At 44.4% G+C, this 288,358-nt stretch overlaps 6 protein-coding genes across 8 annotated transcripts; 2 read left to right on the plus strand and 4 right to left on the minus strand.

Moving 5' to 3' along the window:
• Positions 1 to 11,033: 11,033 nt before the first annotated feature.
• gramd4a (GRAM domain containing 4a) lies at positions 11,034 to 72,753 on the minus strand. The gene is made up of 19 exons (XM_038978128.1): positions 72,467 to 72,753; positions 66,997 to 67,213; positions 55,087 to 55,207; positions 27,936 to 28,056; positions 27,195 to 27,268; positions 25,587 to 25,731; positions 24,614 to 24,639; positions 24,407 to 24,498; positions 23,768 to 23,859; positions 18,867 to 18,915; positions 18,678 to 18,749; positions 18,512 to 18,555; positions 18,251 to 18,360; positions 17,726 to 17,880; positions 15,459 to 15,603; positions 15,212 to 15,305; positions 14,880 to 14,970; positions 14,645 to 14,713; positions 11,034 to 14,553 (listed from the first exon to the last, which is right to left on the minus strand). The coding sequence occupies exons 1-19, from the start codon at positions 72,493 to 72,495 to the stop codon at positions 14,440 to 14,442; spliced, it is 1,860 nt and encodes a 619-aa protein (XP_038834056.1). The 5' UTR covers positions 72,496 to 72,753; the 3' UTR covers positions 11,034 to 14,439.
• Positions 72,754 to 96,223: 23,470 nt separating this feature from the next.
• LOC120031780 (cadherin EGF LAG seven-pass G-type receptor 1-like) lies at positions 96,224 to 215,712 on the minus strand. The gene is made up of 38 exons (XM_038977600.1): positions 215,682 to 215,712; positions 211,837 to 214,707; positions 163,798 to 163,966; positions 163,395 to 163,575; positions 162,788 to 163,076; positions 160,893 to 161,115; positions 156,964 to 157,079; positions 152,061 to 152,149; positions 128,424 to 128,581; positions 126,939 to 127,102; positions 126,619 to 126,744; positions 121,429 to 121,595; positions 121,109 to 121,294; positions 120,894 to 121,007; positions 120,569 to 120,743; positions 120,045 to 120,186; positions 118,813 to 118,933; positions 118,342 to 118,525; positions 117,417 to 117,518; positions 116,326 to 116,420; positions 114,741 to 114,950; positions 113,755 to 113,938; positions 113,401 to 113,550; positions 112,068 to 112,254; positions 111,308 to 111,475; positions 111,110 to 111,236; positions 110,706 to 110,906; positions 105,519 to 105,693; positions 104,530 to 104,642; positions 104,161 to 104,240; positions 103,737 to 103,863; positions 103,250 to 103,375; positions 103,065 to 103,159; positions 100,535 to 100,641; positions 100,217 to 100,375; positions 99,644 to 99,910; positions 99,149 to 99,428; positions 96,224 to 97,407 (listed from the first exon to the last, which is right to left on the minus strand). The coding sequence occupies exons 1-38, from the start codon at positions 215,710 to 215,712 to the stop codon at positions 97,383 to 97,385; spliced, it is 8,484 nt and encodes a 2,827-aa protein (XP_038833528.1). The 3' UTR covers positions 96,224 to 97,382.
• Positions 215,713 to 218,325: 2,613 nt separating this feature from the next.
• trmu (tRNA 5-methylaminomethyl-2-thiouridylate methyltransferase) lies at positions 218,326 to 226,773 on the minus strand. 3 transcript variants are annotated; one of them, XM_038978215.1, is made up of 11 exons: positions 226,591 to 226,773; positions 226,272 to 226,437; positions 225,433 to 225,539; positions 225,165 to 225,290; positions 224,360 to 224,532; positions 221,199 to 221,252; positions 221,009 to 221,075; positions 220,777 to 220,877; positions 220,489 to 220,633; positions 219,777 to 219,859; positions 218,326 to 219,035 (listed from the first exon to the last, which is right to left on the minus strand). In XM_038978215.1, the coding sequence occupies exons 1-11, from the start codon at positions 226,670 to 226,672 to the stop codon at positions 218,889 to 218,891; spliced, it is 1,251 nt and encodes a 416-aa protein (XP_038834143.1). In that variant the 5' UTR covers positions 226,673 to 226,773; the 3' UTR covers positions 218,326 to 218,888. The 3 variants fall into 3 exon arrangements, with proteins under 3 accessions (XP_038834143.1, XP_038834144.1, XP_038834142.1); XM_038978216.1 differs by lacking the exon at positions 219,777 to 219,859 and having other exon boundaries at positions 218,890 to 219,035; XM_038978214.1 differs by lacking the exon at positions 218,326 to 219,035 and having other exon boundaries at positions 219,777 to 220,633.
• A 100-nt stretch (positions 226,774 to 226,873) lies between these two features.
• Positions 226,874 to 230,162, plus strand: srr (serine racemase). Its single transcript, XM_038978144.1, has 7 exons — positions 226,874 to 226,962; positions 228,201 to 228,385; positions 228,559 to 228,740; positions 228,841 to 228,971; positions 229,102 to 229,250; positions 229,425 to 229,514; positions 229,734 to 230,162. The coding sequence occupies exons 2-7, from the start codon at positions 228,202 to 228,204 to the stop codon at positions 229,973 to 229,975; spliced, it is 978 nt and encodes a 325-aa protein (XP_038834072.1). The 5' UTR covers positions 226,874 to 226,962; position 228,201; the 3' UTR covers positions 229,976 to 230,162.
• A 5,886-nt stretch (positions 230,163 to 236,048) lies between these two features.
• tprkb (Tp53rk binding protein) lies at positions 236,049 to 243,833 on the minus strand. The gene is made up of 4 exons (XM_038977845.1): positions 242,942 to 243,833; positions 242,714 to 242,836; positions 242,428 to 242,604; positions 236,049 to 236,280 (listed from the first exon to the last, which is right to left on the minus strand). The coding sequence occupies exons 1-4, from the start codon at positions 243,080 to 243,082 to the stop codon at positions 236,200 to 236,202; spliced, it is 522 nt and encodes a 173-aa protein (XP_038833773.1). The 5' UTR covers positions 243,083 to 243,833; the 3' UTR covers positions 236,049 to 236,199.
• Positions 243,394 to 246,842, plus strand: alg10 (ALG10 alpha-1,2-mannosyltransferase). The gene is made up of 3 exons (XM_038977844.1): positions 243,394 to 243,769; positions 244,125 to 244,322; positions 244,818 to 246,842. Exons 1-3 carry the CDS (start codon positions 243,605 to 243,607, stop codon positions 245,874 to 245,876), a joined length of 1,422 nt encoding a protein of 473 aa, XP_038833772.1. The 5' UTR covers positions 243,394 to 243,604; the 3' UTR covers positions 245,877 to 246,842.
• The last annotated feature ends 41,516 nt before the right edge of the window (positions 246,843 to 288,358 follow it).

Below are 288,358 nucleotides of genomic sequence, written 5' to 3' on the forward strand. Positions count from 1 at the left end.
GTAGAAGCTGTTCAGGGTCCTGTTGGTTTCAGAATTGCTGTGCGAGTTCCACATGCTGTGCGGTAGCAGAGAGAACAATCTATGACTTGCTCTCAATGATGCACCTGTAGAACTTTTTGAGGACCTGAGGGTCCCATGCCAAATATTTTCAGCCTCCTAGGCGGGAGGAGGCTTTGTCGTGCCGTCTTCACAACTGTACTGGTGTGTGTGGACCATGATAGATCCTTAGTGATGTGGACCGAGGAACTTGAAGCTCTCAACCAGCACTCCACTACAGCCCCGTCGATGTGAATGGGGGGCGTTCTCTGCCCTCCGTTTTCCAGTAGTCCACGATCAGCTCCTTTGTCTTGCTGACATTGATGGAAAGATTGTTATCCTGGCACCACACTGCCTGGTCTCTGACCTCCCTATAAACTGTCTCATCGTCCAACACTGCAACACAACAATACAGTACCAGTCAAAAGTTTGGACACACCTACTCATCGAGGGTTGTTCTTTATTTTTACTATGTTCTACATTGTAGAACCACACTGTCAGGACCCGGTGTGAGAAACAGTCACTAATAGTCGGCAGAACCCAGAAGATGAGGCAGACACAGCAGTACTAGAGATGGTGGTTTAATAAAGGAAAAAATCTTCAGGCAAAAAATATAAATCCACAACGTCAAAAAGTAACGCCAAGAGAAAAAATGAATATCCACCAAGATACAAAGAAAATCCACAAAGTGGTAAGAACAGCAGGGAAAAAACAAACCTCAAAAGAATAATCAAAAACAAACAAGAACAAAACCAGAGTACCTCAGGAAAATCCAACTGGAGAAATACATGTTCACAGCATGGCTGGGGCTGGGTGCTAACATACAAACACAGCGCAAAGAACTGAGGAACACTAAGGGTTTAAATACCTACAAGGAAATAAGGCACAGGTGCAAATAATAATTAGACCAAGGGAAAAACAAAAGGTTCAAAAAAGGCGCAATGGGGGCATCTAGTGACCAAAACAATCCTGGCCAAATCCTGACACACACATGCGGAGATCATTCGTTCAGCTACTATGCGTCTCACAAAGACTGGAACCAAAAATTTCAAATTTGGACTCATCATAGCAAGATCCAAAGGACAGATTTCCATCGGTCTGATGTCCATTGCTCGTGTTTCTTGGCCCAAGCAAGACTCTTCTTCTGATTGGTGTCCTTTAGTAGTGGTTTCTTTGCAGCAATTCGACCATGAAGGCCTGATTCACACAGTCTCCTCTGAACAGTTGATGCTGAAATGTCTGTTACTTCAACTCTGTGAAGCATTTGTTTGGGCTGCAATTTCTGAGGCTGGTAACTCTAATGAACTTATCCTCTGCAGCAGAGGTAACTCTGGGTCTTCCTTTCCTATGGGGGTCCTCATGAGAGCCAGTTTATCATAGCGCTTGATGGTTTTTGCGAATGGATTTGAATTAACTTTCAAAGTTCTTGAAATGTTCCATATTGACTTACTTTCATGTTTTAAAGTAATGATGGACTGTTGATTCTCTTTGCTTATTTGAGCTGTTCTTGACATAATATGGACTTTCTTTTATCAAATAGCGCTATCTTCTGTATACCAACCCTACCTTGTCACAACACAGCTCAAACGCATTAAGAAGGAAAGAAATTCCACAAATGAACTTTTAACAACTGTTAATTGAAGTACAATCCAAGACTACCCCGTTAAGCTGGTTGAGAGAATGCCGAGCGTGTGCAATGCTACTTTGAAGAATCTCAAATATAAAATATATTTTGATTTGTTTAAAATCTTTTTGGTTCCTACATTATTCCATATGTGTTATGCCAAATGTGACTCCAAACTCCAAAGGTAGTGTATGTCCATTGATTCTTGAAGAACATCACTTAGAAATGTCTCATGAGCTTAGTTCAACTGTCACACTCCATGAGAACCCAACATATAAGCTTGTTTTACTCCAATGTTTGTAAACATTGTGAATGTAAACAAACACTGTAAAGCCTCTTAACATGGTTAAAACTATAATTTTGATATCATGGATGATCAGTCCTTGCATCCATATCTCTGTCTATTAATCTGAGAGTGGTTACATTACTCCAGGCCCATCCCTCAGCTTTTTACCAAAACAGTGGCGGGGCACCGTTTTGTATTGTTTCATCTGTGGATTTGCCCTTTAAACAGCTGCATATTATCAAGATATCAAAGTGTCACCAACAAAAAGGTAAACAATAGGCCTATAGCAAATGCAGCATATGGCATTCATTTTTCACATGTACAGTTGAAGTCGGAAGTTTACATACACCTTAGCCAAATACATTTAAACTCAGTTTTTCACATTTCCTGACATTTAATCCTAGTAAAAAATACCTGTTTTAGGTCAGTTAGGATCACCACTTTATTTTAAGAATGTGAAATGTCAGAATAATAGTAGAGAGAATGATTTATTTCAGCTTTTATTTCTTTCATCACATTCCCAGTGGGTCAGAAGTTTACATACACTCAATTAGTATTTGGTAGCATTGCCTCCTGACAGAGCTGGTGTAACTGAACCAGGTTTGTAGGCCTCTTTGCTCGCACACGCTTTTCCAGTTCTGCCCACAAATTTATAGGATGGAGGTCAGGGCTTTGTTATGGCCATTCCAATACCTTGACTTTGTTGTCATTAAGCCATTTTGCCACAACTTTGGAAGTATGCTTGGGGTCATTGTCCATTTGGAAGACCCATTTGCGACCAAGCTTTAACTTCCTGACTGATGTCTTGAGATCTTGCTTCAATATATCCACATAATTTTGCGTCCTCATGATGCCATCTATTTTGTGAAGTGCACCAGTCCCTCCTGCAACAAAGCATCCCCACAACATGATGCTGCCACCACCGTGCTTCACGATTGGGATGGTGTTCTTTGGCTTGCAAGTGTCCCCCTTTTTCCTCCAAACATAACAATGGTCATTATGGCCAAACAGTTGTATTTATGTTTCATCAGACCAGAGGACATTTCTCCAAAAAGTACAATCTTTGTCCCCATGTGCAGTTGCAAACCGTTGTCTGGCTTTTTTTATGGCGGTTTTGGAGCAGTGGCTTCTTCCTTGCTGAGCGGCCTTTCAGGTTATGTCGATAAGAGACTCATTTTACTGTGGATATAGATACTTTTGTACCTGTTTCCTCCAGCATCTTCACAAGGTCCTTTGCTGTTGTTCTGGGATTGATTTGCACTTTTCGCACCAAAGTACGTTCAGAATGCTTCTCCTTCCTGAGCGGTATGACGGCCAGGTGGTCCGATGGTGTTTTTATACTTGCGTACTATTGTTTGTACAGATGAACGTGGTACCTTCAGGCGTTTGTAAATTGCTCCCAAGGATGAACCAGATTTGTGGAGGTCTACCATTTTTTGGGTGTGTATGTAAATGTATGTTAACTTCCGACTTCAACTGTAAATAGAACCTTTCAGTAGTGATCAAAGCATGCCATTCCATGAGCGCAGCATTTATTTTTCAACTCGAATCAATGAGCCAAATCAGTACTCTTTGACAATAAAATCATAAACAGCAGAAGTGGGCTGGCTAATACAGTAAGTCCTGCTCAGGTTAAACAATTTGGCTAATCAATACTTCCATATTTCCAAGTCCTATTCTTGAAGATCAATGAGTATAACATTTACTGGAATGACTGGAACTCTGATGGACTTTGGTTTTTAATGTAAAGATATAATTGAATCGTATTATTAGATATAGTAGAAAGAGATGGGTTAGGAAAAGCCTACATAACCAACCCATAACATAAAGTAAAATGTAACATCCAATAATGGCCAGCTATGTACACTTTAACATAATTTTATCCTGCAATAAATGTTGTTAAATTGGTAACGTACATTTTTGTCTTCTTCTAATGCCTTCTAATGGAATGTAATCAGATTATGTTACTGAGTTTGGGTAATCCAAAAGTGACATTGTTGATTACAATTTTGGACAGGTAACTAGTAACTGTAGCATTTAGAAAGTAACCTACCCAACCCTGGCGGTGATCAGGCCTACCACTGTCGTGTCGTCAGCAAACTTAATGATGGTGTTGGAGTCACGCGCGGCCACGCAGTCGTGGGGGAACAGGAGGGGACTAAGCATGCACCCCTGAGGGCCCCCCATGTTGAGGGTCATCATGGCAGATGTGTTGGTGCCTAGCCTCACCACATGGGGGCGGTCCGCCAGGAAGTCCAGGATCCAGTTGCAGAGGGAGGTGTTCAGTCCCAGGGTTTTTAGCTTAGTGATGAGCTTTGAGGGTACTAGGGTGTTGAATGCTAAGCTGTAGTCAACAAACAGCATTCTCACTCTTGTCCAAGTTGGAGAGGGCAGTGTGGAGTGCAATAGAGATTGTGTAATCTGTGGATCTGTTGGGGTGGTATGAAAATAGGAGTGGATTCCGGGTGTCTGGGATGATGGTCTTGATGTGAGCCATGACCAGCCTTTCAAAGGACTTCATGGCTAAAGAAGACAAGTGTTATGGGGCGATAGTAATTTAGACAGGTTACCTTGGCGTTCTTGAACACAAGGACTATGGGGGTCCGCTTGAAACATGTAGTTATTACAGACTGGGTCAGGGAGAGGATGAAAATGTCAGTGAAGACATTGGTCTTCTGACATTGGCCAGCTGGTCAGCACATGCTCTGAGTATGCATCCTGGTAATCCGTCTGCCCCTGCGGCCTTGTGAATGTTAACCTGTTTATTAAAGGTCTTACTCGCATCGGCTACAGAGAGCATGATCACACAGTCATCCGGAACAGCTGGTGCTATCATGCATGGTTCAGTGTTGCTTGCCTCAAAATGAGCATAAAAGGCATTTAGCTCGTCTGGTAGGCTCGTGTCAGTGGGCATTTAGCGGCTGAGTTTCCCTTTGTAATCTGTGATAGTTTGCAAGCCCTGCCACATCCGACGAATGTCAGAGCCTGTGTAGTAGGATTCGATCTTAGTCCTGTATTGAAGCTTTGCCTTTTTGATGGCTTGTTGGAGGTCATTGCAGATCATTATTGCCCTGATATTGGAAATGGGCCTTTTCAACTGTTGAGCTATTTTCTTATAGCCATTTCCTGATTTGTGCATCTCAACAACCTTTTGTCACACATCATTACTGTATTCTCGGGTCTTTCCCATAGTGATAGAGGGGTGTCCTGTGTGTCAACTCATATTTATACCCAAGTGAAACAGGTCGTGGCTTACCACGTACATGTTACTAATCGCTCAGGTGAACTTAAAAACGTAAAATATGAATGGGAATATACCTCAGTTAGATTTTACTCATAAGAATTTATAGGGGTGCCAATAATTGTGGCACAAATGTTTCTGAGAAAAATATTTATTTTACATTTATAAAAACAAAAAAAATCCTTCAATTAAAGGTTGCATTTTTGTGAATATTTTTGAATGAAAGACCAAGAGGATAACAGCAAAGACATTTTTATCATAGCCCGTTTTGCTCATATTTACCAAGGGGGCCAATATTGACGTCATCAATGCACTTATTAATGAAGCCGGTGACTGATGTGGTAAACTCCTCAATGCCATTGGATGAGTACTGGATCATATTCCAGTCTGTGTTAGCGAAACAGTCCTGTAGCTTAGCATCTGCTTCATTGGACCACTTCCATATTGAGCGCGTCGCTGGTACTTCCTGTTTGAGGTTTTTCTTGTAAGCAAGAATCAGGAGGATAAAGTTATGGACAGATTTGCCAAATTGAGGGTGAGGGAGAGCTTTGTATGCATTTCTGTGTGTGGAGTAAAAGTAATCTAGAGTTTTGTCTCCACTAGTTGCACAGGTGAGATGATGGTAGAAATTAGGTAAGGCGGATTTCAGTTTCCCTGCATTAAAATCACTGGCCACTAGGAGCGCCACATCTAGATGAACATCTTCTTGTTTGCTTATGGCCCTATACAGCTCGTTGAGTGTGTCTTTAGTGCCAGCATCGGTTTCTGGTGGTAAATAGACAACTACGAAAAACATGGACGAAAACTCTCTTGGTAAATAGTATTGTCTACTACTTATCATGAGGTATTTTAACTCAGGCGAGCAGAACCTTGAGACTTCCTTAATATTAGAGATTGCGCTGCAGCTGTTGTTGACAAAGGGACACACACCTCCCCCTTCAGCTTAGCTGATGCTGCCACTCGATCTTGCCGATGCATAGAAAAACCAGCTAGATGTACACTAAGTATACCAAACATTAAGAATACTATTAGGAACACCTCCCACTGCCATTGATGTTGCTAGTGCTGTCTCTGGCCCACACTCCAGCACAGTAGGTGCCGGCAATGCACCAATAACATTGCCAACCACCAAAAACCCCCACCGGTTTTTGAATGATCGGACAGTGAATCTAAAATAGATTGGTAGCTAGCTGGTGAAGCTTTTAGTCATTTCCCAATTCATTTGGTGATCAAGCTAAAGCTGGTTGCTCGGTCAGCGCTCTGCTCATGCAGGCGGTACGTGCTAGCTAAACAGAAGGCTTTGTAGAGCATCTGTGTGACGTCGCGCACTCAAGAAGGGTCAACCAATCACTCGCCGGGATTCATGAATATTCATGACATTGTCCCCGGGTCTTCCTACGCCAGGAAATGTTGCGTCCAGTAGCGGAACGAGACTCTGTGCAGAGGACGTAGGTCATAATAAATGGGCATAACATAGTTCCACCTCTGACACTGCCAAAACAACCGCCATGTGGATGCCGGCTAGCATAGATCTGATAGAATGTAGCCCGAAACTTCCTAATACCTCATCATCAAAGCCTCCTTGCCTCAATCTCAAGCTGTCCAAGTTATCTGACTTCTTATGAATATTTAGTATTTGACTAGGAAGTTTCCTATCAGAGGATTTAGTGGTTCTCCCTCGCATAAAAACCCTTCATTAATTATGGATTTGGATCGCACAAGGGGGATCATCTCCTGTTTCTCTCTCTCGCTCTCTCTTTCTCCCTCTCTCCCTCTCTCCCTCTCCGTTTTGACTGATCAGCAGGTGTTTAAGTTTAAGGGGGCACACCACAGATGTTTGCTCAACATTGCACAGAGAAAAACCGCTAATTCCCACACACATATTTGAAAGGGTCTTGGCCTCTCAGATATGTTCAGCAACTATACCGAAGTGATAAAATGACTTGGGTTGTTTTTGTTGTCTCTTCTCTTCGTCAGTAAAGTTTTCAAATAACATGTTGTGTTTTCTTATTTTTCCCTCTTGAACAACAGTAAACAAAAACTTGCTCAATGGTTGCCCGAGGCAAAGTCTAAAGCCTATCCGTTATGTTACTGCAGACCTTGGGCTCTATTCAACCTGTATCAAGGAAGTTCAGCATTACAGCCTGATTGAAATTTAAAGTCAATGTTCCCGAGTTAGTGGAGACTGCATTCACGTATGTCGGCTCATTACCTTCAAATTGGAACGCTTCAGCGAAACAGATCGAAAAGAACCTCTTGTCTCAAATCACTCTAATGACAGTGGATCAATAGCCCTGCTGTTCATAACAGTAAACCATTCATAACACTACCAGTAATTGCTTTCTCTGAGGCTCTGAGCAAATAATCTGTGTATTGTGGGTAAAAATGGAAAATTTGGGGAAGTAGCGTTCTCCTGGCATCTGCCAAACCCAAATTCGTTCGTCGAACTGCCAGATGGTGAAGCGTGATTCATCACTCCAGAGAATCCGTTTTCACTGCTCCAGAGTCCAAAGGTGGCGAGCTTTACACCACTCCAGCCGACGCTTGGCATTGCGCATTGTGATCTTAGGCTTGCTTGTGTGTGGCTGCCCAGCCATGGAAACCCATTTCATGAAGCTCCCGATGAACAGTTCTTGTGCTGACGTTGCTTCCAGAGGCAGTTTGGAACACGGTATAGAGTGTTACAACCGAGGGCAGACGATTTTTACACAATACGCGATTCAGTCTGTGGGCTTGTGTGGCCTACCACTTCACGGCTGAGCCGTTGTTGTTCATAGACATTTCAACTTCACAATAACAGCACTTACAGTTGACCGGGGCAGCTCTAGCAGGGCAGTAATTTGACAAACTGACTTGTTGGTAAGGTGGCATCCTATGACGGTGAAAGTCACTGAGCTCTTCAGTAAGGCCATTCTACTGCCAATGTTTGTCTATGGAGATTACATGGCTGTGTGCTCAATTTGATGCACCTCTAATTTGAAGGGGTGTCCACATACTTTTGTATTTATATATATAAATCAAGAAAAACCCTTGAATGAGCAGGTGTTCTAAAACTTTGTATTGATCAAAAATGGAAATGCAACATGTAAAGTGTTGGTCCCATGTTTTATGAGCTGAAATAAAATATCCCAGAAATGTTCCATATGCACAAAAAGCTTATTTCTCAAAAATGTTGTGCACACATTTCAGGGGTGCTGAGGAGTATTTCTGTCTCTAATAAAGCCCTTTCTAAAAACGTCCAGATTAGTCTCCCGCTCCTTGAAAGCGGCAGCTCTAGCTTCATCACAGTGCTGATGTTGCTTGTAATCCATGGCTTCTGGTTGGGATATGTCCGTACGGTCAAGCTGGTGACTGATGTGGTATACTCCGCAATGCCATCGGATGAATCCCTGAACATTTTCCAGTCTTTGCTAGTAAAACAGTCCTGTAGCTTAGCATCTTCTTTGTTGGACCACTTCCGTATTGAGCTGGTTTTTGCTTGTACAGTAAGCAGGAATCAAGAGGATAATGTTATGGTCCATTTTGTCAAATGAAGGGCGAGAGGAGAGTTTTGTACGGATCTCTGTGTGAGGATTAAAGGTGATCTAGAGGTTTTTTTTCCTTTAGTTGCACATGTGAAATTAGGTAAAACAGATTTCTGTTTTCCTGCGATAAAATCCCCAGCTACTAGGAGTGCTGCCTCTGTATGAGCATTTTCTTGTTTGCTTATGACCTTATATAGGCCATTGAGTGCGGCCTTAGTGTCAGCATCGGGTTGTGGTGGTAAATAGACAGCTACGAAGAATATAGATAAACTCTCTTGATAAATAGTGTGGTCTACAGCTTATCATGAAGTACTCTTAACTCAGGCGAGCAAAACCTTGAGTCTTCCTTAATATTAGAGATTGCGCACCAGCTGTTGGTGACAGAGACACACACCTCCCCCTCCCCCAATGTTGTCTTGCAGATGCACGGAAAACCTGGGTAACTGTATATTACTTATGTCCTTATTCAGCCACGACTGGGTGAAACATAGAATATTACAGTTTTTAATGTCCCGTTGATAATGTAGTCTTGAACGGAGCTTATCCACTTTATTCTCCAGTGATTGCACGTTCGCCAGTGGAACGGAGGGCGGATTATCCACTCGTCGACGCAGTCTTGCCAGGCATCCGGCTCTTCGACATCTGTAACAGTCTCTCCTCGTATCTGTAATCTGATTACAATATTTTTGCAGGTAACAACTGATTAGTTAATTTATTTTGTAATCATATTACACGTACAGTAACTTATTACATGTAATCAGTTACCCACCAATCCTGATTAACCCTCACTACCCATCTTGTTTCTAACAACATAGATCAGATAGATGCATGGGAAATCAGCAGTTCCCTCACATAACTCCACAGGAATATTATATGGGTGAATTAACAGGAAAGTACAATGACAGGCCAAATAAAACATTTGGGATTCTTAACTTTAAGTTAGTTGCTTTTATAACTGCATATACAGGAATATGGGTGAAGTAGGCAAACAGGACCAAAAGTACCAAAGACAAACGCAGTATGCACTACATTAAGTTGGTCTTATACCTGTGTTATGCTGTGATTACCTTGGTAACATAGTTGCATATTACAAAGTTATTGAGCGTTTGGTAGACTGGCACCGTAGACCTAACGTTGTGTAATCAGTATTCAGCCTAGCAGAGTGTTGACAGCCAGGCAGCACAGTGAGAGGAATAGCTATGGTTGGTATCCTTGTGGGAGAACATCGTTTTAACATGTATACAGGATGCACCCCAAATGGCACCCTGTTCCCTACATAGTGCACTACTTTTGACCAGCATGCTCTGGTCAAAAGTAGTGCACTATATAGGGAATAGGGTGTCATTTGGGACGTGACCACAGTGAATAATGTCCACTTCACAGAGAGCCAAATGTGCACCGTTCCACCTCCCATGGAGCTAGGGAGGTCACCTCAGCCCACTGGTGATGATGGGAGACATCACTCACCAGAATTGTGGTGTGTGTGTAGCTGTCAGACAGATTTGAGCCATTGGCGAGAGTGTCACTGTTTTGTCAAAGTGTACAAACTACCCTGTCAACTAGAGCAGGAGGGGGTGTCTTGGCAATGTCGCTTTCAATCAGAAGGCCTAAAAATACACCGGCTCTATCAAACTATGTGTCTGTGATCAGGCAACTCAGGGGTATCATTTGTTAAATAGTTTCTCTGAACTAACTTCCCTATCCTGCCAAAGGCCTAAAGTAGAGAAAAGTGTGACGGATACTGCGTCTCTTCAACTCTTCGTAGTGTAGCATGCACCCGTCCACTCTGGGACGATGTCAGGGTTTAACAGGAAAACTCACTGTGCAAAATGAGAAATTTGGTGCTCGGTGTCATTCTCTACAGTACCAATATGGGGATAATTTGGAATGATATTACAGTAATCATTGTACTTTTACCCAATTGTTGATTTTGTGTTGGGGTAGAAGCTGTGTGGATCAGTGAAAAGCTTTTGCAGTTATAATTAATAACTTATGAGATTTTTTTCACTGCGAAGAATAAGAATTAGGTAGGACCATCAAGGGAAAATGTAAATTGAAAAACACTATCGTTAGTGTGACCTATACCTTGGGAGTTATTTTTACATGATTTCACAGCCTTTGAAGCACCTGCCCTCTAGTTTCTGTAAGGGTCATTATCAGTCTCCATCCGTCCTGGAGTGACATCAAGTGGCCGAATGTGGGAATTGCAGTCAACACCGGCCCACACAATCTACTACAAGTACCTCCATGCTCATTTGGAATGACTAACAATACTCTTATGAGTATCTATAGGTGTAGTACGAAGGATTACAATACAGAGAATGGGAAATACTTCATTTTATTTAAATAAAAAAAATGTACATCACATATTTTACAATAGACATTGTCTTCTTTAAAAACGCAAAGGATTACGTTATTGTATAGAAATTCCTCTTTCGTCATTTTAGTCCTTGGACACACAGATGACATAATTACCCACAACTGTCAGATGATTGCAGTATATTGAACTTCGCAGTGATATACTGTATGGGAATATCATGAAGTAATTGACTAACATTTACATTTAGTTAGAACTAATACTTGGTTAACACAATGAGAGACACACAGAAGGAGATCAATAGAAACCAGAGTAGAAACCAGTGAACGGCAGCTCTGAGTCACCATGATGACCTCTGCTGTCTGTAAGGAAGGCCTGTGAGTGATCCAAAAACGTCTAAAAAGATTATCGTGATTGTACCATGTACTGCACTGCACTACCTATGAACGATCACTGTGACATTTTTTTTTGTTGCAGCGTGAATATAATCTGACTAGAATGTTCTCGGATGTCACCGTCTACCTACTGTTAGCCTGGTCCCAGGGTCTGTCACTATATGCTTGATCCAACTCCTCGGACTTTCATTACCATGCTACTCAGTACATGTACAGTATATGCTATGACAACTAACTCAACAGAAGAGCTAAACTTTAGCTTGAGCTATTATAGTATTACAAACAGATCAGGGATCAGGGTTACATTTGCTGTTGGGATGAAGGTGAGCAGCAGAGGTTGTCCTGAGACCAGTCTGAGCAGATTTAAAAAGCTGACAGTTGACACAGTAATTCAAAACGCAAAAGGAAGATATCTGTCCAGTCTTCATAACTCCACCTGTGACAAGGAGCTCAAACCGGCATTCCAAACAAAAAGAAAAACAAGAAATTAATTCAGGTTTTTAACCCAACCTTCAGTAAACATGTAGGTGTAGGCAGAGCATGGCAGCAGTAAAAGAAAGAGAAAAAAAATAACATTTTGGCAACAACAAGAAATAAACTAGGAGTTTACAGCAGTAACACAATACATTCTGTGTGCTTCTTTTAGGACAGACCCTGATTGCAGATTTCAAAGTTAGTTACCACTCGACTAAGAAAGGCTGCAGGTAAGCATTAAGACTACACTAACGTAAAGTCAGAGAATCATTCAATCAACACACTAACAGCATGAGTTCCTTAGACAATAGACAACCTATAGAAATGACATTTCGTATCCAGTCATAAGACAACAACTGACACAGTTTATACGGGCTTGTTAACAGTGTGGGAAGATGAATGCTTTTTTAGGGGACTAGCTTGTTGTGCTGAGGCAAAAAGGATCTGAGAGCATAGTATAATCTACCCTCTCATTTGAAGCAAACGATAGACCAGAAATAAGCCCCGATCTCCACAATAACTCTTCCAGACATTTTACAAAAACACAAAGTGTCCACATCCACTTGGTTTGGCATTCATCACAATTCGACATATCAAACCTATCTTGAGAAATAAAAGACCAGCTTTTAAATCCACAACTGTGACAATAATAAAGTGACATTGGAAATATTCTGTTCAAATTTCTTCTTCATCCTGCTGTGAATGAATACTAGAGAACCAGGCCAGTTGACTGCCTCGACTTACATTGAAATACTGAGAACTCCTGGACGAATTAACTAGTTACTAGTCAAGTTAACCAAGTTAAATTACTTCTGAACAGGACAGCACATTGTACACATCTGACCACTCCAGTGTTAATACTACAGGTCGGTATTAGTGGTATTACTGTAAAAACTACCATAGTATTACTATACCATAACATGTCACTAAATACTGAAGTAACAGGTACTGGGCCTTGAGACCATTAGTATGTTTATGTGACCTACAGTACTTAAGAATGTGTTAGCCTACTAGGCTAAAGCCAAGGCATTAACTCATCTTTAGGCCTCAGGGTTACTCGGCACACAAGTGTAGTTCACTGAACCAGCTTTGTTACATTTAAACGACGTACCTTCAGTTTCGACACATTATTCAGGGTTTAGGTCTGTCGTGCTTTAGCTTCATAACACAATCCACAGATAGAAGGACCTACTTTAACTAAGTCCAGTTCCTCATCATTCCATTGGTTATTACAAAAATAAGCGGAATTCAAAAGAAAGGCATTTGAAAACATTTCACAATGAACATCATCGCCAAGGTCCCCACTACTGTACGTGACACACAGTACAGTTCAGCAGTGAGTGTTGACTGTATAACACATACACGTCATATGCAAAAAGACATCTGAAAGCAAACGGCTGGTTGCTGAACTGTGCGTGAGTGTCTCCAAGGAAAACCTATAGCAACGATGGAAACTGATGGAAAAGGCTTCTTGTCATGTTGAACGTTGTGCCGACGTTAGCTCGATGTTCACAGCTTTTTGTTTCCAACACAAACATCTAGCTACCGTACAGCGTACTGTCTTGTACGGTTCCGTGCAAGACCAGCAGTAACAGTTACACTGACTCGGACTTCACGAGAAAGAGAGAAGACAGGTGAGTAGAGACGCACGATGTCTTGGCAGCTCTCACACACACACACACACACACACACACACGCGTCTCTCTGAAGCGAATGAAAGCTGGCAGTCAGGCAGGCAGGCAGGCAGGCAGGCAGGAGAGCCAGCTCCTTCTCCTATGATGAGATGTCTGTGTTAAAAATAATGACCCCCCCCCCCCCATCATCCTTCTTCCGACAGTGTTCACCATCCCTATTGGAATGTGTTCACCATCCCTATTGGAATGTGTTCACCATCCCTATTGGAATGTGTTCACCATCCCTATTGGAATGTGTTCACCATCCCTATTGGAATGTGTTCACCATCCCTATTGGAATGTGTTCACCATCCCTATTGGAATGTGTTCACCATCCCTATTGGAATGTGTTCACCATCCCTATTGGAATGTGTTCACCATCCCTATTGGACTATAAGTCCCACCTCCACACACACACGCGCGCACCAGACAGACAGACGAGCGCGCACGCGCCAGACAGACGGGCGCACCAGACAGACGGACGCACCAGACAGACGGGTGCGCGCGCGCCAGACAGACGGGCGCACCAGACAGACGGGCGCACCAGACAGACGGGCGCGCACGCGCCAGACAGACGGGCGCACCAGACAGACGGACGCACCAGACAGACGGGTGCGCGCGCGCCAGACAGACGGGCGCACCAGACAGACGGGCGCACCAGACAGACGGGCGCGCGCACACCAGACACCTCTCAGTCATAAAAGAAGATTGTCCAGTCACTGTAAATAAGAGAGGGAGGAGAAGAGGTGTGTCCCATCACTTCCCCCAATTGTCTTTTCTCCAGCCAGGGAGGGTTCAGGGGTAGGTGGCCCAGCCCTGACCCCAGCCCAGGCCTCTTTCCATGGGGATAGCAGGGCTACAGCTCAGGGCTACAGCTCAGGGCTGCCCAAGGGTTGTCTGGAGGTGGTTGTGATCTTCATGTACTGGGTGAAGATCGCCTCGAAGGCCTCGTCTCGATGGATCATGGCACCGAACACCAGAGGCTGAGGAGACAGAAATTCACAAATCATATTTCATTGATTCAGAAATATGTGAAGGTTAATAAAAAGGTCAAATGAGTCTTTATTTCCATACCTTCTGTGTGGAGGGAGTGGCTATGGAGATTCCCATTCCTGACCCAGGTAAGACAGACAGCACTTTGTACTGGGAACAGAGACAAGAGAAGGTATCAGATGAACACAATTACGATCCATTCATTTCAAAGGAATCTATCAGTTGCTGGAAGATGCATATCAGGATGTGATATCACAGAAAACATAGAAAGGATATGAGAAAAATATTGAATTAGTCGAGTGTGTAGATAAGACACCTTCTGGATATCTGTGATGTCCACCAGCTTAATAACCTTATTCTTCTTGGAGGAGGCCGATTTGGAACTGGAACTCTCGAAGCACAGATAACTGAGACACAAAGAGACAGATGGTGAGAGAGAGGAGGAGAGATCCAAAGATGGAGAGGCGAGTCAGCGCAAATCATTCACTCTTGGATCTAGCTGCAGCCTAATGGCAACACTTTGTGGCATATTGTACACGGCCACATCAGAGAGTAAAGATGGCACACCTAAGAGGATTAGCAGACCACTAGAGGTGAAAAGCTACTACTTGACGTGACAAGCTAGTGTGATGAGGTTGGTCTACTTACTTCTCTGTAACATAGAGCATGCCGTTTCGTATGTAGTCCGTTGGCATCTTCCGGTCTCTGTTGATGAGGCAGCACCGCCACCCATTCTCACACACTGTAGACACAAACAGGAAAACTGTTTATTTGGATTTACTTCCACAAGCGGCTGGACAGCTCCCAAAATGTATTTTAACAAAACAACAAAAAGTTAAATGACAGGGGGGAAAAAATCCCCTCAAAATATTTTAAGTGCAGTAAGTCCTCTGACCTGGTAGAGGGCGCTCATTCTCTGAGACGTTGAAGATCTCATGAAAGGCTCCCTTCTTGGTGCTATGAATCCTGGCGCTGTCAGCATCCAGGTTTACACCGCACGGGACGGTTGCTAGGCTACCTCTAGCCACCACAGGCTGAATCTAGAGGGGAGGGGGTGTGGGAGGAGGAGGGGGGGGGGGGGGGGGCGGAGAGGGAGGAAAATGAGGAGAAGGAGTTGGGGAGCGGGTGGGGAAGGAGGAGGAGGAAGAGGAATAATTTTACTACAGAGCACTACTGTAGCCATCTTCCACTACGGATTCTCTCGGAGACTAAACTGGTAGACAGCCTCTCACAGATAGAGAGGAAACATAAGATGGAGGCCATTCATCTGTACACAGTAGGAGTATGTGCTCCTCATAACACAGCCTTGCAAACAACTTGTGTCTTATCTAACATCAGCCTCAGGGTGAGGATCTCGTGCAAAGCGCAGAGCAGCCCCCCCCCCCCCCCCCCAGACACACTCATATAGACACAGTACACTTTACAGTGCATGTAGGTAGTCAGTCATCTCTGTTAAGTTTCATTTCTAAGTGAGGACATTGTTATTTAAACGTAATTTATTGAATTGTCTATTCCAAGGGTATCCTCTACCCATCTGCCCTGAAGTGTGCACTGGTTCACTACCCCTCGATAATGTGTAGATTTATGGTGGAACATTGCCCACTTGTTTTTTTTGCCTATGCATGCTTACACCCACCAATCCAATGCTTTTAGTGAAGGGTAAATCCCTGAAGGGGGGTGAGCGAGTGCACACGTCAGGCAGAGGGGGAGGGGGGGGGGGGGGGGTCAGAAGGCAGTGTACAGTACAGACAGTATGGTATAGTAGTGGATTAGTTAGTGTTTGTAATGCTGGGAGTGAGAGTAGGGAGCTCTGCAGATAAATGGCCATGCCGTTTACAGCGACAGTACAATATACGCCCTCATGCTGCAGGCAGGCAGGCAGGCCCCTAGCTATACAGTAGATAGATGGGATTATTTGTAATGTTACATAGCAGTAGAATAAATCTTAGAATAGCAGTAGAATAAGTCTCAGCTACATAGTTGTGGAATTCAGACACACTAGTTAGCTCTTCAAGGGTTACCTGGTAAATTATTTGAATTGAGTGATTGTTCTACTAATTGGAATCACTGGAAAGTTTTACCTTACCTGATTATCTTACCATCGATATGAAGGAATAACAATTCTGTGTCCTAGATGTAAACTATGGGGGAAATAAAGGTGCTACTGTAAACCAGACTATAGTGCATTACTACTCTAGTCACATTGAAGTTGCTTTTAACAGTGCTGCTTTGGGGTTGTGTCAGCACACTGAACACCTGGCTACTACAGAGTATGTCTGGGAAAATGGATTAAAAAATAATGTCACAAATCAATTCAGAATTGGTTCGATTAAGACCGGTTCAATTAAAGAGTTGAACATTATGCCATTATGGCCCACTAAAAGTGGATATTTACATTGACATTTTTGATCCATTTAGTCAAACACTCAGTTAATGTCGGGAGGTTTGTCGTGAACCACACGCACACACACATTTATACACGTTTTAGCTGGTGGCACACACAGGCACTATGTAACGTAAGGGGACAGAGGCACACCAGCGTCCCTACCTTCTCAGACCCAGACAGCTGAGAGAGAGAAACAAAACACAACGTATAGTGACAGTCACTAAAGCAAAGACCATCGAGCACCGCTAACATTACTGCCAAACTGGCTGAGGAAACAAACCAAGATAAGCCATCGCAAACACTCAACACAGTCTCGCGGGCACAGACACACACACACACACACGACAGAGCATGACATTTAGGTGGCAGTGTCGAGGTAAATTAGGTTTGTTTGAAGGGCTCGATATAAAAAGGGCTAAGGCTCATCATGAGATCAAATTGTTACAACGTTGGTTTGACAGTAGTTACACTTGTTATTTTTAAACAGAAATCTACACTTCAGTTGTAGTAGATACTTTTGTAATGTGATTATGGTTGAGTTATTTAGCATTTGTGTTAGGGAAGTTTGGGTTGGGATAAACAATTGGTTCCTTTCTCTATGGGGAGAGTTTTTTTGTGCGTCCCCAGAGTAAGTTGTCAGATGACATTAAGTTTTGTCAGATGACAGTGTGTGTGTGTTATCGTATACTGTATATGTTGCGTGCGTGTGTGTGTGTGTGTGTGTGTGGACGTGTATATGTGCGTCTGTGTACGCATTCACAGGTGCGTGTCCTCACCCGTCGAGACATTGTGGCGTTGGTCCTCTCCTTCAACTGTGGATCAGTTGGTAGGTTGTTCCAGTCGATGTGAGGTGTGTCATATTTGTCCCTCAGCTTGGGACAGCTCTTAAACAAGAAGTCTATGATGAAGAACTTGATCCCTGCATACAGCCCTGAGAGAAAAAGAAGAGACTTTAAAAATCCAACTCTTCAGGTTTAAAAAAAAAAATATGATAAAGTTGACACAGTAATGTTGCTAAGTACAATGGATTGTACCAAAAAATTATGTTGGTATACTTTATTGTTTACACGTTTTATGTATTTCATAAAACGTGTCTGCTGTAAACAATACAGGCACCAACAGGGAACACACAGGAGAAGACTAATTGCTTTAGAGAGGAACAAACATTGAATCTCAGTGTGCCAAGAGACAATGCCCCCGAGCAGCAATGAAGAGAACAAAGGGTTGTTTTTATATTGAATGTTACGCAACCATAGCATTTCACTCAGCGTGTGTGTGTGTGTGTGCGCGCGTGTACTCACCAATCATGAAGCCCACGAGTTTATAGGGCAGTATGCAGGAGGAGAGAAAGGTAACCCACAGGCTGATGTAGAGCTTCTGAGTGATCTCAGGCTGCACCCACATGAACAGGCTGCGCACACACACACACACACACACACAGACAGAGGGCGAAAGAGCGAGGGCGAGAGAGAGAGAAACCATTTTGATGAACTATTCAGACCAACATCAGAGGGAAAGAGCATAGAATGGGAAGAGAGTGAAACAGCCATTTTCTTACTTACTTCTTTATTTTCTCCAAAACATCCGCCATCTTACCAAAAAGGTTCTGTGAAAAAAGCCCAACAAAATGACTTTCCCAAAACACACAATGTCTTAATGTGGTGTGTTTGTGTGCGTACGTGCATATTTATGCGTGCTTGTGTAAGTGTGTGTTCACTACTACTGTACCTGGGCTTTTTGTGCAACATCAAGCACCAACTGGAACTTTTCAGACACAGTCAAATCATCCTTTGACGGCTCCTACACGAAACAAACCCAAACAAAACCAGCTCATTCCATAGGCAGGAAATACGACAGGCCACTTCCTGTGAGATCAGGAAGCTAAGAGGAAGTCATGTGAAATGGGAGGCGTCTTACTATAGGATCCGTAATATCCGGCACAATGCTCCACTGAATCCTCCAACCTCTGAAAAGGAAAAAAGGGAAGATATTAAAATACTGTCAAAAAACTCTAAAGCAGGGACGGGCAACTGGCAGCCCGCACCTGCGGAACAATTTCAAATGATAACATTTTTTTTTTTTTACTTAACTTTTTAACAGGGTCTCAACTTACTGTTGAGAGTTAAAATAAAAGAATACATTTTTATTTTGGTTATGCATAAGCAGTTTCTCTTATGTCACTGACTGTCACGCAATTAGCCCATGTCACCTAATATTTTTTAGATTGGTAAATTAGTCTAGGGTTTTTTTTAGTTTTTTTTTATCTGCTGTCTAGAGGCGGGGCCGTTAAAATGTTTTGTTCGCAAAGTGGCATGGAACAAAGTTTTGCTTAGGGTCTCCAAAAAGACTTGGGACGGTTCTGACTGCATGTGTGGGTATGGATAAGGGCACGCAGACCCACGAGCCACTGTGGTCGCCCATGATGAGTTCAGATTTTTGGAAGCCCCCACCCCTATCAAAGTTGCCCATCCCTGCTCTAAAGGCTTCTGTGAAAATGAGCTGCACCACATTACATAGGTAGGTACAGTGTAATTACATGTAATAGAGAGAGGAGTATGAATTTATTGATCAAAACTTGGTAAATATGAACACAACATGTAAAAGTCTTGGTCCCTTGTTTCATGAGCTGAAATATAAATGTGCACACTTACTTGTTTATGTCTCTGTTAGTGAACATTTCTCCTTTGCCAAGATAATCCATCTACACTACCGGTCAAACGTTTTAGAACACCTACTCATTCAAGGGTTTCTCTATATTTTTATTACTTTCTACATTGTAGAATAATAGTGAAGACATCAAAACTATGAAATAACACATATGGATTCATGTAGTAACCAAAAAGTGTTAAATCAAAAATACATTTTATATTTGAGATTCTTCAAATAGCCACCCTTTGCCTTGACAGCTTTGCACACTCTTGGCATTCTCTCAACCAGCTTCATGAGGTAGTCACCTGGAATGCATTTCAATTAACAGGTGTGCCTTCTTAAAAGTTAATTTGTGGAATTTCTTTCCTTCTTAATGCGTTTGAGTCAATCAGTTTTGTTGTGACAAGGTAGGAGGGGTATACAGAAGACAGCCCTATTTGGCAATATTATGGCAAGAAGAGCTCAAATAAGCAACAAAACGATAGTCCATCATTATTTTAAGACATGAAGGTCAGTCAATACGGAACATTTCAAGAACTTTGAAAGTTTCTTCAAGTGCAGTCGCAAAAACCATCAAATGCTATGATGAAACTGGCTCTCATGAGGACCGCCACAGGAATGGAAGACCCAGAGTTACCGCTGCTGCAGAGGATTAGTTCATTAGAGTTACCAGCCTCAGATTGCAGCCCAAATAAATGCTTCATAGTGTTCAAGTAACAGACACAATTCAACATCAACTGTTCAGAGGAGACTGTGTGAATCAGGACTTCATGGTAGAATTGCTGCAAATAAACCACTACTAAAGGACACCGGTAAGTAGAGACTTGCTTGGGCCAAGAAACACAAGCAACGGACATTATACCGGTGGAAAGTTGTCCTTTGGTCTGGAGTCCAAAATGTAGATTTTTGGTTCCAACCGCCGTGTCTTTGTGAGACGCGGTGTGGGTGAACGGATGATCTCTGCATGTGTATTTCCAACCGTAAAGCATGGAGGAGGAGGTGTGATGGTGTGTGTGATGGTGTGTGTGTGGGGGGGGGGGTACTTTGCTGGTGACTGATTTATTTAGAATTTTAAAAAAGGCACACTTAACCAGCATGGCTAATACAGCATTGTGCAGTGATACGCCATCCCATCTGGTTTGGGCTTAGTGGGACTATCATTTTTTTTCTCAACAGGACAATGACCCAACACACCTCCAGGCTGTGTAAGGGCTGTTTTACCTAGAGGGAGAGTGATGAGTGCTGCATCAGATGACCTGGCCTCCACAATCCCCCGACCTCAACCAAAATTAGATGGTTTGAGAGGAGTTGGACTGCAGAGTGAAGGAAAAGCAAATATGGAAACTCCTTCAAGACTGTTGGAAAAGCTTTCCAGGTGAAACTTGTTGAGAGAATGCCAAGAGTGTGCAAAGCTGTCAAGGCAAATGGTGGCTATTTGAAGAATCTCAAATATAAAATATATTTTGATTTGTTTAACACTTTTTGGTTACTACATGATCCATATGGGTTATTTCATAGTTTTGATGTCTTTACTAAAAAATAAAGAAAAACCTTTGAATGAGTAGATGTTCTAAAACTTTTGACCGATAGTGTACCTGACAGGTCGGCATATCAAGAAGCGGATTAAACAGCATGATCATTACACAGGTGCAACTTGTGCTGGGGACAATAAAAGGCCACTAAAAATGTGCAGTTTTGTCACAACACAATGCCACAGATGTCTCAAGTTTTGAGCGAGCGTGCAATTGGCAAGCTAACTGCAGGAATGTCCAACCTGTTAACAGATAATTTAATCTTCATTTCTCTACCATAAGCCGCCTCAAACGTGGTTTGAGAATTTGGTAGTACGTCTAACTGGCCTCACAACCGCAGACCACGTGTAACCACACCAGCCCAGGAACTCCACATCACCTGCGGGATCGTCTGAGACCAGCCAACCGGACAGCTGATGAAACTGGGTTTGCACCTTAAACTTTCTGCACAAACAGTCAGAAACCTTCTCAGGGAAGCTCATCTGCATGCTCGTCATCGTCACCAGGTTCTTGACCTGGGCGTCGTAACCAACTTCAGTGGGCAAATTCTCACCTTCAATAGACACTGGCACGCTGGAGAAGTGTGCTCTTCACGGATCAATCTCGGTTTCAACTGTACCGGGCAGACAGCGTGTATGGCGGTATGTTGATGAGCGGTTTGCTGATGTCAACATTGAACTGAGTGCGCCACGGTGGCGGTAGGGTTATGGTATGGGCAGGCATAAGCTACGGACAACGAACACAATTGCATTTTATCGATGGCAATTTTAATGCAAAGAGATACCGTGACGAGATACCGAGGCCAATTGTCGCACCATTCCTCAGTCACCATTACCTCATGTTTCAGCATGAAAATGCACAGCCCCATGTCGCGTCTGTACACAATGCCTGGAAGCTGAAAATGTCCCAGTTCTTTCATGGCCTGCATACATACATAGACATGTTACCCATTGAGCATGTTTGGGATGCTCTGAATCGACGTATACGACAGCGTGTCTAAGTTCCCGACAATATCCAGCAACTTCGCACAGCCATTGAAGAGGGGTGGGATAACATAGCACAATCGTCAGTCTGATAAACTCTATGCGAAGGAGCTATGTCACCCACAATGAGGCAAATGGTGGTCACACCAGGTACTGACTGGTTTTCAGATCCACGCCCCTACTTTTCTTTTTAAAAAGGTATCTCTGACCAACAGAGGCATATCTGCATTTCCAGTCATGTGAAATCCATAGATTAGGGCTTAATTTATTTATTTAAATTGACTGATTTCCTTAGAAGAACTGTAACTTCGTAAAATCTTTGAAATTGTTGCATGTTGTGTTTATATTTCTGTTGGAAATAAACACATTGGAAATCCCGCTCACCGTTCCATGTCCTTTCCTACAGCTCCGCTAAAAACCACTCCAAGTAAGCTCCATTCATTAAAATCACAATTTAACCAACACCCATTTATTTTTGTGACTACCTGGACTTACCAATTGGTTTTTAAGTATTGAAACCAAACCATGTGGATTTGAATGAAAAGTATTTGAATAAACATGAAAAAGGTGAATGGAAGAAGCAAACCATTTAAAAAATGGGCTACATGTCATATTAAACAGTATATAAACACTCTAAATAGGGCAGGAACCAGTAAGGAAAGAAAAATAATTATTTAGGCTATATAATTTCAAGGCTATAGACCAAAGAAATACATTGTGAAGCATTTGCACGTGCTACACAATAGGCTGGTAGCGCTCAGCATTTCGTTGCATTAAATCTTTACAGTCTATAAATTGTGATATACTAAGTATTCAATTCAATTTAAACAAAAAAGTGCCTTTGAATTCATTTTTAGAAATACATTTTTAAAAATACGAGTTTGGCCCGTCTGTGGCTTCAGGCTCATGTGATGCTACCTAGAGAGCTGGCCAGCAGCTGAGAATATCCTCTCCTCACTTGCAGAGCCACTGGGGATGATAAACACCCTTTTGGCGAATCTTGTCAGGCTGTGCAGAGATGCAGTTATTTTAATTTTTTTCTATATGTAGGTCTAAAAAGGTTTTTAGGCTAAATAACCCAATCAAAACAGAAAGCTCCTTGAACGTGGTAATATGCCAGGCCTATTGGGCCAAAATCAATTATAGCCTATTGTATAGATAATAAAACAAAAATTAACGAAACGTTTAAGAGATTTAGACTTGTTATAAATACTTTGCTACAATGACACACTTCGTTACATATCCACCGTAGTTGTGGACACTACATCACTGCACTCCCTCTCTTGGTCCTCATCTTTCTAAGTCGCCTTGATTTAGCACCTGTGTGTTTCATCAGTTTATGAAAATATTTAGCGAACTCCATGACAGTAGCTAAAGTAAGGGGCTGTTAGCAGCACACAGGTAGACTACAGATGCATGCTGGGCCAGGCATGCCCTGAGCTCGTGAAGTGAGCGCGACGAACAAAATTGGAGCGGATGAGAAGTCCGACGCTCCGGTCTTTGGGAATTTCGCTCCAGTGAAATTGGGCACGCTCCGCTCTAGCTCCACTCACATACTCCGGTTCAGTGTAGTTGCATCACACAGCGTCATCAATAAATGACAACGTAATATCAATGTGTGTGTGTGTGAGTATGTGCTGTATGCATGTCTTACTTAGCAATGAGGTAATTCAAGGAGAGCCTCAGGATGGCCAAGAAGAGGAACATGGGGATGGCCCAGCCATGCCACGCAGCATTCATGTAGATCTGAGACAGGAGGAAATACAAATGCCATTCATCATTTCATCCAGCACTCAGCCTACATCCTATTTCTCACAATCACTAGATGTAATATACACGTCTCCTAAATGACAAGCACTACTGAATATAGTGGGAGATTTGGGACATCGAATGAGAGGAAGTTGAAGAGAAAAGCAGAAGAGACATTTGGTCGATGTCTATCTCTATAGAATAGCATGTGTCAAAGCCAAGAGATAAAGTTTCCAGTAGTCAAACTCCTACAGTTACATATTCGTTTCCTTACCCTGTAAGCAGTCTATGGACATGGTATGACAGCAATCCGTGCTTTGGTTTTGTTTACCTGGCCCCATTTCCAAATGCTAACTTTTTACATTTGTGGCACAACTCCAACGCAAGTCAACGGTACCAATATGAGCATTTTTTGGGCCTTCATGTCCAAATCATCCTAAAGTTACTCAAATGAATTGTGTTGCGCAACGAAGTCACTTCTAGGTGATTTGGACATGACACACATATCCCTTTAAAAAAGACAGACAGGAGCAGTTGTACTCACTATGAAGGAAATGGCTGAGGTGTATACTGAGTGCCAGTTGGATAAGGCTGAGAGGTTCCTCATGAAGTTAGTGACAGGTCTGGCTCCTCGCTCTGGAAAAATTACAAAATCAGTCATCAACTTGTCACGTCACAATATCTGACCGGCAGTAGCTCAACGGCAGAATGTATGACTTTTCCGAGTGGGAATTCATCTATAAATACTCACTGAGTCGCCTCATGTTTTCTGTTAGCCTGGAGAGAGGGACATACAAAACAGTAATGTTACAACAGGAACTTTAGCATGCTAACGTCTGTGTATGCTACTTTAGCATGCTAACGTCTGTGTATGCTACTTTAGCATACGCAGACACCACACAGTGGGGGAGCACAATCCTCAAACATCTACTGAAAGAGCGACATGTTCCTGCGGAGGAGGCAACACCTCAACCCACTGATCATTCTGTTTATGAGTCACACAGAGGCAAGGAGGAGAGGAAAGAAGAGCTCAATCTATTTCCCTCAGTTCTCGCCACAAGGTCAGCTACAACACAGCACATTCTTTCTAGAGCTTTCTACCTGTGCTGCCAACTTTTACCCAATCTGTGTGCACGCGTGCGTGCGTTTACAGTACTCTCCTGCCTAAGGTCACAGCAGCCCATGACCTGAAGGATGAGTAAACCCTATACAATCTGATCTGTGCTGAGCAGCAAAATGAGCCAAGTCCTAGACTGAACCCAGCTAGCTTACAGTGGAGCATTACATATGAGTTGCATCTAGACACTGATCTAAGGTCAGTGTGGAGTTCACCCCCTAATGGTTAAGGTTAGAATTGGTGGATAGTGAAGCTGATCCTAAATCAGTGCCTGAGGGCAATGTCTATAGCTTCAGTCAATGGCTGCAGGGAGTGGTAGTGTGGTCAAGCCACCACCAGGGGGCACAGACACTGTATTCAGTGATGTGCAACATATAGAGAAGGTCCAGAGGTGTTCACATGTTCAGATATTGACTACTACAACACAGCCTCTCAATGTGACTGCTGTTTTCACCACCTAGTTCAGTACTCACCTTTCAGTACATAGAAATACGTTTACAAGAACAGACATCCCAATGTAAACCAATAATCCATGATGGGGTGGACCCATTCATTCCATTGTATTTCTAGGATTTTCACAACCCATCGTATGAATAGAACAACGCACCTTTTAGCGCTTAGCGGTTCCTCAGCCTCCACAGTGTTCTCCTCCGGGACGAAGCGGAAGTCTTCTATGTAGACCCCCACCCTGTCGTAGAGCCACCTCCACGCCCGCAAGTACAGGGTCTCCCCCTGCGGCGGCTTCTCTTTGTCTGCAGGGGCAGAGTTGAAGGTCATTTCCTCATTAGGCTTCTTTATTTGTTAGTGGGCGTTTCACGTTACTGTACACGTCGAAGAGGACTCATGTTTGTTCTTTTGTCTTTTATCTTGTTACTGAATATAAATAAATGTACATTCAAAAAGACAGAGAACGAGGGAGAGCGAGGACAAGACAGACACAGGAAGAGAGGTTACAGGCAGCGCAGGTTTATAATTAGTACAATGAAGTTGCCTCCCTGTCGGTTTGGAATTTCTGTGCCCAAGGGCAACTTCGAACTACCTGAAGCTGTTTATTAAATGAAGACAGGTAGAGACGGAGATAAAGGTCTGTAGATCTCCCTGTTAAGACGCTGGTTTAATTTAGAGTTAATACCAAAGACCCATTAACCTAAATTACACACTGAGCTCCTTGTGCGTCTCTTACAGAAACACAAATTCACGTACGCGCACATTCTACATTTGGCGAGGCTGCTCTAACTGACGCCGTGGGCCTGTTTGGCCTAGATTAAACCGAGCCCATTTCCTACAATAAAACCTTCGCCAGTGTCACCGGCACCTGAAGCTACGAGACAAACTGGTTCTGGAACCCTAAAAGAATCAAGATTTTTGCTTTTTCAAAAGACACTTCTACGGTTGAAACTGTTCCGTCCCACACACACAAACCGTGTCTTTCTTCCAGCCTGCAGGCAGATCGGCTGCCTGCCAGTAATCTGTGCTCCACACAAACTAAAATATATCTGGTAAAGAGGATGTTCAGCGCCCGGAATGTGTTCTGCACTAAACACTGCTATTAAAGCTGCCCGTCCTTATACGGTTGGGTTAGAGTTTTAAAATGAATGGGGAAACAGATCATTTTTGAAGAAATTATTTTGATACGAGAACACACACACACACCTCTAACTTTGATGAAAAACAGGTATTCTGCATTGTCTCAAGATACTTTGTGAGTGCGTTTGTCAATATGTGAAATCCCACATGGAGAAAATAGATTCTCCATCATCCTGAATTCCCCCCCCCCCCCCCCCCTCCCTCCACACACACACACACACACACATATAGGGTTACAGTCTTCCCACAGTCCCTATAGAGTCAGAGGAAACGTCGGGCTCCTGTTCTTTTCCCGACGGGTCTACAGCCCCACCGGGCTATCACTGGCTTCAACCGGACTCCTGAATGCCTTCCCAGTCTCCGGCTGCCCTGTAGTCCCACAAACCCTTTTATTTCACTGATCTATGAGCGTTACTGCCGTTTCTGACAAAGGTTTCTTCTGACCCAAGGCTCGGTAAATACTGAAACTGGCATCTTATTTAAGATGTTTACAGATCTGGGATCGGGTGTGAGCAGTATCAATCTGGTCTCTTCAATTCCATAAACAGTACTGGTTAGGGGCGGTTTTTGGGGTATACTATCAGCAGTCAGAGGTGTTACACCGTAGTCCACTTTCTGCCTTGCTTACCGGTGTCTTTGCCATTGGCAGCAGGCGTCGGAGACGGGGGTTTACGGGCAGGCTGTGGCGGCGAGTCTTCCAACCTGATGGAAGAATAGAAAAAAAGGAGAGGAGAAAGACAGAAAAAGAGTGAGTCTTTGCAACACTATGTAAACAAACATTCAAGTACACCCTTCGTGGGCTTTATGCCCCCTATAATTTTTGTTATTTGATGTATAATGTATCTTCATGCCCCTCTATGCCCTTGTGGACCTTACTGTAAGGCCAAGGAGACATTCCACATGGTGGACGGTCCTGTTGGCAGGAGCTAAAATGCCACTGAAATCCATTCTGAATGGACTGGGTGAACACCAGGCTTTACTTGAAAGGAAAATTCAACCCAAAAACAATCTTTTGGTATTTGTTATATAGTCCCAATTTTTTGGGGGCATGTCACCAATCAAGTGTTTCAAGCTATTTATACCCGCTGCAACCCACTGGGGTAGGCAGGGTGGCAGCACTGAATGCAGCACACACACACACACACCTTTAGTTTTTTTATTTAACCAGGTAGGCCAGTAGAGAACAAGTTCTCATTTACAACTGCGACCTGGCCAAGATAAAACAAACCAGTGCGACAAAAACAACACAAAAGATAGACAGACCGAGAGACACACACAGACAGAGAGGGACGTGACTATCTCTAAGTGAGCAACACTTAGAGGATGAGATGACACACGTTACGTTCCCCTCGCTCTCTCCATCACCGACCTGGATTTCAGCACCTCGTTCATCCTCAGTTCGAGGTCGAGCCTCTTCCCCCTCTCTCTCTCCAGCTCTTCCTTTATCTTCTCCACATTCGTTTCCTCTCGTAGCTTCCTCAACTCCTCTTCTGAAAAACAACACACATGAATGACTGGTATCATGATGATAATGATGACAATGGTGATTATCACCACATTTGTTTACCCCCGTTGTTAATCCACAAAGATTCCAGAAAAACAATTTCCATTTGTTCAAAATCTGGTCAAATCTGGTTTAAACCTTGGCGATGATCTGGATCATATTGTCACATCTTTACAAGGGGCCGTTGCAGAACAACAACAGTTATTCTGGTAGCTTCTGAGCTGTGATTAAATTTCAACCTCTGCAGAATGCAGTACAGAATGATAATCATGGGATGAGATTGTGATCCTCTTACATTGTCCCACTTGGCTCCTTTCACTGCTCTGCTATGTATCCTGAGCCGAGCCACTGCGATGCTAAGAGGCTGGTCACTAGTCACAATACACAGCTGACAGACGAGAGAACACTCCGGTAATTGTTTCACTAATGTCCCGTTTCTTTCTCGTTTCCTCTTTTCCTTCTCGCTTCCCCTTTCAGTCTCTCCGATCCTCTTCTTTCTTACTGACCTCTTTCCCTCCCTCCCCTCGCCTGGCTGACTCCAGTAGTGTCAGGTGTCATCAGGTGACTGGGCAGACCATGCCTCCTCTCAGCCTCATGACTGAGCTCAGCCCTGTGTTCCTGCTCACCTTTTGTCCCTGCTCACACAACCAGAGTCTCATGAATACTGGAAGAGAGCAGGCAGCTCCTCTCACAAAGACTGGAGTCACATGGTTGATGAACATGGCACATTAACGGATACACAAAGTGACGCCAGATTCAAATCTTTGCAAAGTGACTGCAACACACACACAGCAACAACAAAAAAACGCCCTCTCACTGTCAACTGCGTTTATTTTCAGAAAACTTTAACATATGTAAATATTTGTATGAACATAAGATTCAACAGACAAACTGAACAAGTTCCACAGACATGTGACTAACAGAAATGGAATAATGTGTCCCTGAAAAAAGGGGGGGGGGGGGGTCAAAATCAAAAGTAACAGTCAGTATCTGGTGTGGCCACTAGCTGCATTAAGTACTGCAGTGCATCACCTCTTCATGGACTGCACCAGATTTGCCAGTTCTTGCTGTGAGATGTTACCCCACTCTTCCACCAAGGCACCTGCAAGTTCCCTGACATTTCTTGGGAGGGGGGGGGGGCCCTAGCCCTCACCCTCCGATCCAACAGGTCCCAGACGTGCTCAATGGGATTGAGATCCGGCCATGGCCTCTGACATTCCTGTCATGAAGGAAATCACGCCCAGAATGAGCAGTATGGCTGGTGGCATTGTCATGCTGGAGGGTCATGTCAGGATGAGCCTGCAGGAAGGGTACCACGAGGGAGGTCTTCCGTGTAACGTACAGCATTGAGATTACCTGCAATGACAACAAGCTCAGTCCGATGATGCTGTGACACACCTCCCCAGACAATGACGGACCCTCCACCTCCAAATCAATCCCGCTCCAGAGTACAGGCCTCGGTGTAACGCTCATTCCTTCAACAATAAACACAAAACCGACCATCACCCCTGGTGAGACTAAACCGCGACTCGACAGTGAAGAGCACTTTTTGCCAGTCTTGTCTGTTCCAGCGACGGTGGGTTTGTGCCCATAGGCGACGCTTTGGTGTTTTTCCAGAGTCAGTAGAAAGGCCTCCTTAGTGTCCTAAGTTTTCATAAAATTGTGACCTTAATTGCCTACCATCTGTAAGCTGTTAGTGTCTTAACCGTTCCACAGGTGCATGTTCATTTATTGTTTATGGTTCATTGAACAAGCATGGGAAACAGTGTTTAAACCCTTTACAATGAAGATCTGTGAAGTTATTTGGATTTTTATGAATTATCTTTGAAAGACCGGGTCCTGAAAAAAGGAACGTTTCTTTTTTTGCTGAGTTTACACACACACACAGCCTTGCAAAAGTATTCATTCCCCTTGCCGTTTTTTCCTATTTTGTTGCATTACAACCTGTCATTTAAATGTATTTTTATTTGGATTTCAATTAATGGACATACACTTAACCAATTTGTACTATTTTGTGTAATGATTTTTATTTTTTGCCCCCCCTTTATTAAAAAATAAATAAATGGAAAAGTGGCACGTGCTTATGTATTCACCCCCTTTGCTATGAAGCCCCTAAATAGGACCTGGTGCAACCAATTACCTTCAGAAGTTACATAATTAGTGAAATAAAGTCCACCTGTATGCAATCTAAGTGTCACATGATCTCAGTATATAAATACACACACACACGTTCTGAAAGGCCCCAGAGTCCGCAATACCACTAAGCAAGGGGCACCAACAAGCAAGCAGCACCATGAAGACCAAGGAGCGGCAGGTAGCCTAGTGGTTAGAGCGTTGGACTAATAACCGAAAGTTAGCGAGATAGAATCCCCGAGCTGACAAGTAAAAAAAAAAAAAAAAATGTTTTGCCCCTGAACAAGGCAGTTAACCCACTGTTCATAGGCCGTCAATGAAAATAAGAATTCGTTCTTAACTGACTTGCCTAGTTAAATAAAGGTAAAATAATTAAAAAGGAGCTCTCCAAACAGGCCAGGGACAAAGTTATGGATAAGTACAGATCAGGGTTGGGTTATAAAAATAAAATAAAAAATCGGAACTTTGAACATCCCATTAAAGCACATTTAAATCCATTATAAAAAAAGGAAAGAATATGGCACCACAACAAACCTGCCAAGAGAGGACCACCCACCTAAAAAAAAAAAAAAAAAAAAAAAAAAAGACCAGGCGAGGGCGGCATTAATCAGAGGCAACCACACACGGTGGTGGCAGCATCATGCTGTGGGTATGTTTTTCATTGGCAGGGACTGGGAAACTGGTCAGAATTGAAGGAATGATGGATGGCGCTAAATACAGGGAAATTTTTTGAGGGAAACCTGTTTCAGTCTTCCAGAGATTTGAGACTGGAACAGAGGTTCACCTTCCAGCAGGACAATGACCCTAAGCATACTGCTAAAGCAACACTTGAGTGGTTTAAGGGGAAACATTTAAAATGTCTTGGAATGGCCTAGTCAAGGCCCAGACCTCAATCCAATTGAGAATCTGTAGTATGACAAAGATTGCTGTACACCAGTAGAACCCCATCCAACTTGAAGGAGCTGGAGCAGTTTTGCCTTGAAGAATGGGCAAAAATCCCAGTGGCTAGATGTGCCAAGCTTATAGAGACATACCCCAAGAGACTTGCAGCTGTAATTGCTGCAAAAGGTGGATCTACAAAGTATTGACTTTGGGGGGGGTGAATAGTTATGCACTCTCAAGTTCTGTTCGTCTTATTTGTTTCACAATAAAAAATATTTGCATCTTCAAAGTGGTAGGCATGTTGTTTAAATCAAATGATACAAAAATCTATTTTAGATTCCAGGTTGTAAGGCAACAAAATTGGAAAAATTCCAAGGGGGTGTGAATACTTGCACAAGTCACTGTATAGGATACAACCATAAAGGAACATATTATATATGTAGTAACCAAAAGTGTTAAATCAAAGATATTTTATATTTGAGATTCTTCAAAGTAGCCACCCTTTGCCTTGCTGACAGCTTTGCACACTAGGCATTCTCTCAACCAGCTTCACCTGGAAGGCTTTTCCAACAGTCTTGAAGGAGTTCCCACATACGCTGAGCACTTGTTGGCAGCTTTGAATTCACTCTGCAGTCCAACTCATCCCAAACCATCTCAATTGGGTTGAAGTCAGGTGATTGTGGTGGCCAGGTCATGTGATGCAGCACTCCTTCACTCTCCCGCTTTGTCAAATAGCCCTTTCAAAGCCTGGAGATGTGTTTTGGGTCATTGTCCTGTTGAAAAACAAATGATAGTGGGACTAAGCGCAAACTAGATGGGATGGTGTATTACTGCAGAATGCTGGTTAAGTGTGCCTTGAATTCTAAATAAAATCAGTGTCACCAGCAAAACCCCGCCACACCTCCTCCACCATGCTTCACGGTGTTAACCACACCTCCTTTGCGTCTCCCAAAGTCACAGCGGTTGGAACAAAAAACGTGAACATTGCTCGTGTTTCTTGGACCAAGCAAGTCTTCTTATTGGTGTCCTTTAGTTATGATTTCTTGGCAGAAATTCGACCATGAAGGCCTGATTCACAGTCTCCTCTGAACAGTTGATGTTGAGATCTGTCTGGTATTTGAACTCTGAAACATTTATTTGAGCTACAATTTCCTAGTCTGGTAACTTATCTGCAGCAGAAGTAACTCTGGGTCTTCGTTTCCTTAGGCGGTCCTCATGAAAGCCAGTTTCATCACATCGCCTGGTTTTTGCGACTGCACTTGAAGAATTTATGAAAGTTCTTGAAATGTTCCATATTGACCTTCATGTCTTAACTTCTTTGGGACTGGGGGGGCAGTATTCAGTAGCTTGGATAAAAAGGTGCCCAGAGTAAACTGCCTGCTACTCAGGCCTAAAAGCTAGAATATGCATATAATTAGTAGATTTGGATAGAAAACACTGACCAGGAAGTGGGAAATCTGAGGTTTGTAGTTTTTCAAGTCATTGCCTATCGAATAGTGTCTATGGGGTCATACTGCACTTCCTAAGGCTTCCACTTTATGTCAACAGTCTTCAGAACCTTGTTTGAGGCTTCTACTGTGAAGGAGGGGGGAATGAGAGCTGTTTGAGTCAGGGGTCTGGCAGTGCCATGAGCTCAGTCTCGCGCGCTCCCGTGAGAGTTAGCTGCGTTCCATTGCATTTCTACAGACAAAGGAATTCTCCGGTTGAAACATTATTGAAGATTTATGATAAAAACATCCTAAAGATTGATTCTATACTTCGTTTGACATGTTTCTACGAACTGTAATATGACTTTATCTGGACTTGCCCGCGCCTCCCGAGTTTGGATTTGTGTACTAAACGCACGAACAAAAAGGAGGAATTTCGACATAAATGATGGACTTTATCGAACAAATCAAACATTTATTGTGGAACTGGGATTTCTGGGAGTGCATTCTGATGAAGATCAAAAGGTAAGTGAATATTTATAATGCTATTTCTGACTTCTGTTGACTCCACAACATGGCGTGTATCTGTATCGAACAAAACATACATTTATCGTGTAACATTAAGTCCTATGAGTGTTATCTGATGATGATCATCAACGGTTAGTGATTAATTGTATCTCTATTTCTGCTTTTTGTGACTCCTCTCTTTGGCTGGAAAAATGGCTGTGTTTTTCTGTGACTAGATGCTGACCTAACAATCGTTTGGTGTGCTTTCGTCATACAGCCTTTTTGAAATCGGACACTGTGGCTGGATTTACAACAAGTTTATCTTTAAAATGGTGTAAAATACTTGTATGTTTGAGGAATTTTAATTATGGGATTTTTGTTGTTTTGAATTTGGCGCCCTGCAATTTCACTGGCTGTTGGCGAGGTGGGACGCTACCGTCCCGAATATCCCAGAGAAGTTAAAGTCACAATGGACTGTCGTTTATTTTTGCTTATTTGAGCTGTTCTTGCCATAATATAGGCTTGGTCTTTTACAAAATAAGGCTATCTTCTGTATAACCCCCCCCCCCCCACCTTGTCACAACTAATTGTCTCAAACGCATTAAGGAAAGAAATTTCACAAATTAACTTTTAGCAAGGCACACCTGTTAATTGAAATGCATTCCAGGTGACTACCTCATGAAGCTGGTTGAGATAATGCCAAGTGTGCAAAGCTGTCAAGGCAAAGGGTGGCTACTTTGAAGAATCTCAAAATATTTAGATTCATTTTTTTTTTTTACACTGGTTACTACATAAATGTGTTATTTCATAGTTGATGTCTTCACTATTATTCTACAACGTAGAAGCCACAATCAATTTGAAATATTAAAGCCGATCCACCCCACCCAACAAAAATAAATAGGGGAAAAAAGAATGGAGCAGAGGACGAGATGAGTTCTACTGTTTTCAACTGAGTTGTCAGTTGAAAACAGTAGAAACCAAACTCCGGTCAGGAGCAACAAAGCTAAGTGAGTAGATCCACCGCCCTTATACAATGGTAAGGAATGGTAGGGTAAACGCTGCCATACTGTAGATCAGTGCTGAGGTGACTGTTGTCAAATGTATTATCAGTGATAAAAATAGGTGGGTAAACGCTGATCGTCGTTCAGTGAGTGAAGTAAAGCGCCTATATTTTCTATGCATTTTTTTCAGCAAAAAAAAAAGGTGGGTAAAAGCTTAAAAAAGGTGTAAACGAGGTGTAAACAGCATTTACCCTTCACTACGCCACTGTGTTGTTGTGCGTAGGATCACCCGCTCATGGTACTTATTTTCTATGGGAATGTCAATTACAGTAAATTAACACAGCTCAACAGCCTGTGGAACTAACATCCATTATAAATGACTACCCACACCATATCACAACACTCGTCTCCATACAACTACTAGGGTATACTGTCCTGTCACACACACCAGTCATAACTCAGTGGTTGACCTAACGCTATAAGCTACATACAAATTATTGCACACACACATTACATGCGTCCATATAGATATTGGTGTTACTTTACCCCACAGCCTTCGATCAGTCTTTCTCCTAAACATTAATAGTGCTGTTCCAGAGAAAACGTGCCGCTACTAACGTACCATCGTATGCCGAGTCGACTATGTACTGACGCAACCTTACACAGCAACCCTGCTAGCCTGTACAGTGTGATTAGACAGACTTGTCACCAGGATCACTCGGACTCCATAGCAGCACTGACACTAGGGGTCAAAATCAAACAGAGAAGGACAAAAGAGAGGGTGAGAGAGGAAAAAACAACAGATCAATAGATTTCTGTCCACCCCGTGAGTGCATGTTGAGAGAAGAGAAAGAGGGGGGGGCTGACAAAGAGGTTGAGAGGGCGAAAGAGACGCTACTCCCCCCCTGTAGGGCTACATGTATAATTCACAGTTTCCTCTACCACCATCTCCCTAATTATCTAACATAGGAGATTTATACTACAGCAGTCACACTCTTCTCTCTCTCCATCGCTCTCATTTCTACCTGTTAACCCTCATCAAATATGTATCAGTCCCCCATGCTACCCCCTACCTGCTAGCACAGCCACAAGCAGAGTATTGAAGTTCCCTCTCTGAGCTGGAGGATACAGAACATAGAAATCATTCCATTTCTAGGATATAGAACCCAGACTACAGATGAGCTGTGTCTCTTCCTCCCAATCCCCATACATTCCCCGCCCTCCCTCCCGTTACCTCTCTTCCTCCCTCCTTGTACAGATCTTACTCCCTTTCTCTGTCCCGCAATCCAGTTAATGATGGCCTCCAGGCAGGTAGAACGGAATATTTTATTGTGTTCTGTCAGTGTTGGAATAAAAGTACCCGTCTGGGTGGAGGCTCATATGTGTTGTAGCAAAAACGGCAAGCCTCATCATCTTACAGATACCATCTGGTATGAATGAACACAGAAGAGTTGGCTGAAGCACTGACAGAATGGCCCACCTGTCTATAGCTCTACTGTATACTCCAGTACTACAGGGGAGTATCTGAACGGTGGCTTGCCAGTCAGTGAGTGAATAAGTGGCTCTAAAACAAGCCCACTTACTTAGTAGCTACGACAACTCCGCTTCAATTCGGCTTATCATACAAGTTACTGCACTACTTCAACAATGGAAGTTTGCTTTATTTGACCTCTACCCCACTTTGTATGTGTAATCATGATCGTAAACGTGTATTTATGTAAATGTCTGTATGTGTGCTATAGGGTAAAGGTGCTGTGTCAGCCCTGCTAGTTTAGCGTGGCATGGCTCAAAACTGCCACCAAAACACTCATTAGCGACCCTTTGATTTAGCAGCGCAACATACATTTTCAATTGGTCGCTAGGGTGCCACTGAAAAAAAAAGAATATGTAGCAAGTTGTTGGTTCACAATTTGCTTCGTTTTTAATTGTCAAGATTTATTCAAACCAGCAATGGGTATGCATACCATGTGTGCAAAAAGTTGGGTGCAAAGTCTTGGTTGAATCTTTGCATACGCAATTCGGTCATTATGCTCTGTTTGAATGAACATTTGTAAAGGCTTTCCCAAAAACCCTTCCTAATTAAATGTTGACTGCAAAGTCGGCCTACCTGGCAAAATGATATCATGATGATTTGTATCAGTCGCGCGGCATTTGTTTAGCAAACTCTGCCCTCACATATAGCCTACACTGTACAGGACAAAAACAGCTAGCCAAACAACGGACTCTTGCTAAGACGCACAATTGAATTAAAAGGACAACTATATTGGTGGGAACTGGAACACGCTGTCGTACATGTCGATCCAGAGTAGAGGTCGACCGATTAAATCCGAATGGCCGATTTCAAGTTTTCATAACAATCGGAAATCGGTATTTTTGGGCATCGATTTGCCGATTTTTATTTTATTATTTTTATTTTTTACACCTTTATTTAATCTTTATTTAACTAGGCAAGTCAGTTAAGAACACATTCTTATTTTCAATGACGGCCTAGGAACGTTCTGATTTTTAACCTTGTCAGCTCGGGGGATCCAATCTTGCAACCTTACAGTTAACTAGTCCAATGCTCTAACACTGATTACATTGCACTCCACGAGGAGCCTGCCTGTGCCGCGAATGCAGTAAGCTAAGGTAAATTGCTAGCTAGCATTAAAAACGTATCTTATAAAAAAACAATCAATCAATGACTGTCATTGCTCCGATGTGTACTTAACCATAAACATCAATGCCTTTCTTAAAATCAATACATAAGTATATATTGTTAAACCTGCATATTTAGCTAAAAGAAATCCAGGTTAGCAGGCAATATTAACCAGGTGAAATTGTGTCATTTCTCTTGCGTTCATTGCACGCAGAGTCAGGGTATATGCAACAGTTTGGGCCGCCTGGCTCTTTGCGAACTAATTTGCCAGAATTGTACGGAATTATGACATAACATTGAAGGTTGTGCAATGTAACAGGAATATTTAGACTCATGGATGCCTCGACGTTTTGATACCCGTGTAAATCTCACTAGGATAAGGTAACATTTGTCAACATATTTTCATAAATCCACTCTACAAAAAAAATGATCTTCGCTTATATTTAGCCAATATTGATCAGAGTTACCTTGTCCTATGGATATCTACACAGTCATAAAATTGGCAAGGTGGTGTAAGCCTACACGAAACACAGACCTTATTTTAAGTGAATCTAAAAATATCCTATGGAATAAATGAAGGAACCGCTTTTCAGATTTTGCTAGAAGGTGTCATGGGAATTATGACTCGCACTTTGGTCGTCAATTCTTACCATGCCCATTATTAAAATAGGATTTCCTGCATATAGAAATGACAGTTTTTGTTTTCAACATTCATCACAGGTAACTTAACCTCTATTTTTATTCAAACAGTTGAGAGTATTTGTCTCCTAAGCAGACTCTTCAGTATCATTGTTACTTCAGAGCTGTGTGTGTATTTATGTATTATATTAAGTTAAAATAAGTGTTCTTTGTTCATTCAGTATTGTTGCAATTGTCATTATTATAAAAATGTGTGTGTGTATGATTTATATATATATATATATAAAACATATTTTTTTTTAAATAAAATCGGCCGATTAATCGGTATCGGCTTTTTTTGTCCTCCAATAATCGGTATCGGTTTCATCAGCTGTCTGGGTGGTAGGTCTCAGACGAGGTCCTGGGCTGGCGTGGTTTGCGGTTGTGAGGCAGGTTGGACATACTGCCAAATTCTCTAAAACAGCAGCTTATGGTAGAGAAATTAACATAACATTCTCTGACAACAGCTCTGGTGGACAGTCCTGCAGTCAAGCATGCCAATTGTACACTCCCTCAACTTGAGACATCTGTGGCATCGTGTTGTGTGACAAAACTGCACATTTTAGAGTGGCCTTTTATTGTGTGCGACCAAATCATGTGCTGGGGCCATCAACTGAAAAAAAGTTTGTAGCACAAGCGCCACCTGTGGAAAAAGTTCGTCTCGACTTGAGCACTGTGTGGTATAAGTAGCTTAGTTGTGACCTCGTGCTAAGTGCCAGAGAATGCCGATAACCCTATTAGACAACAGCTGACAGGACAGAGAGGCAGCCTAGGTGATAAGAGTGAAGCATTCTGGGTAATGTAACACACAGGCCTCTCCCCATGCTTGTGTAATGGATATTGAACGTACTGGAGTAATCAGGCAGAGCCAGTTACTCTGTCACTCTTCATCCCGTCAGCAGGTCATCGAGGTGGACCCAACACTGGGCCTGCCTGCCCTAAGCCCGGACCCCCTCTAAACATTTAAGGTTGCTCATCAACAGAGGATGCATTTACCTCCACCCTTCCCATTCCACCCCTTCCCTGTGGGTCTGAAAGCAAAGAAAGTTAAAAAATAAGATTTTGTAAAAATGTTGGGCTTTATCGTTTATTTGTATGGGTATATTTTTCCAGGCCTTAATTGTTTTGACTAGCACCATTCGCTCTCACTGTCAATAATTCTAATGTTGTAACTTCTAACAGTGACGGGGTGATTGCCTTTAAGTGCCAACATATTTTTTGAGGCAGTGCTGTCTGACAGTAGTAATGGTCTCTGATCGATTGAGATTCAAGGAGCTACTGAAGTTTAGTAACATAGTAGATGCAACTCATTGAATATTTACATTCATGCACTTTGAAATGTAACTGTAGGGCACTCCCACACCATATGAACAAATGTGCCTACCTGATTTAGGGGTAACAATAAACAAATGTAATTGTAAAACTTTTCCTTGTATTTAAACACCAGACTGAACAAACTTAAAATGTTTAAATAGATGGTTCGGATTACGGGATGTCAAGGTAATATTTTTCTACATTCTGTTCCAGTTAAAGGGTTGTTCAGATTCATTAACTTCTCTAGGATAGGGGGCAGCATTTTCACATTTGGATGAAAAGCATACCCAAATTCAACTGCCAGCTACTCATCCCCAGAAGATATGCATATTATTAGCAGATTTGGATAGAAAACACTGAAGTTTCTAAAACTGTTTGAATCATGTCTGTGAGTATAACAGAACTTATTTAGCAGGTGAAACCCCGAGGACAAACCATTCAGAATTTCTTTTTCTTTTTTTGAGGTCACTCTATTCAATGGATTTATTGGGAATCCAGATTTCTAATTGACCTTCTTGCAGTTCCTACCACTTCCACTGGATGTCAACAGTCTTTAGAAATTGGTTGAGGTTTTTTCCTTTGTGTAATGAAGAAGTACGGCCATCTTGAACGAGGGTCACTTAAAGTGTCCTGTTTGTTAGAGGCGCGTGACCAGAAAGCTAGCTACAGTTTGTTTTAATCCTGTATTGAACACAGATCATCCCGTCTTATATTTTATCGTTTTTTTTAACGTTAAAAAATACCTAAAGTTGTATTACAAAAGTAGTTTGAAATGTTTTGGCAAAGTTTACAGGTCACTTTTGAGATATTTTGTAGTAACGTTGCACAAGTTGGAACCGGTGTTTTTCTGGATCAAACGCGCCAAATAAATTGACATTTTGGATATATATATATATCGACGGAATTAATCGAACAAAAGGACAATTTGTGATGTTTATGGGACATATTGGAGTGCCAAAAACAGTAGCTCGTCAAAGGCATGAATTATATTTTTATTTCTGCGTTTTGTGTCGCGCCTGCAGGGTTGAAATATGCTTCTTTCTCTTTGTTTACTCTGTTGCTATCCTCATAATAGCATCGCTTGCTTTCGCCGAAAAGCCTATTTTAATTCTGACATGTTGGCTGGATTCTCAAGTGTAGCTTTAATTTGGTATCTTTCATGTGTGATTTAAATGAAAGTTTGATTTTTATAGTAATTTATTTGAATTTGGCGCTCTGAATTTTTACTGGCTTTTGGCCAAGTGGGACTTTAGCGTCCCACATATAGCAGAGAAGTTAATGGCAAGCTCAGAATGAGCTTTCTAAAAGTTGTTTATATAGAGCTCAATCCTTTCGGGAGCACAGATAATTTATTTATAAATCCCATCATTGGATGGTCTGGTAGTTGGGTTTCCCAGGGGATTCTAAAGGCCAGAATAGCTGACCTAAGTTGTAAAAATAGGAGCTGCCTGTTAAAATACACTGAGTATACAAAACATTAAGAACAGGGACCTGAAGAACTGTAATACCCTATGTTTCTCTGAGTTGTGGCTGGACCTGGACACATAATATACACGGAGTATACAAAACATTAAGAACACCTGCTCTTTCCATGACAGTGACCAGGTGAATCCAGGTGAAAGCTATGATCCCTTATTGATGTCACTTGTTAAATCCACTTAAACTCTGTGTAGATGAAGGGGAGGAGACAGATTAAAGACAATTGAGACATGGATTGTGCATGTGCGTCATTCAGAAAGTGAATAGGCAAGACAAAAATATTTAAGTGCCTTTGAATGGAGTACGGTAGGTGCCAGGAACTGCAACACTGCTGGCTTTTTCACGCTCAACAGTTTCCCGTGTGCATCAATAATGGCCCATCACCCAAAGGACATCCAGCCAACTTGACAACTGTGGCAAGCATTGGAGTCAACATGGACTAGCATCCCTGTGGAACACACCGACGAATTGAGGCTGTTCTGAGGGCAAAAGGGGAGGGGGTGCAACTCAATATTAGAAAGGTGTTCCTAATGTCTGGTATTCTCAGTGTATATGAGTCTTTAAAATCTTGGAACGTTCTAAAATCCATACTGTCCATGATTTCGGCAATAGTGCAGATACCACATTTGAACTACGGGGGGGGGGGTGCAAAAGGCCACCCTCCAGATCGCAAGGCATTATTGTGAAATGCCATTTTGATTCACAGTTGTTTTTCAATTTTGCGGCAAACAGAAATTGTGTGAGCAATAATAGGACCAAGGCATAGTTTACATTGATTAAGGGATATATTAGTGAAGACGACCTCTTCCAGGGCAATAGGAGACACCATATTTATCTCTATACTCAGCCAGGGGGCGGAAGAATCAAGTCTAAACCAATTTAGGATGGGACAAAATGCTAGTGCCTGAAAATACATTTAATTATCACTTCTGTATCAATTGTAACTGTGAATACAATGGAGAGCACACCTGTGCTCCAAGCAGATATAACAGAGGTACTTGTATACTTCTAACACTTAAGCGTCAGAATCATGAGTGCAGTTTACCCTGGGTCACAGTGGCACAGTAACAGAGCGTGCCCGTTTCCCTTCCTTCTCTGGCCACAATGAACCCCAGTAACCTACAACATCCTACAACCCAGGGACAGAGTCATGCACAAATGTCATGTTTGTGGTTCAATTGTCCTTAAAATAGCTAAGACACATGCCCGAGTGTCGCTCTCCTGTTCTCTCCACTGACCAGCTGAGAAGAAACTGATTTGCGGTTTGAGTGTCATCTCCTCATAATCCATATCCCACACACAGTGGGGAGACTGAGCCCTTCACAGTTAGAGTGATGTCACACCCTCGAGCTGCTGGTCTAACCAATAAACTTGAATCTACAGGAGGTACACACAAACAGTACAGATAGCTAGGAGATAGTTACCCAGAAAAGACAGGTCAATTATTCTGCGGCTATCGAGACAGACAAAAAGAGGCAGACAGACAAACGGGTCACATGAACCTACTGAGGTTGCGGGAGACCGAGGTCTTAAAAACAAAATGGGTTGTGTTAACTTACTGAGGTTGAGGTTGCTCTTGTGCGATTTAATCTTGTCTGTCCAACCGCCTTCGACGAGCCAGGCAAAGTCTGGGTCTGGGCCGCTGCAGTCCTCCATCTCCTCTGATACACCACGCCCGCTCACCTCACATACACAGCCAGCACCCTGCGGAGCTAGGGTATTGACTGACACCACAGGATCCCACACTCCAACTGGGCTATGGTATTGACCAAAACCAGAAGCGACCCAACTCTCTACACCTCAGAAAAGCGACCCGCCCCAGCACTCTGAAACAGGCCCAAACAACCTAGTCCCACTACGCTGAAGTTGGGATTCAGTGGAAGGTTACTGCCTAACGGACCTGACCCAAATAAAGACTCCCAGTCAGCAGCCAGACAGCCGGTCTAGGTGTCAAGTTTATAGCCTAGCGTCACACTGCGACATGTGTACCAAACAAACAACCTCATAGCCGATCAAAACTCCAGAGGAGAGAATCAGGGTATGTGGGTCTAGTCTGCTTTGAGCGAGTCACAGCTGGATCCTATAGCATAAATACAATAGAGGCCCTGCAGAGTTAGAGATGGAGCCTTGTAGAGTCCCTAAAACGGCCTGGAATCTACCAACCAAGTACGTTGGACTACTCCCCTCCCATGCAGTCTGTCCCGACAGAACCTCAGGACCCCTATACTAGTCAAAGGCAGCGTCCAGTGTGAATGCAATGTGTGTATGCAAGCAGACAAATAAATTCCCTCTCATCTCGGCTAAGAGGAGGAAAAGTACTGCATGAGATTACACCAGCAGAACAACGGGTCCATTCACACACACAGACCTGCTGTGTTCACATTCTGTACAGTACTTAACACACCAACAACGAGGGTAAGTAGTTAGTGTAAGACAGCGCTATGCATGCATGTACACATCAATAAAAAATTAAAAACCATGGCAGTGTTACGTACTGTATACGTAGACGTCGTTTTAACACACACGATGCGGATTGGTCAAATCGGTAGGTGGGGACAGTCAGAGACTGATTGGCTGATCTATTAACCCCGGCACACAAACAAAGCCCATGCACACAGGGTCGATCTATTAAACAACAGACCCTACAGGTCCCAGAGACACTGTACTATTGGCACCAACTCCAGCCTACTGTGACCCCGATGTCACCATACCTCATGCTACTGTTGATGTCACTGCTGTCCTGACACAATCCAACTGCATTCCATACAGGACAGTTAGTTCCGTCCTGTTCTGTTGGTGACTGATCAATATTCTCCTATTGCTGCCCTGCCCTACATCCCACTGGGTTAGAGAGACACACACACACAGAGAACCCTGTGTCAAATCAGAGGGCCTGTTGTCCAGACCTCTGGCAGTCTCTATGGGGGTGCCACAGGGTTCAATTCTCGGCCCGACTCTTTTCTCTGTGTATATATGGCATCACGCTTGCGGCTGGTGATTCTCTGATCCACCTCTACGCAGACGACACATTCTGTATACATCTGGCCCCTCTTTGGACACTTAAGAAACCTTCAAACGAGCTTCAATGCCATACAACTCTCCTTCCGTGGCCTCCAACTGCTTTTAAATGCTAGTAAAACTAAATGCATGCTCTTCAACGGATTGTTGCCCGCACCTGACCGCCCGACTAGCATCACTACTCTGGAAAGTTTGGACTTAGAATATGTGGACAACTACCTAGGTGTCTGGTTAGACTGTAAACTCTCCTTCCAGACTCACATTAAGCACCTCCAATCCAAAATTAAATCTGGAATTGGCTTCCTATTTCACAACAAAGCCTCCACTCATGCTGCCAAACATAACCTCGTAAAACTGACTATCCTACCGACCCTTGATTTTGGCGATGTCATTTACAAAGTAGCCTCCAACACTATAAAAAAGGAAATTGGATGCAGTCTATCACAGTGCCATCCGTTTTGTCACCAAAGCCCCATATACTACCCACCACTGCGACCTGTTTGCTCTCGTTGGCTGGCCCTCACTACATATTCATTGCCAAACCCACTGGCTCCAGGTGATCTATAAGTCTTTGCTAGGTAAAGCCCCGCCTTATCTCAGCTTACTGGTCACCATAGCAACACCCACCCGTAGCATGCGCTCCAGCAGGTATATTTCACTGGTCATCCCCAAAGCCAACACTTCCTTTGGCCGCCTTTCCTTCCAGTTCTCTGCTGCCAATGACTGGAACGAACTGCAATTAAAAATAAAAATCACTGAAGCCTTATATCTCCCTCACTAACTTTAAGCACCAGCTGTCAGAGCAGTTTATCGATCACTGTACACAGCCAATCTGTAAATAGCACACCCAAATACCTCATCCCCATATTTATCCTCTTGCACCCCATTATCTCTACTTGCACATCATAATCTGCACATCTATCACTCCAGTGATAATGCTAAATTGTAATTATTTCACCTCTATGGCCTATTTATTGCCTTACCTCCCTACTCATCTACATTTGCACACAGATTTTTCTATTGCGTTATTGACGTACATTTGTTTGTGTAACTGTTGTTTTTGTTGCACTGCTTTGCTTTATCTTGGTCAGGTCGCAGTTGTAAGTGAGAACTCGTTCTCAACTGGCTTACCTGGTTAAATAAAGGTGAGGGAAAAAAAGAAAAAAACACATCTAGCGTCCTCAGGAGCTAAACAAGGTTATGACAGGAACATTATGGCAGGAAATGGTGATAATAAAGGAAACATTGTTCAGAAGTAAACATTCTCCAAGCGTTGTGGACTAATGGAAGTGTGCATGTGCTGTACTCTACATTTAATGACACCAGGGCCCAGCGAAAACACGGTCTACGCATAGGCAAGTAGCACAGAGCCGATGGAAATCATACCCACAATTGACAGGCAAGCTTTGCTAGGCTTGGGTGCTTTTTCTCCCCCTTCCCTGACAACTTGACTGTAAGCCTGTCAACATCTCGTTTCGACCGGACGGACGAAAGCAAATGGAATTACCGTGGGGATAGATAGCTAGCTAATCACACTGCTACTACAACGCGAAGTTGAGAGACACTGGGTGAGCTTGAGTCAGGTAAGCAGGACGACAGCTTTATTTACCAGGGTGGGGGGAAACAAATGCAGTCTTTATACTTTCGGTGTAGTGAAAGTAGAGCTAACAGGGATGCTAGCTAATTAGCTGGTTATCTTCACCTGAGTGATGATAGCTAGCTAGCCGTCGCGTGAAATACAGAGTAGTGACCCGGTGTGTAAACCAAGTAACACGAGGTAGAAACACACGGCTAGGTCATCTTCTACAGGGGAATTTAAAAAGAGATGGTGCTTCAAAAGGTGGCTTAACACACTATGAAGAAACAGCACCGCTCATGTTAGCCAAACAAACTGAATGGGGGTTTAGCGCATAAGTTGACAGCTAACAACACCTGTGGTGCCGTTAGCCCACTAGCCAGCGAAGACACTGGAATGTTCAGCTAACTCTGAACGGTGGGGACCGATGGTGAGCTAGAGACCACAGGTAAAATGAGCTAAAGCTAGTGGAAACCTATAGACGGGATGCTAAAGCAGTGGCGCTAGCGAGCGATCAATGCTAATTGCATGCATGCCAGGCAACAGGTGTACTGTAGCTAGCCGACTCCAAAAAGCACTCCTAACAAGCTAACTTGAAAAATCAGTCAAATTAAGCTGAAGTTCCTGAAAATAGAAAAGAAGCCACAACTCTGTGGCGGGTGGCATCCCCCAGGAAGAGTAGCTAGTGCTTTCACAGCAGCCAATGGTGACCCCAATAAAAGACTAAATCCACGCCAAAAGGAACAGTTAAGAGCGCCAGTATTCTGAAGAAAGCTGCTTAACGAGCTAGTAACCAAATAGACTTGTGAAGTGGCGAAGAAACCATAGCATTGCAGGGTGTTATATAGATTGGCCTGTTAGACGTGCTTGAATCAGGCTTAAACCAAATGACCCATAGTGAGATCTGAGTCGACTGAAAGAACTACAATTATATTCTATATAAATGAAAATGACTTTATTACTGACGGTATACGCCCATGTTATATGGATGATATAACGTATTGAATATAGTTTAACTGCTGGGTCCTAAACAGCATAATTACAGTATTAGTCTGCTGACAACCAGGGAGATGCATGTCACTGTAAATAGCTGGAGATAAGACAGAGGGCTGGAGGAGGATGCTGTTTGTTTATTGCCTGCTTGCTGCTGCCTAATGTTCTATGTATCGCGTTAAACTCCTTATATAAATTTAAACATCCATTGTGCAATGTCTTGTTATCTGCAGTACTTTATGCTTAAAAGGAGGCATCTGCCTGCAGAATGCATGCTGCAGAATCGTGAAGTACAGACACACCCGACAACCACACAACAGGCTGCAAGCAGTGGAAACCAAACCAACGACAGTACTGAGATTCCTCTTCCGCACAATGAGTAACATATAAAAGCACAGCTCAGTCAGTAACCAGTCATAATAGAGCCAAACAAGCACCTGTATCGATCGTGCTTTGTCGTTCTAGGAGCCATTGTCGTATTTTCACAGGGTACATGAAGTGAGAGGGTTGTAGGGAAGCGAGGTTGAATCAGCCATGACAGAGAGAGCGAGATCTAAATTTTACTCATCTGTTCTGAGAGACGGGGGCTACAGTAGGGCAACAGTGACACAGCAACAATGTAACACACACACACACACGCAGTGAGAGAGGGACCAGCTGTTCTGTCTGTCACGCATCACAACACACCCACTGACCCAACAGGAGAGGAGGATGTTACAAGCTTCACTCAGTTGATCTATGTATGTATGTGGGTGGAGTGGGATTTTTTGGAGCAGCAGACACCTTTTGGTAATGTGATATGCACACCGGTCCCACTCCCATTCACAAGGGGGCGATAGAAACTTTTGTCAGCTCAGTTTGTGAAAGCAAGGAAGCGTTGCCTTCCCTTGCTAGCAGTAACTAGCTGGCAGTCTGGCAAAAAAAAAAATAGCAAGCTAGCTAGCATTTTTAGCTTCCCACATCTACATGTGAAATAATCAGATTTATATACATTTTTTTTTATATATGCCCTGCCCCCCCTGAGGGGCGCAGCGTTCTAAGACACTGCATCGCAGTGCTGCGGCGTCACTATGTGTCATTACCAGCCGTGACCGGAAGTCCCATAGGGCGGCGCACTCTACAAACCCACATTATGTCAATGACTCTGGTTAGTGCTACAACAGCACTGGGAAAACGGTCCCTGTAGAACTGAAGTGGAAGGAGTGATTGGTTGACAATATCAATACTCAGTGGTAAAGATGATCAGGCAACACAAGAACAAACAGGACCACCACAACACAGACAAGCCTGTTGTTTCCTCACCGACTCTCCATCTCACATGGTGACGGGTGCTGTATCCCAAATGGCACCCTATACCCTGCATAGCACACTATTTTTGAGCCCTGTTGTACCAGTCAAAAGTTGGACACACCTACTCATTCAAGGGGTTCTTTATTTTTTTACTGCTTTCATCTGTGAAGAGCACAGGGCGCCAGTGGCGAATTTGCCAATCTTGGTGTTCTCTGGCAAATGCCAAACGTCCTGCACGGTGTTGGGCTGTAAGCACAACCTCCACCTGTGGACGTCGGGCTCTCATACCACCCTCATGGAGTCTGTTTCTGACCATTTGAGCAGACACATGCACATTTGTGGCCTGCTGGAGGTCATTTTGCAGGGCTCTGGCAGTGCTCCTCCTTGCACAAAGGCGGAGGTAGCGGTCCTGCTGCTGGGTTGTTGCCCTCCTACGGCCTCCTCCACATCTCCTGATGTACTGGTAGCGCCTCCATGCTCTGGACACTACGCTGACAGACACAGCAAACCTTCTTGCCACAGCTCGCATTGATGTGCCATCCTGGATGAGCTGCACTACCTGAGCCACTTGTGTGGGTTGTAGACTCCGTCTCATGCTACCACTAGAGTGAAAGCACCGCCAGCATTCAAAAGTGACCAAAATATCAGCCAGGAAGCATAGGAACTGAGAAGTGGTCTGTGGTCACCACCTGCAGAACCACTCCTTTATTGGGGGTGTCTTGCTAATTGCCTATAATTTCCACCTGTTGTCTATTCCATTTGCACAACAGCATGTGAAATGTATTGTCAATCAGTGTTGCTTCCTAAGTGGACAGTTTGATTTCACAGAAGTGTGATTGACTTGGAGTTACATTGTGTTGTTTAAGTGTTCCCTTTATTTTTTTGAGCAGTGTATATATATATATATATATATATATATATACACACACACACAGTGGGGAGAAGAAGTATTTGATAACCTGCAAAATCGGCAGTGTTTCCTACTTACAAAGCATGTAGAGGTCTGTAATTTTTATCATAGGTACACTTCAACTGTGAGAGATGGAATCTAAAACAAAAATCCAGAAAATCACATTGTATGATTTAAGTATTTCATTTGCATTTTATTGCATGACATAAGTATTTGATACATCAGAAAAGCAGAACTTAATATTTGCTACAGAAACCTTTGTTTGCAATTACAGAGATCATACGTTTCCTGTAGTTCTTGACCAGGTTTGCACACACTGCAGCAGGGATTTTGGCCCACTCCGCCATACAGACCTTCTCCAGATCCTTCAGGTTTCGGGGCTGTCGCTGGGTAATACGGACTTTCAGCTCCCTCCAAAGATGTTCTATTTTGTTCAGGTCTGGAGACTGGCTAGGCCACTCCAGGACCTTGAGATGCTTCTTACGGAGCCACTCCTTAGTTGCCCTGGCTGTGTGTTTCGGGTCGTTGTCATGCTGGAAAGACCCAGCCACGACCCATCTTCAATGCTCTTACTGAGGGAAGGAGGTTGTTGGCCAAGATCTCGCGATACATGGCCCCATCCATCCTCCCCTCAATACGGTGCAGTCGTCCTGTCCCCTTTGCAGAAAAGCATCCCCAAAGAATGATGTTTCCACCTCCATGCTTCACGGTTGGGATGGCGTTCTTGGGGTTGTACTCATCCTTCTTCTTCCTCCAAACACGGCGAGTGGAGTTTAGACCAAAAAGCTCTATTTGTCTCAGACTACATGACCTTCTCCCATTCCTCCTCTGGATCATCCAGATGGTCATTGGCAAACTTCAGACGGGCCTGGACATGCGCTGGCTTGAGCAGGGGGACCTTGCGTGCGCTGCAGGATTTTAATCCATGACTGCGTAGTGTGTTAGGAATGGTTTTCTTTGAGACTGTGGTCCCAGCTCTCTTCAGGTCATTGACCAGGTCCTGCCGTGTAGTTCTGGGCTGATCCCTCACCTTCCTCATGATCATTGATGCCCCACGAGGTGAAATCTTGCATGGAGCCCCAGACCGAGGGTGATTGACCGTCATCTTGAACTTCTTCCATTTTCTAATAATTGCGCCAACAGTTGTTGCCTTCTCACCAAGCTGCTTGCCTATTGTCCTGTAGCCCATCCCAGCCTTGTGCAGGTCTACAATTTTACCCCTGATGTCCTTACACAGCTCTCTGGTCTTGGCCATTGTGGAGAGGTTGGAGTCTGTTTGATTGAGTGTGTGGACAGGTGTCTTATACAGGTAACGAGTTCAAACAGGTGCAGTTAATACAGGTAATGAGTGGAGAACAGGAGGGCTTCTTAAAGAAAAACTAATAGGCCTGTGAGAGCCGGAATTCTTACTGGTTGGTAGGTGTTCAAATACTTATGTCATGCAATAAAATGCAAATTAATTACTTAAAAATCATACAATGTGATTTTCTGGCTTTTTGTTTTAGATTCCATCTCTCACAGTTGAAGTGTACCTATGATAACAATTACAGACCTCTACATGCTTTGTAAGTAGGAAAACCTGCAAAATCGGCAGTGTATCAAATACTTGTTCTCCCCACTGTATATATGTATGTATAGCCGTTTTCACAGCATAACATTTAAAAAAGGTCTCTCTTTTCAGGTTTAGAAGAAATGACTGCTAAATGCTAACTCCTGTTCATATAAGCTGGTAGCATAGCTAGCATACAGAAATCAGTGGTGGTAGTCAGTCCAAGTGTAATGCAGTTGATTGGGGACGATGACATGAACACGTACTGGGGTCGACATCCAAACAAGCATTATCGTCAGTTCTTTTTCTCAACATAGTGTGAAATACACAAACAATAGTCTAAATATAGGCCAATTTTGCTGGGGGGCAACCTTTCCCCCTTGCATTTTCATGGCATTTCCATTACTTTAGTCGAGTTCGATTGATCTCTTTACCGCATGTATACAGATTGCCTGAGTGTTCTAGTAGCATAGCCTGTCTAGTAGCTTGAGTTTTTTTTTCAGCTGTTCAGACTGGGGCCTCAGAAGAACTATAGGCAATGCTATAGTCTAACCACTAGCCAGTTGAATCTCATCCACTCAGACCCCATATTCCGGTCTCTTTCTCTCTTCCCCCTGCTCCACTACCTCCCCACACTGAACAAACTGTGCAGAGATGAACAGAACAGAAAGCAGAGATGAACAGAAAGCAAGAATGAACAGAGCAAAGTCCATTTAGCTGCTAATGGATTCTCATGCTTCACTGCTCCTACTGGTCCAATTACACTGGGAGGAAGAGAGGGATAGAGGACTGGAGAAAGAAAGCAGAGAGAGGCCTGGTCGGGACCTGTATTACCCAGAAACAGATTCATGAACACAACAGTCCCCTACTGCCATTCAGTATGAAGTGTGTAGAGAGGCCAGGGACTAAACAACATCTCTATTCTGACCTTCAGCAAGGCAAGGCTGCCATGTTGTGACAGTCTTCTATAGCACGCTAAACACTAACTCAGACTTCAGGTATGGACGACTGTCATTGGTAACAAAGCAGAGGTGAATAATGCATGAGTATGTCAAGTATATATGCAGATTATCTTTTATAACAGTCCATCTTCCCTCTCCATACAGATCCCACACAAACAGGAGAGAGTGAACTTGAAAGAGCAAATTACCCTGACCAAAAAAAAAAAGTGGGCTAAGTACCAACGACACAATGGCACTCAACTCTGTAGACAACATTCACTGGGACATTATGTCTGTCTAAATGAGTACTGGTGATGAGACCGTGCTGTTATTAGATGACGAGTCTCTCATCCATCTGTGTGTAACAGGGTCTTCATAAGGACCCTCTACAGGGCTGAGATGGACTACGCCTAAATAATTTAACTGCTAACAGAATACACCTATATAAGAAAAACTTAACAGAATACACCCGGCAGCAATTCCAGCTTTAGCTAAAAACATTTCATTTGGATCTATACATTTGACATGAAATGTTACATATTTATTGTACCAGTCAAAAGTTGACGCTCATTCCAGGGTTTCTTTATTTTTACAATTTTCTACATAGTAAAATAGTGAAGACATCAACAACTATGAAATAACACATGGAATCATGTAGTAACCAACAACAAAAAACATGTTAAATCAAAATATATTTTATATATGAGATTCTTCAAAGTAGCCACCCTTTTCCTTGATGACAGCTTTGCACACTCTTGGCATTCTCTCAACCAGCTTCATGAGGTAGTCACCTGGAATACATTTCAATTAACAGGTGTGCCTTGTTAATTTGTGGAATTTCTTCAAGTGCAGTCGCAAAAACCATCAAACGCTATGATGAAACTGGCTCTCATGAGGACCACCACAGGAAAGGAAGACCCAGAGTTACCTCTGCTGCAGAGGATAAGTTCATTGGAGTTACTAGTCTCAGATTGCAGTCCAAATAAATGCTTCAGAGTTCAAGTAACAGACAGATCAACATCAACTGTTCAGAGGAGACTGCATGAAATCAGGCCTTCATGGTCAAATTGCTGCAAAGAAACCACTAATAAGGACAACAATAAGAGACTTTCTTGGCACAAGAAACACGAGCAATGGACATTCGACTGATAGAAATCTGTCCTTTGGTCTGATTCGTCCAAATTTTAGATTTTTGGTTGCAACCGCCATGCCTCGGAGACGCAGAGTAGGTGAACGGATGATCTCTGCATGTGTGGTTTGCACTGTGAAGCATGGAGGTGGTACGATGGTGCGTTGCTGGTGACACTCAGTGATTTATTTAGAATTCATGGCTAGCACAGCCTTCTGCAGTGATACGCCATCCCATCTGGTTTGCACTTAGTGGGACTATCATTTGTTTTTCAACAGGACAATGACCCAACACACCTCCAGGCTGTATAAGGGCTATTTGACCAAGAAAGAGAGTGATGGAGTGCTGCATCAGTTGACCTGGCCTCCACAATTACCTCACATCAACAAAATTGAGATGGTTTGGGCTGAGTTGGACTGCAGATTGAAGAAAAAGCAGCCAACAAGTGCATGTGGAAAATCCTTAAACTGTTTGAAAAGCATTCCAGGTGAAGCTGGTTGAGAGAATGCCAAGAGTGTGCAAAGCTGTCAAGGCTAAGAGTGGCTACTTTGAAGAATCTGAAATATATTTTGATTTGTTTAACGACTCCATATGTTACATTTCATAGTTTTGATGTCTTCACTATTATTCTACAATGTAGAAAATAGTAAAAAATAAACACCTTGAATGAGTAGGTGTCCAAACTTTTGACGGGTACTGTATGAGGCAAAGGTACAGAATGGCACCTTTTATTCAGGGGTATTTTAATACATATCCATTTAATCATTTAGAAATCAAAGCATTTTATGTATCTAACCCCCATCTGAAGGTGTCATAAGATCATACCCCCAAAACATGCTAACCTCTCACCATTACTAATAACAGAGGCGGTTAGCATTTTTTGGGGGGGTGGGGGGGGGTTATGATATTTATTCATCCATAACTATGCCACTGATTATTCACGATTGTCACGTCTAGTCCCACTCCGGTGCCCAACGGCGCCAGTTTACTAACCACCGGTCCTGGCAACCCATCATTACGGACACCTGAACTTCCCTGATTATTTAGCCCTCTTTGTTAAATCAGTCCTTAGGTGTTACTGTCTCATGTTCAGTTCACATCCCATGTTTGTTCTTTTGCATCTGTTCCGTATTAAAAACTCACCTGCTTTCTGACTCCCGGCGTATACGTAACAGAGACTATCCGTAATCATGGTAGCATCCACATTGAATGTAGACGTGTTCAGAAACATATTTTTTGGGGTTACAATAAAAGTGACTCCAAAATGACCAAATTCATTATTAACCATTAAAAATTGGACACAACATAGTCCGAAACACAAGAACAAACTGCATATGAATCCAACATCCAAGTTCGTAGAGTCCCAAGTTTGATGTAATCATTGCATGCTAGGAATATGAGACCAAAATACTAACCTTTTAAATAAATACTTTAATACACTACAGCTGAAGACAACTGGAAACTCTGGAAAAAAAACACAAAGAAAACAAGTACCGACTCGCAAAATGTTTAACAGTCATCCAACTCTTAAATCCAAGTTGAGAACTCTGGCCTCTTTCTAGAGCTCCGACCTAAAGATCACTGACGTCATGAGTTGACCTTATTCCACCCCCCCCCGCCCGAGTTCCCAGCATCTTGAAAGCCCCATAAAACCAGAGAATGCCAGACTTTGATGACAAAATATGCCCACAAGGACAGCCGCACCACCTTCCTGTTCAAGTGAGCATTGCACAACAAAGGGAGTCCAAAAATGTCTTGTATGCTGCTGCAGACATTATGTAATATGCCAGGGAGATATGTATACTGTAGCTAAGAAAGTAATACTAAGTGTATGTTGTGTAGTAAGCTGTTAGTAGCCCATGTGCCTCACCCTAATCATTTTGTCCCTTTCCCTTCATAATTTAGCCTACTGTTCTGACTTGGTGGTGCACAGGTAGTCTATAGCCTGATTTAGCGAAAACTAATATTGTAAGAGCTTTCATTATCTGCTTATATGCTCCCTTTATTTATCCTACTGTGCTGACTTGGTGTACAGGGAGAATACTGTACGAACGGCGCATGTTCTGTATTCTGTCCCTGTACATTTCAAAAGTGCTGAATAAATAGTTATACTGACTACATCCGTCCTAGCTCGCTCATTAATGTCTTAATAGAAATTATGGATGGCCTCTTATGCGCTTGTCGGTCCCTTATGCCATAATTTGTAAATCTCAATAATCAGTAGAAAACACATTTGTTTAGGCAAGTCAGCCATATCAGCTATGTCTTTTTTAAAAGGCAGTAAATGAGGCTGAATGAACTGTTTCGCTGCCAGACAAGTCTCTGCTGATAGACAGGTGTAGCGGTGGTAAGGATTCACTCCATGGTGCTGAAAAGAAAGCTCTGCTGTTGGGACAGCTTTATGTAGGCCCTAACAGTTTGTGGGCACTGTTTCTAACCATTATAGTGCAATTTATGTATTGTTTAGTGTTGTGTAGTGGCTTTGCTGGCATGCATCAACCATTAAAAAAATATATATATATAAAAAAAATAATAATAATAAATATGGGGTGTTTGCCCCACCAACATTTGCATGCCAAAATCGCCACTGGTAAGAGGCACATCAGCAGCAGAACAGCATAGCTAGCTAACTAGCAGATTTACATAATCAACAACATGAATGATCAGCTGATAGCCCATCCTCTTTAACCAATGTGAATCTTTAGGAGGCATTGCAATTAGCTTGCTTTTAATTAGCTTACATTCTCACTACAGAGTCAGTTTATGAATTATGGAAGTCTATTTCTGTGTGCTGTTTTATTTAACAGCACACAGAACTTAGTCAAAGTGCTTTCATTTCTAAATAATAAAAAAACAGTATGTAAGAAAAATATCCTCAAATAAAAAAGGTGATATTCTGTACTGTCGCCACATATAAAACATCAAATCCAAAATGCTGGAGTATAGAGCTAAATTAAACATTTTAGCTTCACTGTCCAAATAATTACTAGGGGAGTGTATATTTAGCCATATAGCTTTAGCTTCACTATAGCTTTAGCCATATAGCCTTAGCAAAAGGCTTTAGTCATACAGTTTTGGCCCGCGTGTTAGCTTCAGCAATGCATGCTCACACTCTCAGGGATGCAGAGGCACACTGGCAGACCTGTGGATGGAAAAACAGCACACACACACAAACAGCACAGGCCACTACACGTGCTACACTACCGTAGCATGGTACAGTATGTACCCATCCCTGAGTTGGGTTAATGGGGCAGGGCAGCCACATTGGCCAGAGGCATTACGAGAGTGGCTGACCCAGCACAGAGGTGTGTGTGTTAGAGTATGAACATGAATCGGCACAATTGAATTTGCTTCCCCCTCAGGCTCAGTATCCCAACTCTCTCGTCCATCCCTCCACCATCCTCTCGTCCCCATCACAACACCCATTCCTCCCCAGCCTCTCCCATTCTCACCCGGACTCCCCAATTCATGTCCACAAGCAGATAGCAACGGAGGATGACTAAAAAGCTCCAGTAGCTAAAAAGTGTGTTAGGGTTGCTAAGGTTACTTACGTAGGAAGTGTTTCTCCAGCAAGGCAATCTCCAGATGACCCTTCACCTCGTTTAGCCGGTCCGACTCGCTCCTCTGGAAGTCTTGAAAGGCTGCAGCCATGTTGAGAGCCCCCGAACCCGCCTGCACACAGAGGAGAAGCGCACGTTCATACAGGCGTAATGTCAACGCACACGCCCACACACTGGAAGTCCTGAAAGGCGGGCTCCATGGTGCGAGCCCCAGAACTCATCTGCACGCACACACACCAAGAGGCTGAATTAACATTAATACAGGCATGACGTCACACACACACACAGAAGAAACGCACGTTAAAAACATACATGAGATCGACTTAACACACATTAAAACATGCATGAATAAAACCGACACACACACACACGCGGCGGAGTAGCTATATCTCCAGTATGATGACTCACACGGCCAGTGCGTTTCCCTCCTGTTTTGAAAAGCGTTGCAAAGGAGATCCCTACCGACTGACTCGCTGTCCTCTAGTCTAAACGCAACACTGATGACTCAACCACTCTCTCCCCCCCAACTGACTCATGGCTTTAGTCCACAGATTACCAGACCAATACCAGGTGAGAGAGAGAGAGATGGTGAAAGAGGGGAAGAGTAGGGGGTGAAAATCAGTAGATGAAAAAGATGTGTCAAGAGAAAGCGACAGAAATAGGATTGTGTTGAAGAAAGCAACAGAGGATGAAAAGGAGGGAGGAGAGAAGGAAAGCGTGGAAGCTGCCGTTATTCTGAGCCACTGCAGGTTTACCAGCCGCCAACGGACCAACGCAGGCAGGGTGTCCCTTTAAGAGGCTCCTGCCACAGACAAAGACAGTCGCGGCCAACACGCACATAAAGCCAAAACACACACTGCAGCAGCTTCTTCTCCCTGCAGCATTCCTGACTGCAGCCTGTCTTAATCTATTACGCTGCCTGTCAAGTCCATGAGAGGCAAACACTGCATGAGAGAAAGAGAAGGGATGAGAAGAGAGAAAGGAATTTAGTTAAGATGCCCTACTTGGGATGCAGCCAGTGATTAACAAGGGATGATGAGAAAAGACGGTGAGATGAATGAAAAACTAAAAAACAGAGAGCCTTCGCTCTGTAGCCCAAATGTCAGAGAGAGTTGATTTGAGAAGGAGGATAGAGAGAAACAGGGGGGGGGGGGGCAGAGAGGGGAGGGGCTAGACTGGGTGCGTCTGGAACAGGAAGTAAACACCCAGGTCATGTGATCTGGTCCTGGAGGAGCAGAGAATCAGCAGTGCAGAACTAGCATGGAGTATCTGCAGCACTGAGGAACGAGCAGTAGTGTGTGTGTTTAATGATTTTATTCATTCGTCTTATTTACAATGACGGCCTACCAAAAGGCCTCCAGCGGGGACGGGTGCTGGGATTACAAATAAAAGTGGAGGACAAAAACACATGACAAGAGAGACACCACATAAAGAGAGACCTAAGAAGACAACACAGCATGGGGGTGTGTTGGGGGTCTATGTTGCAGAGCCCAGGAATTTAAAGAACTGGGACGCTGCGTAGCCCAACTGAAGGGTTCTTTCTCAAACTCTGGGTGAAGCATATTACTGGCATCTTCATTTACAAAACCACTGCTCAGGTCTACTCCCCTCAGTTCTATGCTTCTATTTCTATGATTGTGAAAGTTGTTTCTCAGAAAATGACTAGAGAGTCAGCAGGTCTCATTGAGCTGGTCTCATGTTTGCTCCCGGGCAGAAAACATCGAGAATTATTAGGCTTACACCGTATAACCGACTATTTTGAAATATCGACATTAAGATTTACAATATCGCTCATGGGTACCCATAAACAACCCCCACCCGCCATAAGTATCAACTAATTGATATCTAGTTCAGTGCTCCAGCTATACATTTGCTAACTAAGATGGCTAGATGTCAAGATCAAGCTTCTTGGTTACACCAGACATTCAATCCCTCCTGGATCAAGATCCCTGTTGCCTAAATTGTTGTGTATAGTTTTTTTTAAATTATAAATATTTTTTTATATACTCAGTGTGTGTGTGTGTGTGTGTGTGTGTGTGTGTGTGTGTGTGTGTAAAAAAAAAAAACATCCTAATATCAAGTTGCAAACCCCCCTTTTTGACAACAGAACAGTCTAAATTCATTGGGCCATGGACTCTACAACACGTTGAAAGTGTTCCTCAGGGATGCTGGCCCATGTCGTTTACAAAGCTTCCCACAGCATTGTCAAGTTGGCTGGATGTTGTTTGGGTGGTGGACCATTCTTGATACACATGGAAAACGGTTGTGTGAAAAACTCCATAGCTCTGCAGTTCTTGACACAAACTGATGTGCCTGGCACCTACTACCATAGCCCATTCAAAAAGGCACTTAAATATTTTGTCCTGCCCATTCACCCGCTGAATGGCACAAGCACAAGCCATGACTCAAGACTTAAAAATGCTTCTTTAACAGGTCTTAACAAGTGATATCAATAAGGGATCACAGCTTTGAACTTGATTCACCTGGTCAGTCTCATGGAAAAAGCAGGTGTTCTTAATGTTTTGTACACAAAGTATTCAGACCCCTTGACTTTTCCCACATTTTGTTACATTAAAGCCTTGTTCTAAAATTGATTAAACGTTTTCCTCAATCTACACAAATACCCCATAAATAACAAAGCGAAAACAGAAGGCATTTTAGCAAATTTATTAGAAATAAACTGATACCTTTACATAAGTATTCAGACCCTTTGCTATGAGACTCGAAATTGAGCTTAGGTGAATCCTGCTTCCATTGAACATCCTTGAGAGGTTTCTACAACTTGGAGTCCACCTGTGGTAAATTCAATTGATTGGACATGATTTGGAAAGGCACACACCTGTCTATATAAGGTCCCACAGTTGACAGTGCATGTCAGAGCAAAAACCAAGCCATGAGGTCGAAGGAATTGTCCGTAGAGCTCCGAGACAGGATTGTGTCGAGGCACAGATCTGGGGAAGGGTACCAAAACATTTATGCGGCATTGAATGTCCAAGAATACAGTGGCCTCCATCATTCTTAAATGGAAGAAGTTTGGAACCGCCAAACAATCGGGGGAGAAGGGCCTTGGTCAGGGAGGTGATCAAGAACCTGATTGTCACTCTGACAGAGCTCCTCTGTGGAGATGGGAAAACCTTCCAGAAGGACAACCATCTGTGCAGCACTCCACCAATCAGGCCTTTATGGTAGAGTGGCCAGACGGAAGTCACTCCTCAGTAAAAAGGCACATGACAGCCTGCTTGGAGGACTCTTAGACCATGAGAAACAGGATTCTCTGGTCTGATGAAACCAAGTTGAAATCTTTGACATGAATGCCAAGCATCACTTCTGGAGGAAACCTGGGACCATCCTAACGGTGAAGCACGGTGGTGGCAGCGTCATGCTGTGGGGGTGTTTTTCAGCGGCAGGGATACTAGTCAGGATTGAGGCAAAGATGAACGGAGCCAAGTACAGAGAGATCCTTGATTAAAACCTGCTTCAGAGTGCTCAGGACCTCAGACTGAGGATGAAGGTTTACCTTCCAACAAGACAACAAACCTAAGCACACAGCCAAGTCAACTCAGAAGTGCCTTCGGGACAAGTCTGTGAATGTCCTTGAGTGGCCCAGCCAGAGCCCGGACTTGAACCTGATCGAACATCTCTGAAGAAATCTGAAAATAGCTGTGCAGCGATGCTCCCCATCCAACCTGACAGAGCTTGAGAAGATCTGCAGAGAATAAATGGGAGAACCTCCCCAAATACAGGTGTGCCGAGCTTGTAGCGTCATACCCAAGAAGACTCAAGGCTGTAATCGCTACCAAAGGTGCTTCAACAAAGTACTAAGTAAAGGTTCTGAATACTTATGTAAATGTGATATCAGTTTAAAATGTTTAATACAATTTCTAAACCTTTTTTGCTTTGTCATTATGGGGAATTGTGTGTAGATTGATGAGGGGGGAAAACAACTTAATTCATTTCAGAATAAGGCGGTAACCTGTAACCAAAATGTGGAGGAGTCTGAATACTTCCCAAATGCACTGTGTGTGTGTGTGTGTGTGTGTGTGTGTATTATTTTTGTTGTTTAATAGTGCCCCTTGTGTAAACCTCCAGTAATACAGTATACCTCGATATGGTACAGAAACGGCATGACAAAACTGGATACCTTCCAACCCTAATAATTATATCTGTGGCAGGTAAACCGTCAACCAAACTACATAATGGTACATTTGATGTGTGATTATAGGGGAAACAATTTTGTCCAATCGAAGACAGACCAATAACAGACACCAACCACCACAGACAGACCAATCACAGATCCCCAACATCAGAGGCAGACCACTCGCAATCATACCCTGTGGGAAGGAATCAAACATCAGAGAGCACTCCTAACAGAAAGACCTCAACATCACTATCAGAGGATTCTAACCAAGATCAATGACAGATCCACCCACCTGGTCTGCTGTGATGGGAGGGAGTGTTAGGGGGAAAAGGATGGACGTTTTATAGCAGAAACAGTGAGGACATTACCTTTTCTTTCTGCAGTTTTGTCCAGCTCCAGTGCCAAGTTGGATGTGTGCAAAACAGCCTGTTCATATAGGGAGCAATAAGGGCCCCGTGAGACAGCTGTAGGCTGTAGCCCTCAGGCTTGGCCTGGTGTTGTAGAGAGGGGCTGGACTGCAATACTGTCTGCCAGACAGACTACTAAAGTAGATGCCTGATCACGTTGATAGAATTCCTTCCACGTTAGGTCAAGCAAACAACACCGTAGCGAAGGTCTGGACTTAAAAAGCCAGTCTTACCTCTAGAAGCAGTAGAAATACAGATTTTTTTGGTGTTCCTCTGGGTTCAGTCACAGGCCATGACTTGCAAAAAAAACTCCCGCTGAGATTTGCTCTACTTAGATGGGGATTAAAAACGGGCAAAACCATAACATTACAGAAGCAAGGAATAGATTCATGATTGCTCCGAGATAGTCAACAGTACTCCTGCTCAATTCAACCAATCCGGAAAGTTCCATAGTTTAGCTAAATATTGATTAGAATGCATCTGAGCCTTGTACCTTTGCAGAAAGCCTTAAAATCAGGATTGGGGACAGCGAGTTGACACGTTGATGGATCACTTGCACCTACAATCTCAAGTGTTGTATGAGATATTGAATGAAAAGCTACAGTAGATAGGTCATACAAGAACGGCCGGGATAACTCCGCTGAGGAATTGCCTCCTGTCGTGTTATTTGCTATCTCATTCTCCCTTAAGCTACAAACAGGCCGAGACGTCTTATTGAGCTGAAAATAAACATTTACTCCACTTCTCATCCATTAATAGCCTTCGCCTGTCATCATCTAACCCACAGAACCAAGACAGAGACAATAGAACAAGAGAGAGGTGCATACAGTACAAAGAGAGAGGGAGAGAGACAGCGAGACCAAAGAGACGAGAAGTGGAGGAGAACAACTATTTTCATATCATCTGATGCCAGAAGCCATAAGGTGATGTAACGCTAACCGTTAACACACAGTAACCCGAAGCAGCACTCTAGGCTACTGGGAAGAAGGCGTGGCAACGGTTGGTGACCCAGTATCTCTGGCACTGGTCCCAGTGCAGGCTTAATCAGAGGGAGAACATTTTGGGTGTGCTGTGGCCAGGGGATTAATACTCGTGACCAGTGCCTGTGTGCCAGTTCATTAGAAGTGCCAGTTAACCAGTACGAATAGGTTTGTCAAACTCCTTTCTCCAGGGCTTGCATTCAGTCTTTACCAAGGTCTGGAGGAACCCGCTTAAATTTATTAGGTTTCCTCACCGTAAAAATGGTCCACTTTCCATCACTATTGGAACTTTCAATGCTCCCGGACTGTCTAGCTTTAGTTGACTGTTAGCAAGCTGGACAAAGTAAACTGACCACAAATGTAGGTCCAGTATGTCTACACAGTTATATTGTTTTAGTCATTTCAATTGAGATCGTTTCCCCCCAGAAAAGCCACCTGCGGGCCAGATTGAATGGGCTAGAGGGCCAGGCCTCAAGTTTGACACATAAGTTAAGAGGTTAAAACACAGGGGAATGGGAGACCATTTCAATAGTCTAAAGAATCCTACTCCCCTTTTTTTACCTTCCTAGTCTGTATATCGCCTCCCGAGTGGCACAGCGGTTTAAGGCACTGCATCTCAGTGCTAGAGGTGTTACTACAGAACCTGGTTCGATTCCAGGCTGTATCACAACCGGCCGTGATTGGGAGTCCCATAGGGCGGCACACAATTGGCCAAGCGTCGTCAGGGTTTGGCCGTCATTGTAAATAAGAATTTGTTCTTAACTGACTTGCCTAGTTAAATAAAGGTTCAATTAGAATTTAATATCTAGATGCCCGTGTCTGAATCCCATGCGCTGACAGGCGCCATAAGGGGACGAACAGGGAGAATACAGCATGGAGGGTAAAGTATGTGCCTTCGAAAAGTATTCAGACCCCTTTAATTTTCCCACAGTGTTACAGCCTTATATTTTTAAATTGTCCCCCCCTCAATCTACACACACATAAATTATGTCTAAACAGTTTTTGCTAAGAAACTGAAAAATTACATTTATTCAGTACTTTGTTGGGGCATCTTTGGCAGCCTCAGGTCTTCGTGGGTATGACGCTACAAGCTTGGCACATCTGTATTTGGGGAGTTTCTCCCAATCTTCTCTACAGATCGTCTCAAGCTCTGTCAGGTTGGATAGGGAGCGTTGCTGCACAGCTATTTTCAGGTCTCTCCAGAAATGTTAGATTGGGTTCAAGTCCAGACTCTGGCTGGGCCACTCAAGACAATTGAGAGACTTGTCTGGAAGCCACTCCTCAAATCAAGCCCTTAAACAACAATTTAAAAAAATCTTAACTTAAAGTGTTAAGTAAAAAATAAAAGTAACAAATAATTAAACAGCAGCAGTAAAATAACAAGCGAGGCTTTGTACAGGGGGTACTGGTACAGAGTCAATGTGCGGGGGCACCGGTTAGTTTAGGTAATATGTAGGTAGATTTAAAGTGACTATGCATAGATTATAAACAGAGTAGCAGCAGCATAAAAAAAATCTAAAATAAAAAAAATAGGGGCCTGGTTAGCCATTTGATTAGCTGTTCAGGAGTCTTACGGCTTGGGGGTAAAAGCTGTTAAGAAGCCTTTTGGACCTAGACTTGGTGCTCCGGTACCGCTTGCCATGTGGTAGTAGGGAGAACAGTCTATGACTGGGGTGTGTGGGGTCTTTGACAATTTTTAGGGCTTCCTCTGACACCGCCTGGTATAGAGGTCCTGGATGTCAAGAAGCTTGGCCCCAGTGATGTACTGGGCCGTACGCACTACCCTCTGTAGTGCTTTGCGGTCGGAGGCCGAGCAGTTGCCATACCAAGCAGTGATGCAACCAGTCAGGATGCTCTCAATGGTGCAGCTGTTGAACCGTGAGGATGAGGACCCCTGCCAAATCATTTCTGCTGAGGGAAATAGGCTTTGTCGTGCCCTCTTCACAGCTGTCTTGGTGTGCTTGGACCATGATAGTTTGTTGGTGAAGTGGACACCAAGGAACTTGAAGCTCTCAACCGGTTCCACTACAGCCCCGTCGATAAGAAATGGGGGTGTGCTCGGTCCTCCTTTTCCTGTAGTCCACAATCATCTCCTTTGTCTTGATCACGTTGAGGGAGAGGTTGTCCTGACACCACACAACCAGGTCTTCTAGCGGATCCACACAACCACCTCCTCCTCCTCCCTATAGGCCGTCTCATCGTTGTCGGTGATCAGCCCTACCACTGTGGTATCGTCGGTAAACTTGATGGTGTTGGAGTCGTGCCTAGCCATGCAGTCATGAGTGAACAGGGAGTACAGGACGGGGTTGAGAACGCATCCCAGTGTTGTCTTGACTGTGTGCTTAGGGTCGTTGTCCTGTTGGAAGGTGAACCTTCGCCCCAGTCTGAGATCCTGAGCGCTCTGGAGCAAAATTTCTGTACTTTGCGCCATTCATCTTTGCCTCGATCATGACTAGCAACCCAGTCCCTGCCGCTGAAAAACATCCCCACAGCATGTTGTTTCCACCAACATGCTTCACCGTAGGGATGGTACCAGGTTTCCTCCAGATGTGGCGCTTGGCATTCAGGCCAAAGAGTTCAATCCTGGTTTCATCAGAACAGAGAATCTTATTTCTCATGGTCTGAGAGTCCTTTAGCTGCCTTTTGGCAAACTCCAAGCAGGCTGTCATGTGCCTTTTACTGAGGAGTGGCTTCCATTTGGCCCCTCTACCATAAAGACATGATTGGTAGAGTGCTACAGAGATGGGAAAACCTTCTAGAAGAACAATCATCTCCAAGAGGAACTCTGGAGCTCTGTCAGAGTGACCATCGGGTTCTTGGTCACCTCCCTGACCAAGGCCCTTCTCCCCCGATTGCTCAGTTTGGACAGGTGGCCAGCTCTTGGAAGAGTCTGGGGATTCCAAACTTCTTCCATTTAACAATGCTGCAGAAAGGTTTTGTTACCCTTCCCCAGATCTGTGCCTCGACACAATCCAGTCTGAGTTCTACGGACAATTCCTTCGACCTCATGGCTTGGTTTTTGCTGACATTCAACTGTGGGACCTTATCTAGACAGGTGTGTGTGCGCGCACCTTTCCAAATCATGTCCAGTTGACTGAATTGACCAAAGGTGGACTCAAATCAAGTTGTAGAAACATCAAGGATGAGCAATGGAAACCGAATGCACTGGAGCTCAATTTCGTGTCTCATAGCAAAGGGTCTGAATTCTTACGTAAATAAGGTATCTATTTTTGCAAAAAAAATCCAGAAACCCGTTTTTGCTTTACATTATGGGGTAGTGTGTAGACTGCTGAGGATTTGTATTTATTTAAATACGTTACAGCCTTATTGTAAAATGTAACAAAATGTGGAAAAAGTCAAGGGGTCTGAATACTTTCCGAAGCAATGTTTGTGTGTTTTCCTGAGGCCTCCTCCAGTCAGTGACCTCTCACACCCACTCAGTGAGCAGCTGCCCACATGCCTGGCATATAAACACACGGCGGGCAGCCTGCGACATGCACAAATAAAACACTGGGAGACGTACACACAATTGCGCACACACACACAAAATGTGTGCACTCAGCCTAGAGGCCTAACTCTGCAAAGGACTCAATTTATATTAGAAATCAGCAGATGAGCACAGGAAACTGGCCTCCTTTGAGGAAATGATACAATCAAGTGACTAATCTAGTGTTTTAATTTGGGGGAAAACACTGGCTGATGAAGCGTGAACAAGTCCAGATGACGGCGCAGTTTAAAATATCCCCTGAAGACAAGAGCCGCCCAAACACTGAGATCATCGGCAGTACTGATATATTCATTTGCAAGCAGGGGAGGATAAATTCACTGAGTAACCATAGTGGATGAAAGCCTATAGGAGGTACTGAGTTTACCCTGTATCCCTCCATCCATCCAGCCAACCCTCTGAAGAATGAGCAGAGTAAACAGGAACAAAGCATATCAAACCGCCCTGTGTTTCCTTCACTCTCTTTCCCGTCTCCTCTGAAGTAGGTTTGTCTATTATGTCTCCCTGAGGGACATGTCATCAACTCCATTGGAAGCTGCCACACACACACACACGTCTGTATTAACATTAAAACGGTAGATATTAAGAGAGGTCATAGACATACAGTGCATTTGAAAAGTATTCAGACCACTACTTTTTCCACATTTTGTTACGTTACAGCCCTATTCTAAAATGGATTATACAAAATTTAAAAAAATCATCTCCACACACACACACACAACCCCAAAATAACAAAGCAAAAACAGGTTGACATTTGACAAATGTATAAATATAAAAAAACAGAAATATCTTAATTACATAAGTATTCAGGCCCTTTGCTATGAGACACGAAATTGAGCTCAGGTGCATCCTGTTTCCATTGATCACCCTTGAGATGTTTCTACAACTTGATTGGAGTCCACCTGTGCTAAATTCAATTGATTGGACATGATTTGGAAAGGCGCACACCTGTCTATATAAGGTCGACAGTGCATGTCAGTGCAAAAACCAAGCCATGAGGTCGAATTGTCTGTAGAGCTCAGAGACAGGATTGTTTCAAGGCACAGATCTGGGGAAGGGTACTAAAACATTTCTGCAGCATTAGAGGTCCCCAAGAACACAGTGGCCTCCATCATTCTTAAATGGAAGAAGTTTGGAACCCCCAAGACTCTTCCTAGTGCTGGCCGCCCGTCAACAGGACAACGACCCTAAGCACACAGCCAAGACAACACAGGAGTGGCTTCGGGACAAGTCTCTAAATGTCCTTGAGTGGCCCAGTCAGAGCCCGGACTTGAACCTGATCGAACAACTCTGGAGACCTGAAAATAGCTGTGCAGCTCCCCAGCCAACCTGAGAGAGCTTGAGAGGATCTGCAGAGAATAATATGGGGGGGGGGGGGGGGGGGGACTCCAAATACAGGTGTGCCAAGCTTGTAGCATCATACGGAAAAAGACTCGAGGCTATAATCACTGCCAAAGGTGCTTCAAAAAAGTACTGAGTAAAGGGTTTGAATACTTACGTAAATGTAATATTTCAGTAGTTTCTTTTATAAATTGGCAAACATTTCCACAAACCTGTTTTTGCTTTGTCATGGGGAATTGTGTGTAGCTTTATAAGGGGGAAATATCTATTTAATACATTTTAGAATAAGGCTGTAAAGTAACAAAATGTGGAAAAAGTCAAGGGGTCTGAATACTTTCCAAATGCACTGTATAGTCAGTGTCCAGATTTCAGTTGACATTTAACCCTTCTGAACAGTCAAGGCAACAGTTCTCTTGACATGCCATAGGCCTATTTGAAGTCCTGGTCTTGTGACTGGCGAATTTGCATAGCTCCTCAAACAACATTAGGCACTGATCATCCTCTATTACCATCATCAAATCTTTACCAAACATCCCTTTTCTGGCCCTCCTTTCTCTTTCTCTCTCCATTTTGTAGCTTTTCTCTTATTGAATTATAAAAACGCAGACGTTGTCCTTTTAACCTCAGTGGATGCAAGTTAACTTTCTCTGCCCATCTGGCAATTGGTGTGTAGGCTATTTGTCACGCGTAAAGTCAGGCTTACACACTAATTACAATTGTTTAACTATGAAAGAAAAACCTAATGTCACCTATAGATATAAATTGCATAATAATTACACATTTGTATTTTTATGTATTCTGTTTATTCAACCCGACCACCCACCTGCCCTTCATCAACACAATATTTCATGACCCTAAACCCATCTGCCTTGTGGATATAACCATGGGGACTGCAGGTTGAGTCAGCCTGCACATCACTAACTGACACACACAATATACGGGTAACTGCCAAAATAAAGGAAACCGCAACATAAAGTGTCTTAATTGGGCGTTGGGCCACCACGAGCCACCAGAAGAGCTTCAATGCGCCTTGGCATAGATTCGACAAGTGTCTGGAACTCTTTTGGAGGGATGCGACACCACTCTTCCACAAGAAATTCCATAGCTTTGTGTTTTGTTGATGGTGGAAAACGCTGTCAAGCGCCGTTCCAAGAATCTGTTGACTGACACACCCCCTATGCTCCTTTGAGACCTCTATCAAAGTCAGAGCGCTTATTCTAGCCATGCCAACCAAAATAATGGGCAACGGAATTTGTATACAGAACCCTAAGCTTGATGGGATGTTAATTGCTTAATTACATTATCACTCATTTCCTCAAGTGTTTCCTTTATTTTGGCAGTTACACGTGTGTGTGTACAGGTAAAAACATGGACGTTAGGAAACACTGACGTAGAGTTTTTCCAGACCACCAGACCAACTATGGCCCAGAGTTTTTCCTGGTCGGGTCACATTGCAAGGAAAAACTTCTGTCCCTACTCACGGTCTCTCATTTGAGTCAAAGAACACAGCAAAGTGGAATGAATACTTACAGGGTCTCCTAGCTCTTCCGTGTCTTGCGTCTTGAGTGAAGGCCTCGTCCTCAGCAGGATGTCATCGCCACATTCATTGTCGGATCCGTTGGGGGACTCTGCTAGATCCAGGAAGTCGTCTCGCTTCTGACCTCTGAACCTGATTTTGTCCAGCCGCTTTAGCATGTTCAACACCCCTCTCTTCAGCGGCTTTACCTTAGCATGGTGTACAGTAATCCTGAAAAGACAAACAGACAAGGGTCAGAGGTTCCCCTTTGAAAAGCACTCAAAATGAAAGGGCGGGGTCGATAGTAAGACATTTCTTTGCACAGAAGTAGTTTCTTGTAAATAAGTACCGAAACACTACGGAACACAGATGCACAAGTTAAGACAATCGTTGAGTGTGGTCGATACAAGCGTTAAAAAAAAAAAAGATATAAAAACAGACACCATACACAATAGACACACTAAAATATAGGCCGTCAGCCAAAGTATACTAATAATGTAGCAGATCACTCCATTTAAGATGGCATCTCTGCCCCAATATCCAGTTAAAGCCTATCCCCTTTCATCATTGCGTTTGTCGTCTCTGTCTGACTCAGTAAGCCTGATGAGAGACTGGATCCCAAATGGTACCCTATACAGTGCCCTGCTCAAAAGTAGAGCTATAAAAGGGAATAGGGTGCCATTTGGAACACAGCCATATAGATCGAGCGGTAGAGCCATCGAAGGCCCATCAGTGGTTGAGTCGTCAGCCATCACCCAGGGCCACAGCCCTTCCTGCTTAGGAAATGATCACAACCCCAGAACGAGGCGTGGAGCGAGATGGAGACAAGATGCGATCAACCCTCTCACTTCAAACGCTGTCTCCAAAAATATGACTTAACAACTTGATTAATGTGAATCCTTTTGACCTAGATCTACCTAACCCCCCCCCCCAAGTATTTACTTGGGCAGTGAAGCTAAAAAAAAAAAACTTGATTTGGTTTTATAGCCTACTCCAGTATTTTAGATCAAATGTTTTGTATGAGTCAACAGTGCAGAATGTCACCTTTAATTTGAGGGATTTTCATACATATCCGTTCTACCATTTAGAAATAAAAGCACTTTATGAATCTAGTCCCCCCCCCCCCCATTTAAAGGGTGTCATAATAGCATACTCCTAAAACATGTTAATCTCTTACCATTACCAATAACAGGGGAGGTTAGCATTTAGGTCTAACTTTCTCACTCTGTATCTAGCCCCCCCATTTGAAGGTATAAGTATTTGGAGAAATTCACTATTAATGTATTACATTAAACTTGACAGTATTTTTGTCCCATATTCCTAGCACGCAATGATTACATCAAGCGTGACTCTACAAACTTTTTGGATGCATTTTCAGTTTGTTATGGTTGGGATTGTCATTTTCAAGTCACTTTTATTGTAAACAAGAATAGAAGAAAACAAATAGGTCGGGGACCTAAGCGACCGCTTATGTCTGGAGCCGGCCCTGCGCGCACACACACACACCCTGGGCTGTATTAAGGGGGGGGGTGGAAAGGGGCTAGTGGAAACTTGGTGGGTGACACAATAGCTCTCACACACACACCCCTCCCCCTAGAAACAGATCCGGCTTGATAACACCATGCAGCTCTCAAGGTTCTAGCTGTGTTGTTATAGGCCTACTGCATCTCTCTATCTACAGCCTTTACATTTTCATCCGTTTGGAGCAGAAGCAGCAAGTCTCAGAGTAACAGTGAGATGGAGGAGCTGGAAAGCCTGGCGTCCATTAGATGAGAGGAGGAATTATACTCAAGGTTTCTCTGATCACAACATTGACTCCGGTCTCTGTGTGGGCAGAGAAACCTTCAGGACCGTCATACCTCTATCCCTTTCCTTCAGCTGAAAACAAAACACTTCCACCCACATGTGAACAGAGAAAGAGCGCGAGAGACACACACACACACCTACCTGAAAGGCCTTGGCTCATTCACACTTCATTAAATCCCACACAAACAAACCTAAATGTTGAGAGCATCTAATGACGCGAATGGCACCAATGACAAATCTACACAGCCAAGGGAACCTTCACTCTAATGTAAAATGGTGAGCATCGGAGCTCGGTGTCCTACAAGTGATGACGCCATTAGAGCAGACCAAAAGGATGACGCACATGGAGGCACAGGACTTTCTATAGGATAGTTCAGGCCATTTTCTGGCCAGGGGAATCTGATCTGGCTCTCGAGGTGGATGTCATCTACGCTTGTTGTGTCCTCATGTGCATCTCTAGGAAGTCCTCTGCTCACCTCATTATACACCTCTATGGTCAGTGTGTGACTAAGCCCCTGCCAGTGACGCGCAAGGTAGAAGTTACCCCTAACCACAGATCTAGAATCAGAGTACCATTGCCCTAACCATTTAAGGAGTTGATTAACCTCTGACCTTAGATCAGATAATGACCACAGAACTCCACACCATCAGCTTAGTGAAGCATTTGGACAGTTGCAGGAGCAAGGCGAGGTGGTACTATAGGGTAAAGCTGGAATGTTGTTCAGAGAAGAGAGTGAGTTTTTCTTCAATGGGATATTCCTAGAGAGGTCCGAAGCACTGCTTAATCATACAATCAGTCAAACATATACAACCTTAGACTACACAGACTCAAGACACACAGCTCAGAAATATTCAGGCACATTGACGCACAGCACATCAGTCTATACTCCGATGGGAGCCATTGCTACTGTATGCCAGCCATGAGTGCTGTCATGTCTCACGCCAATGAAATTCCCACCTCTGATGTGAGTCTGCTGAATAAAAGAGAAGGGGCCACAGAGAGACTTGGCTCTGCTCTCAATGCTGAGTGTGTTTGATTGAGCACTTTCTGAGAAGAGAACAGCATTCTAGGAGCTGGATAGTCACTGGCATTGTTTAGCAGTGATGGAAGACCCCACACTTGCATAGAAAATAGGACATTGAATTAAACAAAGACATTAAATCAAACATTGTTAGGTGAGAGATAGTAAAACTTGCAGAAAAATAAATTGACACATTTCTGAGAATAATACCAACTAAAAACTCCCACCCGGAAACCCCCCATTGGCAAGTGCTTTACACATCTCACACCCACCTGTAGATGTTACATTTACTAGGCAGTCACCTTACACAAGTTTCGTTTCACATGAAATACACTACACCACCCAACCCCCTTGTCAATGTCATTCCTGGTTGCAGACAGACTGAACCTGTAGTCTACATGTGATTGTTCATTCAGAGACTGAATTCTGAATGAATGTCAAAGTTAGGCTATATGTTGAAATGTTTTAGTAAAGGAGTTGAGTGTTTGGTCATTTTTACTACAAATTAAGTGGAACAGGGACAAAAAACAATTATAATTTATAAAAATGACACTGGTATAATTTATCCGAGGACACCAGAAAGCTATCATGCTTCTTTTTCGCTCATCCAAGTTGCTGAGATTCTACTTGGTCTATGAGTCTCACTACACTTGGTCCAAGCTCACATATTTTACAATGGAAGCTAGGCTAAATCAGGGTGACAACACACTATAGGCCTAAACTACGAGATGAATAATGATTTCACTTTATTACATTCGTAATCAAGGCAGATGGCCATATTGCCTAGCTAGGCACACTGTACATCGTTAGGTTGAAAGGAAGACTCATCATCACGATACAATGTTTGATAATGTGCTGTGATTGAGGCTATTCAGTCTGATGGGTGATCAAATTATGACCTAAATATAAATTACAGTAGACTACTGAGTCTAACTAGCCACAGCTAGCCACACCATTCGCCATGTCAACTCCGCTAATAACTCTATTCAATGAACACATCATCGGTGAGGGACAGGCACTGCTAAGCCAAGATGTACTCTTAGGGAGCTTACCATTACTCCTTAAAAGAGTCCAAGTACCATATGTTATTTTCAGAGGTAGACTGGCTCTGGCAGCCAAAAACTGTAAGCATCAATCGATTCTCAATTGCGATATGGTTCTAGAAACCTAAATCCGTTTACTTTCATATCACATTAAAAATAATTTCACAAATGCAAAATACACACTTAAGCATTGGCAGTTTGAAGTGACTCAAATCCTGTTTCTTTGCATATCCCATAAGAATCGGTTATTTTTCCTGCAATCTGAACAGCCAAAAAGCACATGGTAGTAGATATTTCAAGCCACATTTCAAACCAACTTCGTAGGTGGTTTGAAGTCAAATACAAATCTGATTCCTGGCCATGGGACTTTTGTCTGAATGGTCAAATCGGATTTATTTACCCGTGTGGTTTTTAGACTTATTTGGCATTTCTTGTTGCTTGGTAGCTACTCTGTTGACAGTTTGACAAGAACATGTGGTAAGTTAGCTAACTAGCTTGTTAATGATAACTAAGTTGACGCTCCAAAATGGACTTCGTTTTGAAAGTTGGAGGCCTTTTAAAAGGTGTTCTTACTGGGAAACGTCCATGGCAGGCATTGTTGTCACCATAGCTTACTGGATCACTTTCTGAGCACCAACACCAATTGGCCTACACCACTGTGCACACACTTATGACAACTAGCTTAGTCATGTCAGCAAATGACTTCGGTCTGAACACACAAATCCAATTAGGTCACTTGTCTCTTGCTGTTTGGACAGTCAGTATTAGAAAACTGATTTTGGAATTAAAGGCCTTCATTGTATACCGTTTTAACAGCTTTTTCACAGTTGCAGCCGACAGTATTTTTCAGTGACAACATGTTTCTGGCGGCCTTCTGTTACATACAGGTGGTCGGGAGAATGCTAGATAGCAAGTTAGCACAGGTGGTCCCTGTCTTCTAGAAGCACACACAAACATGGAGATCGGGCCATGTGGGAACACTGACCCCCAACCCTATAAAAAAGGTATCAATTTAACATGGTTCACAAATTATTTATTTCTGATTTGAAAGATCCTTATGCTTCCAAAACCGTACGGCAAGCGAGGCATGTTAATGTTCAGACCGAGCGTCGGGGGTTCTTAAACCTTCCCCGTACAGAAGACGCCTTGAACCAATGACTTCTGCTCAAAGGCTAATGCACTGATAAGATATGAGCCTAAAACACCGTGATAGACGGAGTATGAAGGACCAGTGTTGTATTGTTTCGCTGTACCCGCGACGATTCGCGACTGTAACAAAGCGCGTAAGCAACAGTAGGTGTTGGCCCGCTGTGACATAATGTAACAAGTCCGTTAGGTTCGTCTTCGCTTCCCACCATTCATTTTTGAAGCTATGGCGATGCAAAGTTTATTTGTAATACGGTTTATTTGTAGTGCCCAATTCCTATTCCCCAATTAAAATTGTAATCTTCGTAAATGAGACTACGCACAGTAGACCTTACGCTCCATTAAATAATAATGAATTACCCAACTAAGAGCCAAACATACATTTACATACACACCACACGTAAATACTTGAGCTAGGCTACTTTACATGGACATTATTTATATTAACAAATAAAGTTTATTCTTACCCAGCCCGTAAATCGTAGCAAAGTTTCATTAACACTGAGAATTGCCTTTGAATGTATCCAGTAGCGTACACCTGCTCACAACCGCCAAGACACAAGCTGTTTATTGAGCCTCAGCCCCGCCATCACAATCCGCTCTTTTGTAAACCAGAGCAACGATTTACATCCCGCTGCAGCCTTGATTAGTTTTGTAGAAATGCCAACTCCCCCCCTAGAGAGAATAGCATAGACTATCTCATTCAGTACCGTTTGAAACCAGTCTCTCTCTTGTTGATTTCATAGCTCTCACACACAAGACCAGGACATTTCGTCATGTCAGCAGACTTCCTTTCTTAAAGGGGCCGCTTATGGAGTTTCAAAGTTCTCAACAAGCCTGCCCTTGCTGTTATTGTACCTCCCACTATGTATTCGTCTGCTTTCATAATGCCCATCAGCATCCTCTGTTGGATGACAGTATTTTAACGATGTAGGCCTACCAACAGTATTGCATGTGCACAGTTGATATATTATCATATCATATATTATTGGGACAGTTCTCTCATGTAATACAGGTGAAGAAGTTAAATAATACATACATACATACATTGAATTAATTTACATTTGCACATATATAAACTGCAACAAAACCATTTTTAATGAAATAACCAAACAGTTGGCAGGTGTTTTTGGAATACAAACCTTTGCATGTGTCCACTCAGATGAGCAAGGCAGAAATCTAAACGTCCATCATCTACAGAAATGAGCTCCAAAACAATGTATAGTCCGTTTGTCCTGTTATGCAGTTGTCCCAAAAAACAAATGTAGACTAGTCAACATGCAATTGTCACCATACAATGGTCTTCTCTGTACTCTCCAGCAGCTGATAGTCATTTGTTCTATTGTACAGGCTGATACTTAGAACCCTGTGTCTGTCTGTTGTGAGACAAGGTCTGTGACTCAGTGATGAGACTGTTGATACACTTCAGGGCCAAAAGTACACTACATGACAAAAGCATGTGGACACCTGCTCGTCAAACATCTCATTCCAAAATCATGAGCATTAATATGGAGTTGGTCCCCCCTTTCGCTGCTATAACAGCCTCCACTCTTCTGGGAAGGTTTTCCACTAGATGTTGGAACATTGCTGTGGGGACTTGCTTCCATTCAGCCACAAAAGCATTAGTGAGGGCAGGCACTGATGTTAGGTGATTAGGCCTGGGTCGCAGTCTCGTTTCAATTCACCTCGAAGGTGTCCGATGGGGTTGAAGTCAGGGCTCTGTGCAGGCCAGTCAAGTTCTTCCACAACGATCTCGACAGACCATTTCTGTATGGACCTTGCTGTGTGCACGGGGGCATTGTCATGCTGAAACAGGAAAGGGCCTTCTCCAAACTGTTGCCACAAAGTTGGAAGCACAGAATGGTCTAGAATGTCATTGTATGCTTTAGCGTTAAGATTTCTCATCACTGGAACTAAGGGGCCTAGCCCGAACCATGAAAAAGAGCCCCAGACCATTATTCTACTCACAAAACTACAGTGGGCACTATGCATTGGGGCAGGTAGCATTCTCTTGGCATCCGCCAAGCCCAAATTCGTCCAGATGGTGAAGTATGATTCATCACTTCAAAGATCTCGTTTCCACTGCTCCAGAGTCCGATGGTGGTGAGCTTTACACCACTCCAGCCGACGCTTGGCATTGCGCACGGTGATCTTAGGCTTGTGTGCAGCTGCTCGGCCATGAACAGCATTTCATGAAGCTCCTGACGAACAGTTCTTGTGCTGACTCGGCAGTCCAGTTCGGTGAGCTTGTGTGGCCTACCACTTCGCGGCGGAGCCGTTTTTGCTCCTAGACGTTTCCACTTCACAGTAACATCACGTTCAGATAGTAATATGCTATGTAGAACAAACATGCCTCTCTGACATGTATACTGAGCAATAATATGAACGCAACATGCAAGAATTTCAACAATTTTACTGAGTTACAGTTCATATAAGGAAATCAGTCAATGGAAATAAATAAATTAGGCCCTAATCTATGGATTTCACATGTCTGGGCACCCACTCACCCACTGGGGAGCCAGACCCAGCCAATCAGAATGAGCTTTTCCCCACAAATGGGCTTTATTACAGAAATGAATTACTCCTCTGTATTTCTTTCCTCAGCTGTCCGGGTGGCTGATCTCAGACGATCCCGCAGGTGAAGAATCCAGATGTGGAGGTCCTAGGCTGGCATGGTTACACGTGGTCTGCGGTTGTGAGGCCGGTTGGACGTACTGCCAAATTCTCTAAACGCTATTGAAGGTGGCTTATGCTAGAGAAATGAACATTAAATTCTCCGGCAACAGTCTTGGTGGACATTCTTGCAGTCAGCATGCCAATTGCATGCTCCCTTAAAACTTGAGTCATCTGTAACATTGTGTTGTGTGACAAAACTGCACATTTTAGAGTGGCCTTTGCAAGGTGCACCTGTGTAATGATCATGCTGCTTAATACTTTTCTTGATATGCCACACCTGTCAGGTGAATGGATTCTCTTGGCAAAGGATAAATACTCAGTGACAGGGATGTACAAATTTGAGATAAATAAACTTTTTTGCGTATGGAACATTTCTGGGATCTTTTATTTCACCACATGTAACATGGGACTTTTGTTCAGTGTTTTGGTCCAGTCCAAAACCAGCCTCCTTTCTGTCGCTTATCTGTCCTGTAAACCTAGATCTGAGAATGTAGGGCTAGGTGGAGCTGCTGTAATATTCATGATTTCATGATATGGCTTGCATCCATCCGATCCGTTCAGACCAACAAAGTGTCTAGGAGAAGAGGGTTTGATTTTGGACTGGGCAGAAGTCTGGTCTCCCTCTCTCTCTTCCTACCCACTCTCTCTCTCTCCACTCTCTCTCTTTACTCTCTCTCCCTCTCTTTTAATGTCTTCCACTAAGGTGATGCTCACTTAACAAACATGAAACAGATGGACCCCACTAAAATGTCACTGAGCTGTTCGTCATTGCACTGGATGAGCAAAGCAAGCACTGTTTTGCAATCCAATCATTTTACAGTAAAACCAATCAGATAAAATGCCAGGTCATCCTCTCACAACACTATCTTATACTGTTAAGTAAAAACAGCAGTATGCAAGATTAAGAGGAAAATTCCGATCATGTCTTAAAAACTTCAATCACCACTGTGCATATGCGTTGTGTTACGTACGTCCACTGAGACCATGTTTTAGGTCATTCAATGACCGTCTTACAATATTGTAACACATTTTATTTGACACAATATCGCAGTACTATGACATAAAATCCTGGTCCCAAATTTCTCATTGGACATGTTACAGTAGCAGGAGGTATGTTTTGTGGAAACTAAATTATTTTATACCATGGTTTTACAGTAAGTAATCCCTACTCTATTTCTGGCCTAAACACAACTCTCTCTTTTCTATTTTTTATATATATATATATATATATCAGAGCTGTGGGGCTGAGGCGCCCAAATCCTCCCTCCATGTTATTAAGAAAAGTCCTAATCCCAATTGAGCGTTTTCTAGACCATTCATTGCACGTGTTTTCTTCTTACGCAATCACGACTAACACACTTTGAGTCAATTATAGAACAGCTTGGAGGGGTTGGTGCTGCTTTAATGATGTCAACACACAATTGTATGAGGGGAAATGAGATTAGACATTTTGTAAGAGGTAGAAAGGAGATCAAATACGAATTGATATGCAAGTCTGTGATGGGAAAACGTATCTTTATTTTCAATTGTAAAAAAAAAAAAAAAAAAAAAGTTGATTCATTGAATTTTATTTCACTTTCTGAAATTATGGTCCTGGACTTAAAGTGACCCCAGCCGTTGATAATGATATTTGATATATTGATATCCTATTTCTATATCCTACATTCATTTCATTTTTCACATTGTGAATTTTACAAAAATTCTAATGAATTGTGTGTTTCGTTTAGGCTTATCTTGGGCTGACATTTTTGATGGCCATGTAATTCTCTCTCAGACAAGGTGAGAATTCCCTGTCAAGAAGAGAACTTACACAAGCTACTGGGAAATCCACGCCCGCCGACTTTTTCTTTCTCTTCTACCCCAGTAGCTGGATGCCGCTCTGGTTTGATGGAAGTGTCGCCGCCGTGACTGCTCTCTCCACCGCCGACTGGCCGGTACTTTGCAGGGATCCCTACCCGAAGGGGTCTCCAAGATGGCGTAGCAGTTCAGATGTCTTTGTCTTGTCGTGTCCCGTGTATATATCTGTTTTTCCCTTCGTATATATTTCGTATATATTTTTATATTTTTAACCTCAGTTTCAACATGCTCTCCTGCAACCTGCCTCACCCAATGTGGTATGGATCTGCTATTTTCTATACTTTAGAACCGGAACCCCCAACAGAAGCTAGCCAGCTAACTAGCTACTAGCTAGTAGTCAGTTAGCCACTGCTAGCGGTCATCAGCTAACCTTAGCCTGGTCAACTCCTGCCAGTCTGCACAGCGCGATTCAACCCAGAGCATACCGGACTGCTTTTTCTCCTAATCTCCGGTTTCCCACCGCAAGCTCTGAACCTTTTCACCTGGATCATCACAGCTAGCTAGCTGCTATCCGAGTGGCTACCACCTGGCTAACGTCTCTGTCCCGAAGCAAGCACTAGTGAGCCTGGAACTAGCCTTGTGCTAGGCACATCTCCCGGCTAGCTGAAGAGGTCCATCAGCCACTCCTTGGGCTACAATACATATTTTGCCAATTGGCCTGGACCCCTTTTACTGCCGTCACGGAGCCCTGCTGATCCATCACAACTGGTCTACCGACGTAAACCGCCGGAGGGGTTTCAACAGGCTCCTCCGTCGCAACGTCCCCTGAAGGCCCATACGCTAGTCTGCTTTCCGCGGCCCGCTAGCTGTCGAGAGCATATCGGACTGTTAGCTGAAGAGCACCATCAGCCAATTTCTTGGGCTACAATACCTATTTTGCCAATTGGCCTGAACCCTTTTACTGCCTACACGGAGCCCTGCCGATCCAACACGACTGGTCTGCCGACGTAACCATCCGAGGGGGCTACAGCAGACTCTTCCGTTGCAATGTCCCCCAAAGCCCCTTCTGCTAGCTGTCTGAATCGCCGTGTCTCCAGCTCGCCTAGCTACACACTGGTCCCTATGATCACTCGGCTACGCATGCTCAATATGCCTTAGCTAGCCCTTTGTTTCACCTCCCACACATGCAGTGTCCTCACCTGGTTTAATTGATGTCTCTAGAGACAAAACCTCTCTCATCGTCACTCAATGCCTAGGCTTACCTCCACTGTATTCATATCCTACCATCCTACCTCTGTACATTATGCCTTGAATCTATTCTTCCGCGCCCAGAAACCTGCTCCTTTTAATCTCTGTTCCGAACGCACTAGACGACCAGTTCTTATAGCCTTTAGCCGTACCCTTATCCTACTCCTCCTCTGTTCCTCTGGTGATGTAGAGGTTAATCCAGGCCCTGCAGTGCCTAGCTCCACTCCCATTCCCCAGGCGCTCTCATTTGTTGACTTCTGTAACCGTAAAAGCCTTGGTTTCATGCATGTTAACATTAGAAGCCTCCTCCCTAAGTTTGTTTATTCACTACTTTAGCACACTCTGCCAACCCGGATGTCCTAGCCGTGTCTGAATCCTGGCTTAGGAAGGCCAGCAAAAATCCTGAAATTTCCATCCTTAACTATAACATTTTCCGACAAGATAGAACTGCCAAAGGGGGCGGAGTTGCAATCTACTGCAGAGATAGCCTGCAGAGTTCTGTCTTACTATCCAGGTCAGTGACCAAACAATTTGAGCTTCTACTTTTAAAAATCCACCTTTCCAAAAACAAGTCTCTCACCGTTGCCGCTTGTTATAGACCACATTCTGCCCCCAGCTGTGCCCTGGACACCATATGTGAATTGATTGCCCCCCATCTATCTTCAGAGCTCGTACTGTTAGGTGACCTAAACTAGGACATGCTTAACACCCCGGCCGTCCTACAATCTAAGCTAGATGCCCTCAATCTCACACAAATTTATCAATGAACCTACCAGGTACAACCCCAAATCCGTAAACACGGGCACCCTCATAGCTATCATTCTGACCAACCTGCCCTCTAAATACACTTCTGCTGTCTTCAACCAGGATCTCAGCAATCACTGCCTCATTGCCTGCGTGCGTAATGGGTCTGCGGTCAAACAACCACCCCTCATCACTGTCAAACGCTCCCTAAACACTTCAGCAAGCAGCAGGCCTTTCTAATCTACCTGATCCGGGTATCCTGGAAGGATATTGACCTCATTCCGTCAGTAGAGGATGCCTGGATCTTCTTTAAAAGTGCTTTCCTCACCATTTTAAATAAGCATGCCACACTAAAAAAATGTAAAACCAGGAACAGTTATAGTCCATGGTTCACTCCAGACCTGACTGCCCTTGACCAGCACAAAAACATCCTGTGGCGTACTGCATTAGCATCGAGCGTACTGCATTAGCATCGAACAGCCCCCGTGATATGCAACTTTTCAGGGAAGTTAGGAACCAATATACGCAGGCAGTTAGGAAAGTAAAGGCTAGCTTTTTCAAACAGAAATTTGCATCCTGTAGCACAAACTCCCAAAATTTCTGGGACACTGTAAAGTCCATGGAGAATAAGAGCACTTCCTCCCAGCTGCCCACTGCACTGAGGCTAGGAAACACTGTCCCCACCGATAAATCCACGATAATTGAGAATTTCAATAAGCATTTTTCTACGGATGGGCCATGCTTTCTACCTGGCTACCCCAACCCCGGTCAACCTTTTTCGCTATGCAGTCTGGTTTCCGAGCTGGTCATGGGTGCACCTCAGCCACGCTCAAGGTCCTAAACGATATCATAACCGCCATCGATAAAAGACAATACTGTGCAGCCGTATTCTTCATCGACCTGGCCAAGGCTTTCGACTCTGTCAATCACCACATTCTTATCGGCAGACTCAACAGCCTTGGTTTCTCAAATGACTGCCTCGCCTGGTTCACCAGCTACTTCTCAGACAGAGTTCCGTGTGTCAAATCGGAGGGCCTGTTGTCTGGACCTCTGGCAGTCTCTATAGGTGTGCCACAGTGTTCAATTCTCGGGCCGACTCTTTTCTCTGTATACATAAATGATGTCGCTCTTGCTGCTGGTGATTCTCTGATCCACCTCTACGCAGACGACACCATTCTGTATACTTCTGGCCCTTCTTTGGACACTGTGTTAACTAACCTCCAGACGAGCTTCAGTGCCATACAACTCTCATTCCATGGCCTCCAACTGCTCTTAAATGCAAGTAAAACTAAATGCATGCTCTTCAACCAATCACTGCCCGCACCTGCCCTCCCGTCCAGCATCACTACTCTGGACGGTTCGGACTTAGAATATGTGGACAATTACAAATACCTAGGTGTCTGGTAAGACTGTAAACTATCCTTCCAGACTCCCGTTAAGCATCTCCAATCCAAAATTAAATCTAGAATCGGCTTCCTATTTCGCAACAAAGCATCCTTCACTCGTGCTGCCAAACATAGCCTCGTAAAACTGACTATCCTACCGATCCTTGACTTCGGCGATGTCATTTACAAAATAGCCTCCAACACTCTACTCAGCAAATTGGATGCAGTCTATCACAGTGCCATCCATTTAGTCACCAAAGCCCCATATACTACCCACCACTGTGACCTGTCTGCTCTCGTTGGCTGGCCCTCGCTTTATATTTGTCGCCAAACCCACTGGCTCCAGGTCATCTATAAGTCTTTGCTAGGTAAAGCCCCGCTGTATCGCAGCTCACTGGTCACCATAACAGCACCCACCTGTAGCACGCGCTCCAGCAGGTATATTTCACTGGTCACCCCCAAAGCCAATTCCTCCTTCGGCCACCTTTCCTTCCAGTTCTCTGCTGCCAATGACTGGAACGAATTGCAAAAATCACTGAAGCTGGAGACTCATATCTCTCTCACTAACTTTAAGCACCAGCTGTCAGAGCAGCTCACATATCACTGTACATGTACACAGCCCATTTGTAAATAGCCCATCCAACTACCTCATCCCCATATTGTTATTTATTTTTTTGCTCCTTTGCACCCCAGTAGCTCTACTTGCACATTCATCTTCTGCACATCTATCACTCCAGTGTTTAATTGCTAAATTGTAATTACTTCGCCACTACGGCCTATTTATTGCCTTACCTCCCTAATCTTTCCTCATTTGCACACACTGTATATATATATTTTTCTATTGTGTTATTGACTGTACGTTTGTTTATTCTATGTGTAACTCTGTGTTGTTGTTTCTGTCGCACTGCTTTGCTTTATCTTGGCCAGGTCGCAGTTGTAAATGAGAACTTGTTCTCAACTGGCCTACCTGGTTAAATAAAGGTGAAATAAAAATATAAAAAATAAATAATGGAGTTAGTAGGATGCTACTGGATGACGTGCATGTTCGTGTTCTCGGTCCTACCAACCATCCATGAAGATATGTCACTCACAGTGGAAGTCATAAACAGCAAACTCAGGCAACGGGGGCCTCCTGGCGAAGGTAAGCCTGGACCAGACACAGACTAGAAACAGCTTCTCCGCCCTAGATCCAGAGGTTCCGGCGCCTTGTTCCCTGGTGGCTTCTGATGCTAGGTTGGATCCTGAGGTACCTGTGCCTTCATCCTCTGTTCTGTCTCCCTCTCCGATGGTTTCTAGCTTGGGTTCAGATCCTCAGAGCTCCCCACCTCATCAGACCATGAGGATACCAATGGATACTACAGCTGGCTCGGGTCCATTGGGCCCCACCACTCTTCGGTCCTCGAGGAGTTTTCGAATCCACTCGAGGCGAAAGAACGGATGGACCTCCTCAGCCATTGCACCAGCTGTCATCATCGGCAGCTTTATGGTAAGAAACATCTTGGTTCCCGTGGTAAAATCCCTGTGCTATCCTGGAGAATAAGTACGGGACATTACAAGGCTGCTTCTGACCGTTCTACGACAGCTGCCGGGAGCTGACACTCTCATAGTCCATGTGGGGTCAAACGACATTAGGAGGGCCAGTTCGGAACTGCTGAAAATTGATTTCAAATGACTAATTACAGCTCGAAAAGATTCCAGAAAGGTGGCCAATTATTTCTGGTCAAATAAAATTGTATTTGTCACATGCCCCGAATAAAACAGGTGTTTCACCTTACAGTGAAAGGCTGAGTTACAAACCAGCAATGCCGTTTTAAGAAAAATGTGTTAGGTAAAAAATAGACAAGTAAGAAATAAAAGTAACAAATAATTAAAGGGCAGCAGTGAAATAACAATAGCGAGGCTATATACAGGGGGAACTGGTACAGAGTCAATGTGCAGGGGCACCGGTTAGTTGAGGTACTTGAGGTAATATGTACATGTAGGTAGAGTTAGTGACTATGCGTAGAAACAAACAGAGAATAGCAGCAGCGTAAAAGGGGGGGGGGGGGGGGGGGGGCAATGCAAATAGTCTGGGTAGCCATTTGATTAGCTGTTCAGGAGTCTTATGGCTTGGAGGTAGAAGCTGTTGAGAGCCTTTTGGACCTAGACTTGGTGCTCCGGTACCGCTTGCCGTGCGGTATCAGAGAGAACAGTCTATGACTAGGATTGCTGGAGTGTTTGACAATTTTTAGGGCCTTCCTCTGACACCGCCTGGTGTAGAGGTCCTGGATGGCAGGAAGCTTGGCCCCAGTGATGTACTTGGCTGTACGCACTACCCTCTGTAGTGCTTTGCGGTCGGAGGCCGAGCAGTTGCCATACCAGGCAGTGATGCAACCAGTCAGGATGCTCTTGATGGTGCAGCTATAGAACTTTTAGAGGATCTAAGGACCCATGCCAAATCTTTTCAGTCTCTTGAGGAGGAATAGGTCTTGTCGTGCCCTCTTCACGGCTGTCTTGGTGTGCTTGGACCATAATAGTTTGTTGATAATGTGGACACCAAGGAACTTGAAGCTTTCGATCTGCTCCACTACAGCCCTGTCAATGAGAATGGGGTCATGCTCGGTCCTCCTTTTCCTGTAGTCCACAATCATCTCCTTTGTCTTGATCACATTGAGGGAGCGGTTGTTGTCCTGGCACCACACGGCCAGGTCTCTGACCTCCTCCCTATAGGCTGTCTCGTCGTTGTCATTGAGAGAATAGCACCCACACCCATTGTTGAGCCATGGGTGTGAAAGATTCATCAGGCTACTGGCATGACACACCTGGCTAAAAGATTACTGTAGCTCTGTTGGAATAACTTTTATAGATCACTTTGACACCTTCTAGAAACAGACGATGCTCTACAGGAATGACGGAGTGCGTCCAAATCATCTTGGCTCCTGGACTCCTGTCCACGCTTTTCAAGGCTGCATTGAGATAATGACTTATCAATAACCCAAGCCCAGATCAGATAATCCCTATCATTGTGTCGCTGAGTTGTCGTAATGCTGCAGCAAATGTACATTATCCCAGTGGGGTTGGCAGTCATAATGTAAGTAACCTAATTCATGTCCCTCTAACTCCCCTGAATGCCTCTGTCGATCCTACAGCTATTGTATACAGTAATCATGTGCCCATGAACCAGAGTTATACTGTTAGCACTGAGGCGGTTTGCCCTAGAAGGAAGTCCACTGTGTGAAGCTCACCCTGCACTATCAGCTCGAACATAAATAACATTGTCATGTCTACTTCTGATAAGCTTCCCAGTGAAGCAATAAAAACAACCAAGCATCTCAGAAAAGTGCTAAAAATAGCCCACATTAACATAGAGTACCAGTCAAAAGTTTGGACACACCTACTCATTCAAGGGTTTTTCTTTGTTTTTTGTTTTTCTTTATTATTCTACAATTTTCTACATCGTAGAATAATAGTGAAGACATCAAAACTATGAAATAACACATATGGAATCATGTAGTAACCAAAAAAAGTGTTAAACAAATCAAAATATATTTTATATTTGAGATTCTTCAAATAGCCACCCTTTGCTTTGATGACAGCTTTGCACACCCTTGGCATTCTCTCAACCAGCTTCTTCTGGAATGCTTTTCCAACAGTCTTGGAGGAGTTCCCACATATGCTGAGCACTTGTTGGCTGCTTTTCCTTCACTCTGTTGTCCAACTCCTCCCAAACCATCTCAATTGGGTTGAGGTCGCGTGATTGTGGAGGCCAGGTCATCTGATGCAGCACTCCATCACTCTCCTTCTTGGTCAAATAGCCCTTATTCAGCCTGGAGGTGTGTTGGGTCATTGTCCTGTTGAAAAACAAATGATAGTCCCACTAAGCCCAAACCAGATGGCATGGTGTATTGCTGCAGAATGCTGTGGTAGCCATGCTGGTTAAGTGTGTCTTGATTCTTTTTTTAAATGACGACAGTGTCATCAGAAAAGCACCCCCACACCATCACACCTCCTCCACGCTTCACGGTGGGAACCACACATGTGGAGATCCTCCGTTCACCTACTCTTCGTCTCACAAAGACAAGGCGGTTAGAACAAAAAATTTGGACTCATCAGACCAAAGAACAGATTTCCACCAGTATACTGTCCATTGCTCTTGTTTCTTGGCCCAAGCAAGACTCTTCTTCTTATTGGAGTCCTTTAGTAGTTTCTTTGCAGCAATTTGACCATGAAGGCCTGGTTCACACAGTCTCCAATGGACAGTTGATGTTGAGATGTGTCTGTTACTAGAACTCTATGAAGCATTTATTTGGGCTGCAATCTGAGGCTGGTAACTCTAATGAACTAATCCTCTGCAGCAGCGGTAACTCTGGTTCTTCCTTTCCTTGTGGCGGTCCTCATGAGAGCCAGTTTCATCATAGCGCATGATGTCTTTTGCGACTGCATTTGAAGAAACTTTCAAAGTTGAGTGCTGAAGCGCGTACCGCGTAAAAATTGTCTGTACTCTGTTACAGCACTCACTACGAAGTTCCAAACTGCCTCTGGAAGCAACATCAGCAAAATAACTGTTAGTTGGGAGCTTCATGAAATGGGTTTCCATGCCGAGCACCTACACACGGCTGGGGGGTGGGGTGTAAAGCTCGCCACCATTGGACTCTGGAGCAGTGGAAACACGTTCTCTGGAGTGATGAATCACACTTCACCATCTGGTAATCCTATGCCAGGAGAATGCTACACTCCCAAATGCATAGTGCCAACTGTAAAGTTTGGTGGAGGAGGAATAATGTCCTGGGGCTGTTTTTCATGGTTCGGGCTATGCACCTTCGTTCCATTGAAGGGAAATATTACTGCTACAGCATACAATGACATTCTAGACCATTCTGTGCTTCCAACTTTGTGGCAACAGTTTGGAGAAAGTCTTTCCCTGTTTCAGCATGACAATGCTCGTCCACAAACCGAGGTCCATACAGAAATGGTTTGTCGAGATCCGTGTGGAAGAACTTGACTGGTCTGCACAAAGATTTTGGAATGAGATATTCGACGAGCAGGTGTCCACATACCTTTGGTCCATGTAGTGTAACTGCCTTAATGTTGCTGTACCCCAGGAAGAGTAGCTGCTGCCTTTGGCGTCCTTAATGAATATACATACATTGTAAGATGTCAAGAGGCTGGTGTGCAGAGATGGTTGAGTTTAGAGCAGGGGCGTCTAACTCCGTGGGCCGCATTCGGTCTTCAACGAGGTCGAGTCCCTGTCTATCTTCTGTAAACACCTGAAACAGTACCTCTTCAAAGAGCATCTTAAATGCCCCCCCAAAAAAAATATAATCCTGAACCAACACATTGTCACTGACTGTTTAGCTTTAATTTCCGTGATTTGGAGAGATGGATACAGTCAGAAACGGTATAAATGTAGCTCCATTCTAGACTTGGTCTAGCTCCATTTGGTCTTTTTTAATATCTTGTTTTAGCTCAAACCACCTGTGGGCCAGATTAATCCCCCTCGCTTATGTTTGACACACCTCGCTTAGAGGCAGGGGAAAGTAAAGGAGAAAGAGGTTTACTTTTTTCATTTCAGTGACACTAAGTGCGCGCGTGTGTGTGTGTGTGTGTGTGTGTGTGTGTGTGTGTGTGTGTGTGTGTGTGTGTGTGTGTGTGTGTGTGTGTGTGTGTGTGTGTGTGTGTGTGTGTGTGTGTGTGTGTGTGTGTGTGTGTGTGTGTGTGTGTGTGTGTGTGTGTGTGTTTGAGTGTGTGTAGTCTAGACTTCACACACGGCAGAGAAAATCCTAAAAGGGAGCCCTTAGTCCAGATTTAAGACAATTAGAGCGTACCAAGACGTATTCAATCAGGGCCCTTACCCCTACCCATCAGCCCTTGTGGCAGGGCAGGTGAGATGAATGTATCTGCAATAAAATGTACTTGTTGTGATACTATATTTTATAACCAATAGATGGCGGTGTAGGATCATTGTCGTGATCCTACACTTTTTTGAGCCATTTTTGAGCCGACAAGGAGGACAGTTTGCTGAAGTCTGTGTATCTGCTGTATGGCACTGTCTTCCAGTGGTGCCACCATGGGCCCGGCTACAGAAAGATGAATTATTAAAACGATAACAGTGCCTGAGAGATACTCAGGTGGGGCAGAGATCATTTAGAGAGGAAAGGTCAGTGCCAGTCTTCTGAGTAGGCTAACGTGTCTCCACTTAACCCCCAACGATACACACGGAGTGTGATTATACAGTGAACATATGATTCTGAAGAGTATGAAATAAAAGGAGTATTGGCTGATTGTTCATCTCAGACCGAAAAACACTCTGACATTTTTTTTAAAATCACAACTTAGAGAGCACAACATCTTGAGATTTTAAAGCTATCGGTCTCAGGTGTCCCCAAGACTCCCTCTATCCTTAACCCCCCCATTACTACCTGCACGCATCCTCAACTGTCTTTGTCCCACACCAGCTCTGTCACCTGAGGTCGAGCCTGTTGTCACTGGGCTGCCTGACGTTCCCTCACTTTCACAACGTACTGTACGTATTAGTGTGCCTTGCTTCAGCAAGACCACTCTAGCATTTCCACTTACTTCTGACTAATTGTGCCTTGCTAAGTGTGGTCCAGGTAAGTGTGGCCTTGCTATATATCTTGTTGGAATGACTTAGTAAAAAATAAATAATTCAAAACGAGATACTAAGTCGTTCCAACGAGATCGTAAGTCGTTCGGACGAGATCATTCAAAGAGTTCAAATCTTTTTGGGTGGGGGGACTTCAGAGCTTCTGTAGTAGACACAAATCTGCCGAGGAAGAGGATGGAGTTGGTCTTGTGTCTGGTGAAGAAGAGTAAGGGGTGGTCTGCATTGAAGTAGTACCTCTTTTTTTAGGATAACGTGATCTGCCTCGCATTAACCCCACTACATGCGTCAGCTTTTGTTCTGTTCATCCCAGACAGGTTTGCCTTGTCCTTGTCAAACATGTTAGTCACGTCTAGCTGAGACAGATGCTCACTCAATTGGTTGTCCTCAACTTTAAAGACATCCTCCAGCGACGTTTAAAAGAAAACTTTTACTGTTGAAAAGCGATATCCCAAATATAAATACAGTAAAGTACACACACTAAAGGGTAAAAAAATTAATGTTTTACCAAAATATATATATTTTTGGCAAACTTCAAGAAGTAGAGCATTGAAGGAGTTGGTCTGATGGGAATAATTCATGTCATTGCCCCTTGAGGAACAATAGATAAGCAATATAGAACAAAAGAGGAAAGCCCTGGACCACCTATTGAGATGTCTTTTTTTAAAGTAAATCGGGTGTTAAATTAGGTGGAAGAGTGAATTTAGGAAGGTTGACAGTGACCTTGTCCGTCCACTAGTTAATTTTCTCTGGTGTCAGCTCTTTTTCCAGCTTTGACATAAGGACGGAAGAGACCACTTATAATAGAACAGGTTACATTCAGAAAGTATTCACACCCCTTCACTTTTCCCACATTTTGTTGTGTTACAAAGTGGGAATAAAATGGATTTAATTGTCATTCATTTTTGTCAACGATCTATACAAAATACTTTTTGTTGTTGTTATTAATGGAAAATAAAACACTAATACTATATATTAGATAAGTATTCAACCCCCTGAATCAATTTGTGTTAGAATCACCTTTGGCAGCGACCACAATTGTGAGTCTTTCTGGGTAAGTCTTTAACAGCTTTGCACACATTATTCTTCAAAAAATTCTTTAAGCTCTGTCAAGTTGGTTGTTGGTCATTGCTAGCCAGCCATTTCCGAGTCTTGCCAGTGATTTTCAAAACTGTAACTAAGCCACTCAGGAACATTCAATGTCATCTTGGTAAGCTCATGTTCAAATGTTGAATTTGTCTCCCAGCGTCTGTTGGAAAGCAGACTGCTGATGACAATCATACCCGTAACATGGCCCTTGAATGTTTTGGTACACCTACTGGATAGCTCTTCTTTGTCTACACCCATTCAGCACCAATCACATCTTCTTAAGCCTTAGCTCAGCCCATCTCTTTAAGTATTCACATGTGAGGCCATGTGCTAAACAGAGTACGGTAGTGAAGTAAACAACCAAATATTTCAAGAGTAAAAGTGATGTCGTAGCAAAACCCACTTTATCTAGTTCAATAAATGACCGTAATCACCCCCAACTAGATTTAATGTTAGCTATCTATCTAACATTAGGCTATAACTAGAAATGCAAATGGTTTCTACACAGATCCTATACGTAATGTTAGCTAGCGAGCCAGCTAACATTAGCTAGCTAGCGTAACAGTACGCTTTAACTTGCAACGAAAACAACTTTACAAGCATACCCATAACATGATGTGGCCACCACCATGCTTGAAATATGAAGTGGTAGGTACTCAGTGATGTGTTGTGTTGGATTTGCTTTAAAAATAATGCTTTGTATTCAGGACAAAAAGTAAAATTTCTTTGCCACATTTTTTAAAAGTATTACAAACAGGATGCATGTTTTGGAATATTTGTATCCTGTACAAGCTTCATTCTTTTCACTCTGTCAGGTGCTTTTGTAAATTGCCTCCAGTGTGTTAGAGTGCGCTCTGGGTAATTTGTGAATTCAGAGCGTTGTCTGTTTGTAAATCCAGAACACACACTGGACGCTCTGGCTGAAGAGAACGGTTGATCCAAGCCTTCTGATCTTACAACGGCAGTCAAGCACCCAAGCTAACTGGCTAATTGACACATTTAATTAGTTAAACTCTATAGATGTTGTAATACTTTCAGTATAAAGTCGTTAACTGAGTTGTACTTGGAGGTTATCAATCTTCAGTAGTGGTTATATTAAGGTTCTGTCTTCTATGTCAGTATAGGTTAACTGGAAGGTTCTGTACCTTTAGTAGTGGGGTCATTTGAAATGCCAACATACATGATTTCAGATGTTTATTCTCTATTCCAATGCTGCTTAAAGGGAGAACACTCACCTGGTTGATTTTAAATGGATGGTCAGAGGTGCGAGCACTGGAGAATGTACGTAACTAAGTTGCTTTAAAGTACAGAGCATTCACAAGAACCAGTCTGGTCATTTCGTTGACATTTCCTGGTTTAACAAGCTTTCATTTTATCTGCGGACAAACAATTCAAATGTAGAACCACTCCGCAGCGTGAAAATTAACTCCAGGTAAAAAGGTGAAGACTACTTGATGTGTGCTTTTTACAGGCTAGTTTCACCGTTGAATGTTGATGATAAATGATTTCTAAAATATTCCTTTGTGTTTGTGTACCGGTTTCATCAGAGCCGAAGAGTCTCACTTGGCCCCCAGGTGGACCATGGTCAGAGGTGAACTGATGCTCATGGGAGAGAGATGGTCTTACTGGAGTTGGATTAGCCAAGTGTGTGAAGAAAGTCCAAGGCAAACGCTGTGTTTGAGCTACTGACAGTGGTCATAGCTGACTGGTGTTCCTACAAAGAATGAGTGTACGAAATGACAAGTATAATGGTAATGCAAAGCCCCCCCCAGAAAATATATTATTGTCAGGACCCGGTGTGAGAAACAGTCACTAATAGTCGGCAGAACCCAGAAGATGAGGCAGACACAGCAGTACTAGAGACGGTGGTTTAATCAAAGAAAAAGATCTTCAGGCAAAAATATAAATCCACAACATCAAAAGTAAAGCCAAGAGACAAAAATGGATATCCTCCAAAATACAAAGAAAATCCACAAAGTGGTAAGAACAGCAAGGGAAAAAACAAACCTCAAAAGACTAATCAAAAAATAAACAAGAACAAAACCAGAGAACCTCTGGAAAATCCAACAAGAGAAATAAGTTCACAGCTGGGGCTGGGTGCTAACATACCACACTGAGCAAAGAACTGAGGAACACACAGGGTTTAAATACCAACAAGGGAACGACACACAGGTGCAAACAATAATTAGAGCAAGGAAAAAACAAAAGGTTCAAAAAAGGTGCAATGGGGACATCTAGTGACCAAAACCTGAACAGTCCTGGCCAAAACCTGACAATTATAAAGAAGTTTTATGGAAAACTACTTTTTGAGGGGGGAAAACAGCTAACTTCCTGCATCTCAAAACATTTTGTCATTAGGCTAAAAGAATGTTGCCGTTTTTAAAGCTAATTTCCTGCAGTTCTACATATTTTGCCATGAGCAGAGAGAAAAATGTATTCTTTATAGCTCATCTCATGCCATTCCTCACATTATGCCATGAGGATGAAAGCACATACAGTTCATGTTGTACTTATGACATGTACATATGCTATCTGTGGGGGCCCCTAACAAAACATTGATTTTAAATCAATTATTGTAGGGGACGAATCGACCTGTTCGGAATATTGGGGGGCACATCCCCCGTGGCAATTTTTCCTATGAAATTAGGAAATACTTTATTTCAATTGTACGGAATAATTGTCTAATAGATAAATCGCTCCAAGTCTGCTCAAAAAGTAGGACAAAGTTGTTCTGATGATAATAACCACCAGAGGGCAAAACATATCTTGAAATAATTTGGTAGCAAGCAAAACTAAGGTAACACTAGCTTTTAGGGAGCGGAGATGAGGTAATGGTTGCAATTGAGATCAGCTGTGTGGATGAATTTAGCACATATTTATGGTTTAACTGGAGATCTGCCTGCGATAATTTAGTGGCCATCGACGGTTACAATGTAGACTACTTCACACGCTACAATAAGCTCAACTGGACACCTAAATGAGACAGTGAATGAACTGAGAAAGCACACAGGGCATTCTACGCAATAGAAAAAGCTCATTCAAATTGAAATACCTATACAATTTTGGCTAAAACTAATTGAATGTGTCATTGAACCAATTGCACTTTATGGCAGCGAGGAGTGGGTTTCCACTTGTAAAACAGGATTTCACCCAATGGGACGAACACCCCATGGAAATCTTGCACGCAGTTCTGTAAGATTCTCCTACATGTCCAGAGGAAAACAACTACAAACAATGCATGCAGGGCAGAACTTTTGAAAATCGAGTAGCCTATACTTTAAATGCCAGGATGTCATCAGAGAGGCTCCTGAGTGGCGCAGCGGTCTAAGGCCCTGGACCCTGGTTTGATTCCAGGCTGTTTCACAACCGGCCGTGATTAGGAGTCCCATAGGGCAGCGCACAACTGGCCCAGCGTCGTCCGGGTTAGGGTTTGACCGGGGTAGGCCATCATTGTAAATAAGAATTTGTTCTTAACTGACTTGCCTAGTTAAAGAAATAAGAGGAAGAGGCAAAGCGAGAGAATTTACACTGTCCAAAATCTGTCCGCATGAGAGAAACCCTTTTTCGTTTGGAGGTCTATGAAAGCGTGTCAAATTAGGGGAGGCTTATTTGATTGAATAGAAGTTTCATAATGTTTAGGCTGTTACAAATGTACTGATATAAGTGGATGCATGTGGCCTTTGAGAAAAAGGACTAAAGCTGTGCCTGTTGTTCCACACGAGTATCTGCCCTCTCATTGGCTAGAATGGCCCCACCTGATCTCGCCTGCTTTCAATCATTTGAGGACACGTATTTCCATTGTTAGAGAAGTCACTTGGCTATTTTTCAGAGGTGGGACCAAGTCATTGTTTTACAAGTCACAAGTAAGTCTCAAGTCTTAGCACTCAAGTCCCAAGTCAAGACAGGCAAGTCCGAGTCAAGTCTCAGGTCAAGACCGACAAGTCAAGTCTCAAGTCCTAAACTTTGAGTTTCGAGTCCTAACCAAGTCATAATGTGCTCTTCACCAAATGTAATACCATTTCATATTTTTAACAAGAGTAATAGTTAGTATATTAAATATACGCAAATCATGAATGCTTTTAAAAATATATATATTTATTATTTTCCAAATAAACTATATCTCCATGGAAATACATGGGTAGCCATGAGAAAGACACATCAATATGACAACAAAAACGAAATATTGTAGTGCTCTCTCTCAAGATATAATCTAGACACCTAAAACAATCCTGCCATAAAGTTACAATCATTTACTAAAAAGTACATCAAAACAACTGCTACTGAGCGTCAAGTAGGCCTACAATTTGAACACTGGCCTGAAAGTCTGTGAAAAAAATACAGATGGGAGATAAAACCTGCCTCGACAACAGCTGATAATCGTAAAAGGGGACGCACTCTACAAAAATGTACGAATAACGGGAAACAAGCGCGATTGAGCATTCGATGGGCCCGTTCCTCTGCCCTTGCGTTGCTGACGCATACCAAGTATTATTACGCCCGCATAAGTATTTTACGTATCAGTTTATCACATATTTTATAGCAATCATGTCAGTCGATGACGTGGCATGCAACCATTGGTTTATACACACAATGTCTGAGCAGAGGAACGTGAATACACCTTCTCAAATGAATGAGTAGTAGTTGATATTTGTTGCTTACTGTATATGTTTTTACTAAATAGTACTGTTCTTCCATGCGCACAAAAAGCGTATTTCTCGCAAATTTTGTGCACAAATTTGTTTACATTCCTGTTAGTGAGCATTTCTCCTTTGCCAAGATAATCCATTCACTTGACAGGTGTGGCATACCAAGAAGCTGATTAAACAGCATGATCATTACACACAGGTGCACCTTGTGCTGGTAACAATAAGGCCACTCTAAAATGTCAATGTTGTGAACAGTGTCCCATGATGGATGTTGGGTTATGGTATGGGCAGGCATAAGCTACGGACAAGGAACACAATTGCATTTTATAGATGGTAATTGAATGCACAGAGATACAGTAACGAGATCCTGAAGCCCATTGTCGTGCCATTCATCCACCGCCATCACCCCAGGCCCCATCTGTACACAATTCCTGGAAGCTGATCATGTCCCAGTTCTTCCATGGCCTGCGTACTCACCAACCATTGAGCATGTTTGGGATGCTCTGGATCGACATGTATGACAGAGTGTTCCAGTTCCCGCCAATATCCAGCAACTTCGCACACAGCCATTGAAGAGCGGGACAATATTCCACAGGCCAGAATCAACAGCCTGATCAACTCTATGCGAAGGAGATGTGTTGCGCTGTAGATGAAATACCCAAAGCTGAAAAAGCCGAGAGGCTTGCCTTGGAATTCAGGTCTGAGATGTGGATAATTCTGCCTGATTTTTAGGTGGGTTATAAAGTACACGAGGAAAATGTGTGATAAAACATGTGGCGTTACTTAGCAATTGAAACCATAACAAATGGTTTCCCAGCCTGTTTTGGTAAAAAAATAGGGCTGTAGAAATGTAACCACTCAAAATCATATCCAGAGATATGGATGCAAAGACTGACCATCTATGATATCAAAATTATAGTTTTAACCATGTTATGAGACTGTACACCGTGTTTGTTTAAATGTACAATGTTTACAAACAGTGGAGAAAAACAAGCTTATATACACTGCTCAAAAAAATAAAGGGAACACTTAAACAACACAATGTAACTCCAAGTCAATCACACTTCTGTGAAATCAAACTGTCCACTTAGGAAGCAACACTGATTGAGAATAAATTTCACATGCTGTTGTGCAAATGGAATAGACAAAAGGTGGAAATAATAGGCAATTAGCAAGACACCCCCAATAAAGGAGTGGTTCTGCAGGTGGTGACCACAGACCACTTCTCAGTTCCTATGCTTCCTGGCTGATGTTTTGGTCACTTTTGAATGCTGGCGGTGCTTTCACTCTAGTGGTAGCATGAGACGGAGTCTACAACCCACACAAGTGGCTCAGGTAGTGCAGCTCATCCAGGATGGCACATCAATGCGAGCTGTGGCAAGAAGGTTTGCTGTGTCTGTCAGCGTAGTGTCCAGAGCATGGAGGCGCTACCAGGAGACAGGCCAGTACATCAGGAGACGTGGAGGAGGCCGTAGGAGGGCAACAACCCAGCAGCAGGACCGCTACCTCCGCCTTTGTGCAAGGAGGAGCACTTCCAGAGCCCTGCAAAATGACCTCCAGCAGGCCACAAATGTGCATGTGTCTGCTCAAACGGTCAGAAACAGACTCCATGAGGTTGGTATGAGGGCCCGACGTCCACAGGTGGGGGTTGTGCTTACAGCCCAACACCGTGCAGGACGTTTGGCATTTGCCATAGAACACCAAGATTGGCAAATTCGCCACTGGCGCCCTGTGCTCTTCACAGATGAAAGCAGGTTCACACTGAGCACATGAGCACATGTGACAGACGTGACAGAGTCTGGAGACGCCGTGGAGAACGTTCTGCTGCCTGCAACATCCTCCAGCATGATCGGTTTGGCGGTGGGTCAGTCATGGTGTGGGGTGGCATTTCTTTGTGGGGCCGCACAGCCCTCCATGTGCTCGCCAGAGGTAGCCTGACTGCCATTAGGTACCGAGATGAGATCCTCAGACCCCTTGTGAGACCATATGCTGACACATGCACATTTGTGGCCTGCTGGAGGTCATTTTGCAGGGATCTGGCAGTGCTCCTCCTTGCACAAAGGCGGAGGTAGCGGTCCTGCTGCTGGGTTGTTGCCCTCCTACGGCCTCCTCCACGTCTCCTGATGTACTGGCCTGTCTCCTGGTAGCGCCTCCATGCTCTGGACACTACGCTGACAGACACAGCAAACCTTCTTGCCACAGCTCGCATTGATGTGCCATCCTGGATGAGCTGCACTACCTGAGCCACTTTTGTGGGTTGTAGACTCCGTCTCATGCTACCACTAGAGTGAAAGCACTGCCAGCATTCAAAAGTGACCAAAACATCAGCCAGGAAGCATAGGAACTGAGAAGTGGTCTGTGGTCACCACCTGCAGAACCACTCCTTTATTGGGGGTGTCTTGCTAATTGCCTATAATTTCCACCTTTTGTCTATTCCACTTGCACAACAGCATGTGAAATTTATTGTCAATCAGTGTTGCTTCCTAAGTGGACAGTTTGATTTCACAGAAGTGTGATTGACTTGGAGTTACATTGTGTTGTTTAAGTGTTCCCTTTACTTTTTTGAGCGGTGTATTTTGGGTTTTCAAGGAGTGTGACAGTTGAACTAAGCTCTTGAGGCATTTCTAAGTGATATTCTTCAAGAATCAATGCGTACATATCATTAACTCACAAGTGTATTTAGCGACTTTAAATGCCCTTTTAAAGGGTGCTGTTGAGTGTCACCATTTAAGCCAGGGCCAGGGGTTTTCCCTGACCTCCTCACCTGGTAAGGAACAACTCTGGGTCATAGTTAAAGTCTATATAACTAGGAACCAGTTTTTTCTTTCTGGGTCAGGGCCCATTTTCACAAGGTGTCTCTCAGAGCAGGAGTGCTCATCTAGGCTCAGGTCCTCCCCGTCCTCTGAAGCTAAGCAGGGTCGGTCCTGGTCGGTCCCTGGATGGGAGACCAGATGCTGTTGGAGGGCTAGTAGGAGGCACTCTTTCCACTGGTAATTTTTTTAATAATATCCCAAATGCCTCAGTGATTGGGGACATTTCCATGTGTAGGGTGCCACCTTTCGGATGGGACGTTAAACGAGTGTCCTGTCTCTCTGTGGTCACTAAAGATCCCATGGCGCTTATCGTAAGAGCAGGGGTGTTAACCCTGGTGTCCTGGCTAAATTCCCAATCTGGCCCTCATGGCCACCTAATCATCCACAGCTTCTCCTAATTAATCTCCTTTCCCCTGTAACCATTCCCCAGGTCATTGCTGTAAATGAGAAAGTGTTCTCAGTCAACTTACCTGGTAAAATAAAATCCATATAACCCATTATGATATAAAATACAAAACTGATCCAAGATCAGCAATCCTATCCTAAGACGCTTTGTGAATACGGGTCAGGTCTCAATCAGGACACATTCCTGCTCCTCCTCCTTCTCATCATCAATACTCATTGCTTAAACCCCAGGTCATCTATTCCATAAACTTATGGAGCCATTTGTCAGAGAACGACTAAGAAAGTGTGATTAAATACCTCAACTCTTTATCAGGGTGTCAGGAAAAACTCAACGCACTTCAAAAATGTCTCTTCTATTACACACTGACTTTGCCCCTGTCAAGTGGATAACAAAGTGTGTGTGTGAGTGAGAAAAAGTACGGTACCCCGGAACCACACTGGAAGGGTCACACACAGCAGGACTGGTAAGCACCCTTGTTTCATAAAGGATTAGCCCTGGACCTCAGTCACTGTCTGGACTTTGGACCCCACAGCAGACAGTCCATCAGCCAGCCAGACATACACTCCCAGTTGTGCCTGGCACAGCACAGGACAGTATCAAGGAGTGTAAAGAGACAATACATTCCTTGGACAGTGTAATGATATACAGGGAGAGTCATTGAAGACATAGCTACACTGCCTTTTAAGGAAAAATTCCATCTCTTTTCTTTCCTCCGTTACCTCGTTCACAGTTATCCTCATTTCACTGATTTATCTCCCTCCTTAAGCGTATTTCTTATTTTTCTTTTTGTAATTCGTCTGAGGTCGGAATTCAGACAGCTTAAAAAAAAATCAACATGTCATCTTTAATTTGACAGTTACAATCAATGTTTTTTCCAGTGTCTTGAAACCATAAAAATAAATATACATTTGTTACAAAACCATCCCAGTGTCTTTGCTCATACAAAAAAATCACATTTTGTACATGATAGGAAGTGTTGTAAAGGTATTACTTGTGTAGTGGTTAGCGTGACATTAGAGATTCCATACCATATATGTACTGCAGTGGTTACCTACTTTGGGAAGCAGAATAATGGGTGTGTGCTGCTGACCTGTATTCAAATGTTTTCTTTAAAATACTCCATTTTTTGGGGGGGCATTCCTGAAGTACCAGATGGGTTGGGTTTGCACAGTGATAAGGCACAGGTTTGCTAGTCTGAGCCACAGAATAACATTTCATATTACAGCGTGTGATTTCTCCACAATCAGAAATGATTTCTAGAATTGTTGTTTTTACAAAAGCATTTTCTTTTCAATTTACAAACATGTATTTTTATCTCTCATCCATGATGACACAGTTCAAATACAAAATATAGATTTTTTTTTTGAAATATCTACATATTAATTACACTCTAAACACACTGGGTGAAAGGCTATATTCCTCTTTCTATGAGTAGCTTGGAGGAACAGGGCACTTGGTAAGTCTCTTGAGTTTCTCCTGAACTTCCTGTAGGCCTCTATAGGATTTGTAGTCTTTGAAGTCTTTCTCTGGACTACAACTGACTGTACCAGCACACAGTGGTCATATATCCATACATCCGTATCTGTATCAGCCCTGAGGCTCTTGAGTCTGTCCAACCAATGTGAGTCACTCATTCTGGGGGATGGACTCTTTCTTCACCTCCTATTTAGTGGTTTGGCACAGGAGGTTCCATTAGTCCAGTAGGTAGTCCGACCCATATCTTCCCTTTTCTTTAGTTTAGTCCGGCAGGCGTGGCTCTGAAGGAATACTGCACTCCTTAGGAGATGAAGGTGAGAGGTCAAGGGTGAGAGGTCACTTCTCCATTGCACATGGGCATGATACCTTCTCTCCTTTTCTTTATGCCTCTCTTTCCTCCTTTACTCTCTTGTTCCTTTATTCTCCTCCTCTCCTCTACTCCAGAGAGAGGTCATCTTTTCTCCTCTCATAAGGGCAGAGAGACTCTGGTTTTCCTGCTGGGTCAGATTGAAGTTTCATTACTGCCGCTGTTCCGGGAGAGAGAAAGGGAGGGAGGGAAGGATACAGGGAGGGAGGGAAGGATACAGGGAGGGAGGGAAGGATACAGGGAGGGAGGGAAGGATACAGGGAGGGAGGGAAGGAGACAGGGAGGGAGGGAAGGAGACAGGGAGGGAGGGAAGGAGACAGGGAGGGAGGGAAGGAGACAGGGAGGGAGGGAAGGAGACAGGGAGGGAGGGAAGGAGACAGGGAGGGAGGGAAGGAGACAGGGAGGGAGGGAAGGAGACAGGGAGGGAGGGAAGGAGACAGGGAGGGAGGGAAGCATAGAGGGAGGGAGGGAAGGATACAGGGAGGGGAGGGAAGGATAGAGGGAGGGAGGGAAGGATACAGGGAGGGAGGGAAGCATACAGGGAGGGAGGGAAGGATAGAGGGAGGGAGGGAAGGATACAGGGAGGGGAGGGAAGGATACAGGGATGGAGGGAAGGATACAGGGAGGGGAGGGAAGGATACAGGGATGGAGGGAAGGATACAGGGAGGGAGGGAAGGATAGAGGGAGGGAGGGAAGCATACAGGGAGGGAGGGAAGGATACAGGGAGGGAGGGAAGGATACAGGGAGGGAGGGAAGGATACAGGGAGGGAGGGAAGGATACAGGGAGGGAGGGAAGGATACAGGGAGGGAGGGAAGGATACAGGGAGGGAGGGAAGGATACAGGGAGGGAGGGAAGGATACAGGGAGGGAGGGAAGGATACAGGGAGGGAGGGAAGGATACAGGGAGGGAGGGAAGGATACAGGGAGGGAGGGAAGGATACAGGGAGGGAGGGAAGGATACAGGGAGGGAGGGAAGGATACAGGGAGGGAGGGAAGCATAGAGGGAGGGAGGGAAGGATACAGGGAGGGGAGGGAAGGATAGAGGGAGGGAGGGAAGGATACAGGGAGGGAGGGAAGCATACAGGGAGGGAGGGAAGGATAGAGGGAGGGAGGGAAGGATACAGGGAGGGGAGGGAAGGATACAGGGATGGAGGGAAGGATACAGGGAGGGGAGGGAAGGATACAGGGATGGAGGGAAGGATACAGGGAGGGAGGGAAGGATAGAGGGAGGGAGGGAAGCATACAGGGAGGGAGGGAAGGATACAGGGAGGGAGGGAAGGATACAGGGATGGAGGGAAGGATAGAGGGAGGGAGGGAAGGATACAGGGAGGGGAGGGAAGGATAGAGGGAGGGGAGGGAAGGATACAGGGAGGGAGGGAAGGATACAGGGATGGAGGGAAGGATAGAGGGAGGGAGGGAAGGATACAGGGAGGGGAGGGAAGGATAGAGGGGAGGGAAGGATAGAGGGAGGGAGGGAAGGATACAGGGAGGGAGGGGAGGATAGAGGGAGGGGAGACATGCTGGGTTAGATGTGTGCAGGTAGGGATGCAGGCTAACACCACTAGACAGTGTACAACCACGTGCAGCATTCATATGTGGGATGGGAACTTTCATTCATACGGTACATATAGACCACAGCGAAATATGTCCTCATGTGATAACTTCACCTAACGCATGCAGGTCAGCATCAATAGACTCCATGGTCAACAGATGCATGTCATTAAAGTGTCGATAATGAAATGCCATTCAGATGCGATCTGACATGAAAAAAAATCTTCATCCTTCACTATGTAGGCTCAAAGGAATCATTCATCACTTCACGCTACATTCTCTGCTCCATTGAGAAACACCACACACAAGAATTACACCATGACATCATCATCACGCGACTACCCACTCACTCCGAGTCTGATTCGTTGCCTCCGTTGGTCGCCATCGCCTGCATGCTCATAGCGACGCCCCCATTCTGTGGTAATTGTGGCCGTGGGGCAATCGGCGGCTTGATGATTGCGCTGTTGCCCACAGACACGGGGTGCACCCCGTCGTCGGAGGCCACGGAGGGGCTCTTGGACGGAGGGATGATGGGGGGACGGTTGTAGTCACTCAGCTTCTCCCGCAGTCGGTTCTTCATGTTCTTGTCGGTCAAGGGAGGAGGGTACGTGATCTTGTTCTTCAGGATGCCTGCGATGGGAAGAATACAGAACCTTTTTACATTTGTTTGAGGTGTAATAACACAACTTTCACAAATGCATAAAGACCCAGTCACAGGGCCAATGTATTGTATGCTTGGATGAATGATTGAATGAACAAACAAACGAGTGAGTGAATGAACAAACACACAAACCAACCAACCAATAAAAAACGAAACAAATAAAAGGAATGTCTACATCTCTCACCCTTCTTCGGCTCAGGCTGGTGGGTGCCCAGGCTGGGAGGCCCATTGGAGGGTAGACTGAGAGGTCCATTCTCCCTAGTGGGGGTCTCCCGGTCCTGCGGTGTCTCTCCTCTCTCTCCTACGTGGTTGTGTTTGTTCTCCTGGTGCAGCTCCACGTTCACCTTGGTCTCCACCCTCAGCCGTCCTGCACCCCCAGGATCCTCGCTGTCACTGGCTGTCATCGCCTCCTTGGGCCAGTGAGGCTTCACATGATTGGACACTGCTTCCACTAGGGTCAGAGGAGGAAGAAACATGAGCCAATCAGTATTTTGGTTGTAGCTAGTACTACCATACCACAGTACAATAATAAATATGTTGATAACACTGTTGATAACACGGTATAATGCACCATAATCCAGTTCTAACGTATTCTAATACGTATATCATCTTATCAGTGAGTCATTAAGAATGAATAATAAAACTAAACGAGAGAAACTGCAGTGCTTTCTGAGCAGTGAGACCATGGATGTTTTGGGTAACTGATAGGTTCCCGGGTTAGGTTGAGGGGTGTTTTGGATTAGAAATGGATGGCTACCTTTGATGCTGTGCCCTTTAGGTGTGCTGTGTAGAGGCGGTCTCTCGTTGTTCCACTTGGGCTTGATGTCCATGTCATCATCTTCGCTGTCAGAAGAGTGAGACGAGGCATAGGACGAGCTGTGTTCATCTACAGACAACTCACTGTCCGAGTCCGAGTCTGAGTGGGACCAAAAGACAAAAAGAGAGAAAGAGCAACACATGAAGGCATTATGCAGACACCCAGCTCACTGCTGTGAAGACAGCACCCCATCTCCATCAACTCATATAAAAAGGACAGTTTGATGGAGGTTTTGAATCAGATCCCGATACGGCTTACCGTCTCCTCCTTTAGTGCCGTTCCTGTGGAACAGAGGTCCGTCCAGGTCGGCGTGTCCTGCTTTAGCTGTCCCTGACGATGCGCTGTGCTTCTGGCCAGAGTCACCCCTACATCAGAGAGCAGGCCAACACACAGGTTAGTTACACAGCTAGGTGGAATCACGGTGGAGCCTTTCGACTTACTGTAGAGCTGCAGAAGAACTGATGACGAAATACATTTTTATTCTACTTTATACCCCTTTTCCTCCCCAATTTCGTGATATTCAATTGGTAGTTACAGTCTTGTCCCATTGCTGCAACTCCCGTAGGGACTCGGGAGAGACGAAGGCCGAAACACGACCCTGTCAAACCGCACTGCTCATTGACGCACTGCTCGCTTAACCCAGTAGCCAGCCGCACCAATGTGTCGGAGGAAACACCGTTACACCTGGCGACCGTGTCAGTGTGCATGCGCCCGGCCCGCCACAGGAGCACGATGGGACAATAACATCCCTGCCCGGCCAAACCCTCCCCTAACATGGACGACCCTGGGCCAATTGTGTGCCGCCTCATGGGTCTCCCAGTCGCGGCCGGCTGCGACACAGCCCGGGATGGAAGTAGTGATGCCTCTAGCACTGCGATGCAGAGCCTTAGCCCGCTGGGCCACTCGGGAGGCCTTGATGAGGAACTTCACCTGGGCATTGGATAAAGTGGAATCCCCCCCTTTTCTCTCTTTTCCCTGAACATAATGTAAAAGTCATACCTTTTCCAAACTCTTAAATATTGAGACATTAGCCAGAGGGCCTACAACAATACTGTACTGTAGCTCACCTGTCTGATGCCTTCTGATCTAAGAGTTAGGCTTGCTGGGGCTGGAGCCTAGCTGACTGCCAGAGGCCAACTGTGTGTTTCTGAAATATTCTACCAGGTACTGTATATACCTCCCTCCTCCAGCCAGACACTCCCCACCTGCTGGGCTTAGAACTAGTTGACCTGTGTATGTGTGTGTGTGTGTGTGTGCTTGTGTGTGTGTGTAGGTGTGTTGTCTATTTTTGTATGCTTGCATGTTTGACAAACTGCTGTGTTAAGCTGAGCCATGCTTTGCCTGCATGCGCGTGAAATAATATTCAGAAAGGTAGAAAAACAGTCACGAAACCACAGAGAGCGAGAGAGAGAGAGAGAGAGAGAGAGAGAAAGAAAGAGAGAGACAGGGCTCAGAGATGCTGTGGAGGCTGCTACTAGGGTTAGTGTGGAGAGAGAGAAAGAGAGAGAAAGAGAGAGAGAGAGAAAGAGAGAGAGATGGCTCAGAGATGCTGTGGAGACTGCTACTAGGGTTAGTGTGGAGAGAGAGAAAGAGAGAGAGAGAGAAAGAAAGAGAGAGAGAGATGGCTCAGAGATGCTGTGGAGGCTGCTACTAGGGTTAGTGTGGAGAGAGAGAAAGAGAGAGAGAGAGAAAGAGAGAGAGATGGCTCGGAGATGCTGCTACGGATATAGGTATCCTGTGTGTGTGTATTTGTTTTCTCTCCTTCTACCCAGTCAGTTTTTTTCTCTCTCCCCCCCCCCCCCCCCCCCCCTCTCCTCTCTCTCTTATGTTTTGGTGCCTACATCTCACTTTGTCCGTAATTATGTGAGTATGTATTGTTGTGGTTCATGACTGTTTGTTTGTTGGTGGGAAAAGGGGGTACAAAGCCTAGTCGCCCATGGGCCTACATTACCCGTAGGAATACTATGTCTAAGTACCCTAGTTAGAACTGGGCGGACCACCCACTGTATTTTATTGGTTAGTTAGCTCACTGTTCTAGAAGCAGGTAAGTCTAGCTTAGGAGTGTTTTTGGATATTGATTTTTCTTTCCTTGGGTCCAGCTCAGCCACTTTTTCCCACACCCCATTACCGTGTGTTTAAAATAAACCTGAAGTGTTTGACGGTAGGTTTAAATTGTCTGTGGATTTCTTTTAGTTCTCACGGTTCCTTTTCGCTATTATGATTTGCATGAGTTATGTTACGGGTCTCGTTTCCATCCCCCCTAGACTGCAGGGCCAAAGGGACTCGTAACAGATGCTGTGGAGGCTGCTACTAGGGTTCGTGTGGAGAGAGAGAGAGAAAGAGAGAGAAAGAGAGAGAGAGAGAAAGAAAGAGAGAGAGAGAGAGAGAGAGAGAGAGGAGAGAGAGAGAGAGAGAGAGAGAGAGAGAGAGAGAGAGAGAGAGAGAGAGAGAGGAGAGAGAGAGAGAGAGAGAGAGAGAGGGAGAGAGAGAGAGAGAGGAGGGAGAGGAGAGAGAGAGTGAGAGAGGAGGGAGAGGAGAGAGAGAGAGAGAGAGAGAGAGAGAGAGAGAGAGAGGGAGAGAGGAGGGAGAGGAGAGGAGAGAGAGAGTGAGAGAGAGAGAGGAGGGAGAGGAGAGGAGAGAGAGAGAGAGAGATGGCTCAGAGATCAAAAGAGTAACAGAGAAAAAAGAGAGATCCAGACAGACGGGACAGACAGTTGCCACAGCCATGCGGCAGCCACCGCGCTAGCCGAGTGTGTAAGGGAGGTAGCCGCTGTGGCTTTTGGCTGACCTGACGGCACTCTCCAGAGAAACAGCGGACTCCCCAATGGCTGACCTGTACAGAGGACCGTCCTCAGTGTATGTGTTGTTACAGTTCAGAGACCGCTGGAGGGTGGAATGGAGGAGAAAGAAACCAGTCAGTACTAGACAGTCAAGACATCTCTTCTGTGTGCGTTTCTCCGTGTGCACACTTACAGTGAGTAGAGACGCTCTGGTAGTGCTGGACTCATCCGGTGAAGCCTTCTTCCCAGTAAAGACATTCTTCAGATTCTTCCTCACTTCTTTATTAAAGATCACATGGAAGAAGAAGATGAAGATGCCCTATAAGGAGACAGAGAGAGAGGGTCAGTGAAAGCCTTTACAAAAATCCATTCTCTTCACTGATATTAGGCCAGGGCCTGCATTCACATATTGTCTCAGAGTAGGAGTGCTGATCTAGGATCAGGTCCCCCCCTGGCAATGTAATCTTATTCATTATGATCTAAAAGGCGAAACTGATCGTAGATAAGACGCTTTTATGAATGCAGGCCCTGGCCTAATATCAGTGAAGAGAATGGATTTTGTAAAAACTGTTGATCACTGGTGTACAGTAAGGCTGAGAGTTTTAGCCTCTAGTCGAGTGAATGACATTGGACTGTACAGCCTGACCCATGACCTTTAACCCCGAGCCCTGTCCCCTCACCTGCAGACAACTGAAGATGGCGAACAGGTAGTGGAAGGTCATGACATCACTGTTGACGGCCATGAGGCCCAAAAGCCAGGTGGCGCTGATGAGCAATAGGAGCAGGAAGGCCATCCTCAGAGCAGGACTATGTAGAGGGAGGGAGGGAGGTAGGGGGAGAGACTCAGATTATAACACACACAGTCACCTGCATGTATGCACACACACACACAACATAAAACACACATGCACACACTCATACACACCCACACAGTCGCGCATCCACAGACACACACGTAAATCCTACTAATAGACGGTTCGTGTAACATTGGTGTAGCTCAACAATGGAATGTAGAGAATGGCCTTTGATATCCTTCACCTCAAGTGTGTGTGTGTGTGCGTGCGTATGTGTGTGTTGGTGCCCTGCGCCTGTAATAACACTTACATGGCTCCAGACTTCTGGAAGGACCTCTGCCTGCGTCCACAGGACGCCTTAGCTGCCAGTACAAAGATGACGATGTTGACCTGAGAGAGAAGGAGAGAGACAAGCATTAGAACCATGGCAGACAACAGGATAATTCACTTACAGTCAACAACAGATACACTCAAGACCTCAAACTGCAAATCACTCATTAACACAGGCATTTAATTCACTAAGGAATTAGAGAGGGAGAGAGAGCAAAGGAAGCACAACAATAAGAGGAAAGGGCAAGGAGAGAAGAACGAGCAGAGAAAGAGAGAAGGAAGAACGCAACATTGAAAATCTATCGCCATTAGAGGTTAAAAAAAGGCACCATTTATCTCAGGCACTCACCAGGACGACTACAGAGATGGGCCCTGCGAAGCTCCAGATGAGGGTGTCGTGGACAGAGAGCCAGCAGAAGTCTGGGTTCCCATAGCCCTGAGGGTCAAGACCCACTGCCAGACCTGAGGAGGGGAGAACCAGAGAAACACATCAAGACCGTGTTAGCTACAGGCCTACTGTGAAGTGTGAGCATCACCTGCACTGGGACAATAATACAGAGTTGCACTGTGCAGGAATTCTTTCTTCATTCAAATGCAGAGAAAAGTAAGCCAGTGGCACCTGTTAGAAGTAGATGCATTGGGCTATTGTTGATGGGAGAAGAGAATAGCAGAGAAAGACTCGAAAGCCTGTGCATGGTTCATCCACAAACGATGTAGCAGGTCAAGCAAAGCATGCTGGGAACAGCGCTTTCTTTCTTCATTCAAATCCATAGATACACACAGAGGCTTCATAAAACCCCTCACTGCAGTGCACGACGGTGTACACAGGTCTACACTGGTATTATCCATGAGAGGAGAGAGGAGCTGCGCTGGGGTTCGGGACTTATTCTCTCCCCGGGCTTTGTGAGTGTGCCAGGGTGGAAGGTGATAGCATTATGGGACGACTGGCATCAGCAGACACAGGTCTAATCACCTAGAGAATGTCTTCAGGACAGGAGGAGACGTACAAGCACTGGAGACTACTACCGGACAGAGACTTCAGGACGTCTCTCTCTCCCTCTCCCTTCTGCTCGCTTCCTCGCTCTCTCTCTCCCTCATATTATCTGGCTTTTCCTACTGCTCTCTCTCTCCCCCCTCCAAGTTTCCCAGAGGGATCGAAGGTTCCTCGAGGGGAGACAGGCGAGGCGCAGACAAGACGGCTTCTAACTCAGAGGTGTGGACTAGGTTCGTTTACCTGGGATTGGGGCGACGGAGTTGAAGTGTGTGAGTGTGTGTGAGTGCATGCATGCCCGTCTGTCTGCATCTGTGTGTGCATATATTGTGTGTGTGTGTCCTCACCTGTGATGACTGCAGGTATGCCCCAGCCCATGGCGTAGTAGAACCTCATGTGGCCGTGGTTGATGTTCCGTACCTCCGTCAGCATGCGGTAGATGTGGAGGCTCTCCACAAACATCCAGGCAAACGTACACATGTAGAAGTAGTGGAGCAGGATGGCGATCACCGTACACACAAACTACAGACAGAGAGTCGCAGAGGGACAAGGTCAGAGATCACCGGGGGACGTCCGTTTCAAATCACACCGAGAACCACTAATCCAAGATCCAAGTTCCACGCTTCAGCACGGGCCACGCTACACTGAGGGTACAAAAACGTTAAGAACACCTTCCGGACAGAGTTTTGTCTTGCCCGTTCACTCTCTGAATGGCACACATGCACAATCCGTGTCTCACAATCCTTCTTTAATCCGTCTCCCCCCCTTCATTCTACACTGATTGAAGTGGATTTAACAAGTGACAATCAATAAGGGATCATAGCTTTCACCTGGATTCACCTGGTCAGTCTACGTCAAGGAAAGAGCAGGTGTTCATAATGTTTTGTACACTCAGTGTACAGCCCTGAGTGGGTCTCTCTCTCTCCCTCCCTCCCTCCATCTCTCTCTACTTTTCTTTATCTCCCTCCATCCCTTGTTCCAGGAAGAATGCAGTATTCTTGGGAATCCCCTGGTAGGTAGGGGAGGGACAGGACTAGAGCTAGATCACAGTCTACAGAGCAGAGGGGTCATCAATCTAACAGGAGATGCTCAGGGCTGCGACTGACGACAGCATTCCACAGCACTGACACACACACACACACACACACACACACACACACACACACACACACACACACACACACACACACACACACACACACACACACACACACACACACACACACACACACACGCGGCTAGGCTTCTAACTTCAGAAAAACAGAGGGTGAGTCAGTGAGTAAGTGTCGTTCGTTACTACTGGTGTAACAGCACAGCCAGAAGAGGACTGGCCACCCCTCGGATCCTGGTTCCTCTCTAGGTTTCTTCCTAGGTTCCTGCCTTCTAGGGAGTTTTGCCTAGCCACTATGCTTTTGCCTCTGCATTGCTTGCTCTTTGAGGTTTTAGGCTGGGTATTTGTAAAGCTTCTGATATGAAATAAGTTGATTTGAATTTGATTTGAACAGTAACAGAGTCTATGGAGACAGACTCAGACCTGCATGTCTGTGTGTGACAGGGTCTACTGCCCTGAGGCTCAAACAGTTAGGCACCAGTAACAGCATGTCTCTATTATCACAGGCCTGGAGGGGCAGCAGGCCTGTTTGTGTGTGTGTGTGTGTGTGTGTGTGTGTGTGTGTGTGTGTGCGTGCGTGCGTGCGTGCGTGCGTGCGTGTGTGTGTGTCTCTGTGTGTGCACAGGCGCGTGTGTTGTGCAATACATTTCAGAGTAAATTGCATCAATGTACTTAAATGTATGTCAAAATACACTATTAGATTACTTGCCCATAGGCAAACCTTTATAATGCCCTTACCAGGTGAAGGAATCACATGCTATGTGAATACACAGTATCAGACATCTCAGAGTGCCTTAAATAGAGAATCTATTTTTCGACAACAGAGAAATGGTTAGTCCCAGCCAGAACGGTACATTCCTTAGCTCTAACACTATTAGTGAAGCAACAGATGTATAATCGAGAACAATCTAGCAGACAAAGACAAACTCTCAGGTAGAACGGATCCCTGTAAGCTCCTGTCAGCAGCAGTACCTGAACAGCTGCAGGAAAACAAATAGCAGCTATTTGCCAGAAACCGCTAACCGGAGTGAACCTGAAACAGCAATCCCTGCTTTATCCCTTAACCTACCTGAAAATACAACACGTAACAGGAATAGGAAAAATAGTGTATATGTTGGGGAGGAGTGTGTATGTGGGGGACGTGTGTATGTGGGGGACGTGGGGGACGTGTGTATGTGGGGGACGTGGGAGGGGTGTGTATGTGGGGGGACGTGGGAGGAGTGTGTATGTGGGGGACGTGGGAGGGGTGTGTATGTGGGGGACGTGGGAGGGGTGTGTATGTGGGGGGACGTGGGAGGGGTGTGTATGTGGGGGACGTGGGAGGGGTGTGTATGTGGGGGACGTGGGAGGAGTGTGTATGTGGGGGACGTGGGAGGGGTGTGTATGTGGGGGACGTGGGAGGGGTGTGTATGTGGGGGACGTGGGAGGAGTGTGTATGTGGGGGGACGTGGGAGGGGTGTGTATGTGGGGGGACGTGGGAGGAGTGTGTATGTGGGGGACGTGGGAGGAGTGTGTATGTGGGGGACGTGGGAGGAGTGTGTATGTGGGGGACGTGGGAGGAGTGTGTATGTGGGGGACGTGGGAGGAGTGTGTATGTGGGGGACGTGGGAGGGGTGTGTATGTGGGGGACGTGGGAGGAGTGTGTATGTGGGGGACGTGGGAGAGGTGTGTATGTGGGGGGACGTGGGAGGAGTGTGTATGTGGGGGACGTGGGAGGAGTGTGTATGTGGGGGGACGTGGGAGGAGTGTGTATGTGGGGGACGTGGGAGAGGTGTGTATGTGGGGGACGTGGGAGAGGTGTGTATGTGGGGGACGTGGGAGAGGTGTGTATGTGGGGGACGTGGGAGGGGTGTGTATGTGGGGGGACGTGGGAGGGGTGTGTATGTGGGGGGACGTGGGAGGAGTGTGTATGTGGGGGGACGTGGGAGGAGTGTGTATGTGGGGGACGTGGGAGGAGTGTGTATGTGGGGGACGTGGGAGGAGTGTGTATGTGGGGGACGTGGGAGGGGTGTGTATGTGGGGGACGTGGGAGGAGTGTGTATGTGGGGGACGTGGGAGGGGTGTGTATGTGGGGGACGTGGGAGGGGTGTGTATGTGGGGGGACGTGGGAGGAGTGTGTATGTGGGGGACGTGGGAGGGGTGTGTATGTGGGGGACGTGGGAGGGGTGTGTATGTGGGGGGACGTGGGAGGAGTGTGTATGTGGGGGACGTGGGAGGGGTGTGTATGTGGGGGACGTGGGAGGAGTGTGTATGTGGGGGACGTGGGAGGAGTGTGTATGTGGGGGACGTGGGAGGAGTGTGTATGTGGGGGACGTGTGTATGTGGGGGACGTGGGAGGAGTGTGTATGTGGGGGACGTGGGAGGGGTGTGTATGTGGGGGACGTGGGAGGGGTGTGTATGTGGGGGGACGTGGGAGGAGTGTGTATGTGGGGGACGTGGGAGGGGTGTGTATGTGGGGGACGTGGGAGGGGTGTGTATGTGGGGGACGTGGGAGGAGTGTGTATGTGGGGGACGTGGGAGGGGTGTGTATGTGGGGGACGTGGGAGGAGTGTGTATGTGGGGGACGTGGGAGGGGTGTGTATGTGGGGGACGTGGGAGGGGTGTGTATGTGGGGGACGTGGGAGGGGTGTGTATGTGGGGGGACGTGGGAGGAGTGTGTATGTGGGGGGACGTGGGAGGAGTGTGTATGTGGGGGACGTGGGAGGAGTGTGTATGTGGGGGACGTGGGAGGAATGTGTATGTGGGGGGACGTGGGAGGAGTGTGTATGTGGGGGATGTGGGAGGGGTGTGTATGTGGGGGACGTGGGAAGGGTGTGTATGTGGGGGACGTGGGAGAGGTGTGTATGTCGGGGACGTGGGAGGGGTGTGTATGTGGGGGACGTGGGAGGGGTGTGTATGTGGGGGATGTGGGAGGGGTGTGTATGTGGGGGACGTGGGAGAGGTGTGTATGTGGGGGACGTGGGAGAGGTGTGTATGTGGGGGATGTGGGAGGGGTGTGTATGTGGGGGACGTGGGAGAGGTGTGTATGTCGGGGACGTGGGAGGGGTGTGTATGTGGGGGACGTGGGAGGACTGTGTATTTGGCGGACGTGGGAGGAGTGTGTATGTGGGGGACGTGGGAGGAGTGTGTATGTGGGGGGACGTGGGAGGAGTGTGTATGTGGGGGGACGTGGGAGGAGTGTGTATGTGGGGGGACGTGGGAGGAGTGTGTATGTGGGGGGACGTGGGAGGAGTGTGTATGTGGGGGACGTGTGAGGGGTGTGTATGTGGGGGACGTGTGAGGGGTGTGTATGTGGGGGACGTGTGAGGGGTGTGTATGTGGGGGGACGTGTGAGGGGTGTGTATGTGGGGGGACGTGTGAGGGGTGTGTATGTGGGGGACGTGTGAGGGGTGTGTATGTGGGGGGACGTGTGAGGGGTGTGTATGTGGGGGGACGTGTGAGGGGTGTGTATGTGGGGGACGTGTGAGGGGTGTGTATGTGGGGGACGTGTGAGGGGTGTGTATGTGGGGGACGTGTGAGGAGTGTGTATGTGGGGGGACGTGTGAGGGGTGTGTATGTGGGGGACGTGTGAGGGGTGTGTATGTGGGGGACGTGGGAGGAGTGTGTATGTGGGGGGACGTGGGAGGAGTGTGTATGTGGGGGGACGTGGGAGGAGTGTGTATGTGGGGGACGTGGGAGAGGTGTGTATGTGGGGGACGTGGGAGGAGTGTGTATGTGGGGGGACGTGTGAGGGGTGTGCGTGTGTATATAATGTACGTGTGTTGTTTCTGTGTTTTAAACATTGCAATATGATTTTGATCAAAAAGAGAAACCTGTGCAGGCAGACACAGACTTTCCATAACGATGTGGTAGAGCATGAGTCGTTTCTCAGCTCAACAACAACGGTGAATTCCCATAACGCCAAGGAGAAAATGGCTGCAGGGCTGTGTTCCTGGGGTTATCCCAGGTGATCCCTGCAATTTGTAAACAAAATGTGGGGACTCCATGACACACGCCATTTTCAGAAGTGAAAACTAAAGAACTAAACGTAACTGTGAATACAATGGAAAGCACACCTGTGCTCCAAGCAGAGACAACAGAGGTACTAGTGTACTTCTAACACTTAAGCGTCAGAATCATGAGTGCTACCAAGCAACCAACATCTTTTTCATTCATATCCAGATAGTCACAAATACTAAACATTCCAATCTATCCCTGCTAAAGCATGGTCAATGTCATTTTCAGGAGTTTAGAGGTCGGGGTTCCTTAGTTTTCAGTCTTGTTGATGGGTCAGAGGTCAGAGTTCAGGGGTTAGAGGTCAGGGTCATGGTTAGAGGTCACGATTTGGCTTCCTTAGTTCCGTTCATCTCACCAGGTTGTCAGTCTGGTCAATTCGTCAGGGTTAGAGTAAGAGGTCAGGGGTCATAGGTTAAACGTTTCTCACTGGGTTGTCAGTCTGGTTGATGCCGATGAGGAAGACGAGCTCGGAGAAGAAGAGTGCCGCCACCAGGTTCTTGTGGATGCTGTGGAGGTTAGAGCGTAGCTTCCTGAGTAGAGCCAGAAGGATGAAGGTGAGGAACAGAGCTACCAGGGAGGCTGACACCGTGGTGTAGGTCACGATCTTTAGGGGTAACACGTCACCATGCTGGGGGAGGGCAGGGGAGGAACAGAGGAGAAAGGGGGAGAGGGGTGAGAAAGAGAGACACAAAGGGGGGAGGTAAAGATCATTATCATACTTGGTAGCAGCAAACAGTGAGAGGACATGTACTACTAATGTAGTGTATCCTGCCCATAGCAATATAATGACAACTATTTAGAGTTATGTACAGTATATCTCTATGAGCCTACCTCTCTCTTGGAGATGTCCATGAGCACAGCGAAGCTGGCCATGTGGTCACACTGACAGCTGATGTGTGTGTTGTTCCTGTTCAGCAGCTCACATCCCTTAGACGACCAGCCCCCCGTACCACCAATCCTACACACACACACACACAATAAATACCATGTAAAGAGTGTGGTGTGTGTGTGTGTGCGTGCAGTACTCACGCAATGGAGTGATTCCAGAACACACACACAGGTTTGGTCCTCTCCTCTGTCTCCAGTAGTGTGTACTCCAGTGTGATGGGGGGGTCAAGGGGAGAGGAGAGGGGAGAACCCTCGCTGTACACCAACGTGCTCACTATGGGGGTGTTGATCACTGGACGGTTGGGCAGCCTGCACACACACACACACACACACACACACACACACACACACACACACACACACGAGCAAGGATGAACGGAAACACTCCTTTTAGGGAGTTCCCAAAATATACATTCTCGGCTGTTTGTGGCCGCTTGGCAACCAGCCAAATAGTGCTTTCTGAGCCCTTCTAGTACCAGTGTAGCAGCTATCATACACACACACAGCGCTATAACATTATGATTCCACATTTAACTCTGCCTTATATGTGTGTGTTCCATTTGTAATGATGTGTTTTTTTTAAATCATATATAGAGTTTTGAGTGGTCCAATTGTATACAGGGAAAGACTCAGACAGCATGGCAATGATATGTGAGAGAAACACCCACAGTATGCCAGGGCAACAATCAGACCTAAAGTAAACAGTGGGTTTGTGCCAACGCAAATACAGTTGCCATATCTGTTGCCACGTTTGAGTCATTTATGAGATATGTTATGTCTTTATTATGATGGCTAGATTAGCTACATAGACATTGATAAAGGCAGTGTCTGGTTATGTAAGATGTGATGAAAGATTGAAGTAAAGTGTAGTAAAATGTAGTAAAGTGTTGCCCGTGGTTACCGGAGGCTCCTACGGTCCGGGTCGTATCTCTCAGGGAGGAGCTGACCCAACGACCTAAACACTATCACCACGGCAACAGGCAGAGGGGCGGCGGACTCGACATGGCGGCGTCTCTTATTGGATAGGGTGTGATCCTCTTCAGGGGCGTCGGTCTGAGAGGGCTCGACGCTGGGGCTGGGCTCGACTACTAGAGAGTGAGAGTAAGAGTGTGAGAGAGTGAGAGAGAGAGAGAGAGAGAGAGAGAGAGAACACCTATTGGAACACCTATTCAAGTCCTTGCTACATTGTAGATTGGGACCCACTGATGCATGAAACAAAGATAAGCGATATAAAGAATAATAGTGAAAAGCTTTGGAGCACCTTAAACGGAATTTTGGGGAAAAGGCTAACTCGGCTCCATCATTTATTGAATCAGACGGCTCATTCATCACAAAACCCACTGATATTGCCAACTACTTTGATGTTTTTTTTCATTGGTAAAATTAGCAAACAACAACTATTTCTGAACCTACACATACTTGACCAAATTATGAAAGACAAGCATTGTAATTTTGAATCCCGTAAAGTGAGTGTGGAAGAGGTGAAAATTATTGTTGTCTATCTCTCCTGGCTCAAAGTAGAGGAGAGACTGACTTCAGCCCTACTTGCATGTTGAATGCAACTGTTTGAACTACTGGCACACAGGTCAGACACCCATGCATACCCCACAAGACATGCCACCAGAGGTCTCTTCACAGTCCCCGAGTCCAGAACAGACTATGGGAGGTGCACAGTACTACGTAGAACCATGACTACATGGAACTCTATTCCACATCAAGTAACTGATACAAGCAGAAAAATACAGATTTAAAAAACTGATAAAAATACATCTTATGGAACAGCGGGGACTGTGAAGAGACACACACACAGGCACAGACACACACATACACACACACACGATAACATAAACACACGTACACATGGATTTTGTATTGTAGATATATGGTAGTAGAGTATTGGCCTGAGGGGACACACTTAATGTGTTGTGAAATGTAATGTCATGTTTGTTTTTATTGTATATAACTGTCTTAATTTTACTGGGAAGAGTAGTTCCTGCCTTGGCAGCAGCTAATGGGGATCCATAATAAGTATGAATACAAATCAGGGCTGATTCATTTTGTGTCTCGGTAAGAGACTGGATTACATGACCGCTTAAGCTTGACTTTAAGCACTCTATCTGTTTAATTGGTAGGTCACCGACAAATCCAAAAGGTTTTGATGGATTACAGCCCAAAAGAGTTTGTACAGTTTGCAGTATTCCAAGTCCAGTGGTAGTGTGAGCAGACGACTGCACCTTTGTCGTGGACCTCCTGGGGCCTAGTGTTGAACTGTGGGAAACGGACAGAGGACGTGAGGTCTCTGGGGTAGTACTCCTGGATCTCATGGAAGCGAGGGACTGAGGCCTGCTCAGGGACGGACGTGTCCAGGTAATCAACAACAATGACTAAGGAGAGAGGAAGAACCACACGTCAAGACCAGCTCATTATCAGATAAAGGTGATATATTAGAATTGCATGAAAGTAGAACTTGACTGCAGTTTACCCAGAGCCAAAATATTTGTTCAAATTCTACGTTCGGGAGTTAGGAATCTGCTCCTAGACTCTCTGAAATCCTCTCTTCATTGGTCTGTAAATGTGTCTTCACTCACTCATGTTGTCAGTGACGATGGTGAATGGTTTGAGGTAGGTCTTCCTCATGTTCTGTGCCAGGGTGTTGGTGTAATCCTCAAAGTGGCGCAGCAGGTGGGCGGTGCCCCCCTCAGAGCGCTGGATCTGCTCCCAGTGGTCTCTGGTGCCAGGGTCTAGGATGGCACTGCCCGCTCTCACCAGGTTCTGAAGGGTTTAACAACACAGAGCAGGACGGTCAGACAGTAAGTCGCCTTGAATATGGGCACAGCTCAAACTCTGTCACTCCTGTCTAAGTCCTAGAGTAGCAGAAGTGACCTGCTCAAGTAGGCCTATATAAGATAGGTGACCTAAAACATTCACAACCTACAGAGAAATGCCATAAAATAATGTGGAGATATTAAATAGCTCAGCTTTGTGGAGATTATAATTCATATTGCAGGTTAACGTTTATTGTCATGAGTCTTTCCCTGCAACCAGCACTGAGCGGTTTCCGCAAAGTCAAAATTGTCTATATTGCAAAAATGTATAAAAACTAAAAAAGGCTTCATTTAAGGTTAGGGTTAGGCATTAGGGTTAGCAGTGTGGTTAAGGTTATGTTTAAAATCAGATTATAGGACTGTGTGGCTGTGCCAGCTAGTGACCACTCTGCAGAGCTGCCTCCAGTACATGAGTCATCGAAATAAATTCCAACCTGCGTTCCCATTGGCCAGGTCAGCTTCCCCTGTTAGTGGAACTGGAAGAGAGCCAGAGGAGGGCAGTATTCCTCCAGTCTTCCCAGTGTAACCGAACCCACCCAGTTTATAACCCTGAATAATGCACTGGAAATGCACCTAACGGCCTGCTGTCTGACACAACAGACAACTAGTGCACGGTCCCTGAGAGAAATACTGTGCATACAAAAACAAATCTTTATAAAAATAAGAATATTGCAATTAGCCAGTTTGCAGTCAGCACATTTGCAACGTTGTATTCAAAGAAAAACACAAAAACAACGACAAACTCTGACCTCGTTGAACTCCGCGTCTCTCGTGGCCGTGAGATCGAAGCCTGTCTGATGACTCTCGTACTGGAGGACCCTGGTCAGCAGCTGGAACGCTGTCTTCACATCGTTGCCGTAGTAGCTGTCCGTGTGGTTGGTGGCGTTGTGGAGCAGGCGCACGATAGCTTTGGCGCGCTCGCGGTCCATCCTGGACACGTTACGATGCATCTCCTCATTCTGGAGGGACGGAGGGGAAGAGAAGGAGGTCAAGAATACAGACAGACACTTGAGACAGTTACAACTATATGGACTGTCTGTGGTAGGTTGGTATTAATTGATGAAACCTAACCAGTGGTGAAAGTAGATTTAATTTCTTACCAGTACGGGACACCCGAGCACACGCATCTATTCATTTCATATATGATCTCTGTGGTCCTAGTAGCCTAAGCCAAGTAAAGATTTGCCATATCACTTTTAACATGCAATACCTTTAACATAGGCAGGGCATGGGTTTCAAGTTTGAGGAAGCACATTTTCACCATAAACCAGCACCTTTGTAATTTTATTTAACCTTTATTTAACTACGCAAGTCAGTTAACAAATTCTTATTTACAGTGACGTCCTACCCCGGCCAAACCCAGATGACGCTGGGCCAATTGTGCGCCGCCCAATCAGGGTCGGATGTGACGCAGCCTGGATTCGAACCAATTTAATTTACTTTAGGGAAAGCAGCCCCTAGCCTTATGGACTTGCCGCCTATGCCTTTTAATGTGGCATAAACACAAACAGTCACAATGTTTTCATCTGATTGTCAATCAACCACTTAACAAAGGCGCTCCTGTAGGCTACCCACACACGTTCCTCCTCTCACAAAATAGTTCCAGCATCCAAACTCCAACAGTGCACCTGCAATTTGATGAATGGAAAGAGACATCTGTTATAAAACACCTACATGTATTGTAATGACATTCTGGGATTGTCATTAGGTCTACACTTGCAGCCTGAATGGATGTCCCCTGTTATTAACGGGCACTTTGGTCTCGGCCACTCGTCTGCACTGCTCGGTCTCGGCCACTCGTCTGCACTGCTCGGTCTCGGCCACTCGTCTGCACTGCTCGGTCTCGGCCACTCGTCTGCACTGCTCGGTCTCGGCCACTCGTCTGCACTGCTCGGTCTCAGCCACTAATTTGTGCCTTGTCCTCGCGCGTCTTGACCTTTCATCTCCACTTTCGCAAAATGTAAGTGTTCTCGTTGAACCACAAAGCAATTTGGAGCAATTTGCCAATTTTCCATGTGGCTGACATTCAGTAATGTTAAATAGTGGTATAATAGCCTATATTTTTTTGCCATTTTGTGTTACTTGTAATAGGCTCACGTTTTACCGGGTACGGCGTACCCCCACGACGTATTTTGCCGGGACGCTGTACAGGCTTACTTTCACCACTGAACTCTAGATTTGCTTAAGTGACTCCGAATTGTATACAATCTTTCAGTGGGAGATTTGCAAGTTATGAAAGAGCTGTGTATTTGCACATCTCTAGTTAGAATAGGTCTCTGTATGAGTGAACTTTGGATGCATAGCCTTGGACTGGATAAAATCGAGCATACGCACCATCTTCATGAGCTGGGTGAAGGAGACTGTGGTACAGTTGAAGAGTTCAGGAGGCAGCCAGCCCTTTTCATCATTGCAGTGGCGGATGGCAGTTCCTACAGTGAGAAAATAAACGTGTTGAACGATAGCGGTACTTAAAGATAAGCAAAAACAAAAAAGGAGAAGAGGAATATTGGGGTGAGAAAGAATTCAACCGTATCTTCCTAGCGCCAGGTGGCTGCCACACATGGGTGGAAATGGGGAGTTACTTCATATAATAAATTAGATACAAGCACAATCTAAATGCCAACTCATTACCATTAATTCCAAACAAGCGTTCAACAGAGAAAAGAGTTTACGGCTAGAACTGACAGAGGACCGTTGGTTGATGTGAGCCAAGCCGTGTCACCCAATAAAAACGGCCCGAGAAAGTCCAGCGGGGCAACAAAGGGTTTCCGTGGTGACAAGGGTAACTAAGGGGGTAACTAAGGGGGTAACTAGGGAGGTTATTGTGGTTTAATGGGAGCAGGTCAGCGATGTTACGTCTTGGCCCTGCCCATATTGTCTCTACTGCTAAGGCTCTATGTGGAGCAGTAGACCGCACGCACGCACACACACACACACACACACACACACACACACACACACACACACACACACACACACACACACACACACACACACACACACACACACACGCGCACGTGCACGGCTCTGCGGTATTATGAATGTGTCTCCAAGCAGACGTTGTCAAGTCTTCTTCACAAGGCCCGGTGTTTGTCTCTGTCTCCGGCTGCTGCCCTCCAGAGACAGAGTTTCACTAACACCATTGGCCAATGACAAGTCTCAAAAGGCCCTGATAGACCAATGAGAGGGCCTCGTTAGTGTGCTGTGTTAATGAGTTGCTTCCACAGAAAGAGGTGTTGGGAACAGCAGAAGGCCTTGAACTAAGGGACTCCACAGTACAGAACCTCCATTCTCCACCCATAAAATCTTTACTATGAATAAAATACCTTGAAGCATTTGATATCTGTACGAATTGGTCTGAGTTATTGTGACTGTTCCTGCTATGATACGAGTTGATAAAGAGTGTAGCGTGCAGAGGAACTCACCGATAGATCCTTTGGGACAGTTCATGGCTGCAGGACGGCCAAATTTGGTCTTGGGCCACCAGATCCCTTGGTCGAAAGCCTTGGGACAGCCCTCGTACACCACTGAGAGATGAGAGGGGACAGATGGCACACGGTTAGAAGTGGTCCCTATAAGCCCTAACCACTGACACTGGGTCAGATGTTTTGTGATCCCCTTACGGTTCTGGTTGGCAGTGAGGTTTGTGTAATCTGATCCTAGACCAACTTCTGCCTTGGGCCGCATTACACATATCTAACACGCCCAAGAAACACTACTGCTAACGACTCTTCCGAGGTTTTCAAAACAGCCAAACAGGCCAGCAATTATATCAATAATCCTACACGAGTGGTCACACAACGTTAAAAATTATTCACATGATTTTTAATTAAGTAGCCTAATCCTAAACAAAACCAGGTTAAGACTTGTACACGTGTTGTTATGTCTTTCTAAGTAATGCAGTCTGTTTATGTGCTGTACTGTACACCCAAGTGTTTATATCCTAAGTGACCATAATTGTCACTCTTTGAAGACCTTTTATACAGTAGCCACAAGGTTGGGTTGGAGCACTGAGGTGACAGATTTGGTATGGGGACCGTGGTTCTTTACTGAAGCTAGAGCGGGAACTAAAAGAGGGAAGGCCTTGAACCAGACTATAGAGAGGCAGAGGCTCTGTTCAAATACTCTGAAGACGAATCCTTCCTTCCTACCAGTCCGTGGCGCTATAACTGATCTGACATGTCTGGATAAGAGGAATCCTTGCTTTCAAGAATCCAAATTGAGTGAGGTCAATGATCACATCGAGGAAGGACGGACAGAAGAAAGGAGGGACAGAATGCCCTCACAGGCTCTCGAGATCACATTTAGGAGTATCAAACATTTGCACGCGCACCATTTCCTTCCACATACCTTCACAACCGGTGGCGGTGACCTCAGCGAAGGGGTTGTCACAGCGGTTACATTGTTGTCCGATGACCCCGGCTTTACAGGGGCACTGTCCGGTGTGGGGGTCACAAGTACGGGAGTGGGCCCCTAGAGGGAAGCACTCACAGGGGTAACAGGTGTCCTCCTCTTTGGGCTGGTAGTAGTTATCCTGGGGAGAGAGAAGATGGGGGAAAGTTAGCAATTAGCACCTTCCGCTACGGTCAGCTTACTATGCCTACAACATACAGTCTTGGTTGATTTGGGACCTACTTTGGGAGTAGTGGTCAATTCCTACTAGGTTTGTCATAGTTTACAAATCGGGGGTCTTCAAGAGAAAACTTAGTTAGATTCATCTTAGGGCCACAGAAAATTCAAAAGGCATAGGGAGGGTCCAAAAACACATTTGAGAAATGCTGCATTAGCCTGTGAGAAGAGTAACAGGGATTATCTTCTTACCTTGCAGCGACACTCTCCACTGGTCTTGTTACAGTCAGGGTCGAACCCTTTGCTGATGTCACAGTGGCAGGGGCCACACATGGGGTTCCCCCACCAGCCCCTAGGACACGGCTTCTCAACCCTGACACATCACACAATAACAACACATTTAGCTGAGTTTAGCGCACATAACGAATGGAAATAAAATGGGAGAAAAAAAGAAAGATTAAAAACGAGACTGCATTCATCCTTCACATCACATACCTGCTCTATAACAATATCGCTTAACAACAAAAAATGCATTCAACCGCATCACAGATCTAGCATAAACCTTCTATCCCTCGGAAGAGGGACAACACGGTGCGTGAGTCAAACACTCGCTCTCCAACACGTTCATGTCTCTGAGCTGATGGAGGGGTAAGATAGGGGGTTCTGATAGGGGCAGAACAGCAGTGCAGGTGGAGACCAAACACCTATGGAGGAGCACTGAAGCATGAGGGGGACCCACATCCTGCCTTAGACAGGAGGTCAAAGGTCAGTGGGTAAAGAATTGACATCCAATCTACCACCCAGAGGAATAGTCAGGAGTACAGTATGTTGCTGGCTACTGCTACATAACTACAGTACTATAGGTGCCAGTTATGGCCAGAACATATTGTAGCCAAGCCTGAGGCTCGGCTTACCGTTATATATGGCACACACACACATACACTCACACACCCGCTACCGACCCCGTTTGCATTTAAACCATACCTACCACACACACACACACTTGTTACAAGACCCAATTAATGTCTAGAGCAACACACAGTGGTTTCATCTAACCCTCTGGCTCCTGACTCTCACACCAGATCTCTGCTCTAATCAAAGGCAGATCTGGGATCAGTTTTGGAAGAAAGAAAATCCCCCAGAGAGCTCAGATCACAGGTCTGGGAACAGCCACATCTCGGGTTCATTACCAGCAGTCTTAAACCGGGTGCTGGAGAAGGACTGTTTTGAGTTAAGGCCAGTAAAAGTAGAGGCTGTTGCCAGGCAGATGAATGGTGAGGTGCATTTTTGTGAAAGACTGAGAGGAAGGTCAGGGAGCAGAGGTTGATTAGGCTAACATAAAAACAATCAGATGTTGCGTTGATATTGGAGGCATGTGAATGTGTGTTTCCCCCGCACTGTGGAGCCAAACCAGGACACACACACACATACCCACACATGCACACACTTACACAGGCACTTGCACAACGCGGGCTGGGTCTTACTTGTTTTCGCAGTACTGTCCGTAGTAGCTCTGTCCACACTCGCAGGTGTAGCCATGGGAGGAGCTAGGCTTGCGGACGCAGGTGGACACGTGCTCGCAGGGGTTGAGGTGACACGCGTCAACGCACTCCCTCCCAAAGTACCCTGGGAAAGGACACAGGTCACAGAGAGAAGAGAGAGAGACATCTGGCCAGCAGGTCTTCAACAACATGGCAGAATTATACACAGTCATGCAAAACTCAAAGCTGAAGACTACAAAACAACATTCCTATGGTAAACATCTTTCAGAGCAAGTGAATGGTATGAGACGAGATGCAGGTGTGTGTGTGTGTGTGTGTGTGTGTGTGTGTGTGTGTGTGTGTGTGTGTGTGTGTGTGTGTGTGTGTGTGTGTGTGTGTGTGTGTGTGTGTGTGTGTGTGTGTACACCATGTGTGTAACCTGGGTCGCAGACGCAGGTGTGTGTGTCTACTACAGTGTGTGTGTGTATGTGTGTATGTGCGCCCGTACGTGCGTATGAGTGTGTTACCTGGGTCGCAGACGCAGGTGTGTGTGCTCCAGTCGTCGCTGCAGTGGCTGTTCTCAGGGCAGATGTTAGAGTCACAGGGGTCAGCCAGGTCACAGCCGTCCTCGACATGAATCTTAAAGCCTAGCAGCATGTTCACGTTGACCACGTTGGTGGACGTCTCGCCCATACGCACACCCTGCGGGAAAGAACACACCCTCTCCATTAGATCCCAGAGTCGCAGGCACACACACTCCTAAGACAGGTTGGTGTATACATACAGCGGGCTACAGTACTTTTATGTTGTGGAGACTAACGTAATCCAGACATGGTTACTGTTAAAACGTACCTGCATACAACCGGTGAAGCCATCGTGGACGTGGTTCCCCTCTCCTGGTAACCCTCCCAGATACAGAGCCCTCAGCCTCAAACCTGGCAGCTCGTTACCTATCTCCACAGACCTCTGGAGACACACACACACACACAGAGTATAAGATTTGCTGTGTGTGCGTGTGTGTGTGTGTTCGTGTCTGTGTCTCGGTGTGTATGCGCTCGGCTCAGTACCTCGTACAGTCCGTAGTCCAGTGACACCAGGGCCATGTACTTGATGTCCTTGCCGTCTTTGACGCTCTTCAGCTCCACCAGGACATGGTGCCACTCCCCGTCGTTCACCCGGACTTGAGGGAAGCCCAGCAACGCTACCCTCTCAGATCCCAGAAACACCTCAAACCTCACATACTGATCACTTATCTGAGGAGGGTGGGGGGAGAGAGAGAGAGAGAGACAATTACTACACACAGGCAGTCTACTCAACTTCGACCGACCCTATAAACCAACTTACCTTCTCACTCTGTTGTCGTTATTGTGTGTGAACAATAACTCACCAGTAGATTGACAGTAGAGAGGTCTCCAGCGGTAGCCTGCATCAGCGTGCCAGTGCCCTGCCTCGTCCGGAACATCAGGCCCATGTACCAGGGCACAGCGATGGTGACGTCGAGGTCACTCCACGACACCAGGGCCTGGCCGTCAAAGTGCTGCGGGGACGGCATCACTGGAGGAGGAGAATAACACAGATGAGAACCGCATAATATGTTCAATAATCACTGCTATTAAGGCAAGTGGCGTGTTATACACATCACCTGCTTTGTAGGGCTGGGAATTGCCAGGGACCTCATGATAAGATATTACCATGATACTTAGGTGCCGATACGACATGTATTGTGATTCTCACGATGGTATTGTGATTTTACACTGCGATTTTATTGCGATTTGATGTTCCAAATCTATTGCTCTCTATACGTCTGCTACAGAGAGATAGATGAGAGGACATGAGAAAATGTGTTCTAAATCAGTCAAGGAAATCAAAGTGCTGAAAACACGTCGGCTCACTGTTTAAAAAGAAGAGAACAAGCTATAGGATGAAAAATACCGGCGTTTTGGCGCAGGTACAGTCGAATAGCGCCAGCTAACGCTACCTAGCAAACAAAAAAAAACATTTGTATTTTTACACGTCGATACCTGGAGTCAAATGATCGATATAATATCGTCCAAAAACAATATCTCGATATACAACTGTATCCATTTTTCCACCCCATCATTAATGCTTAGTATGTCAGACTTACAGATCGGTTCTTGCATTTTTGCATTCTTCCAAGGAGAATAATTACAGTGACTAATCCACCCCTCCACGTCTAATTCAGCTACAAGACATCATTACTGTCAATTACCTGGTTTCCTACAGGACACTAATCCTTCTTTGACAAACATGCCCACAGTAGCACATCACACTCCAGAGCACCCACTAGCCCTGCAGCCAAACAGATGTTGTCGTCAGTCAGTCAGTATAACAGTACGTCTGTCAGCGTAGCCTAGGTTTATCCCTGCGAGACAACTGAAGCGCGGAGCTCTTTCGATCTCCCTCTTCTCCGCAGGGCACATTTTTCTGCTGATGCACAGAGTACACACACACACACACCTGACAAAACACACACTCAGAAGATGCTGGGGACTAGCTCCTGAACCGCTGCCATCTCTGTGTCTCTTTTTTCACACGATACATTGCTCCATTCGCGGTGCCTGGAAAGAGTCAAAAGATTTAAATGATGCATAAAAAAACAACATCAAAGATACAGTTCATAAGAGAGTGGAGAGTGGAGGACAGCCACCAGCCCACACGAAAACCTTCACACTAACCTAAACACACAGGTCAACTAAACCACGACATATCTCCAACCCCACAGAATGCGTCTGGGAATTCCTCAACTACAAATCGAACTGTCTCGTCATACTTCCCTTGCTGCGCCTCTACAGTCCAAACCCACAGAATGAGTCTGGGAAATCCTGAACTACAAATCGACTGCCTCGTCATACTTCCCTTGCTGCGCCTCTACAGTCCAAACCCACAGAATGAGTCTGGGAAATCCTCAACTACAAATCGACTGCCTCGTCATACTTCCCTTGCTGCGCCTCTGTAACAGTTTAGCTTTCGTCTGTCCCCTCGCCCCGACCCGGGCGCGAACCAGGGACCCTCTGCACACATAGACAACTGACACCCACGAAGCATCGTTACCCATCGCTCCACAAAAGCCGCGGCTCTTGCAGACCAAGGGGAACATCTACTTCAAGGCCTCAGAGCGAGTGACGTCACCGGTTGAAACGCTATTAGCGCGCACCACCGCTAACTAGCTAGCCATTTCACATCGGTTACACCTCCACAGTACCACTGATATGTCTATGGTGTCCCTTGCCGCTCTCAAAGTGATATGATATCTATGGTTCCCGTGCTGTCTGTACCCGTGATATAACGTCTATGGTTTCTACGTTCGACACAGCTCGTCAACAAGTAGTGGAGCAGCCAAGCCCTCCGTGTTACTTCTGTCCCTAAGTCCAACGACAGATAGTCAATCTGCTGCCTGGCACAACTACACAGCTACCTCATCCAGCCATCCAGCCCAGACTAGGTGGGAGATAGTTCATCAAATATCAATGTGTGTGTGTTTTACAATTGTTCGGAAGCAGGCGCTAGAGGTTAAACCAAAGCCATCTGCTTACTGTTTCATAACTCAGTACGACTATTGCCCATAGTCATATTGTAGAATTCATTTCACTCAGGTAAAAACAACAATACATTTGGCAAGTGTTCTGGTTCTACTGCCCTGGCCTTGGATAGTTTCCCAAATAAAGAAATTGCTTTATGACATAATGCTGACACACAGGCGCACATAGTAGCACACTACAGCTTCCCTTGATGACTTAGCGTGAGATCTCGCTGTGCGAGACAGGACAGGACAGGCAGAGTGAGTCACTTACTTTAACCCTTTCAGAGGAACACACACACACACCATTTCAGCAACCCCTCTCCTGGCCTTACACAAGACCTGACCACAAAACCTGTAAACCACTGTCGTACAAGCACACAGCGCTATCATTAGGCATGTTAGACACCCCCCCCCCCCCCCCCCATCCATCCATCCCTAGTGAGGGATATGAGCAAAAGAACAGTCAGGATCAAAACAGGGCGAGTTGTAACAGTGTAACCACACACTATCACACATCCATCAGCACCAGAGTATATAGGACTGTTATGACTGCTACTGTATACACACGACAGGAGCTCTGTGGTCTGCGTCGTGTAAACACTCTGGCTCAACAACAACGGAGCAACCGCAGGGTCGGCGTGTGTGTTCCCGTCTCTTGATCCCGGCAATGATATGAGTCAGAGTTGGACTTTGTCTCATTAGTGAAATAGACAACAGCTCTTCAGGCTAAGTTCTAAGTTGAACTATTATATGAACATTTAGCTGCTGCAAATCCTCAGGTCCTCCAATAGTTCTACAGCTGCGCCATCGAGGGCCTCCTGAGCGGTTGCGTCACCGCCTGGTTTGGCAACTGCTCGGCATCTGACCGTAAGGCGCTACAGAGGGTAGTGCGTACGGCCCAGTACATCACTGGGGCCAAGCTTCCTGACATCCAGGATCTATATACTAGGCGGTGTCAGAGGAAGGCCCCAAAAAATCGTCAAAGACTCCAGTCACCCGTCATAGACTGTTCTCTCTGCTACCGCACAGCAAGCGGTACAGGAGCGCCAAGTCTAGGACCAAAAGGCTCATTAACATCTTCTACCCCCAAGCCATAAGACTGCTGAACAACTAATCAAATGGCCGCCCGGACTATTTACATTGACCCCACCCCTTTGTTTTTACACTGCTGCTATTCGCTGTTTATTATCTATGTGTTGTCACTTCACAAATGAGCTTGACTATACTGTACCCCCGCACATTGACTCTGTATCGGTACCACCTGTATATAGCGTCCACATTGACTCTGTACCAGTACCCCCTGTATATAGCGTCCACATTGACTCTGTACCAGTACCCCCTGTATAGAGCCTCGTTATTGTTATGTACATTTATTGTGTTACTTTTTTATTGATTAGATTTTTTGAAACTTTATTTAGTAAATATCTATTTAAATATCTATTCATCTCTATTTATTGAACTGCACTGTTGGTTAAGGGCTTGTAAGTAAGCATTTCACTGTAAGGTCTACCTACACCTGTTGTATTCAGCATTTCACTGTAAGGTCTACCTACACCTGTTGTATTCATCATTTCACTGTAAGGTCTACTACACCTGTTGTATTCGGCGCATGTGACAAATAACATTTGATTTGATTTACATAGCACGTGTACGAGTCAGTAATGACCAGTCAACTCAGATTCCTGTTGGATATCTATCTGCAGATACACTTCCTTCACACACACACGCACTCACACCTTGCTTGATCGCAATCTGAAAAGACACTTCCTTCACACACACACGCACTCACACCTTGCTTGATCGCAATCTGAAAAGACACTTCCTTCACACACACACGCACTCACACCTTGCTTGATCGCTATCTGAAAATATACTTCCTTCACACACACACGCACTCACACCTTGCTTGATCGCTATCTGAAAATATACTTCCTTCACACACACACGCACTCACACCTTGCTTGATCGCAATCTGAAAATATACTTCCTTCACACACACACGCACTCACACCTTGCTTGATCGCTATCTGAAAATATACTTCCTTCACACACACACGCACTCACACCTTGCTTGATCACTATCTGAAAATATACTTCCTTCACACACACACACGCACTCACACCTTGCTTGATCGCTATCTGAAAATATACTTCCTTCACACACACACGCACTCACACCTTGCTTGATCGCTATCTGAAAATATACTTCCTTCACACACACACGCACTCACACCTTGCTTGATCGCTATCTGAAAATATACTTCCTTCACACACACACGCACTCACACCTTGCTTGATCGCTATCTGAAAATATACTTCCTTCACACACACACGCACTCACACCTTGCTTGATCGCTATCTGAAAATAAACTTCCTTCACACACACACGCACTCACACCTTGCTTGATCGCTATCTGAAAATAAACTTCCTTCCTTCACACACACACGCACTCACACTTTGCTTGATCGCTATCTGAAAATATGCTTCCTTCACACACACACGCACTCACACCTTGCTTGATCGCTATCTGAAAATATACTTCCTTCACACACACACACGCACTCACACCCTGCTTGATCGCTATCTGAAAAGACACTTCCTTCACAGGAAGCTAAGCCACATTAACTCCAGTGTCCTTCCTCACTCCCTTATGCAATCAACTGTAACACAAACAAGTCCTGCTCACACTGACGCATACAGATGTCGACCCAGATATTCAATACGAGGGACCCTCACTGTAACACGCACGGCTGCAGTCCTTATGCCATCTTGAAACACACACACACATAACCGTATTGCTTCCGTCCCTCTCCTTGCCCCAACCTGGGCTCGAACCAGGGACCCTCTGAACACATTGACAACAGTCGCCCACAAAGCATTGTTACCTATCGCTCAAGCAAAATCCGTGGCCCTTGCACAGCAAGGCAAACAACTGCTTCTAGGTCTCGGAGCAATTGACGTCACTGATTGAACACTACTAGCGTGCACCGCTAACTAGTTAGCCATTTCACGTCAGCTACATAACACACCCTCACCTTGTTCGCAGTTCTTGCCCCCGTAGCCCAGAGGACAGTCACAGCTGTAGGTGTTCCACTTGTTGACACACACTCCTCTGTTCTGACACAAATCCTTAGTACAGAAGTTCCTCTTGGCAGGACAACCTACATGGGTCATAATCGATGTCAATCAGTAGCGGTACACAAACAACACAGATAACCCGAGTAAAGATGAACAAAACTATATGTATCTATGAATGAATTCATTAATAGATGGATGGATGAATGAATGGTTGGTTGGATGGACGAACGGACAAACAAACCGCCGAACAACGAGTGAACAAAAAAAAGGTTGTTACCTGCAGTGGTTCCGTTGTTAGCGATGAAGCTGGCCATGTCGGTGGGTTGGCTGTCGATGCTCAGGTTCCTCATGCAGCCCACAAAGTCTCTGTTCCTCACAGGGAAGTCCTCGGGCAGGTTGGGAACACCCCCCAGCAGCAGCGGTCCTGTCAGGTCCAATGATCTGCAGGGGATAGTACAGGAAACTGGGTCAGAACGGAGACAAAATGGCACTTGTCGCTCAGAGTTCATCTAATGGTTCTGGATCCAAAATGGCACCCCAGTCCCCATAGGATTAGGAGCTAAAGACGCACCAACAAAGTGAACAAAGTGCCAACTGATGGGTAATGGACTTAAGTGAAAACGAAAATCACACTCTATATTGAACTCCCTTTCTTTCAAATGAATAAAATGACAGGACCAACGTTTCAATACACAGTGGCTGTGACAGACACCAAAGTGTTCCTCAAAGGTTCTTACGTTTTCTAAAGGGGACTACTCCAGGCTACTGGTGGTGTGAGTAGAATGGTTACCCTGCAAAAGGTTATTCGTCACATGCCTTGTTGACTGAAAGGACAAAGCCACTGTAACCCAGCTAGCTAGCTAGCTTGATTCATTCCTCATCCTCTAACACTACAACAGCCCAGAAGACTTAGCAGGCAGCAAAGACGCAGGCTTACGCACAAGCCTCTAAACATCAAACGCCCCGGGTTTAACGTGAACTATTGTGACGCAATACCAACGCATTACATTAAAAAAAAAAAATCTGTTTGAATACGGCAAAAGTGCAACGTCATATGGTCTTAAAAATGCCACATGAACTCGTGTGGTGTCCCACAAAGTATGTGTTGAACGAGTGTCACAAACGCAACTGTTGCCTCTCACTTCAGGAGAAGCAGCGAGGGTGAGGTCTGACCGACAGACAGGTAAAAAGACAGATGTGTGCGCGTGCGTCGCAACTTTCACTCCTTTCCGTCAAAGATCGAACCTGAAAGCCCGGGTGTCGACCTCAGAGTCAAACGGAGCCACATCATTTACCGTAGAAGAGCTCTGAGCCTATCATATCGGAGCGACCGGTTCTAAAAGAATGCGGCCTCATTACCTCGTTCCTTTGATGCGTTTTTCTTCTCGTACGAAAATGTGCTCTAGCTCGCCGACCTTGCCTAATGTCCCTAATTCGAAAAGGATCTCGGTGTCAGATACAGAAACAATTAGTTGCAGTAGTAAACGTCTCAAAGATAGAATTGTAAAGGTTAAGCCATGTTAGGCTGTGTAAGAGGCTATGTCTGAGAGATTTGTCTGAAAATTGAGAGCATGTCAATCCTGAGAGATTAAGAGAGTGAAAGGCAAGGTAATCTGGGGTAATGAAGGTGACTGAAAATAAGTCCTGCACTTACAACTCTGACTCCTTAGCCTAACACATATTAGTCTCACTAAAGGTAGTGGAAAGAACCTGAAGACAGAGGGGGAGGGAGAGAGGGAGACAGAGAGAGGGAGACACTCACTTTTTCTGTCCGGTCTGGGTGCCCTGGGCAGCACAGGAGTAATTGCTGATCTGGTTGCCAAAGCGAACTGCCATGGCGATGTCACAGTCGTCCACAGCAACCACAGCCACCTTCTCACTCGAGGGTCCATGGGGGATCCCCAGACGACCAATGTTGGGCTGGAACACAGAGGTCATAGGTCACATGATTATTACAGGAAGTAAAAACAACATACATCATTAAATGGAGGAATGAAGAAGTTGCCCTTCTTTTAAAATATTGTTTTACTCATTCTTTACTGTTTGGAAACTGTTTGCATTCTAAAGATTGCATGAAACTTAAACAGTAAAAAGCTATTAGGTTAACTAGGTCATAACAGACACTGATTAGAGCAATTCTCCTGATCAAGGGCTCTGGCATATGAATGTTGATCTGAGAGAAATTAAGATCAGTCTACAAAATCTGATTAAACTCCTTGGGTTTAATCGCAGCGTAAAAGCTCATTTGCTGAAATATTTCCCCTAACAATAGCCAAGCAGTGGTCTTGTGTGAAAAGACCAGTATTTTCTCACGGTGTATTTACTCCACAGTTTGGCCTGAGACCACAGATTAGATGATTACCTATCTCTCTCTCTCCCTGGAAAACAGTAAAGAGGTAAAGGAAAGGGGGATACCTAGTCAGTTGTTCAACTTAATGCCTTCAACTGAAAAGTGTCTACCACATTTAACCCAACCCCTCTGAATCAGAGAGGTGCGGTGGGGCTGCCATAATCGACATCCACGTCTTCGGTCTACCCGTACAACAACTGCAGTACAGATCACAACTCAGATGAACAGTAAAGAGCTTGCCCCTACAATAATTAACTACAGATCATAATGCAGATGACCACAGAGTTTACAGAAGATAGGAGGGGTTTTAATCCTGGGTGCCTAAAGACTGGGCTATAAGAGAGGGAGGGAATGAGAGGGGGAGAATAAGAGGGAGGGAATGAGAGGGAGGGAATGAGAGGGAGGGAATGAGAGGGAGGGAATGAGAGGGGGAGAATAAGAGGGAGAGAATGAGAGGGAGGGAATGAGAGAGGGAGAATGAGAGGGAGGGAATGAGAGGGGGAGAATGAGAGGGAGGGAATGAGAGGGGGAGAATGAGAGGGGGAGAATGAGAGGGGGAGAATGAGAGAGAAAGAAAAAGAGAGAGGGGCAGGCAGTGTTTATCACACACAGTTTATCAGTGACACATTAAAGCAACAGGACACTATGGTAGGGCAGACAGACTGTGGGAGGAAAGAAATACAGAAACAGAGAGGGAGACGATAGTTAAAAATAGAAAGAAGTGGAAAGAGAAAACAAATGAGAGAAAAACAAGAGAAAGTGTGAGCGAAACAGAGAGTGAGCTCCATTTTAGGTCAGAGCGGTCCCAGGGTGGCACATTTACCAGGACACAATAACCTCTATCAGCACTATCACTACCCCACCTCCAAAACACTTGAACATTTTCCACATAAAGACCTATCTAAACTACAGTGTGCTTCTGACCTCGTTACACTCTCAGCAGCAGTCGCTCTCTCTTTATCTTTTCCTGTTTCTCTCCCTCTCTCTCTCTCACACACACACACACACACACACACACACACACACACACACACACACACACACACACACACACACACACACACACACACACACACACACACACACACACACACACACACACACACACACACACACACACACACACAGGCTTTAACAGGGACAGTGTGTGTCTAGCAGTGAGGGTATTTGATCCCTTTCCTGTGGAAGTGTGACAATGGGGAGGATGGGCTGTTGAAAGGCAGGCAGACGTGGTCCAGGAGCAGGAGCGGGTTCAGGATCAGATCCAGGAGCAGATCCAGGAGCAGGTCCAGGATCAGATCCAGAAGCAGGTCCAGGATCAGATCCAGGAGCAAGTCCATGAGCAGCTCCAGGAGCAAGAGCAAGAGCAGGTCCAGGAGCAGGTCCAGGAGCAGGTCCAGGAGCAGGTCCAGGATCAGATCCAGAAGCAAGAGCAGGAACGGGTCCAGGAGCAGGAGCAGGTCCAGGAGCAAGAGGAGATCCAGGAGCAGGTCCAAGACCAGGAGCAGGTCCAGGAGCAGATCCAGGAGCAGGTCCAGGAGCAGGAGCAGGAACAGGTCCAGGAGCAGGTCCAGGAGCGGGTCCAGGAGCAGGAGCAGATCCAGGAGCAGATCCAGGAGCAGATCCAGGAGCAGGTCCAGGAGCAGGAGAAAGTCCAGGAGCAGGTCCAGGAGCAGGCCATCGTGGGATAGCTCTCAGACAACACACCCCTAACTGTGTCTGACTGTCTACAAATTCACGAAGAGCAGCTTTTCAAAGTACAAAAACGTAATAAAGTGTAATTCACAGAGGCCTGGTCTGACGTCAGTCATTTTAGGTTACTTTTCGTTGCAGTGTAACCTCAGTTGACACTCCTAGATATTCTCTGGCTCATAGAGGGAGAGAGAAAGGGAACAGAGACAGAGAACGTATGTACATTCTAACTATTCTGTCTGTAATGTCTTTTTCCTTATGTGTGGGAACCTAGTAAGACTAGCTGTCGCCATTAGCATCGGCTAACGGGATCCTAATGAAAATGTATAAAAGAGAGAGCGAGAGTAAAGAGAGAGAGAGAGAGAGAGAGAGAGAGAGAGAGAGAGAGAGAGAGAGAGAGAGAGAGAGAGAGAGAGAGAAAATGAGAGCGAGAGAGAGAATGAGAGAGTGATAGAGGTAGGAAGTAGCCAACTTCTCTTGGTACCGCGTACAGCTCAGTACAACGCAATACCCTGATCTGCACACACACTGGGTCAACCTGTAGAGAGTCATAACTCTGGCTGGCCAGGCCTGATTTAAGAGCTGGCTGGCTATGCCCTGAACGCACCAGTAGAACTCTCTACTCGTTTGATTTACTAGAAGAGCTGGAATAGAGAGCTAAGCACCACGTCTCTCTGTCTAATCTCTTTATCAGAGAGCAGATAGAGGGGAAGTAGTAGCAAGTACACCGTTACTGCCAAATGTGCACATATACACATGAACATAAGCAAGCACGCATTCACACACACACACACAAAAATAATGACTTCCTTGTATCGCCACATAACCATGAGAAACGGTTGATATTCGATAAGAAACAGTTGCCAGACTTACATGCCGGTCATTCCTCCATGTCTCAACATCAAGGAAGGTCTGTGCTAAATGAACGAGTGTAAGTGAACGAGAGAAAGTGTGAATGGATAGTGAACATAACCCTGTTAGCTGTGTAGGTGAAGTGTCTGCTGAATGACCATAGAAGTCTAGTGGATGTTGTAGTAGATGTAGCCAGCTCCCCATTGACAGCCCAGGCCAGCAGATCAATGGTTCTCAGGGTGAAGTGTCAATGGTCTACAGTATTGGCCTCCTAAGCAGACACTCTCACACTCTGGTTATGTCCCAAATGGCACCCTATTTCAAGAACTACTTTCAACCAAGGTAGGGCTCTGGTTAAAAGTAGTGCAGGGCACTACATAGGGAATAGTGTGCCATTTGGGATACAAGCCTCTCACTGTCACACGCAATCGCTCTCATGCTTAGCAGAAGACCTTCTCAAACTCTCCGTGTCAGCCTAGAGACACTGTATGATTAATCAGACGAGGGGTGAAGTCACTCCCTTGGCACGCAGAGCGGCACATCAATAGGGACGCACACAGTCACTCACTGAAACCCCACTCTATACTTGGCTTGGCACACCAGGCCTCTCTTTAGGCATTGGCAGCAACACACACTCAGCGGCAGTCGATTTAAAAAGAGTTGAATGTGTGTGTTTATGCCCAGGGGGACCGGGAGGGCAGGTACAATATGATATCCTCTTTACAGTTACCGTCAGAACAGAAACACAAATACATAATTAAGGTGCATCCGGTTTCCATCCTTGAGATGTTGCTACAACTTGATTGGAGTCCACCTGTGGTAAATTCAATTGATTGGACATGATTTGGAAAGGCACACACCTCTCTATATAAGGTCCCACAGTTGACAGTGCATGTCAGAGCAAAAACCAAGCCATGAGGTCGAAGGAATTGTCCGTAGAGCTCCGAGACAGGATTGTGTTGAGGCACAGATCTGGGGAAGGGTAGCAAAAAATGTCTGCAGCATTGAAGGTCCCCAAGAACACAGTGGCCTCCATCATTCTTAAATGGAAGAAGTTTGGAACCACCAAGACTCTTCCTAGAGCTGGCCGCCCAGCCAAACTGAGCAATCGGGGGAGAAGGGCCTTGGTCAGGGAGGTGACCAAGAACCCATTGGTCAATCTGACAGAGCTCCAGAGTTCTTCTGTGGAGATGGGAGAACCTTCCAGACGGACAATTATCTCTGCAGCACTCCACCAAGCAGGCCTTTATGGTAGAGTGGCCAGACGGAAGCCACTCCTCAGTAAAAGTCACATGACAGCCCGCTTGGAGTTTGCCAAATTGCACCTAAAGGACCCTCGGACCATGAGAAACAAGATTCTCTGTTCTGATTAAACCAAGACTGATGTCTTTGGCCTGAATGCCAAGCGTCACGTCTGGAGGAAACCAGGCACCACTCATCCCCTTGCCAATACCATCCCTACGGTGAAGCATGGTGGTGGCAGCATTATGCTGTGGGGATGTTTTTCAGCGGCAGGGACTGGGAGACAAGTCAGGATCGAGGGAAAGATGAACAGAGAAAAGTACAGAGAGATCCTTGATGAAAACCTGCTCCAGAGTGCTCAGGACCTCAGACTGGGGCAAAGGTTCACCTTCCAACAGGACAACGACCCTAAGCACATAGCCAAGACAACGCAGGAGTGGCTTTGGGAGAAGTCTCTGAATGTCCTCGAGTGGCCCGGCCAGAGCCCTGAACCTGATCGAACATCTCTGGAGAGACCTGAAAACAGCTGTGCAGCGACGCTCCCCATCCAACCTGACAGAGCTTGAGAGGATCCGCAGAGAAGAATGGGAGAAACTTCCCAAAATACAGGTGTTACAAGCTTGTAGCGTCATACTCAAGAAGACTCGAGACTGTAATCGCTGCCACAGGGTCTTCAACAAAGTACTGCGTAAAGGGTCTGAATACTTATGTAAAGTGATATTTCAGTTTATTATAAATAAGCAAATTTTTAGGGGGCGTTTACGGCCACTCAAGGGGGATGCCACTGGGAAATTCGAGGCCTGGTGAGAATATTATAAAGTGCTTGCCAAATTGTGAATGATAGACTGATGAAGTGCAGCCTGCACAAGAAACAAAGCAGAACTCATGCCTTTCATGAGACTTTTTTAAAATCATCATTAGAGTCGCATCATGCAGCCTTAGAATGTATTACAAATCAAGACATATAGCCCAACGTTTGTATCACAACTAAAGTTGAATATATCACTCTAAATGAAGTATATAGAAGGACCTGTTACTTTGTTAACCGCTCAACACAGAATAGATGCATTTGCGCACTCCCTCTGTAATAATTTTATTCAGCTATGTTCCATAGTATCGTAATACTATAAAATAATGCCACGGAATTCTAATCAAATCTTGTCTTCTAAATGAATTAGTGTAGCCTACAGCCATATGGCATAGCCAGATCAGGACCTAACATAAGGACACCTCAGAATATCCTAATCTGTTCTTCTGAAATAAGCTACATTACATCACGTTTCAATAGACCTGTCTAAAACAAATCATAGATTTATTACGATGGTGTTGGCTATATTAAATGGATTTATTAGAATTTAAAAAAAAAATATGTTGCAAAGTTCTGCATCAGTGGCTTGTAGGCTATGCGTGGAAACCAGGAGATGCTAAATGTATATATGTTAATTGACGGTGGAAATTACTGTGAGACCAGCAGTTATTTGCTTGAGAATCACCGACTGACAAAATGTCATGACCACCACAGCCCTACCTAGGACGTTATATAATTAAGCAATAAGGCCCGAGGAGGTGTGTTATATGGCCAATATACCACGGCTAAGGGTTGTTCTTACGCACAACAACACGGAGTGCCTGGATACAGCCATTAGCCATGGTATTTTGGCCATATAACAAAAACCCCAGAGGTGCCTTATTGCTATTATAAACTGGTTACCAACATAATTAGAGCAGTAAATACGTTATTTTGCATCATACCAGGGATTTTTCGGCCATTGAAATTAGGGATGTACTGATATGACATTTTTGGCCGATACCCGATATTAAAACTGTTAGCGGACTTTTAAGCATTCTAGTAGAGTTAAATAGTTAACACACACACACACACACACACACACACACACACACACACACACACACACACACACACTGACCAAACATGTATTTTGTTGGCATTTACAAATGTCCCCATTACCAGTAAAACATAATCAAAACCAATTTCTTTCACTTACTTGCTGTGCTGTTTCGTCGTTCATTTGTTCAGTCAAGCAGTGAAGTTTCAGCTCTGTCTGTCCGTGGACTATTCCTCAGTGCTCACTGTCACTTCCATCTTGTGTCTAACATTTCACGTAAACCCTGTTTCTTGTCTGCATCGAAGTATCGGTCCTTGTACCTAGCATCGAGCATGGTGGCGACACAGTAAAGAGGCTCAGAGAGAACGCCACCGAATAGCTTGTTCACAGCCTCTAGTATAGAGTACTTTTCCAAGTTAACCCCACGGTCTGTGTCGGCAGTTTTGTTGAGCAGGCGTTTCAATGCCATGACAGAGGGTATCACGTCTGCTGCAGACGTAGTTGATGAGCTTATTTCTCCAGTCATTTGCTCGAATGGAGCTAGGAGTGTGTTCATGTTTCAAAGTTTCAAACATGTTCTCAAATGCCATTGAAATGGCAGGAGCGGTATGAGAACCAGCACATTCTTGAGCAACGCAATACGGCTTTCCTCAGTACGAAATCCTCGTCGACCTACTGTGCTGTCAGACTCAGCATGCTCATGGGGCTGACATCGCTGGTCCAAATGTCAGTTGTTAAGCAAATAGCAGTGACGCTCATAGCAAGTAGCTCATGGATGAGCGTTGTAACAAATACTGTGTAACTCCGGTAGGGCAACATCTGAAAAATAGCGCCTACTTGGTAGTGTGCTCGAGGTGCTCGACCAGTCGGCGAAAGCCAACATCATCCACGACAGAGAACGGATAATTGTCAAGGGCAATGAATTCTATTATCTTGGCATTAATGGACTTCGCCTTTGAGCTGTCTCTCTGAAATGTTCTTACTGTTTCAAATGACTGCTGGACTTGTTGTCTGCTCGATCCACACAGCAGACATTGTGGGCCAGGTTAGGAATGCTGTGTTGCACGTGTAGCGATATAATTTTTGTGGCGTCATTATGTAACTTACCTACGTTATACAGGTACAGTGGGGCAAAAAAGTATTTAGTCAGCCACCAATTGTGCAAGTTCTCCCACTTAAAAAGATGTGAGAGGCCTGTAATTTTCATCATAGGTACACTTCAACTATGACAGACAAAATGAGGGGAAAAAATCCAGAAAATCACATTGTAGGACTTTTAATGAATTTATTTGCAAATTATGGTGGAAAATAAGTATTTGGTCACCTACAAACAAGCAAGATTTCTGGCTCTCACAGACCTGTAACTTCTTCTTTAAGAGGCTCCTCTGTCCTCCACTCGTTACCTGTATTAATGGCACCTGTTTGAACTTGTTATCAGTATAAAAGACACCTGTCCACAACCTCAAACAGTCACACTCCAAACTCCACTATGGCCAAGACCAAAGATCTGTCAAAGGACACCAGAAACAAAATTGTAGACCTGCACCAGTCTGGGAAGACTGAATCTGCAATAGGTAAGCAGCTTGGTTTGAAGAAATCAACTGTGGGAGCAATTATTAGGAAATGGATGCTTACCGTGCATCCCTAATTGAAATCCTTGGGTGGGCCGGATAAGAGTTTTTTTCTGGCCGCACAAGTCCCCCCCCCAAAAAATATATATCTAATATTAATAACAAAAGCATTTCTAAAATTCAGCCACGCCGACGGGCCGACCACGGCCACGTATGGTGAAATCAGAGGTGATATATGTAATGCAGCAGGTGATAGACATTATGCAGGTATGCAATTTATAATGAGAACACACCTCTGTCTGTGCCAATCTCCCCCGGGACCTGGCAGGTGTCTACCTGTACCTGGGTGCCCCCTGGGGTCCCATGGTAACCTCAGACATCCCTCTTTCCTGTCTAGTAACCTTAAAGGGGCAATCTTCTGTTCAAACAATAACAACGCTGTCACCCCGTCACTGATATAGTAAATAGCTGAGGGTTGGGGCTGGAGAAATGTTACCAATCTCAAATGCAGATTGACCCTTTAAATGCCTATGATGGTTTTTCACCTCTGAACCACTTTGTCGAGTTAGCCAATGTGAATGGTGGTGACAGCAGGCTACTACTGTATTACCACAGCAGACGTTCTTCAACAGAAGCTAGTAGTTAGTAAAACCACACAGAGTGGAGGGTATGTAGTCAGTGTGACTCAGTCGTTCGTTGTGTTCCCCTATGCCCTCAGCCATGCAGGGCTGGTAATGCAGCTGTTTTATCAGTAGAGTGTGTATATTGCATGGTATGTTCTAGAGAGAGTGGGAAAGATGGCGAGAGCGAGAGACAGAGCGAGAGACAGAGACAGAGTGAGAGAGAGATAGAGATAGAGAGAGAAAGGAGAGAGAAAGAAGAGAGAGAGAGAGAAGAGAGAGAGAGCGAGAGAGAGATAGATAGAGAGAGAAAGAAGAGAGAGAGAGCGAGAGAGAAAGGAGAGAGAGAAAGGAGAGAGAGAGAGAGAGAGAAAGAGAAAGGAGAGAGAGAGAGAGAAAGGAGAGAGAAAGAGAACAGAGAGGAACTGATGCAGGTCCAGATGTGGAATATGGGGGTCTGCAGCAGCTGTGCTCCACACACACTGAAATCCCACTCCATACTCGGAGGTCCGGGATAGGGGTCCGATATGAGTCTGACGTATGAGCTGGGGATAAAATGACCATTTACCCAGCTGTCTGCTGGTCACAAGTGTCTCCCACATATACGCACGCACACACACACACACACACACACACACACACACACACACACACACACACACACACACACACACACACACACACACACACACACACACACACACACACACACACACACACACACACACACACACACACTGTATACACACACACACACTTCCCCAATACAGCTCCAAGAAATACACACAGTAGACATATGACTAATTCCTGTGTGAAATAATGTCGCCCTTTGTATGGAATGGGGCTTTCAGTGTCACTGACTGTTATTCAGCAGTTAGATCGGTATGTATGGGAGAAATGTATCGAGTTACACCATAGTTCTCAACAGAAATGTTGGCCTAGGCCCTATGCAGTTTCAAAAGAGTTTCTGATCCCCTGACTGAAAGTGGACTTGGCTCACAGACAGGGCCCCCTTTCCCTCTCTCTCTTTCTTTCTCTCTCTCTGGGGTGTTGACAATTCTGCCGTTCATCTCCTAGCTCGTCTCTGGGCACGATAGCCTAGCTGGTGCCATAGCAACGCACCTGATCCATACGGCAACCAACAAAGAGGAAAAGGTCAGAGAACACAATTAACAAGTAACACAGACAGACAGACAGGCAGGCAGGCAGGCAGGCAGGCAGGCAGGCAGGCAGGCAGGCAGGCAGGCAGGCAGGCAGGCAGGCAGGCAGACAGGCAGACAGAAGCACACACACTAACATACAAATGGATGTGTAAACACACACACACACACTCTCTCTTCTCACCGCCTCTGAGTGTGTGAACCAAATAACTCTCTCGCTCTGTGTACATGTTTTCAGCTCTAAAGTCAGTACAGGCAAACACTCCATGTTATGGCCTTTATAGATTTTTTTATATTCTAGTCATTTAGCAGTTAGTGCATTGATCTTGAGATAGCTTGGTGGGACAATCACATAGGTCAGTATATTTCCCTCAAAGTAACTTTCAGCAAAGTCAGTGGTAGTAGGGAGGGGAAAAGTCAAGTGTGAGTGTTAGTTTACGAAAGGCAACGTTTCTATTTGTTTTACCACTCAGTCTGCCTTGCAGCACAGTAGGTAGGGTATACGGTTACTGACTGAGGCCTGATCTGACACCTACAGAGCTGACAACACAGGAAACACTGCAGTAACTACCCCAAAACAGCCCTAGGACTGAACACTGATTAACTAACATTATCTTCTCATCCTATTACACCTCTCTACCTGTCTGTCTGACAAGCACATGACAACTTTACTACCCGGGAGGGAGGCTAAGGTCAATGGTGGATGCATCAGATTACAAACTAAAGAGAAAAAACAACTCTGAAAAGAAAATCCATCCACTTTATGAGGACTTGTAATTAGAGGTCAACCGATTATGATTTTTCAACGCCGATACCGATACCAATTATTGGAGGACCAAAAAAGCCGATACCGATTAATCGGACGATTTTTATTTATTTATTTGTAATAATGACAATTACAACAATACTGAATGAACACTAATTTTAACTTAATATATCAATAAAATCAATTTAGCCTCAAGTAAATAATGAAACACGTTAAATTTGGTTTAAATAATGCAAAAACAAAGTGTTGGAGAAGAAAGTAAAAGTGCAATATGTGCTATGTAAGAAAGCTAACGTTTCAGTTCCTTGCTCAGAACATGAGAACATATGAAAGTTGGTGGTTCCTTTTAACATGAGTCTTCAATATTCCCAGGTAAGAAGTTTTAGGTTGTAGTTATTATAGGAATTATAAGACTATTTCCCTCTATACCATTTGTATTTCATTTACCGTTGACTATTGGATGTTCTTATAGGCACTTTAGTATTGCAAGTGTAACAGTATAGCTTCCGTCCCTCTCCTCGCTCCTCCCTGGGCTCGAACCAGCAACACAACGACAACAGCCACCATCGAAGCAGCGTTACCCATGCAGAGCAAGGGGAACAACTACTCCAAGTCTCAGAGCGAGTGACGTTTGAAGAGTGACGTTTGAAACGCTATTAGCGCGCGCTAACTAGCTAGCCATTTCACTTCGGTTACACCAGCCTCATCTCGGGAGTTGATAGGCTTGAAGTCATAAACGGCGCAATGCTTGACGCACAACGAAGAGCTGCTGGCAAAACGCACGAAAGTGCTGTTTGAATGAATGTTTACGCGCCTGCTTCTGCCTACCACCTCAGTCAGATACTTAGATACTTGTATGCTTGTATGCTCAGTCAGATTATATGCAACGCAGGACACGCTAGATAATATCTAGTAATATCATCAACCATGTGTAGTTAACTAGTGGTTATGATTGATTGTTTTTTATAAGATAAGTTTAATGCTAGCTAGCAACTTACCTTGGCTTACTGCATTCGCGTAACAGGCAGTCTCCTTGTGGAGTGCAACGAGAGAGAGGCAGGTCGTTATTGCGTTGGACTAGTTAACTGTAAGGTTGCAAGATTGGATCCCCCGAGCTGACAAGGTGAAAATCTGTCGTTCTGCCCCTGAACAAGGCAGTTAACCCACCGTTCCTAGGCCGTCATTGAAAATAAGAATGTGTTCTTAACTGACTTGCCTAGTTAAATAAAGGTATAAAAAAATATATATATATATATATATATATATATATTTTTTTTTTTAATCGCCGCCCAAAAATACCGATTTCCGATTCTTATGAAAACTTGAAATCGGCCATAATTAATCGGCCATTCCGATTAATCGGTCGACCTCTACTTGTAATACAGCTAATGTCATAACTGGAATCTTTCCAGAAGTACACTGCTCAAAAAAATAAAGGGAACACTTAAACAACACAATGTAACTCCAAGTCAATCACACTTCTGTGAAATCAAACTGTCCACTTAGGAAGCAACACTGATTGACACTAAATTTCACATGCTGTTGTGCAAATGGAATAGACAAAAGGTGGAAATTATAGGCAATTAGCAAGACACCCCCAAAAAAGGAGTGATTCTGCAGGTGGTGACCACAGACCACTTCTCAGTTCCTATGCTTCCTGGCTGATGTTTTGGTCACTGTTGAATGCTGGCGGTGCTCTCACTCTAGTGTTAGCATGAGACGGAGTCTACAACCCACACAAGTGGCTCAGGTAGTGCAGTTCATCCAGGATGGCACATCAATGCTGTGGCAAAAAGGTTTGCTGTGTCTGTCAGCGTAGTGTCCAGAGCATGGAGGCGCTACCAGGAGACAGGCCAGTACATCAGGAGACGTGGAGGAGGCCGTAGGAGGGCAACAACCCAGCAGCAGGACCGCTACCTCCGCCTTTGTGCAAGGAGGTGCACTGCCAGAGCCCTGCAAAATGACCTCCAGCAGGCCACAAATGTGCATGTGTCAGCATATGGTCTCACAAGGGGTCTGAGGATCTCATCTCGGTACCTATTGGCAGTCAGGCTACCCCGGCGAGCACATGGAGGGCTGTGCGGCCCCACAAAGAAATGCCACCCCACACCATGACTGACCCATCGCCAAACCGGTCATGCTGGAGGATGTTGCAGGCAGCAGAACGTTCTCCACGGCGTCTCCAGACTCTGTCACGTCTGTCACATGTGCTCATGTGCTCAGTGTGAACCTGCTTTCATCTGTGAAGAGCACAGGGCGCCAGTGGCGAATTTGCCAATCTTGGTGTTCTCTGGCAAATGCCAAACGTCCTGCACGGTGTTGGGCTGTAAGCACAACCCCCACCTGTGGACGTCGGGCCCTCATACCACCCTCATGGAGTCTGTTTCTGACCATTTGAGCAGACACATGCACATTTGTGGCCTGCTGGAGGTCATTTTGCAGGGCGCTACCACTAGAGTGAGAGCACCGCCAGCATTCAAAAGTGACCAAAACATCAGCCAGGAAGCATAGGAACTGAGAAGTGGTCTGTGATCACCACCTGCAGAATCACTCCTTTTTTGGGGGTGTCTTGCTAATTGCCTATAATTTCCACCTTTTGTCTATTCCATTTGCACAACAGCATGTGACATTTATTGTCAATCAGTGTTGCTTCCTAAGTGGACAGTTTGATTTCACAGAAGTGTGATTGACTTGGAGTTACATTGTGTTGTTTAAGTGTTCCCTTTATTTTTTTGAGCAGTGTATATTTTTAGTCACAAGGCAGTGGTAGAGCGTGTGTGTGGGTGTGTGTGATGTTGTGTGTGTGTGTGTGTGTGTGTATCAGTCTTCCTTCGGTGTGTCACAACACGCCCGCACAAAGACAATGGGGAATGTGGAAACCCTGGACCTCAGATTGGACGGGAACCTCTTCTGCATCAGGAGGCTCCAAGCCGCCACAAAAGCTCAAATCTGAACGCCTACGCCGATGATGGCGTTCTTGTGGCACACACACCCCAGAAGTTTTACAAGCCACCCTCACAGCAGCTGTGAGAGCATACAGCAGAACGGGGCTGTCTGTTAACGTCTCAAGAACAGTGGTCGTCTGATCCTCTGACTGGAATACCCGCATTCTTTCTCTCAGACTCGTCACTTGTCATTGTACCACACTTTAAATATCCTGGAAGCATCCTCTCAGAAGACTGCAACATCCACCAGGACATCCAGAACCGGGTCAAACAGGCCTCGTCCTCCTTTAGACGGCGAAGGAAGAGGGTTTTTAACAACAGGAACCGACACACCAAAGTGGCCGTCTACCAGGCAGTGTGTGTATCTACACTCTTTTATGGATGTGAAACATGGACAGTCTACAGCCGACACTTAAAACAACTGGAGTCCTTTCACATAAAATGCCTCCAATGCATTTTGAAAGTTTCCTGGCAGGACCGTGTTCCTCACTCAGAGATCCTTCAGAGAACCAACTGCAGGAGCATCGAGGCGTCCATCACACACCACCAGCTTAGATGGCTCGGGCCATGCCATCCGGGTGCCAGAGGATCGACAGAGAAGACAGATGACCGTGCCTGCCCCAGCATCAATGGGACAGGCCTTTGTGTGCTCCGTCTGTGGCAGATAGTGTGCATCCCGCATCGGATGAAACAGTCCTCAGCAAACCCACAAGCAGTAGTGGAAGTCATCATCGGATACGATGGACTACCTCAAGTGTGTGTGTGTGTGTCAGGCCCGCGCTGCAGGAAGTTGCTAGCGGAGGAGAGGAAAGGGTGAGCGGGGGTATTTTCATAATGAAGGAAGTCGGGAGCGAAGGCTCTGACAAGACGTGGGTTTCACGGAGGAAACGCAATCGCCTCTTTCTCGCCCTCTCTTTCTCTCCCTTTGTCTCTCTCTCTCCTTCCAACTTCCAGAATTTTTTGAAAAGCTGTATCTCCTGCCATCCTTTGCTTTGTGTGCTCCTACGGAAGGAGGGGAAAGGCAAATGTTGAATGTCTGTGTGTGTATGCGTGTGTTTGGTCTGATGTGTATGTGCGCCTGTGGTGTGTGGGCTAGGGCGTCCGTGTAGCTGTGACGTCCCGATGTGTTCTTAGACCATTACCTCACCTACCCTCTGGCACTGTAAACCTAGAGCTGTCAATTATTCATACACGCATGCATGCGCGCACACACACACACACTCACAACCACACACTAGAGCTGGGACGATAAAATGATTGACAGCGACCATACCAATCACTTATCGCAGGCATTTTAGCTGATATTGTTCATTGTGATAAGTAGCCTGTACTAGAAAAAGTTTGAAATAAGTTTGCCAATATGCGTGATTATTAAATGGGGCAACTAGTAGTTGTAGGGATAATAAAAGGATAATAAAATAAAGGATAATAAAATAAACCGTGGACCACATTATAAACGTATCTTTCTATTTATCGTTATCACATCAATTCAGGCCATTTTTACACACACACACACACACACACACACACACACACACACACACACACACACACACACACACACACACACACACACACACACACACACACACACACACACCCACCCCCTGAGGATATACATGGGTAACAATGTTGCTCTCTCTCCTACAGGACACGGGGTGGACTTTCAACCCTATATGTTACCCTGATGCCATCTCTATAACACACACACATATATATCAGTGTTCTGCTCTTTCTCTGGGCGATGCCAGATGGACAGCAGCATTGTCCTCTGAATACCTTGAGCCGAACAATAAGAATAGGAAACCTTCAAATATGGCGTTTCTCTCTATCACACGAATCCCGTGACCCCGAAATCTGGAGCTAGTTGGAATACCGGTGAGATTACTATCTTACTACAAACTCCCCACTGTAGGTGTGAAATGTTACTGTAATACATGTTTTATTCAAGCCTAGGAGCATTGACAGCATCAAACACCCGTAAGAATGTCTGGCAGTGAATGCTGTTACACATTAACACAGCCTGTGAGTAAGAGAAATGGACAGAGTGAGTAGAGAGAGAGTAGAGAGGAGAGAGGAGAGAGGAGAGAGGAGAGAGGAGAGAAGAGAGAAGAGAGAGGAGAGAGGAGAGAGGAGAGAGGAGAGAGGAGAGAGGAGAGAGGAGAGAGGAGAGAGGAGAGAAGAGAGAAGAGAGAAGAGAGAAGAGAGTAGAGAGTAGAGAGTAGAGAGTAGAGAGTAGAGAGTAGAGAGAGAGAGACAGACAAGACAGAGACAGGTGCCAGGTGTTTACAGCACTAATAATAAATCTCTTCTTGTCGCCCCCCCCCCCCTCTCGTTCCCTCTCCCTCCCTAGTTCTCTTTCTCCTGACCACGTTCTCCCTCCTCACTCTCTAACATTGAGTCATGCTACATGAGCTGCATGGAATCTCTGGCTCCCTCATTGGCAAACAGCAATTGGTCTGGAATAGGACACGGGAATTACCACAGATTCCCTGCAGGTGTTTGAGAGGCAGAGATGTTGACGAACACAAACACACAGGTTTAATTGTGTTTTCAGTGAAGGAAAATGTAGCTACGGCAGGAAGTGAAGTAACTCTGTTAAAGAATGAAGTCTGTAGAGACATGCAAACCTTTGAGACACTCGACAACATGTTGGATAACACACTGTGGACTAGAACCAAGCTAACCATAGAACCACCGCAAGACTAGACCACGACTAGAGCCAGACCAGAGACCAGACGAGAGCCAGACTAACACCAAGACTAGTACTACCACCAGTACTTGCAGTACTAGAACTAACACCAGTACTAGAGCTAAGACACGAGAGGCCATGCTACTGTACCTCCTTGTGTGTCAGCTCCAGCCAGGCAGTATAAAGAGGGACCCCCAACACCCCACTGGACCCCAGCAGGTGCATGCTGTCCTGGGTAGACCATGGGAGAGAGAGGGGTGTGTTAGATCCTTTAAGATCTGCAACTAGTGTGTGTGTGTGTGTGTGTGTGTACTACAGCACATACAGTACATCCTCTAGTCTAGTGTAAGCGTGTGTGGTCTGTAGGTGTGTGTTTGTCTGTGTCTGCATGACAATGTGTGCATGTTTGAGAGAAATTGTTTCCGCTCATTTAGATCTCAGTGACTGGATTAATTCTGCATGTTCTCGGCTCAGCGGAGAAATGGTCTAAATAAAAGTTCCTATACAACCCCAGGCATTATATCAGCTTCTACACTTCTAGAGAACCACAAATATGATCTCCCTACAAAACCAATGGCCATGGAAGGTATGACTCCCATTTTAAAATACACAGTTTAACTCACTCAGAGTTTATGATCATGAGTCCAGCTGTGAGCACTCCCCTAAGATATATAGATACTGGCTTTAACCTAGAAAACATACATATAACCTCTCAGACATTTAGGGAACAGCCCCCGCCCCCCCCCCCCCCCCCTACAGGGGTCTCCACCTGGGTGTTGGAACTCATAACGCCCACCCCAGACTCCAGTTATCTGTTGGGGGATAAATCTCACTGTGAGTGCGTAGTACCCCTCTGTCATCTCTCTGCACTGTTTGAATAGAAAAGATCCTTCGTAGAGCAGGGACACACAGAGAAACAGAGACACAACACTAGCTGCTCTGTTTGGTAGAGCTAGCATGGCTGAATTTAATAAGAGAAAGCTGTTGGGAGGGTGAGAGAGGAGGGAGAGAGCAGGCAAACACTGCATTGTGCTGTGAGAAAGACCCAGCAGGAGGTCCAGTGAGGCTAGACCTGTTTGTGTAGCCTGGTACCAGATCTGCTAATACGGTGTGCAGCCAACTGGTATGGTCACTGCCGTGCTACTACTTGTGGTTCTAGGCCAGTGGTTCCCAACCAGGGGTACTAGGACCCATGGGGGTACTTGGTCTATCCACAGGGGGTACTTGAGAAGACTCATGAGCCCATAGGCCTACTGGTAAAATGAGGGGGTACTTCAGGGGGACTCCTGGCAGAGCAAAATTGAGTTGGTGGTAAAATTCCATGTGACAGTTGAGTCACGGTAATCTCCTCTTATGCACTCTGGACATGTGTTGGTAGTACCCGACTGGCTAACGACCATCGGGTCTCTAATGGGCTGGTACTCAGGGCTCTATTGTCCCTCTAACCACTCTGACATCACATCAAACACGTCAAAATAGTGTCATCGCTTTTAAAACTCACCTCACTGTGATTGATCAAACAAAGAAATTCAACAGGTTTAAACTGAGTGGAAAACATGTTTGTTGTTTCAAAGCCTAACACAACAAAATGAACAGCGCTTTCTTTTGTTTTTGTACTTTTTACCCAATTGGTAGTTACAGTCTTGTCCCATCACTGCAACTGACGTATGGACTCGGGAGAGGGCGAAGGTCGAGAGCCATGACCCTGCCAAGCCACACTGCTTCTTGACACACTGCTCACTTAACCTGGAAGCCAGCCACACCAATGTGTCAGAGGAAACACCATACAACTAGCGAAAGAAGTCAGCGTGTTTGCGCCTGGCCCGCCACAAGGAGTCGCTAGAGAGCGATGGGACAAGGACATCCCTGGCGGCCAAATCCTCCCCTAAGCCGGACGACGCTGGGCCAATTGTGCGCCGCCTCATGGGTCTCCCGGTTGCGACACAGCCTGGGATCAAACCCGGGTCTGTAGCGACGCATCAAGCACTACGATGCAGTGCCTTAGACCGCTGTGCCACTCGGGAAGCCCCTGGACAGCGCTTTCTAAGGTGATGATTAATATACATATTACAGCTTATGCATAGGCCTATATATGAGCCCAAGCAACAACAAAAGAAGCCTACCAATACATAGCCTACCGCATATTATGTACGGCAGAAAAACATTTAAAAAAATAACTGAACTAGGGGATGCTGTTGGTTCATTGATTGTGCAGGGCGGCTTACAGAGTTAGCCTACAATTATAGTACATTTGTATTTGACTTCGAATAGTCTAGTAACTGGGCATTTGTTATATTTCATCATTAATAGACTGACACGTGACTTTTAGCTACAGAATATCTTACCACAGTGCGTTTCCATCTTGTCCGCTCTCTCCTTCATTTATATCTCGAGCGTGCAGAGAGAGGGGCTGTCATGTTAAATGAAATAGATGTTACTATCGATGTTCCCCAACAGATTTCACTAGGTTTACCAAATTAAGCACTGGGTAGCTTCCGGAACAGGGTGGAAGAGCCCATGGCATACAGGGTCTGGGCGGAATATCACCTCTCACGTAGCGAGAGGATGCACGCTCCACAAACAGTGGTTGATGGGTGGAGTGAAATAACAGGAGTAGCCTACCTGGCATGAGGGGAAAACACAATTGGCGCGGAAAGGAGCCTCCATTCACTATTAGAGTGCATACAGATTACATCGTTTCCCCCCCCCGCCCCTGTTCCTGCCCATTTGATAATGTGTCATTCCAAATAGAAAGTCATTTGATATATTATTAAAGAGAAGATGAAATTGAGAATAGTCTGATGGGTGAAAATATGATCACTTGATGAGGGAACGGTATGTGCAGCCTGCGGCAAGGAACAGAGCGCAAGCTTTTTTTTGCGACTATCTCAAATCCTCAATAGCCTGTAGTCGCATCGTGCAGCCCATATATGTTTTGATTTCTAAGACAATCTAAAGTTTGTATCATTCACAACTAAAGTTGCCCAATAACTCTAAATCTAGCATATAATACCCGTTTCAAATGATCACTTTTACGCTCAACATAGCCACTTCATATGCGGACTCTCGCTCTGGAATGGGAAAAAAAATCCTTTCCATTTTACTCAGCTAAGTTCAATTATATTCTTCTTACTATAAAATCATATAATATAAAATGATGGCACGGGACTTGTCTACTAAATGAACAAGGCTACAGCCTACGGCATGGATTAATAAAGCCTCATATCTATAAAGGCCTTGTTATCACCATCTCCATCCGTCAGAGTATGAGTTTTAGATGAGAGCTTCGATGCAGCAGTGTGATTAGGGCGAGCAGTGAGCTAGGCCTGTCTGTGTCTGGGAATGTGGGTAATAGAGCATGTTATACTGTAACATGTAAATAACATCATGTCCCCTAGACTACTCCGTCCAGACCACAACTATTAACAAGTCTCACACTAGGCCCAGACATAGACCCTTTACAAATAAACACACTGACATACACACACTTGTCAACCTCTTGTCCTTATTGAACATTCATTATTCAACATAGTGCCTAAAGTCATCCATCATAAGACAAAGCCTGCCTGCCTGCCGCTGCTTCAACCAGTGGTCTACAACAGAAAAGAAAAGAACAGAAATACACCACAGTGATTCAACATACTTCCTCCCCAGACAATCATCCTTCGGAGATGACGTGACGTCACTTCCTGCTTCATTATCATCAAAACCTGAACAGTCCAGGAATATCCCTTTCTCTTTGTGTGTTTCCTTTTTAGCTCTGCGAGTGTGTATGTGTGTGTGTATGTGTGTGTGTGTCTTGTGCCAACTCCTCTTGCTGTCCTTGAGACGTCGCTACTCCACATCCAAAATAAATTGGGAATTTCTAAAATGTCTTCTATTGTGTGAAATCTTCAAATCGGGAGGCCACCCCCGCCATGCATGAGTCTCAGCACCACACACACCACCGTAAATCCCCAAACACAATGCAAGTGTGTCTGTTACCATGGTGTCCCAATGCCCCTCATAGCCCATCCCCTTGCGGCCTCTGACCTATGGTTTGAGGAGAAAGGGGAGTAGACTGTTAGGGGCTGTTTGGGGTGACTGGGCCTCTCCACTCTGATATGGACAACCCTTAATCTAACCGGTGCCTTGAGAAGCCTTGAGTAGGCCATAAAAATATCATAGGCCGAGTCCCAAATGGGACCGCATTCCCAGCAAAGTGCACTACGTTGGACCAGAGCTCTGGTCCAAAGTAGTGCACTGTGTATGGAATAGGATGTCGCGTGGAACGCAGACATTGAGAACCCCTTTATGAGTTCTCCAAGGCTCTGATGTAGAAAGTGATAGGTCTTCTGAGCTTAGTCTGGCTTTAGATGAAGGCCTGGATCCTATCTGGACTGTCAGGGCCAGGTTTGGCTGTTCTAAATGTGACTGGGGTGAGGTATAACATAAGGTGACAGTGTGCCTGGTTGAGGTAGCCTCTTCCTAGATTTAAGGGATTTCAGCCAGTTCCTGGATAGCAAGGTTATTAGTGTTTTTATATTCGTTTTTATTTCCATTAATTTTTAAATTTTTATTTTAAATTCAGATTCTCTTTTTTATTTAGTTCTAGTTGTATTAAAATATTTATATGTATTTTTTAAATGTAGTTTTAGTGTTAGGAATAGAAAGCATGCATTGGAGGCTAGTTTTTAGTGAATTATTTGTGCCACTTCTTGCAATTGGGGGCAGTAATACATAGGGTGATTTGCTAGGTCATAGGTTAGGTTGAATTATTAGGTCAATCTCAACGTGACTTGGATTTATTAAAAGGAATAGCCCGAGATGTTGGAAGGAAAATGTATTTTGCGTATGTTTACAACAATCCAACGCTTTTTAACTTTAGTAGTACATGTAAGAAGAATCAAGTTAGCTACCTAGCTGTTTTTTTTGCTAATGATAGCTTGTGATAGTGATCAAAGATTGTGTACACACTGACAAGATACTGGACTGACCGCTCTAACAATGGGAATAATGTCGGCAAAGGCATGAGGAGGTTGGATCAGATGGGGACATTCTGGCCAATGAGAGGGCAGATAAGCATGTGAACGACAGGCACAACTCTGATATAAAATAGTTTTCTCAAAGTTGCCGGAATACCATGTGCGCCCACTTATATCAAAGCAACCTAAACATTACTGCTATTTGATCGAATAAGCCTCACGTAGCAAATTAGCAATTACATATTGTGTTGACCAAATTCGACCCTCTCTCATTGACCTCCAAACTAAAAAAAAATGGGATGTGTGTGTGCTAGAGGCTTTTCCACCCGACATGCATACATAAAATAAATGTAAATGTAGACCGGTTTTGAATGAACCCGAGAACAGTTAGACCTGTTCCAAAACACGACCATGCCAAGCCGCACTGCTTCTTGACACACTGCTCGCTTAACCCGGAAGCCAGCCGCACCAATGTGCCCGGAGGAAACACCGTCCAGCTGGCGACCGGGTCAGCTTGCAGGCGCCCGGCCCGCCACAAGGAGTCGCTAGAGCGTGATGGGACAAGGAAATCCGGGCCAGCCAAACCCTCCCCTAACCCGGACGACGCTGGGCCAATATGGCGTCGCCTCATGGGTCTCCCACTCACTGCCGGCTGTGACACAGCCCGGTATCAAACCCAGGTCTGTAGTGATGCTTCGCGCACTGCGGTGCAGCACCTTAGACCGCTGCGCCACTCAGAAGGCCCCCCAAATGATCAACTTACGTGTCCTTAAAAACTGCCTATAACAAATAAAACAACTAGTTGTGTATCGATGTGTAGCATATTCAAAGCTTTATAGCCTATTGTTATATTGATTTTTACTTTCCTAAAACAATAATTGTCCACCTTACGGTTAAGCTGTTGGAGATTTGAGCGATAAATGCGTCAGGGCATTGCATGAATATAGGCCTAGGCGTCAAATTTATGATATATAAAGTAAGAGAAACTTAAGCCCTAGAGAGATGGAGAGAAAGACAGAGGTATGCCGGCACCATGTTCCCAACACAGACATGTATTTCTTTATACTTGTCAGATAGACTACTACTGCTATACAGAAATATGAAGCAAATTTATACATTTTCAATTAGTGTATTTTTTATAAAGATAAGCATTATATTGTTAGATTAAAGGCAGAACTCTGGTTGGTCTAAAACATTATTCCTCAACTTCAACTGACCCCCAGGACATTCTTCTTGTCTGAAAATGATTTTACTTCAATGGAAAAGGCCTTTCACTGGCACATGAGGTGAGCAGCCGGAATCTGTTTCAGCTGGACATATGCTGTACGTTTTATTGAGTTGCAACTGGCTGATGCATAACAAGCTTGTCCAGTTCTCATCACCTCACACACATTCAATTAACAGAGGACGGGTCCAATCGGGTCCAGTCTGTAATACCTTTTTTGTTGCACATACCCGAGACCCATAGCAATTATATCAGACTTGACCCAGATCCGAGACAAAAGTCACAACTCGAAATTTCGGGTCTATTGGACCCGTGAAGACCTCTAGTGTGTGCACGTGTGTGTGTGTGTGTGTGTGTGTGTGTGTGTGTGTGTGTGTGTGTGTGTACTTGTGTGTACTTGTGGGCTCGCCCATGCGTGTGTGTTAGCGCTCACTCGTGTCTGTGTGTGCGATTGTGTTTGTTTTACATTGCCGACAGAACACTAGTAGCATAGGTTCAGTCACGGGAGAAACTAAACAAGCAAGAAAGAGGAGGGATTTGGTTTAGAAACAGGAAATCTGCCCAGACTGGCAATAGCATGGAAATTAATCTCCCCTGTTTCCATGGTACTTTACCCCCAATACAACACACAGAACAATAAGAACCAACACAGGTCTGAAACCTGCTAGGAGGTCGGCCAATCACAATGCAGTATTTGACGTCAGCTACACCGGGTTAGGGAAGGCAGGGAAATAGAAATCAAAGACAGGCAGGAGATAAAGAAACCTGTCTTTCGTGACAAAAATGTACGAGGCTATTCTAAAGCTTCAACACAAGGCACTTCCAGTTGACATTTGCTTTTCTGGAAACCGGTTGGGAAAGAGTCTAAAAGTTGGCGCTAAGAAACTCTCGCATGTTCAGAGAAGCATAGTCTATAATATAGGGTTGAGGTAGGAGTAGGCCTGTACGCAGAGATGGATAGAGCTGAGATGTTGTCTGTCTGCTGTTGTAGTTCAATAGGCCCGAGGCCGTGGAAGTTTGTGGAAAAATAACACCCAGCAATTGACTGACATATCAGTCTAATATACAATTACCTTTGGTGGCGAATTTGATCTGCGATATGAAATAATCGTCCTTAAGATTGGCTTTTAGAAAGAGTGTGGGAAAACCACAGTTTCCCTCTGGTTTGAACAGTTGACATGTAATATAATTCTGATTAACTCGACACACACACACGACTCATAAGATCTTTATGATATAATCGTGATCTGGTACTTAAATTGAGTCACACTTTATTTCAATAATCCATAATAAAGGTGGTGAAAATATCGACAGACTATCAACTAAGGTTATCTGAGTAGGTGAACTTGACAGGTATGCAGACTTCTCCATTGGGGTGTCCATTATATTTCCGTCTTCAACATATGTTTCTATGTAGAGCAACAAACAAGCCAGACGAGACAGCGAGATAAACAAGGTGTAGCGGTGTCTTACCTTGTTGTAGTAGTGCAGCTGGACAGAGTGCCACTGGCTGTCACTGACCCCTCCGGGAACAAAGGGATGGACCACGGTCTTAGTCTCTCCTGGAGGAGGGTGAGAAAGTGATGGGGAGAGGGAGAGAGGGAAAGAGGGAGAGAGAGAAAGAGGGAGAGAGAGAAAGAGGGAGAGAGGGAGAGAGGGAAAGAGGGAAAGAGGGAGAGAGGGAGAGAGGGAGAGAGGGAAAGAGGGAAAGAGGGAGAGAGGGAAAGGGGAAAGAGGGAGAGAGGGAGAGAGGGAGAGAGGGAAAGGGGAAAGAGGGAAAGAGGGAGAGAGGGAGAGAGGGAAAGAGGGAGAGGGAAAGAGGGAGAGAGGGAAAGAGGGAAAGAGGGAAAGATAGGAAAGACAAGAGAGATGAAAAGAGGTTGTGGTTAATTCAATACCATATTGTCTGTTGAATGTACATAACCCTGTATGCCAGACCTGTAGGCTCTACTTTAATGTCAACGAATATATGCTTTACAACATGTACGTCAAAGTTAAAATCAACGTCAGGAGACCTATTTCTCTCACATGAAACTCCAACATCGAGAAATAAAAACAGCTCACACAGTCATCATAAATCACACTCACTGTAAGAACACCAGGGTTTTCCGACCATATCAATGGTTCTCGTTCACAACGTCTGCAGAGCAACAATCACACCAGATTTACCCAGGGCTTTACTGACTGTTTACCAAGGGCAGGAGTCTCTCAGGAAGAATTTACCCACCAACTCAGTCAACAGTAACGCAACACTGTAGCTGTGTTACACAGAGTCATTAGTCACGGTGTTTAGTGTGTCTTTATCAGGAAAAACTCAATGACTTCTGCAGTCCCACATTGCCTTCTCCTGTCGACTGTGTGGTATCAACTCCGGGTTCTCTCTAGACATTGGCAGTGAGACACACTCAGCGCAGTGGATTCAACAACAAGAGCTGTGTTTGTTTGCGTGCATACAGTTGAAGTCGGAAGTTTACATATACATTTAAACTCAGTTTTTCACAATTCCTGACATTTAATTCTAGTGAAAATTCCCTGTCTTAGGTCAGTTTGGATCACCACTTTATTTTAAGAATGTGAAATGTCAGAATAATAGTAGAGAGAATGATTTATTTCAGCTTTTATTTCTTCCATCACATTCGCAGTGGGTCAAAAGTTTACATACACTCAATTAGTATTTAGTAGCATTGCCTTTAAATTGTTTAACTTGGGTAAAACGTTTCAAGTAGCCTTCCACAAGCTTCCCACAATAAGTTGTGTGAATTTTGTTCCATTCCTCCTGACAGAGCTGGTGTAACTGAGTCAGGTTTGTAGGCCTCCTTGCTCGCACACGCTTTTTCAGTTCTGCCCACAAATGTTCTATAGGATTGCGGTCAGGGCTTTATGATGGCCACTCCAATACCTTGACTTTGTTGTCCTTAAGCCATTTTGACACAACTTTGGAAGTATGCTTGGGGTCATTGTCCATTTGGAAGACCCATTAGCGACCAAGCTTTAACTTCCTGACTGATGTCTTGAGATGCTTCAATATATCCACATAATTTTCCATCCTCATGATGACATCTATTTTGTGAAGTGCACCAGTCCCTCCTGCAGCAAAGCATCCCCAAAACATGATGCTGCCACCTCTGTGCTTCACGGTTGGGATGTGGTTCTTTGGCTTGCAAGCCTCCCCCGTTTTCCTCCAAACATAACGATGGTCATTATGGCCAAACAGTTCTATTTATGTTTCATCAGACCAGAGGACATTTCTCCAAAAAGTACAATCTTGTCCCCATGTGCAGTTGCAAACCGTTGTCTGGCTTTTTTATGGTGGTTTTGGAGCAGTGGCTTCTTCCTTGCTGAGCGGCCTTTCAGGTTATGTCGATACAAAACTCGATTTGACTGTGGATATTGATACTTTTGTACCTGTTTCCTCAAGCATCGTCACAAGGTCCTTTGCTGTTGTTCTGGGCTTGATTTGCTCTTTTTGCACCAAAGTACGTTCATCTCTAGGAGACAGAACGTGTCTCCTTCCTGACCGGTATGACGACTGCCTGGTCCCATGGTGTTTAAACTTGCATACTACAGATGAACGTGGTACCTTCCGGCATTTGGAAATTCCTCCCAAGGATGAACCAGACTTGTGGAGGTCTACAATTTTCTTCTGAGCTCTTGGCTGATTTCTTTGGATTTTCCCATGATGTCAAGCAAAGAGGCACTGAGTTTGAAGGTAGGCCTTGAAATACATCCACAGGTACACCTCCAATTGACTCAAATTATGTCAATTAGCCTATCAGAAGTTTCTAAAGCCTTGACAACATTTTCTGGAATTTTCCAAGCTGTTTAAAGGCATAGTCAACTTAGTGTATGTAAACTTCTGACCCACTGGAATTGTGATACAGTGAATTATAAGTGAAATAATCTGTCTGTAAACAACTGTTGGAAAAATGACTTGTGTCATGCACAAAGTTTTCCTATTTTGTTGCCTTACAACCTGGAATTAAAATAGATTTTTAGGGAGTTTGTATCATTTCATTTACACAACATGCCTACCACTTTGAAGATGCAAAATATGTTTTCTTGTGAAACAAACAAGAAATAACACAAATAAACAGAAAACTTGAGCGTGCATTACTATTCCCCCCCCCCCCCCCCCCCCCCCCCCCCAAAGTCAGTACTTTGTAGATCCACCTTTTGCAGCAATTACAGCTGCAAGTCTCGTGGGGTATGTCTCTATAAGCTTGGCACATCTAGCCACTGGGATTTTTGCCCATTCTTCAAGGCAAAACTGCTCCAGCTCCTTCAAGTTGGATGGGTTCCGCTGGTGTACAGCAATCTTTAAGTCATACCACAGATTTCCAATTGGATTGAGGTCTGTGCTTTGACTAGGCCATTCCAAGACGTTTAAATGTTTCCCCTTAAACCACTAGTGTTGCTTTAGCAGTATAATTAGGGTCATTGTCTTGCTGAAAGGTGAATCTCCGTCCCAGTCTCAAATCTCTGGAAGACTGAAACAGGTTTCCCTCAAAAGATTTCCCTGTATTTAGCACCATCCATCATTCCTTCAATTCTGACCAGTTTCCCAGTCCCTGCCAATGAAAAACATCCCCACAGCATGATGCTACCACCACCATGCTTCACTGTGGGGATAGTGTTCTCGGGGTGATGAGAGGTGGTGTTTGTGCCAGACATAGCGTTTTCCTTGATGGCCAAAAAGCTAAATTATAGTCTAATCTGACTAGAGTAGCTTCGTTCATATGTTTGAGGATTCTCCCACATGCCTTTTGGCGAACACCAAACGTGTTTGCTTATTTTTATCTTTAAGCAATTGTTTTTTTTCTGGTCACTCTTCCGTAAAGCCAAGCTCTGTGGAGCGTACGGCTTAAAGTGGTCCTTTGGACAGATACTTTTCAGCTCCTACAGAGTTATCTTTTATTTTTTTTCACCTTTATTTAACCAGGTAGGCTAGTTGAGAACAAGTTCTCATTTACAACTGCGACCTGGCCAAGATAAAGCATAGCAGTGTGAACAGACAACAACACAGAGTTACACATGGAGTAAACAATAAACAAGTCAATAACACAGTAGGAAAAAACAAAATGAGTCTATATACATTGTGTGCAAAAGGCATGAGGTAGGCAATAAATAGGCCATAGGAGCGAATAATTACAATTAATCAGATTAACACTGGAGTGATAAGTCATCAGATGATCATGAGCAAGTAGAGATACTGGTGTGCAAAAGAGCAGAAAAGTAAATAAATAAAAACAGTAAGCGGATGAGGTAGGTAAATTGGGTGGGCTGTTTACAGATGGACTATGTACAGCTGCAGCGATCGGTTAGCTGCTCAGATAGCAACTTTGGTCTCTTTGCTGCCTCTCTGAATAATCCCCTCCTTGCCTGGTCCGTGAGTTTTGGTGGGCGGCCCTCTCTTGGCAGGTTTGCTGTGGTGCCATATTCTTTCCATTTTTTAATAATGGATTTAATGATGTACGGTGGGATGTTCAAAGTTTCGTATATTTTTTTTTTTATAATCCAACCCTGATCTGTACTTCTCCAGAACTTTGTCAGTGGTGACCTGTTTGGAGAGCTCCTTGATCTTCATGGTGCTGCTTGCTTGGTGGTTCCCATTGCTTAGTGGTGTTGCAGACTCTGGGGCCTTTTGGAACAGGTGTGTATATACTGAGATCATGTGACACTTAGATTGCACACAGGTGGACTTTATTTAACTAATTATGTGACTTCTGAAGGTAATTGGTTGCACCAGATCTTATTTAGGGGCTTCATAGCAAAGGGGGTGAATACATTTGCACGCATCACTTTTTCGTTTTTAACTTTTTCGAATTTTTTTAATACGTTATTTTTTTCATTTCACTTCACCAATTTGGACTATTTTGTGTTTGTCCATTACATGAAATCCAAATAAAAATATATTTAAATTACAGGTTGTAATGCAACAAAATAGGAAAAAGGCCAAGGGGATGAATACTTTTGCAAGGCACTGTAGGTCTTTATGGCTCGTTAAGTGTCTATACTGTCATGAATCAGTCTGCTCAGGCTCTGTCAGGGGGAAGCAGCTGCTCTCTGACCACAGTAAAACACTCAGCCCTTTCACACAGCCAAAGCCAATGCATCTCTAGGTGTAACTGCACAGCAGCATAGCCAGACAATGGAAAGGATGAAATCCTGTAACTGTTTGTTTCACACTGGTCACAGAGTGCAGCTGATAAAAGTATTTACCAAGTGGTTTGTGAAAGCCACATTAATGATTTCCTTACAGCAGAGTTGATTAATCAAGCTATCAGCTAGTGTTGATACAAGCAACTTGTAAGTCATTTTCCAGCTCTTTGTGTGAGCACGATTATTTGCACTGTGGACACACACTGCGCCCTCTCACCTGCAGAGAAGGTGAGTTGGATCTGTTCCTCGATAATCTCCAAGGCGATAAAGTCGTGTTTCTCGTTAAATCTCCCATTGTACAGCAGCAGGGCATTCCTCTCTCTGGTGGCAAACCTGGGGACAAGATGGACACAGGGTCAACCTTCTGTTGTCAAAACCCACATTTGGTGCCAAAATGGCACCCATTCAAATCCTATATCTCAAACATAGTTAGCCAAACTTTTGTTTTGTGAACAATTATTCATTAGGTTTTTACAGTATGTGGCATAGTTAGACAAACTCTGTCACAGAGTCTGTGTATCTAACCCAAACTGCCAGATAAGATACACTATATATACAAAAGTATGTGGACACCCCTTCAAATTAGTGGATTCGGCCATTTCAGCTTCACCCGTTGCCGACAGGTGTATAAAATCAAGCACACAGCCATGTAATCTCCATAAACAAACATTGGCAGTAGATTGGCCTTAATGAAGAGATCAGTGATAGGATGCCACCTTTCCAACAAGTCAGTTTGTCAAATTTCTGCCCTGCCAAAGCTGCCCCGGTCAACTGTAAGTGGTGTTACTGTGAAGTGGAAACGTCTAGGAGCAATAATGGCTCAGCCGCGAAGTGGTAGGCCACACAATCTCACCGAACTGGACTGCCGAGTCAGCACAACAACTGTTCGTCGGGAGCTTCATGAAATGCTGTTCATGGCCGAGCAGCTGCACACAAGCCTAAGATCACCATGTGCAATGCCAAGTGTCGGCTGGAGTGGTGTAAAGCTCACAGAACGGGACCGGTGAGTGCTGAAGCACGTGCCGCGTAATAATCGACTGTCCTCGGTTGCAACACTGTTTCTGGAAGCAACTTCAGTACAAGAACCGTTTGTCGGGAGCTTCATGAAATGGGTTTCCATGGCCTCAACCCCATCGAACACCTTTGAGATGAATTGGAAGGCCTACTGCGAGCCAGGCCTAATCGCCCAACATCCGTGCCCGACCTCACAAATGACCTTGTGGCTGAATGGAAGCAAGTCCCGGCAGAAATGTCGGGACTTGCAGCAAAGGGGGGACCAAATACATATTAATGCCCATGATTTTGAAATGAGATGTCCACATACTTTGGGTCATGTAGTGTATATGAGAGGTGGGATTTGGGGTTGGAGAGGTATGTAAGGGAGGAGTGAGAAACTCCTGAGGAAGAAAATAGGAAGAGAGACTTGAAGGACAATAAGAACGTGTTCGTAAGACCAGCGGTCTAGAGTCAGGAAGGAGGAAGTAGATGTCGTGCCCTGGTGGCCCGTCTCCCTGTTAACCCGTGCCCCTGCCATTGATCCCCCTTGGTATTTTTCCTATTTTGTTGCATTACAACCTGTAATTTCAATGAATTTTTATTCGGATTTCATGTAATGGACATGAACAAAACAATCCAAAACGGTGAAGTGAAATGAAAAAATTACTTGTTTCAAAAAAGTCAAAATAATTAAAAAAACGGAAAAGTGGTGCGTTCATATGTATTCACCCCCTTTGCTATGAAGCCCCTAAATAAGATCTGCTGCAACCAATTGCCTTCAAAAGTCACATAATAAAGTCCACCTGTGTGCAATCTAAGTGTCATGTCACATGATCTCAGTATATATACACCTGTTCTGAAAGGCCCCAGAGTCTGCAATACCACTAACCAAGGCGCACCACCAAGCAAGTGGCACCATGAAGACCAAGGAGCTCTCCAAACACGTCAGGGACAAAGTTGTGAAGAAGTACAGATCAGGGTTGGGTTATAAAAAAATATCTGAAACTTTAAACATCCCACGGAGCACCATTAAATCCAGTATTAAGCAATTGAAAGATTATGGCACCACAACAAACCTGCCAAGAGAGGGCCGCCCACCAAAACTCACGGACCAGGCAAGGAGGGGATTAATCAGAGTGGCAACAAAGAAACCAAAGATAACTCTGTAGGAGCTGCAAAGCTCCACAGCAGAGATTGGAGTATCTGTCCATAGGACCACTTTAAACCGTACACTCCACAGAGCTTGGCTTTACGGAAGAGTAGCCAGAAAAAAGCAATTGCTTAAAGAAGAAAATAAGCAAACACGTTTGGTGTTCACCAAAAGGCATGTGGGAAACTCCCAAAACATATGGAAGAAGGTACTCTGGTCAGATGAGACAAAAATTGAGCTTTTTGGCCATCAAGGAAAACGCTATGTCTGGCACAAACCCAACACCTCTCATCACTCCGAGAACACTATCCCTACAGTGAAGCATGGTGGTCGCAGCATCATGCTGTGGGGATGTTTTTCATCGGCAGGGAATGGGAAACTGGTCAGAATTGAAGGAATGCTGGATGGCGCTAAATACAGGGAAATTCTTGAGGGAAAGCTGTTTCAGTCTTTCAAAGATTTGAGACTGGAACGGAGGTTCACCTTCCAGCAGAACAATGACCCTAAGCATACTGCTAAAGCAACACTTGAGTGGTTTAAGGGGAAACATTTAAATGTCTTGGAATGGCCTAGTCAAAGCCCAGACCTCAATCCAATTGAGAATCTGTAGTATGACAAAGATTGCTGTACACCAGTAGAACCCATCCAACTTGAAGGAGCTGGAACAGATTTGCCTTGAAGAATGGGCAAAAATCCCAGTGGCTAGATCTGCCAAGTTTATAGAGTCATACCCCAAGAGACTTGCAGCTGTAATTGCTGCGAAAGGTGGCTCTACAAAGTATTGACTTTAGGGGGGGATGAATAGTTTTGCACGATCAAGTTTTCAGGGTTTTTTTGTCTTATTTCTTGTCTGTTTCACAATAAAACATATTTTGCATCTTCAAAGTGGTAGGCATGTTGTGTAAATGAAATGATACAAACTCCCCAAAAATCTATTTTAATTCCAGGTTGTAATGCAACAAAATAGGAAAAATGCCAAGGGGGGTGAATACTTTCGCACGCCACTGTATGTGTGTGTGTGTGTGCCTGCATGTGTGCTATGAGGGGCACAGAGGGCACAAGAGTCAGACACCAGATGCCAGCATGGCAGTGGGAGGTGCGGAGGGGGGCAGGGGGGCAGGAAGACACAGCCGATTAAAGAAAACAGTGATAAGAGCACCTCATCACAGGACTCTTCCTGTTTTCACCCTGTTCTACCGCTTCTCACCGACACACACTCTGCTTTTCACATCAGCCCACTTTTATGATCCTCACCCCACCTAGAACTTCAAATGGAACGAGCAACAGATCTGACACACTATTGTGCAAGTGCACTAGTTTTGATCAGTGCCACATAGGGCCACCACATAGAATGTAGTTTACTACATTTATGGGCTGTTTGAGAGACAAAGAACTTGATCTGCATTCCCAGTTCTGTGTTCCTGCCTTGACTATGAAAGGTGTTATAGATCATTTTCCTCTACGGCTGTTTCAACAGATAAGAGCGTGAACACACACACACACACACACACACACACACACACACACACACACACACACACACACACACACACACACACACACACACACACACACACACACACACACACACACACACACTCGTGTTTAATGTAAGCGTTCTTTCTGTGAGCTCCGACACAATAAAGATGTCTCTACATGCCCCACTGAACTGGTATACTGAACTGAGCGAAGTTTGTGTTTGTTTGTGCAACCCTCCCTGTACCCAAATTACCGTTTACTACACACACGCAAACATGCACAGCAGACATGTCGCTCTGTTAACACATGATCAACGGAAACAGGATGCACCTGAGCTCAATTTCGAGTCTCATTTATTTATTGTGTGTAAATTGCTGAGGTTTGTTATTTATGGAATCCATTTTAGAATAAGGCTGTAATGTAGCAAAATGTGGAAAAAGTCAAGGGGTCTGAACACTTTCCAAAGGCACTGTAGATGGGGAGAGATACAGAGAGGGAGTAGATGGTTTCCAAGTACTCACATGAATGAGACAGTGAAGTGGAACCTCTGTCGTAGTCCTCTGAAGGTGATGAAGGATTGACCAGGGAAAGACCTGGTGGTCATCTCACAGTAAGGCTTCTCGTACTCTCCCGGGGGACACTGGCACATGAACCCCCCCACCAGCAGGTCCACACATTTCCCCCCATTCTTACACACCCCCGGGACACACCGCCCCGACCGGGCGTTCACCTCACAGTGCTCACCTGGGGAGAGAGGGGAGGAGGGAGAGAGTGATATACCCACCTGGTCAGACACACAAAAAGTCAGATTCATAGACTGCATTCCCATTTCCCATTTCTGAGAGACAGAAGACACTGAACAGACGTCACTGTTTCTATATTGCTCTGCTGAATGGTTCTCATGGAGAATCTAATAATAATAATAATAATAATAACTGTCACATACACCAGATAGGTGCTGTGAAATGTGGTGTTTTACAGGGTCAGCCATTGTAGTACGGCGCCCCAGTAGGAAATAGGGTTACAGACACTAACTACTGGTCTGGACATCACCCCCACAGACACATGGCTCAGTTTCCCACTGACAGACTGTCTTGTCTATGAGACCATAGGAAACTGGCTGACTGGCTCAAGTTTGCAGGCCATCTTCGAGTCCATCAGTCTCCTTATCTAAGATGGCAGCCAACCATCGCCGTCAACTCCAGCTCCAGTGTTGTGTCAATCATCATCCCGCCAAGATCTGTCTAGGAGGGGAGGGGAACAGCCAGGTATGCGTGGGATGGAGGGGGGGCGCAGGACCCTGTCTGGACCCTGGTAATGACTCTTCTCTCTGTGGTATAATCCATTTTCCGAGGAGAATTAGGAGGATCTGTTTCCCTATAATGCGGGAATAATGTGGAAACCCAAGACGGACACAGTAGGCCCCGCTGTCATCGGCCACATAATGGCTCCTAACTAGCTGAGGTCGAACTGTGACCTTCAAAGACTAGACCCCCCATTGGAGGAGAGGAAGGGTGGAGTGTGGTATAATGAGGTAATTACAGCTGATAAGGAAGTGAAGGAGGGAAAGAGAGGAAAGGAGTGGTAGGGTTGTCATTATATTCTACCGGGCCCCATTGTAGGGACAGAGAGATGTGGTATCACTATCAGATGAAAGCTCCCGTTCAGTTGACCTCCTGGGGCTTCCGTGCGGCGCAGCGGTCTAAGGCACTGCATCTCAGTGCTACCGACCCTGGTTCGATTCCAGGCTGTATCCCAACCGGCTGTGATTGGGAGTCCCATAGGGCGGCGCACAATTGGCCCAGCGTCGTCCGGGTTAGGGTTTGGCCGGGGTATGCCGTCATTGGCATGCCGTCTTAACTGACTTGCCTAGTTAAATAAAGGTTAAATAAAATAAATAAATAAAAACCCGCAAACTCCATGAAAACGTCCTGAGTGCATCCGATAGCTCCGACCCTCGACCATCACTCAGACACAAAGACAGAGTGACAGGAGTAGGGAGTAGTGCCTACTATAGAGTGTACCTGGGGCTGCCAGCTAGACAGCATTCCAGCCTCATCTCAAACATAAATCACATTGAGACAGACCATTTAGTAAAGGGGCCATTTGTAGTGGGTTGGTGCATCCTGCTGCTGGCCAACACCAGAGTTGATCTGCAGCCAAGATGACTGCCATGAAATGCGTGCATCGCCCAAACTGGAAGCTACACTCTGATGGCTGGGGTGACTTACATACAATTTAAATCTCTTAAAGACCTAGGAAAGTATTAGCCTGGTCCCAGAACCTTTTGTGCTACGTTGCCAACTACTATGGCCATCTTCGCACCATTTGCAAGACAGCACAACAGGTCAGGGAACAGGCTAGCAAAGGATAATACAGTACACAAACAACTCCTTCACTGAGTGGAGCCACTCACCAGTGAAGTCTTCCTGACACTCGCACGTATAGCCTCCTTCTCGGCTGCGACACTTCCCGTTGTTCCTGCAGGGTCCTGAGTAGCAGAGGTCTATCTCCGTCTCGCAGTAGTCCCCGGTGAAGCCTGCAGGACAGCGGCAGCGCAGACCGTTGACGGGGTGGATGGGCCGGAACAGCACCGTGTCGGAGGAGATGAAGGGCGGGGAGCTGTCGAACTTCAGCACGGACACACACTTCATATAGTTCTCACACGGCTCCCTCAGGCAGATGTTGTCGTCGAAGGGAAGCACCTGGAACGGATACAATTTATTAGGAACGTGCTCAAATCCAGAAAATGAAACGGGCAACAGAGATCGCTGGTTTTCGGTCCTTCCCTCGAATCAGCGGCCGACTTAGATCGGGAAAACCTGAGTCGTGTTCATTACGGCACACCGTAGCGGAACTTTTCAAAACAACAACAAACATTTATTCACATAGTGCCTCCCAGTTTCTGATCATTTTCTTCAATTTGGTGCCAACTGAACATGACCCGGTTGTACAGGAGTGGCTATGGGGTAGGCAGGGGTCAATTTGGGATTCATTCAAAGAACCTGTTGTGAGTAAGTTACCTGTTGTGATGATATTAGTCGAAGCAGGGTGCGGTTCAGATAGATCTGCTCCTGCAGCTCCTCGGAGGGGAAGTACCTCCCTGGGTGACCCCCTGGCTGCAGCGCCGAGAAGGTCACGTTGAGGATGGCGCCACGGACGTCTGTGTCGTTCTGAATGTTGAACACAAAGACGGCCTGGCGGCTGGTGGAGAGTAGAGAATCTTACGATCATACGGAGCAGAAGTAGCAGCAACAGAATGCTACACGGACCTCCGTGAAGTAGAAGCTAACACTTTAATAACTTTCCCCCAAAAAAATCCCAGGTTAGACAGAAATCCCGGTTCCGAGGGTTATTATTCCCTCCTGATACTGAGAATCTTCCAACCAGGTTTTCTGGGACCATAAGAAGGAGCAGACAAATTACCTGGTGGAGAGCACGGCTGCCACACCCTCCAGGAAGAGGGACAGCAGAGGGGACAGGAAGCGCTCCTGAGACATGTTCTCCAGGCGCACTGTGATGCTGTTGGTCAACATGTCGTCTGTGATTATGGTGACCCGCAGGGTGCACAGAGCTGTGACCCGATGGACACCATCTGGGGAGGGGGGAGGAGAGCGAGAGGGAGGGGTTAAAATGGGTGAACTACAGAGCAGAGCAACAGTTAAAAGACGGATCGGAACGACTGTACATAATTGGAGCCATGAAGCTTTGTTAAGATTTGTTTAGCATTTTGTAGAATATAGAAGGGATCCTCTTCTAAGTGGATGCATTGCAGAGCAGAGTAGTAGAGTCGACCACAGTTCAACCACACTAAACACATGAAGATTGGTGTTAAACTTTGTTGAATAGTTCATGAATGAGTCCGTTTTGTTAAAACTGGCCCGATCAAAGACGTTAAATCAACTAGACAGAGTCACTGTCAGGCGTATAATCATTTGAATGAATAACCTGTCCTGTCAATGACAGCACAATGTCAGCCTTTCCCTCCCTCTTGTCCAGAAACACACTTGAATTACCTACTGTGAATATCTCAATCCTAACGGATCCTTCTCAGAGGAGACCTAGGGCGCATCCCAACTGGCACCCTATTCCCTATATAGTGTACGACTTCAAGAGCGTGAACACCAACACTTCCCGCAAACGAGAGGCGTGTGCCGCTCACAGCGATTTCCTGACAAATATTATGTTACAGTGAGACTTGGGAAGGGCTGGCTTCTAGTGTCCCCGAGTCTCTGCCGGCGTTCTCTCTCTGTGCAGAGCTCCGCAGCTGCACTTGTTTGTCATGCCACGGTTCTCCATCTACTACGGTAGATTAAATTAACTAGGTGTCAGTAGGTCTCATCGTGACTCCACCTGATTCAAAGCCACTCCTAAGTAATTAAACAACTCTGATCTCATTTCAACTTGTGGAACAACTGAAAACTGCTCAGTTCTTCTAACCCATATATCATATACACTGAGTGTACAAAATCATCATTGAATCTTGAGACAATTGGAGATATGGATTGTGTGTGTGTGCCGGTCAGAGGGTGAATGGGCAAGACAAAAGCTGAAGTGCCTTTGATCAGGGTGTGGTAGTAGACGCCAGACGCACCGGTTTGTGTCAAGAACTGCAATGCTGCTGGGTTTTTCATGCTCAATAGTTTCCCGTGTGTATCAAGAATGGTCCACCACCCAAAGGATATACAGCCAACTTGACACAACTGTGGGAAGCATTGGAGTCAACATGGACCAGCATCCCTGTGGAAAGCTTTCGACAACTTGTAGAGTCCACGAGCCCAGACGAATTGAGGCTGTTCTGCAACTCAATATTAGGAAGTTGCTCCTAACGTTTGGTATACTCCATGTAGAGCCAATAGGCCTAGGCCCATTCGTTATAACGCTGGGTTATAGGAAGAGAGCCGACACTGCTAACTCTTCACTGATCCATACAAAGTCTACAGGGCTATTTGTTCAACACCAAGCGTACAGAGAGAGTCTACAGGGCTCTAATACTGTGGTTTCGGGGATGTAGGAGGAGAGTTGCCAACAGGTGGCTGCAGCAGTTGAAATACTGTTGAAACGTCTCTGAGTGGCCGATCGGGTTGCAGGAGTCTTGTTGAGTCAATGTGTATGCATGCGTGAGACAGCTGAGCGGCAGGTGCCTTGTCAGTCACTCTCCCCCAAATTAGGTCATTTCTCAGGACCCCTACACCCCCCCCCCCCCCCCCCCCCCCCCCTCCTTCCCATCTCCTCTCCCTCCCCCGTCAGTGCCTCTGTTCATCAGACTGCCTCACACTGTTTATCAGACTGGGTGCTGATACCGTCGTCTCCTCACAGCCTCCACCTCCTCCTCCTCTCCCTCTTCACTGAAGTGTTGCCCAGTGTGTCATCATTATCAGACAAAGAAGAGCAAGACGACCCATGTTTTCCACTCTGTTACACCCACAGTCACCACATACTTCTAGAGAAGAACACACAAAAGACCCCCCCCCCCCCCATGTGGTCATACACACACACCCAAACTCTCACACACACACATGGTCCTTTAGTTCACCGTACAGAGACGGTGCTCTACTAACACAGAGAGTATCTCTTACACTAGACATCCGTCACAGAGTAGTCTACCCAAGTTGTCTACTCCCCACCAGCCCCCTCTGCCTGTCTGTCCAGAGCAACACAGTCAGTACACATGGTGGTCCAGAAGCTAACTGAAACACAAACACATATGCAAGCAGGGATGGTCGGACAAACGCACACACACACACACACACACACACACACACACACCACACACACACACACACACACACACACACACACACACACACACACACACACCACACACACCCAATACAGGAGGCAGGTGTAAGAGGTTCCAGTCACCTGTTCAGTGTTAACATTAAGCAGCAATGCAGTAGGTCCCGACAGTAGCTGTTGGCACTCAGCTTAAGACAACAGTGGCACTCTAAACCCTTTGCTGTTGAGAGCGCAGCTCAAACCATCCTGACTGTGGGCTGAATGATGTGCTTGACAAATGTTTCATCACCTATTCGCAGGGTACTCAAAAAGGCAAATCTAAGCTATTCACTCACTGAGTAAACTAACCGGGAAAAGGCCTACTTTATTGGCCATGAAGTACAAGCACACAGTCCTGACTCTCTAAGTTACTTAACTACATAGATCCACTGAATGTTCCCCACACACAATGCTGAGGGAATGAGGGTTGACAACAGCCCATTAACAGGGGAGAACAAGGTTAAATACAGGGAGAGTTTTCCAGGAGTGACATATTTTTCCTGTCCCGTGGCATCCCAAGAGAAATGCTATTTATATCCCCCCCCCCCCCCCCCCCCAGCTGTTCTATTCGGGGTCAATGAGAGGGCAACACACATACACACAGGGTGTCCCTGGGCAGATCGCTGCCAGTCATCCCAGGGCGTGTCACATTCAGACACCATGGAAACAGGAGTTCTCCGAGGGTAAATAGCACTGCAGAGGCACATGGGAGATGACAGGACCCATCCCATAGTGATATAAAACACCACACGCGACATTACAAAGATGCCGTTTACAAGTATATCTGAGTGAGTGAAATACCCTGATGAAGGTCTACTGAGTCCGAGACGTTGGTGAAATAAGATCCACTACATTGGTTGGAAGCATCAAGATCAACAGTGGGCTGCAGTTGTCTTTAATACTCAGTGTGTGTTACAACTACGATATGCCAAGCATTTATGAACTAGTAATAACCATTAAGACGATATGAGACCGAGAGAGTCGTGCTAAAGTAAATAAACAAGTATATTATCCAAACAATAAAACTCACAGCGAGTCACTCATTGTTTTATTAGTCATCTCAGCCATGAGTCCAGGCAGTATACTGCCGAGCTGTAACAGTGAATGAATCATATATGTGATGATTGAATTGTGTTTATTGAATGAATAAAAATGAAGTCAACCGCAATCTGTTTTCCATAGACACAGTCAGCAACAACTCCCCAGATCTTAACCATAAGTGGGAGAAACTCAAAACTCACCTTAGTGCATCTTGTTTAGGAGGCAGGAAGTGTTAACAGACTGTGAGACAGTAATAAGCATGACCCCAGCCAGTCTCTGTAGTTTATAGGCCAAGCCATCTATTTTATTTTTTATTTAACTCGGCAAGTCGGTTAAGAACAAATTCTTATTTAAAATTGTGCGCCGCCCTATGGGACTCCCAATCACGGCCGGATGTGATGCAGCCTGGATTCGAACCAGTGTCTGTAGTGACGCCTCTTGCACTGAGATGCAGTGCCTTAGACCGCTGCGCCACTCGGGATGGAGCTGGACACTGGGACATTCCACCAAGGTCCCCAGCTGTCACAGTGAGTGACAACAACACCCTCGTCTATATCCCTCACTGCCCCACCCACCCATTCTGCAGATCGATGACATTGCTGTCACTATCTGTCTGGTCTGTGACTGACAGAGTGTGGCCATCATGATGGAGGGTAAAATCATTTTTCAACTCACAATTTAGGAAGCATGTTTAAACATTCGTAATGAATTGAAAAATCCTCATAGAAACAACAGGTGATTTTCAATTCAATAGAATTGAAAATAGCAACCCTGGTGACCACCCACTCTATCCAACAACAACAGCAGTGTTTTAACAGATAACGGAAGAAGCAGAGGGTGGTAAAACAAACGCCAGACGTCTCGTCTGTACGACAGTCGACAGGTTCTCCTCGCAAACCTGTCAACCCCACCCGTGTGAGACAGAGGGGGGATTCAGACCCCCCCCTACAGCAGGAAGAGAGTGGTACGTTCCGCTCCTAAATCACTATGACGGGGAAAGAAGGAAAAGAACAACCCCTGCATTCCACACAAAGACCAATCCTTCCCTGCATTGGTTTGTCTGCAGTGGAAATGTGATTATTTAAATCATTTTGACATTTACCACAGTTAAGTAGGATGGTAATACGAGGAATAGTGTTTCATCCTTGAAGAAAGCCAACAATTATAACAGACATACTAGACGGCAAGTCCTTGTAGTGTTTTTTATGTTATTTTACTGGCAACCATCTTTTATTGCGCAATAACATTTTAAAAGGTACAGCGACCAATGAAAACCAGGGAAAACTGAGCCCTATTTAGCAGGTGCTGAGAAAACACCACAAAGCGACCAACCGACCCCTTTCTCTCTCCGAACACTCAAATATTTGAATCACAACAATGACTCCAAACCGACTGTGCCTCGACCAATAGGTGTCTCGAGAGACATCAGCTCCCCCCCCTTCCCTGTGACACACCTAACCGCCCCTGGCCTATCAGGTACAGAGCAAACCAACAGGTTGTTTGACTGTAGATTCAATCCCACACATTCCCTCACAGGTCGGCTTTCTCAACAATCTGCCCAAGAGCGCGTAATCTCTCCCTCTCTCACGCAGACACGCACACTAACCATTGGGTTCAGGAGAAGAGTTTCTCTCACACAGTGTGAGCAAACAGACAGACTGGGACGTAGGATCACATATCAGCAGCCCACAAGACGTGCTGCCAGACATCGTGCTGTCTGTGTGATAGTAAGAAGAACAGGGGAATTCACCCCATCTCTCGCCATCTCTACCGTAATGACCATTACAGTATGTCCTACAGACTGACAGAACGACAATCATACTAGAATCTACCCATCTATTACTCAGGAATTCAATATGCATGACACGAGATGATAGGCTAGGGAAATGAATAGATTAAATGAGGAAGTGGAGGAAAGGGTCTTGGTGGTTGCCAAGCGGATGGATATTATGCACGGAGAGGAAAGGAGAGCAGGGAAACAATGAAACTGTAGCTGAAAGAGATAATCACTGCAGATGATTGGGAACGACTGGGACCTCCCTGAGAAAGACAGCTGGGCATCTGTCTCTCCCTACACACATCAATCACGTCTCCCACACAACTGCCACAAGCATCAATCAGGGAAGGACAGGAGATACTGACACCACGGCATATCATTGTAATGCCATTATCAACTGTCACCACTAGAGCTCTAACCTCTCTGTCGACAGACATATCATTGTAATGCCATTATCAACTGTCACCACTAGAGCTCTAACCTCTCTGTCGACAGACATATCATTGTAATGCCATTATCAACTGTCACCACTAGAGCTCTAACCTCTCTGTCGACAGACATATCATTGTAATGCCATTACCAACTGTCACCACTAGAGCTCTAACCTCTCTGTCGACAGACAACTAGGATGTGACTTTATCATGATGATAGCGCGTTCGTGTTTCAATATAGGCCACGTCAGGCATAGATAGTCGGAACCTTGGCCGTGAGTCTGACCTGTGTTCCTTTAAATGAAACCGTGTATCCGGGATCAATGGTTAACTGTACAGGAATGTGTAGAGTGACTGGGTTCACTGAGAAACCCTGGCAGGTTTACAGACCCCAGACCTGAAGTTAGACAACTAGGAAAAATCTGCAGCTCATCTATCAGTTTTTGGACTATGGGGCTGCATCCCAAATGGCACGCCTGTCCCTATATATTGCACAACATAGGGAATAGGGTGCCATTTGGGACACCGCCTATATGTTTCCCATCCACACTGCTGCTCTCGTTCATATTCCCCTTCACCAGGAATGAATTGTGCAAAGTCAGCAGAGAGTTGTCAGTGTCAACTGTAATTCGTCCACTGGCAGTCCATTCAGGTGAAGGAAGAGATTGTCCGCTACATATCCTAGCTCGTCCCGTCCTCCTTCCTTCTCGTTCTCCTTCTCTCACTGGCTCTCCCTCCCTCTCTTCGCCCATCACTATCGCGCCCTACCTTCATCGGTCTCTGTCCGTCTGTATCTGTGTCTCATCCCTGTCTGTCCAGCAGGCCCGGTGGACTCTACACCCAGAACCCTTTATCTAACAGGATTAGTGTTTACGTACGTCTGGCTGCAGCTTTGATCTGCTCTGGCCTGGAGACAGACACACGGACTGCGCCTCAAATGGCACCCTTTACCCTTTATAGTGCAATCCTGTTGACCAGGGCCCATAGGGATCTAGTCAAAGGTAGTGCACTATATAGGGAATAGGGTGCCACTTGGAATGCAACCATGGACATACCTGAGAATAAACATGTCTGGGGAGATCAGAGGGGCTTTCACTGAGTGCTTCCAGACACACTGACAGTAATAGAGTAGAGGAGATGAATGGAGAGGAGAGGAGAGGAGAGGAGGGGAGCTTCTGGCCACTACTCCTCTTCTGAGGCTGCCAGGGGTAGTGTCCAAAAGCATACCCTGCCATATTCTGTGTCTATCCACAACTCTGCGGCCCTGGCTGTTTTGGTAGCGCTGGTGATGATGTCACAGAGGTGTCCTCCTATCCCACGAGACTGGCGAAATTCACTTTGTGTCATAACTCAGACACACGTACACAAAAACACACACAGCTGTCCCAGCAAAATCCCACTCGACACCTGCATCTTTCCCTCGTCTTCCTCCTCTTCCTCTCCTACACTAAAACCCCAAAGTCAAGTGTGAGCTAACAGGGATTATTGCGCTCTCACTTAGCCAGTCAGTCACGCAAACGTGGTTGTGAGGAGAGGAGAGCGGCAAGCAGGTAGAGACACAAAAGACTCCTTTCACCGTGGGATGAGAGGAGGGGGGCTAACAGGGAATAACATCCCTTCGACAGCACGGGAACAGGTGGGATTACAACACAGGAACAAACATCTATTTATCCTTACTACAGGAATAGGGAATCGTTCATGAAATACAACCATGACACCCTATTCCAAATCAAATCCAATCAAATGTTATTTGTCACATGCTTTGTAAACAACAGGTGTAGACCAACCGTGTAATGCTTACTTACGGGCCCTTCCCAACAATGCAGAGAGAAAGAAAATAGAGAAATAATAGAAAAGTAAAACGCGTGACAATAAGTAACGATAACTTGGCTATATAGACAGGGTACCAGTACTGAGTCCATGTGCAGGGGTACGAGGTAATAACTTGGCTATATAGACAGGGTACCAGTACTGAGTCGATGTGCAGGAGTACGAGGTAATAACTTGGCTATATAGACAGGGTACCAGTACTGAGTCGATGTGCAGGGGTGCGAGGTAATAACTTGTCTATATAGACAGGGTACCAGTACTGAGTCCATGTGCAGGGGTACGAGGTAATAACTTGTCTATATAGACAGGGTACCAGTACTGAGTCCATGTGCAGGGGTACGAGGTAATAACTTGGCTATATAGACAGGGTACCAGTACTGAGTCGATGTGCAGGAGTACGAGGTAATAACTTGGCTATATAGACAGGGTACCAGTACTGAGTCGATGTGCAGGGGTACGAGGTAATAACTTGGCTATATAGACAGGGTACCAGTACTGAGTCCATGTGCAGGGGTACGAGGTAATAACTTGGCTATATAGACAGGGTACCAGTACTGAGTCGATGTGCAGGGGTACGAGGTAATAACTTGGCTATATAGACAGGGTACCAGTACTGAGTCCATGTGCAGGGGTACGAGGTAATAACTTGGCTATATAGACAGGGTACCAGTACTGAGTCCATGTGCAGGGGTACGAGGTAATAACTTGGCTATATAGACAGGGTACCAGTACTGAGTCCATGTGCAGGGGTACGAGGTAATAACTTGGCTATATAGACAGGGTACCAGTACTGAGTCGATGTGCAGGGGTACGAGGTAATAACTTGGCTATATAGACAGGGTACCAGTACTGAGTCCATGTGCAGGGGTACGAGGTAATAACTTGGATATATAGACAGGGTACCAGTACTGAGTCGATGTGCAGGGGTACGAGGTAATAACTTGGCTATATAGACAGGGTACCAGTACTGAGTCCATGTGCAGGGGTACGAGGTAATAACTTGGCTATATAGACAGGGTACCAGTACTGAGTCCATGTGCAGGGGTACGAGGTAATAACTTGGCTATATAGACAGGGTACCAGTACTGAGTCCATGTGCAGGGGTACGAGGTAATAACTTGGCTATATAGACAGGGTACCAGTACTGAGTCGATGTGCAGGGGTACGAGGTAATAACTTGGCTATATAGACAGGGTACCAGTACAGAGTCGATGTGCAGGGGTACGAGGTAATAACTTGGCTATATAGACCGGGTACCAGTACTGAGTCGATGTGCAGGGGTACGAGGTAATAACTTGGCTATATAGACAGGGTACCAGTACAGAGTCGATGTGCAGGGGTACGAGGTAATAACTTGGCTATATAGACAGGGTACCAGTACTGAGTCCATGTGCAGGGGTACGAGGTAATAACTTGGCTATATAGACAGGGTACCAGTACAGAGTCGATGTGCAGGGGTACGAGGTAATAACTTGGCTATATAGACAGGGTACCAGTACTGAGTCGATGTGCAGGGGTACGAGGTAATAACTTGGCTATATAGACAGGGTACCAGTACAGAGTCGATGTGCAGGGGTACGAGGTAATAACTTGGCTATATAGACAGGGTACCAGTACAGAGTCGATGTGCAGGGGTACGAGGTAATAACTTGGCTATATAGACAGGGTACCAGTACTGAGTCCATGTGCAGGGGTACGAGGTAATAACTTGGCTATATAGACAGGGTACCAGTACTGAGTCCATGTGCAGGGGTACGAGGTAATAACTTGGCTATATAGACAGGGTACCAGTACTGAGTCCATGTGCAGGGGTACGAGGTAATAACTTGGCTATATAGACAGGGTACCAGTACTGAGTCCATGTGCAGGGGTACGAGGTAATAACTTGGCTATATAGACAGGGTACCAGTACAGAGTCGATGTGCAGGGGTACGAGGTAATAACTTGGCTATATAGACAGGGTACCAGTACTGAGTCGATGTGCAGGGGTACGAGGTAATAACTTGGCTATATAGACAGGGTACCAGTACTGAGTCGATGTGCAGGGGTACGAGGTAATTGAGATAGATATGTACATAACTTCAGTGCCTTCAGAAAGTATTCACACCCTTTGACTTTTTCCAGATTTAGTTGTGTTACAAAGTGGGAATAAAATGGATTTAATTGTCATTTTTTTGTCAACGATCTACACACAATAATCTTTAATGTCAGAGTGGTAGAAAAGTGCAAATATTTTAAAAATGTTATGGAAAATAAAACACTAATATATTTTGATTTGAGTATTCAAATAGAGTCAATAGATGTTAGAATCACCTTTGTCAGTGATTACAGCTGTTTTGGGGTACGTCTCTAAAAGCTTTTCACACATGGATTGTACAATATTTGCCCATTATTCTTTTTAAAATTCTTTATGCTCTGTCAAGTTGGTTGATCATTGCTAGACAGCCATTGTCAAGTCTTGTCAAAGATATTCAAGCTGATTGGAACATTCAACTCAGGAACATTCAATGTCGTCTTGGTAAGCAACTCCAGTGTAACTTCGGCCTCGTGTTTTAGGTTATTGTCTTGCTGAAAGGTGAATTTATGTCCTAGTGTCTGTTGGAAAGCAGACAATCAGATTTTCCTCTAGGATTTTGCCTGTACTTAGCTCTATTACATTTCTTTTTATCCTAAAAACCTCCCTACTGTCACGTCCTGACCATAGTGCTTATGTGTTTTGCTTGTTTTAGTGTTGGTCAGGACGTGAGCTGGGTGGGCATTCTATGTTGTGTGTCTAGTTTGTCTGTTTCTGTGTTCAGCCTAATATGGTTCTCAATCAGAGGCAGCTGTCAATCGTTGTCCCTGATTGAAAATCATATATAGGTGGCTTGTTTAGTGTTGGGATTTTGTGGGTGGTTGTTTCCTGTGTCAGTGTTTGTGCCACACGGGACTGTGACGGTTAGTACGTTTGTTGTTTTGTATTTTGCCTAGTTTTCTTGTTATTAAATCATGGAAACTTACCACGCTGTACATTGGAGGACGACTTAGACTGCCGTTACAGAACCACCCACCTAACTTGGACCAAGCAGCGTGGCTACGGGCAGCGACAGCAGGAGCAGAGAAAGGAGGAATGGACATGGGAAGATGTTTTGGACGGCAAGGGTTGCTACAAATGGGAGGAGATCCTGGCTGGAAAGGATCGCCTCCCATGGGAACAGCTGGAGGCAGCTAGGAGAGCAGAGGCAACCGGAGAGAGGAACCGGCGTTATGAAGGTGCCCGGCTAGCACGGAAATCCTGCTCCCCGCACTAGCCTTGAGGTGCGTGTCTCCAGTCCGGTACCACCAGTTCCGGCACCACGCACCAGGCCTACTGTGTGCCTCAGCAGGTCAGAGTCGGTCGTCTGCCCAGCGCAGTCTGAGCTGCTTGCCTGCCCAGCGCCGTCTGAGCCGCCTGCCTGCCCAGCGCCGTCTGAGCCATCCGTCTGCCCAGCGCCGTCTGAGCCATCCGTCTGCCCAGCGCCGTCTGAGCCATCCGTCTGCCCAGCGCCGTCTGAGCCATCCGTCTGCCCAGCGCCATCTGAGCCGCCCGTCTGTCCCGAGCCGTCAGAGCCGCCCGTCTGTCCCGAGCCGACAGAGCCGCCCGTCAGTCAGGAGCCGCTAGAGCCGTCAGTCAGTCAGGAGTCGCCAGAGCCGTCAGTCAGTCAGGAGCTGCCAGAGCCGCCAGCCAGTCAGGAGCCGCCAGAGCCGCCAGCCAGTCAGGAGCCGCCAGAGCCGCCAGCCAGTCATGAGCTGCCCTCCAGTCATGAGCTGCCCTCCAGTCATGAGCTGCCCTCCAGTCATGAGCTGCCCTCCAGTCCGGAGCTGCCACTCAGTCCGGAGCTGCCACTCAGTCCGGAGCTGCCATTAGTCCGGAGCTGCCATTAGTCCGGAGCTGCCCTTCAGTCCGGAGCTGCCTCTCAGTCCGGAGCTGCCTCTCAGTCCGGAGCTGCCCTTCAGTCCGGAGCTGCCCCTCTGTCCTGAGCTACCTCTCTGTCCTGAGCTACCTCTCTGTCCTGAGCTACCTCTCTGTCCTGAGCTACCTCTCTGTCCTGAGCTACCTCTCTGTCCTGAGCTACCTCTCTGTCCTGAGCTACCTCTCTGTCCTGAGCTACCTCTCTGTCCTGAGCTGTCTCCTAAATCTAGGGGGGACCTTTGTGAAGGTTCCTAGACCAGGGTCGGGGGCGAGGGTCGCCACTCAAAGGACGCTAAGGAGGGGGACAAAGACAATGGTGGAGTGGTGTCCTCGTCCTGCGCCGGAGCCGCCACCGCGGACAGATGCCCACCCAGACCCTCCCCTTGAGTTTTAGGGGTGCGTTCGGAGTCCGCACCTCAGGAGGGGGGTACTGTCACGTCCTGACCATAGTGCTTATGTGTTTTGCTTGTTTTAGTGTTGGTCAGGACGTGAGCTGGGTGGGCATTCTATGTTGTGTGTCTAGTTTGTCTGTTTCTGTGTTCAGCCTAATATGGTTCTCAATCAGAGGCAGCTGTCAATCGTTGTCCCTGATTGAGAATCATATATAGGTGGCTTGTTTAGTGTTGGGATTTTGTGGGTGGTTGTTTCCTGTGTCAGTGTTTGTGCCACACGGGACTGTGACGGTTAGTACGTTTGTTGTTTTGTATTTTGTCTAGTTTTCTTGTTATTAAATCGTGGAAACTTACCACGCTGTACATTGGTCCTCCGATCCTTCTCGCCTCTCCTCGTCTGAGGAGGAGGACGACTTAGACTGCCGTTACACCTACGCTTTGCTGATGACAAACATACTCATAACTTGACGCAGTCACCACCATGCTTGAAAATATGAAGAGTGGTACTCAGTGATGTGTTGTGTTTGCCCCAAACATAACACTTTGTATTCAGTACAAAAACATTATTTATTTGCTACACTTTTTACAGTATTACTTTAGTGCCTTATTGCAAATAGGTTACATGTTTTGGAATACTTTTCTTCTGTACATGCTTCCTTATTTCACTCTGTCATGCAGGTTAAGTATTGTGGAGTAACTACAATGTTGTTCATCCATCCTAAGTTTTCTCCTACCACAGCCAGTCAATTCTGTAACTGCTTTAAAGTCCCCTTTGGCCTCATGGTGAAATCCCTGAGCGGTTTCCTTCCTCTCCAGCAACTTGTTTCGGAAGGATGTCTGTATCTTTGTAGTGACTGGGTGTATTGACACACCATCCAAAGTGAAATTGATAACACTATTGATAACCATCTACCAATAGGTGCCCTTCTTTGCGAGCCATTGGAAAACCTCCCTGGATTTTGTGGTAGAATCTGTGCTTGAAATTCACTACTCAACTGAGGGACCTTACAGATGTATGTGTGGGGTACAGAGATGGAGTAGTCAATGAAAAACCATATTAACCACTATTACTGCACACAGAGTGCATCCATACAACTTACTATATGACTTTCCTCATGAACTTACTTAGGCTCGCCATAACAAAGGGGTTGAATACTTATTGACTCAAGACATTTCAGCTTTTACTTTATTATTCATTTGTAAAACATTCTGAAAATAAAATTCACCTGTGACATTATTCGGTACTGTGTGTAGATCAGTGACACAAAATCTCAATTTAATCCATGCTAAAATCAGGCTGTAACCTAACAAAATGTGGAAAAGGTCAAGGGGTGTGAATGCTTTCTGAAGGCACTGTATGAATAACGTTGTAGACCCTTCTCCTGTTACCAAGCCATACCCCTATCTCAGGCTGCGTGCTGCTTGCATTTCAACCTATGGTTGACCCCATTTAAGGCCAGACTCAGAGAGCAGAAAAGAGCCACTGTTACAGCAAGAGGACTACTAAAATGAGTCCAAATGGAGGGCTAACAGTTTGATTTGCTATTCAGCTGTTGTTACTCCATCTTATCCACAATAGGCTAGTCTAGGCCATTGTCCTCTATCTCGCAGCTAGGGGCTGCTCAACGAGCTGTTACACTGGACCTGAGATTCTAAACATAGATAGAACAGAGTGCTTTGCTGCTAGTTGCCCCTGTTGACACTATAGGCCTTGGTGGCTGAAAGCTGGAATTGCATTACAAGGTATATTCGATTAAGAACCCAAGGGAGAGAAAGAGCGAGAGGGGGAAAGAGTGGCTAGAGTGTCATGTTCGTTGTCTATTAAATTAGCTGGCAATAATTCGCCGGGTGTCATGAGACGTTCATCTGCTGTGAGGACAGAGACCGAGAATAGAGCCCGATGGCTGGGGGTTATATCTACATTACAGGAATACAGCCCCACGATGGGTCACTGAAGGGTCTCGTCCAGCAGCCGGCTCGCTTTCTCTGTTATATTTCCTAGCACTTATCCTGGCGACGTGGTCACTGGTGGTTACAGGGTCCTGTTGCTTCATCAGGGTTCATTAACGTCCCAAATCCGTAGCAATCACAGTGACATATACTGTCTTAATTGATTTGCACCGCTTATATCTACTTAGCGGTTAACTCTGCAACTCAGCATCTCTCCACCCCTCCCTACCGCTCTGTTCCCTCTCCTCTAATCGAGTGCCGGCTCTCCATTTCCTCTCATTGTAAGGTCAGAGGTCATCATATCCAGGTGTCTACTACTCATCACCAGGTGGAAAGGTAGACGTGGCCCATAGGCACTGATCTAGGGCCAGTTGTACCCTCCCCCAATATTAACTGTAGCGATTCGTTAGGGAAAGTGCAAGACTGACCTCAGATCAGTTTCTAGGGGCAACTTCTTTCTACTCCTCCCCAGACTGTTCTACGGTGGAGGAAAGGGGGGAGGGGTATTAGAGATAAGGGGAGGAGAGGTTGATTAGAAAGAGGGAAAGGAGGGAAGAGATGGGGGAGGAACCAGAAGGGGTATGTCAGGAACAGATCAAGGGAGGGGTTAAGGCATCCGCAGGCTTCCCAGAGGAAACTGTCAGCAATATTTGGGGACATTTTTGTTCGTTTTGGACTTCAGTAAGTTTTTTTCGTGTGTTCGGGCAAGCCGAAGTCGGTAGCCGAAGTCTACGCCCCTTCGTCAGTGATTGGTCAACAGTAGGGATTCTTCAATAAAGTCTGTTGTCATTCAATGAGAGACGACTCGTGTTCATGCACATTTTTTCCCCTGAGTGTCTGTCCCGTACAGAGACGCACACTTACTCTGTAAGAATAGTGACCGCAGCAACTCCACAGCCACCAAGGGCTGACCTAAATACTCCTCTGTAGCCAGGGCCTTGGAGCATGGCCAGACAGAGAGAGAGGAGAGAGCGAGAGAGGGGGAGAGAGGAGATTACGAAGAGAGAGATACAATATGTAAAGAAAGCGAGATGGAGGATACACCATGGTTTGACCTAGGTTCTGTGATTACATGTTCCTGACGAGATAAGACGCCATTATCCATGACTTTATCTGCTGTAGTCGATTATCTGCTGTAGTCAATCAGTGACTAAATATATTTCCCTGCTCAGCTAGCTTCGCTTTCTCCTTTTAGCTGGATATGAGTACAGACTACACAAACCCTGCATCACACTATAGCTAGAGAGAGAGAGCGAGAGCGAGAGAAAGAGATAACAAGTGATAGAGAGGAGGAGTGGGGAGGGAATATGGGAAAGAGAGAGAGAGAAATGAAGAGCGAGAGAAGAGAGAGAAGGAGATCTTCAATAACGGTGTTTAGAAAGTAAAATAAACAATACATGTGCCATCTACGATGTGGAAAAGGCTTTCTGTGGCGTGCTACTGCGCTGTGAGAGCGAAGAGGATATGAGATGAAGAGATAGCTCTGTCTGTCTGGGCGATAAACTCACTCAGCAAACACAACACAATGACGAAACCACCCTACCAAATCAAAGCAACACACAAAACACGTCAACAATGACGCATAGTCAATCAGGCCTGTCCAAACTACTCCTACCGCTAGGCCAGGGTAAAGTATCTTCTAGAACATTTTTAGCTTAGATTTTCACACTACCGAAGAGACACAGAAGCACACAAAAAGAAAGCACATGAGAAAGAACATTAAGGAACATACAACGTAGTGATTGGGGAGGGATAGATACAGTTATATATTGGGATATTATTTTAGACCATATATCATATCGTTTTGACAATATTGCAATATTATTTTTACGCTAGTTGGCTGTAACTATACAAAAACGTCGGTATTTTTCCTCCACAGCTTGTTCTCCACCTTTTTAAATAGGGAGCCAATTTGCTATAGCTATAGACCTCCCACCTGAAGCACATCTGCGTTCTGCAGCAGCAGGCAACCTCTCCATCTCCCGGTCTCGCTGTCCCTCTCTCCCCCTCCCTTTAGACTGGTATGGCTGCAGCACCCATAGACTGACGTCTCAGTCTAACTCAGTGTAACACACTAGATGTCCTTCTCAGACATACTCTCGTATTAATAACCTCCACAGGCACACAGAGATATTGAACACATAAATGCGTTCATCTGGAAGAGAGATTAAGGAATGCTCTTTTATATGTGCAGGTCTGTCTTGGCGTGCGTGCGTGCGTGTGTGTACGTTTACATGCACACTAGTAACTCAATATTAAACTGATTATGGCATTAGTCATGTCGACACCTTACGCTGCTCATCTTAAATCGGCGTTAGGTCATAATCGAAGTAAGCATATCTGGGCAATCTTTCAAATGATTAGGACATGGAAACGCCTTGCTCAGAGAGGCAGAAGGTTATTTGCATGTGAATGAATGAAGGAAGTGATTTCGGAAAAACAAAGTATTCATCTTGGAAATAGTTTTACAACCAAAATGTAACATGTCAGAACTCAGCGTCAAATAGTCGTCACACAAATAGCACGGTCGCCGTGGGAGGACGTTTATTTCGATTGGTGATTTTCTGTATTTATCAAAGGCCCATCAGGTAGGCTGATTTCAGATGTGTCCATGGAAACGGTCGGTTCTTCTTGCAAAGCAGGTAAATGTGTAAATCACAACTATTATATTCATCTGACTATTCACAGTGCTGGTATTACTTTGGGCATGTAACCACACTCTCTGGAAAGAGTCTGAAGGCGTTCTCTTGTTCCTCGACACGTATGGTGTTATGGTAGAGAGTGGCAGTGTTCGCCCCTTTTGTTGCCAGACAGGTAAACTGAGGTCTGCTCTGCACGGTGCTCAGTTAGAATCTGCACGGTTACTATGTACAACACGGAGATTACAAGGTAGAGGTCCATCGAGGTCAACACGTCTGGCACAAAGAGGTAGCTACCGTCCTATGACACGTATGACATGTTCCAGCAGCACAATAACACAAACTATTTGGAAGTACTTCTAAATATGTCATAAGAGCTATTTCCACCCCTTCTCGGAAGTATCTTTCGTTATCGTGAGGGGGCGTGGCAGGGTGAGTTCATTGGTTCCACAGCCACAGGCGGTCATAACTCTGTGCGTCTTCTCTCTTGTCACAACGCCCTCCTCCCTCCATTTTGTCAACAATTAATTTCCTTCGTAGATAAAGCGGTCGTCGACAGTAACACCACACAGGTAGACACAGTCAACAAGCCGCAACACGGCTCCTCGAACTTTAATAACAGTGTGTGTGTGTCTGTGCGTGCGCTTGCGTCTTTTAATGAGCACTGAAGGTATTTCATATCTCTCTCTGAGTGGAGTGTGGCGGGGCCAGAACCACAACTCATTGACAGCAGAATGAAACGCCTCTATCGCTGAGGAGAGAACAGATGTGTGACGTGATGATGTGAAGTAGAGCGGGGGTCGTCACTCCAGGCGCGTTACTGAAGACATACGGTCATTTACTATTTCCCCTTAACCCCCCCACTGTGTAGGGAGGGAGGGATGTAAAGGGAGTCAATGCTGAGACCAAGGTCTATTTACCACCTGAGCCCTGTTGAGCACAATACATAATAGACACATCCATAGACACATTAAACACATGAAAAGATAAACACAAGTCAGTGGAATTCCTCTTGTCCCTAGACAGTCTCGTATCCCTCCCAGAGGAAAGGAGGAGAGGAGACTGGGGAGGACTGGAGAAGGCTGAAGGCCTCTCCACTGACCGTACGTAGGAGGTAAAGGTATCGCATCCCTCCATTCCTGCTCTCCCTGTCATCCCTCATTACCACCCACAATGCACTGCTGCTTAACAGCTCCCCTGAGGAGAGGACGGGGGAGGAGGGGAGGAAGGGAGGAAGAGGGGGTTCCTCTCTATTCCTTTACTTCCACAAGCACATTCTCTCTCATTTCAAAAGAATCTCCCGGTGAGCCAGGGATTATTCACCTTCAGTCAAGCAGAAAGCTTCATTTCACTCTGAAAAAGACCACAATTTACATACCATTCCACTGCAATAAAACAGCAGCCCTCGTAATATTCAGTTAACCACTCTATTCTTCGGTGAAAAACATCTGCAAGGGCATGTTTCAGAAGCCTTTAGTATTCGTTGCCTGGTGTTTCAAGTCTAGAGCCTACCTCTTCAACCACGAGGAGCCCTGCATTTCTCTATCGCCCTTTCTCGCACGCACGCACACACACCCCATCTCTCCCCACACATGTATGTAGTTTGGCTTACACACATTCCTCCATCCGTCTCATTAATGGGACTACAGACGTGTTTGTCTGGGGCCCGGGCCTTTACACATGTCCATTTCACACGTGTACGGGTGACCCACTTATACATGCAGTGAAACAGGACAAATATCAGTATCCACTATTTGACCTTTGTGGATTTGCGCCTCAGAAGTGTTGTGGAGTGGAGCTAGAGAGAGCCTTTTCATCCAGCTCAGAGACCAGAGTGGAAGGATTGGGTAAGAGAGAGCACCTGGCCTCGTCTTTCCTGCCTCCTCTGTAGATTTCCCCTGATCTGCCTCTCTCCCTGCCTAATCTCTCTCCTCTTAAACCTCAGTGTGGTGGGCTGGGCCGGTACAGCTTTGTTTCTTTGGACCAGAGGGGTAGTAAAACCGAGGGGAACCAGAACAGAACAAGGCACGGTGGAGGAGGAGATGTTGGCTGCCTTCCTGCTACTGAGGAATTCAAGGTTTACAGCCCTGGTCCTGGGCAGCAGAGAGAGAGAGCGGGCAGAGCTATTTTAATTAAGCCAAAACTCACTTAAAATATCAATAACTCAACCAGGAGGAGCAGCAGGTGGGCCTGAGACTACGGCCCATTAACTCATCTGGCTCGGGATCAATGGCTCAATGACACAAGTCGACTCTCAGGCTGATCACAGACTGGTAGCTTGGAAGTGGATGTAAAGGGTGCATGCTTCTGTATTTGCTTTCGTTTGTCTTTTAATATTTGTTGTAGTTTGTACAAGAACATGTTACATTTGGGCAGAGAAGTAAAATATATCAGTTACGGCATTGGATTTATATTGGACAGGCATATATGGATAAAAATCCCCATGTGAAGTTTTGTCCGTAAATCTACTGTAGTCTGATAATTATTGGGTTTGAAATCCCCCTTGACAGTTTTAAACATCCGGAAAATGATCAATGATTTACAATCGAAAACCATTTCGAAGAGATGACAGTGTCTAGGGGCTGGCCTCGCAGCGGCAGGCAGCTAAAGACGTCTATAGCATAGAGTAGGGGGGAAATAGTGGGGGTGTTTCACCATAACTAATTAGGTATGAAAACTACAATTACGCCCCCCTTTTTTGAACAGCAGTCATTTGTTCACGTTTTATTCGGTTTCCTCAGAAATGCGACGGGAGACATGAAGAGAGGAATGAGAGGTATGTCTCTAGCCTCTATACGTCCCACGGCTTTCAGATAGCTGTGTGCTCCATTTGGTCGTAACGTTGTTACTAACAAGGGCTTAATAAATCACTTTTGGAGAGCAGCAAACCTTAAGTGGACATCTCTGTCTTTCCTCAGCTGGCTAGAGTAGCCTGACATTACAGAGTAATAGGATATACCACATTCAACTCCTGAGTGATGTCCGGTCACTAATCCAGACCGACCATCATGGAGGGGTTTGACTAAGATCGACACCATTACTTCTATTATTATGCCTTCACATTGCACGTTGTTAAGTTGTACACAGGGAATGTCTGTGGGGGTTACAGCTTGCTTAGCGACAGCGCAGGGGGTACATGGACGACAGAGGCCATCTCTAGCGGTGTGCCGGTAACAGCTGTAAGAAAATGCCTCCACTCCTTCCTCATAATACGCCTGCATGCCCCGGCGCTACTTTTACAAATTTACACAAGTCTCTGCGTCGCCCGGGCAACCCTTTCTTGGCTTTGTTGAAAAGAGCCAATCATCCGCGGGCGCGTAACTAAGCCTCCTGTTTATCAGTAACTAGGACGGACAATGCCTGTAACTTGACTCTGGTCCAACGAAGAGGGAGGGAGGGAGGGAGGGAGGGAGGGAGGGAGGGAGGGAGGGAGGGAGGGAGGGAGGGAGGGAGGGAGGGAGGGAGGGAGGGAGGGAGGGAGAGAAAGGGGGAAAGAGAGCGAAAGAGAGTAGGAGAAAAGAGGAGAGAGGAAGGCAAAGGACAGTGAGCAAGCCAAGAAAGCGTGAGTGGGAATGACAAGAGAAAGAGAAGGAAGGAGAAATAAAGGAAAAGGAGAAGGAGAGTGCTAGCTAGCTCGAGGATGATTTAATGACAGTGGATACTGATACTCCAGACCAGTCTTATTAGGACATCTCTAGGACAGTATTGGGCAATGCTATCTCCGAAAGAGATAGACTTGGAGGACGACACAAACTGTTCGGCAGTCATATCTGGCAGACCAAGACAGACTAGCAAAGGACTTCAACAGACAGCGGGGTAAGGGTCGTTGGGGGTGGGAGTTGGTGTTTAAGGGGCAGGGGGCCTGGTGGTGCATGGCTGGCCCGTGTGAGAGCGTGGTCACAGCTCACTGGTTCTCTCTCCCAGCTGTTGAATAGGGCCATTTGACTAATGCCCCCACCCCCCGTAATCTCCTCTGTAATGATCTAATAACCAGCCTCTGTTCTGTTCATCCTCAGTTGGCAATGTACCCCTGCTCACCCTAGCCTACCTCTATTCCCTATGCATGTACCGTATGTCCAGCTGGCTCTTCTGTCTGGCCCTATGGCAGGAGAGGGCCCTACTGTGTGTCTGTGTGACAGGGAGAAGGACCCAGTGCTGCTTCCGGGCTCTTGTGATGCCGGCTGATATGCCCATTGCTTTTCAATATATTTCTAATCATTTTCCAGTCAACATTGTCCTCCAAGAGTCCAGACTCCAGAGCAGCTGACTATCTCTGCCCCATCTAGTGACTGTGACACAGTGCTAGTGAGACAGAGCCAGCCCCCCTACTGTCCTCCAGTCACACAGATCAGCAGGAGGACACTACACTGTGATACACCCAGCACGAGGCTGTTTCACTGGGCCTTCAGTCTCTGACCACAGCCACAATAGACCCCGGGCAGGAGCCCCACTCCACCCCAAAATGACCCTAAGAGGGGCTTCTGGTTGCTATAGATATAACCCAGTGGGCACCAACAATCCTGCAAAGGCTTTTGGAATAAGTGAGAGAGAGAGAGAGGAAGAAATTAAAGAGAGCGAGAGAGAGAGAGACAGAGAGAGAGCAATGCAGAGAGAGTGGAATCTAGCCCATAGCTCCCACTTCCCAGCTATATAAATGTAGGCCTATGCCAGTGTAATGCATGCCCACGCGGTACTGTCATCGCTACAATACTAGAGCATTTACACTAGCAGTCCCAGCCGTGCTTTCCTGCTTCAGTACCATGAGATATGTTCATACCAGCCTCTGTTCCCCCCGGAGACATAACCACAACACCCAATTAAACCTGCAACCCAATGGAAACTATGTCTGACTACAGTACACACGGATAGCACTCGCTAAACAAGGACATCCATGCTGTCTTTACTCACATCAGATCACAGCAGGTACATAAGGTCCTAACCCTCACACACACACACACACAGGCTGTGTGGCAACAGGCCAGTTAGAGGAGGTGACGAAGTAGGTAAAGGAAGTTCATCCTGTGTTAAGTCTGTTTCTCAGTTAAAAAGCTAAAGATACAGCCAGGCACTCCCAACAACTACGACACACCTTACTGAGCAAACACTCAGTCAACAGGGCTGTGGGACTACTACAGGAGGAAAGCTTGCGGGATAGAGAGAGATACCGCAGTAGTCTCGTCTCCAGTGCTACATAACTGAATTTGATGTACATTGCGAGAGGACGGACTCCCAGATGCGTTTGCTAAACAGACCAGTCAGAACTTCTGGCTCCACATGAGAGCTAGAATCCAACTGCAGCTCAGTCTCAGCTCAGCACAGGGCACTCCATTGCAGACTTGTTAACCTAATATCATTACACACTACTACTGTATCTATGACAGCAAACGCTTACTAGCTTATTAATACCATACTATTTCCTTGGGTGAAAATGAATAGGCTGGAAATATTGTGGTGATACGAGGGCTGGGATAGTGTGACACACAAGCAGTGTGAGAGTACGCGTGTCCGGGTTTGTGCAGTTGTCCGGGTTTGTGTGTACTGCAGGCATGCAAATGTATGTGTGTTTATGTGCGCGTGCGCAAAAGCCATCCTGCGCAAGCCTGTGTGTGTGTGGTGATCGATGAGGATAAGGGGGTCAGTGAGTATGTGAGGCATCCCAGTATGGAAACTGTCATCACCCGAGTGGACGGATCTCATTCCTCACACCCCCCCACTTGGGAGTGGGACCCAGGACTGAGCTCAGGACCCCTGCAGGGCCCAGCTCCATACCCAGAGAGGGGCACAGCCAGGTGGAAACAGCCTCGCTCTAGACGTTACATCTTAGCCATTTAGCAGGCGCACTTATCCAGAGCGACTTCTCCTCGTCGGTTCGGGGATTCGAACCGTCAATCTTTCGGTTACTGGCCTAACGCTCTTAACCGCTAGGCTACCTGCCTGCCCGTAAACCAGCCCATGACTCATGCCCTGCCTCATACCCTGAGCCCAGAGTGGGGGAACAGCCTGAGGGGAAAAGGCTTAGATCCTAGACCCTTATGGAGACCAACTTAACTGGGGCCTAGCAAGACCACATCTATTCAGGACCCAGAAGGGAAAATGTGACATTTCATTAAAGAGGCTAATTAGGCTCCATTCACTCGCATTGTCCTGCAGGCTATTACAATGCGTGTGAATAATAACACGGTCTAACAGTGTAGGCTAATGGCTGGGGCTACAGGAGTCAGTTAGCTGGGACTACTGGGGCATTGACAAAACAACCCCTTCCCCTAGCTCCATTGCCAATGCATTTACATTTGGTCTACATTATCAGAGGGTCAGATTCAAAGTCCCACTATTTTACTGCAAGAAGAGAGGATTGTGATTGCAGAGGAATCCCCGTTACGACTGCCGGGGTATAGGCCTAGTTCGTTAAGATAATTATAACAGTTAAGAGACGAGGGCCCTCCTTTCCTGTCTGTGGAATCTCGGGGCCACGCGGTGAATCGTTAACACGGTTGTGTTGGCATGGGAAAACATGAGCCCCGACAGAGACAGCTCGACAACAGAGAGATAACACACACAGACAACAGGACAGGATGAATGTTCCCATCAAAAACTGGGTGATGGGAACTGCTCTGAAAAAACAGACTTGGACATTCACTCATTTGGATTCTAATAGTTAAACACAACGACAATAGACAAGTAGTGTGCCTGCCTGCGTGCGTGCGTGCGTTACAGCAGCTGATAAGACTCTCCTGCCACTGTCCAGTAGGCCAGGCGCTGGTCTAGTTGACTTCTAGGGTCAAAGGTAAAATCCCCATCAGTAGTAGGGTCATCCTGGAATCTGTGACCTCACTACCTCAGTCCAGAGACAAACCCAGCTGACAGGGATCATAAATGCACACGAAATCAATAGATCAACAAGTGCATTAAATACAGATACACGCGGTCTCATCTCACCATGACAGAAAAGTTTGCCTTTGAAAATGAACAGGCTTCCAAGGGTAACAGTGACAGCAGTGACAACCGTGACAATAGACTAGGGTCCATTCAATGGATCTCAGTAGACGTTTGGCTGCTGGGAACACTACTGGATGACAATCTATGACAGTGAGAGGCTGTATCAGTGGAGTAGGCTAGATGTCTGCCTGTTATCAGTGAATCACTCTGCGAGTGAGTACAGTTGGTCAGCGGGCCTGCACGGTTGCACTGAGGGTTGAGGGCAGTCCTCTGGCTGGCATTCTGCCGTTCGCTAGCCTGGTCCTGCCAACTAACCCTGATAAACGCTCTCCCTTCCTCCATGACTCTCCCTCCCCATCTCTCTAGTGCCTATCCTCCCTCTAACAAGAGAGGCAGATATACCAAAGCTTTCTTCTGTATTTCGCATGCCAGACAGACAAGTCCAAACCCTTGAAACTAGTTGATCTTGAGGGGAATTGGATAAAAGGTTTGAGACTGGATCAGTAGTGTTCCAGGGAGAGGAGAGAATAGCAGCAGGTATATCATTTACCACTAGTGATAATGGGGGAAAACATCTATACAGTTACATATCGCAGTATCATTTGACAATATTATATCTATACTTCACCTACAAGTATAAAAAAATATTGTTTTTGCTAGATAACGTTATCTTGCACTATTTGACTGTACCTGTGCCAAAACTCCGGTATTTTTCATCCTCTTTTTAAATAGCGAGGCAACATGCTTTCAGCACTTATTTCGATGACTGCTCAAAACACATTGTCTCATGTCCTCTCATCTCTCTGCAGCAGACATGTAGTGAGCAGTAGATTTGGAACATCAAAAAAGCAATAAAAAAAATAAAAAAATCGCAGAATATAGGATCGTGAGAATCACAATACAAAATCGTATGGGGACCTAAGTATCGGGATAATTTAGTATCGTGAGGTCCCTGGCTATTCCCAGCCCGACTTACCACGTGGATCTGAAACCAACAGAGGATCCCATTGTAGGTCTAATCCCAAAATGGGGCAGGTTCTACCCACCCACGCGCACTACTTTACACTAAATTGAAGACGTTAGGGAGGCGAGTGGAATGCTTTAACTATGCAGTGTTAAGGTGGGAACTGGGCGAACTGAAACTTGACATTAACACACACACACACACACACAGTAGGAAGGGGTCATGAAGCGAATACCTCCATCATGTTGTGTAAGGTAACACGGAAGGTAGCCTGACACCTTCACAATAGAGAAGACAAATTCAATCCATCTGTGTTCTCCTGTCCGCTCCTCTCTCGCTTTCAGACATTAGCCCGGAGGGGTTTAATAAAACATAAGACTTCAATCCATTCAATACACATCTTATTCAGGGCCTTTGATATGCTTAGGGGAGGGATAAAGCTGGCGTAGGTAGGAGCTATAGGTGTGACGTGTGTTCTGCTAGGTAACATTGTTACTGCTCTGTTCTGACATTAGGAAGGGCTGTCAGACATCAGATGGTTGTAAAATAACACCCAGATGTTTGTGTGTTAAGGGGAGGGGGGATATGTTGTCATGGGGGGGGGGGGGGGGGGGGCTACAGACATGAGTGAGAGGGATATTATTTATTCTATAGGCCATGGACCAGCTCATTCCATAGCAAGAAGGTACGGAGCATTTGGAAGAGTTTTATAAACGGTATAATCCCATTATTATCACCATTACAGATGTGAGTGACTGGTTGTGGGGTTGAATTTCTCTCTCTGAGCGAAGGCCATGCACCAACAAGTTGATTTAAACACTCCTCTAACCATTACCTTAAAGGACTAGGATTAGCTAGACAGACAGGCGCTCTCCAAGGGTCCTCTTAATACCCGTCATGCTACCATTCAGCCACATCACGCACACAATTCCATTTCTGTCCATTATACACCACAGAAAAATTGTATATGGAGGATTGTGTACTGATAATTGCAGTGCTATAGAGTTACAGCTAGGGCCGGGCATTCCATCCTCAGTGACGTTGAATAGGATCAACAGGCAGGCAAACAGGAAAGTATTTGAAAGTCTACATTTGGAGAGGAGAGGTGCAAGAAACACCTCGGAATGAGTACCAGTCAAAGGTTTTGACACACCTACTACAGTACCAGTCAACAGTTTTAGAACACCTACTCATTCAAGGGTTTTTCTTTGTTTTTACTATTTTCTACATTGTAGAATAATAGTGAAGACATCAAACACACATGGAATCATGTAGTAACCAAAAAAAGTGTTAAACAAATCAAAATATATTTTATATTTGAGATTCTTCAAATAGCCACCCTGCCTTGATGACAGCTTTGCACACTCTTGGCATTCTCTCAACCAGCTTCACCTGGAATGATTCCACAGTCTGGAAGGAGTTTCAACATATGCTGAGCACTTGTTGGCTGCTTTTCCTTCACTCTGCGGTCCAACTCATCCCAAACCATCTCAATTTGGTTGAGGTCGGAGGATTGTGGAGGCCAGGTCATCTGATGCAGCACTCTATCACTCTCCTTCTTGGTAAAAAAAACCCTTACACAGCCTGGAGGTGTGTTCGGTCATTGTCCTGTTAACTTTTTATGGCTGCAGGGGCAGTATTGAGTAGCTCTGATTAAAGGTGCCCATTTCAAACGGCCTCGTACTCAATTCTTGCTCGTACAATATGCATATTATTATTACTATTGGATAGAAAACACTCTCTAGTTTCTAAAACCGTTTGAATTATATCTGTGAGTCAAACAGAACTCATTTGGCACAAACTTCCTGACCAGGAAGTGGAAAGTCTGAAATCGAGGCTCTGTTCTTCTTCCTGCCTATACATGGGCATGATACGTAAGAGTCTACGTGCACTTCATAGACCTTCCCCTGGATGTCAAGAGGCTGTGAGAGAAGAAATGTAGTGTTTATCTTGGTCTGAATTGGAATACAAGCTCTTTGTATGACGTGTCCCTCATTTCCGGTACTCTTGGGAGCGCGAGGTGGACAGTGGGATTGCCTTCTGTTTAGCTGCCGTTATGAACGACTACTATCTCCGGCTCTGATTTTATTTGATACATGTGACCATATCATCGTAAAGTATGTTTTTTCAATATAGTTTAATCAGATTATTGAAATTTTTTCGGGAGTTTTGCCGTGTTCCGTTCTCTGACTTTGTTGACGATGGAGAGATCCGTGCCACTTGGCTAGTGCGCGTGCTAAATGAAGAGGGAAAGTTGCCGTTCTAAATCCAAACAACGACTGTTCTGGACAAAGGACACCTTGTCCAACATTCTGATGGAAGATCAGCAAAAGTAAGAAACATTTTATGATGCTATTTCATATATCTGTCGTAGATGTGAACTAGTCGTCGGCGCCCAAGTGTTTCTGGCTATTGTGCTAAGCTAATATAACGCTACATTTTGTTTTCGCTGTAAAACACTTAATAAATCGGAAATATTGGCTGGAATCACAAGATGCCTGTCTTTCATTTGCTGTACACTATGTATTTTTCAGAAATGTTTTATGATGAGTAATTAGGTATTTGACGTTGGTGTCTGTAAGTTTTATGGCTGCTTTCGGTGCAATTTCTGATTGTAGCTGCAATGTAAACTATGATTTATACCTGAAATATGCACATTTTTCTAACAAAACATATGCTATACAATAAATATGTTATCAGACTGTCATCTGATGAAGTTGTTTCTTGGTTAGTGGCTATTTATATCTTTATTTGGTCGAATTTGTGATAGCTACTGATGCAGTAAAAAAATGGTGGAGTAAGAAAAGTGGTGTCTTTTGCTAACGTGGTTAGCTAATAGATTTACATATTGTGTCTTCCCTGTAAAACATTTTAAAAATCAGAAATGATGGCTGGATTCACAAGATGTGTATCTTTCATCTGGTGTCTTGGACTTGTGATTTAATGATATTTAGATGCTAGTATTTACTTGTGACGCTATGCTAGGCTATGCTAGTCAGCTTTTTTACTGATGGGGGTGCTCCCGGATCCGGGTTTGGGAGGAATTAGAGGTTAAGAACAAATTCTTATTTACAATGACGGCCGACCGGGGAACAGTGGGTTAACTGCCTTGTTCAGGAGCAGAACGACAGATTTTTACCTTGTCAGCTCGGGGATTCGATCCAGCAACCTGTCGGTTACCGGCCCAACGCTCTAACCACCAGGCTACCGCCCCAAAAGGAATAGGTTGTAGGAATAGGGAATGTTTTTACTAAACCAATAAGGGATTTTGGTAACGGAACTTTTCAGTCAGAAACGAGTAAGAAACTAAATGGCTGAAATGATGTTGCAGGTTCAGCACGGACAACGCAATAAACACTTGCTGTGCTGTGGTGCCTTTTTGCTGCAGTAGGGAGGAGAGCGATATAACATGAGCCAGTCACACAGGCACTCGTTGTCGTTTGTTTTTACACAGTGTGACCATCGGGCTCTTTCTTGAGTCATTTGTGTGTCTTAATTATTTAATCAAACAGTGTGCTTGAAGCATCAGACAACCTCGGTGCATATGTAGTTGGTTTTATTCAAAAAGAGTGTGTCTGCCTATGTATGGAAAAATACGTTTAATCATCGATTGGTCGAAAGAACAGGACGACTCTCGGTCGACCAAGATTTTTTGGTTTTCTGGGACTGCCCTAACGCAAACACAAACAAATGAATGCACGCATGCAGCACACACACCCACACGCATGCACACACACAAACAGACACATACACACAACCCATCCGGACCCCGTCACTCATTGCCCTTGTCTCGCCCTGGTCTGTTTCACCTGTCCCTGTGATTGTCTCCACCCCCTCCAGGTTTCGCTTATTTTCCCCAGTGTATTTATCCCTGTGTTTCCTGTCTCTCTATGCCAGTTCGTCTTGTATGTTTAGTCAAGTCAACCAGCGTTTTTTTCCCGTACTCCTTTTCTATTCTCTTTTGCTAGTCTTCCCGGTTTTGACCACTGCCTGACTCTGGACTACTTTCCCGACCAGCCTGATCATCCTGCCTGCCCTGACCTTGAATCTGCCTGCCCTTCGGTACCTATTGGACTCTGAACTGGTTTTGACCTTTTTGCCTGTACACGACCATTCTCTTGCCTACCCCTTTCGGATTAATAAACATTGTAAGACTCCAACCATCTGCCTCCTGTGTCTACATCTGGGTCTCGCATTGTGCCCTGCTAAGACGGAGCACGACAGCTTCAAGTTCCATCCCCCTCTCTTCACATTCCAGTAGTTGGTCACTGTAGAGCTGACACATGTAATGTCACAGTGTTGTGCCGTTGGCTGAACAAGATGCTTTTCCAGCCCCTCGGTGTGAAGGACAAAGACCTCTATTGTTTGGTAAGAGAGTGGGGAGAGGAGACAGAGTGGCAGGTGTGTCGTGTTACACTGAAATATGTCCCCTCCAGTCCGGCTAGAGCTGAGTGTCCTGCAGCATGTTGGCCCTGTCAGAGGGATGTGACTGTGTGTGTGTGTGTGTGTGTGTGTGTGTGTGTGTGTGTGTGTGTGTGTGTGTGTGTGTGTGTGTGTGTGTGTGTGTGTGTGTGCGTGCGCACATGTGCCGTTTGTGCGTGTTTTGTCTGTGTATGCTGGCGCATGTGTGTCCGTCGTGTCTGAGAGGGGAAGTGCTCAGGTGATAGAGAGAACAGGAGGTTCCAGACCTCCACCTTAACCCTCCTCACCCCAGGTGAGAGAGGGGAAGGGACACCTGTCAGAGAGCTATGTATCAATAGAACAAGCACACTCACCCCCCCTTACCCCTCTGTCTACCTTCCTCTACCACTGTGCCCAGAGCAGAAGTGTTGGCTGGCAAACAACCTCACTATAATCCTGTGTAAACGTTGACAGACCTGCTGGAGAGAGAAAGACAGCGAGAGAGAGAGCTTAGAGCAGGAGAAGAGGGGACCAGCCTACCAGGATTATATAATTTCTCATCTGTAACACACCCTTACCTATAGAAATCACTCCCATGCTGACAAGGATTTCCTGTATTAGACAAAAGACCTTGATGTGAATGCACAAGAGGGTTTATGGCAGTAAGAGGGGATGGTACAGTGCCTTCAGAAAGTATTCATACCCCTTGACTTATTCCACATTTTGTTGTGTTACAGCCTGAATTCAAAATGGAATAAATATATATTTTTCTCCCCCATCTACAGTCTTGGCCAAAAGTTTTGAGAATGACACAGATATTAATTTTCAAAGTCTGCTGCCTCAGTTTGTATGATAGTAATTTGCATATACTCCAGAATGTTCTGAAGAGTGATCAGAAGAATTGCAATTAATTGCAAAGTCCCTCTTTGCCATGCAAATGAACTGTATCCCCCAAAAACATTTCCACTGCATTTTAGCCCTGCCACAAAAGGACCAGCTGACAACATGTCAGTGATTCTCTCGTTAACACAGGTGTGAGTGTTGACGAGGACAAGGCTGGAGATCACTCTGTCATGCTGATTGAGTTCAAATAACAGACTGGAAGCTTCAAAAGGAGGGTGGTGCTTGGAATCATTGTTTTTCCTCTGTCAACCATGGTTACCTGCAAGGAAACACATGCTGTCATCATTGCTTTGCACAAAAAGGGCTTCACAGGCAAGGATATTGCTGCCAGTAAGATTGCACCTAAATCAACCATTTATCGGATCATCAAGAACTTCAAGGAGAGCGGTTCAATTGTTGTGAAGAAGGCTTCAGGGCGCCCAAGAAAGCCCAGCAAGCGCCAGGACCGTCTCCTAAAGTTGATTCAGCTGCGGGATCGGGGCACCACCAGTACAGAGCTTGCTCAGGAATGGCAGCATGCAGGTGTGAGTGCATCTGCACGCACAGTGAGGCAAAGACTTTTGGAGGATGGCCTGGTGTCAAGAAGGGCAGCAAAGAAGCCACTTCTCTCCAGGAAAAACATCAGGGACAGACTGATATTCTGCAAAAGGTACAGGGATTGGACTGCTGAGGACTGGGGTAAAGTCATTTTCTCTAATGAATCCCCTTTCCGATTGTTTGGGGCATCCGGAAAAAAGCTTGTCCGGAGAAGACAAGGTGAGCGCTACCATCAGTCCTGTGTCATGCCAACAGTAAGCATCCCGAGACCATTCATGTGTGGTGTTGCTTCTCAGCCAAGAGAGTGGGCTCACTCACAATTTTGCCTAAGAACACAGCCATGAATAAAGAATGGTACCAACACATCGTCCGAGAGCAACTTCTCCCAACCATCCAGGAAGTTTGGTGACGAACAATGCCTTTTCCAGAATGAAAGGCAAAAGTGATAACTAAGTGGCTCGGGGAACAAAACATCAATATTTTGGGTCCATGGCCAGGAAACTCCCCAGACCTTAATCCCATTGAGAACTTGTGACCAATCCTCAAGAGGCGGGTGGACAAACAAAAACCCACAAATTCTGACAAACTCCAAAATTTGATTATGCAAGAATGGGCTGCCATCAGTCAGGATGTGGCTCAGAAGTTAATTGACAGCATGCCAGGGCGGATTGCATGGGTCTTGAAAAAGAAGGCTCAACACTGCAAATATTGACTCTTTACATCAACTTCATGTAATTGTCAATAAAAGCCTTTGACACTTATGAAATGCTTGTAATTATACTTCAGTATTCCATAGTAACATCTGTCAAAAATATCTAAAGACACTGAAGCAGCAAACTTTGTGGAAATTAATATTTGTGTCATTTTCAAATTTTTGGGCCAGAACTGTACACACAATACCCCATAATAACAAAGTGAAAACCTATTTTAGAAATGTTTGCCAATTTATTGAAAATGAAATACAGAAATATCTAATTTACATAAGTATTCACACCCGAGTCAATACAATACCTTTGGCAACGATTACAGCTTTAAGTCTTTCTGGGTAAGTCTCTAAGAGCTTTGCACACGTGGCTTGTCCAATATTTGCAAATTATTGTTTTTACAATTCTTCAAGGTCTGTCAAGTTGGTTGTTGATCATTGCTAGACAGCTATTTTCAAGTCTTGCCATAGATTAACTAGGCCACTTAGGAACATTCAATGTCGTCTTGGTAAATAAGTCGAGTGTATATTTGGCCTTGTGTTTTAGGTTATTGTCCTGCTGAAAGGTGAATTTGTATCCCAGTGTGTTAGAAAGCAGACTGAACCAGGTTTTCCTCTAGGATTTTGCCTGTGCTTAGCTCTATTGCGTCTCTTTTTATCCTAAAAAACTCCCTAGTCCTTGCCGATGACAAGCATACCCATAGCATGACGCAGCCACCACCATGGTTGAAAATATGAAGAGTGGTACAATCCCTGAGCAGTTTTCTTCCTCTCTGGCAACTGAGTTAGAAAGGACGACTGTATCTTTGTAGTGACCTGGTTTGTTGATACACCATCCAAAGTGTAATTAATAACTTCACCATGCTCAAGAGACACACCCATAATATAGACACACTCTACGTGTTTTAATAAAATAAACTATATGCATTGAGCTTGTCTGATGCTTTACGCTTACAGTTTGATGAAATAAGCCAAATGACTCAAGAGGGCACCAGAGATCTAGATTTTTTTTAAAACTTAACCTGACCCAACTCCTCTCCTCCCACTCATGCTGGCTTTCGCAGATTCTGCCATTGCTCTCCAGAAGTTTCCGGTAATAGGCTACACGAGAAGTCTGCAACTTTTCTCATGTGGAATGACCATTTCTACCGATCTGCGTGCCAGTTATGGTTTTCATATGCACATTTCATGAACGTTTCATTTAAATAATAACGTCTTCATATCTCAAAATCATTGTCATGTGGTTAATCAAAATTCTATCCAAATCTAAATGAAAATGAGACAAACCTAAAAAGTAACTTCTATTGCCAGCTATGTAAAAATAGTCTACATAAAGCCAACAAATTAAAACATTGCAGCCTGCAGGTAGAAAATATCCGGATAAAAATAAATTTCCTATAAATCCCATTGTCTACACATGACCTGTCTGCAACGAACTTCAAACATTGTATTAACTATTAACTTGGGTCCGGTGAAGGTTGCGCTAGCAAACTTGCAACATGGAATAAAATATTCTGGGCCCTCAGTTTCCCGCGCCAGTGAGCTCGGGACAGACACAGCTCTAGGCTATTTGCACAAGGGACAAGAAGCAGTGCTGACTTGGGTTGGAGCTCACCGGAGCTGAGTACAAGCACCTCAGATTTACTACTGCTTGAGCTCCTGTTCCTCTTCTAGAATATTAACTCAAAAGTATTGTGGAACTGATAAGAAGTTATCGGGTAGGCCTCTTTTATGACGTTTCCACTGGATCAGAGCAGGACATTTTTCCCTTTCGAAAGGGAGAGAGCTGGAAAGAATTTTTCAAACACATTGAGGAACTATTGTCATTCTCAATGGATGTAAAAACAGACTTTGTTTGCCGGCTGTTTGAGGTGAAGAAAACTTTCCTTTGAGAAGCTCCACAGGTCATTAATGGTGATGCGTTAAGCCAATCAGAAATACTATCAGATCCCCAAATGGGCACATTTATAAGCCTACATTTGTGCGCAGGCTAGATAGCCCATAGGCCTACTTCTATGTGTGCGCGTCCTTATTCAACATTGACAGGAGCGCTCCAAACAAAAGACGATGACTAGATTGACAAAACTCGTAAATGGAATGAAATAAACCAAAACGTGTTTCTCTCAAGTGTAACACAGGTTGTGCACTCTGCAAACAACGTGTCCACTCCGACAATGATAACGAGAAGACTGGAATAATAATATTGAATGCATTAAGAGAAATGACCGTAACCAAAGTAACAAACATTGTAGATTGTAAATGATAGGAATTAACGGTAAATGTACTCCTGGTGATATATGTAAATGGGGAATTGATATACACTAACAATCAAAACGCAAACAATTCACACAATGAAACAATGAATGTGCACAAGAGAGCGCATTCTGGAGAGAGAAGTGCATTGTGCATCTGGGCGCATGGTCAATCCGACGTCTGCATTGGCCATGCAGCATTTACGGTGATACGGCCTCAGCAGAAGCCAGGGCATTCACACTTCTTGGGCTTGGCGGAGCAGTGCAGAGATTTTGTCAAGGAAGTGAGACTGTGTTTTCTACAGGATGTACCTACAGTCAACCAATCGTGTAAATGCAGAGATATACAGAGCCCTACGCATTGTTACAAAATTTGGGAGGCACACGGCGATGCGGGAGTTGAGCTGGATTTGGCCTCTGCATGCCTCTGGAGGCTCTGCAATTGCGTCACACACTCCCCATGGTTTAAACTGGCTTTTAGTCTAGGTCTCCACAATGGATTAGTTCACTGAGATAGACGCAAATAAATAAATTATATATATATATTTGTTACTGCTCGACTAAAACAGGTCATTAATGGTGATGCGTTAAGCCAATCAGAAATACTATCAGATCCCCAAATGGGCACATTTATAAGCCTACATTTGTGCGCAGGCTAGATAGCCCATAGGCCTACTTCTATGTGTGCGCGTCCTTATTCAACATTGAAAGGAGCGCTCCAAACAAAAGACGATGACTAAAACTCGTAAATGGAATGAAATAAACCAAAACGTGTTTCTCTCAAGTGTAACACAGGTTGTAAACTCTGCAAACAACGTGTCCACTCCGACAATGATAACGAGAAGACTGGAATAATAATATTGAATGCATTAAGAGAAATGACCGTAACCAAAGTAACAAACATTGTAGATTGTAAATGATAGGAATTAACGGTAAATGTACTCCTGGTGATATATGTAAATGGGGAATTGATATACACTAACAATCAAAACGCAAACAATTCACACAATGAAACAATGAATGTGCACAAGAGAGCGCATTCTGGAGAGAGAAGTGCATTGTGCATCTGGGCGCATGGTCAATCCGACGTCTGCATTGGCCATGCAGCATTTACGGTGATACGGCCTCAGCAGAAGCCAGGGCATTCACACTTCTTGGGCTTGGCGGAGCAGTGCAGAGATTTTGTCAAGGAAGTGAGACTGTGTTTTCTACAGGATGTACCTACAGTCAACCAATCGTGTAAATGCAGAGATATACAGAGCCCTACGCATTGTTACAAAATTTGGGAGGCACACGGCGATGCGGGAGTTGAGCTGGATTTGGCCTCTGCATGCCTCTGGAGGCTCTGCAATTGCGTCACACACTCCCCATGGTTTAAACTGGCTTTTAGTCTAGGTCTCCACAATGGATTAGTTCACTGAGATAGACGCAAATAAATAAATTATATATATATATTTGTTACTGCTCGACTAAAACAATCTCGGTCGCCCAACAGCCTAAGACCAAACAATCGACCGGTCGACTAATTGGGGTCAGCCCTAGTGGGGTACAGAGATGAAGTAGTTAAAAAAAAATCTTTTTAACACTATCAATGCACACATTGTGAGTCCATGCAACTTATTATGTGACTTGTTAAGCACATTTTTACTTATTTAGACTCGCCATAATGAAGGGGTTAAATACTTATTGACTCAAGACATTTCAGCCCTTCATTTTTTATTCATTTGTAAACAATTCTAAAAACATAATTCTACTTTGACATTATGTGGTGTTGTGTGTAGGCCAGTGACACAAAATCTCTATTTAACCCATTTTAAATTCAGGCTGTAGCACAACAACATGTGGAAAAAGTCAAGGGGTGTGAATACTTTCTGAAGTGGGCAGAATAAATCTCTTTATGCAGGGGTCCAGTTTCTAAGACAACAGGTAATACCTAACCCATATGCAATATCAATCTCTTCAAATCCACTCAGAAATGTTTTGAAATCAAACAAACCTCTGGACTTACTTCCAATCAAAACCCGCTACGGAACATGAATGCTTTTGTCACTTCTAGGTTAGACTACTGCAATGCTCTACTTTCCGGCTACCCAGATAAAGCACTAAATAAACTTCAGTTAGTGTTAAACACGGCTGCTAGAATCTTGACTAGAACCAACATTTTTTATCATATTACTCCAGTGCTAGCCTCTCTATACTGGCTTCCTGTTAAGGCAAGGGCTGATTTCAAGGTTTTACTGCTAACCTACAAAGCATTACATGGGCTTGCTCCTACCTATCTTTCCGATTTGGTCCTGCCGTACATACCTACACGTACGCTACGGTCACAAGACGCAGGCCTCCTTACTGTCCCTAGAATTTCTAAGCAAACAGCTGGAGGCAGGGCTTTCTCCTATAGAGCTCAATTTTTATGGAATGGTCTGCCTATCCATGTGAGAGACGCAGACTCGATCTCAACCTTTAAGTCTTTATTGAAGACTCATCTCTTCAGTGGGTCATATGATTGAGTGTAGTCTGGCCCAGGAGTGTGAAGGTGAACGGAAAGGCACTGGAGCAACGAACCGCCCTTGCTGTCTCTGCTTGGCCGGTGCCCCTCTCTCCACTGGGATTCTCTGCCTCTAACCCTATTACGGGGGCTGAGTCACTGGCTTACTGGAGCTCTTCCATGCCATCCCTAGGAGGGGTGTGTCACTTGAGTGGGTTGAGTAACTGACGTGATCTTCCTGTCTGGGTTGGGCCCCCCCCCCTTGGGTTGTGCCGTGGGGGAGATCTTCGTGAGCTATACTCGGCCTTGTCTCAGGATGGTAAGTTGGTGGTTGAAGATAACTCTCTAGTGGTGTGGGAGTTGTGTTTTGGCAAAGTGGGTGGGGTTATATCGTGCCTGTTTGGCACTGTCCGGGGCTATCGTCAGACAGGGCCACAGTGTCTCCCGACCCCTCCTGTCTCAGCCTCCAGTATTTATGCTGCAGTAGTTTGTGTCTCGGGGGGCTAGGGTCAGTCTGTTATATCGGGAGTATTTCTCCTGTCTTATCCGGTGTCCTGTGTGAATTTAAGTATGCTCTCTCTAATTCTCTCTCTCTTTCTCTCTCTCTCCAAGGACTTGAGCCCTAGGACCATGCCTCAGGACTACCTGGCCTGATGACTCCTTGCTGTCCCCAGGCCACCTGGTTGTGCTTCTGCTCCAGTTTCAACTCTTCTGCCTGCAGCTATGGAACCCTGACCTGTTCACCGGACGTGCTTCCTGTCCCAGACCTGCTGTTTTCAACTCTCTAGAGACAGCAGGAGAGGTAGAGATACTCTTAATGATCGGCTATGAAAAGCCAACTGACATTTAACTCCTGAGGTGCTGACCTGTTGCACCCTCGACAACCACTGTGATTATTATTATTTGAGCCTGCTGGTCATCTATGAACATTTGAACATCTTGGCCATGTTCTGTTATAATCTCCACCCGGCACAGCCAGAAGAGGACTGGCCACCCCTCATAGCCTGGTTCCTCTCTAGGTTTCTTCCTAGGTTCTGGCCCTTCTAGGGAGTTTTTCCTAGCCACCGTGCTTCTACACCTGCATTGCTTGCCGTTTGGGGTTTTAGGCTGGGTTTCTGTACAGCACTTTGTGACATCAGCTGATGTAAGAAGGCCTTTATGAATACATTTGATTGAATAGATCTAATTTAATTGATTACAAACTAAAACTTCACTGTCAAAAGTGTAAAAGTAGTGGTAATAAAACATCCCTAGCCTGCATATTCTGTTAGGCACTCCATCCATAGCTAGACTGCATGGAATCCATACCAGCGTTGCTTGCCCTGAGGGTAGTGATGTCCTAACCAGACAGGACCAGACTATAGATCACCTTTAGTCCTAGGCCTGTAATTTACCATCTGTCGAGACCCTTTAAAGCTACACTCTGGGATTATTATCCTAGCAAAACGGCAGAAGGATTTAAAATGACCATTAAACAGGCACCCAGATGTCCGGTTGCGGAGATGGACACAGAGGAGAGATGTGGCCGAGCCTGATCCCCTGGTAGTACTAGTTCCACTTCAAACTCCTAGCCCACACACACACACACAAACACTGGGCATACCTCTCTGCTGGTCCACTGGGCCCTAAGGGTTGGAAAATGCTGATACAGCCCTGCGGCTAGCACTGGCTGGCTACTGTACATGTAAAGACCAGACACGCACAGAGAAACCAATGAGCGTTGCTGAAATACCAGAGAAGATAAGACGCCAGGAAAATCCCTCTATCTTTATAATGAATTGCCTGTGCACTAATCAAAGGGTATTAGGGTATAAATGAATGCCGGCGATAAATCAAAACTAGCTGTATGAGGTGATTGAGGGAATTTGTGTTCCTGCAGTGTCCCTAGATAGCCCTTTCTCAGATTCTCCTCTCTTTTCCTATCCTTCCCCCTTTCCTGTCCTCCTTCAGAATTAGGCTTATACCACATCCACACCTTTCTGAGTCTAGCCTCCAACAATCTCAGTCACCTCGACACGCACCAATGACAGAAACACACACACACACCACCCACCCGAGTGAGTGAGTGTGCAAGATTAAACATGAATCAAATTCCTTTCCCGCTCATTGAACAGGGAGAGAGACACAGCTTACCCAGTTCAGACTGTTGCTTCAGCTTAATTGCTGTTCACGAATCACAGTCCTCTCTTCTCTTTCTCCCTCTGTCTCTTCTGTTGTAGGAGAACAGAGAAGCCTAGGGTGGGGTCAAGCCTAAAGTCATGGACTTACTACAGGAGAATCAGAGGCTATCTATAGAGTGTTGAAGTGTATTGAACAAACCAACTTAGCTTGGATACATTACATGTGAAACAAGAGAAGAAACGCAATATAAATGCCGTATCAGAAGAAAAAAATGCAATATACAAATAAAAACATTTAATTTCTTCTCAGAAGCTGTCAATGTATACTAGATATAGCGCATTTGGAAAGTATTCAGACCACGTGACTTTTTCCACATTTTGTTATGTTACAGCCTTATTCTAAAATGGGATCAATTATTTTTTTCTCATCAATCTACACTCAATACCAAATAATGAAAACGCGAAAACAGGATTTTAGCAATTTTAGCAAATTTATAATAAATAAAAACTCAGAAACACCTTATTTACATACAGTTGAAGTCAGAAGATTACATACACTTAGGTTAGAGTCATTAAAACTTGTTTTTCAACCACTCCACAAATGTCTTGTTAACAAACTATAGTTTTGGCAAGTCGGTTAGGATATCTACTTTGTGCATGACAGAAGTAATTTTTCCAACAATTGTTTAGAGACAGATTATTTCACTTATAATTCACTGTATCGCAATTCCAGTGGGTCAGAAGTTTACATACACTAAGTTGACTGTGCCTTTAAACAGCTTGGAAATTCCAAGAATGATGTCATGGCTTTAGAAGCTTCTGATAGGCTAATTGACATCATTTGAGTCAATTGGAGGTGTACCTGTGGATGTATTTCAAGGCCTACCTTCAAACTCAGTGCCTCTTTGCTTGACATCATGGGAAAATATAAATAAATCAGCCAAGACCTCAGAAATAATTGTAGACCTCAACAAGTCTGGTTCATCTTTGGAAGAAATTTCCAAATGCCAGGTACCACGTTCATCTGGACAAACAATAGTGCGCAAGTATAAACACCATGGGACCACGTCAGCTGCCATACCGCGCAGGATGGAGACGCGTTCCGTCTCCTAGAGATGAACGTACTTTGGTGCGAAGAGTGCAAATCAATGCCAAAATAACAGCAAAGGACCTTGTGAAGTTGCTGGAGGAAACAGGTACAAAAGTATCTATATCCACAGTAAAACGAGTCCTATATCGACATAACCGGAATGGAGGCTCATTAAGGAAGAAGCCACTGCTCCAAAACCGCCATAAAAAAGCCAGACTACGGTTTGCAACTGCACATGGGAACAAAGATCGTACTTTTTGGGGGAGACTTGCAAGCTGAAGAACACCATCCCAACCGTGAGGCACGGGGGTGGCAGCATCATGTTGTGGGGGTGCTTTGCTGCAGGAGGGACTGGTGCACTTCACAAAATAGATGGCATCATGAGGATGGAAAATTATGTGGATATGTTGAAGCAACATCTCGAGACATCAGTCAGGAAGTTCAAGCTTGGTCGCTAATGGGTCTTCCAAATGGACAATGACCCCAAGCATACTTCCAAAGTTGTGGCAAAATGGCTTAAGGACAATAAAGTCATGGTATTGAAGTGACCATCACAAAGCCCTGACCTCAAACCCATATAAAATTTGTGGGCAGAACTGAAAAAGCGTGTGCGAGCAAGGAGGCCTTCTAACCTGACTCAGTTACACCAGCTCTGTCAGGAGGAATGGGCCAAAATTCACCCAACTTATTGTTGGAAGCTTGTGGAAGGCTACCCGAAACGTTTGACACAAGTTGAACAATTTAAAGTCAATGCTGCCAAATACTAATTGAGTGTATGTAAACTTCTGACCCACAGGGAAGGTGATGAAAGAAATAAAAGCTGAAATAAATCACTCTATTATTCTGACATTTCACATTCTTAAAATAAAGTGGTGATCCTAATTTACCAAAGACAGGGAATGTTTACTAGGATTTAATGTAAGGAATTGAGTTTAAATGTATTTGGCTAAGGTGTATGTAAACTTCCGACTTCAACTGTAAGTATTCAGACTCTTTCCTATGAGACTCGAAATTGAGCTCAGGTGCACCATGTTCCCATTGATCATCCTTGAGATGTTTCTACAGCTTGACTGGAGTCCACCTGTGGTAAATTCAATTGATTGGACATGATTTGGAAAGGCCCACATATCTCTATATATAAGATCCCACAGTTGAAAGTGCATGTCAGAGCAAAAACTAAGCCATGAGGTCGAAGGAATTGTCCGTAGACCTGACACAGGATTGTGTCGAGGCACAGATCTGGGGAAGGTTACCAACATTTTTCTGCAGCATTGAAGGTCCCCAAGAACACAGTGGCCTCCATCATTCTTAAATGGAAGACGTTTGGAACCACCAAGACTCTTCCTAGAGCTGGCCGCCCGGCCAAACTGAGCAATCGGGGGATAAGGGCCTTGGTCAGGGAGGTGAACAAGAATCCGATGGTCACTCTGACAGAGCTCCAGAGTTCCTCTGTGGAGATGGGACAACCACCAGAAGGACAACCATCTCTGCAGCACTCCACCAATCAGGCCTTTATGGTAGAGTGGCCAGACGGAAGCCACTCCTCAGTAAAAGGCACATTACAGCCCGCTTGGAGTTTGCCAAATTGCACCTAAAGGACTCTCAGACCATGAGAAACAAGGATCTCTGGTCTGATAAAAGCAAGATTGAACTCTTTGGCCTGGATGCCAAGCGTCACGTCTGGAGGAAACCTGGCACCAACCCCATTATGAAGCATTGTGGTGGCAGCATCATGCTGTGGGGATGTTTTTCGGCGGCCGGGACTGGGAGACTAGTCAGGATCGAGGGAAAGATGAACGGAGCAAAGTACAGAGAGATCCTCTGAATACTTATGTAAATGTGATATTTACATATGTTTTTGCTTTGTCATTATGGGTTATTGTGTGTAGATTGATGAGGAAAAAACTATTTAATCAATTTTAGAATAAGGCTGTAACGTAACAAAATGTGGAAAAAGGGGTCTGAATACTTTCCGAATGCATCGTACTAGTTTGGTTCTGTTTAAGATAATCAAATGTAATATTGTAACGATGAAATACAAGGATTGAAATACTCTTGGCTTGGTTCCAACCAGCGAGTTATGGGGAGCTTTATTTCTTCCCTTGGCTGCTGTAGGGATTCTAGGCATAGCCTGAAGTTTTGTTCAAAGTCTGCGAGTTTCAGAGCAATGTGCTTGTGTGTGTGAGACCCAGACTGTTCCAGTAATCTAATAACAGTTTCTATAGACAACAAGGACAGACATAGCCTCCAAACCAAGAGAGAGAGAGAGAGGAGACTTTTTGTCTTTCTTTAATGAAACATTCTCATTTCATTAAAACCTCACCACCCCCCCCCTTAAAATAAAACACCAAAATATATCCTGTACTGCATACATGTACCACACTCACCTTTCCCTCTGCCACATGATACAAAACATATCACAATAACCAAAAGAAACTAAACTTCTACAACCGTATATCCAAAACATCTTCCCCAGCTGTACAGACAGCCTCCCCAACACACCATATCTCCTGAAACATCTGCACACTTTATTCTTTTATTGAACTCAAATTATAACCTAAGGTGCGCAGAGACCATCCCATTAAACACTAGAAAATGGTCTGTTATCCCCCCACCTTTGACCCTGTTCCTCCTTGTTATCCAAATAGCTAACTTTGCCTGAGCAAACAGAAAATTCAACAAAACACATTTGGCCTTTTCCTTATTTGAATACCTGTACCCCATTATAAACATCCCAACAGTAAAAACCACCCCCAACCTCTCACACAGACATTCCAACAGAGACATTAATGGCATTAACCTGGTGCACACAGAAACACATGAATCACAGTTTCTCTCATAACACAGAAAGGACACCCCTGCCCGACTCCCGGTTCAACCCGTGCCAACCAGCTGTTAGTGGCCAGGGCTCTATGTGGAACCCTCCACTGGAGGTCCCCTGACCTCTTTGGTGCTGGGGGTTTGTAGAGCCCCCTCCATCTAAAACCCACCATACTCTCCTCCCCACATATCCTCTGCCACTGATGTGCCTTCACTCATGTTAGGCTACTAATGTTCCTCACCTTAATGCAGAGGTTGTAGAGGGCTTTACCTCCCACCCCCTCCATCTCCCCCAGGCTCAGAGTGTTAAAATCTAACAAGTCCTCCAGACCCCCTTGCCAGTCTCCGCCATCACCTGCAGTGGCGGAAACATTGGTGGCCCCTCCCCCTTTTGTCGTTCAAACACCCCCCTTACAGGCTCAGACAGTGCCTCCTGGACCTCCCCCAGGAATCTCTCCAGCAGCCTAAGAGACGTTATTCCTGTTTGTTGTGCCAGGACTTCCAGGATTTTCCCTCCCTCCTCTCCCAGCAGTCACAGGTCACCCAGCCTTAGTAAGCCCACTACCATCAGTCGCCTCTGCAGGGTGGCCGACTGAACCGATCTCAAAAGGATGGCTGGGTTGTGGAAGATAGGCTCCTCCCACACCCACAGCCCAGGCTCCACACCCCCTTCTCGTGTGTGCCTTAGCAGCTGCCAGGCCCTCAGCACTGCAAAGTAAAAATCAGAGAGACCTGCTGTACTCAGCCTCTCCAGCCTCATGAGGAACAGCTGCCGGTCCAACCCTAATCCTCCAGCTCTCCTCAGCAGTGCGCATGCTGGTTCCCTCCAGCCAACATCAGTATGGTACAGCAGTCTCTGCGCCGCCTTTAGTCGGAACGCAGCCACACTGCTCTCCAGTTCCACCAGGCCCTGTCCTCCTTCGTGGACGGTCATGTACAACACTGCCGCCCTCAGCCAGTGATGGCCCGACCAGAAAAAGTCCACTAGCTTGCGTTGCAGGTCTGTGAGCAGACCGGCGGGGGGGGGGGGGGGGGGGGTTGAGGACAGCCAGTTTATGCCACAGGGAAGATGCCACCAGGTTGTTGATTATCAGCACCCTCCCTCTATATGACACTTGGGACAGGAGCCACTTCCACCTGGCCAGTCTTGCCAACTAGACCCAGCCTCATCTACACCACCATCTATAGCATGACTAGGCCCAGCCTCATCTACACCACCATCTATAGCATGACTAGACCCAGCCTCATCTACACCACCATCTATAACCTGACTAGACCCAGCCTCATCTACACCACCATCCCTGGCATGACTAGACCCAGCCTCATCTACACCACCATCCATAACCTGACTAGACCCAGCCTCATCTACACCACCATCTATAGCATGACTAGACCCAGCCTCATCTACACCACCATCTATAGCATGACTAGACCCAGCCTCATCTACACCACCATCTATAGCCTGACTAGACCCAGCCTCATCTACACCACCATCCCTGGCATGACTAGACCCAGCCTCATCTACACCACCATCCATAACCTGACTAGACCCAGCCTCATCTACACCACCATCTATAGCCTGACTAGACCCAGCCTCATCTACCCCACCATCTATAGCATGACTAGGCCCAGCCTCATCTACACCACCATCCCTGGCATGACTAGGCCCAGCCTCATCTACACCACCATCCCTGGCATGACTAGGCCCAGCCTCTGCTGTCTGCATCTCATTGCTCCCCTGCGTGTTGACCTCGATTTCCCCCACTGGCGCTTGTGCCCTCACCTTGTCTACGGCCTTTATGTGGGCACGCAAAGCTCTTATGCCCCAAATCCCCACACTCAAAACACCATAGACTGTGCTGGCAAACCCTGCATAGAGCCCCTCCCCATGCCTCACTTTAAAATGCACATTTAACTGTTGCTCATTGTTATTCTGGAACATACACATTTGCCTCCGGAACGAAACAACGTGCTTAACGGCATCTGCCTGAAAACCTGCCGACAGTACACGGAAACCGCTAGCAAACTTACCAAAACCACTCAGCTCTTTCCTGATTGGATCATCCGTAATAAACAGAGGCAAATTTGCAACTACCACCCTTGTCGAAAGGGAAGAAAGAGGCAAAATTGGCACCAACACACCCCTTACAAATATTTCACTAGCAATTACCCTACCAACCAAATTTGCTCTTTTCATGAACACAACCACAGCTTTGTTCATTCTGGAAGTGGAATGTATAAATTCAGCTCCTTCCTGTTCATCGACCGCGAGCAGAACCTCCTCCACTTAAACTCCGTTCTCAGGAACACACCTGAATCCATGCCGTATCGACAGCGTCTCCTCCGCGCTAGGCTGAGAAGCCATCGCGCGCACCACACCTTCCAAACCCCAGGAAACAAACTCTGTCCTCTTCCACCCTAACTTTGAAAAAACCTGTGGATACCGCTAAAACAAATAGTGCATTAACCCTCCACCATAGAAAATAAAATTGAAAGAAAGACCAAGAACAGAATCAAGAAAAGATAGAACAGAGCCCTCTACACCAAACACTCAAACTCCCAGCATGCACTGCGAGAGAGAGAGAGAGAGAGCACTATAGAGAGATTATAGAGCGCGATAGAGAGAGAGATAGGGAGAGAGAGAGAGAGAGAGAGATTGTAGAGAGCGATAGAGGGAAGGGAGGACGAGAGAGGGGAGAGAGGAGGTTGTAATGTCTTAGGAATGACCAGGGAGTTGCTGTGCTAATATCAGTTACTTTCAGTGCCAAGACTAATATACCACCACATCACGCGCATAAACATGTAAACAAAATCTGGTCTATGAATAGAGGATGACTTAAATCACACGAAATGTCAACAAATCCATCAATCTCCGAAGCCACAGATCCAATCTGTCATGTGTCTTATCTTCATTCTAAACAAAAGCCTGATCCAAGATCGGTGTGTGCTGTATAGCCAACACTTATGATCCCAAGGAGTTGACAGTACAGCACAAACAGATCTGGGACCAGGCCAATGTTGCTCTCGGCAGCACCTGTATAGGTAGTGATTCATCTCTACCAGCCTCTCCGGACATTGTTAGGACATCCATCAGAGTCAGGGGTCAGAGGTTGTGTGTGGACACAGGAAGGAGCCCAGCCACACCAATAACCCCTCTCGCTCTACCTCTCTGTTGCAGCTGGTTGAGTGCAGTCAGTGGCAGCAGTGGTAGTATTGTGACAGGCAGGGCTGGGATACACACTGGTGTAACAGTATAACTTTAGTCCGTCCCCTCGCCCCGAACCGGGCGCAAACCAGGGACCCTCTGCACACATCAACAACAGTCACCCACGAAGCATCGTTACCCATCGCTCCACAAAAGCCGCGGCCCTTGCAGAGCAAGGGGAACCACTACTTCAAGGTCTCAAAGCGAGTGACGTCACCGATTGAAACGCTATTAGCGCGCACCACCGCTAACTAGCTAGCCATTTCACATCGGTTACACTGGCACAGCTGGACAGGGGGCACACTCTCCTCTTTCCCACACACACACATCTCCTTACTTTAGTCATTTCCTTTTCAAAACCTCTTGTAAGATGTATTCAGCACCTGATATACTAAAACATCTCTACTTCTTATCATATTCATGCTGCTGCAGTAGTGTCCTCGTGTAAATCAAATTAAACCTCTTGGGTTCCTCCAGAAATCTGATTATGGGACTCACATGAAACAGTAAACCTCTTCTGGGTGCTATGGAGATAAACTTCAGAGAAAGAGAGAGAAAGAGAGAGCAAGAGGAAGAGAAAATGAGACTGTAGAGAGAAAAAGAGATAGGGAGAGAACACTATGTGGCTCCTACAGAGTGGGGTCGAGGGCCAAACCTAGGAGACGCTAGCTAAAGGCCCCTAAGGAGAACGAAGGAGTGGGTACGTGTCGTGGCGCACTGCAAGCTCTCCCTCCGTCCTTACCTCCAAAAGAAGAAAGAGAGCGAGAGGGACCAAGTGGAAATGATGATTTAGCACCAATCACTCCAGATCATCAAGGTACATCTCACAAAGTCGGCCTACAGAAGAGTAACACTATCCATCCCTCGTCTCTATTATGCCCAGAGGGCCACACAAACGGACAGCTTCATATAACACAGACAGAACTCTGTATACTGGGCCTGAGAAAGACGTAGGTATCTAAGATAGACGCCTGAGGAGATACGTTGGAGAGTCAAGTCAATGGCTCTTCTTTTATGAAGACTACGGTGAATAAAACGAGAGAGCTAAATTCGGAGGGAAAAGCTTGTTGAATGTTGAGCTCGCCAGATAAGAGATATTGTATTACAGCGGGAACACTCAGCCCCTACCGTTCCTCGTCGGTGTTGTTCTAAGGGGAGAGACAGAGTGGTGTTGTGACTAGAATGTTAACCTGCGTTATCTGGGGGGACATCTGACAGGCAGGGAGTACTTCTGGCCTTTCAGGAGGGTTAGATAAACAATTGCAATCCCTTTCCTGTTTGGTAGAATAAAACACCTGTTCTGTTCTTACCCCGTTTTTGAGAAATACAATTTGGTCAATTTAAACTGGTTTTGAGAGCTTAGTTTGAATGGGTGAACTGACCGAAAGAGACATCTTAGATAGATATCTAATTCAAACAATGTTCGATTTCACACATCAGTAGCCACCACTACTATGCCCATCTCTATGCCCAGGAGATCCGATTTAACTAATAATATAATTGTTTTTTGTAACAAACATTTGTTTCCTAATATTGGACCTAATCTTCCAAAAAGCTCTGAATTGAATTTGAGCCATGCCATTATCTCACAGAGAAAGCGAGAGAAGGGCTAGTGTTTCATTAGTAAAGGAAGCCAGGAGCAGGCTGTTGGTGTCTGTCTCAGTCTGGTCTCCTGTTGTCCCTAGAGGGCCCTTCCTCTCCCATGGGGCTGGGGTTGAGAGGTCAGAGCACCAGTGGAAATGGTTACCTAACATTTGACATCACGGTGTGTCTAGAGTAGTGAGGAGGGAGGTTGGGGGTCGGAATGTGTGTAAGATGCATTATTCTGATGGTGTGATGGAAGGGGGGCAGGGGTGCCCCTCGAGGGACAGCCGGGGGTCAGCATTGTCAAGGAGATCTCTCAAGAGTCCCAATTGTTATCGGCGAATGCGAAAGAAGGTCCACTAGTGACCACGAGCCTCTGGACAGACTGTCTTTTGTTACACAGAAAAAGACAAGTCACTGAGATAACCAATTATGAGAAAGGTTGAGAAGGAAAGACATAGAGGTTTCATTCTTGGTAAATAGAAAGAGATGGATTGAGAGAGCGACTTAAAACAGCATTCTCTCATGGGGATAGGATGCCTCTCTCCCACTTACTGCCTGAGACCAGTCAATACTAAGGCCTGTATAACATCAATGCTCTATATTACAGTAGAAATAACCTCACCACAGTGTCTCTGTGAGGGTGTGAGCTATGGGTGTTTGGATTAGTGTAATGTGTAATTTAACAGAACAAAGTATACTGCTGTATAAGAGGACGTCTTTCACACAAATTCTTTCTGCGTGACTTAACGACGAATGCAGATAACCCATCTTACTTTTATTACACTAAACTGTATGGGCTGTACAACACAATCAGCGGAAAGGACTCCTCGTTTTTAACCGAAATTGCAGCAAAATCACCCAGCACGAACTGCTGACTAAGGCTATGTAAAAGCACGGAGAACTATTTCAGTGAGTGAATGCGTGAGACAGACGTTGCCCCAGTTTTGATCATCACACTTAACCATTCCTGCTAACCTAAGTGAAAAAGGGGCCAACATAAGCTGTTCACTTCTAAGGCGAGTTTTTTGAAGAAGGTGTCTCGCGTGCTATAATGTTGATATGTGCAAACCGCATTTATGCAGTGAAAAAAAACAACAACATTGGTTAAAAAATAAGGGCACCTGGTATAATAGCACCTTTTATGAACCCAGGCAACCACCACAATACAGTATCACACAAACAGTAGAAAACGGTAGAACCTTCCAACTACCACTAAACATATACAGCACTTCAGCTAGGGCCTAAGCTCTGCGTCGCTTCAATAGAACACACAGTCAACTACACACAGTTCCAGACGATAGATATAATATCTATTATCTATCGCACATGTATTTCTTACACTTATTCCACTCTGCAAGCGGCAAACTATTTCAGGCGACTGGAAAGAGCGGAAAAACCAAAATAGCTTACTTTCAAATGCTTCTTCATTTCATTCAACTCTCGGTCATTCCAGACCACGCAAATCACCACTGAGATATCCATCTTAAATAAATGATTTTGCTTACTCATTCAACTCTGCCAGCCGGGAAAACAGGCCTATTTTACACCTCTAAATAAAAGTCCAGAAGAATATGATTTATGAACAAGGCGTTTCTTTTAGGTAATAAGACAGGTAATTACAGTTAACAATAACAATAAGACATGGTAATAAGCGGATCACCCATTTGCATGTATACATTTGAGGTGCTCTTACCTGAGACAGAGACAGTCATGGGGGCCTCTAGAGGTCTGTTGTTATCCAGGTCTCTGCTGAGCTTTAGTTCCCCCGTGACTGCATTCAGCACTAGCAGGTTCAGCTCATTCCCCGACTCAAAACTGTAGTGGAGTTTATCCGACACGTCCGGGTCATGGCCAGGTACCTTCCCTATGATCCCTGAGGGGAAACTATTGGACTTGTTGGTCACATAGTTATTGAAGATAATCTCAAAGTTCTGCAGAACCGGGTTGTTGTCATTGATGTCGACTAAACGGATGTGGACTGTGGCCCGGCTGACGAGCGGAGCGGACGTGGCCTGGACCACAATAACGTACTCGGTTCTGGACTCGTAGTCGAGGTCCGTGAGGGCGGTGAGGTCGCCGTTGAAGATGTCCAGCTTGAAGACCTCCGGGATGTTCCCCTCGACGATCTGGTACATGATCTGAGCGTTGGTTCCCTCATCTGGGTCGGTGGCGCTGATCTGAGCCACGACGGAACCGACGGGACTGTTCTCCTCTACGTAGATAAACAGTTCGTCCTTCTCGAACACGGGGGCATTGTCGTTGATATCCAGCACTGACACCTGGATGTCCACTGCTGCTTTGAGAGGAGGAATCCCCTTATCCACAGCGAAGGCCTTCAGTGTATACACAGGCACGTTCTCTCTGTCTAACTTCCTGGCTGTTCTGATGATGCCAGAGTAGGGCTCGATGAAGAAGTCCCCCTCCCCGTCATCTCCACCCTGGAAGGTGTAGCTCAGCCTGCCGTTGGACCCGGAGTCCCTGTCGGAGGCAGATATCTGGAGCACGCTGGTGTAAACGGGTGCGTCCTCAAATACAGTCCCCCGATACATGTCCCGTAGGAACTGAGGTGTGTTGTCATTTGCATCCAGGATTATTATCTCCACATAGGTCGTATCGGACTTCTGAGGAATGCCATTGTCCCTGGCGATGATGGCTAGCGTGTACGACGCCTGGTCCTCGTAGTCTATCTCCATCTGGGTGGTGATGGCGCCCGTGTCGGGGTCGATCTTAAACTGGGGGACGTTGTCCTCCATGATGTACGTGATGCGAGCGTTTTCACCCGTGTCTTCGTCGGTGGCGCTGATGACAACCACAATGGACCCCACGGGCCGGTCCTCGCTAATCATCACCTGGTAGTTGGCGCTCTGGAACACGGGACGGTGCGTGTTGGCGTCCGTGACGTTGATGAACACCTGTGCCATGTCATAGCGTGTGCCGTCCGAAGCAGTTACCGTCAGGACGTACTGGCGCTCCTGTTTGTAGTCTAAGGGTAACGCCAAGGTGATGAGCCCGCCTCCACTCTGACTGGTGATGGCAAAACGATTCCTGGTGTTTCCGCTGGAGATCTGATAGGTAACGACGCTATTTACATCCCTGTCAACGGCTGTCACTGTCAACACACTGGTCCCCACCACAGCATCCTCATTAATCTTCAGAGAATACACCTTCTCTGTGAAGGTCGGGATGTTGTCGTTCACATCTAGGACCGTGATGCTCACGCTGGCTGAGGATGACATCACAGGTATCCCACAATCCCTTGCTTCCATGCCGAAGGTATAGAACTCGGTGGTTTCCCTGTCGAGCTCCGCGGCGACCGTGATCCACCCAGTGCTATTGTTGATGGTGAAGGGGAAACCAGGGGAGGTGTCGGTGAGACGGTACTCTAGACGTGCGTTATCCCCAGAATCAGCGTCTATAGCCTGGATGTGGATTACTGAGTAGCCAATGGCCACATTCTCCAGCACAGTGGATTGAAACGGCGTGCTGACGAACATAGGAGCGTTATCATTTACGTCAACCACCTGGACCACCACCATCCCAGTCCCGTTGATCAACGGAGGCCTGCCACCATCCTGAGCTTTAATCCGTAAATTATACTCTCTGATCATTTCGTAATCCAGGGGATTAATGACATCGATGACCCCATTGGGCGAGTGGATGTAGAACTGTCCCTTTACGTTGCCACTGATGATGCTGTAGTGGACCTTAGCGTTGTTTCCCTCGTCCATGTCCGTGGCCTGAACTTGAGTGACTTTAGAGTTGACGGCCACGTTCTCAGGGATTTGGACCACGTAACGTTTCTCACTGAACTGGGGGTAGTTGTCGTTCTCGTCCTCTACAGAGATGTTGACGGTGGCCGTGGCGCTCCGGGGTCCAGGGTCTTTCCCCTGGTCGTTGGCTTCCACGATCAGCTGGTACTGGGACATGGTCTCTCTGTCGGGCCGCTCTCTGATCCTCACTAGCCCGTGGCGTGGGTCGATCTCAAAACCAGCGTTCACTCCGTCGCTGTTGACGATTTTATAGACCATATTGGCGTTGGAGGGTGCGTCCCCGTCTGTGGCTCTTATGGTCATGACCTCAAAGCCCACCTCTACATTCTCCCGTATGGTTACACGGTATTCAGTCTGCTCGAACACCGGCCCGTGGTCGTTGGTGTCGCCGACCGTCACGGTGAGGTAAGACGTGGCTGAGCGCCGTGGGGAGCCGTTGTCTGTCACCATTACTTTGAAGACGTGTGTGTCTTTGACCTCTCTGTCTAAAGGCTGCACTGTTGTAATAGCACCGGTCTGAGGGTTTATTACAAAAAAGTCGTTGGATCTGCTGTCAAAGAGGGCCTCCATTCCATACTCTATTCTACCTGCCTCTCCATCATCCGGATCAGTGGCCTTTAGTGTGATGACGCGGGTCCCTGATGGTTCATTCTCGGGAACAGACACCTGGTAGTTGGGGAGCTGAAACTGGGGAGGTGTGTTCACATTTCTCCGTTTTCGGTGGTTCCATTTGCCAGGCACAATCTGGATGGTGTGTGACGACGATAACTGCCCATGGGTCTCTCCCTCAACCACTGTCACCAACCGCAACCTCACGCGCACGGAGACGCGGACGCTCCGGTCACTCAGAGCACGCAGTGTACAATGCAAATGCACATCGCGCAGCTCTCCGTGCCCCAAACAGTAGTCTTCCTCCACCAATAGATTGCCATGTTTAAAAACTGCTCTCAAGTCTTTCCCAGTAGTACATGATGAGGCAGAAAAATTGATATTTCGCGTAAAGGCGGGCAAAAGTTTTGTTACATTCACAAGCAAATTACCTGCGGATAAGCAGGAAGTTGCTTCCAGTTTGGAAAGGTAATTGATGTGAATGTCGAGTTTACCTATTGTGCTCTTTCTCTTGTATTTGATAAAACAGTCTTGTCCGTGTACAAATGTATTGAAATGTGTCAAAACAACATTTTCAGACGTCAACGAGCCTATCCTGATATAGACAGGCACCGGGTTCCTCAATAAGCGCACACAATCCACTTTTCGGTACATACGGAGAGCTCCTTCTTGCCATTCCACTTGTAAAAAGTTCTGAATGTATTTAGGAGTTAAAGTCCTGTCGATGTTGTATGTCCAACCGGGCCCCAGGGACAAATTTGCCAAAACGGTCCCCGTTTGTAACGTCTCCGAAAGGTGTAGCTCGAAACATCCCAGCAAGGGCACATTGAATAGAACACAAACCCAGATCCAATACATCGGTAATTCCATGGTTTAAAACAAAACCCATTCAACTTCATCGAAACACCTCCACCAAAGCATTAACTATCCCTGTCCCTTTTTCTTTTATCCTTCATGGTGAAGTTTGAAAGTGGAAACGACACTTATATCCATAGTATCCACGGAGCGCAGTCACATTAATCTACGAGCAAGTTTTAAATGACTACAAAATGGCTCCACCGCTCCCCTCCTCTGAGAGTTGATTAGCATAAACCTGCTGTGTTCGGATCACCGGGACAATTTCGCAGGGGGGCTTTCTCATGGAGATTCGGAAGTGTACTTAGCTGTTGACGAATGCGCATTCGGACCATTGTTATAACAATACAGAGAGCTTGTTAACACGCGCATTGTGTGTTTGAGGACCACTAGAACGTTGTTATGAAACTAGTTTGGTATCATTCAAACTTTCCCCGATGTTTAGAGATTAAAGTTGTGTATTGAGTTTGTCACCTGGGAAAATGGTACATTGTTAGAGATGAGTCTGGTCACGGGTTCCGAGAAAATTAGCGCACAACCATCTATTGGAAAAGGTATTTAAGCTGTTTTGGTAAATGAATCGCTATTGTCATGGTTAGTAATCTAGAGCTCTACATTTGCATATCAATTATGAATAAATAGTTTCAAATAATTTACTGACTTATTGGCCCATGTGTTTGTATTTGTATTATGGAGTTGGATTATATACATTTATGGTCAGTTAATGAATGATCTATTTTCAGAATATGCATAACTCTCCAGATCATCCATTGAAATTAGATTATAATCCATAGCTTCCTCCATTTCCTGCATCCTACCATTTATGTTGGTATCCATGTCAATGTAGCCTTGTTTAACGAAAAAGTGTCCGTTGCACCGATTTGTAATGTATGCTGCTTTAATTCATTCCATTGGCGATTTTAGCATGTACATCTTGGTGGGCAAAAAACAAAGTGGGATGCATGCCAGCTAAGCCAATACACAACACACCACTAAACAATACATGAATTGCACTATAAGGGTGACAAACTGCGCCCAGAAACTGTTAGGGCCTACATTTTTATTTAACCTTTATTTAACTAGGCAAGTCAGTTAAGAACAAATTCTTATTTACAATGACGGCCTACACATAAAACTATCCCAACATCTTACCGCTGCTACACCTGTCTATCAACGGAGCCTTGTCTGGCAGCGACACTGTTCATTCAGCATCATTTACAGCCTTAAAAAAAAACATAGCTGATATGGCTGACTTGCTTAAACAAATGTGGTTTCTAATAACAATTGAAATGTACAAACTATGGCGACAAGCAGATAAGAGGCAATCCATAATTTCAATTAAGACATTAATGAGCGAGCTAGGATGGACTTAGTCAATATAACTATTTGTTTAGCACTTTTCAAATGTACAGCGACAGAATTCAGAACATGGGCCGTTCTTACAGTGTTCTCCCTGTACACCAAGTCAGAACCGTAGGATAAATAAAGGGGGCATATAAGCAGACAATGAAAGCTCTTACAAAATTCAATGATTACATTTCTCCTAAACAGGTTATATGCACCACAAAGTCTCAACAGTAGGTCGAAATTAAGAGGGGTAAATAGACCAAATTATTAGGGTGAGGCACATGGCCTACTAACAGTTTACTACACATCATACACTTAGTATTACTTTCTTAGCTACAGTATACAGCTCCCTGGCATATTACATAATTTATTCAGCAGCATACAAGATATTTTTGGACTTACCTTGTTGTGCTGTGCTCACTTGAACAGGAAGGTGGCACGGTGGTCCTTCGTGGGCAAATTTTGTCATCAAAGTCTGGCATTCTCTGGATTTATGGTGCTTTCAAGACAACTGGGAACTCTGGAAAAAAAACAGGGTCGAATCATGATGACGTCATTGATCTTCAGGTCGTCGCTCTAGAAAGAGGCCCGAGATCACGACTTACAATTCCGAGTTGGATGACCATTCAAAGCGTATTTCCCAGTCTGAGCTTTTTTTTCCAGAATTCCCAGTTGTCTTGAACTCACTGAAGTCAAGTTTTAGCAGTTTCGAGTTAACGGTTTCTTTTTAGCTAAAAATATGGGGTTCAAAACAGGCCCTGAATGACAGGTTGCCACTGATTCATTCACAACTTTTGGCGAATTGTAGGTTTTATTCCCATGGATATCACATCACCAAGGTATGCATGGAACTAAATAATGCATCATCTGCAAAGCCATTGAACAGGTAATGGCCAAAATAAAGAAAACACCAACATAAAGTGTCTTAATAGGGGGTTGGGCCACCACGAGCCAGAATTGCTTCAATGCACCTTGGCAAAGATTCTACAAGTGTCTGGAACTCTATTGGAGGGATGCGATACCATTCTTCCATAAATTGGTGTTTTGTTGATGGTGGTGGAAAACGCTGTCTCAAGCACCACTCCAGAATCTCCCATAAGTGTTCAATTGGGTTGAGATCTGGTGACGACCATGGCATATGGTTTACATCATTTTCATGTTCATCAAACCATTGTGATTACTCATGCACTGTGGATGGGGGCATTGCTATCCTATAGGTGCATAGCCATGGCAGCCAAAATAATGTGCTCCCCAGCATTTTATACACCCTAACCAAGCACAATGGGATGTTAATCGCTTAATTAACTCAGGAACCACAACATACTTTGTATCCCACATTTCCTCCAGTGTTTCCATTATTTTGGTAGTTACATCTACATTCCACCTGGTATAACATAAATTACGTTAATTTAACCACCAGTGCATAGGCAAAGTATAGAAGGTTAAGTATAACTTGTACGTGTTCGCCCCCTTGTGGCGAGAGAGGAAGAGGACGTGAATCAGTAGCAACAGAGGTAAAGTAAAGTGACACATACTTTAGCTGGATTTCTTCAGTGAGGTTTTCTGCTGGCCACAAAAAGGCAAGAAATCACTTATAATTTAAAACAATCGTAAGTTTAATCACTTGCTCTTCATTTCTGAATTCAAGTTATTCTCTATTTACATATTGCATATTTTATAGTTGAAAAGATTGCAGTTCAATCCAAAATGTGTTTAGGTGAAATGGCACCAAAGGAACAGGCACTCTACTTGTTTGGATTATCACAAAATCCATAATTTTTTAAATATGCATTTCACATTTTCTAATAATCTGTCCAAATAAATAAATTAGACAATGAATTACCATGTGCATGATTGTACACAGTCCACACTGTCAAATAATGATGTACGTCACAAGTACCCTAATAGGAAGATGTATCAACTGAGGGCAACAGTACAGAGGAAGTTTGAGTGTGTGTTTTTTGACGAGTGGACAGGTCCGAAAGCATGATCAGTGTGCTCTTCTGTTCATCAGTAGGGGTTCAGAGAATGGGATAAGGCTTGTGGAAGTACAGTAGTCTTGTCCATCAGCAGTGTGACTGAAGTCTGCAATGTAAGGTTAGGTCCATATCGACAGTGGATAGGCCTGGGCCTAGTGTCTGTTTCTAGGAAATCTCTCTCAGGCTCAGCTGGCTGGTTCCGGAGTCCTCTCCTTTGCCACAGGGGCTTCCTTCATGCGGTCTCGCCCCTGTTGGAGAGTGTGCTCTGTGGGGCCCAGACGGACGATCTTCCCACTTCCCAGACACTCATCCCCCTTGTACAGCACTGCAAACTGGGGGAGATGAGCGAAGTGAATATGGAGAAATTAGAAGGGAGGGTAGTGATGAGCAGACATTGACGGAAGCTTTGAAGCAAGGCTATTCAGTCAATGTTGAGGTAGATGAGACGGGCACAGAAAATTGATGTTAGTGGGAGACATTGATGCTGAATATTGACTCCTAGTCCCTCTGAACTAACCCCCACATTTGAGCGCATACACAAACCACTATTCTCTATCGCTTCTCTATTCATCTACCCTCACTCTGGCCTCGAGCCCAGAGCTCCAAGACAAACGCGTCTCGGCCATATTGTTTTCCCAGAGCAGTGGGTTATGGGATATCGCATGAAGAAAGGGCGGTAATCCAAGCGTGGACAAGGCTCTTTGTACCCTGACTAGAGTCTGGAGTAATCCCTGTCAGAGAAACCAGAGACACACTGGAGCAGCTGGCTACGTTTGTTGGGCCTATGATAGGCCTTTGTTAGCTAGCTAATCAGGATCTTAAGGAATAACACACTGGGACTAACACACCAGCTCAACTAAAACCGCTGTAATGGTTCATGGGTTGGCTTTACTCTTAAAAGCTGACCTAACGACAATAAATCAATTTGAAAATGGCCTAAAGAAATTTTACTCATAGTTAAAATTCTTCTGAGAACAAAACATCCCTAGAAAGTAATGAAACCAACTGCCCAAACTCTGAAAAGGGTGAGACAGGCGGCTTACATGTCTACGTGTGGGAAACAGAGAACTTACCTGTCCTGGTGTGAGTGCTCTGATTGGCTGAGACAGCATGATCCACACAGAGCCATCCATGTTCAAGGTCACAGTGCAAGGGGCTGGAGATACACAACCTCACTGTGTTATTAACATGTTACTAACACTAACATGTCACTAACACGTTTGAAGTGTACATTTTTGACTCAATAAAGCTGTTTCTTAAGCCGTATGGGAGGTAACGATATTGTTTTTTTTCTCCCCAACTTTGTCATATCCAATTATCCAAATCCAATTCTTGTCTCATCGCTGCAACTCCCCAATGGGTCCGGGAGAGGCGAAGGTCGAGTCATGCGTCCTCCGAAACATGACCCGCCAAACCGTGCTCCTTAACACCCGCCCGCTTAACCCGTTAACCAGGAAACACCGTTCAACTGACGAGCGAAGTCAGCCTGCAGGCACCCGGGCCCACCACAAGGAGACGCTAGAGCGCGATAAGCCAAGTAAAGCCCCCCAGCCAAACCCTCCCCTAACCCTGATGACACTTGGCCACTTTTGCGCCGCCCTGTGGGACTCCCGGTCATGGCCGGTTGTGACACAGCCTGGGATTGAACCCGGGTCTGTAGTGACGCATCAAGCACTGCGATGCAGGGCATTAGACCGCTGCGCCACTCGGGAGGCCCATGTAAAAGTATTGTTAATGACACATCCTTACAAACTGTGTCTGGCCCTAACGTGTTATGTGACTCACTGAGAGGCATCTGGTGGATGAAGCGGAAGTGACACTCCATCATCTTAGTCTGGATCAGCTCAGTGGGAGGGTCCTCCGTTATCCAATGGAAACGATCTGTTCGTACTGTGTCTCTGAATAGAGCCGGGTGATTGGTGGTCGGACCCTGATGTTAGGGAGTTTAGAATCAGAATCCCATTGAGAATCAACAGCAAGGAGGTGGGAGATCTGCCTGTACTGTAGTTAGGCTGGTTGTTTAGGACAAAATTAGCTATAATAGTATCGAAAGAGGTAGAAACCATTCCTTACCACAAACACTTCTCCAGTAGTAATGTCTTTGTCCACAACAAACCATGCATCCCTCTGCCCACCAATCCTAGCCCTTTGGCCTAGTGTCAGGGTGAACCAACCTGAAAGGAAGAAGATGCAGAGAACCAGTCGTTAATGTTAAGGTTTACTATTGGAAGAGCAGTACTCTTATAAGGATAGTGGGACAAGCACTACCATAGAAGATACCACTGAGGATATCACACAGCATTACCTTTATGTTCCCCCATGATCTTCCCATCCTCAATGGAGACAAAGTTCCCTGGTTTCGGCTCTAAATACTGACAGAAAAACAGAAATGCAGATTGTTATTACACACAAACATGTTTATTTATTACTATGGCCAGTGTATCTCAATAATGAACTTCATACAGTACAGTTGTGTGTGTATTTTAATTCCATACCTCTAGAATGAAATCCTCAAATTTCCTCTCTCCAATAAAGCAGATGCCCATACTCTGGAAACAGATAATGATATTCAGTGTTGCCACACAGTCCACGAATACATCTTACAAAGTCACTTGTATGTTATCTTTGTCAATACAGTGTAATTAGGGTGTAGGCCGAACAACAACAATGCAATGAAATTATGTTAAACTTTGTTAATCTGTAGGCAGCTCAGAGGAGAGATGATCAATACTTTAGTACTCCTGTCCGTATGTACTTGGACAGCAAAATTAACATTTTACATTTGGCTCTATACTCCAGCATTTTAGATTTGAGATCAAATGTTTCATATGAGGTGAATGTACAGCATGAGGTGAATGTCACCTTTAATTTGAGGGTATTTTCATACACATCTGTTTTACCGTTGAGAAATGAAAGCACAAGTCCCCACCACCATGTGAAGAAGTCACGAGTATTTGGACAAATTAACTAGTAGTGTATCAATAACAGGGGACATTAGCATTTTTGGGAGGGTATGATCTTTATTTATGATTTTGGGGGTATGATCATCATTATTCATGAATGATTATCTGTAATCATGGTAGTGTAACAGATGTGAAATGGCTAGCTAGTTAGTTAGCGGTGGTGCGCGCTAATAGCCTTTCAATCGGTTACGTCACTTGCTCTGAGACCTTGAAGTAGGGTTTCCCCTTGCTCTGCAAGGGCCGCGGCTTTTGTGGAGCGATGGGTAACGAAGCTTCGTGGGTGACTGTTGTTGATGTGTGCAGAGGGTCCCTGGTTCGCGCCCGTGTCGGGGCGAGGGGACGGTTTAAAGTTATACTGTTACAGTAGCATGCACATTAAGACCAGATACCACACCCTAACAGGCTATTTTTCCCCTTTACTCATATCAGAATGAAACTTTATCAGTTGAAAGTATACATACATAGAACAGATTTTTCTATTAAAAGAAAAACATTTTGATTTAAAATATGCAAATGAAGCAAATCCTCAATAAATATAAACACTGACGGATGCATGCGCCTTGATCATACCAACAGCATATTACGCAAAATGGTATGCATCATCATCTGGATGTGTGTGCAACAAAAGTTCAACATTCACCTTCTGCTACCATTTCTGTCAAGATGTCCACACATACGTTCGATAAATCCAACGTATGCACCACACCGAATGCAGTCAACTGCAACACAATCCTGCAAGGCAAATACAGCGTTCCATTGGAAATGAATGTACTTCTGGTGTACCAAAATGCAATGACACTGTCAATGTGATGGAGGCGAAATTTTGCATAAACTTACACATAAAATGCCACTTGAAATAAAAATGACAAGATATCAAAAAAAGCCTTTGGACAAGTCTGGCTACAAGTCCTAAGTACCAGTGTGTGGAATAATGTAAATGTACCTCCTTTGAAAGCTGAGAAAGGTCATTTTGAGAAAATAGCCGATAAAGATAGGCCGGACTAAGATGAATTACTGCTTAACGGATGCCCCCTTTTCTCCACACCCCACAAAAAAAGGAAAAAAAGGATCAGGTGTTATTTTTCTGGCAATATATGCGGCGCTTTGTTTATAATGCACTGTCCGCTCTCCCTCGAGGCTTTCCCAAGTTGATGCGCAAGAGACCAAACAGCCTCAGATCACACATGCAGATCACGTCCGAGACAGATTGGACAGTGAAACACACAAGCGCGCACCTGCAGGTGACGTGCAGATGTTTCATTTCTCTCTCGTGCATCATGGCTGAAGCCAGGGCAAACTCCTACTATTTATGTGTCCAGGTTAAACGTGGGACGTCACTCATTATAAAAACACTCTTAAATTCATGTTTAATGCATCATTTTCAGGTCTATTAGAAGTGATTAATAGACGAAACAACAATGTCATTGAACCAATTGACAGGCCAGAGATCAAGGGCATTCACCAGCAAAGACGCAGTGACAGTATTTTGGACAACCAAATTGAAATCAAAATGATGGATGAAATCGAAGTGTGTCAGCTGTATGGTGATTTGCGATTCATAACTTACATTTTAAAAAAGGTACTACCAATGGTAGTAGGCCAACCGATAACACCAAGACGGAATGCGTTTTGAAGTGATGCGTCGCCGAGAACAGCCAGCATGTCCAGCAAAGTACATGGCCAGTGGCACGCACACACTTCAAGCAGATCAGCAGCTCCACAATGATGTGATCGACTGTCTCCAAGGTGGGGGGGCTTTGTGGCAGCCAGACGAGGCAATCGAAGGAGGATGCGGTGAGCAAAGTTACTGGGCTCGAATTTAGTCAAGCTTGAACTACATACACTACCGATCAAAAGTTTGGGGTCACTTAGAAATGTCCTTGTTCTAGGCCTCCTCTGTCCAGTGTCTGTTCTTTTGCCCATCTTAATCTTTTCCTTTTATTGGCCAGTCTGAGATATGGCTTTTTCTTTGCAACTCTGCCTAGAAGGCCAGCATCCCGGAGTCGCCTCCTCACCGTTGGCGTTGAGACTGGTGTTTTGCGGGTACAATGTAATGAAGCTGCCAACATAATTGCAAAAGGGTTTTCTAATGATCAATTAGCCTTTTAAAATGATAAACTTGGATTAGCTAACACAACGTGCCATTGGAACACAGGAGTGATGGTTGCTGATAACGTGCCCCTGTACGCCTACGTAGATATTCCATAAAAAATGTGCCGTTTCCATCTACAATAGTCATTTACAACATTAACAATGTCAACACTGTATTTCTGATCAATTTTATTTCAATGTACAAAAAAATGAGCTTTTCTTTCAAAAACAAGGACATTTCTAAGTGACCCCAAACTTTTGAACGGTAGTGTAGATTGATGCTTCTAATTGTGCATGTTATAAACTACACTTTTTATGATGATGATGATAGGCTATGCCTGGATTGATGTATTGTTTCCAATACTACATTAATTTGGCAGACCTAACTTGATTGACCCTGTTTCTACAAGGCCTAGTCTGAGAGGCCTAAATCATATTTCGAACCTCATGTTAAAGTTGACATTCTGTACTTGTCGCCTCATATGAAATATTTGATCTCAAATCGAAAATGCTGGAGTACAGAGACAAATGTAAATGTTTTGCTTTAATGTCAAAATACAGTACATACAGAGGGCAGTGTATCTGTCTGTGTGGTTAGTTACCTCTTTCCTCTTCAGGACGTGTTGGAAGCCGGCCTCGGCTGCAATCTTCTTCACGTAGTCTTTGGTGAGTCCCGACAGGGGAAAGACTGTACGCCGCAAAGCATCCTGAGACATCTGGCTGAGGAAGAATGTCTGGTCCTTAAAACGGTCCGCTCCCTGGTACAACCTCACCGCTTCAACGGAGATAACAAAGGGTTACAAATCTGAGACGCCAATCTAATGACAGCCCTATAATATCGGTCCCTATCTCAAATATAACCAATGGTGGTACTCATTCAAGTTCCCTGAATTTCTCGACACATATCAAATGTCCACAGACTTACAGATAAAAGCCTTTCACATATAAAACGCAGGTACCCTGGACCGTTTTTGAGAATTCTACAGATCATATTTTGATTTCACACGACCTGAAAATAACCGTTTCAGGGTGTGATTAGCAAGACGCACATTCTACATGACGTTAGCGAGCTAGCTTCTTTACAACGGGCAAAAAAGTTCCACGCGACTCGTGCTGCCACGTCACAATACCTGGTACCCTAGGTCCTGGATCTTGGACCCGCTACTCACGCAGGACCAGGTTTCATTTCAAACAGCGTTTGTTTGCATTTCACACATACTTTATAGCGCGGATCAGGGTACCAAATGCTCCAGGATCCGGATCATAAGATGATATGTGAAAACGCCCAAAGTCTCCATATTGTTATAGAGGTAAGATTGACATAATAATAATAATAATAATAATAATAATAAAACATTGGTATGAGAAAAGCACAGAAAGATGTTGAGAGGAGTTTGTTGTTCTTACGGTTCCGGATCTCAAAACGGTCTCTGAAGACATGTTGAGGGGGAGGAGACACATGACTCTGTTGGAAGACATCTTCATCCTCCTGAGATGTCCTGGCATAGTGGCCTGTCGCCATGGCATCAGCACCTAGGGGGAAATCAGCAACAACACAATATTGTCTTTTTTTTGTACAAGCTCAGTTTCTTTAATGGTACTTGAAGTTCTTAGCATACTTGGATGTTTTTATAATATAATGCATACTAATACTGAGCATTATTATGCTACATACCCAAGCCGTTGATGGCATAATTGTAGAAGTGGTTGAACTTGATGTGTTTGTTGCACAGAATGTCTGGATTTGGTGTCCTGCCCTTCTCATATTCCTTCAAAAGATTGCTGAAGAAGGGAGACATTGGTCAGACATTGAGAAAGAGAGCAATCTGGAGTGGGTGGGTATAATTTGTGTAACGTTCCAATAGGAATCTCTTACAAAAACTTTGTAAATAACAAGGTTGCCAACAAACAACGCACATACAAAGTTGTATAGTGGTAGAATAAGATACCGGGTAGGGAGTGGGCTATTTGATAAAGTTTTTTACTCACCACATTTATGCTGAAAAATGTCTGTCCTCACTCTGGTAGTCTATGGATAAACATTAAGAATAAGCTACGTGGTGAGTTGATGCCTATTCGGCAGCTAGTTAACTAGGTGAATTGATTATGCTACTTTGTACGTATTGTTTGTTGGCAACCTTGTACTTCAAAGTTTTTGGAACTGATTCCTATTGGAACGTTCCACAAATTATACCCATCAATCTGGGGTATATTCATTTATCAGATTCTGTTGCAAACGGAAAACGTTTTGCAATGAAAATGTGTGTTTCTATTGGACAAATTCAGATAAATCCCTTCCCATTTCGTTCCATTTGATCTGTTTGGTTCTTAAACGGTAAACGGTTTCCTTTGCAAGACAATGAACACACCCCAGATCTAGCCTTGTGACACCAACCTAATCCCGGGATAACTCACATTATTTCAAATAAGCTGAGTGCAGCTGTCTGCTTAGCAGAGCTACAACTGTTCCAATTATACAGATTTAACAATCATCTAATTAAGGAGGATACCTACGTGAACACTTCGTGCCAGTACTCTTTGACGTAGGACACTTGATGGAAAGGTATGTCCAGATTCTGGCACACTTTGTAGGCATCTTCACAGTCCTTTTCGGAGGAACACACCCCATTCTCATCCAGGGAATCCCAGTTCTTCATAAACACTCCAGTAACGTGGTACCCTGTCAATAAAACAAGCCAATGGGAAGACGTGAAACTTTGATATAAAATAAGACATATTCCGTTAACTCATTAAAAAAATATTCAGTTTATTTGTATCGTCTCAAGGAGTTTAGCTAGTTAATGTTGAGTGTTCCAGTGAAGGAACGTCTCACCTCTTCTTCTGAGTAACAAAGCCGTTACAGAGCTGTCAACTCCCCCAGACATCGCGCACACGATATGTCTCACGACACCCATGATTTTTCACAACTATTTGCCACGAAAATACGTTTTGAATTGACTAATTCAGGTTACAACTTAACTTTTTCGGACAGACGCGGCCATTTCTTCGTTCCGTCTCAAAACAATGTCCGACTAGAAACAAGTCGCGTGTGGCTTTAGTTCCAGCTAGGGTTTACTTGTGTTGCGGGTGCCAGAATAACTGTAACACTGTGTAAACATAACGGAGCTGTTGAAATTCTGCTCCGTAAATTGGATAAAAATCTCGAAAATCCACACATTTGCATATATTTTTCGAAAGTATCAAGGTACGTTGACTAGAATTATACAACTGTCTCTGATTATATTGACTGTTACACCTGCAAAAGTGGAATATATTGCACAAATGTGTAACGTTAAATCTGTAGTAATAGTTCCACCATGTCAATGGTGAGATAATTTTGTGTTACGTGATTTCATTAACGTTAACTCTTTTTGCAAGTATTAACAGAGCAGAAGAATGAAACAATATATAATGTTTAATTTGGTGGAAAGGAGCTAAGCAAGTCATAAGGATAATCCTTCTCATCAAATCAAATGTTATTGGTTACATACACGTGATTAGCAGGGTGTAGCGAAATGCTTGTGCTTCTAGCTCCGACAGTGCAATAATATCTCACAAATTACACAACATATACCCAATACACACAAGTAGGAATGAATTAAGACTATGTACATATGGACGAGCGATGTCAGAGCGGAACGGACTAAGATACAGTAGAATAGTATAGAAAACAGTATATAGATATGAGATGAGTAATGCAAGATATGTAAACATTATTAAGTGACTAAGATAGAGTAGAATAGTATAGAATACAGTATATACATATGAGATGAGTAATGCCAGATATGTCAACATTGTTATATATTAGTCACTAGTGTTCCATTCCTTAAAGTGGCCAGTGATTTCTAATCTATGCCTATAGGCAGCAGCCTCTAATGTGCTAGTGATGGCTGTTTAACAGTCTGATGGCCTTGAGATAGAAGCTGTTTTTCAGTCTCTCGGTCCCAGCTTTGATGCACCTGTACTGACCTCGCCTTCTGGATGATAGCTGGGTGAACAGGCAGTGGCTCGGTTGGTTTAGGCCTTCTTGTGACACCGGGTGCTGTAGGTGTCCTGGAGGGCGGCTAGTTTGCCCCCGGTAATGCGTTGGGCAGACCGCACCACCCTCTGGAGAGCCTTGCGGTTGCAGGCGGTGCAGTTGCCGTACCAGGCAGTGATACTGTCCGACAGGATGCTTTCAATTGTGCATCTGTAAAAGTCTGTAAGGGTTTTAGGTGACACGCCAAATTTCTTTAGCCTGCTGAGGTTGAAGAGGCTCTGTTGCGCCTTCTTCACCACACTGTCTGTGTGGGGGGGGGGGGGGGGTTTCGTTGATGTTTTGTTGATGTTGAGTGAGAGGTTGAGTGAGAGGTTGTTTTCTATGCAAATTAATGACTGTTTTTAGGATAATCCCACCAAGACTGTTTCGAACCACTTTGATACAACTCTGTGGTTGTCTTTCAGCATGGTGGACGTGCCACTATCAATGAAAGCCATCACTTTGGATCTGCTAAGAGATGCCAGAGAGACAGTGAGGACCAGTCCTTTGGGAGTCATCAATACTCCTATGATCCCATGGTGCCAAACAACACTACCGCTCAACATCCCCTGTAACATCCACATCAAACTGGAGAACATGCAGAGGACTGGTGAGTTTGTGTATGAATTAAATGCCTTAGTCAGGCACATTTACATTACTACTGTACAAGTTTCAATGAATAATGTAGGCCGTTTTGTAGTAGATATATTGATAGACATGGTTGATGTTGGACATTGAGAGTGATACAATAACAGCAGTTCCTGTCATTGTGTTAATTGCCAGGTTCGTTTAAGATAAGAGGAGTGGCCAACCAGTTTGCCAGGAGACCAAAAGGAGCCCATTTTGTCACCATGTCTGCAGGGAACTATGGGAAGTCTTTTGCGTATGCCTCTAAACACTACGGCTCCAAGGGGAAAGTGGTGATGCCAGAGACAGCCCCTGTATCCAGATCTACACTCATACAAGTCAGGTTCTTGTTTCCAATTGACTGTTTCAGTCTTTAAATTGTATTGTCTAAAATGACACATCTGAAAATAACCAAATATATCTGTCCATTCGCTCCAGAATTTTGGATGTGAGGTGGAACGGGTGCCCACGGCCTTGCTGATGAACGTGGTGAATCGTTGTGTCCAGGAGGAAAACATGACGTTCCTCCACTCATATGACGACCTGGACCTGATTGCAGGACATGCCAGGTATAGAACAGCCGAACAAGACAACAAAACCAGCTTTATGCGGGCCTTTCCGAAAATAAAATGCTGGTCTGTCTCTCACTGTCTGTCTCTCTCACTCCCTCGCTCCCACCCCCCTCTCTCTGTGCTGTAGTCTAGGTTTTGAGGTACTGGAGGTGATGCCCCAGCCTGATGTAGTGGTGGTGTGCTGTGGAGGAGGAGGTCTACTGGCTGGGGTGGCTGCTGCCATCAAACTGGCCGGCTGCGAGAAGACAAGGATCTACGGAGTAGAGCCAGAAGGAGGTACATAACACCTGTTGTTTAAATCTCACCAAGACAATATCAGGCAGGGCTTTTTACAACCATGATACACCACTAACTGATATACATGAACATACACATGGGACAATATACTGAGGGGTTGATATACAGTATGACCATTTTGTTTACCTTCATTTCCTGTCTTTGATTCATTAGCCTGCACCATGTACAAAAGTTTCATCGAGAAGAAGCCTATAGGCATGGACACCAAGAGCATCGCGTCAGGACTGGCTCCACCTTTTGCAGGTACAGTACATTGGCTAGACCTAAATAAATCCGAAAAGATCAGGACATAAGAGGGAACAACTTTGTCTTCATCTGGAATGAACCATAGCCAAGCAAACTAATCTGTGAATTGTACCTTCTTTACCTGTGCTAACTCCCTGATGTGTTTTGTACCATAAGTCACGTAAAGGTTAAAACATCTACCATTGCTAACTGCCTGGTGTGTTGTTGTCCCCCCAGGCACCCTGCCCTACGAGCTGTGCCAGCGCTACGTTGAGGAGATCGTACTGGTGAGCGATGAGGAGATCAAGGCTGCCGTGTCGACCCTGTACAGGGCGGGGCTCCTGGTGGAACCGTCAGGGTCCGCGGCATTCGCTGCCATCGCTAACGACAGAATCCCTGACATTGCTGGGAGGAACGTGGTGGTCATCCTCAGTGGAGGAAACATTGGCAAAGACGAGCTCACTAACTTCCCTGATTGAATATCTAGTTACTTACTTACTTAGGTATTTTTCTACTCATGAAGCATAGGCCACTGACAACAGTTTTCCAGCGTATTTAGTCCGGCGTGATTTGTTCAAGTTCTCCTCATGCGTTTCCCCATTGAATGTTCCCAAAGTTATTATTACAGTGACTACTACAGAGAATAAAGATTGATTATTCCAACCAGTCTGAGTTAGGAGAAATTATGCATTATTATTTTACTATGTTGACTGTTACAGAGAAGAAAGAATGACCATCGCTCTAACCAGCCCGTGACGTGACTTAGGTGCAAATCCTGCATTATTTTTCTCACTAATACTTTTTATACTGTGATATTATCTTTTTGCAAATAAACTATGCAATGTATTCAATATCAGTAACATATGCTGTGTTTGATCACTGAAATGTCAACAACTCAACTGTGCTCTTTGTTCAACTGAAAGACAAATTCTCATGTCCATACTGCATAGCAATCACTTGATGGGGTGTATATTAGGCACGTAAGAAGCACACATGCCTAGGTAACACCATCAGTGAATCAGAGTTACCAAATAAAAAAACTATGAGTAGCCCATAACCTCCCACCTACAATGCATTCGGAAAGTATTCAGACCCCTTTATCCACATTTTGTTACTTTACAGCTTTGTTCTAAAATGGATTACATGTATTTTTTTCCTTATCAATCTACACACAATACCTCATAATGTCAAAGTGAAACAGGGTTTTAGAAATGTTTGCACGTTTATTAAAAATGAAAAACAGCAATACCTTATTTACATAAGTATTCAGATCCTTTGCTACAAGACTTTGAAATTGAGCTCAGGTGCATCCTGTTTCCATTGATCATCCTTGAGACGTTTCAACAACTTGATTGGAGTCCACCTGTGGTAAATTCAATTGATTGGATATGATTTGGAAAGGCACACACCTGTCTATATAAGGTCCCACAGTTGACAGTGCATGTCAGAGCAAAAACCAAGCCAAGAGGTCAAAGGAATTGTCCGTAGAGCGCAGAGACAGGATTGTGTCGAGGCACAGACCTGGGAAAGGGTACCAAAAAATGTCTGCAGCATTGGAAGTCCCAAAGAACACAGTGGCCTCCATCATTCTTAAATGGAAGAAGTTTGGAACGACCAACACTCTTCCTAGAGCTGGCCGCCCGGCCAAACTGAGCAATCGGGGGAGAAGGGCCTTGGGAGGTGACCAAGAATACAATGTTCACTCTGACAGAGTTCCTCTGTGGAGATGGGAGAACCTTCCATAAGGACAACCATCTCTACTGCACTCCCCCAATCAGGCCTTTATGGTAGAGTGGCCAGACACAGAAGTCATTCCTCAGTAAAAGGCACATGACAGCCTGCTTTGAGTTTGCCAAAAGACACCTAAAGGACTCAGACCATGATAAATAAAATTCTCTGGTCTGATGAAACCAAGATTGAACTCTTTGGCCCTGAATGCCAAGTGTTACACCTGGAGGAAACCTGGAACCATCTGTATGGTGAAGCATGGGGGTGGCAGAGACTGGGAAACTAGTCAGGATCCTGAGAATGATGAACGATGCAAAGTACAGAGAGGTCCTTGATGAAAACCAGAATGCTCAGGACCTCAGACTGGGGCGAATGTTTACCTTCCAACAGGACAATGACCAAGACAATGCAGGAGTGGCTTCGGAACAAGTCACTAAATGTCCTTGAGTGGCCCAGCCAGAGCCCGGACTTGAACCCGATCGAACATCTTTGGAGAGATCTGAAAATAGCTGTGCAGCAACACTCCCCATCCAACCTGACAGAGCTGGAGAAGATCTGCAGAGAATAGGAGGAACTCCCCAAATACAGGTGTGCCAAGCTTGTAGCATTATACCCAAATAGACTAGAGACTGTAATTGCTGCCAAAGGTGCTTCAACAAAGTACTGAGTAAAGGGTCTAAATACTTATGTAAATGTAATATTTCTGTTTTATTTAATATAAATGTGCAAAAAGTTCTGAACCTGTTTTTGCTTTGTCATTATAGGGTAGATTGATGAGCAAAAAAAACAATTTAATCTATTTTAGAATAAGGCTGTAACGTAACAGAATACTTTCCGATTGCACTGTACATCATGATATCTCCTAGAGCTTGAGATTTAGGTCTCAGTGTTTTAGCACACTCCCCCTATCTCCAGACAGCAACACCACTTCTCAATAGCCTAGTTTACACCTTGTGCTAACATGTGGTTTTTATTATCCTGATCCAATTACTATCTGATCAAGTCCTGTCACTAACATATGGTATTAAAATATGTCTGTTATCCATCCATTGTCTCTGCATTGTGACCACATTTTCCTAGTCCTTTCAAGTATTAACATTATTTGGGAGATTGTTTCAAAATAATGATTTCAGTATCATGATTGGACAATTATTGATGCCTTGAGTCAATGGTGTCAATTGCCAATCATTTTACTGGGTGTTATAATGATGAATTAAATGGTTTCACCACATCTGTTGACACTTGTAAAAAAATCCAGATAAAATGGTCATCACTAGTAGCAGCTACAAAGTCAGATCCCACAGCCACAAAGTCTAAATTGGCTAAAAAGTCTAAAAATGAGCCTTTTTGGTCTTAATTTAACATCAGGCATAAGGTTAGCAGTGTGTTTAAAGTTAGGTTCAGGTAGAACATCTCATTTTAAGAAGATAAATTGTAGAAATGGGCAAGGATTGTCCATAATTCTGACTTTCTGGCTGTGTTAACTAGGGACGACCAGATAAAATGCGTGTCTGACTACCTCTGGAGGTGGTTAGAGGGCATTACTACACTCAATACGTAGATGCGACTATCAGAACACAATGATTGCAATGAAAGAACAGGTTGGCTGCATTTACAAAAGCAGCCCAATTCTGATATCTTTTCCTCTAATTGGTCTTTTGACCAATCCTAGCAGATCTTTTCATATCAGATCTTATTCAGAGCTGATCTGATTGGTCAAAAGACCAATTAGTGAGAATAAAAAAGCAGAATTGGTCTGCCTGTGTAAAAGCAGCCGTCTAGACGTACAAAGGTCCGCATTGAGGTCTGATTGTGCTCAGATCAGGCTGACCCCCTCAGGAGCTGGTTGGGGACGCATTGTGTCCGGCTTTCTTCTCAGTCTGGATACAATCAGGTTACCAAATGTGCACATGGTGTGTGATGTCATCAGCATTCCCACCGCAAGTCTTCAGAAACTTGTGTGAGCCACCTTTTTATTTTAACGTTGTGAAGCAAATATATTCCTACCCACTGGGAACAGATGTCAGTTCAACGTCTAGTTTTGATTTAAATTTGCTTGAGTTGTTAACTAACGTGAATGCAGCGTGAAATCGAACAAACGTTTCAAACCTATCATTGGATTTAGGTTCAAAGTTGGGTGAAAAAAAATACAAAATGACCTTTGTTTACTTTTTTCAAATCGAATCAGTTTTCCACATTGATTCAACATCATGACATTTAATTTTTGTTTTGTTTGTTGGAAACAATGTTGATTCAATGTTTTTGCACAGTGGTTATCGTGTGAGGTAAGTGTTTGTTGGCCTCACGCTAGCCAGCTGGCTTATATTTAGAATATTAGCATTTTTTTGGCTAGAGTTATAAACATTGTTATAATTAAGCAATTAGGCACGAGGGGGGGTGTGGTATATGGCCAATATACCACGGCTAAGGGCTGTTCTTAAGCACGACGCATCGCGGAGTGCCGAACACAGACCTTAGCCGTGGTATATTGGCCATATACCACAAACCCCCGAGGTGCCTTATTGCTATTATAAACTGGCTACCAACATAACTAGAGCAGTAAAAATAAATGTTTTGTCATACCTGTGGTATACGGTCTGATATACCACGGCTGTCAGCCAATCAGCATTCAGGGCTCTTATAAAATGTTTCCTATGCCACCTCATATTTTGCCTATGCCACCGTTAGCAATGCTTACTGGCATTTGAATGTAGTGCAGCAAAAGGGAATCTGATTCCGGACACAATATGGCAGACACATTTAAATGTAGGTGTAGATGCATGATGTGTTTGTAATTCCATTATCAGAATACAAAAACTGCATTAACTGTCAAGTCTAGACATGGCCAGAAAGATATACTTACAATCAGTTCCCAATGTGTATTTTGATTGTCAACACCTGTCTACAAATGTGGGCACAATCAGAATGTGGACAAAATCAGGAGAAAGTACACATTAGCACCAGGTATAAATGGAGCTTCTGTAACACACAGGGCTATTGCTGTTCAGGTATGGGACTGGGGACACTGTACAGACTGTAGATGGATGGAGGGGAATCATACTGGACCACGAGGGATCCCAGATGAAGATCTTAGACACCGAAGTGATGCTTTTTTTATTTTGAGAAGGATGAACTCTACCAGAAGGTGGGATTGTGTTTTTTTTTAATGTCTATTCTGTTCATATGAGGTAAAAAAAAAAACTGCATCTGCATTTGCAGTATTTGAGAAATTAAATGCACAGCATAATTTTTTATATATATCATATTATTTACAGTAGTTTGGTCAAATAAATCTGTGATATAGTTTCTGATAATTAATTGGTGTTCTTGTCACTAGGATCCTGTCCCTTTGGGCTCGAAGGCAATATGATAAGAGGGTCCCAGCGACGAAATGACTATATCAGACCAAGTACATACAATAAGTTGTAACAGCTGCAGTGGTTATGTCTATTGATTATCATTGTGCTGTGGCCTACATGGACCCAGGACAAAACATAGTTGCCTTGCTATCTTTGCGTTAACTCGAGTACAACTGCATCATCAAAGATTCATACGGGTTACATCTGCTTCAAACATTTCCAGCATGATTCATGTTGCGAAACAAAGAATGTCAGTGAGTGGTGACACTCACAGACCCCTGTGAGACAAAAGGGGGGATTTAATAAATCCCCAACCTAATCTGTGACGAATGAACATGAGAACATTGATTAATGATGTACCACAGTGCCTGTCCCACTCCTGCAACTCAAGGAGCCCCATTTCCTCTGAGTTCCCAGGCCAGGGGAGAGGACAGGATACTCAGGACAGGACTGTTCCCCACTGGAACAATGTGATGAATGAAAGGGCTATTTCAAGAGCGAGTTGGTTACACAATGGGGTGGATTTAATAGGAAAAGCTGTTTTTCATCAAATGTACTGACTTTAAATACATTGCATCAAACTGTACGCGTAGACGGCTTGACAGAAATGGTAGCAGACGGTGAATGTTGAACTTTTGTTGCACACACATCCAGATGATGCAGTTTACCATTTTGCGCAAAAAAACTGTGTGTGATCGAGGCGTAACAGCACCAGAAGTACATTCATTTCGAATGGAACGCACTGCAAATGTCTCAACACAATGCTGCAAGGCAAACGGAGCGTTCCCTTAGAAATGAACGCACTTCTGGTGTAACAAAATGCAATTACGCTGTCGGTGTGATCAAGGTGTCATCAGGCTACAGATTACATTAATTAATTTAAAACGCTGTCGGTGTGATCAATGTGTCATCAGGCTACAGATTACATTAATTAATTTAACAGGGTGGTGAAAGTGCACGGTGATGAGATTGACGCTCCTTTCCAATAAATATCCAGGGTCTTATTCTGGTGACATGATGATCGATGCTTGGCTGACATTTGATAAATACTAATAGTTTTGCTAAATTGCCCATAAAAATCTCATCATGTAGACAATACCAGCACTGTATATGCGAACTGTGGACTAGAGCGCAGTGCCAAGGCCAGAGTGGCCATAACGGTGGGCACATTCGCTATATAATTATTTTTTGTGACAAAACCATCAGTTGAGTTGAAAATGCGATGGCACTCCATCTTTTTTTTTTTGTGCACTACACCTTTTCTCCGCAACAAATCAATTTGATAAAACATCTTTGATGGGGAAATGTGCATATAGTTTTTATGCAGATTTTAGAGTATCTGCATGAAAATCTGTAGCCAATTGGATGGGAACCGAGCTATAGTCACTAACCACTAAGGTTGGTACTCCTACGTATGTCACTTTCTAACCAGATTCAACATTGCTGATGTGTAAATGAACAGTCATACGAAAAATAAACATGTTTAATAACATATTCGAGGAGGAAAACATTTCATTTATGACATTGTGCAACAACATCAATGTGAAACGCTCAACAACTAAAAAAAAATGATATAACATGAATGGTTCCATTTGCTGCCATGTCTTCTTGCTGAGCTACATGACATCTTTGGTTGCCATCCTGCAGACAACAGCGTCCAGTAGACACATATCCTCCTGGGGTGTGGTTTTGTACAGCTGGAGAGAAAAAAACAAGAGCATGGTGAGTTAGAAATATGTATTCAAAGTGTCACTCCACAATGACACAATAGCTTACAGTACAAAATACAGACTTTAAAAAAACCACATTGTGGACCAGTCGAAGTGAGTTGAGATACTAAAAGCAGTCAGTCAAACATGGCAAAATATTTCATTTGGAGTCATTTATAATACATGACAATCTATACATTATTGGTATCAGTTATTATACATTACGTAATCTATACACATGTATGCAGATGCAGTAGATAAAAGGACGTTTAGGTCCTTAAAAAGAAAAGTCTCCATTGGAGGATAAGGTGGCAGGCTTTGGTGCAATCATTTACATTATCGTTACCTGATAGAATCACAAAATGTATTATTTTCACCTAGAACATTAAAATGTTTCTTCTGGCTTGACAGTTGACTTAATAGATCATTCCTAATGTCGCTGTGTAACCTACAGTAAAGCAAGGCATGAGCTTGTTTTAACGGATCCATCGTTACAAAAAGAACAGACACGTTTATCTAAGGGAGCGTTTGTGTATTGACAAGTCTCAATCAGGGATGTCCACTGTTGAGGGCCCAAAAAGGTGACACTTTTTTGTTGTTGCACTGAAACATGCAAAATAAATCCTGCTAGGGGGAAATGCAGGTTAACTAATTAAGCAACAAAGAATATGATCTACAAGATCAGTCTCTGTGTGTAAAATAAAAAGTGGTTAATGTGAATGAAACTCCCAGCTAAAAAATGTGAAGAAAGCAATCCAATGTTATTTGTTGCCTAGACTTACTGCATATATGACACTCAAGTCTTGATAAAAAACAATACACTAATATAGCAGTTAGCCATGACAGCCTTTATAGTAGAAAGTGTGTGACCACACACACACACATCTAAATATTGCACTTGGGAAAAAACATCTTAAAGTAGAAATAAAATTCTATTTTTGCTCTATTGTAGTGGCCACTATAGTAGATATTGATCAAGTGCACAAAGCTACGTGTGCAAAAATAACATTCACTGAGTAAAACATTTAATACAAAAGTGTAACCATCAAGTTCAACACAACAAAAGCAATATCTTTGGGCTACACTGCACTGTATTACATTGTACACTTTCTGCCTGTGGACATATGTTCTACAATGTGCCAGCAGAGCATGATACCCTTTGTTGGCATAATTGACCTCTTTCAGACAGAGAGTACACCTGGCGTACACCTTTTATCCACTGTATTGAAAGAAGGAAAGTGTGTGGCGTTTCTTTCACCTCGATAGTGGCATCCAGCTTAAGCCAGTGTCAATGCTGGGTGTAGCTGGTGCATGGAAGTCAGGCGCAGGAGAGCAGAGATGAGTGGACAAAGCACTTTACTGAGGCAATATTTTGAACAGAACGCAACCGCGTCACAAAAACAAATTCCCAAAGAACAAGTGAGACGGCACAAAGTACAATAACCAAGTACAAAGTACCGGCTGCCACAAAACACAGGTGTGAAACAAAACCCGGCGCAAACCAGCCGGAAGCGTGCCAACCTGACAATAAACAATACCCCACACAGACATGGAGGGAACAGAGGGCTAAATACACATAGTAATTATGAGGAGATGTAAACCAGGTGTGCAGGAAAAACAAGACAAAACAAATGGAAAATGAAAAGTGGAGCGGCGATGGCTAGAAGACCGTTGCCGCCGAACATGAAGTCGTGACAGCCAGGCCCAGCTCCAGCTACACTTGATCCCTGAAACCACTTGTTTAACAAGCAACTTCTCATTTATACCCAATTCTCTCATTCTGAAAATTAACCACATACTGTAGAAAACATTGGTTCACAGATAGTAGTTAGTTTGTTAGCTAGTTAAAATTTCACACAGATTGCCAGGGTCCAGTAAGCAACTACTTTAAAGTTATAACTTGAGGAACGGCAAGAAGTCATATACCAGTTAATACTATAGTGAATTGGTTCGGTTACTAACGTTAGCTCATCTGATTGTGTAACGCTAGCTAGCTGTCTGACTTTATTAGTCAGCTAATTTTCACACAAACTCAATAATTTGATCAACTACAGTGGGGCAAAAAAGTATTTAGTCAGCCACCAATTGTGCAAGTTCTCCCACTTAAAAAGATGAGAGGCCTGTAATTTTTATCATAGGTACACTTCAACTATGACAGACAAAATGAGGGAAAAAAATCCTGAAAATCACATTGTAGGATTTTTAATGAATTTATTTGCAAATTATGGTGGAAAATAAGTATTTGGTCAACTACAAACAAGCAAGATTTCTGGCTCTCACAGACCTGTAACTTATTCTTTAAGAGGCTCCTCTGTCCTCCACTCGTTACCTGTATTAATGGCACCTGTTTGAACTTGTTATCAGTATAAAAGACACCTGTCCACAACCTCAAACAGTCACACTCCAAACTCCACTATGGCCAAGACCAAAGAGCTGTCAAAGGACACCAGAAACAAAATTGTAGACCTGCACCAGGCTGGGAAGACTGAATCTGCAATAGGTAAGCAGCTTGGTTTGAAGAAATCAACTGTGGGAGCAATTATTAGGAAATGGAAGACATACAAGACCACTGATAATCTCCATCGATCTGGGGGTCCACGCAAGATCTCACCCCGTGGGGTCAAAATGATCACAAGAACGGTGAGCAAAAATCCCAGAATCACACGGGGGGACCTAGTGAATTACCTGCAGAGAGCTGGGTCCAAAGTAACAAAGCCTACCATCAGTAACACACTACGCCGCCAGGGACTCAAATCCTGCAGTGCCAGACGTGCCCCCCTGCTTAAGCCAGTACATGTCCAGGCCCGTCTGAGGTTTGCTAGAGAGCATTTGGATGATCCAGAAGAAGATTGGGAGAATGTCATTTGGTCAGATGAAACCAAAATAGAACTTTTTGGTAAAAACTCAACTCGTCGTGTTTGGAGGACAAAGAATGCTGAGTTGCATCCAAAGAACACCATACCTACTGTGAAGCATGGGGGTGGAAACATCATGCTTTGGGGATGTTTTTCTGCAAAGGGACCAGGACGACTGATCCGTGTAAAGGAAAGAACGAATGGGGCCATGTATCGTGAGATTTTGAGTGAAAACCTCCTTCCATCAGCAAGGGCATTGAAGATGAAACGTGGCTGGGTCTTTCAGCATGACAATGATCCCAAACACACCGCCCGGACAACGAAGGAGTGGCTTCGTAAGAAGCATTTCAAGGTCCTGGAGTGGCCTAGCCAGTCTCCAGATCTCAACCCCATAGAAAATCTTTGGAGGGAGTTGAAAGTCCGTGTTGCCCAGCAACAGCCCCAAAACATTACTGCTCTAGAGGAGATCTGCATGGAGGAATGGGCCAAAATACCAGCAACAGTGTGTGAAAACCTTGTGAAGATTTACAGAAAACGTTTGACCTCTGTCATTGCCAACAAAGGGTATATAACAAAGTATTGAGATAAACTTTTGTTATTGACCAAATACTTATTTTCCACCATAATTTGCAAATAAATTCATTAAAAATCCTACAATGTGATTTTCAGGATTTTTTCCCCCTCATTTTGTCTGTCATAGTTGAAGTGTACCTATGATGAAAATTACAGGCCTCTCTCATCTTTTTAAGTGGGAGAACTTGCACAATTGGTGGCTGACTAAATACTTTTTTGCCCCACTGTAAATTGAATAATGTTGCTCAACATTTCTCTGGCTAGCTAACGGAGAATTTGATCCAGCTACCAAGATACTTAACAATGCTAACAATTATTGTTCCACCACACCTTCTCCCTCACCTCAAACTTTCCAAATGCCAGTTGTTTTTCGGTTACAGCTCATGAAGTATGCTCAACACCTTCTCACCCCTGTCTCCGTTGTCAGGCTTCTCACCTACCTCTTCGTTATCGTTCAGGGGATGCGCTGCTGTAACTGGCAAACTGCCTTTCCACACTCTGCTGTCTTTCCAGAGCGAGCGCTGATGCTGTAACTAGCAAGTTGGTTGTCTCTTCTCTCTTCATTCGCATGCTGCATTCTTTTGTAATGTGAACGATTGGCTGAGCCTTGGACACAGCCAGAATTGCTCCAAACAGGCATCACTCACTCGCATACAAACACGCATCACTCGTTCAATTACAGCCAGTAGTGATCCAAAGCACCCCTCCCAAACTTCTCATCGGATCTACACTGTAGGTCACCTATTTTGGATTCAAAACTGCGAATTTTGCCGAAAGGTGACTAGTTTGCATCCCTGCTCAATACCGAGAGGGGCCACTCCACATCTACATTTCACAAAAGAGCTTCAGTATTGCTTAGATAAAACTGTACTTACGCAAGGTTCCATCCCAAAAGTGCATTTAAAAATCAGTTGGGGACACTTTAGTTCTTCACTCTCCAAAAGTGCTAATTGGAAAACATTTCAGTAATTTCTAGAATACACTGTCAGTATCAGTGAGATGAGTCATATAAATGGAGTTGAAAAAGGCTTTGACAAGGTATAGAAAAAATGTACTTGCCATTGCAACATCACAAGCCCATAACAAAACACGTTTACAGAGACGTACATTTGGCAAAATCTCTGCCATTTTTTTCAAATACATACAGATATTAAGACCCCTTGACTTTTTCCACATTTTGTTTTGTTACAGCCTTATTCTAAAAGGTGTTCAATAGTTTTTTCCCCTCAACCTGTTTTTGCTTTGTCATTGATTTCAGAAATGTTTGCAAATACATTAAAAATAAAAAAACATAAATATCACATTTACATACGTATTCAGACCCTTTATTCTGTACTTTGTTGCACCTTTGGCAGTGATTACAGACTGGAGTCCTCTTGGGTATGATGCTACAAGCTTGGCACACCTGTATTTGGGGAGTTTCTCCAATTCTCCTCTGCAGATCTTCTCAAGCTCTGTCAGGTTGGATGGGGAGCGCCGCTACACAGCTATTTTTCAGGTCTGTTCAGAGATGTTCGATCGGGTTCAAGTCCGGGCTCTGGCTGGGCCACTCAAGGACATTCAGAGACTTGTCCCGAAGCCACTCCTGCGTTGTTTTGTGCTTAGGATCGTTGCCCTGTTGGAAGGTGAACTTTTGCCCCAGTCTGAGGTCCTGAGCACTCTGGATCAGGTTTTCATCAAGGATCTCTCTGTACTTTGTTCTGTTCATCTTTCCCTCGTTCCTGACTAGTCTCCCAGTCCCTGCCACTGAAAAACATCCCCACAGCATGATGCTGCCACCACCATGCTTCACCGTAGGGATGGTGCCAGGTGCCAGAGTTCAATGTTGGTTTCATCAGACAGAGGATCTTGTCATTTAGGTGTCTTTTGGCAAACTCCAAGCGGGCTGTCACGTGCCTTTTACTGAGGAATGGCTTCCGTCTGGCCACTCTACCATAAAGGCCAGATTGGTGGAGTGCTGCAGAAATTATTGTCTTTCTGGAAGGTTCTCCCATCTCCACAAAGGAACCCTGCAGCTCTGTCAGAGTGACCATCGGGTTCTTGGTCACCTCCCTGACCAAGGTCCTTCTCCCCAGATTGCTTAGTTTGGCCAGACGGATAGCTCTAGGAAGAGTCTTTGTGATTCCAAACTTCTTCCATTTAAGAATGATGGAGGCCACTGTGTGCTTGGGGACCTTCAATGCTGCAGAAATGTTTTGGTACCCTTCCCCAGATCTGTGCCTCGACACAATCCCGTCTCAGAGCTCTACGGACAATTCCGTTGACCTCACGGCTTGGTTTTTGCTCTGACATCCACTGTTGGACCATATAAAGACAGGTGTGTACCTTTCCAAATCATGTCCAATCAATTGGATTTACCCCAGGTGGACTCCAATCAAGTTGTAGGATCTCAAGGATGATCAATGGAAACAGGATGTACCTGTGCTCAATTTTGAGACTCATAGGAAAGGGTCTGAATACTTATGAAAACAAGGTATTTATGTTTTTGACTTTTAATAAACCTGTTTTCACTTTGTCATTATGGGGTATTGTGTGTAGATTGCAGAGGATTAAAAAAAAAACATTTTCTGGCTGTAATGTAACAAAATGTGGAAAAAGTCAAGGGGTCTGAATACTTTTTGAAGGCACTGTATATATTATATTAGTGTGTGTGTGTGCGTCCAACACACAGGAAAAACAAGATTTAGACAGAAAAACCAAGACCAACCTTTTTGACCTTAGCAGGGTCGGTCAACATGGAGACATCTTCAACTGGGATCTGTTGTCCATCCACCTTGGCAATGATGTCAGTCATGTGCTGCGTCTCCTCTTTGAGATGGACTAGAACTATGAGAACAGCACTGTCACTGTCTGACATCCCAAACCTCTTGAAGGCCTCTGAAATCTAAAGGAAAATATGTGTCAAAGACATTGGAATGGGATATTACTTTGTAAGGAGTGTCAACGTGTGTGTGTGTGTGTGTGTGAGAGAGATACATTTAGAGGCTACTTACATTATTAGTGGGTGAAAGGTTGTAGATGATTTCGGAATATAAACTCCTTGTCTTCATTTTTCCAGTACTATGTAAATGGACCGCCTTGTTTGCTGCCACGAGCACTTGGAAGGGGTTCACTATCTGCAAACATTTCAAATCATCAGTTTGTGGATCATTACATCAACTTCAGTCAAGCATACATTACATCAAACCAACATTTCTAGCTAGCTAGCTACATTGTCTCACCATAGACGGGTTTATCAAGGCACCATTAATCTTTCCTTCCATGGCATTTTTCCTCAATTCTGCAGCGTTTTTGACATCTTTGAATAGCAACTGAGTTACAGTACGATCAGGAAAGAGTTCCAATTCCTGAGTTGAATACATAACTGAAGAAAAACGAATTTGTGGATAAAAAAAGACTCGAACATTTCAGTTAGACCATCTCACGTGGTTAAAAAAAAAAAAATACACAGGGAACAAAAACAAAGTAACACAATTAATCTGAAAGGTTCCGGTTTTACACGACTAAAAATATTTATGCTGTACCTAATAATTGTCAATACTTATGAAATAAAATATATTAGATATATGCTCGCATTTTTAAAACGATTGTACGACAAAGAAGCAATTCAATCATTTGTGAAATGATACTGATAGGAACTTAGAATTTGAAAACAGCTTCTGTACGGACTACCTTCCACTGACGGGAACACCAAACTGTCAAAAAATGTAACTCTTCCGTTCGCGTTTTAGCTAGATTAAAATATCTGTATTTTTATTGTCATTTTATATACATTTCATCCGTAGTTAACATGAAATTAAACGTTGTATGTTGCGTATACCATATATAAGTATCTAGCTAATTTTAGATTAATTTCCGCGTTAGTTCAGAATTTCTAGGTGAAGATGGAGAAATTCGAAGGGTACATTTTCACTGCTCTCTGCAGCACCAACTTTTTGGTTTCGTGTCTCCTGTTCTCCAAAATAACTCGGGAGCAAAGGGAGCCCTACATGGACGAAATATTTCACGTCCGTCAAGCTCAGAAATACTGCTACGGGAAGTTCAACGAGGTATCATTTTGCTCTGTCAATTACATTTCCTTGATTTTGTTACATTGTTTGCTTGTCGGATTAACGCAACGCTTGTCCTTGGAATATTGTGACAGATTGCTAGCTAGACTTTTTAACCCTTAACTAAGCCATCTGTGACTATGAACACAGACAGATTAGACTCTCGCTAGTCATTATTGTGGATACCATGCCTGAATCCTGAAAAGCATTGTAATTCTGCAGTGTTATATAGTCCTATATATAACTAAACCATTTGGCATCTGTCTCTAGTTTAAATAACATGAACCCTTTTAAATTCAATGCTGTAGTAGAGGCTCTTTAACGGGATCTTTTTCCTTTATCTTTGTTGTTCCAGTGGGACCCAATGATCACCACGCTTCCTGGCCTGTACCTGGCGTCAGTGGGCGTGATCAAGCCAGTGGTGTGGCTAGTGGACCTCACAGGGAAGGTAGTGTGTTCTACCGCAATGCTGCGCTTCATCAACCTCCTCTTCAACTGTGGCATCCTCTACCTGCTCTATCTCATCATCTGCAAGCTCCACCTTAAAGAGAAGGTAATAATGTTATTTAATGTTATTACATTTATAACATCCCCAAGGGTGGCCAGCTCCTGTTCTGGAAAGCTTCAATGTGTGCACTAGCATTTGTGATGTGGTATATTTTTCATTAATTGTGTTTAGTTGGTGTTTTGTGCTGTCAGCTAAATCTGGTTGGGGGAATAAAGGTTGGGTATATTGAGCAATATGTTAGATCCAGAATTAATCCTAACAAAACATTCTATGTCAATGTTTAGATTTGTTTAAACTTGGGTGAAAAGGAAGTTAGTGTTGAAAATATATTACATTTGACCAAAAAAAACGTAAACTGCTTTTATATTGCACTAAGCTTTGTTTTTATGTAGACACATGGCTTTTGCTCCAGTACAACTTTTACTCACCTTACGCAAATAATTTTGGTATAAATTAAGACCTTTAAAAAATGATTGAATGCCCTTAAAGCTTCAATTGCATTCATTTTGTCAGTCATAACAACCATGGTTTCTCTTTCAGACTAAGACTGCCTCCCGCAGAGTTCTCTCAGCCCTGTCCCTGTCCACCTTCCCCGTGCTCTACTTCTTCAACTTCCTTTACTACACAGATGCCGGATCTACTTTCTTCATCCTCTTCACGTACCTCATGACCCTGTACGGCTGTCACAAAGCCTCGGCACTCCTCGGCGTCTTCGCCATATTCTTCCGCCAGACAAACATAATCTGGGTGGCGTTCTGTGCCGCCACGGTGGTGGCCAACAAGATGGATGAAACCTGGAGGACAGAACAGTCGAAGAAGAAGGATGACAAGTCGCCCTGTCAGATACCTTTCTCCGTAAGTGGGGTGAAGAGAGTGATGCGTTTCCTGTTGGAATTCCTGACCACAGCCAATCACGTGAAGGCTGTGACGCTAGTGGCGTGGCCGTACATTCTTGTTGCCGTGGGTTTTATCGCGTTCATCGTGTTGAATGATGGGATCGTAATCGGGGACAGAACCAGTCACGAGGCCTGTCTCAACTTCCCTCAGCTCTTCTACTTCTTCTCCTTTGCCCTCTTCTTCTCCATCCCCACGTCGCTGTGCTACCACCGAGCTCTCCGCTTCCTCCAGACCCTCAAGAAGCAGCCACTGCTCTACTTACTGATCACAGGACTCTGCCTGCTCCTAGTGTGGAAGTTCACCTTCGTGCACAAGTACCTCCTGGCTGACAACAGACACTTCCCCTTCTATGTGTGGAAGAGGATCTTCCAGAAGCACGAGGCGGTGCGTTTTGCCCTCATCCCAGCATACATATTTGCAGCGTGGAACTTCGTGGACACTCTGAAATCCCGGTCGTTGTTCTGGATCCTGGCGTTCCTGGTGTGTCTGCTGGCGGCCACAGTGCCTCAGAAGCTGCTAGAGTTCAGGTACTTTATTGTTCCGTACCTGCTCTACCGCCTCCACATGCCCCTGCCGTCCCTCACCAGACTGGTGCTGGAGTTCCTGCTCTACACAGCCGTCAACGCAGCCACACTCTACATCTTCGTCAACAAGACTTTTCAATGGCCAAATAGTCCAGCTGTACAGAGGTTTATGTGGTAGCCTGACCTGAACAGGAGGAACCCAGTCATTTGGAAAAACTATAGGTTATACTTTTTCTATTTAAAATGAGTAGGGCCAGGAGTTTTTCCTGTTGTGATGAGATCATGCTCAGGAAAAACCCCCATGGCCCTACATGTGAGAGAATGCATTTCATGTGAAGAATACTTTGAAAAGCACAAGACGTTTATAATGTACATTTGAACTGTGACTTGTACATTGAATTATGTCATTTGGATGGAGGAAGAGCCCCAAAAATGTAAAAGCCAAATTGTAAAGCAGCGATCTGTGTATTATACTATGGTTTAAAAAATTAAATAAAATGCAAATTAAGAACATTTATGATTTATCTTCATTTAACTCTACGGTAGAGTTATACTAAATGATGTGGCTCTCTTTGTAAACATATAACATCCCTGACTGTATTCAAATAACTGAATTAGTCTGTATTTCCCTATTCTATACCGGGAATAGCATCCATAAACCATGTAAACAAACATCTGTGTTTGCATTCTGCTGCAATATTCCGAAGAGTAAAGCTGTGATATACAATGGGTTATAATCATCCTTTTTCTTTGTACTGTATCTTAGATTATCTCAATCTTGCCCCCAACTGCGATTCCTTGAATAATGTTCTTGAACTTCTTTGTGTTTCTTGAGTGTGGTTGGTTGCCCTAAAATTCCAGAATCCTTCTCTGTCCTTTAGGCTTAAGATATCATCCAGTAGCTTAACTATTCAGTCAATGATTTAATAAACTGTCTTTTAATAACATATGTAGATTCTTCAAAAGTAGTGTGTACATTAGCTTCAGAAATGTTTATTTGGTCAGAATTCAATTACTTTTACCTGTATTTTCTACCTGCATTTTTACCTGTTCTGTTGCTGATCTTGTGTTGTCCCTGTATGGCTGTCCCTGGGCTGAAATGATCAAATGAAGTGATGCAATAAAATTATTAATGTCATACTAATATTGTTGAGTACATTTTTGCCACTGCCTGATGCTTTAATACACCAATTTCACCACAAGGTGGTGGTCTAATGTTTTGTGAATATAAACTCAATATAAACTTTCAGGACCCTGTCTTTCAAAGATAATTTGTAAAACTACAAATAACTTCACAGATCTTCATTGTAAAGGGTTTAAACACTGTTTTCCCATGCTTGTTCAATGAACCATAAACAATTAATGAACATGCACCCGTGGAATGGTCGTTAAGACACTAACAGCTTACAGACGGTAGGCAAAATAAGGTCACAGTTATGGAAACTTAGGACACTAAAGAGGCCTTTCTACTGACTCTGAAAAACACCAACAGAAAGATGCCCAGGGTCCCTGCTCATCTGCGTGAATGTGCCTTAGGCATGCTGCAAGGAGGCATGAGGACTGCAGATCTGGCCAGGGCAATACATTTCAATGTCCGTACTGTGCGACGCCTAAGACAGCGCTACAGGAAGACAGGACGGACAGTTGATCATCCTCGCGGTGGCAGACCACGTGTAAAAACACCTGCACAGGATCGGTACATCCGAACATCACACCTGCAGGACAGGTACAGGATGGTAACAACAACTGCCCGAGTTACACCAGGAACGCACAATCGCTCCATCAGTGCTCAGACTGTCTGCAATAGGCTGAGAAAGGCTGGACTGATGGCTTGTAGGCCTGTTTTAAGGCAGGTCCTCACCAGACATTACCGGCAACAACGTTGCCTATGGGCACAAACCCACTGTCGCTTGACCAAACAGGACTGGCAAAAAGTGCTCTTCACTGACGAGTCGCAGTTTTGTCTCACCAGGGGTGATGGTCGGATTTGCATTTATCGTCGAAGGAATGAGCGTTACACCGAGGCCTGTACTCTGGAGGGGGATCGATTTGGGGGTGGAGGGTCTGTCATGGTCTGGGGCGGTGTGTCACAGCATCATCGGACTGAGCTTGTTGTCATTGCAGGCAATCTCAACGCTGTGAGTTACAGGGAAGACATCCTCCTCCCTCATGTGGTACCCTTCCTGCAGGCTCATCCTGACATGAACCTCCAGCATGACAATGCCACCAGCCATACTGCTCATTCTGTGTGTGATTTCCTGAAAGACAGGAATGTCAGTGTTCTGCCATGTCCAGCGAAGAGCCCGGATCTCAATTCCATTGAGCACGTCTGGGACCTGTTGTATCGGAGGGTAACGGCTAGGGCCATTCCCCCCAGAAATGTCCGGGAACTTGCAGGTGCCTTGGTGGAAGAGTGGGGTAATATCTCACAGCAAGAACTGTCAAATCTGGTGCAGTCCATGATGAGATGCACTGCAGTACTTAATGCAGTTGGTGGCCACAACAGATACTGACTGTTACTTTTGATTTTGACCCCCCCTTTGTTCAGGGACACACTATTCCATTTCTGTTAGTCACATGTCTGTGGAACTTGTTCAGTTTATGTCTCAGTTGTTGAATCTTGTTATATTCATTCAAATATTTACACATGTTAAATTTGCTTAAAATAAACGCAGTTGACAGTTAGGGAACGTTTCTTTTTTGCTGAGTTTACATATGAACTCAATGTTGAATTGTGCACGATTAGCTTGAGTGGGAAATATTGCTTTGATAGAACATAAAAAATGTTCGACAGGAATTATATGAAGTGTGTAAATGAAACTGTATATCAGCATTTGTGACTCGTTGTGAAGAGACAAAGGCTAGGCAAAGAAACAAGAATGAACAAGCCTACTGTAAATGAGATGATGATTGCCTTGTAGCTTAAGCTACAACGTTAGTGTTGTGAATTGCTCTTCCAACCAGCACTGATGTCAATCGAGTTAACACGTATGCTCTCCTCTAGGGTTGTAATGATTCTCCGATATGCATCGGTGCCCGATTCAAGTGTTTAAGATACAACTGCATCTGTCCGAGGACACCAAACCGATCCAAATGTAGGTAGCATGCATCGGTCAGAAAATCGATTCAAACATTGTGTATCGCCTGTTCACGAAAAGGTTTTGCTCATATTACATTCTATCTATCTCCCGAAAATACCAATCATATTTTAAGTCAACGGATGCGTCCTCTCCTTCAGTGTCGAATTTCATGTTACTGTGTTGACAGCCATTAATCTAAAAGTAATTTTACATTCCACACAACCCCAGGCAATATAATATCAGTAGCCTAGTCAAATTGCGCACTGTGCCCTGCTTCCCACACTGACCAACGCCAGATAGGCTCCAACTTCAGCATTTAAATGCTAAAATGGCTTGCGTGATATTAGGCTTCATTAGTTGAGTGACAACCTATGGCATTTGCTAGGTTATTATTATTTATGCTCAGTTAAAAATGGTGTTTTACCGAAATTAAGGTAAGCTACTGGAGACAGCTCTCATCTGTCTATAGCCTACCTGCTGAATGGGGCTTACAATAGAGTTTCTTTTGATTGTTCAAGTTCACCATCAGCAATAGTTTTGGTTTAAACAATCAGTGTATGTTGTAATTTTTTGATATACAGAGAAAAGTTGATAATTTCATAACGAGGACAGTAATCATATTTGCGAGGGGTGCTGCATGGCGGAAGCGACAGAAGGGAAGATCTCTCCCCATAAAAACGTAAACATGGCCAAAACCTTTCGATTTTGAAGTGGGGGGTTAAGTCCAAAACTGCGCTATATATTCATTGACTATGTCATATCACTTAATCTGCAAAAAGTACAAGTTAATTAGTAGGTAATGGTGATTTCAGAACCAAAGTGCCCCCAACTGCGATCCCTTGAATAATGTCCTTGAACTTCTTTGTGTTTCTTGAGTGTGGTTGGTTGCCCTAAAATTCCAGAATCCTTCTCTGTCGTTTAGGCTTAAGATATCATCCAGTAGCTTAACTATTCAGTCAATGATTTAATAAACTGTCTTTAATAACAGGGGGGTAAAAAAAACAGGCTACATTGCCACCCCCTAATCTGATATTGATAGTGAGGTGGTAGTCTCCTTTATGGCTCAACTCAGGTACCTACTTTACTACATACATCATTTAAAACACACACCGCACACACACGGAAGTCAGCTCAGACAGATCCAGCTCAGAGAGGCCCAGCTCATGACCTCCATCAGCAGCACATTTGAATTTAGAATGGAAAATAATTGTGTTTATGCAACAAATGTTAGTGCATCGAATCGTATCGCATTGAACCAAATCGCATCGATGCGAATACATTCAAACTAAAACGTATCCCTCCTGTATCTATCAGAGCCCATGTATCTAGATACGTATCAAATCGTCTTGAAAGGGAACGATGCACATCCCTTACTCTCTACCAACCTAACCCGTGGCCCTACTAGAGTATAATCACACTGTTCTCAACATGAGTACTCTGCTGTTTGTATAAGTGCTTTATAATGAGACAGACAGGATGTAACTGGAATTATCATCCAGTGTTGATTACACTATTCAGCCAAAAGTTGCCCGGTTAACGACTAATTAGCATCTCGTTGTTATTGCAATGATAAGCTCCTCATATGAATGCACAATGTTATATGCTGTTTTAATGTTTTGGCTTGGAAGGACCGGAAAAGCTCTGTGTAATAAGAATGTATTATGAACCTATAGTAGCTGTTTTTAATAAAGAAAACCAGTTAAGGTTTGTTATTGTTGCAAGTATAAAATGTTAGGTGTGCGGGTGGTGTCTGTAGAGGTTTTATCTTTACTCACACACATACGAATTGCTCCTTTTCTGAGCATTCCCTTTGTGCCCACAGAATACACACAGTATTGGTTTTATTAGTCCAGCAGATAAGAAACAAATATACCAGAGATCGTTCCACTTTATGATACAAGTATCAAACTTGGTACACTCATACTGACTACCTTGAGGAACATTTTTAAAGATTGGAGGCAGTCTGGGAAGCATGTCAGTCAACCACGGCGGCCATTTTAATAAAATGACAGCAATTTCAGATTTCCTGTTAGAATAAAATAGGGTAAAATCCTTCTCAACAATATCAAAATGACTTTGTAATGTTATCTACCCATTAAATAAACCCCACAGATAATATAGACAACACTTCTGATCATAAAATACTCTGAAGACCTTCATGGGGGTCATGTTGAGGTCATTTTGACCATAATTCACCGGCTACGGGAGAAAATTGTGGACTTTGTGATAGAGACACCACATTTCACACACAGCTGGGGCATGTCTAAATAAGTATTTTTGGCTACTGTGCCATCACAGATTTAGTCCATTACCCCCCCTGCCGGCCATTTCCAACATGTCTGCCAACCAGCTGCATGGGGCCATATTGGACTAGATTCACTTGGCCATGTCTCCATAAATAATTGGTACATACAGCACAATGATGGCTTAAAATGTTTCAGGGTGTCTTTAAAACACAATAAATGGGCAACAAATACGTATCGTTGAAACTTTTAATAGAAAAGTGCTGAAAACAATTGCCAAATGAATGCTTTTTGTTCATGTTTTCATGGTTAGTTCCAATAGTTTACATGTAAATACTCTAAAAAGTCATATGGTATTCCCTGAAGTCTACTGATTGCAATGATATATAATGTGATATTCTGTTTTGTGTCAATTTTAAGAAAAATTACAGGAAACCTGTCCTGTACACATCATTCTAGGTGAAATCCCATAGGAATGTATTATGTCCAGCAAAGAGACAGGTAACCCATTTTAACAAAATACTTTCATGATGAGAGCGTTTCGGCCAATCGTGAAAGATAATTTTTCTCTTTTTATGGGTGAAATGTCCAAGCTGCATCTGAATGCCAACCATAACCATTTGATTTCACGCTCACTGAGAATATGCTATTAAGGAGTGATCGGACTTCTGTGATATGAAAGTGGATGGCCCCTCCCCTATAAAACAAGGTGGAAAAACAAAGTGGATAGCAGAGAACATGTCTACCATTTACTCTTACCTCATTAGAAACTGTTCTTCGTTCCTTTACCGTTATGTGGCACCGCAGGAATTTTGATAGCGCACTGGGCTGCGGGCCAGAAGGTTGTGGGTTCACATACCACTGTGAACAAGAGTAGGGGTGGAAAGATCTCCTTCATGGTAAAAGCATTGCATGAATCGATCATCATATTTGCAGGTCAGAGAATTTTTAAATTTTTTATAAACATTTCATACAATTCGACGTAATTTTACATATTAGAGAATCTGTTTCAGTACCACACAAATTACAGAAATTCCAAGCTAAGATTGGACAGAGAGATAGTGTCACGGCTGTCTTCGCCCTCCTCATCTGACGAGGAGAATCGAGAAGGATCGGAGGACCAATACGCAGCGTGGTATGTGTTCATCTTGATTTTAATAGACAGAGAACACTTAACGAAACTAATAAAAAAACAATAAACGACGACCGTGAAGCTAAATAACAAATAGTGCTGACACTAAACACTACACAGACAATCACCCACAACCCACAATGACAAAACAGGCTACCTAAATATGGTTCCCAATCAGAGACAATGCAAAACACCTGCCTCTGATTGAGAACCATATCAGGCCAAACACATAGAAATAGACAAACCAGACATACAACATAGAATGCCCACTCAGATCACACCCTGACCAAACAAAACATAAAACATACAAAGCAAACTATGGTCAGGGTGTGACAGATAGGCCTATGTGTTCATCTTATCATATTACTCCAATGCCAAATCAGTATGTCTTGTTTGCAATGAAACTGTCCCTGTTTGCAAATAATTAAATCTGAGAAGTCATTCGGATTCTGAGCATGGTACATTCAAAAGTTAGACCTACCTTTCCATCGCAGACAGAGTAGGCCTACCGACACAAAAAATGGTCAACTTTAAATGCTCGCTACTCTTCTTCTGTGGTTTAACCCAACGAGAGAAGGTCACAAGTGTTTCCCTAAAAGATGTCTGGGTTTGTACTTGTTCTATTGTACAGAAAAGTAATAGCTTAATCAATTGATAGTGACAGAATTAGATTACTTCCCAAGCAAAGTCCATTTTGTGTCTCCTTCGCTGTAGCTCAGCCTCTGAATGTCAATGAAATGAAACAATCATATCCCCATATGCACTGGAGTCATGTCTTTCCTGTGTATTTTACAGCTTGTTTGTAGCGTAAAACATCACGGTCCAAATCGCTTTTATAGATAACTTTAAATAATCGGATCTGGGGTGGTTCTACTAAGGTAACATATGGAATTGTTTTAAGATGGTCATACCATGGATCATTTAGCTATTTCATTTGGAATTTTAAGACCCCTTTAAAGATATAGAAATGTATAAATATTTAATTTGGCCTTTACTACTATAGCCCATAGAAACACATTGATCAACACATTCATAAACACATTCATAAATGGCAAAAAAGACAGTCAAAAAATGTATCATAAGGAATAAGGTTTTGAAGTGTCTGCCTATATCTAGGAGATATAAGAAAACTCAGGAAATATATATATTTTTTGGGGGACACATATTTAACCCCTTATTTTTGTTGGCACAAAACTACCTCAATACTTCCATTCATTTGTATGGGTTACCTTCAGATGAGTCCCCTTACACTTGTAGGAGAAAACCATTGTGTTCGTGAGAGTCTTGCCTTTCCACAGTGGGGTCAAATTAGTTTGTAGGCCAAACCTTCAGATGCTACAGATGTTTTCGTGAAAAGACCGATTTTCAGGATGTCTCTCACGTCTGACAAACATTGCGGTAGCTCCGTCGCCTTCCACCACAGATGTGGAAGGCTGACATAGGCGGATGCGGTTGATTGAAGCGCAGCCCATGCAAAAAGAACAGGTATCTCTAGCTTAAATTGACGGATTTTGATGGGGGGTTTTCTATTATGTTACTTAGATTGACGCGTCAATAGACTCTCTTAAGGGTGAATAAAAGGTAGGCTTATGGCAAACCCTCCCATACCCCCTCAGTTCGAGTCTTGGTTTTAATTTAACAGCCCTTCACTGACATGGAGGTAAGATATATTTAAATAGTACATGGTGGGTGGAAGAATTGACCGACAAATCTTTGGATATAGCAGGCTATAGCCTAATTGCGTCCGTCAGACTGGTAGGTCTACCACTTATTTGTTAAATAGGAAGAAATAGGCTCCAACACAACACAAAGCCCTCTTGTTGGTAGTAAAGTCTAATTAAAATGAAGACGGTTTAAATGAATTATGACTTTTAGCACCATGAGCTGTCCCATTTCCCATTGATTGTGCCCTAGCTGCTACTGCAAGTTTCAGCACCACAATGTAAGTTACAAAAATGTGGCTTATTGATGAATACATTATGGGCATTTTTTTTTTTTTTTTTTTTTTACATAAATCAATTATAGTAGTAGCAAGCTTTCAAAGCTGATCTCTGGTCCTCCTTCTCGTCTTCGGATCTCCTTCTCAAACTGAACAGAATACAGGCTATAGGCTATTCCGCTCAAGATCATGCATTTTTTGGACTAGGCCTAATCCTCAGCAAAAGGAGGAAGCCTTTAACTCTCCTACTGAACTGCCACCGTATTCCTACACAGTACAGCCATTGGTTAGGCAGCACACAAAAACGTGTTTGATCAGCAAGAGCAGAGCAGGCCGGGGCTCAGGGTTGGAATATCCATTACCGTGTGTAATGCAGCCTAGTTTTATTGACACCATCTCAGCCGCTATCATAGAAATATAACTTTGCTCTGCGGTTCTCCGAGCATGCACTTCGTAGCATATAGCCTATAGGCTATGGATCATTTGATTGAGATTGCACTAAATAGCTTATAGGCACACATGATATTGTGCCCAGCGGAAAATCAGAGATGAGGGGCAGCATCCGGCACACATCGATATATAGCCTAATAAGCAACTCATTCTAAAACACAAATATTTAAATTTCATTATTTACAAATTACATGACACTACCCTGGAATAGATTTGAAAAATACTAACCCCTCCCCTTGACTGAAATTGAAAAAGCATGACTCTCCCTCATTTTCTTCCAGGTGACCATTCTGTAAATTTCGATCCGCGCCGGAGATCTTCTTGAGTGGCGTGAGTAAATACTCTTTGAGCGGATTACAGAGCAGATGACATGGACAAGCTGGGGATCTCACAACACTGTATATAGACTTTTTTGTCTTCTTTTTTCCTACTGTATTATTGACTGTATGTTTTGTTTATTCCATGTGTAACTCTGTGTTGTTGTACGTGTCGAATTGCTGTGCTTTATCTTGGCCAGGTCACAGTTGCAAATGAGAACTTGTTCTCAACTAGCCTACCTGGTTAAATAAAGGTGAAATAAAATAAAGAAGAAATAAAAGCTACAGACTAGCCTACCTGTATTGTTCACATCAAAGCACATTTATCCTATTCCTGAGGGAAAAAAACATGACCATTCAGCACACTCATCCTTAAATCTCAGAAGACATTCCGTGGTGTTTTTGGTCTCACAGTAACATCATAGTATGCCATTATACTCAGGCTGTTATGCAGATTAATAATGAATCATTCATTCAGTGATCTTGTGAGACATTGATTTGTCGCTCTGGTGGGCTCCGGCAGCACTACACCCCTGATTATACACTGGCTGGTTCGAGCCTTGAATGTTGATTGACTGACAGACGTGGTATATCAGACCGTATACCAAGGGTGTGACAAAACATTTCTTTTTACTGCTCTAATTACATTGGTAACCAGTTTATAATAGCAATAAGGCACCTCGGGGGTTTGTGGTATATGGCCAATATACCACTGTGTCCAGGCACTCCGCGATGCATTGTACTTAAGAACAACCCTTAGCCGTGGTATATTGGCCATATACCACATATACCATATGCCATATTGTTTAATTATACTCCGTTTTGCAAAATAACCACCAACTAGCTCCATAGGGCCATATTGGACAGGATTCACATTGCCATATCTCAATAAATAATTGGTACATACAGTCCAATGATGGCTTAAGATGTTTGAGGGGGTCTGGAGAACACAATAAAATGGTATGCCATATACTGTATATGCATCTTATAAGTATTTTGAGTGTGCAAAGCTGTCATCAAGGCAAAGGGTGGCTATCTGAAGAATCAAAATGTTTTGTTTAACACTTTTTTGGTTACTACATGATTCCATATGTGTTATATAATAGTTTTGATGTCTTCACTATTATTCTACAATGTAGAAAATAGTAAAAATAAAGAAAAACCCTTGAATGAGTAGGTGTGTCCAAACTTTTGACTGGTACTGTATATATACAGTATGTATAACTTTATGAGCTGGATTGCCTGTCTTTGCAATTCATTTATTTTCATTTGTGCTCGTTAGCATATTTACCTAGCAGCCTCCATGGAAATTGTACTAATTTTGTTAGCATTCTGGTAATCAAATCAAACTTTAGTCATACAGAACATTTCAGACATGGAATGCAACTCAATGTGCTTCACAGGAAAAAACGAATGAAAACAATGAAAATAAAACAGAAATATTTACCACACAACAAACATAAGAGGATGAAAACAAAATAATAACAATAAAATAATATACGCCCAATGTGCTTTTATAAAAGTTTTTTCCTGTACCCGTTCTGTACTAAGCCATAATACCGTAAATCCCGTGACAAGAGAAAGATGGTTTGAAGACATAAATATCTGGATACTGTCCAACCCGACCTCGAAAGTTGAAAATGGAACCATGGACATGAAGCCATTCAAATAGAACTCTACCTTTTTGAAAGAGATGTATGGGACACGATAGCAAGGATACCATTACTTAATATACAAGCACTGTTATACATCCTTCTAATTTGAAATCATTACAAGCATGCTGAAATGTTATCATTTTCAGCAAATTTTGGGGGTTGGATTTAAAAAAAAACAAAAAAAAAAAAAACATAATGATCCATTTGATTCTATTTTCCACACTACCTTGAACATTTTAAGCCTTACTAATGAAGTTATGGCCAATTCAAATTACACAACAGTAATTTTAAGGGACATTTCCTCCACATTTCTGCATAAAGTTTAAAGGACACATACATAAGGCATACTTGGGTCATTGTATTGTGTTCTCCACACCACCTCAAACATTTTATGCCACCACTGGGCTGGATGTACCAATTATTTATTTAGATATGGCCATGTGAATCCTGTCCAATTAGAACCAATGTGGCTGGTCATTTTGGAAAACTGGTCTTTTAAAATCTGCAATGGCGCTATAGCTAGACATCTTTATGTAGTAGTTTACTCACTTTGTGGAAAGATTGAAAGGTCTCATCATATTGGGTTTGTTACTTTACCTAAAGTAACATGTACAGGGCAGGTTTCCTTTAGTTCACACAAAACTTTGTATTGGTTGTATTGGTTGTATACACATATTTAGCAGATGTTATTGCAGGTGTAGCAAAATGCTTATATTCCTAACTCAGAAATACTGAAATATTAGGACAAGCAATGTCGTAGTCCGGAGTATAAATATGTGATGGGATGTACAGACATTATGGACAGCATCTCGGTAGAATATGTAGTATACAGTTGAAGTCGGAAGTTTACATACACTTAGGTTGGAGTCATTAAAACTCGTTTTTCAACCACTCCACAAAGTTCTTGTTAAAAAACTATAGTTTTGGCAAGTCGGTTAGGACATCTACTTTGTGCATGACAAGTAATTTTTCCAACAATTGTTTACAGACAGATTATTTCACTTATAATTCACTGTATTACAATTCCAGTGGGTCAGAAGTTTACATATACTAAGTTGACTGTGCCTTTAAACAACCTTGGAAAATTCCAGAAAATGATGTCATGGCTTTAGAATCTTCTGATAGGCTAATTTAAATAATTGGAGTCAATTGGAGGTGTACCTGTGGATGTTTTTCAAGGCCTACCTTCAAACTCAGTGCCTCTGCTTGACATCATGGGAAAATCAAAAGATATCAGCCAAGACCTCAGGAAAAAAATTGTAGACCTCCACAAGTCTGGTTCATCCTTGGGAGCAATTTCCAAATGCCTGAAGGTACCACGTTCATCTGTACAAACAATAGTACGCAAGTATAAACACCATGGGACCACGCAGCCGTCATACCGCTCAGGAAGGAGACGCGTTCTGTCTCCTAGAGATGAACCTACTTTGGTGCGAAAATTGCAAATCAATCCCAGAACAACAGCAAAGGACCTTGTGAAGATGCTGGAGGAAACAGACATAAAAGTATCTATATCCACAGTGAAACGAGTCCTATATCGACATAACCTGAAAGGCCGCTCAGCAAGGAAGAAGCCAGTGCTCCAAAACCGCCATAAAAAAGCCAGACTACGGTTTGCAACTGCACATGGGGACAAAGATTGTACTTTTTGGAGAAATGTCCTCTGGTCTGATGAAACAAAAATAGAACTGTTTGGTCATAATGACCATCATTATGTTCGGAGGAAAAATGGGGAGGCTTGCAAGCCGAAGAACACCATCCCAACCGTGAAGCACAGGGGTGGTTGAATCATGTTGTGGGGGTGCTTTGCTGCAGGAGGGACTGGTGCACTTCACAAAATAGATGGCATCATGAGTTAGGAAAATTATGTGGATATATTGAAGCAGCATCTCAAGACCTCAGTCAGGAAGTTTAAGCTTGGTCGCAAATGGGTCTTCCAAATGGACAATGACCCCAAGCATACTTCCAAAGTTGTGGCAAAATGGCTTAAGGACAATAAAGTCAAGGTATTGGAGTGGCCATCACAAAGCCCTGACCTCAATCCTATAGAAAATTTGTGGGCAGAACTGAAAAAGCGTGTGCGAGCAAGGAGGCCTACAAACCACTCAGTTACACCAGCCCTGTCAGGAGGAATGGGCCAAAATTCATCCAACTTATTGTGGGAGGCTTGTGGAAGGCTATCCGAAACGTTTGACCCAAGTTAAACAATTTAAAGGCAATGCTACCAAATACTAATTGAGTGTATGTAAACTTCTGACCCACTGGGAACATGATGAAAGAAATAAAAGCTGAAATAAATAATTCAATCGACTATTATTCTGACATTTCACATTCTTAAAAATAAAGTGGTGATCCTAACTGACCTAAGACAGGGAATGTTTACTAGGATTAAATGTCAGGATGGTGAAAACCATTAAAACGGGTTTAAATGTATTTGGCGAAGGTGTATGTAAACTTCTGACTTCAACTGTATCTGAAGAAAAGTAAACTGTATGTACAGCAATAGTTATATGGGATAGGACTTAGAATACAGTATATACTGTACCTATGAAGTGGGTTAAACTGTATGTAAACATTATTAAAGTGACCAGTGTTCGATGACAACGTACATAGGGCAGTAGCCTCTAAGGTGCAGGGTAGAGTAACCGGGCGGAGGCTGGCTAGTGGTGACTATTTAACAGTCTGATCGCCTTGAGATAGAAGCTTTTTGAGTCTCTCGGTCCCAGCTTTGATGCACCTGTACTGACCTTGCTTGCTGGATGGTAACGGGGTGATCAGGTCGTGGTTCGGGTGGCTGAGGTCCTTGATGATGCAGTTGCCGTACCAGGCGGTGATACAGCCCGACAGGATGCTCTCAATGGTGCATTTATAAAAGTTTGTGAGGGTCTTAGGGGCCCAGACGAATTTCTTCAGCCTCCTGACTCTTTTTAAAAATGGTTTTATTTAACCTAGGCAAGCCAGTTAAGATCAAATTCTTATTTTACAATGACGGCCTACCCCGGCCAAACCCTACCCTAACCCGGACGACCGTGGGCCAATTGTGTGCTGCCCTAAAGGATTCCCGATCATGGCCTTGTGTGATACAGCCCAGGATCAAACCAGGGTCTGTAGTGACGCCTCTAGCTCTGCCACTCAAGAGCCTAAACTGTCTGTGTGGGTGGACCATTTCAGATTGTTAGTGATGTGTATGCCAAGGATATTGAAGCTTTTCACCTTCTCCACTGCGGCCCTGTCGATGTGGATGGGGGTGTGCTCCCTCTGCTGTCTCCTGAAGTCCACGATCAGCTCCTTCGTTTGTTGATTTTGAGCGAGAGTTTATATTCCTGGCACTACTCCGCCAGGGCCCCTTCCTCCTCCCTGTAGGCTGTCTCGTCATTGTTGGTAATCAGGCCTACCACTGTTGTGTCGTCTGCAAACTTGATGATTGAGTTGGAGACTTGCGTGGCCACACAGTCATGGGTTAACAGAGAGTACAGGAGGGGGCTGAGCATGCACCCTTGTGGGGCCCCTGTGTTGAGGATCAGGGTAGTGGAGGTGTGTTGCCTACCTTCACTACCTGGGGGCATCCCGTCAGGAAGACCAGGACCCAGTTGCACAGGGCAGGGTTCAGACCCAGGGCCCGATCTTAATGATAAGCTTGGAGGGTACTATGATGTTGAAGGCTGAGCTATAGTCAACGAACAGCATTCTTACATTGGTATTCCTCTTGTCCAGATGGGATAGGGAAGTGTGCAGTGCGATGGCGATTGAGTTGTCTGTGGATCTATTGGGGCGGTATGCCAATTGCAGTGAGTCTAGGGTGTCAGGTAAGGTGGAGGTGATATGATCCTTGACTAGTCTCTCAAAGCCTTTCATGATGACAGGAGTGCTACTGGGTCATTCAGTTCAGTTACCTTCGCTTTCTTGAGCATAAGAACAATGGTGGACATCTTGATGCAAGTTGGGACGACAGACTGGGATAGGGAGATTGAATATGTCCATAAACACTCCAGCCAGCTGGTCTGCGCATGCTTTGAGGACACGGCTAGGGATGCCGTCTGGGCCACAGCCTTGCGAGGGTTATCACGGTTAAATGTCTTACTCACATCGGCCACTGAGAACGAAAGCTCACATTCCATGGGAGCGGTGGTGGCCCACTTCAACGTCACTGTGTTTTCCTCGAAGTGGGCGAAGAAGCTGTTAAGCTTGTTCGGAAGCAAGATGTTGGTGTCTGCGATTAGTCAGTTTTTTTTTGCTATTTGACTGCATTGTGAAGGACATAACTGGACTGTTTGTACTCAACCTTGCCATGGTTTAATGCGCTGGTTTGCGTTTTCAGTTTCTCAAATGCTGCCATCCAATGTTCCCTCTAAGCTACGAGTGTGCACGGACACACAGCTCCCCTGCGTCCTGCGCAGAATAAATATCAGCCCGTGCAAAGAAGCACGAGATTGAACTTCACTCAATGTTCTAGAGTTTTCCCCTTTAGTTAACACTATCAATGTTTTGCTCTACTGTGGGAATTGTGGGAATAATAATTCATTGTATTTTGTAAAGGTGTTCCATCAAACAACACAACATTTTCAGTCACCTCCTTGTCTGAAGGACAAGTGGATGAACAGGTTAATGTCAGGCTCTGCATGTTTTTAAAAATAATCTCATGGAATGTAGGCCTACATTGAACATCACACATTTGCTGCTACTGTAGACTGAATGATATAACAGCTATTTCCATGTTAAAATGTTATGGGAGGATTTGTCTCCATTGGTTTTGATGGTAGGCCACTCTGGTAGGCCTACATTATTATCAAATAGCCACAGCAGCCCACTTGGCCAATATTAAAGCAGGTATAGCCTCAGTGTTCACAGTAAATGTGTACCGGAAGTTGCACAGAATTTCCACAACGTTCAAGTTTGCGCTCAGCAGACCTGAAATTTGCTCAGTACCCAACATTTTTTGAGGGAACATTGCTGCCATCTATCCACTGTTTTTGGGTTGGACAGGTTTTAATCGTCACAGGGGAACAACATCCCCTATACACTTTCTGATGAAATCAGTCACCGTGTCAGTGTATACGTACATTTTATTCTCAGAGGCAACCCAGAACATATCCCAGTCCGCGTGATCAAAACAATCTTGAAGCATGGATTCCGATTGGTCAGACCAGCATTGAACAGTTCTTACCACGGGTACTTCCTGTTTGAGTTTAAGCCTTTAGGAAGGAGGAGCAGGATTGAGGCGTGATCTGATTACAGACCTCTACATGCTTTGTAAGTAGGAAAACCTGCAAAATCGGCAGTGTATCAAATACTTGTTCTCCCCACTGTACATACATTTTTCTAAAGTAGCTCTCATGCTAGAAAAGGTTGGAGACCCCTGATTTAGTGGGTAGATAACATTACAGAGTCATTTTTATAATGTTTGTAATTCATTTACCCTATTTCCTTCCAACAGGAAATCCAAATGGTTGACTGACAGGCTTCCCAGACTGCTGGCAATCTTTAAAATGTTCCTTAAGTTATCTAGTATTAGTCTACCAAGTTTGATACTTGTGTCATAAAATGGAACAATTATTTCACATATCCGCTGGACTATATGTGCTCTGCTTGCTCAGTTGGTTTTCAAAAGTTGTGCGCATTGAGCGTGGGAAATGCACTCTACAAATGCAATAATATTATTATACATATTTACTGTTATGGAAATGGAATGACACTGATGGGTAAAAAGTCAGCGAATGATAACGAGTTAGGATGAAATTAAATGATAAAAAGTTCTGGTGTTTTCTTTTATAAAGAACCGTGGCAAATATTTCTCTCAATGCTCATTATTCTGGACACTTGGCAATCACGTACTACACACAAAGATGATTAGCATGTCTTATCATTTCTTCCAGGCACTAAAACACTTGTGTTACTGGATCTGTGAAATTAATTAACTTTGAGCAAAAAGAAAAGAGGCATCAATTGCCTTCAGGACAAGCGGACAAATACTCACTGATTCTGGGATGTTAATTAACTTCAGAATGTAATCCGGCTCTATGCTTTAAATGTTATCTGAAGCAGTAAGATTTTGCTGTGAAAGCAGAAAAAAAAGATAGAATAGACTCTATTTTCACATCATTATCAACTTTATCCCCGCCTCAGATATTGTCTCTAGATTGACACCTGCTGTGACACAGGTGTTGCTGCTACAGACACCCTGAAGGAAAAACAAACATTTAATTGTTTATGGTTCATGTGCACAACATTTTAGAAACATTTGCGTTTTGTGATTATGAAACATTTCTGGGATATTTTATTTTAGCTCATGAAACATGGGACCAACACTTTACATGTTGCGTTTCTATTTTTGTTCAGTGTATCTATATAAAACATTTTAGTAAATGGTTCTTTAATCTCATCCATTGAACCAAAAGGTTCTATAAATACCCCAAATACCCTTTTTTCTAACTCATCCAGTTAAATTGAATGAGGGTTATAGGAGAAGAGCTCTAAGTTAGGAGCTCTTTTCTCCTATAACCCTCATTCAATTTAACTGTCATGTAGAATTAAGGTACTACACTCAGAAAAAAAGGGTATTTGGGTCTTCTAGAACCTTTTGGTTCAATGAATGAGATTAAAGAACCCTTTACTAAAAAAGGTTATATAGATCTTTTTTAGAAATATTTAACTTTCATACATTCACAAGTGCAATACACCAAATTAAAGCTTAACTTCTTGTTAATCTAGCCATCATGTCCGGTTTCAAAAAGGCTTTACAGAGAAAGCACACCATTTGATTATGTTAGGTCAGCGCCAAGTCACAGAAAAACATACAGCCATTTTCCAGCCAAAGAGAGGAGTCACAAAAAGCAGAAATAGAGATAAAATGAATCACTAACCTTTGATGATCTTCATCAGATGGCACTCATAGGACTTCATGTTATACAATACATGTATGTTTTGTTCGATAAAGTTCATATTTATATCCAAAAATCTCAGTTTACATTGGCGCGTTATGATCAGTAATGTTGTGCCTCGAAAACATCCGGCGAATTTGCAGAGAGCCACATCAATTTACAGAAATACTCATCATAAACTTTGATAAAAGATACAAGTGTTATGCATAGAATTAAAGATGTACTTCTCATTAATGCAACCGCTATGTCAGATTTTAAAAAAGCTTTACGGAAAAAGCACACCATGCAATAATCTGAGTACAGTGCTAAGCCACAAAAACAAGCCATACAGATACCCGCCATGTTGTGGAGTCAGTAAAAGTCAGAAATAGCATTATACATTTTCACTTACCTTTGATGATCTTCATCAGAATGCACTCCCAGGAATCCCAGTTCCACAATAAATGTTTGTGTTGTTCGATAAAGTTCATCTTTATGTCCAAATACCTCCTTTTTGTTAGCGCGTTTAGTTCACCAATCAAAATTCACAAGGCGAGGGGAAGTCCAGACGAAAGTCCAGACGAAAAGTCAAAAACGTTCTATTACAGTTTGTAGAAACATGTCAAACGATGTATAGAATCAATCTTTAGGATGTTTTTATCATAAATCTTCAATAATGTTTCAACCGGACAATTCCTTTGTCTTTAGAAATGAAAAGGAACGCAGCTCGCTCTCACGGCCGCGCGCCTGTCTTAGCTCATGGCATTCTGCCAGACCTCTTAGTCAAAGAGCTCTTATTCTCTCCCCCTTCACAGTAGAAGCCTGAAACAAGGTTCTAAAGACTGTTGACATCTAGTGGAAGCCTTAGGAAGTGCAATATGACCCCATAGACACTGTATATTCGAAAGGCAATGACTTGAAAAACTACAAACATCATATTTCCTACTTCCTGGTTGGATTTTTCTCAGGTTTTTGCCTGCCATATGAGTTCTGTTATACTCACAGACATCATTCAAACAGTTTTAGAAATTTCAGAGTGTTTTCTATCATATATTAGCTTCTGGGCCTGAGTAGCAGGCAGTTTACTCTGGGCACGCTTTTCATCTGAACGTGAAAATGCTGCCCCCTATCCCAAACAGGTTAATTAATGCAGCTGGTGGCCACACCAGATACTGACTTTTACTTTTGACCCCCCTTTGTTCAGGGACACATTATTCCATTTCTGTTAGTCACATGTCTGTGGAACTTGTTCAGTTTATGTCTCAGTTGTTGAATCTTGTTATGTTCATACAAATATTTACACATGTTAAGTTTGCTGAAAATGAACGCAGTTGACAGTGAGAGGACGTTTCTTTTTTTGTTGAGTTTATATATCTGCTTTGAGGGCTATACCTAGGTGCCCAAGGCTATATCCCAAGCCTTGCTGAGAAGAGACAGGAGGACCAGAGGTCTATTTCTTCTCAGCACATCATTGAAGAGGAAGCTCATAAAGACTGCACACAGATGCCACTAATGAACAAGACAATTACCTGTACTGATCCAAATAATCCTGCATGCCAGAGATCAAATCATATCTTTGTATCTGAGACTTAGAGTGGGAGAGAGTGGAGACTGAAAGGGGACTAGATTGGAACAAGGTGGTTAGATTATTGAATTTGCTGGTGTATTCTCTCACAGGCAAAAATAGTTGGTTGGTTCTGATCATTTAAGGAGTCCGGCGGGCCCCGTGATGCAAAGCAATATCTGTACCAGGCAATGACATTATGTAAAAGACTTGGCTGCTAAGCTAATGCCATTTCTGATTATTATTATTATCACCTTCCAGTGTATTTATGGAACGAGACCTTTCCATTTGCCTCCTACACTACTGATGTGGCGAACGTCGTTGAGATATTGGATCCGAGTTGCCTTTTGCTTGGTGAGTGTAGATGATACAGGGAACAACACTGTCTGGGGATATTGTCGGGATCTTCAAGTGGGCTCATATGAAATTGGCAGCAGTTCAGAGTTGTGTGGGAGACATCTTAAAGAGCAAAGCTGGGGTGAATGCCTCATTATTCTTTATTCATGGCTTTTGTTTTAGATTCTTGGTATGGAGGTTACCCACACATATGCAGTACAGTGAGTATGGAGAGTATTCAGACCTCTTGACTTTTTCCACATTTTGTTATGTTTCAGCCTTATTCTAAAATGTTTTTTTTTATGTCCTTATCAATCTATACACAATACCGTATAATGACAAAGCAAAAACAGGTTTTTGGCAAATGTAAAAATAAAACAAATGTAAAACTAGAATATCACATTTACATAAGTATTCAGACCCTTTACTCAGTACTTTGTTGAAGCACCTTTTGAAGCGATTACAGCCTCGAGTCTACTTGGGTATGATGCTACAAGCTTGGTACACCTGTACTTGGGGAGTTTCTCCTATTTTTCTCTGCAGATCTTCTCAAGCTCTGTCAGGTTGGATGGGGAGCGTTGCTTCACAGCTATTTTCAAGTCTCTCCAGAGATGTTCGACCGGGTTCAAGTCCGGACTCTGGCTGGCCCACTCAAGGACATTCAGAGACTTGTCCCGAAGCCACTCTTGCGTTGTCTTGGCTGTGTGCTTAGGGTCGTTATCCTGTTGTAAGGTAAACCTTCACCCCAGTCTGTGGTCCTGAGTGCTCTGGAGCAGGTTTTCATCAAGGATCTCTCTGTACTTTGCTCCATTTATCTTTCCCTCAATCCTGACTAGTCTCCCAGTGTCACACCCAGATCTGTTTCACCTGTCTTTGTGATTGTCTCCAACACCCTCCAGGTGTCGCCCATCTTCCCCATTAATCCCTGTGTATTTATACCAGTGTTCTCTGTTTGTCTTGTGCCAGTTCATCTTATTTGTCAAGTCAACCAGCATTTTTGCGTCTCAGCTCCTGCTTTCCCCAGTCTCTCTTTTTCTCACACTCCTGGTTTTGACCCGTGCCTGACCACTGCCTGCCCCTGACCCTGAGCCTGCCTGCCGACCTGTACCTTTGCCCCACCTCTGGATTATTGACCTCTACCTACCCTGACCCCTTGACCTGTCTATTGCCTGCCCCTGTTGGATTATTAAACCATTGTTAATTTGACGTTGTCTGCATCTGGGTCTTACCTACATACCTGATACCCAGTCCCTGCCGCTGAAAAATATCCCCACAGCTGCCACCACCATGCTTCACTGTAGGGATGGTGCCAGATTTCCTCCTGACATGATGCTTGGCATTCAGGCCAAAACACTCAATCTTGGTTTCATCAGACCAGAGAATCTTGTTTGTACTCTACCATAACGGTCTGATTGGTGGAGTGGTGCAGAGAAGGTTCTCCCATTTCCACAGAGGAACTCTGGAGCTCTGTCAGAGTGACCATCGGTTTCTTGGTCACCTCTCTGACCAAGACCCTTCTCCCCCGATTGCTCAGTTTGGCTGGGCGGCCAGCTCTAAGAAGAGCCTTGGTGGCTCCAAACTTCTTCCATTTAAGAATGATGGAGGCCACTGTGCTCTTGGGGATCTTCAGTGCTGCAGACATTTTTTTAACCTTTCCCCAGATCTGTGCCTCGACACAATCCTGTCTCGGAGCTCTACGGACAATTCCTTCGACCTCATGGATTGGTTTTTGCTCTGACATGCACTGTCAACTGTGGGACCTTATATAGACCAGTATGTGCCTTTCCAAATGATGTCCAATGGACTCCAATCAAGTTGTAGAAACATCTCAAGGATGATCAATGGAAACAGGATGTACCTGAGCTCAATTTTGAGTCTCATAGCAAAGGGTTTGAATACTTACGTAAATAAGGTATTTCTGTTTTTCATTTTTTATAAATATGCAAAAATGTATAAACCTGTTTTCACTTTGTCATTATGGGGTATTGTGTGTAGATTGATGAGAAAAACTAAATATTTTATACAATTTAGAATAAGGCTGTAACGTAAAAAAATGTGGAGAAAATGGAAAGGGGTCTGAACACTTTCCAAATTCACTGCATACAAACAGATGTAAGCACACACGCACGTGCATGAACGTGGGTACACACACACACACACACACACACACACACACACACACACACACACACACACACACACACACACACACACACACACACACACACACACACACACACACACACACACACACACACACACACACACACACAGGGGATGCTCTGTCTCAGGTGGGATGGGTTACAGTGCATTGTAAATAAAGGTCAGTTTGGCAGTGAGCAGCAGTGATGTCATTGCGTTAGAGACTGGGAGAGAGGATCCTATGGTCTCCCTGCCCACTCTCCTCAAGACACTGTCACTGTTGATCAATCAGCCCTGATAACAGACACACACACATGCGCTCAAATACACAGACATATTTCACATCTGCACGTGCACACCCCGAAACTCACACAAAAACACGCACACAGCAAGGAGCACACGTGCACACTACTACTTCCTCAGTTCCCCCTTTTTCCATTCCCTCTAGATCCAGCTCTGCTCTGGGCGCTACGTACAGTACATCTGCTTACTGCATCCCTGCATAATACATTGGTCTTCTTCAGCTTTAAATAGGGTGACAACACCACACAGGTCAGACAGGCATGTCTGTAGAGAACTGTTACTTCCCCTGTCATGTTTTATACATCAGACTGGATCACAGGAGAACGCCAGTCTCATAAGTTGCATTTTCTAACCTCATCTGTAAATGTATTTCCTCTTGTCTTCTATTTCATTGTAATCGAAATATGTGTGTGTGTGTGTGTGTGTGTGTGTGTGTGTGTGTAACTCACTGCTGTGGAACGGTCTGCAGTGCAGAGGCAGCATGTTTCTGAAGCCTGTGAGGACAGCAGTGTCAGTGTCAGGCCGTACAGGCTGGTGTGTGTGTGTGTGAGAGAGAGAGCGAGAGGGAGTGTGTGAGAGAGAGAAAGAGAGCGAGACAACAAGCCTTGCCCTAGAAACACCTAAAATAACCAGATATGGTAATGTATATTTATTGGCAACTTGAGTCATTGCAAGCTTTTGATCCTTTCCGGATATTGTATTTATAGTAGCCAACCCACCCAGATGACTACCCAGACTAACAGGCCAGGCATTTACTGTAGACTAACTGTAGTCTCACTTCTGCTCTGCTTAGCAACTCCACTATAAAAACAATTCCAGTACATGAGAATATGTGCTATTTATAATTATACAGCGGGTGTTTGGTGGGTAGGCAGAGAAAAACACGTGTTCAGGTTTACATACATCTTAATTATGTTTTAAAAGGCCCAATGCAGTCATTTTTTAAAGATTTTTTTAAATCTCATTTTCAAATTATTTCTGGGTAACAGTTAAGTACTTTACTGTAATAGTTTTTCCATTAAAATGGTCAAAAAGAAATTCAAGCAAGAATTTTGCTCGGAGTGTCTGTGGAGTGGTCTGAGCGGGGAGGGGAAGGACACCAAAGTAGTGCGTTAACCACAATGTTGATCAATCCACCAGAACAGAGGGGCCTAATGGGAGGGATATGTCAACTGGGAAGTAGCTTTTATTTGCACAGAGGTTTCTAACTCTCTTTGTTAACTCATACCACCTGGTGATGTCACCTGGCATGCCGAAGCTCCACCCGTACAAAACCTGCTGATTAGAAGATTCTGACTGAGTAGATCGTATTTTCAAGCAGCAACTATTACATTTCATATTATTACATTTTTTCACGCTTTGGATAGAATATGAATTCAGGGGGGCGGAAGTTATTAAATATTAAAGCACTTGCCCGCAGGTGGTTTTATTTGGCCCCCCAAGTTTTCAAAAAGTTATTTTTTTTCATTGCTGGACACAATAGACTTTAAAAACACTAGCAAATCAGCTCCAAGTGATTTTAATTGAAGAAATATGTTCCCAAGTATTCTTCCACACATAATAGAGAGACACTGATCGTGTACAAATATCATATCAAATCAAATCTTATTGGTCACATACAGATGGTTAGCAGATGTTAATGTGAGGGTAGCGAAATGCTTGTGCTGCTAGTTCCGACAGCGCAGTAATATCTAAGAAGTAATCTAACAAATATAAGCAGGGCTTGAAATTATAAATCTGTTTGGACTTCTTGTGGTCAATTTGCAGTCTATGTTCTAATCGGCCCGAGGCTGAATCTAGTTGACGGTCACTGCAATAAAGGCTTCAGTCATACAAAAGCTATACTTTATTCAAAACTGGTTAACCCTGTGTTGTCTACTGAGCAGTATCTGCTATCACACATTGACAACCTTTGTGTGGGTTTAGCTGGGGATCTAAAGTTCAGCAAAATGTACCTCTGCCGAGCAGGTGGATGAAAAGTCCAAAAAGCTGCTGATCGTCGTGACACACAAGGGGCTCTTCAGGTACTATCGTCTACAGTTTGGAATCCCAAGTGTGCCAGAGCTGTTCCAGAGGGTGATGGACCAGATCCTGAGTGGATTGCCAGGAGGAAAATGAGGGCCTTCTCAAGATCATGGATGCGACCTTATAGAGATTGAAGGACTACGGACTGCGAGTTCATAAGTAAACATTTGCATTCTTCCAATCATTGGTTGAATACCTCGGGCACGTCATCAATGCCACGGTCAAGGCTATGTTGCACGTCCCAGCTCCTCAGAAGTCCGCCAACTACGTTCTTTCCTGGTGTTACTGAATTACTACGTACACTTTATCCCGAGCTTAGCGACAAAGCTGAAGCCCGCTGCATCAGTTGCTTCGTCAAACATGGAAATAGACAGAACAATGTGAGGAAGGATTCGTAAAAACCAAGGAAACACTCCTGAAATTTGAGGCATTGGCACACTTCGACCTGTCATTGCCCATCCAACTAGCTTGTGATACTAGTCCATATGGTGTGGGAGCAGTTGTGTCCCATATCATGCCTTCCGTTGATGAGAAGCTGATCTCTTTCGCATCAAGGACATTGAACAAAGCATAAAGTTACTACGCATAGATAGAACAAAAATCCCGTAGCATTGTTTTTGGAGTACGTAAGTTTCCCCAGTATCTGAGTGGGAGGAAGTTCACCCTTCTTACATATCCTCGTCCGCTGATGACCATCTTTGGACGGCATACTGGGATTTCGTTACTTACTGCAAGAAGAATTAAAAAGTGGGCTTTGTTAATGTCAGCACACACCTAAGACATCAAGTACCGCAAGTAAAAACTGCAACGCAGATAGACTTTCCAGGTTTCCACTACCTGTGGTCAAGCCGGAGTCACGCCAAGTGGATATCTTCTACTTAGCACCAGTCACTTCAACACAAGTGCAGAGAAACAACAGAAACGACCCGGTGTTATCTGAAGTGACACACACAAGCCTAAGACCACCATGTGCAATGCCAAGCGCAGCTGGAGTGGTGTAAAGCTCGCCGCCATTGGACTCTGGAGCAGTGGAAACGTGTTCTCTGGAGTGATGAATCACGCTTCAAATCAAGTTTATTTTATATAGCCCTTCGTACATCAGCTAATATCTCGAAGTGCTGTACAGAAACCCAGCCTAAAACCCCAAACAGCAAGCAATGTAGGTGTAGAAGCACGGCGGCTAGGAAAAACTCCCTAGAAAGGCCAAAACCTAGGAAGAAACCTAGAGAGGAACCAGGCTATGAGGGGTGGCCAGTCCTCTTCTGGCTGTGCCGGGTGGAGATTATAACACCATGGCTTCACCATCTGTCAGTCCGATGGACAAATATGGGTTTAGTGGATGCCAGGAGAACGCTACCTGTCCTAATGCATTGTGCCAACTGTAAAGTTTGCTGTAGGAAGAATAATGGTCTGGGGCTGTTTTTCATGGTTTGGGCTAGTTCCCTTAGTTCCAATGAAGGAGAATCTTAATGCTCCAGCATACAATGACATTCTAGACGATTCTGTGCTTCAAGTTTTTTGGCGTAGGCCCTTTACTGTTTCAGCATGACAAGTCCCTCGTGCACAAAGCGAGGTCCATACAGAAATGGTTTGTCGAAATCGGTGTGGAAGTACTTGACTGGCCTGCACAGAGCCCTGACCTCAAACCCATCAAACACCTTAAGGATGAATTGGAATGCCGACTGCGAGCCAGGCTCTTATAGCAGCAAAGGGAGGACCAACTCCATATTAATGCCCATGATTTTGGAATGAGATGTTTGACGAGCAGGTGTCCACATACTTTTGGTCACATCATTTATCATTCTGTATTAATTGAGGAAACCAGTGTTGCAGCAGCTACACTCAGGTAATAGTGGAATGGTTTGCATGAAGGAAATCGAACAAAGCTTCTTCTTGTGGCCTGGATGGAAGAATTGAGAAGAAAGCAAAAACATGTTCCTCATTCCAAAAGTTTTGCAACGTACCTCAACCTGCACCCCTTCAACCTTTGGATTGGCTGGAGGAGGCGTGGCAACGCACACACGTCAACTTTGCATGTACATTCGAAGACAGAATGTTTATTGTGGTCGTGGATACTCATAGCAAGTGGCCAGAGGTTGCCATCACGAGGTCTACTACCGCAGAGAAGACCTTGGAGAAGTGTTTAGTCGGTTTAGCTCGCCACTCCAACTTGTTACTGACAACGGACCGCAGTCAGTGTCCCAAGAAATGGCCACGTTCCTAGAGGTGAATGGCGTACAGTACATCAGGTCTACACCATGTGATCCATCTACCAACGGGCTGGCGGTGAGGTTCGTACAGACCATGAAACACAGCTAGGAACTACCAAAGGATGGTCCTGCTACGGTCATCGTCAGACTGGTCCTGTGTCCTACACTGTTTAGACTGCAGATGTCACCTGGAAAAGGCACACCGATCATTTACTGTTGAGTAAAGCAACACCGTCAGAACCACCAGTCATGAGTGGTCCAGAACTGTTACAGGGTGACACCCTAACCCAGCAGTCATCACCTAGGGGCTCACAGTCACCTTCTCAGGACTTCTGTTCATAATTTATGTAGGAGGGGAGGAGTTATGTCTTGGGGTTGTGCCGCAGATCATCATGTGGGTTTGCATGTGTTGAGATGCGCACAATCTCCCGTCTCATCATTATTGAATTGTTATAAAGACGTGGTTATGAAACACACGAGACATAACACTTGTAACCGCGGTTCTATGAACTAACCGGCGCATTCAGTGGATAGAAAACGATTGGGGAGGACAAAATAGCCCACTGGAATATTGGGGGGGACATGTCCTCCTCACCTTATAGGTCAACTGCACCTACAGGTTCGAGGAACTGAATGGGTTTGGGGAGTTGGAGCTCAATGCAGGAACAGGATGAGCAAGTTGGTTGGAACGGACTAAGGGCTTTTGGTTGGTAGGCATGCTAGCTAACTTTCCGAGAACCACACATTAAATACGTAGTCAAACTTTTTTGTGTTATCCTGAATGATTTAAAACGCTGGGTACCCACTTGTGTGTTAACCAAATCTACAGCTTTAACAAAGGAAACAGCAGCTGCCACCTCAGCAGTGGGAGGGTTAACACTGAGTTGTGCTCCTTCCTCCACACACCTCACCAAGGCATGTCTGTCTGGATGTGCAATTGGCCTATACCTTCATAGAAAGGTCAGCTGGTGTGGCTGACATGGTATTGCCAGACATAGTGATTCACCGAATCACTGAAGCCCCCGCACACAGAAGCATGCAAACACACACACACACACACACACACACACACACACACACACACACACACACACACACACACACACACACACACACACACACACACACACACACACACACACACACACACACACACACACACACACACACACACACACACACTCCATTGCCAGGTGAGTCATGTGAGCCCAGCAATCCCCATCGGTTGGTAGCCGCCCAGTGGGATGATGATACTGTGTCACCATGGAGGACAGATACACAGAGGCAGAATTATGTGGCTCAGCTGCTGTGATGGAGGTGTGTATAGAGTGTGGAATAATAATGTTGGGCCTGGTACAGTCATACAAAGGATGATGTTGGGTCTCGTACAGCCATACACAGGAGGAGGCTGCGCAGGACAGATCTTTTCCTGTCCCTCTCTTCATACTGGAAACAATTGGGGATAAGTTCTTTGCCATGCCGGTAAAGTTGCGTATGTACTTGCTCATCAGTTCCGACAATATCTCCAGTTCTGTCTAGCATGGTTATTGGAGAGTGTGCGTGCAAGTATGCCTGTGTTTGTGTCGGTCTGTGTGTGTGTGCTTTTGCATGCATGTGACGTGTCTCTGTGTATGTAGCTAATCTCTGTAGCGTGCAGTGGCTGTGCTCCCTCCTGCCTGTCTCTCTCTGCTCCCCTCAGGCTGTGTGGCTGGATTTGATCAGAAGCTCCTTAGCTACTCTCACAGCATCACAGCTCTGGAAGGGGTACTGGAGGAGAGGCACATTATAGCAGTTCGGTTGATTTCCCAGACCCAGATTTAGCTAAGAGATTCACCATTGAGCATGGTTTTTAGTCAAGATGTAAAACTAAATCTTGGTCCTTACACCTTAAATCTAAACCTAAAGAGCTCAGCCTCAACCCTAAGCCTAACCCTAGCTTCATGTCCACACCCCGGTTCAACCCTAACACTTAGATCACACTTACAGCGTCATTGCATTTTGGTACACCAGAATTACATTCATTTCCAATGAAACGCTGCGTTTGCCTTGCAGCATTACGTTGCGGTGCGTTCGCTGTGGTTCATATGTTGGTTTTATCAAACATATGCGTCAAACTGTAGAAATGGTAGCGGAGGGTGAATTTTGAACTTCTGTTGCATACGTAGCCAGATGATGCTGCGTACTATTTTGCGCAATAACGCTGTCGGTGTGTTCGAAGTGTAACCCTCAACCACAACCCTAACCCACCATCCTAGCTTGATGTCTACATCCCTGTTAAACCCTAGCCTCAAACACAACCCTAACTTCATGACCACACCTCGGTTCAACCATACTCCTAGCCATAACCACAACCCTAATCAAACGCTTCAAGGTAAAAAAGCCAACTTAACCAATTGAGGACAAGAATTTTAGCTCATGTGTTTAAGTTTGTTTACTCAACAAACTCTGCTCAAAGTGAGCTGCATTTGAAAAAGCTTGTTGAGTAAAATTAAACTGTCATGCTTGACTTTGGAAGGCAACAATACAAAAAGCCAAATGAGTTTAAAGGGACAATAATTTTAACTAATGTTTCAAGTTTGTTTACCCACTCAAATTACCCACTCAAAACCACACCCATCATTATATTTCCCAGTATGCTCTATTGCAAGTAGATTTCCAGAATTGTTTGTTTCAATACCTGTGTTTTTACATTGATTGGTTTGTTGTTAATCTTACGCTACACAAACATAAATAACACTTTTTTCTAAACTAATCCAATCTGTTAGTAGCTGGATTTATTGCACCCATTACTAAAATGGGTGTTCCAGTTTATGTGACTCAGGTAGTCTCAACAAGTAATCTTTCCTACGCCCGGAAGTCATTCTCAATGCAAGTTGCAGAAGATTAAAAGTTCCCAATTGTTGGCTACATAGTCAATGTAGCTAGCCAGCTAGAGTTTATGTTAGCTGGTAGCTTCTTGACTTCATAAATCTCATAAAATAACCAGTGGTGTATAGTCGAGGCCATATGCAACCAAAATCAACTTTATTTCTCATTATTTCAATTCACAAGATGGAATGAACACGCACGTCAGCCATAGAGATTTGAACCTCGGCTATTCTTGAGCTTGGCCATTGGATATGATGCAACTCGAGCACAACAGAGGCAGTATAGCAGCTTTCATTGATTTCAAAGGAAGCATTCCCTCAATGGCTGATGGCAATGCCGGACACCCGATGTCTGTAGTGTAGCAGGACCATTAGGATGTAATTAGACCCTCAAAGAAAGGCCTTATGATATAGATTACCAGTGAAACATTTGGGCACATCTACTCATTCAAGGGTTTTTCTTTATTTTTACTATTTTCTACACTGTAGAATAATAGTGAAGACATCAACACTATGAAATAACACATGGAATCATGTAGAAATCCAAAAAGTGAGATTCTATATTTGAGATTCTTAAAAGTAGCCACCCCTTGCCTTGATGAAACTTTGCACACTCTTGGCATTCTCTCAACCAGCTTCACTTGGAATGCTTTTCCAACAGTCTTGAGGGAGTTCCCACAATTGCTGAGCACTTGTTGGCTGCTTTTCCTTCACTCTGCAGTCCAACTCATCCCAAACCATCTCAATTGGGTTGAGGTCGGGTGATTGTGTCGGCCAGGTCATCTAATGCAGCACTCCATCACTCTCCTTCTAGGTCAAATAGCCCTTACATGGCCTGGATGTGTGTTGAGTCATTGTCCTGTATAACAGCAAATGATAGTCCCACTAAGCGCAAACCAGATGGGATAGCGTATTGCTGCAGAATGCTGCAATTAACCATGCTGGTTAAGTGTTGAATTCTAAATAAATCACAGACAGTGTCACCAGCAAAGCACCCCCACACCTCCTCCTCCATGCTTCACAGTGGGAACCACACATGCGGAGATAATCCGCATGCGGCGGTTGGAATGCGGTGGTTGGAACTAAAAATCTGAAATTTGGACTCATCAAACCAAACGACAGATTTCCACTGGTCTAATGTCAATTGCTCGTGTTTCATGGCCCAAGCAAGTCTCTTCTTCTTATTGGTGTCCTTTAGTAGTGGTTTCTTTGCAGCAATTCGACCATGAATGCCTGATGTGTCTGTTACTTGAACTCTGTGAAGCATTTAGTTAGGCTGCAATTTCTGAGGTTGGTAACTCTAATGAACTTATCTTCTGCAGCAGAGGTAACTCTGGGTCTTCCTTTCCTGTAGCAGTCCTCGTGAGAGCCAGTTTCATCATAGCGCTTGAAGGTTTATGAACTGTAGATAGATTGACTCTCCAGTAGGAGGTGCTGCCCAGCCTATTGTTTTTTGTCTGATGGTTGATATAACATTTAAGATCTGAAGTTGCTTTAAATGTACAAATTCAACATATACAACGTTTGTCTACGTTGAAATTTGGTTGCCATGATTACATAGACCCATGGTTGAAATTTCACCCTCAAAACAACACGTTTACATTGATGACTTTTTAAAAACGCAATGTACATTCCACGTGGATTCTACGTCACACTATGTTGACAAATTACCTTGAAACAACGTTGATTCAACCAGTTTGTCCCAGTGGGCATTCATATATTAGCAAACTGAAAAGCTGGTAACACTATTTGAATAGTCCATCTGTAGATGCTCTACAGACTATCAGTAACATTTCAACGAACCATCGACTAACCCGAACCCTATCCCTAACCTTTACCCTTATCCTAGCCCTAAACTTAATCTTTATCCTAGCCCTAACCTTAACCCTTACCTTAATCCTTATTATAACCCTAACCCTACCCTGAACCATGACCTTAGCAAGCAGTTGCTTATCAACAGACACATAGTTTGTTAATAGAGCATCTACAGATGGACTTTCCAGACTATCCAAATAAAGTGTGACCTTTTAATTGTAGATCTATGGCTTCATCATTTGCGGGGGTGAAATTTGGAGACCCATGCCGGAGCTGTAGCCTATGGAAACCTTTTCCATAAAAATAAAAAAATAGATCATATTATTGCAGTGACTATTAGTTTCCTTCAGTTTGTAACGTACATTTTGCATCGCGTCCGTGTGGTTGTTCCTGAGGGTCGCTAGCGATATTGGATCATAGGCGTACACATCACGGACAAACTGAATTGGTCCACCCACACAGACAGCGTTGTGAAGAAGGCGCAGCAGCGCCTCTTCAACCTCAGGAGGCTGAAGAAATTCGGCTTGTCACCAAAAGCACTCACAAACTTCTACAGATGCACAATCGAGAGCATCCTGTCGGGCTGTATCACCGCCTGGTACGGCAACTTCTCCGCCCACAACCGTAAGGCTCTCCAGAGGGTAGTGAGGTCTGCACAACGCATCACCGGGGGCAAACTACCTGCCCTCCAGGACACCTACACCACCCGATGTCACAGGAAGGCCATAAAGATCATCAAGGACAACAACCACCCGAGACACTGCCTGTTCACCCAGCTATCATCCAGAAGGCGAGGTCAGTACAGGTGCATCAAAGCAGGGACCGAGAGACTGAAAAACTGCTTCTATCTCAAGGCCATCAGACTGTTAAACAGCCACCACTAACATTTAGTGGCCGCTGCCAACATACTGACTCAACTCCAGCCACTTTAATAATGGGAATTGATGGAAATTATGTAAAAATGTATCACTAGCCACTTTAAACAATGCCACTTAATAGAATGTATATGTATATACTGTACTCTATATCATCTACTGCATCTTGCCATCTTTATGTAATACATGTATCACTAGCCACTTTAAACTATGCCACTTAATAGAATGTATATGTATATACTGTACTCGATACCATCTACTGCATCTTGCCTATGCCGTTCTGTACCATCACTCATTCATATATCTTTATGTACATATTCTTTATCCCTTTACACTTGTGTGTATAAGGTAGTAGTTGTGGAATTGTTAGGTTAGATTACTCGTTGGTTATTACTGCATTGTCGGAACTAGAAGCACAAGCATTTCGCTACACTCGCATTAACATCTGCTAACCATGTGTATGTGACAAATAACATTTGATTTGATTTGATTTTGATATTACGCTAACGCATTACAAGTTGCGCAATCTTTTTGGACATGTAGCCTATTTGACTCCATACATAGCAGTTGAAACCTGGAGCACAGTTCACCATGACTGGACCGTTGTGATTAGTGAGCATTAGGGTAGATTTATAGGACTATTGTTCAACCCCTATTGTACACTTCTTTCACCAAACAATATTTCATGGATTGAAACATTTTCAGGATGAATCAGATTTCTTTCTTCCAATGATCCCTATTCTGAACCCATTTTCTAGATATTCCTAGTAAATTTGTCTAAATGAATCTAATTAAAGATGCACTATGCAGAAATAATTTCCTGGTTGCTCAAATTACAATAGTTTGCCTAATTTCTCCGAATATGTGACAAAACAAGCAAGTATAGTGTAGAGAATTATTGTATCATCTAAACCACTGTTAAATATATTTTCCATAACCTAAAATATTGTATTTTATGTACAAAACCGAAAGTAAAAGAACAAAAACAAAACTTGAGAACGGGAAGCATAGAAATAGTGCACTTAGAACAGATCTACTGCTTCTTAGACTTGCTTTCAATGAGAATGACAGATCTATACAGTGGCAAAAAAGTGTGTGAACCCTTTAGAAATACCTGGATTTTTGCATAAATTGGTCATACAATTTGATCTGATCTTCATCAAGGTCACAACAATAGACAAACACAGTCTGCTTAAACTAATAACATACAAACAATTATACGTTTTCATGTCTTTGTTGAACACACCGTGTAAACATTCACAGTGCAGGGTAATTTACTTCTGTGTTTTGGGTCGTTGTCCTGTTGCATCACCCAACTTCTGTTGAGCTTCAATTGGCGGACAGATAGCCTAACATTCTCCTGCAAAATATCTTGAAAAACTTGGGAATTCATTTTTCCATCGATGATAGCAAGCTGTCCAGGCCCTGAGGCAGTAAAGCAGCCCCAAACCATGATGCTCCCTCCACCATACTTTACAGTTGGGATGAGGTTTTGATGTGGGTGTGCTGTGCCTTTTTTTCTCAACACATAGTGTTGTGTGTTCCTTCCACACAACTCAACTGTAGTTTCATTTGTCCACAGAACATTTTGCCAATAACACTGTGGAACATCCAGGTGCACTTTTGCAAACTTTTAAAGAATGGCTATGGTATAGGGAATACAGTTAATTGTATTGACACTTACACGGCGCAAATTGAATAAGCCACATATTGTAATTACTTATGTGTGCTCTTAGTATTCAGAACAATGTACAGTGCTGTCATTTAGTTCAGGTGCCAGGTGCTATTTTTGTCCACATTACTGCACAGTATGCATACTGTTCTCTACTATAGACCAGTGACCGCTGTCCATGGTGCTGAAATTGTAACATGTCTATGCGGCTTCCTATCGAATCAAGGATAGGCTTTCTGTGGTGCCAGGGCATATAGCTTTAGCTAAGCCAATTATTTCACGAAGTTATAAACAGTGTCATAATGCTGCCATTTAGAATGCTGACTGGTGGCAATAATGTAATTACTTGTTCAGTAATTAAAGTTAGAAATTTAAACATTTCAGATTGTAAAATGCATTTTCGATGCAATGGCATACTAATGAGCTACCAATAGATGTTTTACAACTGTCCTCTATACCTTACCTGAACCTGCATAACATGAGCCGTCCTCACGCTCTCTCCCAGCATGAATAGAAAGTTGTTGTATGTAAAAGCAGTATATCAATGCCAAATAATACAGTCAGTCCACCCTCAAAACACTTGCTAAGGATTGTTTAATCATGCAGAGTAGCCTATTATCTATAGCTAAACACTGTAGGGCTTATATTTTGGGCTTATTGTGAATTTTTTATAAAATATGATACATCAAGTAGCCTAACAATGAGGAAAAAAGTAGTTGGGTTGAGTATAAATTCAGCCACTATTTATTGTTGAATTCAGTGTGTTTTTTCTGGCTAATAGCCTACACAAATGGGCTGCAATTCGAGGAAAATTCAATACAATTAAATCCAACTTGAAAGACTCCCCTTGTCTCCTGAAGTCCTCCTTGCTTATTCTCTGTGTCTGTGTCTCTTTTTCTCTTTCTTTCTCTGAGAGAAAAGTGTTTTCTGTATCTGTGCTTGTCTCTCTATTTTTTTTCTACGTAGAGGCCTATAGTAGCTACAGTGTGCGACCGTGTCGCCTTGCATTTTTGTGTGCAAATTCCAGATTGTGGGCCCGACTGTTTTCTATACTGAATATTGCCAATCCAGACAGTCTTTCCCGAGGCATTGTGCGTTATATGTGCAATGTGCTGAACACAATTTAAACATAGTCTTGAATGATGCGTGCCAAGATATACCAGAAATCAGGGACTGTTCATATTGTAACCACGCAACTCAAACGCCAGTTCACTAGTATGAACAAAAATGCAAACTGTTTTTTTTTGTTCAAGCCCTGAAGAACTGTTGTTGTCCCCAAAGATGATAACCTGTTTGCATCTGCCAATTTATTGCCTGTGCAGTATCCAGACAACCTGTTCCTAGATCTTCCTATACAGGCAATTAATGAGAATGAGAGGCTGAATTAAACATGTTACAGAACTGCTGTATTTGAAGCACCACTCCCCTCTGCCTAGCTTCCCTGACATTTCTACGGCATTGCGACAATCACACCGTTTTTTTTTTACCATCCCTGTAGATGTCGCTTCTGCATAGAGATCGTTTTCTAACTACCTAAGAAGCATTAGGCTATTGGTCCGATATGCTCTGTTGAACACCTGAGTAAGTGCCACTCATTGCACTGGCACCGTCGTAGCCTTGACCATGGCATTTGTTCACAGATTTCCCCTTACTTTCAATCAGTTTAATGTTTTAGTTTTCAAGGCCCGAGGCACATTTTCAGTCACATTCTTGAAGCCCAGGAAACAAACACTTAGCTTCCTAGTACATATGGAAACTAAAAAGATTTATGAATGACTTTTTGGAGGTTTACTGTAAAGAGTGACTTATTACATAACAAAAAAAAAATGACATTGATGACAGGCACATGGGCCCACAGAGCTCCTTGGCCCCACGCCTTGTGGGTGCTGCTGGGGTGTCCAGTACGGTAGTGGTCATGTTCATGTTGATCAATCAAGGGCACTACTCCTGCTTGCATAGTAACTTAATACACCAGGCATAACTGATCATCCAGCTCCTTCCAGCCAAATGTGTGTGAGAGAGTGTATGTGTGTGTGTGTGTGTGTGTGTGTGCGTGCGTGTACATGGACTTGTACTGTATGTGTGTGTTGATAGTCAGTGGCTCTTGTTACGAAACCAATAACTAGCCTACTGATTTTGTGGCACTCGTTATGTCTATGGGTCTTAGGCCTAGTTAACTGGTCTGTAACTTGATTTAGGATCTGTGAGAAGGGCCCATGTTATCCAGGACCTTTGGGATGTCCCTACCCTGTGGAAGTTGACATTAAAAATGGTTAAGATAATGGTTAAGGTTAGGGTTATGGGTTAGGGTAGGGACGTCCCAATTGGCATCACCTGATGTGCTTATCAACCAGGCTCAGCACGTGGAGAAGGTTGCTGTAGAAGTGGTAGTGAGCTGTAGTGTGCCGTCTAAACTAACCTAACCTATTCCCTAACACTCTGTAGAGAATGATCTCCCCAGCCATAGATACGGGGTGCTGAGGGTGCTGTAGCACCCCCTAGTAAAATTAAATTATATATACAGTACCAGTCAAAAGGATTTTTCTTTATCTGTACTATTTTCTACATTGTAGAATAATAGTGAAGACATCAAAACGAATATGGAATCAAAAAAAGGGTTAAACAAATCAAAATATATTTTATTTGCCTTGATGACAGCTTTGCACACTCTTGGAATTCTCTCAACCAGCTTCATGAGGTAGTCACCTGGAATGCATTTCAATTAACATGTGTGCCTTGTTAAAAGTTAATTTGTGGAATTTCTTTCCTTCTTAATGCGTTTGAGCCAAATCAGTTGTGTTGTGACAAGGAAGGGGAGGTGTACAGAAGACTGCCCTATTTGGTAAAGACCAAGTCCATATTATGGCAAGAGCAGCACAAATAAGCAAAGAGAAATGACAGTCCATCAGAACTTGTCTTCAAGTGCAGTCGCAAATAAATGGCGCCGGAAGAAATGGCAACAGTTTTACGGGCGTCTAACCAATTGTGCTATGTGTTTTTTCTCGCGTTTTTTGTAACTTATTTTGGACATAATGTTTCTGCCACCAAAATAACCTGTGGATATCAGGACAGCGATCACTCACCTCGGATTAGACAAAGATTTTTTCCTCAACAAACAGGAAGCACAGGATATACTGCGAACAGCCGACAAGGCCGACATCCCCGTTATTGGCAGGAGAAAGAGACGCAGGTACAGAGGACACAGAGCGGGATGCCTCGTAAGGATCCGGAGAAGGGAAGCTGCCGTTACCGTCAATATTACTCGCCAACGTACAATCATTGGACAATAAATTAGACAAGGTACGATCACGAATATCCTACCAATGGGACATCAAAAACTGTAACATCTTATGTTTCACGGAATCGTGGATGAATTATGACATGGATATTCAGCTAGCAGGATATACACTGCACCGGCTAGATAGAACAGCACACTCTGGTAAAATGAGGGGGGGGGGTGCGGTCTGTGCATATTTGTAAACAACAGCTGGTGTATAAGGAAGTCTCTGGATTTTGCACGCCTGAAGTAGAGTATCTTATGATAAACTGTAGACCACACTATTTGCCAAGAGAGTTTTCATCTATACTTTTCATGGCTGTTTATTTACCACCACAGATGGACGCTGGCGCTAAGACCGCACTCAGTCAGCTGTATAAGGAAATAAGAAAACAGGAAACCGCTCACCCAGAGGCGGTGCTCGTAGTGGCCGGGGACTTTAATGCAGGGAAACTTAATTCAGTTTCACCTAATTTCTATCAACATGTTAAATGTGCAACCAGAGGGAACAAAATTCTAGATCACATATACTCCACACACAGAGACGCGTACAAAGCTCTCCCTCGCCCTCCATTTGGTAAATCTGACCACAATTCTATCCTCCTGTTTCCTGCTTACAAGCCACAATTAAAGCAGGAAGCACCAGTGGCTCTGTCTATAAAAAAGTGGTCAGAAGAAGCAGATGCTAAACTACAGGACTGTTTCGCTATCACAGACTGGAACGTGTTCTGGGATTCTTCCGATTGCATTGAGGAGTACACCACATCGGTCATTGGCTTTATCAATAAGTGCATAGAGGACATTGTCCCCACAGTGACTGTACCTACATACCCCAACCAGAAGCCATGGATTACAGGCAACATTCGCACTGAGCTAAAGGGTAGAGCTGCCGCTTTCAAGGTGCGGGACTCTAACCCGGAAGCTTATAAGAAATCCTGCTATGCCCTCCGACGAACCATCAAACAGGCAAAGCGTAAATACAGGACTAAGATCGAATCGTACTACACCGGCTCCAACGCTCGTTGGATGTGGCAGGGCTTGCAAACTATTACAGACTACAAAGGGAAGCACAGCCGCGAGCTGCCCAGTGACATGAGCCTACCAGACGAACTAAATAACTTCTATGCTCGCTTCAAGGCAAGTAACACTGAGGCATGCATGAGAGAATCAGCTGTTCTGGATGGCTGTGTGATCACGCTCTCTGTAGCCAACGTGAGTAAGACCTTTAAACAGGTCAACATTCACAAGGCCGCTGGGCCAGACGGATTACCAGGATGTGTGCTCCGGGCATGTGCTGACCAACTGGCAGGTGTCTTCACTGACATTTTCAACATGTCCCTGATTGAGTCTGTAATACCAACATGTTTCAAGCAGACCACTATAGTCCCTGTGGCCAAGAACACTAAGGCAACCTGCCTAAATGACGACAGACCCGTAGCACTCACGTCCGTAGCCATGAAGTGCTTTGAAAGTCTGGTAATTGCTCACATCAACACAATTATCCCAGAAACCCTAGACCCACTCCAATTTGCATACCACCCAAACAGATCCACAGATGATCGGTTGAATGCTATTCATTGACTACAGCTCAGCATTCAACACCATAGTACCCTCAAAGCTCATCACTAAGCTAAGGATCCTGGGACTAAACACCTCCCTCTGCAACTGGATCCTGGACTTCCTGACGGGCCGCCCCCAGGTGGTGAGGGTAGGTAGCAACACATCTGTCATGCTGATCCTCAACACTGGAGCCCCTCAGGGGTGTGTGCTCAGTCCCCTCCTGTACTCCTTGTTCACCCACAACTGCGTGGCCAGGTACGACTCCAACACCATCATTAAGTTCGCAGATGACACAACAGTGGTAGGCCTGATCACCGGCAACGATAAGACAGCCTATAGGGAGGAGGTCAGAGACCTGTCCGGGTTTTGCCAGAATAACAACCTATCCTTCAATGTAACCAAGACAAAGGAGATGTTTATGGACTACAGGAAAAGGAGGACCGAGCATGCCCCCATTCTCATCGACAGGGCTGTAGTGGAGCAGGTTGAGAGCTTCAAGTTCCTTGGTGTCCACATCACCAACAAACTATCATGGTTCAAACACACCAAGACAGTAGAAAAGAGGGCACGACAAAGCCTATTCCTCCTTAGGAAACTAAAAAGATTTGGCATGGGTCCTCAGATCCTCAAAAGGTTCTACAGCTGCAACATTGAGAGCATCCTGACTGGTTGCATCACTGCCTGGTACGGCAACTGCTCGGCCTCCGACCACAAGGCACTACAGAGGGTAGTACGTACGGGCCAGTACCTCACTGGGGCTAAGCTGCCTGCCATCCAGGACCTCTACACCAGGCGGTGTCAGAGGAAGGTCCTAAAAATTGTCAAAGACCCCAGCCACCCCAGTCATAGACTGTTCTCTCTACTATAACATGGCAAGAGGTACCAGAGTGCCAAGTCTAGGACCAAAAGGCTTCTCAACAGCTTTTACCCCCAAGCCATAAGACTCCTGAACAGGTAATCAAATGGCTATCCGGACTATTTGCATTGTGTGTGTCATCGTCTCCCCAACCCCTCTTTACACTGCTGCTACTCTCTGTTTACCATATATGCATAGTCACTTTAACTATACATTCATTTACATACTACCTCAATTAGCCTGACTAACCAGTGCCCCCGCACATTGGCTACCCAGACTATATGCATTGTGTCCCGCCAACCACCACCCGCCAACCCCTCTTTTACGCTCCTGCTACTCTTTGTTTATCATCTATGCATAGTCACTTTAACCATACCTACATGTACATACTACCTCAATTAGCCCGGTTGGTGCCTGTATATAGCCTCGCTACTGTTATTATTCACTGTCTTTTTACTGTTGTTTTTTATTTCCTTACTTATCTATTGTTCACCTAATACCTATTTTTTACTTAAAAATTGCACTGTCGGTAAGGGCCTGTAAGTAAGCATTTCACTGTAAGGTCCAGACCTGTTGAATTCGGCGCAAAGTGACAAATAAAATTTGATTTGAAAAACCATGAAATGCTATGATGAATCTGGCTCTCATGAGGACCGCCACAGGAAAAGAAGACCCAGAGTTACCTCTGCTGCAGAGGATACGTTCATTAGAGTTACCAGCCTCAGAAATCGGGAATGAACTGCACCTCAGACTGCACCTCACAGAATTCAAGTAACAGACACATCTCAACATCAACTGTTCAGGCCTTCATGGTCGAATTGCTGCAAAGAAACCATTACTAAAGGACACCAATAAGAAGAAGAGACATGTTTGGGCCAGTGGACATTAGACCGGTGGAAATCTGTCCTTTGGTCTGTTGAGTCCAAATTGGTGATTTTTGGTTCCAACCTCCGTGTCTTTGTGAGACGCAGAGTAGGTAAACAGATGATCTCTGCATGTGTTTCCCACTGTGAAGCATGGAGGAGGAGGTGTGATGGTGTGGGGGTGCTTTGCTTTAAATAAATCACACTGTCGTTGATTTATTTAAAATTCAAGGCACACTTAACCCGCATGGCTACCACAGCATTCTGCAGCGATACGCCATCCTATCTGATTGCGCTTAGTGGGACTATCAGTTGATTTTTAACAGGACAATGACCCAACACACCTCCAGGCCGTGTAAGGGTTATTTGACCTAGAAGGAGAGTGATGGAGTGCTGCATCAGATGACCTGGCCTCCATAATCACCCGACCTCAACCCAATTGAGATGGTTTGGGATGAGTTGGACCACAGAGTGAAGGAAAAGCAGCCAACAAATGAAGCTGCCAAAGAGCAGCCAAAAAGTGCTTAGAATATGTGGGAACTCCTTCAAGACTGTTGGAAACGCATTCCAGGTTACTACCTCATGAAGCTGGTTGAGAGAATGCAAAGCTGTAATCAAGGCAAATGGGTGGCTACTTTGATGAATCTCAAATATATTTTTGCTTACTACATGATTCCATATGTGTTATTTATTAGTTTTGATGTCTTCACTATTATTCTACAATGTAGAAAATAGTACAAATAAAGAAAACCCTTGAATCAGTGGGTGTGTTCAAACTTTTGACTGGTACTGTATATATATATATACACTATGTTTACACTATATATGCAAAAGTATATGGACACTGATTCATATTAGTGGATTCGACTATTTCAGACACACCCGTTGCTGACAGGTGTATAAAATTGAGCACACAGCCAAATCTCCAAAGTCAAATATTGGCAGTAGAATGACTTTACTGAAGAGCTCAGTGACTTTCAATGTGGCAAGGTCATAGGATGCCACCTTTCCAACAAGTCAATTCATAAAATTTCTGCCCTGCTAGTGGTGCCCCGGTCAACTGTAAGCCGCACACAAGCCTAAGATCACCATGCGCAATGCCAAGCGTCGGCTGGAGTGGTGTAAAGTTCACCATCTGGCATTCTAACATATGAATCTGGGTTTGGCGGATGCCAGGAGAACGCTACCTTGTGGTTTAATGGAAGCAAGTCAAGCAGCAATGCTCCATCATCTAGTGGAAAGCCTTCCCAGAAGAGTCAAGGCTGTTACAGCAGCAAAAGGGACCAACTCCATATTAATGCCCATGATTTCGGAAATTAGATTTTCGACAAGCATGTGTGTCCACATACTTTTGGTCAGGTAGTCCCCGTAAATACTTGTAGCAGATCAGAGAAAAATACTCCTGGCCATGGATGTGTTACTCATTTTAAGGCTGAATAAATACTGTTACATTAGTTTATAAGATAGCCTTAACCTTTGCCTATTTATTGTATCACAAAAGTAATATTGAATTGTGTTTGGTTGACATAGCAACCAAATATCACCATTAAAAAGAGATCTAATATTTGGATAGTTTCATCTGAGCCTATTCCTTAAGTTTAATTTTTGGTTTCGTTGGAGACGTGAATCCAACATATAATTTTTTAACTTGTCGTTAATAGGCAATTTACTGTATTGCAAAAGTGATATTGAATTTTGTTTGGTTGTTAGCGCACCCAAATAGAAGGAGATGTATCTTTTGTGCCACTGATTTAGACAGACTTTAATTCCAATATTTCTACAAATTAATAATTTATATGTTGGATTCACGTCTCCATCGCAACCAAAAATCTAAGTTAAAGACGAAGACTAAATCATGTCAACCTTGATTTAAAGTGCATTTTAAGTTTGATTTAGTCCTATTCTTCAACTTATATTTTTGGTTGAGATGGAAACATGAATCCAACATATTCATTATTATCTAGAAAATGTGAAATCAAAAGATCTGAAACCGTAGACCTACATATATGTATTAGTTATTTTTAGTTGAACCCTGGGTAGAATTGAAAACAATAGCTGTTGATGACATCGCAAATGCTATATAGTCCTAAATGACATCACTGATGATATGATGGTCAAATTTCATTTGCTCTGTTAACCTACCCTTTGGAATGACTTTGATAGCGACAGTGAATCTATTTAGTCATTAAGAGATCTCTCAATAATGATTCTCACGATAGCACATTGATAGTTGTCATTGACCAGTTTGTGCCCAGTTTGTGCTCCTCCTCAGTCCTCTTAAGGTCTCTCCAAACCCGAGTCCCCACAGTCCCTCCAGTCCCCATCCCACACACCCTCTCGGCCCCCCCACCTCCACTCTTAGGTCCCAGGCAGTCTACAACACACTGACACAGGCTCAGGCTCAAGCACACTGGGCCAGGGAGGGCAGAGGCCAGGCCGGAGGCAGCTGGTTTTACTCCCAGATGAGACCCATGTAGCGAGAGAGAGCACCCTAGAGGCACACAGAAGCACACACACGCATATAAACAGACAACGGGTGAGAGCGAGAGAGAGAAAGAGGTGGAAAGAGATAAAGGGAGAGAGAGAGAGAGAGAAAGAGAGACCAGCGGTAGATAGCGCCCT

This window comes from Salvelinus namaycush, chromosome 38 (assembly GCF_016432855.1).
Source record: "Salvelinus namaycush isolate Seneca chromosome 38, SaNama_1.0, whole genome shotgun sequence".
NCBI lineage: Eukaryota > Metazoa > Chordata > Actinopteri > Salmoniformes > Salmonidae > Salvelinus > Salvelinus namaycush.

Bases quoted from the DNA above. Each gene is read 5' to 3' on its own strand.
- trmu (XM_038978214.1), bottom strand. From the start codon at position 226,672: ATGGGTGTCGTGAGACATATCGTGTGCGCGATGTCTGGGGGAGTTGAC. The intron at 226,438-226,590 runs GTGAGACGTTCC...TTTTATTGACAG, and splicing joins TTTGTTACTCAGAAGAAGAG to GGTACCACGTTACTGGAGTG. The intron at 221,253-224,359 runs GTAACTAACCAC...ATCTGTTTCCAG, and splicing joins ACGTCCTGAAGAGGAAAGAG to AGTATGGGCATCTGCTTTAT.
- alg10 (XM_038977844.1), top strand. From the start codon at position 243,605: ATGGAGAAATTCGAAGGGTACATTTTCACTGCTCTCTGCAGCACCAAC. The intron at 243,770-244,124 runs GTATCATTTTGC...TTGTTGTTCCAG, and splicing joins GCTACGGGAAGTTCAACGAG to TGGGACCCAATGATCACCAC. The intron at 244,323-244,817 runs GTAATAATGTTA...TTTCTCTTTCAG, and splicing joins AGCTCCACCTTAAAGAGAAG to ACTAAGACTGCCTCCCGCAG.
- LOC120031780 (XM_038977600.1), bottom strand. From the start codon at position 215,712: ATGGTCCGAATGCGCATTCGTCAACAGCTAA. The intron at 114,951-116,325 runs GTGCGTATGCTC...CCGTCCCTCCAG, and splicing joins TCACCCAGCTCATGAAGATG to AATGAGGAGATGCATCGTAA. The intron at 100,642-103,064 runs GTCAGCCAAAAG...TCTCTGATGTAG, and splicing joins TCTCTGGAGAGTGCCGTCAG to GGGTGACTCTGGCCAGAAGC.
- gramd4a (XM_038978128.1), bottom strand. From the start codon at position 72,495: ATGAAACTTTGCTACGATTTACGGGCTGG. The intron at 28,057-55,086 runs GTAAGTAACCTT...GTTGTTTTTCAG, and splicing joins GCTGGAGAAACACTTCCTAC to AAGAGGAGTTGAGGAAGCTA. The intron at 14,554-14,644 runs GTATGGAAATAA...CTGTCTCCTCAG, and splicing joins CCACTCCCTCCACACAGAAG to CCTCTGGTGTTCGGTGCCAT.
- tprkb (XM_038977845.1), bottom strand. From the start codon at position 243,082: ATGTATTCAACTCAGGAATTGGAACTCTTTCCTGATCGTACTGTAACT. The intron at 242,837-242,941 runs GTGAGACAATGT...AAATGTTTGCAG, and splicing joins CCTTGATAAACCCGTCTATG to ATAGTGAACCCCTTCCAAGT. The intron at 236,281-242,427 runs GTTGGTCTTGGT...TTTTCTCTCCAG, and splicing joins ACCCTGCTAAGGTCAAAAAG to CTGTACAAAACCACACCCCA.
- srr (XM_038978144.1), top strand. From the start codon at position 228,202: ATGGTGGACGTGCCACTATCAATGAAAGCCATCACTTTGGATCTGCTA. The intron at 228,386-228,558 runs GTGAGTTTGTGT...GTTAATTGCCAG, and splicing joins GGAGAACATGCAGAGGACTG to GTTCGTTTAAGATAAGAGGA. The intron at 228,741-228,840 runs GTCAGGTTCTTG...CATTCGCTCCAG, and splicing joins CCAGATCTACACTCATACAA to AATTTTGGATGTGAGGTGGA.